Source organism: Thamnophis elegans, chromosome 1, assembly GCF_009769535.1.
Source record: "Thamnophis elegans isolate rThaEle1 chromosome 1, rThaEle1.pri, whole genome shotgun sequence".
NCBI lineage: Eukaryota > Metazoa > Chordata > Lepidosauria > Squamata > Colubridae > Thamnophis > Thamnophis elegans.
Window position 1 is genome coordinate 31,670,232 of NC_045541.1, and position 288,358 is coordinate 31,958,589.

Sequence of the window (288,358 nt, forward strand, 5' to 3'; positions counted from 1 at the left end):
CCCTTAAAATTTAACATGGTAAAAAGAGACAGTTTCTCCTTTAAAAAAAGACCAGCTCCAATACACAATATTTCCCCATTCCAAATCCAGACAAAATCATCATACCCAACCAATGCCATGTCCCATTCAAATAAATATTCCATATCTCAATTTGAAGCAAATCCACATTTCACAGCATGCTTAGGGTGGCCCTGTATCTAGGTCACTTCAGCTCTAGTCTTACTTCTTAAACATTGCAATATTTAGCCAAAGGACTAAAGGTCCAAATAAACTTGTCATTTTGAAGGTGTCTAACTTCTTTGAATCAATTAATAGGAAATATCCAAAAGCAGTTAGCAAGAGAAGTAGGCAAACATAGAGTCCTTCAAAAAGGCTCTGTTTGCCTCTGTAGAAATTATAATGAATTTCCTCATTTCCCAATTTTCCCAAACCAAGATACCATTGTCTTACAGTCTCTTCATAATGAGCAACTGTAAAGGGAAACACCCTGGGTGATCTTGCATCGTTTCCTAGTCCAGAGTGGGTCATTGGAGCTAAAGCCATGGTCACGTTACTGAGGGGAAACTATGTGGTTGCAAAACGTTCTAGTAAGAAGGTAAACTCGTTATAGGGAAGAGTTTATCAGAAGGATTTCGATACCAGAAATCCTTTAATACAACCTGACTGAAGGCTCTGCTCTCTTTCAGAGTTTTGACTACATAGGAAAGAGCTATTCATCTGACCAGGTTTGCTTGAAGTTGTTGGGTATACGGAGTAAATTTAATTGAAATCAACTTGCTTACAAGGCTGATAGGAATCTCTTGATCAACTGAGGAGATGAGTGGAGAAAGGGATGGGCTGCTTGTTTGACACAAGTTAATTTTATTAGACTTCATTTTCATTTTGTTTTTTTTGATGAGGTGTTTTAATTGGTTCATTAAGGATGGCTTTATTGTATTCTATTATAAACTGTCATACTGTTTACAAGTCTCCAAAATGGGTGGTGTATATGTGTATATATGTGTATGTATGCATACACACACACAAATGAATAAATGCTTGCAGGGAAAGCTCCAAGGAATTGTACGAAGGAGACAATATTCAGTACATGAAATGCAGAAGTCTTGTAATATAAAATGTAATAGATTAAGTGTCTGGCAAAAGCTGCTTTAGTTGCAAGATTGTAAACAAGGCCTGTGTAAGGCCGTAGACTTGCAAGAGGGATTCATAAGAATTGCCAGCTTCCAAATTCCTTTAAGCAACAGGAGTTGAGAGGTGATGGGTGGAGAATTCCAGTTCCTATCTATTCTGGCTACCATAGTTATTGATTGAGAATGATGAGAGCAAAGTTCATCAATAGCTGGATGCTTAGAAACCTTATTCTTGCTTTATGCCATATACCTGTGTCTCCTAGAATAAGAAGCATGGTGAACTGTTTAAGATGCTAGATTAGGAATGAGGTGTTCCAGATTCTAGCATTCCTTTAGGCACATAAACCAACTGGGCCAGGCTGGTGCTAGCCCAAACAGTGCTTTTGTATAAATTAGGAAAAAAGTACTTCTTTCCAGTGGTGGGATTCAAAAATTTTAACTACCGGTTCTGTGGGCATGGCTTGGTGGGCGTGGTGTGGCATGGCTTGGTGGGCATGGCAGGGGAATTATATTGTAAAATCTCCATTCCTTCATCACTCCAGGGGAAGGATACTGCAAAATCCACATTCTCTCCCAATCAGCTGGGACTTGGGAGGCAGAGAATAGATGAAGGCGGGGCCAGTCAGAGGTGGCATTTACCAGTTCTCCAAACTACTCAAAATTTCCACTACTGGTTCTCCAGAACTGGTCAGAACCTGCTGAATACCACCTTTGCTTCTTTCTCTTGTATTCTTTTAAGTTAGTTCACTATTTATTTCTCAGCAATAGCAATTATAATAAACCAGCACCAACAATTGAAACCCAAATGAGCATAGATTAACACCAAGATTAATATCAGACCAACAATCAAGAAGTAAACAACTTGCAATCAAGGGACTGTCAAACAAGCTAATAATAAATAGCCCAACCAAAGAACAACCAAAACCACTCCCAGCAGCGCTGGCAGGGCAAATCATTAAAATGTAAATTGAGAGCAAACCCCACTCCCTACTAGCACTGACGATGTCACCTAGTATGGTGATGAAATGTCTGCAACAAAGCAATCAAACTCTCAGATCGCCAAGGACCACTCAATTATAATAAAGTCATTCTGTTTGCATGATACAAATCAAATTATTGAGCATAAAATAGTAGAACATTTGCATTCCTGGATAATAATTACGGATACAAAGTCACTAGGATATAATATTTGACCTTGGGCCAGGCACTGCCTCTCAGTCCTAATCAGCATATGAGAAGCTGCCTGAGAAAGAAAAGCCACAGTTGTGTTATGAGCAATGTTGCTATGAGGAAAGCAGAGTGTAACATTAAGCAGACAACAAAGCAGGACAAGCCATATGAAGAACAAGGATTTCTATATGATCAACAAAGAAACCCTGGATTTCGTATACTGTAATATAATTGGGCATCTCTCTTTTGCAAACCAAAGGCAGCAGCGAGCAAAAAAAGCACCTCTTGCTCAAATTTCAGTGATTTTTTTTTAAAGGTAAAGTGGCATGCTTTCTGCATTTTGATGAGTAACTAAGGGTTTAATATCAGTGGGGGGTTCTGGATCCTGTTGCAACTGGTACGGTGCAACAGGTCTGGGTGCCCACTACAGCACACGCATACATGCATGCATACTTACTGCCTGTGACACTCCAGCTGCTCGGCGGAGCATTGAGCAGGCGCCATGCGCTCCGTGCACCTGCGTGGAAGCCCCAAAAGCTTCAAATACCAGTAAGGAGCGCAGGCGGGAGCACCGTACCAGAACGGGAGAACCGTACCAGAATGGTACCTGGTGCTCCTGGCAGGCACCGGTATGCCCATACCGGAGCGTAGCGGTCGTAACCCACCGCTGCTTAATATACAGTATATGCATTTTTCTGCAAACTTTCCTCCTCCTCCTAGGCACACAAGGGAAGATCACACTTCTAGCACAATTGTTTGCAATGGTTCCACATAGGTTGGAACCTCTCTAGCAGATGTGTAGCTCTTATGAAAGTGACTGATGGAGAACCAGGTTCCTTGTCCCAGGCAACTCTGTTGATGGTATAGATATTATTGCGTCCCATCACTCACTGGTGCCCTTCGCATTTTGAACTGAACATGTGAAAGTGGTGCCTGGAGCAAGCTATAGTACTCCTCTTCCCAGTGGAACCCAAGCCATAAAACCAACTTTGTAGCACCCCAACAGAACCATGAGATAAACGATTAAATGCCGAGGTTCACACGCAGACAACGACTGCAAAAACTCATCCTCAGCCAGACAAGTGGTGGCTGACTTCATAGATTTTCATCAACAGAAACACAAATTGTGTCTCTATTACAATTGTATCTCTGTTTTTCTTCCCCAGAACCAAACAAGTTGCAATTACAGGGTGCAGATGTTGAGTGTATTTTGCAGAATTGGTTTAATAACTTGTTAAGCTGAATGATGCCTATTGTGTTGTAATGGCATCATAAATTATGTTCAATGAGAAATGTCTCAGACTGCAGTTCAGTTCACTTCCAGCTTTTTAAAAAAAATCTTTTTTGCATGAACTGAAGGAGGATAAGCTCATTTCAGAACTGAATCTATATTCAGTAGTTTAAAAAAATGTGGAGGGCCTGTTTCGCAAGGGATGGGAACAAATGTTGTAGTAATGTATTAATCAATGTTCAACTACTGTGTTTCCCTGAAAATAAGACAGGGTCTTATTTTCTTTGGATCCCAGAAATAAGCACTTAGCCTTATTTTTGGGGAGGTCTTATTATTTTTGAAGTGCAGGAGGCAGCGAGCATGGTCACTTCATGGCTGCTGCTGTGTTGCAATATTTTCATGGAGGGCTTATTTTTGGGGGGAGGGTTTATTTTAGTGCATGCATGCAAAAGACTGATTGGGCTTATTATCCAGGGAGGTCTTATTTTCAGGGAAACAGGGTAGAGGGGATAATATGTGTGTGCGTGTTTTATGCACCTTTTTAATGCTTTGTGTTTTGTGGTTCTTTTACCTTTTGTCCCTTTGGAATTTTTTTTTGTGGGGTGGGGGGAGAGTTTTGTATTTTAATTTTGTTTTGAATAAAATACAAACAAGTCATGATAATAGAGAAGAACGGAATCTAAATAGGTCACGCTGTGCTGAGCAACTGGTGTTTATACAATATCTAAGTAAGCTTTTTACCTACACCTTTTTTTTTTCGTGGCTTGTACATGTGCCTGAGCTATAAACACAAATGATAAAGCACATTAGTACCTGGCTAATGTTGCCTATGCCTTTTATTATTGTAACTCTAGATTTTTTACCTTCTATACCATATTGTGTTGCACTTAGCAGGAATGGTGTGAGATATATTTGCACGTATGTTTCCAGAGCTGTGTCTCACCAATGAAAGGATACCCCCGCCCTCAATAGTACCTACCAGGTTCCCTGTTCATGGAAATGCTAAGTGATGGGTAAGATTGCATGCCATACGCCCTCTGCTGTCTAATGTCAGAGTCCTATCTTTGTGACAAATGCACAAAATGCTGCAAAGATGCTGAAAAAATACACTTGCTTCTAGTTTTAAAAGTTATCCAGTGAGGAAAGACTCTTGTGGCCTACCAGCAGATCTGGCAGTAGATTCAGACAGTGAGGAGGTTGGGGAGGAACATGGGCCAGTCCTGGAGTCTGGAGAAGGCTCTGATGAGTGCTCTGTGCCGGAGGCAGAGATGGGGCCAGGACTGTCTGACAGTTATCAGCTGTCTTCAGAACGGACATCAGTGGGGCAGAAGAACAGCTGGAGCCTGTTCCCAGTATGCGCGTGCGCAGAGCTGCCAGATGAAGGGAACAGCTAAGGAACAAGGGTCAACTCAGGAGTAAAGCCACAGGTGGACAGTGAATGGCTCATCTCATAGGGAATAAAGAGGAGCAAAAGGGGAGTGGAGTTTGTAGGAGACAAGTAGTTCAATTCATTAGGGTGCAGATCTGTTTCTGACTTCTTGCCAAGTATTGTCTGTTACAGAGTGGCATTTGGAAGATATTGACCTGGGAGCTCTCCAAGCCTGATAAAGTTCTGTAGTTGTGAAATCTCTTGAAAGACTGTTGGCCAGGTCTTTGCTGGAGAGGAATTCACTTTAAACTAAACAAAAGGGGTTTTATCTGGACGAGGAGTCGGCTTTGTGCTTTTGGGAAGCGTAGGTCAAAACAGACTCAGAATTTTATTTAATGGAAATGAACTTCTCTGTTCTATGGGATGATGCCTGCAGAATTTGAAGCTCCAGAAGAGTATGGTCACCTTATTAAGGTAGATTTGTTCCTCAAACAGTAGTTCATCTTTCCTCCCATTGTTCCCATGCCCCTCGATTGATGCTCTATGAAAATGCTTGTTTGTTCTTGAAGGCTGTCTTCCTTAATCACTTTCTCCCAACATTGGAACCGTGTAGCTGAAAGTATATGGATGATGGATATGGATTATGTTCATATGATAGGTATTGATATCATTGTGGCTGCAAATTAAACAAGCAGGTACAAGCTTGTTGCAGCTATTCATTTAGTGATCATTCAAAATAACAAGGGCACTGAAAAAAAGTGACATATGACCGTTTTTCACACTTACGACCATTGCAGCATCCCATGGGCAAAGGATCACCATTTGCATGCTTGACAACTGGCATGTATTTATGATGGATGCAGTGTACCGTGGTCATGTGATCACCTTTTCTGACCACCTGACAAGCCAAGACAGCGGGAAAGCCAGATTCACTTAATGATGGAGTTTAGTAACTTTACTTAACAACGGTGACAAAAAGGTCGTAACATGGGATATAACTCACTTAACAGCTGCCTTGCTCTCCAATGGGAATTTGGGGCTCATCTGTGCTTGTCAGTTGAGGAGTAGCTGTACCGAATGTCAACAGAATTGTACATGGCACACAATCTGCCTTGCAAATGTTCAATTAGCCTTCTTTCTTACAGCTCACTGCAAGGGGCCGTCCCCTTTTTATTGTTAAAATAAGATTTAATTGTTAGAAAGATAAATTTCATTGAGGTAAGTCCTCAACCTAGGACCACAATGAGTCGAGGGTTAGGGTTATGTTGCTAATGTTAAGTGAGTTTTGCTCCATTCTACAACTTGCCTTGCCATATTTTTTAAGTGTATCTCTGCAGTTGTGAAATTAACAACATGTTCATTAGGTGTCTCTGGCGTCCCCATTGACGTTGCTTGTCACAAAAGATGATCCGATGAGCCGTAGACATTGCAACCGTCATAAATATGAACCAGTCGGCAAGCACCCGGATGTAAATCACATGACCATGAGAATGCTGCAACGGTCATAAGTGTGAAAATGTGTCATTAAGTGACTTTTTCCAGTGTCTTTCTAACTTTGAGCAGCCACTAAATGAACTGTTGTGAGTCGAGGACTACCTGTAGTCTTATTGGTCACCTTTGAGCACCTGCTAAGCCAGGTCTGCTGCATTTGGGAAACTTTCTGCTGATTCTGCTACACAAAATCCTGAATTTATGCCCCCAAATCTTGTATGTTCCATTATAGCCTACTATTGCATGTGTGATGATTCTGATTCTGGGATATATGAACACAATTCATTATATGCCAAGGATACTGCCACTTGCTTCCTGGGTATGTTGCCAAATGAAGCTTCTAAGCCCAATTTAAAATGATGTCTTTAACTTGTGTGAGTATTTCCACAATCTGCAAAGTTTATTTTTAACAATTTCAATGAGCCAAGTTAAATGCGTGAAGAATTGCTGTCCATGTCATTCTTGTGACAGCCAGCTATTGTTTGGGTGACAGTTCAATCTTTCTGGACCCATATGAGAGGTCTAGAATCCTCAGATCATATTATCGCCAGTCTCACATAGGCATAGGCATACCCAATCCTCAAATCCTCATTTACTGGAATGCAAATGGATGAAGTTTCTTTTCTATGGATTTTCAAGGTGTCCTCTACCATTCCAACATATCCTCTTTTGATGGTTGGTGGAACCTCTGGTAGGAACACCTGCAAATAAAACACTGGATTACAACTATCTATCATGTTTATTTTCTGAAAAATAACCATGAAATATATGCAGAGATCAGAAATAGTATTTGAAATTTTTTTTAAAAAAAACTATGCTTGAAATTTGAATTTCTTTTTGCAGCATGCTTGCTTGCCATTTAATTTTGTTGCAATGTAAAATAAATAAAAAGAAAGTCAAATAAAATCACTGGGATATGGTACCTGGCTGTTTGCAGAGGAGATTTTTGAGAGTCCATATTGAGGATGCTGGGTTTGGATAGCGAAGTCAAAAAAAAAAAGAGGATTTTGCACAGCATTTTCAGCCCATAATTGTGGAAATTTCCCCAAAATAGGTACGGAAAAAAGAATATTTTTAAATGTGGGAAAGGTAAGCCAAAACATTTTGACAGATCATCTCTCTGGTGGCATACAGCCCATAAAATAGATCAAAGTTGCCATTTCATGGATCATTGATGTTCACATATTGAGACTTCAGGAGCAAATGTTGCTATACAGTTTTACAGAATGATTAAAAGAACTATTTTTGGAAAAAACATTGACACTACAGCCAGCTAATAGACTTAGTCACATTTCCAAAAGTTGTAAATTCACGAATCATATTTAATAGCTTCCTTTAGGCTGCTAAACTGCAATCACTGACTTCCTGTTCTCCGTGCTGATAATTGTCTTGTCCCTGGAATTACATAAGCAGCTTCCCAATATATTGCCTATCTGATAGCAACTAAAGAGGTGAACCTTGAAGATGGGTTATTGCAAAGAGGCCCAAAGAACAGGAAATATGAATGACCTGTTATGGGCTGTGTCTTCCCACTTCAACCTTAAGATTCAAATATGCTGCTGATTTTGCCTTTTGGACTTATGAGCCATTGGGTTTTGATGGTAACTGAAACACAGGTGTAAAAGAGAAGATAATGTGGAGATAGGCAAAAGAATTTTTCAATCTTTTATGTAAGCATTTACCATGTGCATGATGTAAAGCTGATACAAGATAGAGTAACTTCTGCTCTGGTGATTGCCAGATTCAGGGGAATACCCAGCTGTTACATGGTAAATACCTATGAATGTACCTGAAAGAGGAAGGAAGAGGAAGGTGACCAGATTATAACATTGGTAAAGCGGGACACCATTGACCGGGGAGGGGGGGTTCTTGATTAAAAAATTGGGATTTTTTTAAAATGCCGCGGGACGGGGGACAAATTGTTAAAAATTGGGAGTGTCCCGCCAAAAGCAGGATGTCTGGTCACCTTACGTTAAGGCCTCCAACGGTGCCAACTAGCATGGAGCCTTAAGATAGTACTTTTTCCTCACCTTTTCCCACACCCCCATCGAAATCTTCTGAATATAATGTCCCATGAAATACCTGTGGGTGGTATCTCTTTCTTGCCAGAGGGAGGCATGCCATCCCTGTGGGAGGTCATGTCCCTCTATAGCCAATAAGCACCTTCTACTCAACGTCGCCCAATCCTTCACCCAAGTCATAATTGCTGCACTATAATATGCTTCCCAGTTGGGTACTCCGAAGCCTCCCAGTTCTTTACATTTTTGCAACATTTGGGCTTTAATTCGTGCTTTCTTGCCTTGCCATATAAATCGAGCCACTATTATCTCCAAGGATTTAAAAATAAATTTGTCCAATTTAGTCGGTGCCATTTGAAACAAAAACAGAAATTGTGGTCACCTTTTGATCCTCAATGAAGAAGCCCAGATTCACTTAACAGCCATGTTCCTGACTTAACAACCACCATGATTGACTTAACGTGGCAATAAAAGGTCGCAAAATGCGGCATAATTCACTTAACAAATGTCTCCCTTAGCAACAGAAATTGGGGGATCAATCCTGGACGTAAGTCAAGGATTACCGGGAGCCAATAGCAAAAGGCAACTTTACTTGGAACAGGTGAGATTGTGCTTGGATCCCTTTCATGCCAACATCCCATCCTGTCCATGGGGAGAACTCCACAGGTGGACAAACGCTCCCAATCCCCTCTCAACCTCCAGCTGACTCTGCCATCCGTCATAACCACACATGACATTTAGATGCCCCTCAAAGGCAAAACTCAGGGGGCTGAATTCTACAGGGGGAGGAGTAAAGGGGAGGATTTGAGGGGCAGCCAAAGCACTGTCTGTCTAAATTTGGGGGTGGGGGCAGCAGAGACCAAATAATCGGAACTGGACTCCACCCCCGCAGATCCAGCCGGGACACAGGGGAATAACTTGGTAGACCATCTCTGGGTTGAGTTTCAGGATGTTGCCTCTGGGGATGTGGACAAGGCTATGCGAGCTGTGAGTTCCTCCACCTGCATACTGGACCCGTGTCCCTCTTGGCTGACTACCAACAGCAGAGAGGTGACACGAGGCTGGATCCAGGCGGTTGTTACCGCCTCTCTTCGGGAGGGACACCTCCCCACCGCGCTTAAGGCGGCGGTGGTGAGGCCCCTCCTGAAGAAACCGTCTTTGGATCCAGCAGTTCTTAACAACTATCGTCCAGTCTCCAACCTCCCCTTTCTGGGGAAGGTTGTTGAGAAGGTGGTGGCCTTACAGCTTCAGCGTACCTTGGAGGAAGCTAACTATCTTGACCCCTTCCAGTCTGGCTTCAGGCCCGGTTACAGCACTGAAACCGCTTTGGTCGCATTGACCGATGATCTCTGGAGAGCCAGAGATGGAGGCCACGCGTCCATCCTGGTTCTCCTCGACCTCTCAGCGGCTTTCGATACCATCGACCATGGTATCCTTCTGCGACGACTGCGGGAGGTGGGGGTGGGCGGCACTGTTCTACAGTGGTTCTCCTCCTACCTCTCGGACAGGTCGCAGTCGGTGTTGGTGGGGAGGGAGAGATCGTCCCCGAGGCCCCTAACCTATGGGGTGCCGCAGGGCTCGGTTCTGTCCCCCCTACTATTTAACATATACATGAAACCGCTGGGCGAGATTATTCGGAGGCACGGGATTAAGTACCATCAATATGCGGACGATACGCAGTTGTATCTGTCCGCCCCGTGCCAACTCAATGAAGCGGTGGACGTGATGAACCGGGGCCTTGAGGCTGTTAAAGACTGGATGAGAGCTAACAAACTGGTACTCAACCCGGAAAAGACCGAGTGGCTGTTGTGTTTTCCTCCCAAAAATTTGGCTAATGTTCCAACAATCAGGCTGGGGGGGCAAAATTTACACCCCTCAGACAGGGTCCGCAACTTGGGAGTCCTCCTGGATTCACAGCTGAGTTTTGAGCATCACTTGTCGGCTGTGACCAGGGGGGCATTTGCCCAGGTTCGCCTGGTACGCCAGTTGCGGCCCTACCTGAACCGGGAGGCTCTCACAACAGTCACTCGAGCCCTTGTGACCTCTAGGCTGGAATACTGCAATGTGCTCTACATGGGGCTGCCCTTGAAGAGCATCCGACGACTTCAGCTAGTTCAGAACGCGGCCGCGCGAGTGATTATGGGCGCACCACGGTTCGCCCATATAACACCAATCCTCCGTGAGCTGCGCTGGCTACCTGTTGATCGTCGGGTGCACTTCAAGGTCCTACTTACCACCTATAAAGCGCTCCATGGTAGTGGATCTGACTATTTGAGAGACCGCCTCCTGCCAATTAGCTCCCTGCGTCCCATCAGATCGCACAGAGTAGGCCTCCTCCGAATTCCATCCGCCAGTCAGTGCCGACTGGCGACTACGCCGAGGAGAGCCTTCTCAGTTGCAGCTCCGACATTATGGAACACCCTCCCCGTGGAGATCCGTACCCTCACCACAGTCCAGGCCTTCCGCACAGCCCTGAAGACCTGGCTATCCCGTCAGGCCTGGGGATAGGATTACTCTCACCCCGCCCGAATGTTGAATGAATGTTGTGTTTTTATGGATAATTTTCTTTTATTCACGATTTTTTTTTTTTTTCCTTTAAGTCTTGTCTTGCACCCCCTTCCCCTCATTATTGTAAGCCGCCCTGAGTCCCTCCAGGGAAAAGGGCGGCATATAAATTCTTAATAAAATCATAAAAAATCATAAATCATAAAAATAAAGTCAGAAGATCTTATTAAAACGTTCCTATTTGTTGGATCGCATTGCTGCGAACTTATAAACGAAATTAGGGGAATATTTTGCAACCGATGGTGCTGCAAGGAAAGGGGGGAGGGAGGCGGCTCTGCCGTTTCCCCAGTTTTGCAAGGAATGAGAAACGGTGCTTTAATCCAAAGCAAAGGATGACTGCAATCGGCACCGCAGACAGGGAAAGATCCTTGTAACACAAAACCCACTTTTGCATGGTTGTGAGAACACAGGTAAAACAAAAAAAGCACAGCACCCTCCTGAAACCACGTTAACATAAGGTCCCTCTGCCCTCTGAATGGGACTCGGTGTGACTCCGATTTGAATACGAGCACACATAGCCAGGTGGGGAGATAAGCACCTTCATTTGCATTCTATGCAACCGTGATGCTTTGCGAGGAACAATTCCCGGGGCTCCCCATGACTTTCTGCAGATTTTTCCTTTCGCACGAAAGAAAGGTGACCAGATTTTAACAATGGTAAAGTGGGACACCATTGACCGGAGGGGGGGGGGGGTGGTTCTTGATTAATTTTTTTTTAAAAAAATCGGGACTTTTTAAAAAACCCACCGGACGCGGGACAAATTGTTAAAAATTGGGACTGTCCCGCCAAAAGCGGGACGTCTGGTCACCTTAAGGAAGAGAGAATATGAAAGAGAGAAATTATCATAAATGGTGGAGAATTAAAAATATGATTGTGTTGGTTATTTTCACTTTCCTGAATCTATCTATCTATCTATCTATCTATCTATCTATCTATCTATCTATCTATCTATCTATCTATCTATCTATCTATCTGGCTGTGTTTGTGTGTGTCTGTGTGTATGTGTGTATGTGTGTATGTGTGTGTGTGTGTGTGTTCCAGCATAACTCTGGAATGATTCAAGCAATTTCAGCCAAACTTGGTACACAGATGACTTACTTTCTGGAAACAAACACTATGAGGGTAAGTCACCCCTAACACCCCTCAGTGTGTGTGTTCTGTTAAGATACAGCCTGTTGTGCCTTAAAATGGCTTCTACCATATTGCCATAAAATGGCTTCTATTGTACAACGCAATGGAGTTGCCATGGTAATGGCTTTTGCAGTACTCCACAAGGGGGCTCCCTCAGATAAGGGGGGAAATCCAACATTACAAATTATGTTTGGTCCAGACATTTTCAACAAGGCTTTGATTATTTTTGAGGACAAATGTATGGCTTCTGGGGGCACAGGAAAGCATTTGTAGCTAATTTAATTGTCGCTGAAATCAGGGCTTTTCCTGTCTAATGCAGGATTAGAATAAATAAATACCTGGGCAACGTCGGGTTATAAGCTAGTATTAAATACCGAAGAACTGTTTTAAAACAGGTATGAATAGATTTATTCTGTTAAGGGGCTACTTAATAGTCTTCTGACTTCAGATGTGAAGAAATTCACTCAGAATTTAGTTGAAAGTATATCCTTTGAAACCCAAGTAATATTTAATGCTAAAAATCAAATCCATGATGTAGCCTAGGTGGATGGAAAGGGACAATTGTCACTGAATGGCAGCTCCTGGGTCCTTAACTATTGGGCCTGCTTCCTGAAGCTGCCAGGACTGTCCTTAAATTTCCAGGACTGCTGTACCCCAATCTAGGCAAAGATCACTATCTCAAAATTTCACTAAGGGCATCATCAGCACTATCACGCCTCTTGTTAAAAGCTGAACAGGGACAGGATTGTACCTCTAGAATTAATATGGCAAAATATACTTAAATAGGTTTTATTTGGAAAGCCCTTGTAATACTTTGTTTCTTGGCTACTTGACTCCCACAATGGATCACTCCGGTATCACTAGGACAGATAATTTTTTTGACAGTGGCCTTTCCTCCAACAGTAGATCATATGTCAACACTGATGTCAAAGTTAAAAGAATAAACATGTGAAATCAGTTGTAAAAAATTGGCAAGCAACAGGATTTGTTCATTTGATTTTTTTTTTTTCAAATTGAGTAAACTGTCAGCAATGATGCAGCCTCATAAGTGCTTACTGGAGCCGAACACTATATATGAGGCTGTGTAAGAAGACTAGAAGGCAATTGTGTTAGGATTCTCCAGGGTTCCAGAAGTTGCCAAAGGAAGAGAAACCGTTCTGCTTTTCCTGCTTCTTCATAGCCTTTCCAAGCATCCAAAGGTAAGGGGTAGCTGGAGAGCCAGAAAGTATCAGTTTGGTGAACAAAGAGTCATTTTTAAGGACTTAGCAGGCATCAACAGGTTGCCTTTGAATATTGGCACATCTACATTTGTGTTTTCAGAGACAGAATCAGGCAGCTGTTTCTTGAGCATTAGCAATGATTGAGAAATGGGTTGCAAAATTGCTTAAAAATCCATTTTATTTGAAAAAAAATAGAAAAGGGTTCCGTTGGAGCGGTTATGGACAAATTGGGAAGTCTGGTGTATCAAACAGAATACAAAGGAAGATAAATTAACTATTACTGTGCTTTTTAAAAAGTCATTGTAAACCTAATGTTTTACTTGTCAAAATGTATTCATTTTCTTTGAAAATAATAAATGTGGGCTCTGCTATAAAACTCACCTATTTTTTAAAAAATTACTTCTTAAATACTGATTTTATAAGACAAAACGAAAAGCCTAGAGTATTTTGGCCAAAGTTAAGTATTGTTCAATGACATTAGCGTCCAGGAAAAGTTAGATATGCAAGGAGAGTCCAATTTTTTAAAATTTAATTTTGAAACTACAGGCCAATTTATGTAAAGCATGCACAGTGTCTAGAAATGAATAAGGATGCTTTCTGCCACCACCATTATTATTATTAGGGTTACAGAAGGAGATCCTGCCAAATACTGATCAATACCAGTGATGCTTAGGTTACATGGGTGTTGAAAAGTACTTTGCTACTTTTTATTTTTGCATTATTTGTTCTCCAGCTCCCAGCATTTTGCTTCAGTTTCACCCACAAAGTGCTTTGAATGAAGGTGATGTTGTGTATACGCTTCGTTAGCCTATGTTATCAGAAAGTACTCTCCCTAGAGAAAAAAGCATTTTTTTTTTGATTTGGCAAAGTTCTCTTTTCAGAATAACGATTTCTCCTGAAAATCATTTGACAAGAGTTTGTTTTCAGAAAAGAATTCATATAACTCTCGTACTTAAAAAATATTGGTAAGGGGTATAGCAACTCTCCTGGAAACCATAGTCTATTAATGGATATTAGATTGTATGAAACATCACTTTTACTATGCATTGGCTGTTTCAGTTTCAAATGCCAGTTTCAGCTGAATACATATGCATAAGGGTAGAGCCTGTCATCTGGGAAAAGATATTTAAATGTAAATTCTCTTGAAATCACTAGGAATGGCAAATAATGTATTTAAGTTAGAAGTGTTAATGTACTTAAAATCAAAGACTCTTGCTGAGATACTATAAGAGGCTTGGCTGATTTTGCTGTTGTAGACTAACACAGTCAACTTTCCATAAATTCTTGAAACACGATATACTTATATGTGACATATATGCGTGTATATAATAGATAGATAGATACTGTAGATAGATAGATAGATAGATAGATAGATAGATAGGTAGGTAGGTAGGTAGGTAGGTAGGTAGGTAGGTAGGTAGGCAGGCAGGCAGGCAGGCAGGCAGGCAGGCAGGCAGGCAGGCAGGCAGGCAGGCAGGCAGGCAGGCAGGCAGGCAGGCAGGCATATTATGTACAGGTAGTCCTCCACTTACAACAGTTTGTTTAGTGACCGTTCAAAGTTACAATAGCACTGAAAAATGTGACTTATGACTATTTTTCACAGTTACGACTTTTGCAACATCCCCATGAACATGTGATCATAATTCAGATGCTTGGCAAGTGGTTCATTGCAGTGATTCACTTAACAAGAAAGAAAGAAAGAAAGAAAGGCTGTAAAATGCTAAGTGATTTGCTAATTTGTTAAGTGAGGTTAGCCTCATTTTACAGCCTTAACAGCAGAAATGTTGGGCTCAATTGTGGTCGTAAGTCAAGAACTACCTGTCTATGCATACATGTATACACACATACATATATACACACGTACAAATACACATACCAAGGATAGGCAGATTGTTGCTGTCCAGATGCAACTACAACAGTCTTTTACGCTCAGCTTTAGCAGCTGCAACTGAGATGTCCAAATTTCTGGGTGACATTAGATTGTTTATAGCTGTGGCAGTATGAAATCTATATTTTCTAGACAAGTAAATCAATTTAGAGATCTTGGATCTTATTTGGAACAAACACATATCTTTCAGATCTGAGCTGTGAATCAGAATAAAAAGGAATCCAAATAAATAATTATTGCAACCCTGATTCCAAGCAAAACTAGCATGGACCCATTTCTTAAAAAATAAAAGGTCGAAAAGATTCTTCTAGTAATTTTAATTTGCAATTTACATATAATATAGAGATGTCCATCTTTTTAAAAATCAAACACATAGAACTATGTAACTCATTCCCTATTAAAAAATGGAATTTCTTTTTCTCTGTGAAGAATTAACCAAGATGGGCTCCCAATTAAAAAAAAAATCTGAAGGACATCGAATAGTAATTATGAATATAATTACATTATATTATGAATATAATTACAATCTGAAATTCCAAATGTTGATCTTACCAACAATAAGTACCCCCAAAAAAGGTAAATCAGATTTGAGGGGTAAGAGCTAAACCGGTTTGCTCACTACACAATGCCTTGAATAAAAACTGTTGGATATTCGTAAACTCTAACCACACAAGCTTTTTGAGGAACCAGAAAACATAAATGTGATCACTATAAATATCAGGTCAATTTTTGTTAATTGTCCAGCTATTCTAAATGTGTATAGAAGTGTAGGGACAGCTTTAGAGCCAATGTAACTTGGGATGGTTCATCTGAAATTTTCTATCTCTGTTGATGAGCAGCATTCTTTGGTGGCAGCCTTGTCTAACCCTGATGCCTGTGAACTTCAACTCCCAGAATCTCCCAACCAGGATAGTCATTGTGGTGAGAATTGCTGTAACTAAAGTCTACATCTGGAGAGCAACTGAGTTGAGGAAGGCAATTTTGAGATAGTCATAAAGTCAGTCAAGGCATTGTGATTTGACTCATTAGGCTATTCTTAGATTTAACATGATTTCTGAGACAGAGCAACAGAAACAGCTGTGGATAAGAGCAAAGTTCTTTTCTGAAAACCAGTGGAAGTTTTTTCTGGGAGAATCTCAGTAGGGGTGAATCTCAGTCGTAATCTCAGTAGGGGTTATGTTGAATCTTCAGTGTCCTGAACAAAATCCGTTCCTTTTTAAAAAATGGTTGTGTTTTGTAACATTTTGGAAACAATAGATTAACTCCCATTCTGGGGTCACCTTGTCTTTACCAGTACAATGAAAATATTTCAGGTAGCTGTTTACATCTGGTTTTTTTCCTCTTTATTTTTTAAACAAAGATTATATGATGATATTAGGAACACGGTGGCTCAATGGCTAAGATGCTGAGCTGGTCGATCAGAAAGGTCGGCAGTTTGGTGGTTCAAATCCCTAGTGCCGCATAATGGAGTGAGCTCCCATTTCTTGTCCCAGCTTCTGCCAACCTAGCAGTTCGAAAGCATGCAAAAATGCAAGTTGAAAAATAGGGACCACCTTTGGTGGGAAGATAACAACGTTCCATGCACCTTCGGCATTTGGTCATGCCAGCCACATGACCACGGAGACGTCTTTTGACAGTGCTGGCTCTTCGGCTTAAAAACGGAGATGAGCAGTGCCCCCTAGAGTTGGGAACAACTAGCACATATGTGCGAGTGGAACCTTTAGCTTTACCTATATGATGAAATTACTTATGCTAGTCAAGCCATTCCTGTTTTTACTATCTTGTCTGTGGATGATTGAAGTTGTGTTTTAAATGTAAGGAAACAATTTGGCATATTTTTATTTATTGTATTTAGAGACCACCCATCTTCCTCATTGAATGACTCTGAGTGGTATATATCTTTCCAGTTCCACTTATACCTTTTTTTTTCTGCCATAGGCTTCAAGACAAAAAAAAAACACATGATAATTGCATTCTATTTTAACCTTTCAAAAACCTAGAGATGTGATTACTTTAAAAGATACCGAATTTCATGATGGCAGGGATATTGCATGAGTCAGGGATAACTCTGTACTTCCAGCTATTAGCGGTCTCCAGAAAATTCCAAATTCCTGCATGAAATGTTGATAAAATCATGGAGTATGCATGTAGATCTTGAGAACTGAGTTTCAGTATATTTTCCTACATCACCTGTTCTGGATCAGTATCTCTGATTTCTGAATACAATTATTTAGATTATGTTCTGGGGAGCTGCTGTGATATATAGGAAGGGTTCTAGATATTTTGGGGAAGGGAGGGAGGGAGGAAGAGAGAGGGAGGGAAAGAAAGAAAGAAAGAAAGAGAAAGAAAGAAAGAGAAAGAAAGAAAGAAAGAAAGAAAGAAAGAAAGAAAGAAAGAAAGAAAGAAAGAAAGAAAGCCATTTTATACAAAAGCACTGGGAGGCAGCATTGCACCACTAAAAAACACCAGCAAATAAAACCAGAACAGCACTGAAGGTGAGAAAAGAATGCGAACATTGATAGTAGTATGTGCAATGCATAATTTAGAAGTTAGTATATAAAATAAACAAGCAAAAAGTCATAGATAAGGTGCACTGAAATTTTTAAAAAAACATAAATCAACCATGAGTGATATACTCCGGTGTTATTTCTTTTAATTTTATTTTGATGAAATCATTTCTTGTTACGTTCTGCTCCTTGTTGGCAGTGATCTGTAGAAAGCTAGATAAGGCGTTTGACTTTAAACAGGATATGAAAGATTTGCTTAGAATTTTACTGCTGGATGGCAGAAGAAATGGAAATCAACTAAATTCGTATTCTCTCTCTCTCTTTCTCCACAGTTTCCAAATAAGTAAGAAGTTTTATGTCACACCAAGGCAGACTAATGCTATATTCCTAAATGCAGGGAAATATGTCTAGTTGATTTTGGTGGTTTTGCAATGGTAATGCACCAGTGGTTGGTTGCCAATTTTTTTACTAGGGTGCGCTCCCCTGGGAACGCAATACTTCTGCACATGCTCAGAAGTGTCCGGGCGGGTGGGCGGAGCCTCCCACAGCCGCTACTACCTATTTGCCCAATCTGGACCGAACTGGGAGCAACCCATCTCTGTAATGCACTGCATCCATTGTGAGTGGGGTTTTTTCTTGATATTATAATATTTGAAATCCACTATCAAGTTAGTTATTTAATCTAGTTGGGTTTTCCCCCCACCCTCTCTTTTTTCTTAATTATTAGCTATGTTGGGTGAGAAAGAGTCCTTGGAAATTCAAAACAAACATGTTGCCTTAAGGTAATATTTTAAAAAGTTGGGTAGGAGCACTTTACCTTGGGTTATAACTGCCAAGACTGTAGAGCCTACCATGGAGATAACCTATGTGGTTATGATTGTTATCACTAAGGCTTAGCCAGTGGAAAGTACCAAGTCCCCAGCATCTTCAGTTAAAATGATTTGTACAAAGAGTAGGAAGGAAAGTTGTTGAGAGAGTTGGTTATCTGAGTATACAATATTGAACTAGAAGAGATCTACCACAAGATTGCTTCCTATTCAGTGTGATTGGCTTCACTGAACTAATATGTTACTTGAATCAACCTTAAATGGCTTGATGTCAGAGTGCCGTTAGATCATCTTTATATACAAAAATCTCCCTTTTCTTACCTTTTGATCCCTTAATTCAGGGTAGATCCAAGGCAACTGAATGGAGCTGAGCATTTACTGGCTGGATGCCCTTCCTGACACCACAGAGTTCACAGCAGATATTTTTTTCTTTGTGCCCTAGGAGAGAAATATCTGCCACTACTGGGAGGCAAGCATCTTCACCACTAGGCCACCATACCACTCTTACCTTTACATACAAATGGTGTTGAAATATGTTGGATTGACTATGTATCCTCCTTTCTTGACCACAGGTAGCAGAAATGAAACAACTTTGGTGCTTCGTTGCTGGATTGCTTTTAATGATTGCTCAGAGCAGCTGGCAAAGCCCCCTTCAAGAGACAGAAGAGAAAGCCAGGTAAATGTCTTTTTTTAAATTCAATAGAAACGTAAATGTGGATAATGGATTGTTCTTGTATTGGAGGGGAGACAGAAATGGAAATATTTTTAAAAGACTAATGCTTTTTCCCCCTATCTCTGAAATCTGGATAAGTCAACAACATGTCAAGTTATTAATGCTTTCCATAGTTCTTATTGTTGTCTAAACAGCATCTATTTTTCCTGTTACTCAGTAGTAATTAGGCGACTAATGACCCTTAGCAGTTATTTTTAGAATGCATCTATATCGTTGAAGGAGGTCGATACACCGTGCAGCACCTTTCAAATGTGCAATCTTCAGTGCAATTAATTTGTTACAAACCACACTTATAGATCATTCAAAGCTTCCCAGGCTGAACCATTAGATGACCCTAGACAACTGAATGAAGCAAAACGTCATTCACAAGGTACATTCACCAGCGATTACAGCAAGTACTTGGACACCAGAAGAGCTCAAGATTTTGTAGAGTGGCTAATGAACACTAAAAGAAGCGGGTAAGCAAAATGAATGCCCAACCTCAACCCCTTACAAACTACTTCACTGGGAATAAATTCACACAAAATATTTGATTACATATAAACTCAAAGAAAGGCATGATGAAATATATGGACAGATACTCTAGCTTATTAAGTTTATGCATAAGATTCACAGAACTTAAGCAAAACTTAAGAGCTTTGCTGTTCATCCATCCATCCATCTGTTCATCCAAAGTCTTCCATCAAGCCAGTTCATCCATCCATCCATCCATCCATCCATTCATCTATCCATTCATTCTAACTTCACAACCCTTTCTTCTGGGGTCAGGTTAAATAGAGACATTTTTCATATATTGGTGTCATCTCAGGAACTGTTTCTTCTTCCTTTCCACTTTCTCATTCTCTAGCCTACAACTTGAATATTGGGTACACTTTGAATGTCAAAAACAGATATTATTTAATGGAGGATTATGAGCATTCGCTAAAATGAATGGGGATTATGCAACAGTGACTACTGTCCATATGTGCAACTTCCATATAAAAGAAGAGGACATGAATAAGAAAATATCCTGATGGACATATCCTCTGTTCACTAGCCCTAGTAAAGGTATTCCCATTTTTGTAGGGCATAGTGTGTCTTCTTGATGACAGGAAATGAAATTTAGATAGACAAGGCCTCATACTGGCCATAAAATTTGAATAGATAGATGATAGATAGATAGATAGATAGATAGATAGATAGATAGATAGATAGATAGATAGACAGACAGACAGACAGACAGACAGACAGACAGACAGACAGACATGATAAGTCTTTTCAAATTTTACACACACACACGTTTATATATATTCGTAGATTTTCATGGGTACAGGTATGTAGGTCTTGGCGTATTCAGGTCTTGGCGTATTCAGGTCTTTTCCCATGTAAGATTGAGAGTATCTTGGTGACGTTTCGACGAGGTCCCACTCGCCATCTTCAGGCTGGTGCCTTCGGCTTCGTCCTTGTGCGAGCAAAGCGTGATCATCGAAACGTTGCCAAGATACTCTCAATCTTACACGGGAAAAGACCCAAATACGCTAAGACCTGCATACATACATAACAGACAGACAGACAGACAGACAGACAGACAGACAGACAGACAGACAGACAGACAGACATACATACATACATACATACATACATACATACATACATATATATATATATATATATATATATATATATATATATATCCCAAAATTTCTATTGATAAGCAAGACACTTGTTAAGTGAGTTTTTCCCCATTTTATGACCTTTCTTGCTATATTTGTTAAGTGAATCACTGCAGTTGTTGACTTAGTAACATGGCTGTTAGATGAATCTGGCTCCCCCATTGTCTTTGCTTGTCCAAAGGCCCCAAAACATGTCACACAACCCTGGGACACTACAATCATCATAAATAGATGGCAGTTGCCAAAATGTCCAGATTTTGATTATGTGACCCTGGGGATGCTGTAACGCTCATAAAGGTAAAAAAGGTCATCATTCAATTTTTAAGTGCCATTGTAACTTCAAACAGTCACTAAATGAATAGTTGTAAGTTGAAAACGATCTATGTAGGCTTCAAAAGACCCCATGTGATTCATGGGTGCAAATCATGTGATGTTAACACAACTTTCTCAATTTCGGTCTCCCGTCGGTGTTCAACTTCATCTCCCATAGACCTCTGTTAGCACTAGTCAGAGTGGAGTGTTACAGAATCTGAAGTCCAAATCTTGTAGAAGCTCAGTAAAGACTTTATCTGTTTGAAGGATGGCTATACTAGAGATTCTGACATAAGCATCACTGGCTCTTAATCCAAACCCTTTACTGTTGGCAATGTACCAGAAGAACTTACTCTTTAGCTTTACATACCTTAATGGAATGGAATGGAATAGAATGGAATGGAATAGAATATAATTTTTATTGGCCAAGTGTGATTGGACACACAAGGAATTTGTCTTTGGTGCATAAGACCAAGTACAGCAGCTCAAATTGTTCAGCATCTCTTTTAGATTTAGTGTCTATTGTTACATTAGGGTTAAAAGTTGATGTCAAGGCTTTCAAGTAATTTACAGATTTGCTTAAAGCCATGAACTCCTGCTCAGTTTAGTTTTGCTAGAGCCTGAAGCAAAATGTAATTGTAACCCCATAAAATATAATTTTGTAATCAGTACATCCAAAATTTTAACTGCAGATTTTTATAAAAAATCATACAGATTTATATATTCTACAGATTTTTATTTTCAAGTAACAATATTCTGTGCCAGAGGACATTGCATTCGGAGTTACATATACAAGCATACACCAATACTGCACATTCAACTGCAAATTAAAAGCATTAACAACCCTCCAGGTTCAAAGGCTTAGCTGTTCTGCTATGGTCTTCTCCCATAAACCAAGTAGATTTTAAGGGGATCCTTTAACTCAGTCACTTTGTACCAGACTCGATACTAAATTTTTCCAAGTCCTGAACTCTTATATTCAGGGGAGTTGGCTTCTTGGCAGAAATCTTATCTCTAGCAGCATGACTAGTTTAGTTTCTTTACTGTAGGCAAAAATGAAGCTATGGGTCCAGAGTGAGTGAGTGTACTTGCTTTGTGCATATACACGTATATGCTTCCGTATATGTAATTGCACTTATCTATAGGTCAGTCCTCCAGGGTTAAAATCCTAGACTTTTCCTCTCATTGTTCCAAGTGAGTGGATATTGTTCTCTTTACCGTTATCAGGAGATAATGGGCTATACTGATCTAACAATTCTTGTAAACCTGGGGACATCTAGTTCACCTTTCTACCTCAAGTTTAGAAACAGAATGTTTAGAAAATTAGAAGATACAGTATTGCCACTATGAATAGCATTCTTTGATACCATTAGCCAAGTCAGCTGTGATTTTAATCAATCTCTGCTAAAAGAAAAAATCCACAGAAGAATTTCTTTGATCTCTCCTAAGTTTTATAATATTACATTCCATCGGATGTTCTGCAGTTGAAACATTGAAGGTTGGTGGAGTCCATTTTGTTATATCACGTACCTAAGTTTAGTTGCCATGACTTAATAACAAACATTTTTTGCCATTTTTCTGTATTGTGGAATTGGGCATCATCTTCTTGATTATTTAATCAGTCTTTTCTCCAATTTCCTCGGTGCTACTGTGACATTTTGGAATTATAGCAACAAAAACTACTGCACAATAGATTTTTATGAAAGCAGTATATAACATTGGCAGTTTTATTTTTCAGCCCATTTCCTAATGATCTCTAACACAAAATTCACATTTTTCACAGCTTTTTCACAGCTTGCTAAGACATAATTTAGCCTGTACAGCCTCTTCTATAATGGCTTTTCTTAGAGCATGAAAATTCTCCAAGTGTGCTGCGTGGGTGTATTCTGTTTAGGGAAGAACTGGTGAGTGTGAAGATAAAATTAAAACACCTTTTCCCAGCTTTGCAATATCCCTTTTGAGGTGAAGTGGCTAGAACTGAACACAATATTGCATACAGTATGGCGGCGTCAATGTAAATGTATATCGGCACTTTGATACTCGAAGTTAAAATTTTGAGATGGCTCTTCACAGAGAATATATCATTTCATAATTTTCACGTGCTGGTTAATTTCAACATCCTTTTCCTCGTCGATATTATTCCCTAATGATAACGAAGATAGATTGAAGATTTTTACTTCATGTCACAATGGGCCTGTGTACTATAATCATATTTACTATTTTAATGCCGGTTGTTCCAATCTGATAGATTTTTTTTCAGAGTTCTGTTTATTGACTCTCTCTTATTTTACACATGTCCATATATGCACACAGATATACACTTCCCAATAGTTTAAAACCACGGTCCTAAAATGTGCTCTAAAATCTATCTGACAGATGTATAACAGAAAAAGAAGTCTTAATAAAACTATTTCTGAAAAAAATATATCATTTTAAACAGTTGATTGAAAAAGATTTCCAGATGTTCTAACTCAAATGTAGGCTTAATTTGGTAACCTGCTAGAGTTTAAATAAAAGACAAGGTATGTATAAAAGATATACTGAAATATAATGATATAGAACAGTGTTGTGAGACAATCAAGAAAAGCTTAATGTTGTCATATTGTAAGATTGATTTTCCAGTCTTTAAAATGGAGCCAGTTTATAAGTCTACCTCAAGATATGGTCTTTCTTTCTCCCAAAAGAAAGATCCAGAACCAGAACACTAAACTCATTCATTCATCCCAACAATATGCATTCAGACAAACAATGGCTGTTTAGTTTCTGTGGAGATTCCGAGTCATCTAGGTCATTCTTGTCTCAAAGGTAGTTTTTCACCTGGACTGTTTTTCCATGAGGAGGAGGAGGAGGAGGAGGAGGAGGAGGAGGAGGAAGAGGAGGAGGAGGAAGAAGAAGAAGAAGGAGAAGGAGAAGGAGAATGCTTCTCATCCACGAAGCTTCTTAGATGAAAAGCAAAATGTCTTCTTCCTCCTCCTCAAGGAAAAATCAATCCAGTTGCCTTTTTAAAAAGCACCTTTGAGACAATGGCTGCTTAGAATTTTGAGCAGGTCCATTTTTAATCACCTGCTAAATGACTCTTTTAACTGGAGATATCCTACACTGAATTAAGGACTGCATGTAAAGTATTTTATTCTACCACTGAACTCTGCTGAATCTTATTTCTGCTCTTATACATGCAGAAAGGCCTTGAAATCTAAAACTATGCACAACGATTTAGAATCAGCTAATTTTCCTTCTACAAAGTTCTTACCCAAGAGTATCCTAGTATTGTTTTGTTTAATCTGATCTGCTTGTAGACAGCATACAGTACAAGGTTCTTGTGCAGCTCAACTGCCCAACATAAACTACAATATGATGTACGGATCCGTGATGATTGATCTTATCTGAGTAGTTTAGAATCAAAGTTCCCTAACATACATTCCGATGAGCCCTTGTGGTGGAGTATATTATTAAAACCGAGAATAATGTGCAAGTCCCAAAATTAAATGTACAGTTTGTGGATTTTAATTTTATTTCTCATCTCTTCCAATGCTTGTTTCATTCACCATTTCTAATGCTGACAGTCAAAGTAATTTGACACTTTACTGTCTCACTCATCAGTATTTGGGTCAGTGTGACCAAATACTTCCTCCTCTATTGTTTTTCTGTTATTGTGTGTGTTGTTTTGCTTCTTTTATGTCTTCTCTCAGTTTCAATAATGTAATTGTTTCATCTCAATGCCTTAATTAGATGTTGGTTTAAAAATGTTCTTTGAGTTTCTCTAAGTCAAATTTCTTATAGTTATCTATTGACCACATGAACTTGTCTATGCAATTTTTAGTGGCAACAGGAAGAAAGTGATTGGGCATTATCAATTAATTAAATTAGACTGAATTATTAAAAGGTTGTCATTGTGGTTGAATTGATTATTGGGATCTCCTTGCCATCATCCTGTACTATGTCTCTGCAATCTAGTATCCTCCAGGCATGAGGGACCATGGTTTCTAGCCGCATGTCCAGAGCTAAATGTGGACAGATTCCCAGTAAATAGTTCTTAATCCCCAGCATGTGCTTGGTGAAAAATTGAAAGGATTCCTATTGAATAGATCATAGACCCAAGTACACAGACCACTTGCATCAAATCTATTGCCTTTCAGATGTTTTGGACTTCAATTCAATTCCTATTTGCTCCAGCCAGAACTGGAAATTGAAGTCTGAAACATCAAGAAGACAGTGAATTGCTTTCCCTTAATTTTGATTGCTGACTTGATCGCTGGATGCTTATTTCTTCTGCAAGTAAGTTTAAAAAAAAACACATGAAACTGAGGGTGCCAAATGCCCAAGAATGGAATTGTGATTTGATAGTAAGCATTTCCTAATCAAGTAAGAGAGATGAGATTATATTGTCCCTTTTGAGTAGATCATGAAATAGGCAGTTAATAGTCTTTTCCTCAGTATGTTTATTTGCAGAAATCCAGAAGATAAGTTATGTTTTAGGACAACTATTTGGTTTTAAAGATTAATTATAGAAGAAACTTGAACTATTGTAGGGGAGAAGCTCTGTTCAAACTGATTCACAGAACCAGCATTTCCTGTTTGGCTATTTATTTATTTTTTGTACTTTCCAGCACTCCATGTTCATTCAATATGATCATTCAATCATTGTTACTTCCTGCAAGAAATCTTTACAATATAGAGGAAATGGTTGCAAGCAAACCTTCAACCTATGACCAGGACAATCAGTTCACAAAAGGTCATTCAAGACTTGACCACCAGGCTGGAATAATGGTTTACTGTGAACTTGAGCAATTATATGACTTCATTCATAATAAATCATTTATTCACACTTATTGGAGGAGGAGCTTTTGACTGAATTGTGAAATAATAACTCAATAAGAAGTTACATATGAGCAACTGAACAGATCTGTAAATGGAAACAAGTGTTTCTTCAGACAGAAAGTGGTTTCATTCTATGATTCCAAATTTAAGTTATAAACTTTTGGTCAATTTTTGAATTTTTCTTGGATATTTTCAGTATTGCAGAAAGTAAACTCTAGAGAAATAATACTCTAGAGAAGGGGGAATTAAACTTATATTTTGTGGAGTTTTGTAGCTGTTCTAATCTAGGGGGGGAAAATTTATAAGACTGAATACCCTTAGCCACAGGATAGATTGATTGAGCAATTAAAGCATAAATATTGTAGCTAATAAAACACACAATATTTACAATCTGTCTGGAATTAAATACAGAAGTGAGAGGATTCATATATGGGGTTCTTGTCCAAAAATTATTCTTGTCATTTAAGTATCACAGAAATGTTTAATTAAGGATATTGTGTTGTTTTTTTCTTGTGTAAATGCCATTTTAATAACTGTGATGGGTCTCTGCCACAGACAACAAGGACTTGAAGACACAGAGAAAGAAAATTTCCTGGACCAGCTTGCAAGGTATTTTCGGCTAAGATAAATTGTGTAATACAGGGGATGCAACAAAAATAGATTATAAACTACTTGACTGGCTCATTTTTTTAAATAGCCTGCCTTAATTGCAAATACAGTGGCACATTCCTAAAAACATTGACCTTATTTCAGCTATGTTTGCAGCACACTGGTACACATACACATCTGCCTTTGCCAGTTCGGATGCTGGTTGTTGCATTATGTAGTGGGGGGAAAAGAGGGCATCTGGACAGAAATTATCTCAGTGGTTAATTGCACTGCCTAAGTTGGTGACACTGTAGATGAGCATGTATTTGTTTTATTCATTTATTATAAGCATTTGTATCCCTTTTCAAACATGTAAATCTAAAAAGCTTAAAGAATACACACACACACACACACACACACACAGCACTAGCACTTAGACTTATATACCGCTTCATCGTGCTTTTACAGCCCTCTCTAAGCGGTTTACAGAGTCAGCCTATTGCCCCCAACACTCTGGGTACTCATTTTACCACCTCGGAAGGATAGAAGGCTGAGTCAACCTTGAGCCTGGTAAACCTAATCTGATCAACAGTATTTCCTTGGGGCAGCATCCTTCAACAAGTTGCTCTCCAGTTGACTTGGATTAACTCCCAATTTTTAGCAAGTATTAGTAAGTAGATGTTAGGAATTGAATTCCATTAGCTCAGGAGTCCTAGGCAGTGGGAAACAGTTTTATGCTCTATGTTTTGTGCTTAGTTAGTTAGTAAGCTAGTAACTCAGTAAGTTAATAAGTTAGATAATAAAGGTAGCCCTCTCAATAGCCACTGCAAATTCTGTATGAGCTAAATAAGATTTTCTCCAGCCAAGTAATAGGAAAATGTGAAAACTGGCATCTAGACCAAGACTTTCTCCCTCCCCCAATTCTGCATTATTGTGGCTCAAGAAAATATAAAAAAGACATTAATTGGATGAAATTCCACCCAGTACTCTATTGAAATCCAATGCAACGACTTGATGGCATTAAGATTGTAGAGAAGGAAGAAAAATAAAAAGCAGAGAATGGTGGGGGGAGTTACTTCCAATGAGAGAATGGTTCCACAACCTCTAAGTTCTGCAGAACTTCAGTGTTGTAAATTGTAGAACAGAAGTTTTGCCATTGGTATTTGAGGCATATGACAACTGGATGTCAATCACTTCCAATGTCAAGGAGGTTGTACAATTATGGCTTTGACCTGAAAGGGATAGCTAAGCCCCATCTGGAAGTACTCTGCATCTGGAATCTCTTGCATTCAAGCATATACTCCACCCTTGAGGTAACTCTCTTCCTAGTCCATATTCCAAGTTACTGAATATTACACTATGGACACAGGCAAATTAAATTGGCTTCAACCACCATCTGCCCATTTGTTTTGCAAATACATTCTTTCAAATGATCACAGCATATGGGCTATATGGCACATGATGGGGAGGCAAATGCTGGAAGCTTGCAAAGCCTCTGCTTCTCATTCATGTTTGCATACTGCGGGGAATAATTGCTAGGTCCCCAAGTTATATTGGCATAAGCATTTCTTTACATTTCAAATGGTTGTATTTGGTGAACATGTAATGTGTGAAGGAATGCTTTGTCAACATTTCACAGAGCTTTATACAGGTTTATACATCAAAATATACATGAAAAAGAAAGTAATTATACCCTATATGAATTAAATGCATACATACTTATCTTCTCTGTCTCTCCCTTCCCTTCCCCGCTATCATTTACATAAAAATAATACTTGTATATATATATACACGTCACTGTCAGGTCAAAGGTCAAAGGAAAGGAGTCCTAATCAGAGGTGGTATTCAGCCGGTTCGTAGCAGTTTGGCCAAACTGGTCCGAACCAGCAGCAAAAATCAGGGTGGGATGGGCCCACCCGCCCACTTGCCCACTTGCCCACTTGCCCCAGCTCTATGCCATCATATTTAGGCATGTTTTTGAGGCTGGGTGCATGTGCGAAAGGCATGCGCATGAGCAAAGTGCATGCACAGAAGGCCGGGCGCATGTGCGGAAGAGTGGTAACAAAATGTGAAACCCACCGCTGGTCCTAATACACTGTTGGAATGAGACCTGACATAATAATCCACCTTTAAAAAAAACATACAGGTTAGGCAGGAATTATTTTATTAATCAGGTAAAATAAAGGTAAAGGAATCTCTGCGGATTTTACTCCGCTAATCGTTGCCAACTATATGGGGTGGAATTCATCTCCATTTCTAGTTGCTAAGCGAGATATTTGTTAGGTGAATTTTGCCCCATTTCTTGCCACAGTGGTTAAGCGAGTCACTGCCGTTGTTGAGTTAGTGACACGGTTGCAAAGTGAATCCGGCTTCCCCATTGATTTTGCTTGTCAGAAAGCCACAAAAGATACTGCAACCATCCTAAATATGAGTCAAGCTGCCAAGCATCTGGATTTTGATCATGTGACCAAGGGGATGCTGCTATGGTCATAAGTGTGCAAACCTGTCATAAGTCACTTTTTTCGGTGCTGTTGTACTGAAAACAATATGTTGTCAGTTGAGGACTACCTGTATACCTTTCTCATGTAAGTTGTTCTAGCCTAAAGCCTCATTAATCTTCATCAGGGGGGAAAAATCACAGTGGTCCAATTTGTCAATTGAAAAATATGTCTTATTCTGGACAACTGTATACCAAGGCCATAAATTAGCCTAAGTCAGGGCCTGCAAACAGATCTGGATGGATATATGTGTTTTAGTTATAAACAATATCTGGTGACACACGTGACTTCTTAACAAATTACTCAGTCATTGCTCCCATGATAAGTTTGCCAAGTTAGATATTAGAGAAATACTTATATGAAGTGAGCCCATTACGACTTATGAATAATGTGCTTGGGTTTCTTTATCAGAGACGTTGTTCTGTGGTGCATCTTCCTTCTACACACCTGGAGAAAATTTTGCCAGGCACCTCGGGATATTTTTGGGTAGCCAAACAAACTTAACAAAGCAAATGGAGTGTGATTTGAAGAGAGTCATGTATCATTTCACTGCGAAGCACACAACCCCTTGATTATGAGTCAGTTTGGAAAATTTTAAAAAAGAAGAATAAAATAAGCTAATAAAATGAGCTTTTGGAAGGAGCAAAACCCATTTCAGGAACCTTGTCAATGAAGGCATCTAAGAACATGTTGAGAGCTGCAGGGGGCAGAATTGCTGTCACTGCGGTAAATGGTACCCATCCTCTTTTCAATATAGAATAGCTTTTATGTGAGTTGCAAAGCAAGAGTACCCAGAAAGGTTGTTTGGGGGCAATGCATAAAAGATGAAAGGATGAAATATGATGCCATCCCTCATCTTCTCTGACAGATTTACAGTCCATTTTTTTTCCCTCCAGAAAGACATCCCTCTTAACATCTGATTTCTCTTTTTCTCTCATTTTTGGTCTTGCCCTTTGGTATGGTAAACCTAAACCTGTTCCTAGCCTTAATAATTGCTCAAAAACACCAGTATCTGTGTGGTCCAACTAAGTATCTTATTTCTTTCTCCTATTTCATCCTTCAAAGACATATTCAAACTAATCATATAGGGATCAATGGAGAAAAGATGTTTGGAAAGAAAAGTGGGAGTGAGGTCAGAGTCTAAACAAATAACTCTTCTTTTGTTTTAGTAATGGACTTGCCCGGCGTCACGCTGAGTACGAGAGACATGCTGATGGCACCTATACCAGTGACATCAGCTCTTACTTGGAAGGTCAAGCAGCTAAGGAGTTCATTGCTTGGCTAGTGAATGGGCGAGGAAGAAGAGAGTAAGAAACCATCTGTTGCTACTATTGGTTTTTTTAAAAAATGTCTTAGCTTTGGGGAGTTTTTGCCAATCAAAACTCACTGGAGCTGCAATGTATTTTCCTTCCTTTGCTTGCTGTATTTCATACTTCACTTTTGAAATTAAAGATGTTCTGCAGGCATGAAATGGTCTAAATGCCCATTAAAATGCAGGTCCTAGATTTACTGTGGGGTTACATATATGAATAGGTCAAAATTCTCCATGAGGCCAAGCCATATGGAAGACCAATGGTAATGATCAGATCTGTTAGCCCAAATCTCTCACAAGGTCTTTGATTACTTTCCAGTATCCTGCTTTCTTTTCCTAATGTGTTTGCTTGTTTCCCAAAGTTTGCGCATATGGCTCCTCCCTGAACTTCTTTCCCTCAAGTATCCTCAAGAAGTTGCTGTGAAGCTCATTATCACACTGTCAGTCTCTTTCCACTCCTTTTAATGTTTTCTTTTTACCTTCCCACTCTCATTCTGCAGTATATTGAATATTTACCCCTACCCAGCCTCAAAGCATCCCATAACTTTAGACTGCCAACACCTCTGTCAGTAACCTGTACTCCATCACTAACCACCTACATCGTGTTCTCACCATCTCCACGAAAACAACCTCCCCTTCTTTTTTTGCTCCTTGGATCATTATACCTACTGCTGACTCGAATCGATCTTTCTTGGCAACTGAACATTTGGAGCAACATTTTTTCTGGCTTCAGTCCCTCCACCCCACCAATCTCACTCACCACAGTACACCCCCCGCCCCACACACAGACAGATATCACCTTGCTTGAAGAGCCTGACCACCGAACATCAACTCATCTTTGTATTGCTTTACACCTTTAGACTGTGAGCTCTGTGGAGCAAGGTTTCCCATGCCTTCTCTCTTCACCTCACTTCTTCATGCCTGCAATTGTAAAAGCAACGTGCATATCCCTGGCATTATAAAATTTCATTATTATTGCCGTCATCAGCATAATAAAATAAGTTCTGAGAGTCAACCATGTCTCTTGAAATTAAGGAGCAAAGCTGCAAAAGATATTTCTTGAACACCTGGTTAGGATAACTCAGTGGGCATCCTTTGAGAACATTTCTTAGAATAAGATTGGAGGAGGAGGAGGAGGAGGAGGAGGAGGAGGAGGAGGAGGAGGAGGAGGAGGAGGAGGAGGAGGAGGAGAAAGAGGAGAAAGAGGAGGAGGAGGATAGAGGCTCCAAATGCATCTACTTATTTATTTTTTAATTAAAAGTGAAGAAGCAATTTTGTGAGCATCAGCAAAAGTTAGAGCTTTTGCTGTTTTATTTTGCTTGATATTGGAAATCAGTCCCCTTGATCTACTGTAATAAAGAACAGTCCAGAACTGACAGGCAATTACAGAACACTTAGATTTCACAGTGCTTTACAGCCCTATCTAAGTTTACAGAGTCAGCATATTGCCTCCAACCATCTGGGTCCTCATTTTATTAACCTCAAAGAATGGAAGGCTGTGTCAACCTTGAGCTGGTCAGGATCAAACTGCTGGCACCGAGCCTGCAATATTGTATTCTAAGCACTATACCACCATGTCAACAACATCCTTATTTATCTCTCATTGTTGTTTTTATTTTCGTTAGGGACACATCCCTGAGAAAATAACTAAATGTAGCACATAAAGGATTTATAATGGACCTATTTTTTTAATGAAAATAGTAAGATTTACCAGAGGAACTAAGAGAATGCTGGGAATACAAAGCTGTCTTCACTCTGAATCCTAGGGGCAAAGGATTAGATCACTGCCATGTATATTATTAGCATTACTACTCTTACTGGTATTGACTTTCACACTGTTTATATGTGTCCCATATTTTTAATTCACATCATTTTGAGATAGTGTGGCAAATCTTTGAATTTAATCTTGTTCCTTTGTGTTAATGAAATCCAAAATCCAAATCTGATAAGAACAATCTCATGTAGCTGTATATTCTTATAAAAAGGAAAATTGTCTATTAAAAGAAACATTCAGGTTCATAAGAGCAAATCGGGATTTTCTCCTTATATTTATCTCGCAGATCTCCAAAAGTATTTAGGAAACAATATAGCAGCATATTACAAATTCTCGGTAACATTACTAGCACTGTCTGATGTTTCTAATAGCCAGATGTATCTACGTATTTCCGCCTTCCCCAACTATTGTTTTTAATCTGAAATTGGAAAAGATGTTGATGAATGGCTCAAATAGAAAAACATTTAATTGGAGAATTATGGGGTCTGCATAATTACCATTTCCAAGACTAATGCTGAAACTGTCAGACTCATAAAGTATCTTTTCTGTTACTGAGTTATAAGTAAGAACTTTTGTCACAAAATATTAATTCTGGTGCAGTTCCTGGTATCGCATGGGACTTATGATCCTGAGAAATGTTATTGGCCAATAATAATTTTAAAATAATCAGGCTTTCTTGTATCACACAGAGGTTCCTTACCGATAAGATAAATAGCCTTGTCCTCTGAGAAGGCAGATTTCAGAGAATGAAGCAACATTTTTTAAAGTATTCTGCAGCAAAGCTCCCTGGTTGTTAATTGATCAGCACAGAATGTCCTCTCTCCATGATTATGCACTGAGTACAGATTACAATCTATAAAGTATTTATTACGAGTTTAAAAAAAGAGTTATGGGTTTAAATGTTCCCCAGGTCAGCCAACAAGAATTGACTGTTGGAAGAAGAACATGGGATTCATAGGAGTTAATAGTGTCACTGCTTTCTTTCTAGTTAAGAATGGAAATACTAATCTCCAGAGGAAAGTTGATGACTTTAGTAGTAGCCAAGTATATATAATATAAATAGACTTGATATAAATTCTGATCAATCTGGGTTAGTTACAGCATAAAAATGTTTTCATTTTGGATGAAATAACTGGACATGACCTGTAATTCATGCTGTAAAATCATCTGGTCTTTAGCAGTAGCGCTTAGACTTATGTACTGTTTAATAGTGCTTTACAGCCTTCTTTATGTTTTCAATGTCAGCATATTGCCCCCAACAATCTGGGTACTTATTTTAGTGATCACAGAAGGATAGAAGGGTGAGTCAATCTTGAGCCGGTGGGAATCGAACTGCTGGCAGTCAGCAGAATTAGCCTGCAATACTGCATTCTAACCACTGTGCCACTATAGGGTTAAAGTCCTAGAATTGCATACAACATTTCTCTTTATTAATTATATTTTTTAAAAGAAGCAGATTTTGATGCATGAAATAGTAGTTTAGGGATTATTTTACTGAAGGTTGGTTGTTAAGAAGTACAAAAGTCAGTCGTATATTGAGGGCCTTTGACATTTATTTTTTAATGAAGTGTAATGATATTATTTGTCCATTTTTCCCTTTTAAGTTTCTCAGAAGGAGCCCATACAGGTGAAGATCTTGGTCGAAGACATGCAGATGGCACTTTCACCAGTGATTATAATAAACTCCTGGATGACATAGCTACCCAGGAATTCTTGAAGTGGCTGATTAACCAAAAAGTTACTCAGAGGTGCCTGAATTTTGACTAATTTTGGTTACTACTGTTCCTATTTTGCCTCCTGGGGGAGAGAAAATGTTCATTTGTTACCACTTTGCTGCTAGCATTACAATACTTTCTTAGTATGGTTGATTAATATAATATACTTAGTAATTCCTTTACATTATCCAGACCAGTGGCGTGCAGTCGGGGGAGGCAGGGGAGGGAGTGGAGGCAGGGCCTCACCACTGTCATCATGAAAAGAAAAAAAAATGTAAAAGAAAAAAGGCTGAGGTAGTTGCTGCCAGAGTCACAGTGGATGACTCTGCTTAGTGCTTAACTGTTTAAAAAAGCCTCTAAAAAAGTGCCCTCTACAGGAGGAGGCGGGAGAATCACATGCCTCATTTAGTCTATCTTTATGATCACTTGAGCAGAGTTAAGCAAGGGTTAAAAGCCGAAAAATTCCTTATGCACTTGGTTCTCTTGCCTCCTCCTGTAGCGGGCGTTTTTTTAGAGGCTTTTTTAAACAGTTAAGCAGAGTCATCCATTGGGGACTCTGGCAGCAGCTAGCCCAGCCTGACCTCAGCAGCTCTTGCCTTTTTCCTTTTACATTTTTACATTTTCATCATGGCAGACAAGAGCAGAGTTGAAATCCTCTGTGAAACAGCTGGAAAAGGTATGTGGGTCAGAGGGAGGGGGAAGAATTCAAAATTAATGTAATTTGTAAGTAATTGTATTACTGTAAGTAATGTGTGTGTGTGTATGTGTGTGTCTGTGTGTGTGTGTGTGTTTTACTCGCCTCTGCGGGCTGGCACTTTTTTATGTTGGACATAGCGGCAGGGCTTTTGGACATAGGGGCAGGGCTTTTGGACGCCCCGGTGCTATGTTCGACATAGAGGCAGGATGCCTCTATGTTGGACATGGCACCCCACCTCTATGTCGGACATAGTGCTGGGGCGGCATGGCAGCTTTTGCCTGCTTTCAAGAAAGCTTTCTTGAAAGCGGGCAAAAGTCTCCCTGCCGCCCCAGCACTAGAGGCAAAAGCCACCCTGCCGGTATGCCTGACATAGAGGCATCCCGCCTCTATGTCGGACATAACGCCGGGGCAGCAGGGCGGCTTTTGCCCACTTTCAAGAAAGCTTTCTTGAAAGCAGCCAAAAGCCGCCCTGCCGCTACGACAGGGGTGGGTTTCAACCGGTTCGCGGCGGTCCCTGCGAACCGGTTGGTCGGGGAACCCGGAAGTAAGTAACTTCCGGGAATGGCGAAGGGCGCACCCACCCGCCCGCACTCCTTACCCGGTTTTGACGAGTTCTGCGCTCCACGCATGCGCAGGACGCATACAGCTCCTGCGCGATCCTCCAGGAGCAGCTGGAGCATCGCACAGATGCTAGTACGCATGCGTGCACCGTACGCGTGCACGAGGATGCCGCCGGCTCCGTTCCAACCGAACTGGTTGGAACGGGGCGAGAAACCCACCCCTGCGCTACGACATAGTGCTGGGGCGGCAGGGCAGCTTTTGCCCACTTGCCTCACCAGCCATAAATCTTACCGCATGTCACTAATCCAGACTCATGGTTATGAGATGGGTGGCAATATAAATCTTTTAAACAAATAAACTAAAGAGTAATCATTTCCATATACATTGCTTTAGAAGAGGCAGGGATGTCCATTGGGGAAGTAAAAAATAATAATCCTCAATTTAGTAGCCTCAACATCATAATTGAAGCTGCCATCTTGATATATATTTTTTAACTTGTTCCCACCCCTATAGTCCTGAACAAGGGTGGGTTCCAGCAGTTATTATTACTGGTTCGCTCATGGGTGCAGTGCACACACATGCACAGTACAATACAAATTGTTCTGAACATGCCCAGAACCAAAAAACAAGATGGTGCGCCTATGGCAGCGCTCATAGAACAAGCTCAGGGTTGTGGCAGACCTGGATCACTGTCAGTTCCAGTGACCCAGGCCACCAACCACTACCATTTGGCCAAACTGGTCCAAACCAGTAGGAACTCACCACTGGTCCTAAAATGATGGCTCTTATTCTTTAAAAATGCTACTTTAAGTAGAGCAAACTTCTCCAGAAGTTTGTCTGGGTTCCATGTGTTTTCTTCTATTGTTGCTTCAAGCTACTGCCTGGTTTTTGTAAACCACCCTTTTAAAAAATAAGTGTACAGTACATTAAAAAAAAATCCATGAAAAGCTGTGGCAGAAAAAAAATGAAGAAACCATTAAGAATGCTTCTTGATATTCTGTGCATATTTTCTTTATTGCCCCAGGTTCTTTTTTCTCTATTAAGTTCAGGATGACCTATATTTCCCACTCCCCATAATAATTTCACAATGGTCCTGAATATAGTTTAGGCTGAAAATTTATATGTGGTCCAAAGTCACAGCATTATCTTCTGATTAAATGGAAATTTGGCCTGAATGGCTATTTGATGTCAGATTTCTAAAAAAATGATAACACTATCTTATCATTAGGTAGAAAAAAAAGTACTCTCCTTTTTCAGCCAAGAAAAACATTTCCTTGTGATTCATCGTTCAGGAAAGATATATCACTAATACGGGACCAAGACCACAACCACCAATCTACAGCCTTACATGGTCGTAACATGCATCTCTAAGTCCCCTCACTTAGCCTCATATATAGACCAGGGGCTGGGCACTATACAAATGCATTTGGGAGTCCACAGCTAGGTTTTCAAACCACAGTTATGTTTTGTTATTGTTCTCTTGCAGAGCAGTGTCACACTACCAGAGGCTTACAGTACTGGTGTGCTATATATCAACACTAGTATGTTACCTGTTAGTAAACTTATTTTCTACAACTGTTCAAATTCTCATTTTAAAGGCATCAGCCTGTTAGCATACCATTCTTTAATTTTTCACTTGGTACTTCCAACTTGTGATAGACTATAGTGAAGTGGCAATTTCACAGAAAGGAAGGAGCATGTCCAAAGGGAGGGGGTGAAAGAGAGAGACAGAGAAAGAGAGTTAGAATGGCCACCCCCTAGAATCTCCTCGGGTATATCCATTAGAGTGAGAGTTGTAAATGTTTACGCTGGCAAGATTCTGTCTATTTGATGTGAGCAAATAAAGAAGTGACTTTTCGCTGGATCTATCTCATTCTTGTCTGACAAAGTGAATTTGCTCAATTATTATTATTTTCTATTATTCCAAGTAACATTGATTATTGATAAAATTAATACAAGGTTAAAACCAAATACTACAAATAGGACTTAACTTTGGCGACATTGTATGCATTATTTTTAGAATTCAATTTGGACAATTGTACGTATACAAAATTGAAGAAACCATTACAGTCTTATAAAAAGTGTTATCAGTTACTATATTTTAATTGAAAAACTGTATGCATCCCCTCGTGGGAATTGTATAAATATACTTAACACTGTGCTTGTCCTTAACTTTTCCTTTGTTCTGATTCTAGGGACCTTCAGGGAGAATACCAATAAGATGCAGTAAAAACACAGCATCAAGTTCTTCTCTAGATCCACTCTCAGCCACTGGATTTTATTTTTGAATTTTAATATTTTTCTCTGTATTCTGTATTCTAAAACCACAGATCTTGACCTGCAACGAAATGAATTTCATTATTTTATCTTACTACAGAGGGATTTTAAAATGAGTGTCTCCTTGTCAGCTGGAAATCACTAAATTTTCTAAATATTTGCAATATTCTGGTCAAAATGTTCAGTTTTCAGATCTTTCTGAAACATGTTTAAGGAAGTTCTCAAAAGGGACCCAAGCAAATGTGCTGAGAAGACCATTTTTTTCCTCTCTCTAAAAAGATAATATGTATATGAAAATGATCCATCCAATCCCAATATGAACCAATAACAATTGCAAGGCTGGCAGTTAGAATTGTGGGGAAATGTCCTTCTTGAAACCTTTGTTATAAAAAGGCTCCATTTTCCAGACCATTATTGAATAGCCTTGAGTAAATGAATGAATAAAAAAATTATACTGCTTTTTGGGCGTCCAACTTTTTTTTAGCTGAACTTTTGCTGTCTCTTTTTAAAGTCCTATAAGAACATTGCATGAATAATAAAAACCCTTATCAAAATCTATGCCGTTCACTATTCTTGTTTTCAAGAATGATGAATTGACCCTTCTTTTGAGAACAACTCATTATTGTTAGTACAGTCTCCCCCCCCCCCCCCCCCCCCCGACTACCCTATGGAAAAATCCCATAATTTTCCAACCACGTACAGACTGGGAATTGTAAGAGTTGAAAACCAACAACCTAAAAAAGAGAGAGAAATCTACTCTTGAATTTGGCTGACATTTTAGGAGACAGATATTTTCACACATGCATACACACACAAACACACATCTTATCAGATTGTGTTTACTTTACACTATAATGAACTTTAAAAGCCTTCCTTGTTGAAAAGCCACGTGTAGTTTTTCTTCTATTTTATAGCCACAGTGTTTCAGTTTCACGCATGTTACACTTAGTAAAAAGGGCCCCTTTTAATGATATGGTTTCAGACACTTAAGTGAGCAAGAATTTGTACCAATAATGGCTATATTATATTTCATGTCTTTATTTTTATGCCATAGAAAGTGTTTTTTTAAAAGCAAGTTAGATTTTTAAACAATGCACACAAACCTTGCAAAAGAAAGGTTTTTTTTAAATGAAAAGCTTTTATACTACAATGATATAGCAATCAGCCACTAAGACAGATATAAGCAGCAGGTTTTAGCTGAGAGGAAAGAAGAGGAGGAGGAAGAATTTTATTCCTGATGCTGGATAGAAACATTCTTTCTATTATATTTCATGAAATTAAACTTTTCGGGATGGTGGGTAATAAAGAAGCATTTTCACAGGCAAAACTAGGCAAAGTTAAGCATATCAGGAAACAGTCAGGCATATGTGGACATCTGCATTTAAAATCATGATGTTTTAAAAACATTAAACTTAGCCAAACTAGAGATCTCAATGTTTTTACAGCACTTCAGGACTTCCACAAAATGAATTTACTGAGAAGCCTTCTCTCTAACCCAAGCTGTTCTGGAAATGACAGTGCTACAATTATAGATCCCTGGTACAAACTCAACATTCTTAGCCTGACATCTGGAAAAATTTGTTAGGGGAAGTGGGGAAAAAATTGTCTAAATCATACTAGGCAAACTTTGCAAACTACTGTGTTTCCCCGAAAACAAGACAGGGTCTTATTTTCTTTTGATCCCCGAAATAAGCGCTTGGCCTTATTTTCAGGGAGGTCTTATTATTTTTGAGGTGCAGGAGGCGGTGAGGGTGGTCACCTCATGGCTGCTGCCATGTTGCAATATTTTCAGAGAGAGCTTATTTTTGGAGAAGGTCTTATTTTAGCGCATGCACACAAAATCCCGGTTGGGCTTATTATCCAGGGAGGTCTTATTTTCAGGGAAACAGGGTATGCAAAATTCAAAATTTAGAATTTGTGCCTGATAGAGTGATTGTCATCCTGAGTAGAAATAAAGCCACAAGAGAGGGGAAAACCAGAAGGTGAAGTATGTGATTCAATTTTCACCCAAACAATAAAAGGTCAGAAAACTGACACCAAAAACTAAGAATGAAAGAAAAGTTATGTTGCATTTGTTTAAGAGATTGTTTGGTTCAGAAAGGCGCCAACCCTCTTCTGCTGCCACTCCCCGGAGCTGGTATTTAAGATATGCCAACAGGAACACCACAAGACTGTTAATGAAACCAGAGTCCCAATGTGTAAAAAATGTTTAAGAATATCTACTGCCTGCTTTATTGCACAAAGCTATACACATCCTGCACAGGTTTCCCCCAGTGAGATGTAGCTACTGTCAACCCTGAAGCTGACCCGGCCGGAGCCATTTTGAGGCTTCAGTGCTGCCACATTGAAGTGAGGGATAGGGAGGGGGGATTAGAGATAGCTGGGGTTGTGTAGTCAAGATAAAATACTTTCTCTTGGGAACCAAGGTCGTTCTCACACCTGGTCGGAGGAAGGAGAAGTTATGTCACCAGACCAGTGGAAGCTGATTTGATTGGGCCATGTGGCTGATTGTTTGGGTTTGAGGAAAAAATGTTTACTTTTAATTAGGTGAAAACCAAGGAGCTCCTCAGAGTTGTGCCAATATGATATTTCCAATAAAGCTATTCTTTGAGGAATTCACCTGCCTCAGAGTTTTTGCTTGCAATGGATCTATTACTTGGAACCCTGACAGTTACTTCTGTAACTTGCTGGAAACGATATATGTTAGCAACTGATGTGAAGCTGTCTGGCCAGCAGGTAAACTTCAGGGATAACTTGCCACAGGGTATTTTTTTGTTGCTGTAATATGGAGGAACCTTCATGCATATCGACTGTTGGTTGCCATTCCTACAAAGCACCGTGTGCGGCAGTATTTATTGCATCCAAAACAGTAATCTCTCTGTTCTCAAATATAACAGCAACAAAATTGGAAGGGACTTTGGAGGTCATCTAGTCCAACCCAGCTATTGTTATTTTTCTATACAAGAGCTTCCCTTCCTCCCTCCCTTTCTTCGTCTTTTTCTCTTTTCCTGTCTCTGTGAATAGTTTTAATGGCACCAAACACACACACACACACACACACACACACACACACATATCCATCCATCCATCCATCCATCCATCCATCCATCCATCCATCCTGGGTGAAGTGAGTAAAGTTTCTTCACACTCAGCGGCAACCGTTAGGGTTAGAGTTGTCTAAGAACTTGGCTATGACATCCTGCTTGGGACACACAGAGGACCATGTAGTTGTGGGACTGATTATGCCCTGAAGTCCCTCCTACCACTTTTTAATTCTCAGTTTTAACTCTCTTCACCCCTATTATAATTTTATATGCAGTTTTGTTATGTTTTTTATATTTTACTTGTACATCAGCCAGAGAGACGGGTGTCTTCTAAATTTGATGAACAAACAAATAAAATCTGCATGTGCATCAAAAATAATAAAACAATACAACCCCCCCCCCCAATTATCATAAAAGTCCCAGCAGAGCCATTAGGCAAAAGCATTTCATAAACAATTAAATAAATAATACAACTCCAAACCCTTAAGAGTCAAATCAAAGAAGTATTCTGGAGAAAGCATATTGTACCCCTCTAACGCAAGGGAATCAAACCCACTGCCCACAGGCTAGATGAGTCACACATTGGCCATGCCTACCTTTGGTTTAGCGAATGCAGGAGGGGGGGAAGTCATGATACGTTATGTGACAACGACATGACAACATGGGTTTGACATCCTTGCTCTAATGCAAACCACCCTGTACTTAAATGCTAGCCACCAGCAAGGACTAAATAACTTGATGAGGAGATTTTTTTTAACTGAAAAAACAGTTAGGGAAAGAATTGTTATTGCCAGAGTTGATGATAATACATTTTATTACTTTTCAACATAATTTCAAAGCTGTTAAAACAGAACAGAAGAAACTATGGGGAAAAAAACCCTTGAAAAGGCAGCATCTCTGAAGAATAGTGGGCGGGGGGGGAAGCAAAGTGTAACAAAACCTTGAAGGAGGGAGAATTTTGCAGCTGGAGAGGGTTAGAAAATTCTTCTTGTCCGATTTTCAATCTCTCTGGCTGCCTTTTTGTTTATTTCAGCTTTTGCTGTTTTATTTTCTTTTTAAAGAACATAACACACTCTTTAGTCCCCAATGTTACCCACTGAGGCATTTATTTTGATAATAAGGGGTAGGAAGGAAAACTGAGGTTCTTGGAGTGTTCTAGTGCCAATGTCCTCTGCAAATGGAGAAAGCATTTAGAAGGAACAACCTTTTTTTATTAATGTTTTCCTTAAATCCACCTGTCAATCAGACCAGCAGCTTCTTGTTCTATGTGGGGTTCCTTTTATAAGATATCCTTTCCTTCGCATGGTCCACTTCTTTGACTAATTTATTTCCAAGGAGAAAAACTGCCAATTGCTAGAAAACCCTGGTTTAAAAATCTTTTTTCTGAAAGCATTGGAAACTTCAGCTTTCATGAAAAACCCTTCTACAGTAGTGGCCAAAATTGTGGAAACCTTCTGGGGAAAGTGTATAGTATTTTTGAGGTTTGATGGCTAATAACACCACTTTTTTTTTTTGGGAGTAGTACTAAAAAATTATATATAAATGGAAAGATAATTTAATCAAGCATGTAATGTAATAACCTTTATGAAGGAGTTGCTATTAGAATAGCAGTTATAAAGAAGACATGTGAAACATTTAGAAAAAATGATATACAAAAATTATCACTATGTTTATAACTTGGAAAAATTGGCCCCATATGAAGAAGAAAAGGGAATAATATTGCAAAGAATTATGCTAGAAATTCAAAAAGTCTTAATAATCACAGAGAGAATTGAAAAGAGACTTGAAATTATAGATCAAAATACAGAAAGTACGGAGGGAAGAGTTTAGAATAATTCTAAAACAACGATGAAATTTGAGGACAGAGTTAAAAAAACCACAGAGACATATGAAAGTGATAAGAAAATTGTTCACACTGACAGCAAATTGAGAGTGGAGGGAAATGATAAGTGTGAAATCAGAAAGGAGAGATCGATGAACTGGAACTCTATCTGTCGATATATAGATGAAGAAAGGGGAGAAAATTGGCAGAAACAATGAGAGTAATTTCGGAAAGAAGCACCAGCGCTAACAAAAGTCAAGCTGATGAAAGGAACAGATAGAGGATTTCGAATCTTTATAAGATATGCAATGAATAACAAGTTGTCAAGAGAAGTCCATGCTTAATGGATGTTTAACAATTATAACAATTTGTATACATGTATATTGAATTAATGATATTAATAATGGAAAAAACATGGAATTGAAAATTATTAGAGAATGTTATCAATGCTAAAATAATAGAATGATTTAGAATAGGATATAAAAAATTCTTTATTATTGGATATATTGAAGATGATATAATGAATCATTATAATATAAATGGATACATATTTAGAATACCTTGTTTAAAGTGGAGAAACAATAGTGATAAGCAAACAAATGAAGTATAATAATAATATATACAAAGATATTTGATTGACAATATGTGATTTTTGATAAAGCTCAAGTGATGACTATGGAAAGGACGCAGAAAGACCTTGTAACCAATCGACACACTGTATGCTGTAGAAGAGATTTTTATGTTATATGTCTTGTATGTTTGTGTTTGTTTGAAAATAAAAAAAAATTATTAAAAAAAATATTACTATGTCAATTAATACTTAATTGGGTAACCTTTAGCATGAATTATGGCCTTACAACGTCTTCCCATGGAGTGAGCCAAGTCTTCTGGTTCTGCAGCTGTTATAATGAGAAACCAAAATTGAATGATTGCTTCTATTAACTGGGTTTTATTGCTGGATATATTGGGCTATAACTTTTCATAGAATAAAGATAATTGAACAAACTTTGTTGCATTACATCCCTGATTAAATTATCTTTTCCATTGGCATATAATTTTATAGTACTACTGCAAAAAAAAAAAAAAGTGGTGTTATTAGCTATCAAACCTCAAAAATACCAAACCAAAAGGTTTCCACAATTTTGGCCACTACTGTACTTATGGTGCAGATGTCACCAACGGTCAGGACATTGATTGAAAGCAAAGAAAAGGTCCAAATCTAAGTAAAATTGTTTAAAGTAACAAGTCTGATTCAAGCCAGCAAAATTAAACAAGGGTTAATAAAATGTAGCTGGGATAATTTAATATTTACTGTTAACTAATTGAATTTATTATGTAACATTGTGTTTGATACAATAAATTATGGATACAATCTTTATTGTATCCATAATTTATTGTATCAAATACAATTTTCTAGGCAGCTTTCTAGCAAGAACCTAATTTCTCTTTATATTAGATTATCATTATCATCATCATTTTAGCCATTGTCTATCCACTGCAGGATGAAGGCGTCTTCCATATGATTCCAACGCATATGGCCCTGAGATTTTTTTATAGCTGCTAAAGAATGACATTTATGCATGTGGATTTTATATGTCAACAATTAAAAGAAATATATAACAAAAGTTTAACTTAAATGATAGAAAATAAAGATAATATACCTGTTGGTTAGTCATTTAAGACAAAGACAGTTAACTATTTTAACATTGGTGGATATTATTTTGACATATATATTTTTTGCCTTGAAAACAAATCGCTTGGAATGGAGGGAAGATACCACAACGTACCGTAGCTTTTACTACCTTTTAACAAACACCATTTGATTGATTGTATTAGTCAGTGTCCTATCAGATAGATAAGATTAAGAAATAGATATCACACAGGCCTAAAGTTACTATTGCAACACTGTCCTTCCCTTCCTCCTTATTTTATCTTTGCAGCTATCAGAAGTGTTTTCTGAAATCATTTTCTTGCCCTGGGCTCAGGGCAAACAATCTCATTTATTGGATTGTTGCTTTGATAAATGATCTCTCCTCTGTCCTTCAAAACCATCCTCTTTATTCATTACAATTAGCCAGTCTGTTTCACTAAAACATAAGGCTCTAATATAATTCAGTATGTAACAACTATCTGCATCAAATGTTATTTTCCAAAAGCATAAAATAGTAATTGATAAAAAGAGGAAGAAGGAGCTACAACATGCCCCCCCCAAAGTGGGGGGGAGACCCTTGTTCATGTATTCAAAAATGATAGATGGGGCATGAGGTGTGGGGAAACAAACCATCATCATCCGCAGAGAGAAAGGAAGTGACAAAACATGCAGAACTTTAGGTGTTTGCATGTGATGTCACAGGGCAACTACAAAAATGGTGGGGAAATCATGTTTTGTTTAATGTATTTACATACGGATGTGTCTTTCTTGGTGATCTACCAGAGAGAGGAATATTTCATGTCTTTAGCTTGACATCTGCATTCCATTCTGACTGAAAAAAGAGGCAATTAATAGTAAATATTTGTTGTCACCCGCCAGCGGCCAGTGGAGCTGGCAGCAGATATGAACAGTGAGGAGGTTGGAGAGGAACATGGGCCAGTCCTGAAGTCTGGGGAAGGCTCTGATGAAGGCTCTATGTCTGAGGCAGAGAAGGGGCCAGAGCCAGCTACCAACTGCCTTCAGAGGCAGACATCAGTGAGGCAGACAAACAGCTGGAGCCTGTTCCCAGTGTGTGCATATGCAGAGTTGCCAGATGAAGGGAACAACTAAAGAACAGGGGTGGACTTGGGAGTAAGGACACATGATGAATGGCCCCTCCCAGAGGAAATAAAAAAGAAATGAAAGGGAAGTGGAATTTGCAGGAGACAATTAGTTTGCTAATTAGTTTGGGACTCTCCGAGACTCCTTGCCAAGTTCTACAGATATTGGCCTGTCAGCTCTCCAAACCAGATAAGGAGGATCATAAATCCCCCTTTGAAAGACTTTGCCGGCTGTGAATGAGCAAAATTCACAGTAAATTAATAAAAGGGGGTTTTGCCGGGGCAAGGAGTTTGTTTCATGCTCTTGGGAAGCCTCGGTCAGAACAATAGTATGCTTCTTCAGCAACCTTTAAGATCTTTTTTGGCCATCTCCTTACTTCTACTAATATGTAAATGCAGGTCTTCTGATTGGACAGACTGCTCACAACAGCCTCTGATATTTCTCATAATCAGACTGGGAAATAAGGCATTCAGTAGTGTTAAGATACAAAAGCCAGATTAGTAGGGGAAATCCTTTGCCGGTAAGGGTGATGTGCCACTGTGAAGAGAAGGATCCAAGTTTCACCAAAATATTTCTGCAGACTGAATATACCTAATGCCATGGAATTTGTGTCTTAGATAGTAAAGTAATGCATATCTTGGAAAATTTGTAATCTGACCTAAAAAAAACCCCGTCTAATGAGAAATTGATTGACTGGTACAATCACACAAGAAAATAAAGGAACCCTAATAACACGACATTTGTTCCAGGAACAGGATAGTTCACTAGGTTGTTTGCCTTGGCAAATAATTGTTTTGATAACATGACTACTTCCAAGTTTTTGAATTATTTGTGCCAATTTACCAATGAGGAAGTTAACAAGAGATACTCCGTCAGTGAAATGTGGACTCCCTCCCCTTTTGTTTCCTTCCTACCAGCAATTAAATATATAACTCTTCTTTGCATATTTGTAAAATTAAACCTAACAGACTGCATTTTATGGGATAATCTTTGCTGTTGTTTTTTTTAAGAAAATGAATGAATGCATGCATGTGTGCGTGCGTGCGTGCGTGCGTGCGTGCGTGAGTGAGTGAGTGAGTGAGTGAGTGAATGCAGTCTCTTCTCCACCCCCACCTTAGAATCAATGCAATCAGAAATAAGCATAATTTGCTTCCTTCTCTGAGCACAGGATGTGTGCTTTTATTACAGGTGGTTTGTTTTGCATGTCTTGAGTTCGGTGATGCATTTCACCAGATTGTTTCAGTATAAATAATACGACATGGGATATAAATATATGTATTCAGGAGCGATAATTGTCTGTTCTCTCCAAGAGCTTGGCCATGAGAACTGTTATGATGAGCTGCAACTATTGACTGGAATAAAAGAAATGCCTAGAAAAATAAGGGACAGAGAAGTATATACAGTATGTGATCACATGCAAAATAGAAAAAGTACTAGGAAGGAAGGAAGAAGGGAGGGAGGAAGGAAGGAAATTTAGATAGACTTGTAATGAACAAAGTGTCAGGCCTGGAAGCCATCTTTTGCATTGGGCCTTCCGGCCTGCCACATTTACTGCTGTGGGAAAATGGGAGGGAGGATTATATGGAGTATGGGAGATATATAGTCATAATAACATTCCTTTCTCAGAGAGTCAAGGACATCTTGCTCTGCACCTGGAAGGGCATGGCTAGAAGGCATCTGCAGATGGGATGGTGACTGATTGGGCCGTGTGATGGACATGTGGGTGTTGGGCAGGGACTTGAACTTTCATTTGGGTGGGGAAAACCTGGAGCCTTTCAGATTCGGGTTTTTCCAGATGTGCCAATATGAGAGTTCTAACAAAATGGAACTTTGAGGAAACTCAAGCCATGGAGTCTTCTTTTGCTGAGGATGTTTTTTGGAATTCTGACACAAAGACTGATTCTGATGGTCTCAAAATATGAATCAGAATTGAATATAAAAACATAAGAAACAGTCATTGCTAAGCATTCATAATTATTCATCATTCATCATCACTTTTCACCCACTTTGTTTAATGTGAAGTCATTGGTTTATGGTCAGATATCATCAATTTTTCTCAGGCTGAACAGATGCAGTAAAACAGGGCTGTTAAACTCGCGACCCGCAGTCCAAATGTGTCATGTGCTGGCCACGCCCATGCTTGTGTTTAGCAAGGGGGGGGAGTCCTGATACATCATGTGATGCCGCCATGACGACGTGAGTTTGACATCCCTGCAGTGGAAGGATTGAGAAGGAGTTCATAGGTTGAAACAGACTTAGACTGATTCCTAGCAGGATGGAGTTGCTGTCCACACAGAAAATTTCTGGTTCCATGGATGCTCCATCTTGCTCTGGATGGGGTGGTACTTTCCAAAGGAGCTGGTATAGAGTCTTGGCCTTTTCATGGACCCACTTTTTCTGCTGAAGCAGCAGGTGAAGGCCACAGTTTTTGGCCAACTTTGCCAGTTGTGTCATTTCCAAGACTAAAAAGTGCTAAAAACAGTGATTCATGCCATCATCATCTTTTTGTTATATTACTGCAATTTGTTCTACTGGGGGCATGCTCTTGACTATTACAAAAAAAAATGCAGCTGCCCATCTTCTGACCTGGCCCAACTATTGCAGTGTAGTACACTAACACCTATCTTGAGAGAGTTCCTTTTTTTTTTGGTAGGGGATTTCCAGGTCTAATTCAAGAAGCTGGTGATTACCTAACAGGTATAGGCTCTTGTTACAGCCCTGACCAAAGAAAACATTTAATTATATTGGATGATTAGTTCGTTGCACTCTTAACATGTGATGCCAATTAGCTTTGATGGCAACATGGCTCTTTTTTGAAAAAAAAAATATTACAACATTACAAATGATAAATCCATCAAACTCTGGTTAAGTGGAAGCTGCATGTATGTTTGCTTCAGATCATAAGGCTACAATACACGAGAATTTGATTTGAAGGAAGTTGAATACAGTAATAGTGAAGCTGAGTTCCTATCTTACATAGCAAATACAAACTCTAAAATGTACTTAGTAGTCACTTTTCTGATGAGGTTTGCTGAAGAAAGGATCTAAAATATGACTCAATTCATCTGCAGCTTTGTGTTGACTCCTAGAATTCCAAATATTTTGATGAGTGGATACAAGTTTACTAATCTGAAACTGTATGATGTTTTTGCCTAATACTTGGAATATATCTCTAGGAACTACAGTTGATTTATGTATTGTTTATTTCAATAACAAATTGTAATCATATTAAGCATTCTGTACATTTCTAGGTGCTCTCTAAACTTGGTTTGCTTGCAAATGTTTCATTATCCAGCTAGGTAACATCATCAGTACAAGTTTCTGTGTTTTTCTAAAGTACCAAGGGAGAGAACAGCCTCACTTCATGGGGCAAAACAGCCAATGGGAGAGCGCTGATTGTCCAATGGGACAATCTCTGGGCCTCACCCACTCTGGTGCTCTATGGACAGGGACACCGTCAGCCTTGTTTCTCAGATAGATGAGTTAGTGCAGCAGGATGAAGTATGAATTAATACAAAATATTAATTTTGGAATATAAAAAATAAGCACTTCAATGGTTAACCAAATGCTTTTAGCAAGTCCAAAACTTATCCTTATGTTAGCAGGTTAGGATTATCCAATAGGCATGATACATTGCTCTAATTCTAATTCATTTACACACAGACACGCACGCTTACAACAGGGGTGGGTTTCTGCTGGCATTACTGCCAGTTTGGTGCATGTGCAAGTTGCGTAGTTGCCTGTAAATAGGTCTGCGCATGCGCAGAACAGTAAAAATATATTTTTTAAAAGATGTTGCGGTGACCGGGGAACCAGTTTGGGGATGTGGCGAGCATGATGTTCCTACCGGTTTGGCCACCCAGTCACCATTTCCACTACTGGTTCCATCGAACTGGTGTGAACCAGTAGGAACCCACCTTTGACTTACAGGTGCATCCTGAATGGGACATTCTGTCATCCATCAAAGATCTGAATAAAAGGAGAACTCCATCTGCAATTCCAGAACTAAACAGCCATTCCATTTCTATCTCTGAAGTTTTATCTCAATTTCATCCATAAACCTTCCCTACTTATCAAATTTAATAGGTGTCATTTGTCAACTCCTTTGCAATTCTAACATAATACCTAACTTGTAATTAGAGACTGTTTCCAAGCGTTTTGTCATTCATATTTGGAGATGCTTGTAAATCCGAAGGTCTTTGTGCAGCTTATCTAATGCTCAGTTGTTTGGGGAATTTTCTTTTTTCTATCTGCCAAATACTTTCCCCACAGAGACTTAACTGCCACTGATAATGTCGTGTCACCATTTATGTATTAAACTGATTAACCTTGACATGCTTGATGTCTGCGTTATGGATTATCTAAATTCTTATTGCAATTTAGACTGAATGTTACTCTTAGACTGAATAGGACCTCATTCCTAAAAGTGGATAAGGCAAGACAAAACTGGGCAAAAATAACATTTAATTCCCCTGAATCAAATTAAATTAGTTTTAGTAAAGTTATACTGAATTCAGTAAAATTATTTATCCCTCTCCATGGACTTAATAATTTTCATCTCTCTCATATGAAAAAATAAATAAATTGATGGAAACTTTTAGAAGAATTCTGAGAATTGTAAAAGATAAAGGTGTCCAACTCTAGGGGGCAGCGCTTAGCTCGGTTTCTTAGCCGAGGGAGCCAGCATTGTCTGAAGACATTTTCTGTGGTCATGTGGCCAGCATGACTATATGCCGAGGCACACAGAGTGCTGTTATCTTTCCACTGAAGTGGTACCTATTTATCTATTTTCATTTGCATGTTTCCAACTGCAGAAGCTGGGGCAAGTAACAGGAGCTCACCCATCATGTAGCACTCAGGTCTCAAACCTGGACTGTCAGCTTTCCAGCTGACAAGTTCAGCATCTTTAACCACTAGCCTTTGTGCCTCCCTGAGAATTATAGGCCCATGTAATTATTAGATATTAGCACTTGCTACTTAATTAGATTGGTTCCATCCTTTTTAATAGTTCTCTCAAGTTCTGGTTATGTTATCAAGTCTGGGGCTCCCATAGAACCAAAGACTTGCTTAGATGGCTCCATTGCTGAGGTAGCCATTTTTATCCCCTCTTTGCTTTTGTATATTCATTTTTAGGATGCTTATCTTTGAATATCGATTTTATATTTTTCTATCTGTTTTTTTCTATCTGTTGTTTGATTCAATCATTGTATGGTCTCAGAGTTCCTTTTTTGTGAGATGGACTACTATAAACATTTGATTACCATATTTTTCAGACTATAAGATGCACCGAGTATAAGACACACCTTAGTTTTTGGGGAGGAAAATAAGAAAAAAAATATTCTGCCTCTGCCTACCAGCATCCATGGTATTCATCTGGCTAGCATCCTGTCAGTGTGTGAGAGAGTTGAGGGCTTCTTTGGAAACAGTATTTACTGTGTGAGCAACAAGGAAGGAGACAGCAAGGAGACAGGGTGTGACTTGTTCTGTATTAAAGCTGCATCAGAGGTGGATTGCTGCTGGTTTGGCCCAGATCGGGCCAACTGGTAGTAGCGGCAGTGGGAGCCTCCGCGCACCCACCCAGATGCTTCTGCGTAGAAGCATTGCACATGAACGGGAGCACGCCTGAACCAATAGTAAAAAAAATTAGCAACTCACCTCTGAGCTGCATGCTGTGCTAATATCTGAAAGTAAAACTGAAAGTGAAACTTCTTTCCTCTGCTGAACTACCACATTGGAAAACCTGGTTTTGATATTGTAGATTTACTAAATGTGTTATATTATATATAAAGAGAAGTTATCCTGCTGAATCAATTATTTGCGTGTGCTTTCTGAATATGATTGCTGCTGCAAACTCTGACATGTCCTTGCAGCGAATAGCGAATAGCTAGGTCAGCTTCAGCATATTATTGCAACCTGATTCAGTGTGAGCAGCTGATTGGTGGGAGGATCAGCCTCCAGGAATACCCCCAATCAGCTGTTCGCATTTTAGACTACCTTTGGTATATAAGACACACCAAAAATTGTACCTTCTTTTAGGGGGGGGGGTGTTTCTTATACTCTGAAAAATATGTTAATTAATAAATAAATGTATCCCTGTTTGGTTGAAGCTCTATTGCCTTTTAGAGTATCACAGTTTTTAAAAACTATCATCTTTTCTCCACTGTGTTCTTCTTGTTAAATAAAGGATAGCACAGAAATGCCATTTTATTTTATTCATGTGTTGTTATTATTTGTAACTAGCCCAATCTCAGGACACTGGATGGTTTGTAAATACATTTTTAGCAAATACATAAATAAAGTATAAATATTTTGACATATCTATAGTGCATCATATTTTTTCATTTATGCCAAATTTTGCTACATTAATTTGTAAATGGCTTTTTATTTTAAAAAAAACTACAATTAAAAAAAAGTGGTGGGTTTTACAAAATACATTCCAGAGATCCACAGAGAAAAATGGAAGTCAGTGAAGGACTTAGGACTTGGAGCTTTGCTATCAGTAGCAGGATCAATGGAACATAATTTGTCCTTTCATACTTTGCATTTTGCAGTGGTTGTTAGTATCATGAAACAAAGGATTCTTTTTATATTGCTGTTCTATGACCTATTTGTTCAACTTCACTAAAATTAAGTTCAGTTGTGTATTTTAAATAAACACCTGCACAACAGTGGTTGTTTTTTAAAACACAACAACTGTGACAATTAAAAGCAAGTGAGTGAAAATAGTCTCACAAAGTATGTTATGCCCATTATGCAATTATGTCTGGAGCATTCCTACACTACTTCATATTTTTCATCCTAGATTATCTTCAGCAATCATATACATTTCAACGGAAACTTCCTTCCTTTTCTTTGGATAGCACTCTCTTTTGTATCCTTTTCATAGTTAATCACAGCAGATGTTTCTTAAGATACTCAATTTAACAGTTTTGCTATGGATTTACTGTATGCAGTTGATAAATAGATAAGGACCATTATAGAACCGGAAACAAGGGCATTATTTAATTTCTCCAGTCATAATAGATAGTCAAAAATGGGTAATTCAATCTGCAACTTAAGTTTGGTATTCATACAATGTATCTTTCTTTTTAAAAATGAATTTCATTATTTTTAAACCTAGGATTCAAATTTCTATTACTTTTAAATTACCTAAAGGTAAAGGTAAAGGTTCCCCTCGCAAATATGTGCTAGTTGTTCCTGACTCTAGGTAGGGGGAGGTGCTCATCTCCGTTTCAAAGCCAAAGAGCCAGTGCTGTCCGAAGACGTCTCCATTGTCATGTGGCTGGCATGACTAAACACTGAAGGCTCACGGAAGGCTGTTACCTTCCCACCAAGGTGGTTTTTATTTTTCTACTTGCATTTTTTACGTGCTTTCAAACTGCTAGGCTGGCAGTTTGTTATGTGGCACTAGGGATTCAAACCGCTGAACTGCTGACCTTTCTGATTGACAAGCTCAACGTCTTAGCCACTGAGCCACCGGGTCCCTTCAAATTACCTAGAAAATGATGATTTGATGTGGAGTTAATCTCATAGATAACTACAGGTAGAGCTAAGTGTTGAGCTGGGAGACTTTTATTGCTTAAATCAGAATACAATTTGAAGAATGGCAGAATTTCACTAGAGCAGTAATGCCAACTGCATTTACAGTAGGTAATATTTTTTGCTATACATCTAAATATAGCACAGTTAAAAACACAGAGGTTAAAAATAGAAGTTACTCCTAGCTCAAAAGTTCACAACCTCAAAGAGTGGGTTATGTGAGAAGAGGCATTGGGTGACTCTCTGAAGTTAGATGTTTGGAAGTGCGGTGAATGAAGAGGGCAAAGGAAAGTCCTTTCCACCACATCATGTCATCCAGTGCAAGTTATTTGCTTTTTTTACAATTTACGTTTTGGATGGTTGAAAGTATGCTATTCTCTTGATTGTATCCTACAATTCTGAAGTGCTATCTCTGTGATTCAGGGTGGATACAGATGATCAGAATAAATAGGAGCCAGTAGTTTAAGATCAAGCTGAATACTTCAATGAGCAGAACTGGAGTCTATCATTCCACGGAAGTGCAATAGATGAGAACTGAATTATCCCTTTCCTACAGAAGACTTTGCATACTACCTACAATTTTATATACAAAGATAACTGGAAAATAACTGCTATGTCTAAATAGATCACACAACAAATCATGCAAATTTAACTGTTCTTTGAACCAGTGGTGAAATTCAATTTTGTTTTACTATCAGTTCTGTGGGCATTGCTTGGTGGGCATGGCAGGGGAAGGATACTGCAAAATCTCCATTCCCACCACACTCCAGAGGAAGGATACTGCAAAATCTCCATTTGCTCCCCACTCCAGGGGAAGGATACTGCAAAATCCCCATTCAGCTGAGACTTGGGAGGCAGATAATAGATGGGGCGGGGCCAGACAGAATTGGTATTTGCTGGTTCTCCGAACTACTCAAAATTTCCGCTACCGGTTCTCCAGAACCTGTCTGAACCTGCTGAATTTCACCCCTGCTTTGAACAAACATTATGAAATGAACAGCTGTTTGAACATAAGAAAACACAACCTATGATAATGTTTAAAAATACATGTTGTTTTATCAGTAGATTGTGGAAAAACAACAATCATACAGAATGATCATTCCTATAGCACGGGAAGTTAGAGGAAGCCCATACATTTTTCTGACGTCATTAATTGGATGTTAGAAATTCAATAATGATGGCATGATTCTTTGATTTAGCTGTTCTGAATTTAGTTCATGAGGAAATATAATATGTCCTTCACCTATTCTATTGTATTTATTTTTGACATTCTCTCTCCCCCTCCTTCCCCTTCCCCCTAGTCTGTTTACAACCCAAGAAACTAGGGACGGTCTCTTCTGAGCTTCATCACCCACATTCTTTCTGTGAGCTCAGCTGACTTTTGTCTGCCCACTTCCTTGATTGCGCCTCTTTGCCATCTCCCAAGGTTATTCTCACATATCTTTACACTGCTTCAACTTTTGTTTGGTCTGAGAGAATAATTGGTTTTTGAGTACCCAGGTTATAAAAAAATGTTCATGCATAAGGTTGAACCCAAGTTTATTAGTACATTAGCAAACTGCTAGGTTGGCAGAAGCTGGGACAAGTAACATGAGCTCACTCCGTTACTCAGCCCTAGTGATTTGAACCGCTGAACTGCCAAACTTTTTGATCGACAAGCTGAGCATCTTAGCCACTGAGCATCCCTATTATAGAGAGTACCAGCTTTCTATACGAGTACATTATTAATACAGTTAGTCGCAGTCAGCCAGATGTTCAAAGTTGATTTGGCATTTTTGTTCACTTATCAAGTCCTTCACAAGGACTTGGGATAGGCAGATGTTGTTGTTTACAATATTAAATGTATCATTGCAGGATGTATTTGTGACAGATAAGCAACTTTTCTTCCAGTACTGTAGTCCTGCAGCTGCTGGCCCTGGTTGCTCAGTCCCCAGTCCTGAAACCTGTAGCCTACTTGTCACTGGACGTCCAGGAACTTCAACACCTAGTGCAATCCTTGTCAACATGGGCAACCACTGATCTGATATGGGTTTCAGTAAGTTACATCTCACCATATTGTTTAAGGAAGAAACATTCTTTGTTTGTCCTCTGTCCAGTATGGCTGAAACTGGCATAGTTCTCGTCTTTCTCATAGCACACAATCTCCACAATGAACTCAAGATAGTTCTTAATTGGAAGATTATTCTTATTAGTATGGTTCATCACAAAGTCAGACAGATCTTTAGACTGGATTTGGAATTTTTATCCACTTATTTTCTTCCCAAGACCTGAGATAGGTAGATGCTATTGTTTGATAGTATTAAAAGTGTCTTGGAAGGATGAAAGGTGTCCCCGAGTAAAGCTGCCTTTTGCAATTAACTGATGGTGATTATGTCAATGCCAATGGTATTTAGGTGATGGTGTGGATCATTTGGGATTGCACCAGAGACACCTATCATTATTGATACATTTTTAAATTTCTTTCGCCATAGTTGCTCTGTTTGCAGGGTTCATCAAACAGCCAGCTACATTATTTAGACTGGCTTGGCATTATTATTTCACTGTAATTATTATTAGTTATTATTCTTTTTATCCTGTTCATTATGGTAAATACTTTAACTTGAAAAAATGCCCAAATTCTACACCTTACATCTTAAAACAGATACTTCTAAACACAATTTCTTCTGAAAGAACACATATTCTGTGCTTTTTCTGAAGCAAAAAACTGCACCAAAACATTTGTAGTAGTAATAACTCAGGAAACAAGGTACATTTTGACTGACTACTCTGAACATGCTTTACAATGACATGGAACAAGATTCTCCAACAACCAGGTGAGTCTGGGAAGGTTCTCCAGGTGACACCTGACATGTTCCTGTTGGTTGTCCCTGTCCTCTGGCCTTTGGATCCAAGGAAGCTTGTCCAAATATATCAGACCACATTTCCCATCAACCCAGCCAACCTGTCATGTTGGCTATACATACAGTATGTGGTGGTGCTGGGTTGGGAAAACTGCCTCCAACCAGATCGTAGAGCAGATGTTCTGCATTAAACACAAACATTCTGTGTAAACACTTGGCCTGGGAACATAAAAAACAAGTCAGTAAGAAACCATCAACCACAACGATGGGTTTCGCTTCTGGGGGGAAAGTCTAATTTTATTTTAGCACACTTTAGCCACATTATCCCCAGAGACAGGAGCAAGGAGGCCGTTTTCCTGACCACAGGAAGACCCAAGGGGGAGAGTCACTCGGCCACACCTCCAAGCCCTGGTTCTCCCTTCCTTCAGAAGTTGCTTTGACTTGCCCTCCGTGTGCCCAACAGCCGGGTCTGTTCACTTCACACGCGCCAAAACCTCTGCCTCATCCCCACACCCAGTTCCACCGGTTGAGCGGCTCTCTCCAAACCGCGGGGAACTTTCTGCCTTTCTGGCAGAGGACGGGCGTTTTGCTTTCGCGCATTTTGGGTTGCCTTTCCCCACGCCTTGGCACCTCGCCCCCATATTGTCTTCCCCGCCTTCGGTTCCCCCCTCTACCTTTTCTTGACCCTCCAGCCCAACCTGACTCCTCCCTTCCCTCCATCCCTCCCTCTCTCTCTCTCTCTCTCTCTCTCTCTCTCTCCCCTCTCCCCCCCCCTCTCTCTTTCTCCCCAGTTGCTTTCCTGCGCCTGTGGTGAGCCACAGCGGGGCCCCATCCTGACAGGGAGTGACAAGCCAGGAGATTTTTGCCCTCCGTCTCCGAACTTCTCTAATGTTTAACTTGGCGCTGCTGACGACCTAGCGTATCCGGGCAGGGAGGGAAGGAGGGAGGGGGAGCCAGAGGAAAAAGCGCCCGCCGCTGCTGTTTCTTCCTCTTTTTACACACCGATTTCCCTGGAAGCCAAAGAACCGGCAGGAACTTTCCGCAATGAAGGTCAGTAAGTTGGTTTTGCCCCTCACGTCTAGCTCAGCAGCGGCTATTCACGCGCGGAAAACTGCGGCGAAAGTCTTAGGTGCTTCCTTGCGCGAAGGCAAAGGAAGGCGACTCGGTGGCGTTCGCCTCTCAGCTCGAGGTGTCCCGTGGCTTTTGGGGGAAAACTTCGCCGCTTTCTGGGTTGTTGCACGATTTAAGGCGCCCCCACGATTCAAACGTTTAGCCTGCTGCACACGTGGCGGTGTCGCTTCTGAAGAGGACGGTTTTGCTGTCAGCCCGTGGAACATTGCACTGCTGAACAACGGATAGCCTCTCTTCCCTTCAACAGAGCCTCCCAGCTGTATCTTTACAAAGGCAACCAAACGTCAATCAGTAGCAAAGTTCTTAACGGGGCGGGGTGTGTGTGTTAAATTCCCGTGGCCCAAATCGATTTTGACAAACAGATTAAAAAACGCTGGAGTGCTTTTCTCTTGCTTTGAGACTAAAAACAAGTTTGGAGTTCAATTTTGTGCCCAACTTTGAGTAGTTGCAAGCCACATACTCCAGTCACCTTTGGCAGGAGACAGTGGCCACATAAATACTCCTGCCCTGTGTTGTTTGTTCACAGCATTCAAAAGTATATTTCTTTTTTAAACAAGAGGCGTAGACCATAGTACAAAAAAAAGAGCGTTGATTGATTTGCATACCTCTGATGTGAAGATGAAACCTGCATGATTGCAGCATAGATGTTCTCATAGTAGAGAAATGGGCAGCTAAACCTTATGAAATCAACACACAGGTCCAGGCAAGGATCTGCACTATCAAATGGGAGTTACCAGGTTAAAAGGATTGTATGTAAAATCCAATGTAATACTTGTGGACGAGTTGCTTGAATAACTGTCTAACTCTTGAGATTCTACCACCCTTAGAAAAATAAACTTCATATTATAATCCCACTGTTTATATCTTGATAAGAGTGCTACATGGCAGTTTGTTTGTATTAAATGAGTAATCAAAGGAGAGGGAAAATCCAATCGCTAAAAAAGGTTGATAATAAATATAGTCAATTTGGGGCAGTAGTTAAGGAAAGAATTCTAAGGAACTAAAAGTTCTAAATCTGAAGCCAGCTGGATGACCATTGACCAGTGATTTATCTTAGTCCACTGAAGAAGGCAGTGATAAACTACTGTTTGAAAATCTTGCCCAAAAACAATAAGGACTTGTCCATATACACTGGACAAGAACCTGATTCAAAGGAAGTAATAAAAATAACAATAAATATAACAGGAGAACAATCCTGATGATTGGTGAGGGTGATTTTTTAAAACATGGCAAGGCCTGTTGATAGTCTAGCTGTGTTTATCTTTATTCTCCATGGAAAAACAAGCTCCCCCCCCCCCAATCTATTCTTTGAATATTCTGGCTTCAAGGCTAATTTTATCAAAAATGATTGGTAGGATGATTGAAGGCAATTTTTATTCACAGATGCTTTTCAAATGCATAAAACCTAATTAGTACTGTGAATTCAAATAATATTTTAACATAAAATTAAAATAAACCACTCAACTGAGAGACAAGAAACCTGTATCATGTGCAGATGAGGGTTACTACTTTGTAATGTCATGGTTGTGAATTAGATAAATGAAATTCCCAGAATTTTTGAAACTTATCAGGAAAAGTGTTGTTTTGTTTTCTGGGGGGGAGTGAAATTTTGGACGGAAAATTGAATTTAGTTTTAGTACCCTTTGTGAATATAGGGACGCAGTGGCTCAGTGGCTAAGATGCTGAACTTGTCAATCAGAAAGGTCAGCAGTTTGGCGGTTTGAATCCCTAGCGCCGCATAACAGAGTGAGCTCCCATTACTTGTCCCAGCTTCTGCCAACCCAGCAGTTCGAAAACACATAAAAATGCAAATAGAAAAATAGGGACCACTTTTGTGGGAAGTGTGCCTTCGGCATTTTATTATGCAAGCCACATAACCACGGAGACATCTACGGACAGCGCTGGCTCTTCATCTTTGAAACGGAGATGGGCACCGCCCCCTAGAGTCAGGAATGACTAGCACATATGTGTGAGGGGAACCTTTACCTTATAAATATACAGTCATTTGGTTACCTATGAAATGCATAACAGATGGTCTGGTTTGTTTATAAAAGTATGTTTGATGTACAGTATAAAATTGAAAAATATGGTTTAGTCACCCAATAAATGTAAATTTATTTTTTGAATATAGTTTAAAAAGTTTTTAATACCTGTTACAACTGGCATTACAAAGTGGTATATTGTAAGAAATCTAGTACTGCATATCTTTTATGCCTTTGTAGGAAAAGGAAGCAAGTTCAGAGTACTGAAAACACAGGAAACCACCAATGTTGCAGAAAAAGAGAATTGTGTATTCTGGACATATATCAAAAGTATTTTGATACAGACCAAAAAAAACCTCATTTTGCCACATGAAATATTTTCTAACCAGCTTTCTTTTTCTGAACATGAGGTGGTAGACCTTCCAACAGTTTCTCGTTTTTCTGATCCTTTATTTTTAATATTACAGTAGACTTCTTAGAACTGTCTTGTCTTGATGCAGGCTCTTCTACTCTTTCACATGTTAAGTTAGTTAAACCCAGAAATAGTTCATCTTCAAAAAGACCTCCACAGAATAAAATAAAGAAAAACATTTGAAAATGTTTCATAATTTATTTTCTTTTTTCATTTGTGATGAGGAAGGCCTTGGGAGAAAATATATACAATTTTTCCCTCAGGCCTCTCTATGTCTCGCACATTTACCTCATTTTAATAATATGGAAGATTTTGCTAACTTTCATAATGTTACAATCCTGGGTTTTCCAGTAAAAATAAATGGAGAGAGATTTGGGGTAGTTTAAAAGTAGGGGTCTGGCTGAGGAGCTTTGGGAGTTGAAGTCCACAAGTCTTAAAGTTGCCATGGTTGGAGACCCTTGGTTTAAAGGACAACATTCCTGCAAGCACACAATTAAATTACAGAATTTATGGTAAATGTGGATAGCTTTTGAAGGGAATTACTTAAACTCAAGGAAGATAAAAGTTATCAGTGGTTGCTATCCATGCTAACATAGTAGGTATGCTTTTCTAGATCACCACTATAGCAGCATTCCTCATATCAATATTTCTGCTAATCCAATTTTTTGAAGAATCATTGTTGGAAATAGGATGTTGTAGTAAATAAGCCCTTGGCTTCATCAAGAAGATATTTCCAAGTTTCTAACATACATTTACCTTGTTCAATTCTTTCTTTCCAGACAATAGTGAAGTGCTTATTAGGGCTTCTTGCACTTGGAGTTATCATTACAGCCATAGTTGTTCCAGTAGTTTTGCTGACAAGAGAAGGTAAGTTTAATCATTACTTCCTATTTTAGTATTGTAAGCAATTTTTGAAACTCATTTTCTAAAGCCTTCTGCCAGAGCCTCTTTACCTAAAACAGAACAAAAAATAATAATATATGACGTTATATAAAACAGGGTTGTACAAACTTTGAAAATAAAATATTTTTTCCTGAAATCATTCAAATAATTCAGCATTTCCCTGCTACTTATTTAAGCAGCCTACTTTTTTTAGTTTCTGTGTAAATCTGAAAAGGGACAGCTGTTTCAATAAATCATTGTATGTAATGCTACCCCTTTAAAATTATTTATATAATTTTTTGCGATATATTTTTAAATAATATAAGAAATAGGTTGTAGAAATAAGAAAATCAGGTATGAACAGAGAAATGCAGGTGGATGAGGAACAAATCTGACACATAAAATTAAGACATTCTGAACATAATAAGAAACGAACACTATTATGAGATATTTCATATCCATTTTCTGGTCAAAATTCATGTATACCTGCTAAACATTATAGTTGGATTAAATTGTTTTTATAACCATAAAGCCAGGTGCAAAGTTTAATCTAAAAATTCTTGGTTAACACTATATTAATCATTGAAAGAAAACAATAAATATTAGATAATTCATTTTACCAATACAGTATTATAAATTATGCATTAAAATATGAGCTGTAAACCTCAAATATCTCATCGTAAACTCGTTGAATAAGATTGCAGTCCAAGAATAGATTCCAATTAAAATTAAATTCTCATTGGATTTGCTTTTTCAATACAAAATTATTCTGGACATTGAAGGCATAGTACCACAATTTAATTAATCATTTTTATGAAAAGCTTTTTTCAATAAAAGGCATATAAAATCTAAGCAGCTGTGCTTATATTAATAGTTTAGATTTAAACAAACTCTTTGGGTCCATGAGTCAGTTTTTTCAAAAAAATTATTAAAGATTATACTTGCAATAGTAAAAATAATTTAAATTGAAAGACAGAAAGAGAAATAGAATAAAAATGCAAAGGAAAAAAGACACAGAAGAAGGTAGAAAGTAAAGAAAGTAAATATAAATTATAAATATAAAAATATAAATATAAATATATCATAAAGAATTTCAGTTGGAGAGATCCAGGAGAACAGCCTTTTCTGCTGTGGCCCCATCCTTTGGAACACCTTTATCAGAGGTGAGATATACTTCCACCCTTCTGGCCTTTCAGAAGGGCCTTAAAACTGCATTTAATTAAAATCTTTAGTCCCCTCTAGCATCCAATTTTTAAAATTGCTTATCTCCATTATATCTTAGAAAAAATTCATATCAAGTTCATTTATGATTATTTCCCAAAATTTATTCCAATTTAATCCATTTATAACTTTCTAAAATCCAAATTTTAATTTGCTTTTTGCTGCATTTTTTTTACAGAAAAATGATTTATGAAGCTTGCAGTTAATTTTTTTTTGTTAAGGATTGAAGGCAGACTCACTAGTGTTTTCAGATTTCTCTATTCAAAGATCTCTAATAGCTGAAAAATAGCTTATACAAAATTTCCAACAGTGATTAGAAAAATGAGTAGATTAGAAAAGAATTTAGCATGTTTTTAAAGGCACTGAACAAGATAGTTATTCCTTCAACTCCCAGAAATACTATGTCTGCTGGAGACCACTGTTTTACAGTCTCCTGGTGATGAACAACTGTCTGGAGCACTTGTGGGCAATCTCACATCCTCTCTTTGTCTAGAAAGATTCAAAAAATTGATCTATTCACTGGCTGTTTTTTCTTTGCCACATTTGTCACCTTCATTTCAGTCTTCCATTTCCTTCTCCAGGAGTCCCACATTGGCTCCTAGCAAACTACCTCAACTAGTCTCTGAAGTTTTTTTGGCAGGGTTTTTCGGTAGTGGTTTGTCATTGTCTGCTTCTTCCTAGGGCTGAGAGAAAGTGAATAGCCAAAGTCACCCAACTGTCTTTTGTGTCTGAGGCAGAACTATAACTCTCAATCTCTTGGGTTCTAGCCTTAACCACTACCCCAAGTTGACTTTTGGATAATTACATTACATTTAATATAGTTATACATTAAGATGCTCTATATCAGGGGTATCAAACTCCAGGTCCGGGGGCCTGATCTGGCCACAGGATGCTTAGATCTCGCCCGTGGGGCCACCTTGGAAACAATGAAGGACTGTCCCATGGTGCTTCTGCCAGCAAAAATGGAGTTTTTGGCCCTCCCAAGCTCTGTTTTTACTGGCAGAGAGTTGCAGGAGTCCGTCGCAGGTGAAAACAGAGCTCGGGAGCCCATTTTTGCTGGCAGAGCACTCGGGCCACCACAGGTGCTCCCAACACGAGTGACATTGAGCTGGCCATGCCCCAGCCCCCAAGGTTAAACACAACCCTGATGCGGCCCTCAATGAATTTGGTTTGACACCTCTGCTCAGTTGTTCAGAAATTTTGCTCTGAGCATATAGGATTTGGAAAGACAGATTGGTCTAATGGGTTAACTCACTTCAAGGTTTATTGTTGGGGAAAATAGGAGAAAGGTATTAAATATTTTTACTGACTTTAGTTATTTGTAAAAATAATAAAGGTGGGATTCAGTTGAATAAATTATGTTAAAAATGAATCCACTTGTAGCATAAATTTGGTCTCATTTTTGTTATATCACATGAAATTGGTTATTCATTACTGTATGCTTTAGCTTAAATCAGTTCAGTAGCTATTTAGTAGAATTTGTATAACATTACACCTATTAAACATGAAATCCTGAATGAATTTGGGGTCAATGAACACTGACAGTTCCTGTGTGTTTTAAAATTTATTATCTTTGTGAGTTTTAGAATTTATCCTTCATGAGAATGTGTGGATCTGCAAAGGAATCAGTGAAACAATTACAACTGTTGTCAGTGAAACAGCTTCTTCTTACAGAATGGAGCCTTCTTTTTTGTGTTTTATATATGAAACTGTAACAAAAACTTGCCCTATAGAAAAAAGAGGAAGTTTTCTCTATATAGAAAAATAACCTTTTCACCAGGAACAGTTACACTGCCTTATTTCAATGTTTGAACAATGACTTAATTCTTCTTATAGTGGATGAATATTTCTACATAAAGTGTAAAGTAAAATAACACTCAAAATTATGCTGTGGGCGTGATCTAAATATACAGTTTACTGATGCATGTCCAGTTAATGGTTTCAGAATTCTGTGATTTCAGGAATGTTGTCATTCTCTTACACTTCACACACTTCACACTTAGACTTATATACCATTCCACAGTGCTTTACAGCCCTCTTTAAGCTGTTTATAGAGTCAACACTCTAACCCTTAACAATCTGGGTCTTCATTTTACCAACCTTGGAAGGATGGAAGGCTGAGTTAACCTTGAGCCAGTGAGAATCGAATTGCCAAACTGCAGTCAGCTGGCAGTCAGTAGAAGTAGCCTACAGTACTGCATTCTAAACACTGTGCCACCATAGCTTTTAATGATAGTTTGTTCATGTGGGCATCAAGTTTAAATTACATTCTTTCTGGAAAATTCAGAGCGCCTTATTAAAAAGAAAGGAATCCAGTATACCACTAACTAAATTCCAGAAATCATTCTTTTAAAGACAAAGCAAATTGTGTTAATGAAAAGGTTATATTCAAAAATAGAAATATGTTAAATTGTAGTCTTTTAAAGAAAAATAGTAAATGCAGATATTTTTAGGAAATTGCAGGAAATTTAGTGAACTTATTTTTTTAATATAATTCTATAATCTTATATATTGGCTGCAACTTTAAGTATGCAGCAAACTGCATTTCTAAAAGATAAAATTTGTTATCAAGATTTTTAAGTCTGTCAAGTGTGCAACACAGCAAAGAGTTGCACACTTGAAGAGTTGGAAAGAAACTCCATTTCAAAGAGGATAATTTTATGTATCTGGAAGAAACTCAATATCCTAATTCAAGGAATAGAGCTACGGTACAAGTTTGTTATTTATCTTTGAAAAGTCTTTGTATTCTACAGATGAAAAAAATGTTGTGATATTTGATGTATTGTCTAGAATACTATACCACACTCTGTGAGTATTATATGGATTTTTTTTTGGTCACATTTAGAGAATGACCAAAGAACCACACTACATTTGGTATAGTGGTTAAGGTGCTGTCCTTGCAATCTGGAAAGTGTGAGTTGTAGTCCTGCATTAGCCATGAAAGCTATCTGAGTAACTTTGGATCAGTTGCTCTCTCAGCACAACCCACCTCACAAGGTGGTTGTGTAGAGAAAAATAAGAGGTGGGAATACTATAGGTATGTTCACCGCATTGAGTTGGCCAGAATATATTTTTAAAGGCAGGTTAAAATTCTAATACATTTATTTTAATCATTGTAATATATTTAGTGTTTGTTCTAGTGGTGGTTTTCCATTTTTTTTACTACCGGTTCAGTCGCGCGTGCACGCGACACTTCTGCACATGCACAGAAGTGTCCAGGTGGGTGGGTGGAGCCTCCCACCGCCACCACTACCAGTTTGCCCGATCTGGCCTGAACCAGCAGAAACCCACCTCTGGTTTGTTCCACTATGTAATTATTATTTATCTTTTTTTCCTCTATTGATAGAGTAAGCCTTTACTTATTTATTTAACTTTTGAAATTAATTTAAATATTAAGCAAATAAATAAGAAAACAAATTATTTTAATTAATTTTCAAAGCACTTTGGGACAAAATATGTAGAAAATAATTAATTTTAAGTCCAATCTGGAGAAAATTCTGTAAGATTGTTGTAAGAAGGGTTTTGTCTGTATTTTAAAATAAGTTTTAATATGTTTTTAATGTTTGTCTGTATGAATGCTGTATAACTACAGCATTCTGTGGTTGGTAATCAATGATCTGCCAGAAACAAAAGCTGCCTGGAACACTTAGCTCTGTTATCAGAAAGGACTTTAATATTTTAAGTTGGAGATTATAACTGCACCCTTTATCTCTATTAGATTGAATTAATGTTCACAGAATATAAATTTCTGGCTGTTGGTTACTCATACTATGTTCCTAAAATCAGGAGGAATCTGACAGCAATTTATTAAAAGGCATAAGCTTTTGTGGGAAACTGCATCTTTTTTTCTAGAATTTTTTAATCCCACGTTCATTATTTTTATAAGTAACTCAAGGGAGTGAACATACCTAACACTCTTTCCTCCTATTTCCCCCCACAACAACAAGGTTGTTGATGTGAGGTGAGTTAGGTTGAAGGAGTGGGACTGGCCTAAAACACTCAGCCAGCCTTCATGAATAAGAATGGACTGGAACTCCCAGTGTCCTGGTTTCTGGCCTTCTATTTATTTCTTAAATAGAAATTAAAATTTCTGTTCATTTTTTATCCTGCCTTTATAATTTTTATAAATAACTCAAGGCAACAAACCTAACTAATATTCCTTCCTCCTTAAGTGTGTTAGTCAGAAACCAGACTTCTTTTGATTTTTGGCTACTACAGAGTAATAACACCTTTTCTCCTTCCCTATTATTCCTAGTAAGCCTGTTTCTTCCTATAGTAAAATCTCTCCTTTTTTTGCACTTTAAATGGAGTTTTTTTTTTATTTAAAACTTTTATATGCTGCCCAATCCCAAAGGACTCCGGGCGGCTTACAAACAGAATATAAAAAACATAAAAACAATACAATTTAAAACAACAATCATCCATCATAACTTCATTCTAGTCGGGGCTGGACCTCAATAGTGAGGTCAACAGCCCCAGGCCTGCCAGAACAGACACGTTTTTACGGCTTTCCTGAAGGCCATCAGAGTGGGTATGGTCCGGATTTCCAAAGAGTCGGAGCAGCCACCAAGAAGGCTCTCCTCCGAGGGCCCACCAGCCGACATTGTATGGCCGACAGCACCCGAAGGAGGCCCAATGTATGGGATCTTAGTGGTCGCTGGGAGGTATGTATCAGCAGGCGGTCTCGAAGGTATCCTGGCCCTAAAGCCATGTAGGGCTTTAAAGATGATAACCAACACCTTGAATTGAGTCCGGAGACCAATAGGCAGCCAGTGCAGCTCATGGAGGATAGATGTAACATGGGTGTACCTCGGCACACCCACTATCACCCGCGCAGCCTCATTCTGAACTAACTGCAGTCTCCAAATGCTTTTCAAGGGTAGCCCCATGTAGAGCGCGTTACAATAATCCAGCCTCAAAGTGACAAGGACATGAGTGACTGTTAGAAGCGCATCCCTATCCAAATAGGGCCACAATTGGTGCACCAGGTGAACTTGGGCAAAAGCCCCCCTGGTCACAGCCAACAGATGATGTTCCAATTTCAGCTGCGAATCCAGGAGGACTCCCAAATTGTGAGCCCTCTCTGAGGGGTGTAAATTTTCTCCCCCCAGGATTAAGGATGGACTGTCCAAACAGTCCTTCGGAGGCAACATCCAAAGCCACTCAGTCTTATCGGGATTGAGCACAAGTTTGTTCGCCCCCATCCAGACCCTAACAGCCTCCAGACATCGGCACATCATGTCCACCGCTTCACTGAGCTGCCAAGGGGCAGAAAGATATAATTGAGTATCATCAGCATATTGATGATACTTTACCCAGTGCTGTTGCATGATCTCACCCAGCGGCTTCATGTAGATGTTAAATAGGAGGGGGGACAGGATCGAACCCTGTGGCACACCACACTCGAGGGGCCTAGGGGTCGACCTCTGCCCCCTGACCAACACTGACTGCGACCTGTCAGAGAGGTAAGAGGAGAACCACCGTAATACGGTGCCTCTCACTCCTACCTCCCCCAGGCATCGCAGAAGAATACCATGGTCGATGGTATCGAAAGCCGCTGAGAGGTCAAGAAGCACCAGGATAGAAGAATGTCCTCTATCCCTAGTCCGCCAGAGATCATCGGTCAGGGTGACCAAAGCAGTTTCCATGCTGTATCCGGGCCTGAAACCAGACTGACAGGAGTCTAGATAATCTGTTTTTTTCAAGGTCCATCGGAGTTGAAGTGCCACCACCTTCTCAATAACCTTCCCTAAAAAAGGAAGGTTGGAGACGGGATGATAGTTTTTCAAAACAGCTGGGTCCAGGGAAGGCTTCTTGAGGAGGGGTCTCACCACAGCTTCCTTTAATGGTTGCAGGAAAAACCCCTCCTGTAAAGATGCGTTGATAATTGTCTGGAGCCAGCCTCTGTCACCTCTCTGCTGGTCGAAACCAGCCAGGCGGGGCATGGGTCTAATAAACAGGTGGAGGCACTCATCGCTCCCATGGCCTTGTCCACTTCTTCTGGGGTGACAAATTCAAACTCATCCCAAAAAATCTGATTAGGACTAGCCCTCGGCATCTCGGCTGGCATTGCCCAAACGGAGTCCAGGTCTGTCCAAATCTGACTGATTTTATCCGACAGAAACTGAACAAACTCCTAAGTTCTTCCCTGAAAGTGTTTCCCCATCTCCTCACCTTTCAGAAGGGAGCAGGTCACCCTAAACAGGGCGGCTGGGCGAGATTCCGTGGACGCAATAAGAGCGGGAAAATGTGCACATTTTGCCGCCCGTATTGCCACTAGATAAGTCCTAATAAAGGCTCTTAGTAGTGATCGATCAGACTCAGAGTTACTAGCCCTCCAACGTCGCTCTAGGCATCTCTTTTGGCGCTTCATCTCCCGGAGTTCCTCAGTAAACCAAGGTGCCCTCCTGGAGCCGCTGCCGCGGAGAGGCCTCAAAGGCACAATCCGATCCAATGCTCCAGCTGCCGCACTATTCCAGGCAGCGACCAAAGACTCAGCCGGATTGTGGACAAGGGTGTTAGGTATCTCTCCAATCAGGCGCCTGTGGGGGAACCACTTAATCGGTTTCGCCTCCCTGCAGTGGGGGGGGGGGTAGTGTCCTGAAGTCAAGCCTCAGCAAGGAGTGATCTGACCATGACAAGGGCAAGGTCTCTATTCCCCTTAAATCAAGATCACGTCTCCATTGCCCCGAGAGAAATACAAGGTCAAGCGTGTGTCCCGCCCTATGAGTCAGACCCTGAACTACCTGGGTCAGGTCCATGGTTGTTATGGAAGCCATGAACTCCTGTGCCCCATCTGAGCGTTCACCAAGAAACGGCAGATTAAAGTCCCCCAATAACATAAATCTGGGGAACTCCACCGCCAACCCGGCTACTGCCTCTTGTAGCACAGGCAGGGCTGTCGTGATGCAGCTGGCAGACAGGTATGTCAACAGCAAACCCAATTGAACCCTTAGGTCCAACTTCAAGAGGAGAGACTCACACCCCACAATCTCTGGGGCAGGGATCCTGCGAGGACCTAACAACGTTCAACTAATAACTGCTACTCCCCCACCCCTTTCTGGTGTCGTGGTTGGTGGAGCACCTGAAACCCATCTGGGCACATTTCCTATATATTATCTCCCTATATATTGTAGATAGCCTCATTCAGTACAATAACATACCATTCAGTGTACCAGTGTTACAAACTAGCATAGCATATTACGCACCGTTACTTCTCTCTGACCATTTCATGAGAGAGATGTGATTCTGTTAGATATTCCTCCTCCCCGCCCCCCACTGACAAGAGTGCAAGAGGTTTCCATCAAGGTCCTCTGTTCGACGGGAACAGAGGATGAATCTCATTGGCTAAGAGGTCTGACAGATCCCTTTAAAAGGGGATGCTGCCCGACCATTCCCGAGCCGGATGTTTACTTGACTTGCAATAAAGAGCTGTTGTTTACTAAAGCCTATTATGCCTCCTTTACCCCATCTGTACATAGTGAATCTAGAGAATTCAGATAATTCCCCATAGTAGTTAAAATCAAAACTCCGAGTTTGTTTCCTTTTTTAAATTGGTCTGTTGCATATCCTTTTTGAAGTCATGCATAATTAAAACCAGAGCTACTCTTTTTATTTTCAGTTGGATAGTCCTTTTTAAAAAAAATTCTGTGAAAATGTGAAATTACTTTTTACAAATAATTGTTAATTATTTGTAATAATTGTACATTAGCTGGGGGTAGGGAGTGCAATTGCTCAGCAGTTAAAAAGCTGAGCTTGTCAGCTGGAAAACTGGCAGCCAGGGTTCAAGATCTGAGGGCCACATAATGGGAAAGGTTTTGACCCAGCTTCTGCCCACCTAGCAAGTTGAAAGCATGAAAATGCTACTAGATAAATAGGTACCACTTTGCTGGGAAGGTGTTCATGTTTCACCACAAGTTCTGCCCTGCGGCAGATTTCATGCTGGCCACAATGCCCACAGAAACTTCTTCAGACAACACCCTCAGCTAAGAAATTAAGATGAGTACCACTCCCTAGAGTCAGACTTGACTGGATAAGGGAAACGTTTACCTTCGCTGATATCATCTAGTAAGGCCTTTTGGAGAATATCGATCTTATCTTGTTTACTATATATCTAATGTCTCAATAAAAGTCTAATAAAATATCTTATCTGAAAAGCTAGAAACTTTGACAGCTGATAATATTTTATTAGACTTTTATTGAGATACTAAAGTTGAACTTTGGACTTTTATTATGCCTATTTTTCAATGACTGATGACTCCTGGGGTTTTCCAATGCATTTGTGATCAGAATGACTTCTGATTACAAGCAAAAAAAAAGTAAAGATTCGAATGATGGTACATGCTACTTACAGTCTGCTAGTGACAGAATCACCTGAGCTGGATGATAATTGATTGGAATATGTCAAGGACAGAGCACTGAGAGTTCAGTCTCATGCCTCTTCTGTTTCCTTCCACCTTTCCCAGCATTACAGGTAGCCCTTGACGTATGACTGTTTGTTTAATGACAGTTCAAAATTACAGTGATCTAAAAAAAGACTTATGACCCATCCTTGAAGTTATAACATATTGTATTACTTCTGCTGTTGTCTTATTGGTTTAGGTTTAGGTTTAGATTTATTGGATTTATATGCTGTCCTTCTCCCAAGGACTCAGGGCGGCGCACAACATAAAAGAAAACACATATTACAAAAATTAAAAGGGATATTAAATAAAGTATCCAAAAGAACCCCAATTGATATTTACAATAAAAATTTAAAAATTAAATTAAAATTACCAAATTAATCCTATATTTTATTCTATTCAGTTGGCTGGAAAAGCCAACTTTTTAGGGGGCATCGGAAGGACCAGAGGTCAGGGATTATGCGAAGCTCCGGGGGCAGCTCATTCCAGAGGGAAGGCGCTCCCACAGAGAAGGTCTCCCTCTGGGGGTCGTTAGCCACTGTCTAGCTGACAGCACCCTGAGGAGGCCAACTCTGTGGAATCGCACTGGACGGTGGGATGCTACTGGTGGCAGTATCCTCGCAGGTATCCTGGGCCTATTGCAATTTGGTTATTCCATTTACAATAGTTGCAACATTGTACAGTCATGTGATCATGATTTCTGACCTTTCATCTGGCTTCTGACAAGCAAAGCCAATTGGTGAAGCCAGATTCACTTAATGACCATGGTTAATCACTTATGGCCATGGTAAAAATAGTTATAAAATCAGGTTCAACTTGCTTAACAGCTTAGCATCACTTAGTGACTGAAATTCTAGCCCCAATTGTGGTCCTAAGCTAAGGACTACCTTTAGATCCTTTTTCATAGAAAATATAGGTAGGGTTACAATTAATTATGCCAATAAGCCATGGACTTTGTTATCTATACATAATGCTTTGAATTTATAGGCAACTTTATTTCTCAGAGCTCATGTCTACAGCTGGCTTCCTCACACTTTTTTCTGCAATACCTGTTTGTATATTCTTTCTTGTCCACTTAATAGAATTGGATTTTATTTTTTAAAAAAATTACTATAAGATGAGAATTAATAATATAAAAGAAAGTCAGAATGCAATACTGCAATTTTTATTTTATGCATGCATAAATAACATGGTACAACAAAAGCTATTATTAGATCCATGCAATCAATGAAGCTGCTAATTTTTAGCAAAGTCTCTCATGGGAAATTGAGTGAAAAGCCACCTTCAGATTGATAAAACAGCATAAAGAGATTCCTTAGCAAAAAGAAATTAAATGCCTTATTATTTCAGAAACATCAAATGGAAGAAAGATAATTCAGTATTCCTGCGGGACAAGAGTTACAATAGTGAACAAAGAATTTGTGACATAGAATCATTAAAGAAAGGATGCAAAAGGATGCACAGAATGAAATGTGAATGACAAAATTTAAAATAATTTTTAACTTATTTTAAATAATTGAATTGTTAAATTGTCACATGGTACGTTGTCCCATGGTGAATTAGCTGTGATGAGTTGTCTTGTGGCGAATTGGCCATGGTAAGTTGTCCATAGCAAGTTGGCTATGTTAAGTTGGCCGTGGTGAGTTGACTGCAGCAAGTTGGCTGGGCTCAGTTGTCCCATTCTGCTACAATAGAGTGATCGCATCCTTCAAGGTGAACCTTACTTTTTCTTTCTTTGTTTGTTAACAGATTCCGATATCCGCATAAAATTTTCTTTGGAGGATTATCTGAGTAATGAATTTCAGTATAAATCATTTAATGTACGGTGGATGTCAGGTAATGATTCTAAACTTTTGGAATGCCCTGGAGTGGTTTCATTTTTTTTATAAATGTATGTTGGACAAATCGTAAAAAATTGTACATTCTTTCTTAAAGCTTTCTGGCAGTGATCAGCTAACCAATCACTAATGTGACTAACTACATACAAAATTCATCTGAGAAATATTTGAGCCAATTGAACGCTGTTTTTACTTCTCATTGGCAGCCAACCTCCTTGGGCTGAGTTTTTATCCAAATTTGATTGTATCCATTTTTTCAGTGAGAACCCCTAGCAACAGTGATATATACTTTTATTATACACTGGACAGCATTTGAAGATTATCCCGAAATTGTAGTCATTTCTGGCATTTGAGACAATGGGACACCTATACTGTAGTCAGTACATTGCTTATGTTAGCGTTCCAAGTAATGCATCCATAGGAAACAGAATTCCAGGGCAGGCAAGTTCCTCAAAGAACAGTTTATTGGATACATCATATTGACACAACTGATGAAAGCCAACTCTGAAATTTCCCACAGCTTTCACCTAATTAAAAGTAAACGTTTCCCCTTTTCCCACAAGTCACTGGTCATGCTGTCCAATCCAGGTGCTGGCTGGTTGCTTGGTTACTTCCCTGCTCCTCTGGCGGGCCACCTGTGAGAACATCCTTGGTTCTGACAGGAAAACTTTCTTGTTTTGGCTACAAGACCCCCATCTAACTATTCCCCCCTCCCTCTGATGTGTGGCAACTCTGAAGCCTCCAAGATGGCATCAGCCAGGTTCACTTCAGGATTGACAGCTTACTAATATGTTCACAAGTAAATTCAGAGGACTATATTGGTCAGTGAAGCGTTGGATTGCTTGGATCCAGACTACCTATATATGATTCTGTCTTCTAAATAGAACTGTTTCAACTCCAGCACTATTTGATTAACTCTGGAAGGGATGTTATGGGTCTGTTCCCTCTGGGTGATTGGGAAAGCAGGAAGAACCCAGAGACAGTTCCCCCCCACCCCCCATGATTCTTTGAAGCACTCTCCCCCTTGAGATCTGTGGAGATCTGCTTAACATTCTGGAAAGCAATGAAAACCTGGCATTTCCACCAAGCTTTTGCAACTGGGGCTGGATGCAAGGCAGGGTGGCTTTTAACATTTTAGTTGTGATTATTATAAACTTAGTTCCCGGGGTTTAACTTATTGTTAAAATGTACTGTTTTAGATATTTAATTTTATGTGAGTTTCCTAAAACTTGTTGGTGGCAGGGTGTAAATGTGGTAAGTAAATCAGTCTACCATGGTTATAGCTAAGGCAGCATCTCTAAATACTTCCTTTACTGTAGATGGGAGGTGTCCTAGCCAACTAATTAAATCATTTTTGCCCCATCATTCCCACTTCATTTTTCATAAACTCTACTTCATAAACATGGAGTGCCAGAATTCATTTGTGTAGATTATTCTCCAACCACATAATAGTCCATTGAAAAATAAAGTGTTCTCTAGTTTGAATTCATACATGATAAACAGACTGTTATGACAATGAACTTAATAAATAATTCAGGATTTTTTTATTGACTTTGTGTGGTAGAAGATAAGGTTTTGTTTATTGGCACTGAAAGTTTTCCTCTTTTTCTTCCCTTTTTAGGTCATGAGTATGTCTACACAAACCAGAACAATGTTTTTCTGTACAACATTGATGATGGAAAAACGCCTATAATTTTATCAAATGACACATTAGTACGTTTTTTTAATGCTACTTCATCAATTCAAAAGTGTTCTGAACTGAATATTTCCTTCCTTACACACAATGTTTTATTACTAATTTATTATGTTTTATCTACAGGACAATTTCAATAGTTCTGAGGCAATATTGTCACCTGACAAAAAATTTGCTCTTCTGCGATACAATTATGAGAAGGTAGCAACAATATTATGCTTTTATACTCCACTTAGTATATTTGTATTGATAAAAGTGGTTTTAACCCTTTACAACAAAGGTCTCAAAACTTTGCAACTTTAAGACTTATGGACTTAACTCTCAGAATTTCTCAGCCAGAGTAGTGTAGAAATGACCTCAATGTGTTTGTGATAAGGGAAAAGATAACCCTTAATCTTGAAGGTTTTGTTTAAATGTCATAATAAATTACAGTTTAGCAGTATAACTAAATATTACATACTATATTGTAGCCATATACTAGGACTGATATTTATTATCTGAAGTCTTCATTTCTAGAAGGTATCAGGAGGTCTGAGTTAAAGTTGAATTTTGTTTATCATGATTTTATGACCACTAAAAAGTATATGGGTAAAATTCATGCAAACAGGACTTTTAAAATATATTTTGAACCACACATGTTTTTAAGTGTTTTTCTTTATATGCAAATATTATTTTTACAGGTGTGGAGGCACTCATACACGGCATCGTACCATATCTATGATCTAAACAACAAGTAAGTAACTGCATTGTCTTTTCATGATGTTTCAATGGCTTACATTATATTGATAATTTTATTTATGTTTCTTCATAGAACCATAATCGCTGAGAACCCACTTCCTACAACTATCCAGTATATATCATGGTCGCCAGTTGGACACAAGCTGGTTAGTAACTAAGTATTCCTTGTAACACCAATTCAGATATTCCTGTGCACCATTTCTATAATCCAAACTGCACCATACACGCAACAGAAATTTCTGGAAATGTAAGAGGGGACAGGGATGTTCCAGAATATTTACATAAGGACTTCAGTTCATTTTATCAGATTGAATGTTAAATATACAAAGAACTAGTGTCATATATATTAAACTTTATAGTAAATGTATATAGGCCCAGTTCAAAGTGAGGCCACTTTGGGGGGGGGGGTGTTAATTCACTCTTGGTTCCTTATTCTAAAAGTTGTCACATACAATTTTTTTAAAATCACAATTTGTGAAAGCTTAAACCTGATTTTCCAGCTTAATCAGAGTGAATTTGATCTGAATTGGACTTTAATTCACAAACTTTCTAGGTTTAAAAAAATGATAAGATAGTTGCATGCTAAATTGTTATCATGTGTTTAGCTCTCAATGGTATGACATATTGACAGAAAAAAATCTACTAGCTACTAGTTGAATGGGTAATAGAAGGAGAGGGGAGAAGAGACCTGATTTTGGAAATATGGAATCTTATATCTAAACATCATACTGTAAAGTTATTTTATAATACTTAAGGGGCAAGTGCAACAAATTAATGGAAAGAGAACCAATATTTTAATGTATAGGAAATTGGGTAAAGCAATATTAAGTTTTCTCAGGATTAATTAGACAAAATGTAACATTCTAGGTCTTTCTTGTAAACCATTCTGATTTTTTCTTTATTCTGAAAATAACAAGGGTAAAAGAAATTCAATTTCCTGTATTTAGATGGGTGAGAAGAATCTTACAGTTTCTAGATTTACGGTAAAGAAAGCTGTACAGCTTTCTAGCTTTACAGTGTAAAACAGAACCTCCACTTTAGAGTTGATGTTTGTAGAAATATAGGAAATGAAAGTACCATAAATATAATTGGTTGGATATAAAGTAAAGGTTATAAAATCATTTTCTGCTGGTAAATACTGTAATGTTTGTTTATGGCAGGCTTATGTTTACCAGAACAATCTTTATGTGAAGACAACACCAAATGCCAGCGCTGTTGAAATCACTGACAATGGAGCCGAAAACAAAATTTTAAATGGATTAGCAGACTGGGTGTATGAAGGTAATTGTCATTGAAAGGGGGGACTCCTTAAAAGCAACTTAACTGCTATCACATACATAAATAAAATATTTCTTTTGAATCCACTGCTTGGAACAAAGTGGGGAGGGGCAACTCCATCTTTGAGGCACATAACCCTTTCTAGCTTTCAAATCCCCCTTTAAATTCTTCTGAGGAGATACTTTGCTTCAGAAACAATCCCCGTGAAATTGTTATCTGGACAAGGATGAAGTGGCCTCAGAAGACCAAGAAAGAGCCTTAAAGTGTTGATACCTTTCAGAAATATGGCTGCCTCAGTGTTCAAAGCAGCAAATCCAGCATAGCGTATTCTTTATTTGGGAAAGTTCCCTTCCAAATGGCTTGTGAAATATGTCTTGGCTTGATAATAGCTGTATTTTGGTAATAACTGTGTATTGGCTTAGGTGGATATATTAAACAAGCCTTAGTCTCATATTTTACCTCCTCCTCTTTGCTCTTTCATTCACGTATGTTGATGGGTAGAGATTCAGAAGTACATATGCTTCCAGGCAGTAGAAAATCACTCTTCATCTTGGTTCCCCCACCCCACCCCCCGAGATAATAACAACAACACAATCCAGAATCAGGCAGAAGTATTGCAATCAAAGTAGGTGACCAAAAGAAATATATGTATGATAAACCACAGGTGAACTTTGAATACCATTTTTTATTAAAGAAATGTTTAATGAAGTATAATCCAAAAAGGAAATAAAGATAATAAAAATAGTAAATAATGGAAGAAGAAAAGGGAGATGATTAAAGAAGCAGCTTCCAATCTTATTGATAGTGGTTATAGATACATTTTTACTTTGCTGTCTTTCTCTAAGGTTACATCCTCACTACAGCTGAATGTTTCACAAGGAATATAGTGTTATTTTTATTATTACAATATTATTCATGGTTTGTGTCGCATATATGTAGTTCAACCTCCTGCCTAAGCAATATATATAACCAAGAGATCAAATTTAACATTGTTGACATTTTTTTGACTAAAGATTCTTCTTTCTATTTTTTATATAAAATAATCAACATAAATTGGCCAAAACCTTTCATAGAATGAGTATCATAGTATATGAGGATTGATTCTTCTTCTACTAATAGAAAAGAATATTTATAGCTCAAGGTTAAACTTTGGGGTCCTTGGTGCTCTCTGAGCTTGGTTGTTTTCTTGCAGACATTTCATTACCAAACTAGATTGCATCATCAGTGCACAGTTCCACTTCTAGCTTATGTGACCAAGCATATTGGTCAAATTTCATTTCATTTCCCTTTATTTGTATGCCGCCCTTTTCCCTGGGGGGACTCAGGGCGGCTCACAGTTCAGAAAGGGGGGGGGAGGACAAACAATTTCCCAACATGAAGACAATACAACATATTAAAAAAGAAAACACAACAGTCACACAATTCGGGTGGGGTTAGAATCTTAACCCCAGGCCAGCCGGGACAGCCAGATCTTTAAAGCGGCGCGGAAGGACTGGAGGGTGGTGAGGGTCCAAATCTCCACGGGGAGTTCGTTCCAGAGGGTCGGAGCAGCCACCGAGAAGGCTCTCCTCCGGGGAGTTGCCAGTCTGCACTGGCTGGATGATGGAATTCGGAGGAGGCCTAATCGATGCGATCGTATCGGTCTAGTGGAGGTAATTGGCAGTAGGCGGTCTCTCAAGTACCCAGGTCCACTACCATGAAGGGCTTTGTAGGTGATAAGTAGCACCTTGAAGCGCAAATAGGGATACGATCAAATATCCCCAACCACTAACACCAAGAAGGCCAGGTGCTCAGTATAGCGAGTGTGGGGAAGTCCCGATACATCACATGATGACGTGAGATTGACACCCCTGAAGTGTCAAAGTGTTGCATTCCATTAATTACCCATTCCCATTTATTCCTCATCTACATTTTTTTTTGATGATTTCCTGTTAGGTGTTCTACCTCACAGAAAGTGGCAGAAACTTGAATCTGACTTCTTAGGCCTACTGTATTTGTTGAGAGAATTGGCACATCACCCATATACTAGAGGAAGATTATTGCTGTACCCATTGTTGTTTTTTTTATAATTAGGTAGCTTTTTATAATATTGTTACAGAAGTTAAACAGAAGGAAAAGCAGTGCATATCTTTGCTTAATCCCCACTGAATTAAAATTTCACTAGATATCCTATCTAAACTGCATTAAAGTATTTTCGTGTTATATTTTAATAGCAACAGCTGTAGGTTAATGAAAGAGTTTTCCAAACTCTTCCACTGTCTGTCTCTAGGGAAAGAACCAAAAACTGATTTTTAAATCACAAAGATTACCCAAAGGATATTTGCAAAATAGTTGAATATTCCTTTGCTAAATTTTGACCCCTAAAGACCCCTAAAATACATAAAATGTATTTGTAATGTTCAAAAATTAATGGAGGAATTCTTAGTAGTCATTTTATATTTCTTATATACACGAAGACAAATTACTTGTGCGTCCAATCACATTTGGCCAATATAGAATTCTATTCTATTCTCTTATGTTAGAACTATGATAGTATTACAGTCAAGATGTGTAAATTAATAAACAAATAAATAAATATTCCAATTCTCGAATATATTAGATTAATTTATATACTAATATACTAATATATTAATCTAGTATAATCTTTACTAGATTATACTAAATTAATATATTAATATATTACTAATATATTAATATATTAAAATGACCAAAATAAAGTTTCTGTCTGACTGTTTGTCTGTCTGCAAATCTAGTGCATTGAAAATCCTCCAAGCTATTAGAAAGTGGATCCATATATTTTATTATGTTTCTGTATGAATTATCAACCATTCCTTTTGATTCATTAAACAAGCTTATTGCATACAGGTTTTGCTCAGTCTACTTCATATTAATATAATTTTTAGTAATGAATGATTGGAAAAAGAAGTTATATAAATGTACTTCTCTTCATAAAGAAATTAGGAAGTCTTCAACATTTATATTTTTATTATCGTCTCCAAGACAGCCCAAGTAATTGCACTTATTAAAGTGCCTTTTTAGACATAAAATATTCAGGGAATGTTTAATTTGTACTTGTATATTTTCTTCCAGAGGGATACTAAGTTTGGGTACATAATTAGAAACTTAAGTTTCTTTGCATTTAATTATTTTTCATTATAGATGATATATTTGAAAATGTTATAGTATAAACAAAAAACAATTATCCGTAATATTGAAAGCTGAGATAAATCAAAATACTAGAATTTGCATCATTATTAAAGCCAGATTTTTATAACAGAATATTCCCATAGCACCGTATTTCTAAAAAAAAAAAAAAAAAAGCATTTCTGAGAGTTGACTTACTGTTTTGGTTGCTAATCATTGCAAGTAATCTGAATTTTAGTAATTGAAGTTTCATCTGAAATTATACATGCAAGTTATTATGAACAATGTTTCAGAGGAAAAAGCCAACTTAGCAACTATTGCTTCAAAAGAACACATTTGCATCTTTTTCAGAGGAAATGTTTGGCACCCATTCTGCTCTGTGGTGGTCTCCAAATGGCAGGTTTTTGGCGTTTGCAGAGATTAATGACACAGAAGTTCCTGTTATTGAGTATTCGTTTTATTCAGAAGATACGCTGCAATATCCAAAGACCATTAAAATCCCATATCCTAAGGTCTGTGCTATTTATTAAACATAGTTGTTGAGTGGTTTGATTAAGAGAATAGTCACATTTAATCATTTGCTGCTAACAAAAATATTGTCTGTCTCCCCTCAACAGCTTGCTGTGATTACTGTGACTTAAGTCAATAGCATCTGGCAGCTCTGAAGTATTCTATTATCTCTAGGGAAACAGGAAATGAAAGCAATTGAAGGCTATGGAATATTTGAGTTTCTAAAATGTTTTGTTGAAGAGCACTTGGATGATCAATGGAAAAAGGAACACTTCAACTCAATGGGTTGCATAGCAAATAAGGGACTAAGGACCATTAGCTCTGTTATAAAAAGGGAGGAGCGGGCTAGGTTACAGCTATTACTCCTTTGGAAGACAGATTTCCAGGCTTTATTTTTTATTAAACTAGGCTGATATATTTTCCAGGGCAGATGTGAATTGTTTTTTTTTTTAATGTATGCAATGGAACTATACTTGGTTTCAGCTTTGTCAAACTTTAGAAACTGGTATGCTCTCAATAGTTCTAGGGCACCGGTGTCAAACTCGCTGCGTCACATTGCCGTCACATGATGCTTTGCTATGTTTTTCCCATTTGTGGAGCTGGGATGGGTGTGGCCTGTGCATGATGCCAATTTGATACCCATGTTCTAAGGTCTTTGCAGAGGCCATTTCCTCTGATGTTCCATAGACTGATCATGTGGCTGTAATATCCCATGGCCAGTCCAGGACATGATGGGCAAGAAGCTTCAATGTATTGTAGAGAATGTGGTATTGCTTTAAGTGTGCTAGCATTTTCAGTGGTTCAGCAAAGTGAGGAAAAATGTCCCAGCTTGTCATGCATTTTAAAAAGTAAAGGTAACTTCTTTTCTGGAGTAGAATGAGTATGAGTGGGACTTTATTCCTGCTGTCATTCATCTTGGCATGGAACGTCTGAAGTAGCTCACCCATATTCTGTTTCAGTAGAATCTTAAAATCCCTAATGGGACATGATCTGGACACATGTTGGTCTGTTTAGTTCTCAGAATCATGTAACTGAAAATATTTGACTTATCCTAAAGTTATTTCTGGAAGTCAGAAAGGCAGTACAGGGTAAAATTAAATTAGTTGTTATGCATATTTGCAATTGATACAATGATGTCCTGATGAGATTGCTTCTATCATCAAGATTAAAGCTATGGTTTATTTCAAGAGGAAGCAGTTGTTGATCAAAGATCAAGAGTAGTTCTAGGAGGAATTTTGATTGAATTGTAATGTAGGAGGAAGATGGTTAGCATTCCCTTGATCAGTACTTAAATTAGATTTGGTGACACAATGTGCTTTTCATTAGAAAGTACAAACAGAGCTGTTGGTGTCCCCCTTGTCATTTTCAAATCATGACCTAATTATTATGAGACTCTCTGGTGCCACTATCCACTGCAAGAAATCTGAACATTATATTGGTCCACCCCCAGCAACTGATGGAGCTAGAGAAATTTCAGAAAGAGCGTGGGATTGTTTCTCCTGGCCTGCTAGATCAGAGGTCTTCAAACTTGGCAACTTTAAGACTTGTGGACTTCAACTCCCAGAATTCTCCAGCCAGCTATGTTGTCAAGTTTGGGGCCACCTGTGCTAGATGATCCAGCTGAAGTCTTGGTTGCTGCTTGGAATAAGGGGGCGGCTGAGACTTTGGTTTAGATTGCATTCCCTGCGTTTTACAGAGACGTTGGGAGAGATGAAATGGGAGAAGAAACATCTAGAGTAGCAGGCCCCAACCTTTTGGGCACCAGGGATTGTTTCCGTGGAGAAAGGTTTTTCCTCAAACTGGAGGGGGCACAGTTTTGTGTGTTGCCTGCATCACACAGATGGGCGGGTTGTTGGAATGCCATGGACTGGGGGTTGTGTACCCATGATCTAGAGTGCCACTAAATTCAACAAAGAAGGAGCTTGATTGAATATGGGCTAGAATCACTTTTAAGGCCTTGTGGCACTACGATGGCAAAGCAGCAATATTTTCCCACTCTTATTGCAGCCGCAGATTGTCATATGCAGCCCTATTTCACCTCCTGTATAAGGGGGTGCTAGGAAACTTTGTCAGGGATGTGTGAAGGAAATGGCTCAGCATTTTAGATTCACTTGCAGTTTGACACTGGCCTTATTGAAGGACGAGAGGAGATGCCTAGAGTAAAATCTTGCCCAGTTATCTGGGAATGGTTTGAGCCTGTTGGAGCTGAGGAAGTAGACAGAGACGTGAGCTAAGCCACATTCTCTTTAGATCTAAGCCACCTCCTGGGGTATGGCATGTGAGTGAATGTTAGTGGTGGTGAATTCTTCTTTGAGTGAGGAGTTTTTTTCCTTTGCCTGTTAAGGAAGCTTTATCCACCACCTCTTCAAGACCCCATCATTGGACCTCTTAATACTGGACAATTTTTGCTCAGTGTATTCTTTTTGAGGAGGGTGATTAAGAAGGTGGTTGTGCAGCATCTTCAAAGGATCTTTAAAGGACCATGGGACACAGTGGCTCAGTGGTTAAGACGCTGGGCTTTTCGATCAGAAAGGTCAGCAGTTCAGCGGTTCAAATCCCTAGCGCCGTGTAACGGAGTGAGCTCCCGTTACTTGTCCCAGCTTCTGGCAACCTAGCAGTTCAAAAGCAGGTAAAAATGCAAGTAGAAAAATAGGGACCACCTTTGGTGGGAAGGCAACAGCGTTCTGTGCACCTTCGGCCATTAGTCATGACACATGACCACAGGGACATCTTCGGACAGCGCTGGCTCTTCGCCTTTGAAACGGACCCCCTAAAGTCGGGAATGACTAGCACATATGTGCGAGGGGAACCTTTACCTTTAAGGACCATGGATTAAGCAGATTATCTGGATCCTTTTCAGTCAGATTATGGACCTGGGTATGGAACAGATACATCAGTTGTTCTTTTGCATGTTCTCTGACATAGGAGGATGACGGTTCCTCCTTTGTGTGGTGCCTACATTGAGGATGTTCTCCCCACTGAAGCTCTTATGAGCTTCCAAAGTTCCCTCAAAGCCTTTTTATGCCAGCATGCCTGGGAATCCCTACAGGGACAGGTGAACCAGTGAGGTGGCTCCATTAACACCCGTTGTATATATTCTTTGTTTTAGCACTGTTCATGTAGCTTTTTAAAAATGCTTTTTAATAATTGTATATTAACAGTTTTAAATATCTGTGAGATGGGCAGCAATCTAAATTAGATTAAATATATTAATAGTTCAAAGCTAGGCTCATTTTCAGAGATTAAATTAATAATGGACTACGACTAATGTATGAAATTCTAATTTATTTTGAGGGGTATGTTTAGTGTTTTCAGTCTTAATCTGAAAATAGAAAATCATTTTCTATAATATAAATTTTCACTATGTCATGTGATTAGGAGTTAATGTTACATTGATCTCTAAAAGAATAATCATTCACAAAATATGGGTGGTCATAATGTATCCTGAATTGGCTGCTTTTACTAATGTAGAAAAATTACATTATGTTTAGTACTGGCCTTCAAATTTTTAGCTATGAACCTCTATAAAACACAAATTAATTTAAAAAATATATATAAACAAATTTTTCTTACATTTCATGTTGAGCTTTAAAAGCTAAGCCTTTGTAATTTTCTAATTAGCATTGCCATTTGGACAGAATCTGTTTTAATATGTTTTAATTTTATCCAGGCAGGTGCTATAAATCCAACAATAAAACTATTTGTTGTCAATATTGAAGCCCTTTCCACAAAAAATATCTCAGAAATTGTTGCACCATCTAGTATAACATCAGGGTAAGTCCAAGTAATATACTTTGTTCTGGTGAATGTTGTAGATTATTATTGTAATTATTTTATAATTATTGAGTAATAAGATTTTTAAAAACATTCATTTATTACATTAAAAATCCTGTGGAGACTTCATTTATAAATACTGGATTTTTTTTTTCAATGTGTACTCAGCTGGATCATTCATTTTTTTTTATCATATTTATTAAAACTGCCCAAGTCCAAGAAGATTCTGGAGGGCAAATAATAGGATATACACATAATTAATTGTCCAAACTAAAACACTGTAAAAGTTTTTTTTATATCCTAGTGACAAAACTTGAATATGTGAAGAGAAATATATAAGCTGAATTATTTGAGTAGTTTATTATATAAAATATAAAGGATATTATAAGCCAGGATGAGCCATATCAGCTTCTATATTTGAACATATTTTTCAAACATAAAAACAAATGTACAAATATTAATATAGTCTCTCTCTCTCTCTCTCTCTCTCTCTCTCTCTCTATCTCTATCTCTATCTCTATCTCTATCTCTTTATCTTTATCTTTATCTTTATCTTTATCTCTTTATCTCCAGGGATCACTACTTGAGTGTTGTAACATGGGTGACTGATGAAATACTTTGTCTGCAGTGGCTTAACAGGATTCAAAACTTTTCTATGCTCACCATCTGTGATTACTCTAGTGATAAATGGCAGTGCCCAAAGGTATGAGTGAAGTTGGATTGTAACAATAGCAATAGAACGTAGACTCATATAGCGCTTCATAGTGCTTTCCAGCCCTCTCTAAATGTTTTATAGAGTCAGCCTATTTCCCCCAACAATCTGGGTCCTCATTTTACCAACCTCAGAAGGATGGAAGGCTGAGTCAACCTTGAGCCGGATAAGACTCGAACTACCAAACTGCTGGCAGACAGCAGAAGTGGCCTGAAGTACTACATTCAAACCACTGTACCACTGCAGCTCTTAGAGGTTGTAGAGGTTGAAGGGTGAAGATTAGCTTGACAGTGCAAGCAAACAATTATATCCTTTTTTGTTAATAGGGAATGAATGGTAGGTGGGGTAAATAATGGAGTTGGTGGAGAGATGCTTGGGAAAACGTGACTTGGGAACGGGAGAGGCAGATTTGTGGAGTCCTCTCTGAGCTTCATTGTTTTCTTGCACATGTTTCATTACCCAACTAGTTAACATCACTGTTACTACCTGATGATGCTCCTTACTAATGAAATACCTGCAAGAAAACAATCAAGGTCAGAAATTATCAGGACCCCCATGGTTCAACCCGGCACTATAAATAAGACCTGGCAGCAAAGATGTTCACCCTCATCCCCTAGACTCTGTATCATGCCCTGCATGGGCCTTATTTTGAAAACTACTTGGAAACTGTGTTTGGTACAAAATGTAATGGCCAAGATATTAGCAGGTAAGCACCTGCTATAATCCTGATTCTCTGGTTGTTTCATTGGATATGAATAGGTTTCTGAGTTGAATTCAGAATGCTGGTTTCTGTATTCATGGTGGCACAGTGGTCAGAATGTGGTAGTGCAGGCAACTACTACTGACTGCTGGCTGACTGTAATTTGGCAGTTCAGTTCTCACTGGCTTAAGGTTGACTCAGCCTTCCATCCTTCCAAAGTAGGTAAAATGAGGACCGAGATTGTTGGGGGCATAATGCTGACTCTGTAAACCACTTAGGAGGACTGTAAAGCACTGTGAAGCAGTATATAAGTCTAAGTGCTATTGCTATTTAAAAAACATAGCTTGTTTCCTGTCTACTAAAAGGACTGCCTCTTTCATATACCTAATGGGTCATGCAAAACTAACGGGTATGTTTAAAATAGGCATTGCCTTTTATAATGTTGTTTTTAATAAATTTAAGATGATTGGGCTGCTGATATTTATTTGGATAGGTTTTACGTACTTATATGCATGTTTTTGTTTGGGTATTGTAATTCCCTAAGTCTTGGGAGTGGGGTAGTGAATCAATCAATCAATAAAAAAGCCATCTATTTGCAGAAAATTTTGTAAATATTGATATTAATCTTGAAAGAGAGAAGAGCTAGATTAACAGACAGAGATTACTAAAACAATGAAGATCTTTCTCTTTTTCCTCAGGAGCGTCGTGAAGAAAGTAAAACTGGCTGGGTTGGCAGAGTAAGTACAGTGATTTAAGGATCAACTTATATGTTGCATGGCAGCCAAGCATCCGTTCCTGCAGAGGGAGCATAGCTAAAGAGATACCTTACAGTGAGGAAATGAAGCATTTCATTGTACCCGGCAGCTGTTTTCTATCAGAAGCATCTATACTCTTTCCTTCCTTGCCAGATTCTAGCCCCATATTAGTAAGATAAAGACAAGCTTGGAACAGTGTTATAAATATTTGTTAGCATGTGTATATGTGGGTTTCAGGGCAGGAAAAACAATTGGTTGAATACAATTAGACCTTCTATTTCCATGTTGCTTCTTAAAAGCACTGGGCCAATAAACAATCTGAACAATACTGTATGTTATTATTTTGTAATGTATAGTTTACTATATAGACACAAAGTTAGCTCTTAATAACTTTTTTTCCCATGTGGAATGTTGAGGATTTTTTTTTCAAGGCCATTTGGAATTGCAATTATACTCCCACCCCCTGATGTGTGAAATACACTGACTTCTCAACTTTTTAATTAACCCTGTAACCAAGTCTTCGTTATAGTCTTTGTTATATTTTGCAGGTCATATGGAACCCACATCTCTCTCACATTTCTGTCTTGCAATCCCTAATTTTTAAAAAGGATGTGTGATATATAATGTCATTGCAGTCTTTTCTCATTCTCTTCAAACAGTAGTCAAAGAACCAAACATTGTGCAAGAAGTTGTCACATTATAAGTAGTTTTAATCAGTTATTACAAGAGGACTCAAAAAGATGAAACTTGATAGCAACTTTATTTTTTGTGGGATATCATCATATCCATTTATCTTTAGAAGAATGGAACTATTGCTAGGACTTCGTGTTAATGAAATTAATGTAAATTATTATTTGCTGATTTGGCTATTCATCCTGACATTGGCAATTTGTGTGGATTCAGCAAACATTGATATTTCTGATTTCATCTTTAAGATTATCTTTTTGTGGTTGGCATATTAAGTTAAAAAGTAGTGGCTAAGATGCTGAACTTGTAGATCAGAAAGGTCGGCAGTTCAGCGGTTCGAATATTTAGCACCGCGTAACAGAGTGAGCTCCCGTTACTTGTCCCAGCTTCTGCCAACCTTGCAGTTTGAAAGCATGTAAAAATGCAAGTAGAAAAATAGGGATCACCTTGGGGGGAAGGTAACAGCGTTCCATGCACCTTTGGCATTTAGTCATGCTGGCCACATGACCACGGAGATGTCTTTGGAAAGCGCTGGCTCTTTGGCTTTGAAATGGAGATGAGCAGCACCCCTAGAGTCGGGAAAGACTAGCACATATGTATGAAGGGAATCTTTACCTTTACTTATATTAAGTGGAACCTAGTGTTTTCATATCTAATGCCTACAACTAGCAGTTGTTCACATTTTGGGGACATAGAGGTATCCTCGGCTTACAAACATTTGTTTAGTGACCTAAAAAAGTGACTTTTGAAAATTTTCCATGCTGATAATCATTGCAACATCCCCATGGTCATGTGATCAAAATGTGGATGCTTAGCAACTGCCTTGTGATCACCTTTCTGACAAATGAAGTCAATGGGGAAGCCAGATTTACCCAACAGCCATATTACTAAGTTAACAATGCAGTGATTAACTTAACAACTGTGGCAAGAAAAGTTATAAAATGGGACAAAACTTACTTAACAACTGTCTTGCCTAGCAACAGAAACTTTGGGATCAATTATGGTTTCCCCCATTGACTTTGCTTGTCAGAAACCAGTTGGGAAAGTTACAGATGGTGATCCAATGTCATTGGGACAGTGCAAACGTCATAGATACATGCCAGTTGCCAAGTACCTGAATTTTGATATTGTTATCATGGGGATGCTGCAATGGTTATATGTCACTTATTTCAGTGCTGTTGTAAACAAATAGTTATAAATCAGGGCTGTAAAATGAATATTGTATGGTCAGTAGATTGCCAGATTCTGCCTCTAAAAGGAGAACAAGTTTATAGGAACAAGGAGCTGTACAATAAGATTACTAAATCTATATGTAGGAATAATGCTTCCCCCCCCCATTAACATTTGCTTAAAAGAGTCGTGTTTTTTTTAAAAGCATCAAATATAGACCCACCCTGCAAAATAATGGAAGTTAGTATCTTCTGCTGTCAAACCTGATCAGAAAAGAAAGACCTTAATATAACTAACACATTTTAGCTCTTCACGATAAAATCTCAGGAAGCAACGTGATAAGCAGATTGTGTATGGTGTGAACAGTGAAGCAAACGGAAAGGAAAGAAAAAAAAGGAGGAGTATAAATCTACTATAGAAATAGGAAAAAATAGGTTAACATTATTATTGTCATGCTTGTTCCACTATGATTTATATATGCTCAGATAAGTCAGTTACATCAAGAAAATACAAGGTATCTTATTACTGTATAAGACATATTACCTGAAACTTCCCTTGTTTTAAATGTCCCTGAAAATTTGATTGGGATAGAATAAAAAATGGGTACAGCCAGCGATAAAATAATTTGGATGGACATGGATCTCTTTGTGTTCTTGAGCTATATCTCCAACTCCCATCAATACTAGCCAACTGGTGGAAATGGTGCTAGAATGCTTATTCTTTACAAGTAAAAACTTCAAAAAAAATTTAGAAAAACAAAACAAAACATTTAAAAATGTGCATTAAAAAAGACAAAAACACAAATACATATTTTGTTTCCTCCTAGTTGATTATTGATAGATGTATTACAACAATAATAGCATGGCATTTTTGAAGAAAGACGTTTCAAAAGATTTTTTTATTCAGTTGTAATTCATCTCTTTACCAAGTTTTTTAAGATTAAGTGTATATGACACTCTAAATTGTTGTTGAATGCAATAAATAAGAACAAACTCAATTCCAAGAATGAACTATTGTTCCAACAGCTCTGATAAGATAACAGTGAGCAATTTGTTCACTGGTGATTTTATGAGGATGTTAATGGCTTTTTAAAGGTAATTGCTTGACATGTTTTGTGGAATTATTCAAATGGGGTATTAGAGTTCTACTGTACTGAAATAAATTTGTTGTCTGCAGTAAATTATGAAGTGTGAAAAAAGATGGTTTTTACTCAGTTGGAATATTTAATGAGATTAAATTCAAGTAATTTAAATTCAAGTAACTTCAAGTAAGATAGTGACACTGATTGCAAAAATGTTCTCTGCATTTATCAACAAAATAGCTTTCCTCAGGCAAAATATCTTCCAGAAAAAAAATCTGTCAATTCCTAAAAGTTTTCTCAAAGACAAACTTAAAACTGCTGACATAGATGCACTTGAAGGTTACTTACATGCTCTAAGACAGGGGTGTCAAACTCAATTTCATTAAGGCCACATCAAGTTGGTGTTGGACCTTGGGGGGCCGGGGTGGTGTGGCCAGGGTGGGTGTGGCCAGGGTGAGTGTGATGGACTGAGCACTCTGCCAGCAAAAATGGGCTCCCAAGCTCCATTTCGGCTGCGATGGCCTCCTGCAACCCTCTATCAGCAAAAACAGAGCTCAGGAAGGGCACATGCAACCCTCCCAAGCTCCATTATTGCTGGCAGAGGCATGGACTGGTCCTTCACCGTTTCCAGATCTAAGCATCTCATGGGCCGAATCCAGCCCTGGGCCTTGAGTTTGACACTCCTGCTCTAAGAATTGACACATTGATTCAAGTTGGTGTGCTAATCAATTTGAAGATTCCTTACGGATGATTAAGCCATTCAAGCTACAGGATATAGATGTGTCAAAAGGATGACAAATACAAAACCAGTTTCAACTGAGAAGTTTATTTACACCTCTGATAGAACAAGAAGATGGCAGTGATTGTGGTTAGCACTAATTTCCCCAATTCGTTTTTTTTTTAGACAGTTTAAGTGCAGTTCATAATCTTTTTTAAAAAGAAAGCAGAAAAAGGTCTTCATCTCAATGAAAAATAAGGGAGAAACTATTTTAATATTGTTTTGAACAGCTATCTAGCACACCACTCTGAATGCCAAAGAATGTGTGAGTTTGAATATTTTGATTAACAGTCAGAATTACCTTAAGAAGTGGGGGCTGTGTAAGGATAAGATAATAGGACTTCATTTCAGGATTCAAGTTATTTCTTCAAAATAGGGAACTGCCCTCAATAGATATTGCATTCGAATTTAATTTCTTTTGTCTTTCTGTATTAAAAGATGTATTCTCTTTTACTTCCATTTTTGTGGACATTTTGTACAATATCAGATTGAGTTGAAGATTTTTTTTCTTTGTTAATTTCTTAGGAGCTCATATGTAACTTGAAAATCTTCCTATTCCTGAGATAAAAAAATATTTTTGAGACATTTTTTAAAATTCAGTGTGATTTTGTTGTTCATATATTCATTTATTATTATTCAAATTTATATATTTGTAATTGGAACTGTCTTCTAAATTGGAGGGAAAAGACTAAACCCTAATCATGTCTTTATGCTACAAAGCATTTTATGTTGCATTATAGAATTTTTTTACTTTTTACTTATCAGAAGGCTGTAAGACAGTGGTGTCAAACTCAGGTCATCACATGATGTATCGCAAGTTTTTTCTCCTTCGCTAAACTGGGTGTGGGCGTGGCCAGCATGTGATGCATCTGGGCCATGGGCCGCGAGTTTGACAGCCCTGCTGTAAGACAATGGGAATCTAATCTTCAGAGATCATGGTTAGGGAGTAACAGGTGAAGGACCTTTTGGAAGATAGATGGTAATACTGGTAACTGAGGCAAAAGACTTCTGGCAGGATCTTTTTGACGTTTTCTAAGATTCCTGGGTGAGGAAGTTTGAAATCCTTTCATATAGGTTCATTTATGCCACTTCAAATATAATTTCTTTTTTCAAAAAAATAGGTTTCTATGAATAACAAATTCATTTCCTTGCGATTTGTTAATATGCTATTTAGAAAAGTTGACTTTAAAGCTAACATTAATAAATATAATTAGTGATTGACAGTACCAATAACAGCAACAATTTAAAAATTAGAAAAAGTGACTATTTCTTTGTGTAGTACAGATATAAAAATATTGAACAACTAGGTCTTCTGCCAAAAAGGGCTGAAGATCACTGATGCAACCCTCCAAGATTTCTGTTGAATGTACGGAATAGCATAATAGTATTAAATCAATGATATATTCAGTTTACAGAAGAGCTACTGGACAAGCCAGTGTTCTCAGCAGAGTAACATAAGTAAACGTACTCAATATAAAACAGTTGAACTGAATGTTTTGGTTAAATTTCAGTGGTTGTGAACTTTAAGGTATCAGAATTTGAGAACACAAAACTGGGCAGAGCTAGAGGGTTGGCCTCTCTTTGCTTCCTTCAAACTATTTATTGCTTTGTAAATATTCCAAAGTCTATATATGTCAACAAATCTTACATTATGATTTCCTTTTTAATTAATTACCTTCCATTTCTTATATTACAAAAACAACAAAAGAAAATAAACAGTACAGAAAAATGAATTGTCAAAGAGCCAAGTAATTGCAATTCGCTGATGTTCATGTTGAAGTAAAAACAGCCAATGCCACAGTAGAAACCTATGGCTTTTGTTTCATTCATTTTGAAAACATTAGGAATAACGTGACCTTTGGGAAATAAAATAATAATAATCCCTGAACAAAAATGCAATAGTCAATGTATTTCTATGAGTGGTTAAAATTAATAAACCTATGAAATAGAATACTTACTTACCATTACACCTATAACCATTTTATTGTTCTTTTTCACAGTTTCAGCCATCGGAACCTTACTTTGCTTCTGACAACATTAGCTACTACAAAATTATGAGTGATTCACAAGGATATAAACATATTCACTACATTGATAATGCAGGCGTAAGTAATGAGTATTTGTGCATGTTTCTTTATATTTGTGCAGGGTTGTTCATAAGGAAGGGCAAAGAGAGGCAAATATTGACACCTGTATGATGTCATTACTCAGTGCCATGGCTTATGTTCTTGCATAAGACATAATGAGAGCATTTTTTGTGATAATGTGTTTACTTACATATTATCATTTTTGAGTTATCAGAGTTTGCTGCAGACAAATTTTGAAATGACTCTGGCTGAAGCACTCTACAATGTGCTAGAGTCATAACACAGGCAGAGGCTGGTAGAGCCAAGGCCATCTCAACAAATACTGAGCAAGAAAGGAGGGGACTGTCTGAAGAATTTTCCATTTATCCAGTTGGGCAATGTGACCTGTGACACTTGGGGGGAGGGAATCATGTTCTCTTAATTATACTGAACCAGAGGTAGGTTTCTGCCGGTTCACCCTGGATCGGATGAACCAGTAGTGGCGGTGGCAGGAGGCTCCACCCTCCCACCTGGACACTTCTGCACAGAAGCGTCACATGAGCGCACACATGCACACGAGCGAACCGGTAGTAAAATAAATTGAAATACACCACTGTACTGAACCACAGGAAATATTTAGAATTGGCTTCACATTTTAATGTGCCAGTATGATGTACTCAATAAAGAGAATCTTCGAGAAGAGTTCCAGTCTCAGGGTTCTGACGTGGTTGGGATCATTAAAAAGAGCTGAGGTGGCACAGTGGTTAGAGTGCAGTACTACAAGCTACTTCAGCTGACTGCTAGCTGCAGTTCAGCAGTTCAAATCTCACCAGCGCAAGGTTGACTCAGCCTTCCAAAGTAAGTAAAATAAGGACCCAGATTGTTGGGGGCAATATGCTGACTCTTAAAACTGCTTAGAGAGGGCTGTAAAAGCACTGTAAAGCAGTATATAAGTCTAAGGGTTATTGCTATTGCTGTTATTTGGAACCATGACAATTGTTTTGTGTATGAATGTGTAACATATTTACGGAGATTCATATTTTAACTCATCTTTATACTTAGAACGTTAAACCTATTACAAGTGGAAAATGGGAAGTAATCGATATAGCTGCTCTAACAAATAAAACCCTGTGAGTATCCATTGATAACTTTTGAATATGTGTGTGGCAGATACCTAACTCATTCCTTTTTAGAGATAGCCTTTTCTGTTTGTCCTGCTTTTGTCTATTGTATTAGAATTGAGACTGAATGAAAGCTTAGCATAAGAAATTTTGCATGGCAATGTTATGCTCCCTTGCCTTTTATACTGAGTGTGCTGACTTTCCTTTTCTTTCATTTATGTCTTCTTGTTAAGCCAAAATCTCATGATTTTTGAGATATAAATCTTCTATTCCAATCTCATTAAGGCACGTTTTTATTTTTACATCCCACTGGATTCTATGTGACAAGTTAATCATTACTAATTTAAGCTTTTAAGATTTCAGTAAGACCCAAGTGCCACTAATTTTAGTTGAACTGGGAGCCTATCTGTCAAAATAATCCGTGCTCAATGAGTAATATTCTACAATAGAATAGCGCTGAGGTACATTGTCTTCTATCCTTGATTATGAAAATACCATTCTCTTTCCCCCAATGTCTGCTTTCTTTACATAGGACCCACTGTTAATACTTTATCTTTATTGAAATGCAATCAGAAAATGCAACACTGCATCATCAAATAAGAATAACAAATATACACAGAAGCACACACATATAAAATCTGTAGATGTAATACAAAGCAAGCATAAAGTGGAATAATGTAGTATAAACATGCTACCCCTCCCCATTGCATACAAATCTAAACAAAGTCAACAACAGATTGTAGTTACTTAAGAAATAAATCCTGGAATGTTTCACCAATTTGTTTCCTACAAGTCAGTCACCTATTATATTTTCTCATGATGAGATGTTCCACAGAAAGCATATTAGAATTGTTGAATACATTCCTATGATTTAATATTTATTTATTATAGCTTCTAAATACATAATATATTCTCTAAAAGTATTCTGCATATTCAGGGGGAAAATGGATATTCAGAAGTAGAGATCTATGCTGGCAGTTGTCTATTAAGTAATAATTGCACTTGTTTCTCCCTTATTTAACACATTTATATCGCTGCCCAACAACTTTGAGTAACTTATAAGATTAAAAATTCACATTACAATAAATGTTCTTCTTTATCTGTATAATGACATACTTTCCATTTTTTGTGGTAGCATAATGTCTTTCCCAGTTTAGAGACTCATGTAGAATTGAACTTATGTATTATTGTCCTAGGAAATTTTTGTTACAATAATCTAAATGATTATTAAGATGATGTATTAATCCATCTATAATCCATTTGCTTATTTCACAGATACTTTATTAGTAATGAATTTAATAATACTCCAGGAGGAAGACAACTTTATAAGTAAGATGCTTTTTTATTATGGTTCTGCTATACAGAGCCTACATAGCATATATCTTTATTATTTTTCACATTTTTTAATTGCCTACCTCCAGTTTGTTCTAGTGCTTAAAATGCTAGCTTGGGAACGAGGAGACTGTGAGTTTTAGACCCACCTTATGCATGAAAGCTGGCTGGGTGACTTTGGAACATAACCAATAACTTTGGTTATTATTGGGGGAAAATAGGAGGAAGAAGGAATATTAGTTTGTTTGCCGCCTTGAGTTACTGTAGTTGTAAACAGAAATAAATGTGGGATAAAAGTGAAATAAATAATACCCTAATGTAAGGGTGATAATAATGATATAACAATTTCTAAATTCAAAATTAAATTCTGGAAATACAAGTCATAAACTGATGGGCGAAGCAAGTATGCTGCTGGTAGGGTAAATTGGACACATTTGTAAATAAATTGAATTATTTAGATGAGAAAAACTGATGACAGTGCATTTATGGAATTCTGAATCCATGGAATGATATTGATTAACAATATTTAGCACTAAAACATTGAAGCCCTTGCTTTACTGCAGGTAAAGTAGACAATCGAAGAAAAAAGAAGAGAAATTTGAATTAAATAATTACTTGAAGGCAAGCATATAAGCAGCAAATGTCCATTGTAGTTTGCAAAGAAATACCCTTAGAGTAGCAGAGGAAAAAAATGTATATAAAGATGAATTGATCTTTGAGAGAAAGTCAGCACTTGTTTAGAAATTGAAGTTGTAAACCATGCTATTACCACAGTGGTGGGTTCCGGATCCTGTTCCAACCGGTACCGTTGGAACAGGCCCAGTGCCCATTGGAACGGGCAATGCGCGCATGCATCTTAGCACCTTCACGAGCCTCCACCATGCTCTAGCTGCTCAGTGGAGCATCGCGCAGGTGCTGTACGCACTGTGCACATGCACGGAAGCTCTGAAGACTTAAAAAACCAGTAAGGAACTCGGGCAAGCGGGCAGGCCCTCCAGAGCACAGTACCAGAATGGTATCTGGTGCTCCAAGCAGGCTCTGGTACGCCCGTACCAGTACGTACCGCCTGCAACCCACCACTGCATTACCAGCACATAAAAAAAGAACATGAAGCATTGGTGCACCCAAATATAAATTATTCTGGCCATCAAAGGGATGCAAAGGGGGGAAAAAACCCTGATGAATGTTCCTGTTGAAATCAAAAGTATTTGTAGTGGTGTGCCTTTATGACGTGCAATAGAATACAAATTTCTTCTACCTTTCTCTTTCCCTCATTTTTACAGAGTGGACTTAAAAAGTGGCCTGAAAACATGTATCACTTGTGATTCAAAGGTGGAAGCATGTCAGTATTTCTCTGTATCCTTCAGCACAGACGCAAAATACTATAAACTGAATTGTTATGGTAAGTATTACAGAACTCCCTATCCTTACAGAAATGCAACTCCATCTTTAAAAGTCCTAATAGTTAATAATTTCAGAGTATAAGACACACCTTTTCCCCTCAAAACAGAGGCTGAAAATCTGGGTGCGTCTTATACACTGAATACAGCATTTTTGCAAAATGGCTGTGCAGAGCCTGTAGGAAGCTTTTAGAGAGCTTCTGGGGGCTGGGGAGGGCAGAAATGAGCAAAACATGGGCCATTTCTTGCTCAATTTTACTCCCCCCCCAGCCCCCAGGAGCACTATATAAGCTACCTAAAGGCTATCCATGCCTTTTTTGACAAAAACATTTTTTGCTCATTTTTGGGCCCCCACCCCCCAGGAGCACTCTGCAAGCCCCCTAAAGGATATTCATGCCTTTGTGTGTGGGGGGGGGAACAGGCCCATTTTCACAAAAAATGGGCCAGTTTTGGGAGGTTTGCAGAGTGCAAAAACTTTTCTTTTAAATTTTCCTCTTTAAAATGTTGCTGCGTCTTATACTCTGAAAAATATGGTACATGTTGCGTCTTTAATCCATGATTCAAAGAACTACTGTTGTTTGGATGGTCATAAGCATAAACATTTTCAAGTGCTTCATGTACTTCACAGCCATCACCATTTGGCATTTTTTTAAAATTGCATTTTTTATTCCTGCCTTTCCTCTTAAGAAGTAAGGCAACAGATGCTGTTAAAAACACTCACCTCAGAGGAACAACTTTGTGATATAAATTGGGCTGAGAGAAAGGGATGAGTTTCAAGATCAAGGGAAGGTTTGAAGCTAGGTCTCCCTACTTCCAGTTATCATCGGAACCATCATCGGAACTAGAGGATGGGCTGCAATTATGCTCTTCTTATACATTGATGTCTCCACGGGTTTAAAAAATGAAGAGTATCACAGTGCATCATGAAATATAAAGTTTTTTTTTTAAAGACCTACTAGAAAACTTTTCTTCAGCTTGGTTGCTTATCAGGCAGCATTAACTAGAAGAGCAGTAATTGGTGTGATCATTTTCAATTTGGCCGAATTTATCCCCTTAAAAGAGGCCAGTGTGCTTGAATATTTACTGCTAAGATTTAAAACGATATTGACCATCCGCATATACTTTGTAGGACTATTGTTTGTGGAGAGAGGCAAGCAAGGACCAGCCCTTTGAGCTGCGTATTTGTGTGTGTGTGAGAGAGAGAGAGAGAGAAAGAGAGAGAGAGGGAGGGAGGGAGGGATGGAGAGAGAGAGAGAGAGGAAGGGAGGGAGATAATATTGGAATTGGTTAGGGCAATGCTAATCTAGCACCCCCATCCCCTATGTTCATTGTGGAAGATCCCTGAAGGGAAAGCTATACCGAGAATATGACAGCTTCTTTGCCTCAGCCAAAAGCAGCAGAAGTTGCATTAGGAGTACACTCCTGTTCCTGACGCTTTAGTGGAGATGACTTTCCACCCACCCACTATTGGGAGACATGTTCTTCTCCTGCCCACATTTCTTGAAATTTGCTTCCCCTGTTACTCCGCACATTTTCCAAAGCAGCCATTCTCTTCTCCCTGAACAGCTGTAGAGTCCAACTGCTGGCCTATCCTTTCTTCTCTTGGTGCTGAGAGGACCTTTAAAAGCAGCAGGGAGTCCCCATTTGCTTCATAATGTGATGTCAGGGAGGATCCATAAGCAGCCAATCAACATTGGCAAGTTGCTCAATCACTGGAGGCTTTTCAGAAATAATTGAAAAATCATTTGTCTGAAATGATATAGGCAGTGATGGCTAACCTTTTTGGCACAGAGTGCCCAAACCGGAATGCACGCACACACCAGGGCACCAGAAACCTGATGACCAGCTGGCTAATGTACATGCACACCTCGGAAAGCCGATAACCAGCTGGCCGGCGCACATGCGCGCATCAGGAACCCGACAACAGCTGGCTGAGCTGGAGTGACGGTGCGCATACCCACAGAGAAGGCTTTGCGTGCCACAGGTTCGCTATCACAGATATAGGGACTCCTACTTGAGTAGGAAGGTGGACTAGAAAACCTCTAAGGTCCTTTCCAATTCTGTTATTCTGATTGCAAGCGGTATATGAAGCGGTATATAAGTCTACTGCTATTGCTATATTGCAATATATGTCAGTAAGATAGAAGTGATAGAAAGTATGGGCCACATGTTGCCCATGGGTCAGGACTTTGAGGTCTTTGTTCTAAAAATGACGCTGTACTTTGGGCATCCAAATGTGAAGAACAAAACTGATTTTTGACTGGCAAGAGTAGAAAGACAAAAATAATAATAATCCCAGCCTTCAATTTCCAGCTTATTAGCTGATATTACAATTGGTATTAATTTGTTGAAGGAAAAGCATTTTGTTTACAGTGTTATTTGTTGTAGAATAGAAAAAAAGATATACTAAATTAGCTTATTTCAAAATCATAAAATTAGTATGACAGTTAGCATTAATTGGTTCAATTGAATGTAGTTTTTATTTACAGTATTTATTTATTTTAAATATATTTATGGATTACATGTTGTACCTGATTAAATAATCTTTCCACTAAATCATTGATTAAAGCTGCAAAGGAAGAAAATGCAGAATAAAATGCAAAACATAAGAACATCTCAGTCAGAACACATTGACAAAGAAACAATAGCAATAGCTGGAATAAAATTAACTTCAGTGAAAAGTTACCTTAATTAATTGGATTTTTTTAACACTCTGCAAATAACAGGTCCTGGCCTGCCCTACTTCACCTTGCAAAACAGCAGTACAGACAAAGGTATTTTATTTCATTTTTTTCCTCCTTTAGAACAACATGAATGCCTGTCTATTCTGGGATATTTATGATCTATTGTTTGTAATATTTTCTCTATACATATCTTACAGTAAGATCAATTATACATAATTAGCTTTATTTCTGGTATGAATACATGAGATTACACTTTGGGGATGTAATTCAGTGACCGCCCCCAGTCGGGTGCATGCATGTGATGGGGTTTAGTTCCCATCACACCTGAAAGCAATTCAAATTGCTGTTTGGCTGCCAACAATGGGGCTTCTAGCCTAACATGTCTGCAGGGCATCAATTTAAGAAAGCTTGATTTGATTTGTCTAATGCACACTATTTAGAAGTAAATCCCTGAGGTAGAATGAGATTCATTACTAAGAAGCTGTAACTGGTGTGTTAAAGGCATCAATGTAATATGTCACTATAATTTATATAACTTGATGAGAAAAAAATGATACCAACGCACACACATATTGCAAGGAGATCAAATTTCCAATAATAGCTGGCAAAAGAGTACAAACCTGGGACAAAATATCACAATCACAAGAGATTGTGATATGTTTTTTAAATGCATGTAGCAATTCTGACAAGCTGAGATTGTTGCCAGCTGAGCTCATATTTTTTTGAGCTGGTGCTACTTAGATCTTGAATGTTACCGCATTGTTGAGGAACACTCCAGTTGGTATGAAAAGAAATATATTTGTGGGAAAGAATTTGGATTGTTCTTTCTGTTGATTTAAGTGTGTGTTGTTTGCTCTTCCCTTTCCTCCCCTGCTTGTAATTAATATTTGAAATCAGAGGCATTTTTTTCCCATCAATCATCTCCTACACATGTTTGCTAGGAAGTAAGTCCCACTTCCAGATAGGAAGCACAATGGCTTAGCAGTTAAATATGCTGAGCTCATCAGCTGGAAAGTTGACAGCCTGTGTTCGAGTCCTGAGTACCACACAGCAGGGAGTAAGCTCCCGTTACTTGCCCCAACTCCTGAGCACCTAACAATTCGAAAGCCTGCAAAGCCTGCAAATGCAAGTAGGTAAGTAAGTACACTGCTTTGGTGGGAAGGTAATTGGCATATAGTCATGCTGACCACCTGACCATGGAACTGTCTTCAGGCAACCCTGATTCCCTCAGTTAAAGAAATGGAGATGAGCACACACACACACCCCCCTAGGTAATTTGATTTTTAAAACCAGCTCTCTGTGTTGTTTTGATTCTTTGTCTTATCAAATATATCTGTTTTAATCCTAGCTATTAAGACCCTAGAAAATAATGATCATTTGAGAAATGCATTGAGAGAAATTCAGATGCCCACCAAAATACTGAGAAATATTACTCTGCATGGACAAAGTAAGTTTGCAAACCAAATGTATTTTTGTAAAAAAAAAAAAAAAAGAAACAAATCATTTAAAAAAAACCTGAATAAAACAGTGTATTTACATAGCTTTTTGAAATCATAATTTTGAATGACATGGATGTTTTGCATCTCTTTATTATCAACTGTGCCTTAGATTTCTCCTATGATTCATAACAGGAAAGGAGCCATTAAGCTTTAAAATTTGTAATATGAGACTTTGTAGATAAAGTTCAAGCAGCTTGCTTAGATAGCATTGGTGAAACCAGGGTTATCTTTTTCTTGACACCTCCATGAATTCCTGCTTTCAGTTGAAGGCTGTAAGCTATTTCAGGTGTGCTGATTCAGGATATATGATGTCTGCAGCCTGAGTGCGATTCTGTTTATTGTCATGCTGATAGGTACCTGTTGGTTTCAGCTTGCACTTTGGACTGGGAAGGTCAGAACTGCAAGCAACACCCAAAAGTAATGATTACTCTGAAACATTTATCTTAATTCAGAAGGGCAGAAAGTGAGGCAGTTGAATGTTGTGCTTGTAAAGTTGCCCCATTCACCCATTTCCACACCTACCTTCCTTCCTAGTTTTTTTTATTTGTCAACATGTACAAGGTAACAGGTATTAGTATAGACATGGACATTATTGCATGAGATTGGCACAAATAGATGGATATAAATAAGTATAACATGGCCATGAACACATAAAATGAGTACACATCAATGGGGACAGTAGGACAGGGAGGGTAGGCACATTGGTGCACTTATGCACGCCCCCTTAGGGACCTCTTAGGAAACGTGTGAGGTCCACAGTGGACAGTTTAAAGTTAAATTCCTTCCTCCCTTTTATTTTATTTTTTTTACAAATAACTCAAGATGGTAAACATATCCAACACATTCTCCTGCTCCTATTTTCCCCACAATAACAAGAATCCTGTTATTGTGAGGTAAGTAAGACTGAGAGAGAATGACTGGCCCAGAGTCGCCCAGCTGGCTTTCATGGCTAAGGTGGGACATTCTAGCCTCGTGCCTTAACCACTAAACCAATCCTTCCTTCCTTCCTTCCTTCCTTCCTTCCTTCCTTCCTTCCTTCCTGAAATATTGTTATTCCCTCCTTTTTGCATCTGCTTCCTTATACATTCTCTTTTTGTATACCTACAACAGCTTGGCTTCCTCTCCCTCCACTCCTCACCCTATCTATCTCTTTCTACTGGAATTTGTCCTTGTCATCTCAAACACCTTCTTTTTCCAGTCCCACCTGATTCTTCCCAGTATATTCACTTTCTTAGAGTATCCATACTGCTTTCCCAAATCCATGCCTTCAACCATAGCATCTTGCCAGCCAGCCAGCCAGCCAGCCCTTCTATGGAAAGGTGCAACTTCTTTGCAGTGTTGTTGTTTTTTCCTTTAGTAAAGATAATTCTGTTCTTAATTAATAGATTCTGCTACTAATGAGGAAAAAAGGTTGCACTTTTCTCCCCACCACTCACTTTGGAATAATGAGAAAAACCGACTTCCTTTGTTCAAAAAAAAAAAAAAGGCAGCATTTTTTTCACCAGGAGAGGCTATGAACCAAAATAATAGTGTTGTAGCACCCTCTATTGATAAAGTATTTAAAAACCAGAAACACAAACATTCACTCCCCAAAATAAAATATAATTTAGTAATCATTCAAAATAGAAAATTAAAGAGAAAAATTAAAACATCAGTGAATAAAGTATGAAATAAACAGATTTGGTTCTGACCCTTTTCATGCTGTGTAAAGCACAGGGCAACTTCAAGCTGATGGAAGACCTCAATATTTCTTTCTTTCTTTCTTCTTCCTTCCTTTCTTTTTCTTCCTTCTTCTTTCCCTCCTTCCTTCTTTTCTTTCTTTCTTCCTCTTTCTTCATCCTTCCTTCCTTCCTCTTTCTTTCTTCTTTCTTTCTTCTTTCTTCTCCCTCCCTCCTTATTCCTTTCTTCCTCTTCCTTCTTTCTCTCTTTCTTTCTTTTTCTTTCTTTCTTCTTTTTTTTTCCTCCTCCTTCTTCTTCCTTCCTTCCTCTTCCTTCCTTCCTTATTTCTTTCTTTCCTTCCTTTTTTCTTTCCACCATGCCTTCCAGGTTATAATACAACACCAAACTGATTGTAAGAGAAATTGGCAATTGGAGAAAACCTACTTGAAATTTTTCTCACCTATTTTGGGCTAATTTTGCAATGTTTTATATGAATGGAAATACAGGTAGTATCAGCCATTCTTTTGAAGTTACAACAGCACTGAAAAAAGGGACATGACTGTTTTTCATGCTTACGACCATTGCAACATCCTCATAATCATATGATCAAAATTTGGACCCTTGGCAATCCAGCATGTATTTATGATGGTTGCCAGGTCCCAGGATCATGTGATGGCCTTTTGTGACTTTCTGACAAGCAAAGTCATTGGGGAAGCCAGATTCATTTAACAGCCATCTTATTAACTTAACAATTGCAGTCATTCATTTAACAACTGTGACAAGAGTGGTCATGATATGGAACAAAGCTAACTTAACAACTGTCTTGCTTAGCAGCAGAAATTTTGGGCTCAGTTCTGGTCATAAGTCAAGGACTCCCTGTATATAGTTCTCCACTTACCTGATAGATGTAAGTGAGTGGCACCTGGTATAATTTTGCATTCTAGTCCCCTTATTCAGCTGCCACAACTTCTATGCTATTTGCTAACCTTGATTAATATGGAATAACTCTACTTTTCTGCAGCCAATTCTTTCAGGTGATTTCTATGATAAATGAGTATAACACTGAAAGTTACGGAGATCAAAGCATTTCCTTGCATGGAAATGTGTACAGATTTCAACCTTCACATTCGTTGTCCAGAAAAAATAATTATTTAATGTGTTATCATAGAATCTGAGAGTTGGAAGAGTCCATGGATCCTTCTTGCATAATGTAGGATCCACTACAGTATCTCTGATAGATGATCATACAAGTCCATTACAAGACCCTCGAGCGAAGGAGAACTAACCATGTCTTGTGACACTCTGACCGCTCCTACTGTCAGGAAATCTTTCATGATGTCTAGTCTGATTCAGTTTTCTGACGTTCTGTAACTCTTTGTTCTGATCCTGTCCTCTGGGACAAAAGAGAATAAGTTCATTCCCACTTCATATATTTGAATGTCTAATTATATTTCTCCATTGTCATCTTTTCTGTAAACATACCCAGATCCTTTCATTGTTCCAATATAACCAGTGGTGGTATTCAGCCGGTTCGGACCGGTTCAGATGAACTGGTAGTGGTGACCTGTGGTTGGGCCAGCCCACCCACCCTGGCTTTATGCCATCCTATTTAGCCATGTTTTCTAAGCCACGTGTGTGAGCAAAGCACATGCGTGGAAGGCCGCCGCATGTACAGAAGGCATATGCAAGCTCACATTTTTGGTGCGCAGTGAACCGGTGGTAAAATTATGTGATACCCACCTCTGAATATAACTTAGTTTCCAGACGCTTTCCCAGTTTGATCACTCTTCACTAAACTTACTCTAATTTGTTACGATCCTTTTTGAAACTGTGGTTCTCTGAATTGGATACACTATCATAAATATTGACTAAGGCAGAGTGGACTAGAACAATTACTTTCTATGAACTTGACTCTATGCTCTTGTTAATGCACCCCAATAAAGCATTTACTTCTTCATATCTGCATCATACTGTTAGCTTAGGTCAACAAGGATACTCAGATCATTTTACAGTGTACCAAACCAGCTCCCACCTTATACTTACGGTTTACGGTTTTTTTATATCCAAATGAAGAACTTTACATTTCTTTACATTTTATTTCTTTTCCATTATATACATACATATCACTCTCCAATGTGGCTGGAATCTTTTGGACCTTCTTTTTTCTCCACTTAAATATTAAACTACTGTTCCCAGATTTTTACCATCTGCATATTATTTGAGTATCTTTAAGTATCTTCTTCTCAACTCACCAATTCATCCAAATGATAGATAAAAGTGTTGAATAACACAAAATCTAGTGGCACTCCATTTAGTACTTCCCCCTAAGCTGGAGCCATTAATGAGCACTTTGAGTGCAGTCACTCAGCCAATTGTGAATTCCTCTACAGTAGTAACATGTAGCCCAGGAGAATATTATGAGCCATTCTGTCAGAAGATTTGCTGAGATTCAAGTAAACCATTTTTATTCATAAGTTTTTCAAAGTGGGAAATAAGGTTACTGTGATACTGGTTTTTCAATAAGCTCATGCTGCCATTTGTTAATTGTTGCAGGGATCAGACCAGTGGTGAAATTCATTTTTTAAAATGACCGGGCATAGCTTGGTGAGCGTGGCAGGGGAAGGGTTCTGCAAAATCCCCATTCCCTCCCCACTTTTGGAGGAAAGATTCTGCAAAATCTCCATTTCCTTCCGATCAGCTGGGTCTCACGAGGCAGAGAATAGATGGGGGCAAGGGCAGCCAGAGGTGGTATTTGCTGGTTCACTGAACTACTCAAAATTTCTGCTACCGGTTCTCCAGAACCTGCTGAATTTCACCCCCGGATCACACACATGCTGCTTCATCATCTGTTCAAAGGGCTTGCCCAGTATAGGCATCAACAGCTCTGTAGTTTCTTGAGTCCTCCTTCTTTTCCTTTTTGAAGGTGGAGATTATATTTGCAATCTCCTGGGATTTTGCCAATCCTCCAGAGGTTGGAAGAAATTACCAAGAATAATTTTGCAATAATCTCAGTTAATGCTCCTTCGGTACCTTGGGGTATTATCTATCTGGCCCTGGAAATATGAAATCATTTAAATTAACTGAGTTATTAACTCTGCTATTCTGTCCTTGTCTATCCTAAGTCACAGTTCCCTCAGTGGTATAACAATGACCTACTAAGGTTCCTCTTCTTTTTTGATAAAAGAAAAATGCAACACAGGACTTTAAAAACTCGGCCTTCTCTACATTACCAATTCATTTTTTCATAACACTAGATCTACAATCTCTTTGGCCTTCCTTCGGTTTCTAATGTAGCTTTTTGTTGTTTTGGGATCTCTCCTTAGCCTCAGCACTTTCTAAATTCAGCCTTATTAAATTTGCTTCAACAACCTCTGGAAAATGAAGACGTAATGCCTCTTCCCTAATTCTTCCTGGTTCTGAAGTGCAAATGTGAGGCTTACTATGGAGTTAGCAACCTTATTCCACCATGAAGATGCGGCCACACTTGTTCACTGAGGGAGTTGAAATTAATGTTCACAGTTGCTGGTTCTGATGTAAGACTATACGAGAGGTTAATTTGACTATTAAATATGCTTTGGAATGGTTTTGTGGTCATGTTTTCTCTGGATTTTTAGTTGATGTGATGTTCAAACATTCAAGATTTCATAAAGCCTTTCCTTTTATAGTAATTAACACCATAACCAGTTATTGTAGCAATCAATTTTATATAGCAAAAGTCTGCAGGTGGAAGACTTTTCCTATTACTGTAGTGTAAGCTTTTGATCCTGTAGAACAGGGGTGTCAAACTCATGTCACTGTGGCATCACATGATGTATCGGGACTTTCCCTCCCTCCACTTCACTAAAATGGTGGGCATGGCCAGCTCATGATGCATCGAGCCCATGGGCAAGGAGTTTGACAGCCCTGCTGTAGAATTTTTCCAGTCCCTGTCCCTCACCCTGCCTTTCCTCGTTGAAGCTAACTGCACATGTTCTTTATAACTATTAACACATATTTTATGTTTTTGTTTGCTTTCCTATTTTTCTTCTCGTTTTCAGCATACTGGTATCAGATGATATTGCCTCCTAATTTTGATCAGTCAAAAAAGTATCCATTGCTCATTGATGTGTAAGTCAAACTGCCCTTTTACCTTTATTTATTTATGCTTAATTCATGTTGCCAGTGATGTTTATATTTAAGTATTGTCTGCCTGATGCTTCGTGGGTGCCGTGCAAAGATTTAAAAAGCAAGACAGGTTTAGCAAAACTGGTTTACTCAGGCCTCAGTTCTGAATGCTGCAGATTGTTCCCCTGGGAAGCAGCCTGGATGCAGACAGTTCAGGGAGATGCAAACCATCGTTCAGTAGGCTGATGGGCCATTTCTTCCACCCTGAAGGCAGGCCTGGGATTCAGCCGGGCGAACTGGTAGCTCCAAAGATCAGCTGGGGAGTGAACCAGTTCGCTCTGACGATCATGTGCACATGATCACAGTTGTTAAACCAGCAGGATCCCACCACTGCCAGAAGGCATTGTTGCTAATAAATTACTGTTAAAGAAGAGGAGGAACGTATTGTCATCTGGTTTCAAATTCTCTCAGGGGGCTGTGATGCAGTCATCAGATAAATGCAAGCAATATCTTTGCACTAGTAAGATTAGAAGAAAAAGAGCAGCCAAGATAACAACAAAAATATTTCTTAAGAAGTTTCATTGACAAACATTTAAGACTTTAACATGCTTCAAGACTTACTGCCTTTACTAAAAGAGTTTGATTTGGCTGTTGCTCTGCAAATTATCATAGTGGCAATTAATTTATGATATAGAAAAGCATAGTGGTTCTGAAATAGGGTTTTCAGATATAGCTGTGATGGCGAACCTATGGCACGCATGCCACAGGTGGCACACGTAGCCATTTCTGAGGGTACACAAGGCATTGCCCTGTTACCTCCAGTGCGCATGTGTGCATGCTGGCCAGCTGATTTTCAGCTGTTTTTTTCACCCTGAAGCCTCCGGAGGGCAAAAAATGGCCCAATGCGCAAACTGGAAGTTTGGGAACGGACTTCTGGTTTGCACATTGGACTGTTTTTCACCCTCCGGAGGCTTCAGGAGGCTTGCCTGAAGCCTCCGAAGGATGAAAAACAATCCAACACACAACCTGGAAGTCTGTTCCCGAACTTCCGGTTTGCACATTGGGCCGTTTTCGCCCTCCCCAGGCTCCTACAAAGCCTCTGAAGCCTGGAGAGAGTGAAAAATGGCTTACCGGTCCAACCGGAAGTCAGCAAATGGGCCATTTTCTGCTTCTGGAGGGCCTCAGGGTGGGGTGGGGAAGATGTTTTTCACCCTCCCCAGGCTCCTAGAAAGAGTCTGGAGCATGGGGAGGGTGAAAAACGGCTTCATCGTGCCATCACGTGCCAAAAGTGGGGGAAGCATGGGGGGTCGTGCAGAGAATTATGGGTGTGAGTATGCACACACATGACCCCCCTGCGTTCCCACCACTTTTTGCACACAATGGCAAAAAGGTTAGCCATTACAGAGATATAGGTTATAAAAAGCCAAACCATTGTTATAGGGCAGCAAAGAGTTTCTGAGTTTCACTGGTGCCATCTAGTGGTTGTTCAGAAACTGCAGTGATTATTAAGAGTGCCCTGTTCTGAACACACAGTGATGATGTTAAGAGCCAAACCTCACTCTTACACATATATGCTTCAGAAACAAATGCATAAACCTTAGTAATTGCATCATGCCACATATTTTGACAAGCCCTCAAAAGTCTTTTCTTCATTGCCTTCAAGTATCCCCAGCTGTTCCAGCCAATGAGATACAGACAGTCTCACTTAATGACCACAACCGAGTCTGGAATTTCCATCATCAGTTCCTGCAATCATTAAGCAGGACACCATGTGACCTGTCTTGATTTTGACTGTTTTCATGACAATCATAAAGTGAATCATCATTAAGCGAATCATGTGATCATTAAGCAAATTCAATCTCCCAAATGGGCTTAAATCTTGACATGTGTTGCTGAGCCTATTTAAATAAATTGGTATACTCTAGGTCAGGAATACTATACAGTTTGCAGTTAAATGAAAAACAATGGCCAAAGGATAGCTACCATTAGAAAAATGTGGATTAGACAATTGTACTGTACACATACATCTTTACTGAACCTGACCCTGAAAATATAATACAGAATTATAACAAAGAAGGCACATTTCCTGGATCCTGAACATATGCTGTTGATGCTATTCCTCCCTCACACTCCTCTGCACATATTAAAGGATTTGCATTAATTAGCTTCTTCCTGTAATCTGCAAATTACAGAAATTTGCTTTTTATAGTAAATAAAATGTAATTATTCTATATTTGGTGAAAATTGGTTGTGCAAGGAATGTAGCATACAGTAGTTACAACATTTAGTTTATCTTTGTCCTATTAATTCATATTTTAAACATAATATACAATAATCATTAGAATTAATCATTTCGCTAATTAAAATTTCAGTGATCCATGATCAAAGGCTTATTAAAATTCTGAACAGCAAAAGTAGATCTTGGTACACTGTTTAAATTTATTGAAGATTAGCATTTGGATTTTGGGGTAGTATGCAGGGGGATGTGAACATGACCGTGATTCGTAGATTATCTGTTTTCAATTATGTACATTCTTCAGATGATATATAATTAGCCTTCAGATCTATTGCGAGGGGAAAAAACAGACCTCTTCATTTTTGCACTTGATCACTTTATTAAAAAGTAGGGCAGTGAAAAACATTGAAAAAGGACTTTGTGGTTTTTGTTAACAATAGTAAAGTAGGCATCCTCAAAGCATTAAAGCAGCTGCATCTTTTCAGAAGTGCAGCCTCCTTGAAGGTTTACCACAGTGTTTGTGCATGAACTGTATATGCAGGTACAGATTCTTTGTCGCATTTGTCCCAGAATACACACAATATCAAGGACAGGCTTTGAAGCAATCATATAAGCCTCCTGCAGGATGCAGCTACTTTAATACTTCGAAAAAGATCTATGCCTCCCCATTCTGAACAAGCTTTTCAAATCTGAGCCACATAGCTGCCATCTTGCACCTGATCAACATTTATGGCATCAACATAGGGATTTCCATTTGGGGAGATATAATTGGGCAACTACTGGATGTGGTGTTTCAGGGGCTAAGATGCTGAGCTTGTCAATCAGAAAGGTCAGCAGTTCGAATCCCTAGCACTGTGTAATGGAGTGAGCTCCTGTTACTTGTCCCAGCTTCTGCCAACCTAGCAGTTCAAAAGCATGTAAAAATGCAAGTAGAAAAATAGGAACCACCTTTGGTGGGAAGGTAACAGCATTCCATGTGCCTTCTGCGTTTAGTCATGCCGGCCACATGACCACCACATCTTTGGACAGCGCTGGCTTTTCAGCTTTGAAACAGAGATGAGCACAGCCCCCTAGAATCAGGAATGACTAACACATATGTGCGAGGGGAACTTTTACCCTTTAATTGGGCAACTCATTAAGAGTGTTTGCTCTTCATATATTCCAGAAATGTTAATATCATCAGATAAGACTATTCAATGAGGAACTGAGCAAGCGACTGTGTGGCCCATGGCTGTAATTGCTGCAGGAGCCCCAGTAGCTATAGGCAAGAGCAATACTTTCATGCAGCAGCTCAACAGCCACTAATTATGTTTGCTGGGCTTTGATGCAAGACCTGATTTGAATGTTCTGGATAAGGCAGTAATCTGTTAGCAAATGTCACAATGTCAAACAATATTTGGGAAATGAATAATTGAGAATCCATAATGCCTTCCATTATGGAAAAAAGCAAAAAGGTGTGAGACATCAAGACATTCCTGCAATGAAGCAAGAACAAATGCTTACAGCTTAAACTCAGTTTTGCTATATTTGAATGAAGGCCTGCGGTGAGAGTCGGAATGTAGATAATATAGATTGAACCATCTCTATGGGCAGTCATTTCAATAGGACTTAGTCATGAGCATTTAATGTTATTTGAGATTTCTTCCAGGAGCTTCATGATTATCCTCAACTTCACAATAAATTACGGTAGATTAGGTTGGTCCAAAGTTACTCATTGTGTTTCATGAGAGAATGGGGATTTCTGACTTCTTGTTGGACATGCTCTAAGCGCTAAAGCAACCATAAAGGAATGGTTTTTTTTAAAAAAACCAGCTCATTATTTTACAAGATGAAGATGGAAACAATTCAATGGAGAGAGTTAAATGGAAGTTAAGATAAAATTCTACCATAGAATCCATATACTGATTATGCCAGAAAAAAGATCATATGATTCAGTCTCATTTCTTATCATTTTGTGCTTCAATTTTAAATTTTCTTTATTTAGAGTATTCTTTCTAAATACCATTCTGATTAGAATGCATTTTAACCTAAATTGCTGTCTATATTGCTTTTTTTGAATTTCCAGCCATATTTGTGTATAGCAAAATCAGCATTCAGTACAGCTAAAGCCAGACAAATAATAATAATAAAAAAATACAAAATCCAGCATACCATAAGGATACGTTTCATGTGCCTGAATCTCAGTTCTATTGTTACGTTGTTTGTGGCAAACTTAATTGAAGAATAGGCTGCTGGACATTTTCTGTTCTAACCAAAGTCCCTGCTTATATAAGAATTTGGAAAGGGCAGAACAAATAGAGCACAGCATGGATCAAGTCAACCAACTTTCTTTCCATAGATATGCAGGGCCTTGTAGTCAGAAAGCAGATTTTGCCTTCCGGATCAGCTGGTCTACGTATCTGGCAAGCTCCGAAGGGATTATTGTGGCCAGCTTCGATGGTAGAGGAAGCGGCTTTCAAGGAGATAAAATTCTGCATGCGATATACCGAAGACTGGGAACCTATGAAGTTGAAGATCAGATCTCAGCAGCCAAGTATGTTTCTGCCTTCATTGCCTTAGTTGGGATGGTTAACATCTTAACTGGATTTCTCTCAATGTTTGTCCTTGCAGAATTTTGTAGGCTTGGTTTTTCTTCATTTCTAGTTTTTTCTGTTTACTAAATTTTATCATGAGACGCAGTGGCTCAGTGGCTAAGACGCTGAGCTTGTCGATCATAAAGGTCAGCAGTTCCCTAGCACCCATTACTTGTCCCATCTTCTGCCAACCGAGCGGTTCAAAAGCAAGCAAAAATGCAAGTAAAAAAATAGAGAGCACCTTTGGTGGGAAGGTAACAGCCTTCTGTGTGCCTTCGGTGTTTAGCCATGCCAGCCACATGACCACAGAGACATCTTCGGACAGCGCTGGCTCTTCGGCTTTGAAACAGAGATGAGCACCGGCCCCTAGAGTCAGGAATGACTAGCACATATATGCTAGGGGAACCTTTACCTTATCATCCCCTTATATAAATACATCGGTGTCAAACTCATATCACGACAGTGTCACGTGATGCATTTTCCCCTTTGCTGAACTGGACACGGGCATGGCCAGCATGTGACGCATTCAGCCTGTGGCCAGGAGTTTGACAGACCTGTATTAATATAAAGCTTGGGTGTTTTTTTAAAACAAATTCCAAACTTAACACTACATTTTTTAACCTAATACACAGTTTTTGCAAACAGTTATCATATAACATAGTTAATTACTGTATTTGCATGAGGTAAACATGTTTGTGCGGGCCTTTCCTTAATGTTCCCTAATTCTTTGATCAATGAATTGGACGGTAGCATTCAGAGAAATTAATTTTGATGGGGAGTTTGAAAATGAAAATTTGATTGACACAAATACACCAATTTCTCTTCTATTTCTAACCCCAGTAGCCTTCTTTCTACTTCCTTTGTTCCTTATTGGTAATCCAATTATTATTATTATTTTAAAAAGTAGAATAGGAAAAAAACATATTTGGGAATAAGTATTGAATATTAATATTTATGTATTACATTTTAATATGCCTGTTCTCCAGGGAGCAAGGCTGGTGGGGGAAGTTGTTGCAAAGAAGAATAAGATTTTTCTGAATATGTGCACTTTTCTGTTATTAATTAGGGTGTTTTCTGAAATGAGCTTTGTTGATGAGACCAAAATGGCTATTTGGGGCTGGGTATGTATTAAAGTATTAATTGTTTTGCTCAGATTTTCTTGCTGCTAGTAAGAAAAGGTGTTTCACTTGAATACACATTGTGATAAATTGCTGTTTGTGGAGACACAGGAGATATTCTTTACTCCTCTATATTTTAGTTGACCCTTTTTCTAAGACAAGTAGAGAAATGTTTCCATTCAAAATCTGAATTATTGCTTCCATCTATCTCTCCCCACATCTTTATGCCATCTGATGGACTATTCAGACACATAGAAACTGGAACAGCTGGGTCATTGCCTTGATCCAGCAAGACTCTTTTTCTACATTCTCACATCTTCTAGTGGCCACAATAACTATGTGGCTGGGTTTGTACCTTGCATTAAGCCATGAGTTGCTTATTCAGAGTTTATTGAGTAAACCATAGTTAGATAGGTTCATACACTACATTAAGCCATAAAGCATAGTGTGCAAACTTTAATTGCTTGTTCACACAACATGATAAGCAAAAATCAAGCAAGCTGCATTGTGTTTTACACTGAATCTAGTCTGTCACACTGTCCTCTTCTGTGTTTCTAGTGTAGGTTGGCTTCTATATAAGGTTGCAGGGAATGTGATGCATTTTAAAACGATTGGGCCAACTTTCCACTTAAAAGTCTATTCTCATTATATTTTTGTGATATCAAGGGAATATTTTATGACACAAGGGGATGTCTCCTTGCACAAATACTCAGGCTCATCTGTGGAGTGGAAGAGCTATGTTAGTCTAGGCTAGCTTAAAAAGGAGTTGAAAGGACCTTTTCTAACTATAGTCTGGCTATAGATGATAGCTCTATTAGCCAATCTCAGTGCTGCAGCTATGCTTGACAGAGATATTCAACTGTTAGTTGAACATTGGTTGGGTATTGGTATTTATGATACTCAACCACCCATCCAATGAGATCAATAGACAAATCTATTAAGGCAGATCAGTTTCCAGGGAGGTCCACTTAAAAAACAGACCACAATGACAGCACAACCAAAGTTCACTGATTGCTTCCTCCAGGTCAGAGCTCAAACCACTCAAATGCATTATTAATATGCTGAAGCCCATAATAGACAATGATACTATGCGTTTTCAGAACCATGTTTGCGTACAAAAAACCATCTAACCATCTGAAGCATATTTTCACATGCAACAAAAAACAACAGGATAATGATGGGAACCAGGCCCTGGAACAAACCCAGATGTCTAGCTTATCCCCACATTTATACCAACAGCCCCATTGTGGGCCCCAAGAAGTACACATACACAATGCGAGATGCCTTCACATGCTGGACATGATGTGATATGCACCAGCATCTGCCCCTTTGGACTCTATCTACATAGCACAAAGTTTGCATGTATACTGAAGAATTTATAGACACAAGTCAAAACGAGGTCAAAACAATAGAGTACTTCAGTCTCCTAGTTAATTACAGACCTTAAAATGAAGTGAAAGATTGCTGAACTCACATCCATCAAATGGTTTTAGACTATCTCAGAAAATCTCAGCAGACACAATGTTTTGTATTAACACATTAAAATTGATAATCGATAGAATTATTACTTGTAATCTGTCATATGTAATCTGTATCTGCAATAACCAATCTAAATTCCCCTCTCCCAGCATCATCACAATTTAACTCGTACATCAGTTAGTTAGTTAAATAATTAATTAAAAACATTTATTCAGCCACCCCTCATATAAACAATTCTGGGCAGCTAACTAAATCGAAGTTTTAGTTACAAAGAAGTGAATTGTTGCTGACAAAATGTTTTCCTTCTAGTAAAAGTTGTTAATTACAAGAGAAATGACCAGACAGCTTCAGATTCAGGTTTCCCTGAGTCGCAAGTTGGCAGCTATATAAAATGAAGGAGAGCATGAGATTATGTTTCATTCTCCCTAGCCCAACCTAGAGATGTCTCTTTTTGAAACTAAGACTAAGATATTATACAGGTTTTACAAAGGATTTTATTCCCCCAAAAAGTGGTGTTAGAACAAGCCTTGCCTCATTACTCAGCAAACTGAGATATAAGCAAAGCTATTCTTTAACAATACACACATACACACACAAGCACACAGACACACACACACACACTTTGTGAGAAGAACATTGTATTCCTCTTGACCTGTTTGAAATAATAATGTTTCTTTTCTCTCAGTCTTATGGAGGTTATGTAACTTCCATGGTCCTAGGAGCCGGAAGTGATGTGTTCAAGTGCGGAATAGCTGTGGCACCTGTCTCACGCTGGCAATACTATGGTGTGTGTTTATTTATTCACAATAAAGTCGTAAGATCCTTTGTTAAGTACCACAGAAGTCATAGTGGGAAATGGTATCGAGTATGAATAGTTGGATACATAATTCTCCCACATGAAATTACCATTTGGTCTGCCTTCCTGAACTCATGTGAGGTATTATATTAATCTGTCCCTAGATTAATATATTTTCCCCCCTACTGGAAACTTGGATTTGAAAGGAAGATAATCTGCTTAACCTTTAAATGGCACAAAATTACTTAATATTTGAAATTTTACTATAATGCAAATGTCTGCATTTGCATTCCTCAAAAGTGCCATGTGTTCCAAACTCTGGAGGGATCATTTCTGAATGTCATAGAATTCGTTGGCACCGCTACCAAGTTCCTTTATTACAATGAGCTTTGGAAAGAAGGGTCACAATTTTAATCATTTATTAGAATATTTACTAATTGAATGATACTGCTGGTTGCCTCTTATGTATACTAAAGTATTATCAAACACTTATTATTAGTTTGCTCGATGTTCTAAAAACTCCCAAAAGGGGATTTGGAACATTAAAGCTGTATATTTCTGCCTCATATTTTAATTCTAATTATCAGTTGATTGGGTAAGCTTTGTGATGGCTTCTTGAGTTTCTGCTTTTTATTGGGGCTATGAGAAAACATGATTTGGTTGCTAGAAGTCAGAAAGGATGGCATTTGTGTAAATAAGCCCCTCTTTTCATATTTTCCTTATGAATATCAGTGCTAACATCTTCTGTCCTACCTTCAATGGTCAGTTTTTAAAAACTTCTAACTGTATTAGAATATGCATAATTATTCATAGATTGCTCTCATTGCAAATGAGTATGCTATCTGCAGAAAAATCATAGTTTTGTTCTATACTTTGAAATGTTATAGAAATCTGTTTATCAAGAGGCAATACTCTATGACATGCCTATATAGGCATGAAAATCTGCAGAAAAATCATAGTTTTGTTCTATATTTTGAAATGTTACAGAAATCTGTTTATCAAGAGGCAATACTCTATGACATGCCTATATAGGCAGCAATCTCTTTTAAATGATTTCCAGTATGCCAACTGCAGAGTATTGGGAGTGTTTATTTTTAAGTCATCTCTATCACTCCTTTCATCAAGAAGCTCAAGGCAGCAAATATGGTCCCTCTTCCACTTTTCCTTTTCTGGAAGCCTGCAAAGTGGCTAGATATTTGAAATACTGTCATGCTAATTTATCAGGACTTTATCCAACTCCTTTACTGGAGATGCATTTCTTGCTCTGGAGAAAGGGAAATCTCCTTCCTATTAGTTGGTGGACTTGCTTCTATTGATGGAAGCACAAACTTGGATCCCACCTAGTGAGTAGTACAGACTCTACCAATGTCCTATATGGCTGACTCAGAATTTTGGGTCTAGTCGCACACAAGTCTTACCTAAGGTTGCCCAAACTGTGAGGTATACATTCCTTGGGGAAGTGCATATAGAGTTCAGGAGAGGTGTGAAAAACCCTTTGGTTAATAAATCCACATTTCCCAAAATTTCATTGTATTGCTTTCAATTGTTTTCATTTTGGTGTTTGAATTTTTAGGGGGGATGTGTACATTAAGGTTACAGGAAAGGGAGGTATGACAAAAAGTTTGGGAATCCCTTGTCTAAGACCTTAACTACCACTTTAATCTAGAATTGGGTAAGGTACAGCTATTGTCAATTACATAGGGTCTGGCTAAGGTTTGGGGGAGATTGAGAAATTATCTAGTTTTTTATGGTTATGAGTGAGGTATTTGAGGGAACACCCAAAAATGTCATAGCACAACACACACACTGCCAGAATCTCTTTGTTTGGGATTTTTAAAAAACGCTTAAAATTAAATAAACAAACAATATGCCGAAGGGATGTGTGTGTGTCAAGAAATAGTCAATAGTTTATTTTGATGGTTTGATGACCCTAAAAGAAATAGCCCTTTTTTGATAGCATCCTTAGTTTATTGCAATTCAGCCAGAGAAAACAGACTTAGTAAAACTTCCATTTTCTTTCCAGTTGATGAGAGAATAATATTACTTTGGCATAAGGTTGCTGAGAATAATTAATAATGCTGTTGCTATGGACAACTGCATACTGAATATTTAAAAATGTGATTATCTCCAGTGTCTATTATTAAGGAAACAGTAAATTTTAGGGGAAACTTAGCACAATTAAACATTCACTATATTGGTAAATAGATGCCAATGAACACCAGAGTTAAATACGCAAGCATACAATTTAGATATTGTGTAATGCCACCTTTATGTGTTCCCTTCCATCCTAGATTCTATATATACTGAACGCTACATGGGTTTGCCTGAAAAAAATGATAACCTGGATTTCTATGAGGTAAGAAAATGTCTTTCACTTTTTACTGTACAAAAATAAAACAGTGCAAGATGAATCTCACTCAACGTGACTCACATACTCCTTTCTCCTCTGTACTTCTACCATAAACTTTGGATCACACTCACACATATCAAGTCCTACAGAACATGTGGGGAACATGAGAAGCAAGATGTGATAGCAGTCCTCCCCCACTTCCTATCCTTCTTATAGAGAAGTGGTTATATGGTAATTTATTTAGGACATCAGAAGCAATAGTTGTTCTAAGTGAAGAATATTCTAACAGTTTCTGTTGAGTGTTGCTAATATATTCCAGATGTTTCCTAAATTATTTACAGTGTTTTGCTATATTATAGAGGTTAGGTGACTGCATTTGTTTGGAGTATGGATTCCATCTGTTCTCTATTAGAATATAAATATTTATAAATAACTTTTGCAAAACTGATATTTTTTTATTAGGGAAATTAATTTGGTATGCTATTTGATATATCCTTGTGTAGAGATTTGGGTTTGGTAGACACTCTGTCTACCCTCTCTGGGTTGCAATAATCTAGGAAACCATTAGATGACAGCAAATAATACTTTGCGGCTTTTAGTGTAATCGGAATACTATTTGCAGCCCAGAGATTATAATCCTATTTACCATTGCATCACTTGGCACATTTATCAAAAAAATATGGTTGCATGGATCTGACCAGACACTTATAAAAGCATATTTTCTTTCTCGCTTTCTTAATCTGTGGCCTTTCTTCACTAAAACCGATTTAGGCATTTAATTTGTTCTTTGACTTTTGGAGTTTGCACTGCAATTGAAACTGTGGCATAGTCTCCAGGAACAGTGGGGAATTAGCCTGAGATATATCTCTGCTAACCTTGCTCTTAAACAAGCATATCTTCTATTATATCTGCTATTGCAGCATTTTTACATGCCAGTACATATCTGTAAATTTTGTGTTTGAGTAAGTTGTGTACATGTTTCTGTTTCTTCAATATTATGTTTATGATGCCTTTGCTCCAAAAAGAATTTTATAGTAAATTATGATTCGATCTAAGCATACTGTTTCTATTTTTCCATTACATCATAATAAAAATTCATGCATTCTGACACATCCACAGCTATTGAACACCTGCTGAAGTGTGCAGAAACTAAGCAGAAAGGAATGGAATGGACGTACATATTGAGGGTGTACATTTGATAAGGAGATCTAAAATGGGTGGAAGATATTTTGTTTTGAAATAGAAATAGATATGGAATTGAATTAACACACTGAGCTCATTCAGTCACAAAACCCACTGTGGGCAAAGGGAGGGGAAAAAATTCCTAAGTTATCCTACCTCTACTCCAGTTGCTACTTGAATAAGTAGCATCCATGTAACAAATGCTGCTACTGGGCATCTACTGTTCAGGTTTAATGAGGGAACAGGGAAGAGTGAATTATGGGGGGGGAAAAGCCCATGTTTCTAATAAATAAAAGCCAGAATCATAAAATGAGAGCTTGACAACCAGATAATTTGTTTTTGTACTTAAAAATCTAAGATGGGTAGCCATACAAATTTTTTAAATAAATAAATCTGGATTTCTGACATTTGAGAACCAGTTTGGTGTAGTGGTTAAGGCTCTCAACTAGAAACTGGTGAGTTCTGCTCCCGCCTTTAGCACAAAGCCAGCTGGAGACCTTGGGCTAGTGACTTTCTATTAGCCCTTGGACGGAGATCTTTAAACACAAAACTTTGCCAAAAAAAAAGTCCAGCGGCCTGGGGTCATCAGGAATTAAAAACTGACTCAAAGATACACCCTACAAACAAACACCAACCCTTAAAAACCCAAGTTGGGCAACTGTACAAATCTACTAAATAAATTAACCTGGAGTTTTGCAGATTCACCTATTCAGGTCCCAATTTTCAATACTGCTGAAATCTAGAAGAGGGCGGTCCCATTCACTCACTCCAGGTTACCTCACAAAATAGTTAGGACAGAATGAGAACATCTCAGGTGCCCTGGATCTTGTTTTTGGTAGGTCCAAATGAGTTAGGCGGTGTTGCCCTTCAGATCTATACATCCTACCTGGGAAATAAAACTGCCATTATAATGTCATTATGCAGGGAGCATGGTAGCCTAGCAGTTAAGATGCCGGACGTGTCAACTGAAAGGTTGGCCTTTTGAGACCCAAATATCGCATGACAGGGAGCTCCCATTCCTGCCCCAGCTCCTGCCCAACTAGCAGTTCAAAGTCCCAAAGGTGCTTTTTTCAAGAAGCAACTAGACTTTCTTGTTTCTTCTTTGAAGACGTTTCGCTTCTCATCCAAGAAGCTTCTTCAGCTCTAACAGAATGGTCGGGAATGGAAGGATTTATACTCCTTGCAGACAGTTGGTCATTTGCACTCTTTTAGAGAGTAGTTGAGGCCACTTGGAGGTTTATCTGTGTCCTCAGGGTCACCTGAGTAGTGCAAATGGGTGTCGAGCCTTCTTGACTGCATGATGTTTCTGCCCTGTGTCCCTTCACTGTTGAAGACAGGCGCAGGCTATTGGGGATGAGTCTGTGTTGTCTGCATCTCAAACTGAAGCGCAAGTTGTTCCTGTAGTTTGCAATTTTTCTGGAAATCCATTCATATTCCTACAAGATTTGAGGGTATTCACCCCAAAGTGCTCAGCTAAAAGTCTATGGAGAGTCTCAGTCATCCAGGTCATTGTTGTCTCAAAGGTAGCTTTTTCAGGAGACAACCGGACTTTCTTGTAAAACACAGAAACATACAACCCAAGAAAGTCCAGTTGCCTCCTGAAAGACTCTCCATGGACATGGAACTGGGAGTAGATAAATAGGTACATATGACCATGGAAATGTCTTCAGACAAGGCTGGCTCTCTCAGCTCCACCCGCTAGAGGCAGATCCCACTGGATAAGGGAAAGCTTTAAACTTTTTTAAAATGTCATTATAGAGTTCTACAGTCTGACTACTCTTGACTACACCTTTCTGGCTACCACCCCTCAGAAATAGTACTACAAGCTTAAAAAAAGGCAAAAAAAAGGACATTCAAAACAATTGATGGGGTGCAACTAGTGATGAAATGTATATCGTGGTGTAAAATGTGCAGCTTGTACTTGAAGGTCCTCATTTACTGTAGTCGCCTATGGCTGTCTCTAAAAAGCAAAACAAAAAGCTGGGTGTGAAGATGAGAAAGAACAAGATGTGATGGGTGAAGTGTTGAAAGTCATGCATAATGTAAAAAAAAATTGAACAGTCTTTCCCCCTCCCCTTAGCAGGAGGAGAATCATGGCATGAAAGAACATGTGGGAAAATTTGGGACTAGCAAAAGAAAGAACTTGTTTACACATTCATAATTAATTGTTGGAACTCCCTGCCCTCAGTGGTGCTGTTCCCTGTTATTTATTTATTTTTTGAAATGGCTTTCAAACTTGTGAGCACTACTTGTTTTAAAAGCTACCTCCTGAATTAAAGATAGGCTAATTTTAAATAGGGATCAGATGTAGGCAGCAGCTGTTAACTCCACGTCCTCTTTGTGACTTTCCTTCAAGCAGTTGAATCAAAGGTTTTTGTGAGGTAAATTTGGCCCGATCCTATCCAGGAGAGTTCTTTCATTGTTTTTATCAAGTTATGAAAGAAATTGTTATACTAATAAGAGGTTTTCAAACTTGGTAACTTTAAAACTTGGGGATTTCAACTCTAACTTCCAGAATTCTCCAGCCAGCTGGCTGGAGAATTCTGGGAGTTAGAATTGAAGTCCCCAAGTCTTAAAGTTGCCAAGTTTGGGTGCCCCTGTGTTACAATCTCCGGGGGGTGGGGGGAACCCTGGAGTCACAGTTTGGCCATTACTGCCCTTCTTTCAGCTCTATGAGAGATTTAAACTTAAAAAGTTGTCTAGGTTTTCAGTAAAACTTTCCAATTTAAATCCAACTAGTTATGGAATCTTTATTCTACCCTACCCCTCCGTGCTTGCTATATTTGGGGAAGAAGGTTGCTTGCCGAATAACTTTGGGTTCTAATAAGTCACTTGGTAGAGCTAAAGCCCTTATGGAATTGGAAGTCTCTTAACTTTCTACAGATTGAAATGTTAGTGCTCTGGGTGCACTATGTCACTCTGCAGCTTCACAGCACAGATGGCTCCAGAGGACTGTATAATCTTTCTTTTTGCCAGGAGTCGACTTCTCTTGGCACGGCATTCATTGCTGGCAGTGTCCACGTTGAAACTGCCAGTACCCAAAAGCTAAAGGTTTCCAGTGTGTTACTCAGAGGATTAAATTGGAGAATTTGAAAGTTATGGAGGGATGGAGATACGGAAGAGAATTATTGTGAATCCCCTAAGGGAAGAAATGTTTAATTCAGTTCACGTTATAAGTAGCAAGGAATGAAAATCGTCTTGGTTTAAGATATTATCTGGAGTAGATTTCTCCCCTTCAGTGGCCCAAGTTTTCTTCTTATCATGGAACAATGAATTGCCCTGTTTTCACCCCTTCCTGTCTACAAAAAACATAAAAATATCTCATCAGAATATCCTCACTTTCAGTGATCCTAATATTTCCTTTCCTCTCTCCCTCCCTCCTTCCTTCCTTCCACCAAAATTCCTCCTAAAGGCAATTAGCTCTGTATAGAATCTACAGAATCAACTGCAACAGTGCCAGAAGTTTATTATTTAATTCTTTTGGCGGAAAAACCTTTCTAGTATAGATAATTGTATAGGCAGAAGCTCCTTTACAGAATTCTGTCTTGTTTTCTCCAAGTTGAGGAGCACATTCCCTAATGTTGCTATTAAATGGATGGTCATGTATTTGATTGCCATTCCAAGAATTCCTATTTATTTTCTCAAGGAAATAAAACCATGCTGGCTGGAATTTACAGTCCAAATCTCTGTGATTATTAAGGCTGCAGGCAGGCTGTCCTGGAGCCTACGCATTTCATAGTGATATGTAGTACTGATCCACCATTTAAGAGTCCTGCTTTTGTGAAACCCAGTTTAATCAGAACTTACAGTGTCTGTTTTCACATGAGAAGTGATTTCTGTTCAAAGCTGATTGTACCAATTGGGGCACCAGCATCACACCAGCATCACACATCACCAGCAACTATTAATCTTTGGGGATGCAACACACTGATGTCTAATTTACTCAAGTACGTACTCCAGGGAGGTCCCCAGGAGCCGAACATGTGAACATTCAAAGGGATTCATTGTGACCAGAGATTGTGAGATGGCATTGGTGCTAAAATCAGGCTGCCTATTGCATTGGATTGAGGCCTCGCCTTTAAATATCCTCACTTGATATGGCCATCACCAGGTGATGAAGGTGTGTGAAGCAATCCCAGGTCAGGGGCTTTGGGCTGTTCAATTTTGCAGAATGCTTCCCAAGTTGTACTGTGGTGTTCAGCACTGGAACAAGTATTATAAAATAGAACAAGGTGGAGAGCCAGATGTAGTAAAGAATAATGCCACATGTGTTGAGGACAAATCACTCCACAAGTGTCTCAGGATTGCAAACTAGAAGAGATTTTAAGCCAGATAGATGAGCCCTAAAACTGAACGGTTCCCCAAAGGAGGATCAAGAGAAGGCCTGAAGGAAACCAGACTGACATGTGCAAAGGGAGGAGGGGAGGGGCTGAATTGATGACTTGGGGGTGGGTGGGAAGGAAGGGTGATGCAGATAGTAGCTGTCATGTGCTGCCAGAAGACCATGCACTAGAGGTGGGGGGAGACTGTTAAACTTGTGAAAGAGGTTGTTTTGCAGATCTCTCTGAATTTGATATGCTGTTGGCAAGTATTCGAAGCAGTCATAGATTTGGCAATCTTCTCCTAGCAGATTTGAAATGTTCATTCCTCAAGAACTGCTGCATCATTAGGTTATGCAAAACAGGGTACAATTTTGTAAATATGCCATCTTGTACTGGTATGACATTTATTCTATTATCCAAGAAATATGCCAAAGGGAAAGAGACCTTCAGATTCCAGCCAAATATTAACTTGTTTATTGAGTGCTGGTAAAATGTTGACTGCTGTTTGATCTTTTCACAAAGCGAGCACTCCTTGCTGTGGCCTTGGTCTTAAAAGGGAGCAGAGGGCATTTTTACCGCTGGATTGACATGAAAATGATGTTTTTCAGCCTTGGCTGAAAGAGCTCCCTGAAGGCTATTTCTTGGGCTTATGGTGAGAGCCCTGAGTCAGATTCTCCCTCGTAAAGATTCATTCGATAAGGCAAATGTGTTGAAGATGGTGAGTCCATTTTTGGTTGGTCTTAATTCTTGGCAATGTTATATTCAAAACGTATTTTCCTTCCTCCCGTTGTTCACAGTCAACAAATGGAACAACTGAAGGTTGGGGGGGAAAATGAGGTCAGTTTTCCAGGAGAACGAAGAGCTATCAAAATATAGCATAGATTGTCTCTTTCTTGATTGTCACTGGATTCCATAGAATGCTGAGCACTGCAAGTCCCAAAGAGGAGCACTGGAAAAGCACAGGAAAAGCACAGGAAAATGCAGTGTTCAACTTTCCACAGTGTCATACTTTAGTTTTACACATCTACTCGCTGCATGTGGGAAGCTGAGTTGTCTTCCTTCTGAAAAGTGGCAAGTTGTGTTTACCTTGATGGTACTAATCACGAAAGGGGAAAAACAGGCATGGAGTTATTTCTGTTTATTCCCCTAAACTAGAAGCCTGTGCTGTCAACACAAAGTTGGCAAGTGGGATGTGAGCTTTCACAAACACATGCATGCACACCTTTGCAGGGTTGAACGCAATGGCTGCCACCAATCCGTGGGCACGGTATAAATGTGTGAGATAAATTTTTAAATTTACAGAACATTTTATACAGATAGTTTGAACATGTATTAAGACCCTGGATGATTAGTAGCATACAGTGAGTTCTTTTTACCAATGAGTATCAGTGGGGAAGTAACTTATCTAAGTTATGTTTTGGTTCATACAGGAGCAGGAGTAACAACTCCTGCTTATTTAGATTTGTATTTCGCAATTATCTTTATCTTCAGAGCATAAACAGCAGTAGCTTTTATGCAACCCTTTAGTTATCCAAAAGTGTTCGATACTTGTCCAGCCATTTAGGTAAATGAAGAAGTTATATTTTTCTATTAAGACCCAGGTGCAATAATTAGAACATCAGCTTTGCAAGTTAAAAGGCTTATTTTTATAAACCTCTCTAAGTGGATCCACAACCATTCCATTTCTCTTCTCCAGAAGTGTCATTTTTCCATCAGGGTTCTGCCTTTGGGTATTGGTGATGATAGTTGAAGCTTTTGTTTTCATTGCTGGTGCAGAACTTTCAGTCTTGGTGAACGGTCTTCAGCAGCCCTTTAGAGGGAACATCTGCATCTGTTGCCTTCTGAAGTCAACATAAGGGCATCTTTATGACAGGTGCAGAGAGGTTTTCACATTTACGATTGCTGTATGAATACCATGGTCATACATATGCAGCCTTTATTTTCCTTTTTATTTAAAATAACAGTTTGTTGTATTAATATGTATTTGAATCACTCACTTAGAGGGTTATATCATTTATTTATGTTTACATTTTAGAACTCTACAGTTATGGCCAGAGCAGAAAACTTCAAAAGGGTTGACTATCTCCTGATCCATGGAACAGCAGATGGTAAGCAGAGTTAGACCTCATTGGTCATACGTCTACTAGTAACAAAACAAAGCCAAGGAAAGCAACGGCCTTGAGGACTTGCATGTCTCATAAATCTCTAGTAAAATGCTAGTATGATGAGTTCTCCGTTCTTTCTTTCCATCTAAGTCTGCTTTTATGAGCCTCGGTGGCTCAGTGGTTAGAGTGCAGTACTGTAGGCTACTTCTGCTGATTGCCGTCTGCCTGCAATTTAGCAGTTCAAATCTCGCCAGGCTCAAGGTTGACTCAGCCTTCCATCCTTCTGAGGTTGGTAAAATAAAGACCCAGATTGTTGGGGGGCAATATGCTGACTCTCTAAAACAGCTTGGAGAGGGATGTAAAGCATTCTGAAGTGGTATATATGTCTAAGTGCTATTGCTATTTATTGTGACAGTTTGTCTGTTCTTACTTCCTAGATAACGTTCATTTTCAGCAAGCAGCCCAGATTTCAAAAGCTCTGGTTGACGCAGGGGTGGATTTCCAAGCAATGGTATGTGAAGGGATTCATCAGAAGCTTAGCATACATGTTGGCTTACATTTTCAGTGAAGAAATGAATATAGATAGTCCTCAACTCATAGCTTTAATGGAGCCTGCTCATTATAAGTCAAAGAGTTGTAAAGCAAGTGATCCCATGACCACCCGATTTTCTTACCTTTTTTGCAGTGGTCATTAAGTAAATCACCATGATCATTAAGTCAACATTGCCGTCATTAAGTGAGACCACTTGATGTTATGGGGCCTTTTTTTTGCTGAAAAAAGACATCATAAATTGCAATCACATAATGGCAGGATGCTGCAAATGACCATAAATGTGGGCCGGTTTTCAAGCGCCCAAAATGCAGTCATGTGACCGCAGGTGACCATTGTAACTTTGGAACCAGGTCATAATTTCCTATGAGGTGTTGGGGGAGCATCTGTCTGACTTTGAATGGTCACTAAGCACTGGCCATAAGTCAAGGATTATCTGTATAAGAGAAGGAGGCTAGATTCATATTACTAAAATTAGTGTTGCAGATATGACAGGGTAAGAAATAGATGCATGTGCACTTCCTTTAAAGCGAAGAGTTGGTGTTTTGGCCCACCAGATTCTGACAGTGAGGAGGTTGGGGAGGAACATGGGCCAGTCCTGGAGTCTGGAGAAAGCTCTGATGAGGGCTCTGTGTCAGAGGCAGAGAAGGGACCATAGCCGTATGCCAGTTATCGGCTGCCTTCAGAGCCAGACATCAGTGAGGCAGATGAACAGCTGGAGCCTGTTCTCAGTGTGCACATGCGCAGAGTTGTCAGATGAAGGGAACAGCTAAAGAACAGGGGTCAACTTGGGAGTAAGGCCACAGATGGACAATGAATGGCCCCTCCCAGAGAAAATAAAAGAGGGGCGAAAGGAGAGTGGAGTTTGCAGGAGACAATTAGTTTGCTTAATTGGTTCGTGACTCTGAGACTCCTTGCCAAGTTTTGCAGATATCGGCCTCTCATCTATCCAAGCCAGATAAGGTCTGTGATTGTAAATCCTCCCTTGAAAGACTTTCTGGAAGTGAATGAGCAGAATTCACAGTAACTTAATAGAAGGGGTTTTGTTGGGACAAGGAGTTTGCTTCATGGTCTCAGGAAACCTTGGTCATTTGCTCCAGTTATGGGCAGCAGCACCAGCACCAATAATAGAAAGTATTTTTGAGCATTTGGGAAGGGAGAAGATACAAGGTAGATAGCAATGGGTTTTTCCACCCCTCTTTTTTAAAGCACCGATTTAGTTTTCCTGCTACTGAGAGGTACTAAGGGTAAGGATAAGGGTGGGGGACTTGAGAATATACAATGAGTATATTCACCAAATAGAAACTTGCCCGTTCTCAGAATGGGTTCAGTAATGAGCATGGCCAATGCATAGAATACTCATTTATCAGAAAGTAAGTTAGTCAGGATGTTTGTGACTATCCCAGTAGAATTTGGGGTGTAAGGGAGGAGATGTACTCTTCTAAATAACTATAGCCCTAGAAACTATAGCTTCTTCATTTATTTTTCTTTTAAAATGCTCTTTCAAGAGAAACCAGGCAGAGCAGAGACCTCGTGGAGCATTGTGGAATGAAGGGCATATTGGTGCTTGTGTGTGCCGCATGGTCTGCCACATACAAAGGGCTTGCTGATGAGAGCAACTAAACTGTTCCCATGGTTACGCAAACCCCATCTTCTCCCAAATGTTCTTACCTATCGTTGAAAGTTGCAGATGTCAGGCGTCAAAGGAGGATATGTAGTGATTCTTCTAAGAAGATTTCTTTATCGATCCATGCCTATAGGCAGAATCTTGCCAAACTAAAGCAGTCTGCTATCTATGCAAGCCCATGCTCAGAAAACTATTAGTCTTCATCTTCTTTCTCTCACCCAAACTATCCGAAATGATTTGCCTCTACTCCTCTGAAACGCACCCCTCCTTCCTTGGAATCTATCACACAAGAAGTGCATAGACCAGTGGTGGATTGCTAACCAGTTTACTACTGTTCCACTTGTGCTTGCGTGCACAACTCTTATGTGCATGCACAGAAGTACCCGGGTGGGTGGGCAGAGCCTCCTGCCACCACCACTACCGGTTCAGCCAAACCAGGTCAAACTGGGAGCAGCCCACCTCTGGCATAGACCCATAAAAATGGATGAGTGATATTTGGCCAGGCCTTCAATTATATTCTGGCATAGTTGTGCTAATACTATCTACAACATAGTAGTATTATCTATGTTATAATTGTAAGAGTGCTCTCAGATATTCTTCCAGTCCCAACTGGAGTTAAACACTAACCTGAAGTCCACAGCATGTGTGCAATACCAACACTCAACTTTTCTACAAATAATGTGTATAATCTCCCAAATTTCTTTCTGGCCTAATCTAGGGTGAGCAGATCTGGGCCACAAAAATCTGTAGCAAAGAAACACAGGGAATCTTTCCTAATTGGCTGCCATTTGGAGGTCTTCTTAGCTCAGATCTGCTTCTCACTATCCAGTGGTGAAATTCAATTTTTTTACTACCAGTTCTGTGGGCGTGGTTTGGTAGGTGTGGCAGGGGAAGGATACTGCAAAATCTCCATTCACACCTCAGTCAGAGGTGGCATTTGCCGGTTCTCCGAACTACTCAAAACCTCTGCTACTGGTTCTCCAGAACCTGCTGAATTTCACCCCTGCCCCTATCCCATCAGGAAATACAAATATGCTAGACCAGAGTATTTGGGGGTGAAATGTAGTGTAGCACATGCTTTTTTTTTTATGGGACGGAACCTATTCTTGCTTCAAGGAGTCTCTTTGTATAGCACTGCCTCTGGCATAAATAGTGCATGGACCTGTTGAAGAGAGCAGCAGCCTCACCCACTTCTAGTTTCCATCATCCTATTAGGACACTTCTAAAATTAGGCTCAGTTCCCCAGCTCAACATAGTGGTGATTCATTGTAGCTTCCTTTTGCTCTGGATGCTAAGCTTAAGGCAGGAATTACATCTTGTGGATTCATATGGCCATGGTAAAGAGAAACCAAAAGGATCTGTGTTTATAACTTCTATAAGGCAAGAATAGATTTCTAGCATGGAGAAGATTTTAATCAGTTCTCAAGCAGCAGTTTTATGATATGTTGTATCTGGAAGCAAAGCCCCTCTTCCCTTTCTAACACCCTTTTCCCTTTCAGAAGGAGACAGTCAGTACACAGTATTTCCCTTTCATCTTTTTCTACTCCACTCTCAAGTATTATCTTGTCTTCTGACCTTTTTAGTATGCATAAATATTAGATGTTGACCAAGTGTCACCATTATTATGATTATCATAGGATGACCACTTGACTTCCATGGAACTATTAATCTGTGAAATTTACAAAATGGGAAACAATCCATAGTTTACTGCAAATTAAAATTGGGATTTACCATTTTTAGCCCACAAACAAACAAAAGGAACTTTCTTCAAATGTTTTCACGATGTTCTGGTTTCAGCGGCATAAAAGTGCTGCTTTTCTTTATCTAGCATGCTGGATGTGTGTTTTATCATCTCAAGTAATAGATTGCGTTGTTTGCTCTGATACAAAGCAAAGGACGTTCTAAATTCTTGTAGCATTCCAGTTTTGTGACGGGGACCATTTATAATCGATATTTTTTGTTTTTCTTTTTTCAGTGGTATACAGATAAAGATCATGGAATTGGAGGACATGCCCACAGCCATATTTACCATCACATGAGTCATTTTATCAAACAGTGTTTTAAATTGCCATAACACTGGGAGTGCCTTATCTGTGCAAAGCTGGTTAACTTCTGAAGTTTTAAGACTTTTCTAGTAAATTGTCCCGTATTTCATTGGATGACGCAGTCAATTTAATTGGTGCTGACATTAAATGAAGAAACTGTGATTTTTTTTCTTTATTTCTGCAATTACCTGCAGGGATCCACTGAGCACAAACCAAAGAACTGCAAAGTTTCCTGTAGGAGCTACTCAATTCTTTGTTTTTCTCAAGGACTATTTTGCATAATAGTGTTTTTAAAATGCAAGTTTCCTTACAGTAAGCAATCATTGCCTTGGGGGCAGAAATACGCCTTAGTCTTTTCTATATGGAACTGCTGCTCTTTTGAAACAAGGCTTAATCCAAGTTCATCAACTGTTCATTCTAAGCCAGGAAAAAAAAATACTTGAATTCTCTGCTTGAGTTCGCTCTGTATTAATTTTAGGTGAAAATTTATCATTTCACTAAGTATCCATTTTTCTTTATCTAAAATCCTGTGGGTCAGCTTTCTATAAATATGTGGATTTCTACCAATTAAAAAGTAGCCAATACAGGGAAATCAACCTGTGATGGGAGAGCTTTGCAATCAAGCGTCTTGCTTAAGCAGAGAGGAAAGATCGCCCTGCTCTACAAGCTTCTAACTTCTTTAAAGTCAAGATGGCCATGTTATAAGAATATACTTCCAGATAGGAGGAAAGGAGAGACAGGAATATTAAAGTGTTTTTTTCTTTCTTGAACATTCGGGGGGGGGGGGGATTTCAGGAGACACTCTAGAACCAGCAAGTCAGGCTACTTCCAGAACTGCTTGCAATTGATAATAACCTAACAATGAAAAACCCAGCTACTTGAATTGTTCCCGTTGGGCTCACCAAGGGCTTCCATGAATCAGTTCCAGTGAAGGATGTCAGGCTTCTACCTTGAGAATGGCAGGACACTTGGGGGGGGGGGAGCAACAGGTGTTACCTCTGTGTAATAAAAGGAATTTTATGAAGGCTGTTGGAGCCAGCAAGCAGCCAGTTCTCTCCCTTCTGCTTTCTATATGCTTGCTATACCAGATGATCTCACGTTTCCCATCTCCAACGTGTGTGTGTATGCAGTACAGTGGAAATTGTTTTTCCTGTAGGATCGGCCCACACATAGGCAGCATTTCCAGTGATTCTGTTTGCAGTGGGTTCCAGAGTGGGTGAGAGTGATTGTGAATATCTAATCTGCCTGAAATGCATATTCATAAACAATTGCTAGAAGACACCCATGGTTTCCACAGAATGAGGAGTGAGATTAGATGCCACAGGGTGAGAATTAGCACAGGAATTGGAAGTAGATTGCCAATTGGAACCAGATTGCAGACATCTGAGCCATTAGATATTTAGTCTCTGTATTAATCATACCTCATTTGGATTAATATCATATTTAAGACCCGTGATACATGTTTGGTTCTCTATGTGATATAATTATATGTACCCATCATACATAGGAACCATGAAGACAGCAATAAAAGTCTAGTTCCTCTGTTATGGTGAGTAATATAATTTATGAGAATGAGAAGCAAAACATGGTTTGAGAACTTTTCTATGCATGAAATTCATGTTGGATGAATGTCACTATGGTTAAAAAGGAATCTGTGGAGATTGTTAAAATAGATTGCCTTGCAAATATTGGTATTTTATCTGTAATGCAATAAAATCATTTTCTACTACCAAAGACTAAAACGTGTGATTAGGCCCTTATTTGTTAGCCTCAGCCACAAATGTTGCAACAATTTTGAGTCCAATGTTGGTCCTAAACTTTGGGAAATTCTCTGGCCTGCATCTTTTACATTTTCATAAAAAACATCAAGTCGTAGTGTTTCAGTGTAATTGATCATGATTTTATGTTATTTTAATTTGCTTTTAATTATGCTTTTATTAATTGTGCTTCCCTCCCTTTCCGAGAGGTGAAGATCATTTGAAGGGCATCCAGGTTGGGAAAAGCGGAGTTAATAGGATTGTACTTCGAGTCTCTTTAATGAGTGGAAAAATTAATTTAGTGAATATTAGCAGCTTTTCATAATTGCGACAGTTCCTATTAGTATCATGTAACAAAGTTTGTTGAGTATTTTATATTCAGTAAGTCGGTGTCAAATCTTACTTTTTCTGGCATGGTGAGTTGTCAGTGACATTAGGTGTGAATTCAAAGTAGACAAGGGAAGGGAGAGCTATGTGGAGAACAAAAATCATTTTGAAATACATGTCATAAAGATTTTAAATTCAGCAAAGAAAGAAAATGTATTCTGATTTCTTTGAAGTGAAAGTTGTGCAGGAAGCTTGTTAAATAAAGCAGATATAAAGTGTCAAAATCCGTATGTTTCTGCACCAGGAAGCAGTCCTATATTGTTACTTCTCAAATGCCTCCTGCTAGCTCTGCTTAAAATCTACAGATGCCTGAATTTTAAAATAAAACAGGCAATCATTCATGAAGTCCATCAAATACATATGTAATTTGCTCTTACATAAATGGAATTGTAGACTTGCAAAAAAAAGACTGGATTTAGTTCTATCAAGAATAACACCAATACCTGTGTAAGGAATTAGTCCCAATGGGTTCACATTGGTTTTTCTCAAGTGTCTGCATATATGAATCTGCAGTTCTACATACTTGTAATTGTGTAGAACAGGAGGGACAATCTACATCCCAAGGGCCACATATGTCCCTTAAAGCCTGTTCTGATCATGATTGGTAAACCCTGGAAGCCTAGTTTCTTGTTTCCAATTTTGGGTGGGGAAGACATAGGAACTCAAAAGACATTTAACTCCCCCATTCCTCTTAATGCTTGATTTAGACTTGTCTGCAACTACATGGAGGCATCAACACATACCGATGCTGAGAAGGGGTTGATGGATAAGCATGCATTACAGATGATTGCAAACAGGATGATGTGTATACCTGTTGTGGCCTGCCAGCGGCCAGCGGGGTTGGCAGCAGATTCGGACAGTGAGGAGGTTGGGGAGGAACATGGCATGGGCCAGTCCTGGATTCTGGGGAAGGCTCTGATGAGGTTCTGTGTCGGAGGCAGAGAGGGGGCCAGAGCAGTATGCCAGTATATCAGCTGCCTTCAGAGTCAGACATCAGTGAGGCAGATGAATAGCTGGAGCATGTTCCCAGTGCGTGTATGCGCAGAGTTGCCAGACAAAGGGAACAGCTAAAGAACAGAGGGCGACTTGGGAGTAAGATGACAGGTGGATGATGAATGGCCCCTCCCAGAGGAAATAAAAGAGCAAAAGGGGAGTGGAGTTTGCAGGAGACAATTAGTTCGCTTAATTGGTTTCTGAGTTTCTGAGACTCCTTGCCAAGCTTTGCAGATGTCGGCGTCTCATCTGTCCAAGCCAGATAAGGTCTGTGACTGTAAATCCTCCCTTGAAAGACTTTCTGGATGTGAATGAGCAGAATTCACAGAAAATTAATTAAAGGGATTTTTGTCAGGACAAGGAGTTTGCTTCATGCTTTTGGGGAGCCTAAGTCAGAACAATACCTCCCAAATCTGAACTATGCTTTGTGTGGATATGCAAGTGCTGCATGCTGATTTAATTGATTCAACTTCCTCTTGGGTGGCAGGTGGAAGGCAAGGCACCTTCAAATGACATTAACATTTATAGAAGTGCTAATGCAACAGCCATGCAACCATCTCCGAATGATAAGTACATACATGAGGGGTAACGGAGACGTCTTAACCCGAACTTTACTCTGTCCGCACTCCTTCCTGTTAAGGATTACTCATCCCTAATTTAGGTGTAATATACATGGATCTTAACATTTTCTAAAAGGAATCCTAGAGTGGGTTGCAAACAGAATCAAAAATATGCTGTAATTCCTTATCGGTGCAAATGTGTAGAATTCATCAATCTATTGATGGTTAATGATACTCTTAGCAAATAAACTCTCCAACTTGAACTCAACTTCTGGTGGCTTCATAGATATATTAATGTAGCTTTCTTGGCAACAAGATGTAAGTGGGTTGCCATTGTCTCCTCAATTTTGTTTAAATTTCTTGGTAGCGTCCCATCCAATGACTCATCTAGTCTAACTTTGATTAGCTTTTTGGAGATTAGCTAAAGTCTGATAGATGCTGTTAAAAGCATTCATGTATTGATTTAGATATGAAATAGCACAATGTATCTCTTAGGATTGATTAAAATTCATTAGAATAATGAATTTTAATGTTTGGCTCTTGATGCAGAGAACTGCAGTATCTAAAGTTTGCATGTTTACTATGAGAAAGGCCTGAGAGCAGGACTAGCTAGCACCAATAGCAGTAGCAATAGCAGTAGACTTATATACCGCTTCATAGGCCTTTCAGGCCTCTCTAAGCGGTTTACAGAGTGTCAGCATATTGCCCCCAACAATCTGGGTCCTCATTTTACCCACCTCGGAAGGATGGAAGGCTGAGTCAACCCTGAGCCGGTGAGATTTGAACCGCTGAACTGCTGATCTAGCAGTAGCCTGCAGTGCTGCATTTAACCACTGCGCCACCTTGGCCACCAGCTCACTGCTGCAATGGTCAAAGGGGAGAGTGCTGATTAGCTATGAATGTTGGATAAATCCTTGTATAAGATCTTATTTGTGTTTGTGTAAAATATTAGGTTCCACCACAAAACCACGGTAGACTAAAGCGCGTGTGACTAAAGCGCGGTGACAAAACCGCACCGTCAAAACCGCGCGACAACAGCGCGCCGACAACAGCGCGCTAACAGAAGTGCGCTGTAACATAACCCTAAAAATAACCCTAAACCTAAACCTAAACCTAACGCTAAACCTACCCTAAACCTACCCTAAACCTAACCCTAAACCTAACCCAAAACCTAACCCTAAACCTTACCTTAAGTTAAATCGCGCTTCTGTTGGCGCGCTGTTGTGGGCGCGCTTTTGACATCGCGGTTTTAGCGCCGCGGTGTTGTCGGCGCGCTTTAGTCTACCGCGGTTATGTCGTGCCACAAAAGATTAATGACAATGTACTTTGTCTGCATCATAAGCAATAAACATAGGCATGTTAAAATATAAACAGGAAGAACAGTTAGGATAAATATTTATTTCTGGATAACATTTCTTGAATCATGAAAAAACAACACTCTATTCACATGTACACTTAAAACTTTTTAATAAATTACATCCAAGAAATTAAGCAATTTGACCTGGAAATGGGAAATCAAAAGTAAATATAGTATTGCCAGTTGCATTTTACTCTCTTATTGTGATTTGAAAATGTTGGGATTGATACTTACACAAAAACAGGATATCTATTTTAAAAAAGAGCCCTCCAAAATCCTGAATAGCAATACTGCAGAATAATTCAGTCCATGAATTTTTAGTGTCCAGAAAGCTGAGTAGATTGTTCTGCACATTAGCATAAAAAAATACCAGCAGTCTCTCTTCATGGACCACTCTACATTGCATGGCTATTAAGAGACTCATTTGGAATGTTACAAGGGATCATCCAGTACACAATGACAAAGCATTTTAATCTTATCAGAGTCATACTTTTATCTAGATGTATCCATACATTTTAGTCCATGTGTGTTTTTTTTCCTTTGAATCTATCATTTGCATAACATGAATTTGAGGTTATTTAGACAACACTGAGAGCCTGCTAATACTGGGCATCAAAAATAACTTCAGAAGCAATGCTTTTCATTATGTAAATCTAATTTTGCCTACTTTTGGCACAAAAGCAGCTGGTGTGATACTGTGTTCAAAGCACAAGGCATATGGAATTGGGTAGCCTAGACTCTTACCCCGCTATCACTGAAGAAAGAGTAGCCTGTGCAGATGGATGAGGCCCATTTCTCAAAGCAGCCATTCCCAAGCTCCTGCAATTGAGCGGATGCTGTCAATCACACACAGACACAGACACAGACACAGACACACACACACACACATGGCTCTTAAGGCTACAACTTTCTTGCAAAAGGCAAGAATACATTCTCTTTTAACTGATGATAGAAGAGAACGTGTCTATGGCAAGGCCTTGGCTCCTTAATCTTGGTTTTCCATATTTCCTACTTGAACAGGGTGAAAAAAATCTGAAGCTGGTGGATGCATTTGACTACAACCATAGCAGATGCTCCACACAAAGGTGGGGAATTATGGCCCCCTTATGACTTATGGGCAATTCCCAGAATTCCTGAACCAGCCATGCTCAGGAATTCTGGGAGTTGAAGTCCACAAGCCATAAAGGGGCCACAGTTCCCTACTCCTGTTCTACAGGAAAGACCAGAATCTAAATGGCTGCTGCTTGGACCCACTGGGTGGATCTAATGGAGTGGGGGAAAAGGAGGAAGCCTTCTATAAGCAAACTGTGTTTAAAAGATATGCTAAAAGGTTCCAAATTGTAAAAAGAACTATGCCTTTTTTCTGTTCTGGAAAATCCCTATTCTTTGGTCCTATGTTCCTGTCAACATGTACTGTATATGCTTTGAAGTTCATGATCCTTTGGAGAGAAACAGGCACAAATGCGTCATCTAAAGTTTTCCTAGTGTTTCTTATACACAGACCTAACTTCGTGTATGGCACCCACTCAAACACTTCAACGGAGAAGTCAGTTCAACAACTGCAACTTTTCCAGGTCCCTGACTAGCAAACAAGAATCAGGGCTGGTTCCTATCACTGATTCTGCCTCCTTATTCTCTTCTAGCTACCAAGTCCTACTGATCAGGCTGTTGCCATACCTGGCAGCAGATCTCAGCTGAGGATTCTTCCCATAGTAAGGGCAACTTGGAACTTGAAAAAGCCTGTATGTTGAAATCCCATAGGTATATTTTCCTGATTCTTGAAACCATTGGTGAGCTTGTAAGATCTGATTAATTGTTTATTAATGTCCTCCCCTCCCCCAAAGAAAGCAAAACCATTTTTAAAATTTAAAATGTTTTTTATATTGCCCTTTTATTTTACTCACAATGCATTCATTCTCACAGGTGCTTGGGACATTCCCCTTCTCCCATCTGCCTTCATACCTTGTGACCATTCTCTGCAGCAGATTGGCCAACCAGCTAGACCGAAGCATGCGCGCGCGCACACACACACACACACACACACACACACACACACACAGAGTCTTGTAGCTTCCTTCACGAATATGCAGCCATAGGTTTCTTATGCCCATTCCAAATGAGCAACCAATGGCTTTGGCCATGGGGATAATTATTATGGTGAGAGTGCCCTGAAAGAATTGTGGTCAGGCACCCTACTAAAACTATGAGTCTGTTACTTGGCATGGCTGTATTTGACCGCAGCCGAAAATGGCCAAGAATGGGGAGCTGTCCAGCACATGCAACCTGCTTGACAATGGACCCTCTTTGAAGTTGTTTTCTGGGGTGAAAAGATGTAGCTTGGCTATCATAAAATTCAAGACAGTAATAATATTATATGGCTTCTACAGAAAGAGTGTGGATTCCAAATACATGAAACTATTAAGAAAGACTGAACATACATTTGTGCAGAACGGAGACCTGATCAGTAACAGCCATGCCCATAAATGCCAACACTTTTATTTCAGATTGGGATCCTGACTTCAAACTTAATTAGCAAAGGGAAATAAATGAAATTACAATCAAATCACACCTTGGTCCCATTGGTATTTTTTTAAAAAGTGCATGCTTGAACAATTAGCCTGAAATCAATAGGTCTTAAAAATTTAACTATGGATGGATTGTGCCTGGAAGCATGCACTTGATGAGAAGCAATTGCCCTATTGATTACCCTGGATCATTTTTACTGATCATTTCCATCAAGGATTATAATCCAGAAAGTTAGGGAAAAAAATAAGAATTATTTATCTCCACAATGCAGCTGTTGGACTTACCACTGCAACATTTAGTACAGTACAGTATAAGATACAATAGTAACAGCTTGCATTCACAACAAATATTGTACGGATAGTGCACATCGATGGATGTGGCTTTTTTCCTCAAACAAGATGAGAGAATGTTAACTATATTCTATATATCTTTATATATTATATTGTTTTATTTTTCCAGTTATATATAAATTTAAATATTAAATATCCAGTATTAAATCAAGGAAATTGCACAAATATAGGTCTCATCCTTTAAATCACACACACATACATACAATCGTACACCCACACATACAAGCCATGATTTTAAACTTGGGGGGGGGGGGTTGTAACTTCCTTAAAATGTTATGAGTTTGGAGGATTAAAGCACTCATTATTGAAAAATAGCTCTAAAATGAATTTTCCTTTGTTACTTTTAGATTTCTGAAACAGTTGGCCCCAAACTATACAATTCTTCGATTGTAAGAATATGGATTCAATAATTGAATCCTTTATTCATCTGAATAAAGATTATTTCCAGTTGGTTTTTTGTTTGTTTGTTCTAGTATGGAAAAGCTATGAAAATAAGTCACATAGGCAAAGTAGGAAAATATGTCCACCTCTTCAGAGAGAGATTAGAATGGAAACACTGGTTCAAATATCCCAAGGGTTTCAACTGTGGAATCCCAACATGGTTTCATTGGCTAACCCCATTTTCTGCATTGCTTCGGCCGGAACCAAAGAGCAGACAGTGAACTGAAGCACATACTGCACCACTTACATTATACCAGTGCTACTGTGAGATGATGCACAAGATGTACAAGGGGGCAATCAAACCTGGAACATTAATGATTGCGGCACTCCTGCATTTCTCTTGTTTGTTTGTTTTTTTAAACAAACACACTGAAGAGCAAGTCACAGACAAGTCTCACGATCCACACCTTTCCCTGAGTCAGCTTTCTTCTCTCGGCGGCCTTCAGTGCTAGTTGGGGGAAGAAGAGAGAAAGAAAGAAGTTGCACAGTTGTATTCCCGCAACACATCATTTGGGGGACTGAGTAAATGAAGTGGCTCTCTTCCCTTCTCCCCCCTTCCCCCCCCCCCACCCAGCCCCCATGCTTTCAGCCTCTGCTCTCATGCTACACTGTTCAATCTGGGACACAAGAACAGAAATGGGACTGCTGTTTGTGGATTATGATTACAAAGAAAATTGTCAACATCACAGATAAATAAGGAGGAAGCAACAGAGATATTTTTTTAAAAACGGACATACAAATCTGCATGCACAAAGACAAAAAAAAGATACAGTACATTGCATGAGGATCAAACAGCAATGAAAATGTCTCTTGCGAAATAACAACTTTACAAGGTATTTTAATTGCAGAAACAAGAGAATATCATCCAATTTATTTGCCTTATTTTTATTATTATCGTTTATTGTCATGACCGTTGTTTGACAGAAAGATGGGATCAAAAGTTTCAATCAATCAATATGTACATGTGCAATCATGCTTTTTATCTGTTAGTAATGTTGTTTCGATGCAACATCAAGAAAAAAGTCATACTGTTGGGGGGGGGGATGAGAAAAAATAGGTGTGCAATATTTACAACACAATGTAATAGGAAGCTTTTACTTGAAAGCTTACTCAAACCTACAATGAGTATATTGAATTTAGTAGCTGGAACAGTAAAATATACAATAGGCCAGAACACACAGTTGTAGTTGATTAGTTAGAAAGTGCTGACTTATGCATGAGACAATCTGCACTATGATTGGTTGCTGTAAGTATAAGGGGGTATTTCCCTTTCCCCTGCCTTTTTTCTTCTGTGTGTTCTGTGTACTGTTTTAGATTTACCTCATGACACGCCCATTTCCTGACTATCTTGTGGTTTTTCTTCCTAAATGATGACTGCTATAAGGACTGCTATAAGTTTGAATATTATGTATGTATGTATGTATGTATGTATGTATGTATGTATGTATGTATGTAAGTAAGTAAGTAAAGGTAAAGGTTCCGCTCGGACATATATGCTAGTCGTTCCTGACTCTAGGGGGCAATGCTCAACTCTGTTTCAAAGCCGAAGAGCCAGCGCTGTCTGAAGACATCTCCGTGATCATGTGGCTGGCATGACTAAATGCCAAAAGCCCAAAGAAAGCTGTTACCGTCCCACCAAAGGTGGTCCCTATTTTTCTACTTGCATTTTTACATGCTTTCGAACTGCTAGGTTGGCAGAAGCTGGGTCAAGTAACGGGAGCTCACTCTGTTTCGCAGCGCTAGGGATTCGAACCGGCGAACTGCCGACCTTTCTGATCGACAAATTCTGTGTCTTAGCCACTAAGCCATCGCGGGCCTTTTATTTGTATGTGTGTGTGTGTGTGTGTGTGTGTGTGTGTGTATGACTACAAATTTGTATTAGACATCATCTGGACACCTAATCTATCATTTGCTTCTATAAATCAAAAAGTGTATAATATCATTTTCTCGTGGTCATGCATTTATTAATGTTCTGCTGAAAAGCAAACATTTACAGTATTCTGCACAGCTCTTCCAGTCAGGAAGATGAAAGTTTAGTTACCATCTCCTCTCATAGCTTCTCAAACAGATTTTTTCCAACAATTTCCCAGACACATTTATATGTTGTTTTGTCATGCCCTCTTACTAACTTTCCTTTTGTTTTGAGCAATGGTTACAGTATTTTTCCAATAATTAATCTGCAAAACCTTATCAACCATATCTTAACATTTTCTTCAGTTAGATCTTCCACTTCTGCAACTTTACCAGTTTTCAACATTCTCACCACCTATAAGGCTACCTTTTCCTTACTTTCTTCTTGGTATTTCTTCTTTCTTAGAATTTATTTCAATTGCACTCTTCAGCATATTGTTATCATTCACATACAAATCTCTAAAACACCCATTCCACTCATCTTGTGGAAACACACTTTTTTTTTACTTTTCACCATCACTTGCTTTCTTTCCTACTGTTTTTCTCCCAATAGACGTTGTCTAATATTTTTCACTCATCCTTAGTTTCAGCGGTAATCATTCTCTTATGTTCACTTTTTCTTATCCATGGCAACTTTTACTTCATTCCCCCTTCAATACTGTTTTTCATGCTACCCATTCCAGTTACTTCAATAACACTCAATAATTCCATTCACTTAGTTCCAAGTATCTTCCACAACTTTTTCCTTGCTTCCACATTCCATTCATTTTGTTGTGATATTGATCTATCTAACATGTTTTTCCACACAGGATTTGTACTTTCTTTTTCTAAAGTTATTCTACTTTCATTCATTCTTCTATGAATTTCTTTCATTTCTCCCTTTGTGTCTATGTCCAGTCTTGACATTATCAATCAATGGTCTGACCCATTTTTAAAATATTTGATCATCATTTTATTCTTCACAAATTATCTCAAAATTTCATCATGAACTAGCAAATAAATTAGCAGTTTATATCTACTTTCATCTCTTTGTTGCATGTATTCATGAATAGACTAAAACTTAAACCACATATTCAAAAACAAATCTTTTTCTACACAGATACTTGAAAAATACTCATCATTTTTATTCTATTTGTATTCAAATGGTGCATTTTTTTCTGCATTACCTTGCCTTGCCCGCAACTATCCATGTGGTTTCTGTCATTTAACAGAATAATTCTGCTCCCCTCCATCGCATCTGTTACATAATGTCCACCAAATCATAACTCAAGTCAGTCAATTACCACCATTCCCTGGCACAAGAATATGCACTTACACAACCCTAAACATTTATACAATTTCACAGCAACTAAATGACACTAATCCATATCTACTGATATAAAATTTACCCCTTTCATTCATAATTAGACTACAACTTCATTTTTGTGTCTGTATTCATCAACTCCATTCTCCTAGATCAGACCACCTTTATTCAATCTGTTCCACTTTATTCCTATTTTCCATTCTTTCTCTTCATATCTATTATTTTTATTTCATTACATTCATTCATGGGCTGTATCATTTGCTATTACATTGTACATAGCTGTTTTCCATTTGTTAGGCTTAGCATTACAAGGGCCGCTAAATATTGACTTCTACTGCCTATCATAGTTTTGATCATATAAAGTTTTCACATAATGCATTTTCATAAGATGAGACTGTATGGATTGTTACCAGTCTTAGCTGTACTTGTGCCACAAATATTGCCCCCTGCTAATAGTAAGGGCAGTAATGTAGAATTTTGGCACATTTTGGTTAGTATATTACTGGCACAACCAAGGCCCAGTTTTACATCTATGAACTAAATATTGTCTTGCAATCAAACATACTGGCCCCACATTCTAACAACCAGGTCTTTTCAGATCTAGAGCTCCTTTGAAAAGACTTGCTGTTCTGTTATACTTCTGTTATTATTGGTGTACAATCTAACTTCACAATTTCCTCTCAGCGCAGGCTCTTCTCTTGTTGCTGAAGCTTACAGAATAACAGAGGTCTCCTAGTCCAACCTCCTGCTCAAGCAGGAGACCCTATAACAGGGGTGTCAAACTCAAGGCCCATAGGCTGGATCCTGCCCGTGGGGTGCTAAAATCTGACCCGCTGGGCCGGCCTGGAAATAACACAGACTGCAGTGCCTCTGGTAGCCAAAACTGGACATGGGGTGGGGGAGGGGACTGCAGGAGGTGTCTGTCGGATCCCCCCCCCCAAGGCAGCCCATGGCGGAGAACTACAATGCTGATCTGGCCCTCGAACAAATCCAGTTTTACACCCCTGCCCTATGCCATTTCAAACAAATGGTTGCCCAATCTCTTCTTAAAAACTTCCAGTGTTGGCGCACTCACAACTTCTGGAAGCAAGTTGTTCCACTGATTAATTGTTCTAACTGTCCGGAAATTTCTCCTAAGCTATTAAAAAAACAGCTTGAAGGAAGGTATTCACCCAGAGTCAGGATGGGCATTGGAGACTGTTTTTCAGCCTATTTTCCAGAGAGTTGCAGTGGGCCATTGTTAGGAATATAATCTAATGGTTGGGTTGGCAATATATAAATCATGTAACAATGTTGTACCTGTTTCTTTAAAGCATACTGTAAAATGTGATTGGTTGCTGTTTTCCTCAATCAGCCATAAGAGGGAGCCAGAACGACTGTTAGCTCTCTGTTCGTTAGATGCTGGGCTGATCTGATCTGAGTGTTTTTGGAAGCTGGAAGTGCCGTGAGCTATTGTAAGTTTTGCAACTGTTAGCAAACTTTGAGTACCGAACTGATTATATGATACTGGACTATGTTATTTGGATTATCCCTTTACTGAAAGACATTGATGACTGACTGTCTTATCCGTGTATGACTTGGACTGTTTGATGGACTCTGATACTTCTATTTCCACGAAAGTAAAAGCCTATTTAAACTGCAGTGCCTCTGTATGCTGGTTTGTGTGTTCTCCAACACAACTCTAACAACACTTCTCTGAATGTACTCGCTCTCCCAAAGGGGAGCTTACCTAACAGCCATGTTGACATAAAAGCATTGGATGGGAAATGACTATTGTTTGGGGTTTATTTTATGTTTGTGAATGGTAATGGGGATGGTGAAGGGAGGGAATGAAAGCAGTACAGCTCCCAGAGCCACCTGCTTCTCTTCCCATCCTTAATTTTTTGGGGGAAAAGAAACATGACTTTCAAATACATTCTTCCCTTCATGAAAAAAAAGAACACCAGTGACCATGCTGACTGCAGGATGAAGCTGATCCCAGTCTGAAATAATGCTGTTGCAGCATCTTACCCAATGGAATGTATGAATTAATCTCAAAATCATCTTGTTTATGCTGCTGAGGGAGAGGAAGACCATGGCAAAAGCAGCATGCTATTTTGGGGTGACAAAATACCAAGACTCAAGTTGACATCTTTCCTTCCTGCTACTTTATTAAAGTGAAGGATTATGGCAGGGGTGAAATTCAGCAGATTCTGGAGAACCAGTAGCGGAAATTTTGAGTAGTTCAGAGACCTGGCAAATACCACCTCTGGCTGGCCCCGCCCCCATCTATTCTCTGCCTCCCGAGGAAATTAGGATTTTGCAGTATCCTTCCCCTGGAGTTGGGAGGGAATGGAGATTTTGCAGTATCCTTTCCCTGCCACACCCACCAAGCCACGCCCATAGAACCGGCAGTAAAAAAAATTGAACTTCACCACTGGATTGTGGCTAAAACAAGTATCTCTTCCAAGTTTCATGTGTCAGTGTTATTCATGATATTTGGTAAAATGAAGCTGAATGCATCCACACAATTTTCCAAATGTGCTTTTCGTATCCTTTTGAAATGCATTTTGTCTCCCCAAAATTTACATACTATACATTTGTGAACATTTCAAAAGATACCACACAGTAACAATCAAGACAAAGGTTTGGGGAAAGGATCTTACCTTTGGGAAATCAGCTTCTAGAGTTTAGGAAGGGGAGCTTATGGTAGGAATGTGATAATGGAACAATCAAGTAGAAAACCATGTTAATTCAGAATGAATAGTAACTGAGGGAACAGTAGTTAAACAAGACTGCACTTACCTCAACACCCTACACAGAGATTATCACACAAATAAACCTGCCTTTTACGCAGGGGCCTAGCAGCCTTGGAAGATGGAAAAAGTGAGAGAGGGCTCCTTATGCCCATATCCTCTATGCTCTGGCCATTCAGAAGTAACCTACTTCTAGTCATCTCCTTATGGGAAGGGCCCTTTCCAATTGTTACTTATATGCATGTTACATCTTCACTTATGATATTTTATTCAGGCAGGAAAGTCCACCTTTTTTAGCCCTTTTCTTCCTGTCATTTAGGAGTAGCAATTCTATTAGGTTCTCACTCTGGAGCACAGTGTCCTTTAAAGAAATAGTGTCTCCCTCCACTCCCTTCCCTCCTGCTTTTCTCTGTGTTGTATCTATTAGATTATAAACCTGAAGGCAGAAACTATTTAATTGGGTTTTTTTTTAAAAAAAAACACATCATCTGTAATACCCTTCCCAATAAGATCACACCAGAAAATAGATCAATTCTGGTTTATATGAGAATCAGCTTATATCCGCCAGAATCTCTGTAGCACCCAGTAATTCAGCTCAGTTTTAAAAGAGGTGATGACAGGAGGGACTGAGCAGGCCCTTCATAAGGAACCCTTTAGCATTATCAGCACATGTCTCTTGTGCTAGTTTTAAGAGTCTATAAACACTATACAATGTCTGCTGCTTTACTACAATTATATTGAGAGAAACAAGCTCTTTTTGTGAGACAAGAAGATCAGGAAAGAAGAAGGGACAGAATGGAGAATGTACCTGAGAAGTGTGCTAAGCCTTTTGTTGTGTAGTTTTACAAAGAAAGGAGGGTTCAGATGAGAGATTACTTATATCCCACCCCAGTACGATATAATTTCCCATATGGAGGACTCTGTATGTATGAGGCATGAAAATCTGTGTCTATATCAAGGGATTATATTGATTCCCAGAGTGATTCTAGCTATCCCAATTCCCTTGATGATATACACTAGTCCAAACAGACTAGCAGGGATCCATGTGGGTGGCACACAAGCTGTGCTGTCCAGAGACCTCTGTGCCAGGGATCCGACATGTGTGCTTCAATACGATTTCTTCAGAGAAGAGCCCTGTCTCAATCCAGTGAGCTCCAGTGCAAATAACCATTTGGATTGAAGAGAGAGGGGAAATGGGGTGGAAATATTTGCCTGAGCTGCTTCTAGCTTATGGTATTCTAGAGGTTAGCCAATATGATCCCTGAATAGAAGCACTTTTTCAAGGGGGCAAAGATGCATTGCAATATTTTGTTCTAGGCTCTATTTCTACATCCTATAGAAAATTCTCTTGGAGTTCTCATAGTTTTGGGGAAGGAAGGAAAAATTCCCAAGTTATACCCCCCAGGGTCTGTAAAATCTTTACTAAAACAACTGTGGGCAGTTATAAAGGTCAAGATGTTGCCAAATTAGAGTTTGCAGGATCCCTTGTCACTGGTCATCTTGACTAAGGTTGCTTAAAGGTTGCTAGTCTGAAAGGCCAGGCGGTTACTGCCGCTATTATAGAAGCTGCGTGTTGGTGCAATAGCTTAGTGTGTACATATTTAGGGTGCACTTTTATAGGCTCTTCCTTCAGATTGATGTTATATTATTCATACTTTGGGGATTCCCCCCAAAATCAATCGAATGCATCCATGATCACATTATGTAAATCTAAGTAATAAATGTATATGCTTTTACTTTGCTAAGCAAAGCAAATACTTGATCCTTGGCTACCATGAATTATGAAATAAAAGGTATCTAGAATGGAACCTGTTCAGCTCAATATACTGGATTCAGTCAACCTCACTTTAAAAATTGTATAAAATAAAAATATTTTAAAAACCTTTTAGCAGGAAAGCTGGACTCCTTGTCCTTGGCATTTTCTGATGTTATCAACATTGTCTTCCATACATCTGATTTTGCCATCTCATCAGAAATATTTATTACAGATGGGTCATCTCTAGAATAAAATCGGCGCATTCAGAGTCACAATCAAACAATGAATTTTACCATTTAATGCAGCCAAAGGAGAAGAAGTGTGTCCGTCTGTTTTAAGGTATTCATTCAAATGACCTGCTAGAACTGTGTGAAACTTTCACTGGGCAATTTATTTCAAAGGAGATTCAATCAAAGCATTCTTCAAGGGGAAACTTTCGATCAAATGAATTGAATTATTTGCCCTCCATTCAGTTTGGAGTGATTCAATTACAAACAGAAGATGTGATGGATTTCCTGGTTGAGTTAAGAAAGTGGCAACGGCATTCAAAGATTATTTCTCACCCTATTGGTGCCACCTTCATTGAAACATCTATTTTCCTGGAGGGTTCAGGAAAAGGTGGTTACTTTCAGGTTACTTCACATCACCAACAGTGATGTGTGCATACATCACCTCCGAACTTCCTTTCCCACTTCAGATTTGAGTGGCTGTGCACCATTACGAAGAGCTACCCCCCCTAGTGACAAATGATCTGCTTTTCACATGGCAAAAGCCTCCGCTTGCTCCCTGGGACCTCCAGGGGCTTCTGGCTGAGAGTCACCCAGAGCCACTAATGGGCAATTATGAAGTAGAAAGAGCCTAGCTCTGGAACTAAGGCAGCTTCTTTATTGGGCTAGACATGATCCAGCTTTACCATATATAGACCAATAGGCATTTTTAAAAGTTTAGCTCCAAATAAGAGCCAAACCAGAAATGAGCTGGGAGTTATATAATGAGATCCCCACTTTTTAAATTTTGCACCAGGGTTATCATCAGTGGTGGGTTTCAAATTTTTTTAGAACCTCTTTTGTAGGTGTGGCCTGCTTTGCGGGAGTGGCTTGTTGGCCATGTGACCGGGTAGGAGTGGCTTGCTGGCCATATGACTGGGTGGGAGTGGCTTGGCAGTCATATGACTGGGTGGGCGTGACCAACTTGTAAAATGTGGTGAAACTCACTTAACAACGCTCTTGCTTAGCAACCAAAATGTTGGCTCAAAAACTCTGGCATTTGAAGCACACAAGTCTTAAAGCTGTCAAGTTACAAGACCCTTGCACCCCTAACCCTTTAAAAGAAAACCCCCCTGGGGTGTTCAAACTTGACAGCTTTAAGACTTGTGGACTTCAACTCCCAGAATTCCTCCTCTCGCTCTTCATCTTGATGTGTGGATGGATGGGGGGGAGGACCTGGAACCGGTTCTAAACAGCACTGTAGATTTGTGGAACCTCTTCTATAGAAGAGGTTAGAACTGGCAGGAACCCACCCCTGGTTATCATCATCAAAATCAAAGGAGATGCAAAGGTTTTCTTCTAGCACAGAATGAAAGCAATGGGGCTTTTGTTTTTTTAAAAATAGAAATCACAGAATTTGGTTTGAATCTTGGGGTTAAAAAGGGGGAAATATTTTTATAGCTTTTATAGCTTTCCAGTTTAATTGGAAAAAGGGGATGGGGAAAATAGTTAAATTCACTCATCCTCAATCCAGTTATGAAACTACTGCATTGCATCGCTTTTGGTTCTAAAGCATCAAGAGAAGCCAAGATCCACTTCCCCACTGACAGGGAACACAATTAGTTCTGAGTAGTTTACCTGCAGTGTCCTTCAAGTGGCAACTGGACTGTTCCTTCCTCTTCCATTGCTAACATACTTTGTTCCTCCTAAGACCAAAGAAAACGGAGAGGTTGACCAACAAATTATTGCAGCAATATTGCAATTTTCAGATCCAATCCCTTCCCCTTAAAAAGAGCATAATTTCTTCACTTCTTTTCCATCCAAATATTTTTTTAATTGTTCTGAGAAAATCAAATGTCATTTCAGTGATTTTTCTCATTCATAAATCCTCTTAGAAATTGTAGGTGCCAAAAGTTAGGCATTTGCTCTCCCCTGCCAATTTTGCTGTACAAATCAAGATTAGAAAATGAGAAATGAAAATGAAAATTATGAAATTAGATAGAGATGATAGAGAGAGAGAGGGAGACAGACAGACAGACAGACAAACAGACAGACAGAGAGTGAAATATGATAGACAGACAGATGATATAGAGAGATGCAGAGATAGATATAGAATAGAAGATACTGTAGATAGTCCATTTGCAGTACTTCTCTTGTTTTGTGTGTAATTTCTATTTATTTCAATAGAAATAGCACAACTGCATTTTGGGAACATTCTATATCTTCTTTAATTTCATGATATTCTCCTCCTCCTTCAAGCAGTCCAGCTCAGCCAAACAATACTGATTCCCTTGCCTTGATTTTGCCCATTGGCAGGAAGCTTAAACCAATTATGGAATCCTTGGTGCTTGGTTACTTTCTTGCAGACATTTCATTATCAATTTAAGTAACACCATCAGTCTGTAAGCGAAAAAGCAACCAAGCTCAGAGAGCACCAAGGATTCTACAATTTAACCTTAAACTACAAATATTCTCTGAAACCCATGATGGCGAACTTATGGCATGTATGCCCGAAGTGGCACACAGAGCCATGCCACCTGGCACGGGTGGCGGTGCCCATTCCTTTTCTGGATTTCTGGTGTGCATCCGTGCGCGATGATCAGCTGACCTTCATGCGTGCAGAAGTGCCGGAAACCAGAAGAAGTGGGCTTCTGGTTTCTGGTGCGCACATGCATGCCAGCCAGCTGATCGTCGTGTGCGCATGCATGTCAGAAACCGGAAGACCAGCTGACTGGTGTGCATGCATGCCCCAGAAACTGGAATTTCATTTCCAGGCAACTCCTCTTCCGGGTTGTGGCCTTGAAGAGTGTGCATGCATGTGCGCTCCCTTTTTGTCACTCGATGCTGAAAAAGTTCGCCATCACTGTCTTAAACCAATTGCCTTATTGGAAACCTGGGGTTTGAAACTCAGTCATCTGGTATTAGTCTTATACTCTTAAGTGAAGAGAGAGCAACAGATAACCCTAATAGCAACTGCATTCAAATAAAATTTGGTACTTCTGCTAGATTCTTTCCATTCAAAAATCAGCTATTTTTGATGATTTTTTGGCTTTTTTTTACTCAATCTGCTGGACAAGTATCCACTAGAGGTATGATTAGCTCAAGCATTATACTTGATAAAAGAAATACTATAGTGAAACTCTTAGTTTGTCATCTATTATCCCCGATGGTTTGGAAATGTTACTTCTGTAAATGCAGCCTAAAACTGCATTTGCCTTTAAAAAAAAAAAAAAAAAAGCAAGTTTATTTATAAACATAGAACTGTGTGGAAAGGCAATACAAGAAAGCAGCATTCAAATGTGGTCAAGGTATAAAAATGGCCATACAGATTCGTAACAACAAATCTATTCTAAGCGCCCCTTTGTAAGTAAAGACATATGTATTGTGTGGGCAGAGGGAGAATTGAGGGGGGGGGGAATGGGACAAATGCATTTAAATGACTACGTCAACATCAGCAATACAAGTTAAGTTAGTTTCCCACTTACTTCAATGGGAATTAAATAAAACTACTGTATTTTTCGGAGTATAAGATGCACATTTTTCCCTCAAAAAAGAGGCTGAAAATCTGGGTGTGTCTTATACATCGAATACAGCATTTTTTGCCTCCCGAAGCCCCGCCCCTTCACAAAAATGGCCCTGCCTAGCCTTATGGAGGCTTTCAGAGAGCTCCTGGGGGCTGGGGAGGGCAGAAATGAGCAACAAATAGGTCATTTTTTGCCTCCCCTCCAGCCCCCAGCAGCACTCTATAACCTTCCATAAGACTATGCATGCAATTTTTTTTGACAAAAAATGGGCCCGTTTCCGTGAACAATTGGTCATTTTTTTCTCTTTTTTGGCCCCCCACCCCCCCAGGAGCACTCTGCAAGCCCCCCCCAGGCTATTCATGCCTATTATTGGGGGGAAATGGCCCGTTTTTCAGAGGTTTGCAGAATGAAAAAACTTTTTTTTTCCTTTTGGAAAGCTCTTTAACTAATGAGAATTACATTGATCAAGTCCTGTACCAGCAGAAACAAAGTCTTAAGGTTTGTCAGCGATTTCTTTCTCCAACACATGGATAAATATACCTGGAAACATCTACCTACCTACCTACTCTCTCTCTCTCTCCCTACCTACTGTATTTTTCTCTCTCTCTATTTCTCTCACTCTATCCCTCTATCTACCTACCTACTCTACCTACCTACCTACCTACCTACCTACTGTATTTCTCTTTCTTTCTCTCCCTCTCTATCCCTCTATCTACCTACCTACTTTTTTTAAAATTTGCCTCTTCAAAACCTTGGTGCATCTTATACTTCAGTGCGTCTTATACTCTGAAAAATACGGTAACCGCCCATTCATTATGATGAGGAGCTGTTGAGATAACAGGATTTCCTTTTTTGGATGTATGTCAGCATCAAATTTAATTTAAATCAGGAATATCACATTAATCCATGACATAATAAGTGGCTGAGAATAAATATTGTTTTCCATCTTGATGTTTAATGGTTACTATTGATGGAAATTTACTGTTATATTGAAGATCAAGCCACAAAATGAATATCTTGATCCAGTCAAATCAGACTTTTAAAAACATCTTGTCAACTTCATTTCTATCTGTAGGGGGAACAGACTTCTATTTTTAAAGCCAGCATAATGGTGTTTTTCCAATTAAATTCCAGAGGCTCCATGTCAAATTTTTTTACTTCTAGTTAATTTTGTCATTTCTAAGCTTCACAGCTTCCCAGGATTTTGACAGCTGAGCAGGTTTAATAATAGCCTCAAATATTTAGTAATACCATAACATATAAAAATAGGGGCTTGGAAAATATAGCAATTGAAAAGAAAAAAAATACTTATTTCTGTTTTCCTTTTTGCCACCATTCATATTTCTAAAAAGAAAAGTGCAACATACAAATCAGACCAAAACAAATGCATCCCTGGACAATCCAAAGAAAATATCTTGTCTACATTTGACACTTCCCATTGTAGGAGACAGAACATATCACTTCTGTCGGGCTTGGGTGCATGATTCAATTATTTCTCCACAGAAAAGTTGGGTAAAAGAAATCTGAAAGCAGGAAAATTGCTACCTATTGATACATGTTTATATTAGGTCTCCCTCTTCTGAGCTGTGGAAATCTGGATGAGCAGTAGATGGCAGCAAAGAGTTAGAATAAGCAAGAAATCATAGGGATTTTTGCAACCAACATCTGGTCATTCTAACTCATACTGACTTTTCTATTTCTTATTCCCAAACCTGTACTATTTCAGAGAAGCATAGACAAATCAGCGGTACCTTAACGATTCCTAGGAATAACTTAACTTTGGGTGAATTGTAATTATTTCATGTAGCACTTCATATTTAAAACAGAGCTTTGGCTACTCCATGTGGAAATACACTTCCTGTCTGCATGAAAAATGTACCAATGTAGGCCCTATCAACCAAGCCAAAAATCTTGGTTTATACTTATGTAAAAAAAAAAGAAAAGACATACAAATCCACTCTTGGTAAATTGGCCACCTTTATCTGCAGAGCCACCTGTTAGATTGCTGTTTTCAAAACAGAATTTTAATAAGCTTAATTAATAATATTGGAGAAGGAACAAAGAGAGAAAGTCAAAAGAAAGAGCCCGTAAGCATACCTCTTTTTCAGCATCTTCAAGTTTTTTTTTCTTGCTCTCTGGCATCAAATCATCCAGCCAGCTTAGCTCACGTTTGGTGAAAAAGAAGTCCATGAGTTTTCTGACGAACACCAATGCCAAGACCTAATCCAAATATTTATACTATGGTAAGATTATTGACAGGCACAGATGACATATTTATTCTTAGAAGGGAAAAAATCAAAGTCTACAGTTCTAAAATTATTTGCAAAATTCCCTCAAGCAACGCCAATAATTACTGCTACATGCATGTAAGTAATTTATCTGAATTATAGGATGAAGTGGGTGTGATCTGTAAGAGAAATGTTATCCTTTCATTATGAAAAAGAATTTAGTAATAATCACATCCATGCTCAACATAACTACTGTCCTTTAAAGACAACACTGACTTTTATACGAATTCAGAAATAATGGATCCATACCATCATCGGAAATACAATGGCAGCCCTTGAAACTTTAATAACCCATAGTAACACAAGACAGGTCAGCTGGATGACTGTGAAGAGATGGACTTTTCGAAGGGGAACATGCCTTAGGTAGATGAAATCTGGCTGGTGTTTGGCAGGCATCCAGAATAACTTGATTCTGTCAAAAAGCTAACAAAGAACAAACTAATTGTTTATATTTAGAAAAAGACATTATTTTAGAGAACTTCAAATGAAATGTTTAGGAGAATAAGGCAACCACTTTAACAAAGGCTTGTCCATTGTCTGCCTCTGCTTATGAATTTGCATGCTTATGATTCCCGATTTCTGAATTAATCTTCTGAATTAATCTAATTCAGAAAAGTGTTTAGAATTGCCAGTATATGTGAGAAGTTATTTAGCAGATCCAGAGTGAGGTTGAAATAATTCAGAAATAATCCACCTTGAGCCATGGTGGCACAATAGTTAGAATGCAGTATTGCAGGCTAATTCTGCCGACTGCCAGCAGTTCGATTCTCACTGGCTCAAGGTTGGATCAGCCTTCCATCTTTCCAAGGTGGGTAAAATGAGGATCCAGATTGGTGGGGCCAATATGCTGACTCTGTAAACGACTCAGAATGCTCTAAAGCATTATGAAGCAGTATATAAGTCTAAGTGCTATTGCTATTGCTTGTGATTTGCATCTAAATTCCATTCTTTCAATATGCACATGAAATTTTAAATAACAAATAAATATATAACACAACCGTCCTCCAACTCTTTCCTCCCAGAGGTGTTTAAATTAAACTACCATCATTCTCCAGCTAGCATCGTCTTTGACTCTTCACTGGGGATAATGGAAAGTTCAAATCTAACATATCCAAAGTCTTTAAGTTGGAGAAAACTGTTTGAAATCCATGAATGCAAACAAATGTAGCAAAATAATTTGGCAGCAGCCATTCTAGCCATTTCTGGAACTCAGGGATGGAGCAGAGAGAATTTTTTTTCGCCCACTATTGAAAATTGACTGATTCACCTGAAGGAGAGGAAGTAGCCAGTTTCAAACCTGTTTTCTCCTCATGTATACACATATACACAAACACACACACTTATAGTAAAAATATATCAGAACGATATATAATGGGATTTGTTGAAATCATACTGTAGTAAATCTATTTTTTACTGAAATTTCTTTTTATACATTTGGTGGTATTTTTTGTTGTCAATATATAGATCTTGTCTTTTCACTTACAAATAAATAGTCTCCATTTGAACTACCATATTTTTCGGAGTATAAAACGCACCTTCCCCCCCCTAAAACTAGATGAAAATTTAGGTGCCTCTTATACAAAAAATACAGGTGGTTTGGGGCTCCCAAGTCCTCCGTGCATTGCATTTTCACCCTCCCAGAAGTACTCTGCAGTGCTCAGCATGGCCCATTTTCACCAAAAACAGGCCCATTTTTCAAAAAAAAGGGGGGGCTCATTTTTGGTCTCCCAAGCCCTCCATACGTCAAGTTTTTTCCCCTCTCATGCCCCCAGGTGCACTCTGCAGGACACAAATTGTCTGTGTTTTTTTGGTGAAAACGGGCCCATTTTTGGTGAAAATGGGCCATGCAGAGCACAATGCTTCTGGGGGCCAGGGAGGGCAAAAATGCAATGCGTTGAGGCCAAAAACTATTTTTTCTTGTTTTCCTCCTCTAAATTTAGGTGCGTCTTATAGTCCAGTGCATCTTATAGTCCGAAAAATATGGTACCTAACAAGGATTTTCCATCATGTCTTTCCTTTGACCCCACTTACTATATTAGCATTAATAACAAGCAAAAGGACTCTTGGCCTCTCTGAAGGAATCCAATAAACAGGGAATTGTGCCAACCCAACATCTCATGTTGGATTAAAGGTACTATTTGTTAATACATCTGAAACAGTGGTGGGTTGCAGGCAGCACGCTCCGGTACGGGTGTATTGGAGCCTGCCCAGAGCACTGGGTACCGTTCCAGTACGGTGCTCCGGAGAGCCCACCCGCCCATCCGAGCTCCTTACCTGTCGTTTAAGCCTTTGGTGCTTCCGTGCACATGCATGGCACATACGGTTCTGCGCGATGCTCCGCTGAGCAGCTGGAGTGTCGCGGAGGTTTGCAGAAGCATCGCAGGCAAGTACGATCCATGCACACGCCGGGAGCATCCATGTGGGTGATGCCGGGCCCATTCCAACTGTACCGGTTAGAACGGGATCCGGAATCCACCACTGATCTGAAATGATCTTATATGTCTTTACTAGCTATTGTGTCTTTAAGTTTCCCAAGCAGGAAACTCATGGCAAGAAGTGGTGGGAAAGGAAACAGGATCATAGGCCCAGTAATATGTCAGATGCAAGCTACAATTCTGGCAGTCTAGAGATATGATTCAGAGTTTTGCTACCAATGCTGAAGTTTAGCCACCTCTTTTTATGTAGGTTGTACTTTTTCACATTTGTGTCCAATTTAATAATGCATAGCAAGCAATAATAACTTGGCTGTGTTGACCACGGCAACAAAAGAGACAGGAACATAAATATTTCACATCCTCCACTTACCTGAATTCCTTTGAGAGAAGAGGCACCCATGTAAAGAAATACACCATAAAGTACTGGCATGGGAATAAACTGCAAAGAGTAGAAGGAAAATGTATATCGTCTCAGTAAATTGGTAGTGACAGGCAGCATGAAAAAATGAAGAACCTAGCAATTTATTTATTCATACTGTATTTTTCCATCAACATCTCACATAAGAGCAGACTGAAGGTGACACTGTCCACCTCCATGGATGATGCTTCATTGCTGTAACATTGGCCTGCAGGGTTCACATGCAGAGCTATGCTGTATTGGTGTTTTTTTTTAAACTTAACTTAATGAGTGAACTCAGAAATTGTGGGTTACAATTTATGGCTTTAACGGGTCATCATAACTTGAATAGAATAAAATAGAATAGAATAGAATAGAATAGAATAGAATAGAATTCTTTATTGGCCAAGTGTGATTGGACACACAAGGAATTTGTCTTTGGTGCAAATGCTCTCAGTGTACATGAAGAAAAATAAAATAGAATACATCAAGAATCATAAGATACAACATACGTTACTAGAAGCAATCAAATCATATTAGGAAAGAAATAAAACAATATAAATTGTAAACATTCAACAGCAACATGGTTATATTCATAAGTGGGAAGAGATAGGTACTAGGAAGGATGAGGAGAAGACTAGTAATACAGTCTTAGTAAATCATTTGACAATGTTGTGGGAACATTGTTCCCATACTTGTTATCAAACTTTTGTTCCCAAACTTGTTCAATAAACCACAGTAAAAAGATTATGAGAGTCCAGCCATATACATAATACGTAAAATGTTTTTTTCAAAATCTTTGACTTTCACCCTGCTTCAAATTCAGCTTTCTTCACAGAAGGAAAAGTTTCTCTTGAAATTCTATCATGCCCAGCAAGGTCTCTTGACTCAAATAGAATAGATTTCTTAAAAATGAGCTGCTGGTCAGCTGTTAGAAGAGAAAAAAGACCTTATCTTAACAATCCTCTGAATTTGGCCATATCTTCTTTGTGAATTTATTAAATGAAATGCCAATTTATTACTTCATTATTGAAATGTCAAAGATTCTACATGGCACAGGGAGCTTGAGTTAACCATTACTAGAATTATTCAAATTATTACTGAATGAGTATTACTCATATTGAATTAGATTGTAAAGATATGATACCAGTATCATATCCAGTCTTTCCAGTCAAATATTTAGTCTATGAAGGTCAGGTCTATCTGGATGGACAATAATTCTCCAGGATCTCATCCACCTACCTTTCTAATATTTTGCAACCTAAAATCCTTTGTTTAAAATAGAGATACCCAACATTTGAACCCATGGACTTCCAAATCCAAAACATATGCTTTATTGTGAAATGGACAAAAAAGTGCATAGCGAAAGTATCATTTGTTTACAGGACCCATGTCTTCCAAATTGACATCAGATGTATGTAAAGTGCAATTCATTTTTAGTTTGGTTTTATGAAGTGTATACTTACTTTAAGCACTCTGGTTAAAAAAACCGAGCAGCCCATCAGGATAAATATCATGAGCCCAGTGACCCGTTGCTCGCGAATACCAAGAAATTTGGGCTGCTCTCCTGGAGCTGAACATTCGGATTCCAACTTTAAGCTGTTCACGTGAGAGATGGACAGAACAGTGGCAGCCACAAACCAAGGCAGGCCCATGATTGAACACACACCAAGCATGAGGGCCACCATCAGCAGGTCCAAGTGATAGCCACAGCCTTTCTGTTAAAATAGAGATGACAACAGACAAAGTTAGAAGGATAGGAGGCAACATCTACTTAGAATATGAATCAACTGTTGCACTTAATAAATGTTTATATGCCAATAAATGAAAAGTACGTGAAATTGTATTAAAGTTTCTCCTGTTTTTTCCCCCTCTTATAGTGTATCAACTTTTCTCAATCTAATACCTTCTGCCCTAGATAGGATTCCGAGAGCTGTAGTCCAATACATCTAGAAGGCATCGGATGGGAAATATTCACATTCATACACAAGATCAGATGTATCTTTAGTTCCTTCTATACATTCATTATCCAGGTGAGAAATCACAGCCCAATGCTTGATAGATTGTACTATTTCAAGGGTGTTATTTTATTCCCATATCTCCTAATCTAATAATCTTAGATTAAAACCTTCAATACTCTAGACATTAGCCAAATTAGGGTATGGACAACAGAAATTGTAACCCAAATGATCCAGGAAACAGTAACTTTGACGAGATTGTTTTACAGGATCACTGTTATTTATTTCTTCATATTCTGATCTATAACACAATTCAAAACGACATCAGAGTCCACTAATTGTGTTGGAATCAGTTTCAAATTACATCTTCATACCTGATGTATAGAACTGTTGTATAAATCTTCCACCAGACAATATTTATAGAACAGCATCTATGCTGGAGCAGGTTTGCCTATTCATGCTAACAAAAAAAAACCTCTCAGTTTGTGACATGCATTAACCCCCTGTTGCATCAAGAAATATATTCCCCTCTCTACTGACAATCTGTAGTGAAAGATACAAATACCCATTTTTAAATGCTGTCAAGAAGATAATTTGCATTAAAAAATATGCGGAGAGCCTGGAATCATAAAGTAAAAGGTTAAAATAACTTCGGTGGAGTTACTTTCTTACCTTTAGCTTATGTTCTTTCCTGTTTATAATAACAGCTGTAATTTGTTGGTCCATAAATATCAGAATGGTACAAAGAAGAGCCGGAATTAGAGCAGCTAGGACTGTCCACCAAGGATTCGGACCCAAAGGTGAGACAATCCAGCCACGATCATCCCTGGTAGGCTAAAAGAATTCAAGTACATTTCAGACGGTTGAAACTTATTAAATCAAAACATCATTTGCCCTTTAAAAAAGGGGGCAAAATATGCGACATGTTATAAATTCAAAATGTTTTACATTAGATTCAGACCATTATAATAGCTCTGGTGATAGTTTAGAACTAAAAAAAAATAATCCTTGCAAATTTCATTTGTCCATAGTGCTTGTTTTTAAAATACAAAAGAGTAAGTGATAAGGAACATATTAAAAAATCTACACAGGATTCCACTGTTAATATTGCAAGATCTTTAGGGATTTAACATAGATATTGGAGCAGGACAAGGAAGTCCTTATTGAGCTTAGTTAAGCAAAGCAATCTGTACTTCATTTACCCTTTGAATTTATTCTTAAATTCCTCCATTAAAAATGTGTTATACAAAATTCATATCCCTGATATTTCAATCAAGTTCAGCATGAAATAGCTATAAGATGCATTGGTCATAGCCAATGCCATGTTTTTGTGAGGTCTATCATAACTTGATGAGGAATTACCTTAAAAACATTTGGAACCTGAAGTTTTGGTGATGGGATCCCAAGGAAATAGTCAACTATCACCATAGATAGGATGGTGAGAAAGACGGCAAAGTCACTTATCACAGACCGTACCTGTAAATATTAAGCCAATCATCATTGAGAATGCAAAGAGTTTTCATAAATGAGCAGGAAGAAAAAGCAATTACCAGGTGGGTTGTTAATGATTTCAACAACCTTACAGAGTAAATGCTACCTGTCTGACCGAGGTTTCACAAAATCACAAAGCAGAGTCCTTGTCCCGACAAAACCCCTTTTTATTAAGCTAACAGTATTTCAAAGGTGAATTTACAACCACAGACCTTATCAGGCTTGGAGAGCTGCCAAACAATATCTTCCAAACGCAATGCAGTACAAGAAAATATTTGGCAAGGAGTCTCTGAGAGTCACGAACAAATCTTCACAATTCAGCAAACTAATTGTCTCCTGCAAACTCCACTCCCCTTTTGCTCCTCTTTATTCCCCATGGGAGGGGTCATTCACCATCAACCTGTGTCTTTGTTCCTTAACTGTTCCCTTCTCCTGGCAGTTCTGTGCATGCACACATCAGGAACAGGCTCCAGCTGTTCTTCTGCCCCACTGATCTCTGACTCCAAAGGCAGCTGATAACTGTCCGATGAACCCGCCCCATCTCTGCCTCCAATGCAGAGCACTCATCAGAGCCTTCTCCAGACTCCAGAACTGACTCATGTTCCTCCCCAACCTCCTCACTGTCTGAGTCTTCCACCAGCTTCGCTGGTGGGCCACAACACTACCTGTGAAGCAGTTTTGTTGTTTTTTAAAGTCTTCTTTGTGAACCTGAAAAATGTACAGCTGCTTTGACAATTATTCAACACAGACAAATGTCTCTCTCTCTCCCTCTCCCTCCCTCCCTCTTTCTCTCTCTCACACACACACAAAGGTAGCACTAGACCATAGGATGCAGAAGCATTTGAGTTTTGGCTTCAGGTGCAAATATGCCTAAAGCTGCCCTGTTGTATTAAAAGATGTTATCCCTAAGGAGGACCTGACACATAAGGCATACAGATAGCTCTTGACTTAGGATGGACTCTCCAGGCGTTCTTGCAACCAGTTTTGAAGTTCTCTACAGTTATGTAACTGCATTTTGGGTACTTAACAACTGACTTGTATTTCAAGCCATTTGCAACATGTCATGTTCACACAACCACGTTTTACATTTTCACTGAAAACTGACATTTACTTCTAGTTTTCAGCAAAACCTAGTCGTAGTGAATAACAGATTTGCTTAATGACCACAGCATTGGATCAACAATGGTAAAGCTGGGTTATTGCATGACGGTGGGACATTGCAAAGTCACAGACTATCTTTACATTTAAAATTTCTGATTTATTTATTTTGCTGAGAATTAATTCTTGCCCAGTTTGGAACAAGAAGAAAAGTTGAAACATACTTTCTCTCCTCTCCATTGCTATTCTTAGATATCAATGCCCCGAATATATTAAACTTCTTTAAAATGCTGTCCTGCATTGCAGAACCAAGATGATACAATTAAACAATTAAATTAGGGGTAACTGTGTCTTGCATCATGTGCTTGCAATATTTCTTTCATGATTTGATTTTTAAAAATTACCTTGGTTGGGAAGTATCGGCTAGTCTTGAACTGCTTCAGTGTGGACGACAGTATGACTGTAGAAAAGAATAAGATGACTGACCAGAAGAGGACATCTGGAACATAAGGCTCATGTTCGCCACAGGCTCGTCCAACAAATATCCCTTTCCAATTCTGGCATTCCTAGCAGAGAAAGTAAAGGCACTGTTTCTGTCTGCTAACTGATGGCATGCTATAAACCAGACGTGGGGAAATATGGCCCCTTTATAACTTGTGGACTTCAACTCCCAGAATTCCTGAGATCAGCATAGTTGGCTCAGGAATTCTGGGAGTTGGTCTGCAAGTCATAAAAGGGGCATAGTGTCAGAATATTCATGAACTGGAATAGAACATAGCAATAGATCAGCCATTGGGGACTGGCTGAAATAGAACATGGTAACAAGATCAGCCAATATATGGGCATTGCAACTGGTCAGCCAATGGGAATTATTTGATGACTGAGAGCCATGCCAGACAGCTCAGAGCCTGGGCATGGCTTACCTATGTAGCTCTCTTTGTGTAACAGAACTAATCTAGTCTGTTCTCTGAATTGAAACTGGAAACCAATCTCTCCTTTGCCTGTGTTTTGCCTGTAACTGCTACCACATTGGAGAATCCACTATTGGTATTGTAATAACACTCATGTGTTATTATGTATATAAAGACGTTAATGAATCCTGCTGAATCAGCTATCTGTGTGTGCTTTCTGGATCGATTTCTGCAACAAACTCTGACACATAATTCCCCACCCCTGTTATAAAGAAAGACAGGACTTTACATGATCAGTAATACTCTTTCTTACATTGAAGGCTATTGTAGACATTTTTTAAAACCCCATACATAATTTACATTGTATATTTCAATACCTTACACGTTTGAAAGAAATATGCATATTATGGACAGAAACTCTAGTCTGGAAGTCTAGAATTGGCTCTGGATTTGTACTGATAGTGCAATTGGCAGCATACAAAATTCGGCTGCTAAAGAAGTTAGAAAAAGTATTACGTCTTTTTATCCCTGCTGTCTGGAAACACCGGAGGAAAATTAAAATGTGCATAATCATCAGCGTACTGATGATGCTACCGAGTTTGGTAAAGAAATGTCTTCAAGAAAAACAGTAACCTCCGAGAGCGGCAAGGACCCCACAGATTAAATACCATCATTTCCCTTTGCTAATTCTGACTTGCAAGCACTGAAAGGGGTTGCTTTTCACCCTTCACAGTACTGAGCCCAGAATAAAAAGTGATTTTAATGGCAGCATGCTAGATGCTACATGAGGTCACATGTCCTTTTCAGATTTGCTGATGCTTTCTTAGTAATTCTTAACCAGCAGCTTGGACTAGCTTGGATGCTTGCTTCCTGGAATCCTAAAGCTGAGTTTAACAGCCAGAAATTAGAGGCATAATTATATCTTTCCTTATTAGCTTTCCCTTTGTTTCTCTCTTCTTTGGCCCTTATATCCTGGCTCCAATTAAAATACACACAAAACTAGTCAAAACATTAAATCAGCTTCGGACAGTAATTTCAGAACAACTAATTGACTCAAAACCATAATGGATTAACTGTGGTTTAATGTAACTGGGAGACAGTGAGGAACAAAGGGAGATCCAGAATTGGTTGATATCATGTTTCATACCAGCTAATGACTATAGTTACATGAGGGTTGTTACTAGGAGGTTCTGAGGTCTATTCTAACCTGGCACTTCATCTCAGTTTGTTAGCAATCACTATTTTACATTGTTGGTAGTAATGTTTTTTGTTCATTTTGTTTTGTTTTAATTTAGCATGTTGCTAATGCAGGTCTTAGAAGAAATTAACTAAATTTTAACAACCAATTTAAGGCAGGAAAAGCTGGATGAAGTACACAGTTAAAAAGCTCAAAACCATTCCCTCCAGATCAGTGTCAAGTAACTGGTTTGTAAAGCACCACTTCTTGGAAGTTGGTCTGATGGAAAACATCAGATTAACATAGAAATGTTTAAATGGTTTCTGCTAGTTTTACATTAGAGAGGACTTTCTTTTGCCACCAGGGGGAGATACACTCCACACAACCATATTATAATAAAACTTGACATAGTCCAGACAAATATTTGAATGCTCATTCCGAAAGGCACACATTCCACATGCTATTCCCAAGCTTTTCATGGTGCTTTTCTATGTGCAGAAACACTTTCGGCAAACATGTACAGAATCTTCCTTAAAATATATTTCCATATCAAACCCTTCAGCACATAATATGCTCATTTGTTCACTGCAAATGTTTAAAAGACCATTTAAATGAGATCTGTCAGCAATCTGCACTATACAGTAGTCTATATGGCTGAACTGACAGATTATTGGGAATTTGCCTAGACGATGTTTTCCCCTCTTTAAATGGGAAGGGAGTGGAGGAGAGAACATTTTGAAAGTGGATTGTTTTGCAAATGGAAAGTCTAGATTATTTGATAAGAATATCTGTATATAGTACCCAGGAAACAATTAAAATGATACCACTTCTGATTGTTTAAATATATTAAAAGAAAACAGAGAAGAAGGAAATATATAATTCAAAATTTTCCTTCAGGTTCACAGACACTAACAAATGTGATGCTGTAGTATTTGCATAACCCAGCTGCTTAAACCAGCCTGCAGTTTTAAAAACTATAGCACTGAGAACACCAGATTGGAATTTTATTTTATTTTTTAAAAAATGTCCCTTTGTTTCCATTTGTTTTAGCTTCTCCTGCAAGCCTGGCATTTTTCAACCACAAAAGAGGCTAAATAATTGTATTCATATAAAAATATGGTTTATATTTGAAATTAATAACCCCATGGCTGCATCTTCTTTAAATACTCTTTTGTGTCATCTAGGATGACTTAGTCCTTCCTAGCCCAAAAACTTCAGGGGTATGTGTGGAAAGCAACTCAGATCATCGATACAGGTTTAAGACAAGATCCTCCTATTGCTGCCCTTAACAATATCCTCATCCCACATATTCAGTGTGGCTCTTTGCAACCAAAAGGGTATCCAATAACCATATAATATGCCACACACTGTTTCCTAAAGTGCCCTAAAGCACAAATATTCCTGCTGCAACCATGCAGCCTTTGCAATATTCTTGTGATGTCTTGTGTAGGACTCACGCTATTCTTAGCTAAAGAAGAATATGATATTCTTCCCATATGATACACAAATCAGATTGTATCACAATTCTGCACTAGTGGAATCTGAACAGTTGAAATTTCTTGGAAATATTTTCCAATATTTGGAAGTTCTGCGCTGATGGATGATGATATAGATATAATAATAATAAATGAATAACAATAGCAGTACACATTTACATTAGGTTCATTATCAAGATTATTCTTCTTTAGCATGATCTGTACTCATATTATAGGCAGGTTTGTCACAAGACACATCATTTATTAACAACAAGCTTTGATTAAGTCAAGCTAGGATTAAATCAGAGAGTTATGCACATCGGAAGGCAATCAGACCAGTCTTGTCTTCCAAGACATGTATTTTTAGGAAGCCAAGTCATTCAGATGTTACAAAGATCCTTAACTCAATTTTAGTAGAAGCTAATGATGATCACAGTTCATCATCAGCGATGTATTGGAAAGAAAATTCTGTACATAGCCTGTTTTTGTCCCTCTGAAGTTATATCACTTATGCTGGGGCTCCTTTCTTTCTTTCTTTCTTTCTTTCTTTCTTTCCTTCTTTTCTTTTTTCTTTTTGCTTTTCTAAAGATAGTTGCATACATTTTACAACTCCACACTCTCAGGCCACTCAGATTAATGTTATCCTTACTATGTACTGTTTAGGCAGAATGACAAGCAGTGTTTTGTCTGACTTCTCTTTGTTTATTTATTTCAAAAATAAAACATAATAAGCATTTCAAAAGCTATATCCAAAAACAAAAATTAACCACAAATGAAAAGCCAAGATGAAACTCAGAATAAGTGCCCACGGTCAGTTACTTGGTACCAGAGGTGGTATTCAGAAGATTCTGACCAGTTCTGGAGAATTGGTAGTGGAAATTTTGAGTAGTTGGGAGAACTGGCAAATACCACCTTTGACTGGCCCCGCAGTAGCCTTCCCCTGGAGTGGGGAGGGAATGGAGATTTTACAGTATCCTTCCCCTGCCACACCCACCAAGCCACGCCTACCAAGCCATGCCTACAGAACCGGTAGTAAAAAAAAATTGAATCCCATCACCGCAGGTACCCAAAGTATGGTGGGATGGAAGAGCTTGAACTGTTTATAGAGAATTGCAATAAGGTGGTGCCTCCACAGCTGCCTTGGAGGAGATTAATCCAAAAGGTAGGGGCTACTATGCAGAAAGCAGGGTCAGTTTATCTCCTGCTTTCATCCCTTCCTGCTTGCTTTTGTTTTTATTCTTGTGCTATCAATCTTAGTAGGTTTCCTGGTTATCGACCATAATAAAAAACATCATATTGATTCACATTCAACATGCTGGTAAAAAAGAGTTTGTGTTTATGACTTTCCTGCTACCTTATGGCCTACTGAAAATGCTGTACGGATGGCAAGGGGTTTTTCTAAATGGAATGAAATGTGACCCCAAGGGCAGATATCAAAAGAACCTCCTTCCCCTCTAGCTCAAACATTTGATGCAAGTAAGTTCCCTTGTGAGATCAGAATCTGCTTTTTTTTTCCAGGGAATCCAATGAAATACACAAAGCCACATTTCTTAGAGTAGATCCCTAATTATCTTGCATATTTGGTGCAAAGTGGTGGGGGATTCCCCTTCTTCCCTTCATAGTGAACACTTTTAACAGAATAGTCAAGGCACATCTTATTTTCCAGGATTTAATTTGTTAACTAGTTTTAGCATGAATCGTAATTCCTGTTTTGAGAGTTTTTATGCCCTTTATGTTTTATTTTTTTGCTAATTTTGGACCATAAGGAAGGATGAGTGCCAAAGAATTGAGGCCTTTGAACTCTGGTGCTGGAGAAGAGTCCTGTGAGTCCCTTGGACTGCAAGGCGATCAAACTGGTCAGTCCTAGAGGAGATCAACCCTGACTGCTCTTTGGAAGGCCAGATCCTGAGGATGAAACTCAAGTACTTTGGCCACCTAATGAGAAGGAAGGACTCACTGGAGAAGAGCCTAATGCTGGGAAAGACTGAGGGCAAAAGAAGAAGGGGACGACAGAGAATGAGGTGGCTGGATGGATACACTGAAGCAGTCGGCGTGAGCTTAAATGGACTCTGGGGATGGTAGAGGATAGGAAGGCCTGGAGGAACATTGTCCATGGGGTCATGATGGGTCAGATATGCAACTAACAACTACAACAAATCATCTTGGATACTCATTTGAATAGCAAGGAGAGATCTATATTGAATGAATGAATGAAGTATCAATACTGAAAGTAGTTTGCAGACTGGGGAGAACAGCCTGCCATTAGCCTCCGTATACTACCCAGATATATCCCATAGGTACACCTTGATTGAATTTACAATATGATTTGGTGGCATACTTACAGTCACAGTAAGATTTGCCCAAGGTATCTCATATGAGGACATGTTCTTTGACTGCCAATATTGTAAGGTAGTATTGCTTGGGTCATCTGGTTCCACACAGCTGCATCTGAAAAACAAATCAATGGTTGATGTTCTCTCAATTAGAAATGAATAATTTAGTTCACCATCCTTTCCTCTTGGGCAATCACATATAAATTGAAGTGGGTTAAACAGCCCTGAATGATACCAGACATAATTTTCCAGTCCCAGCAATGCAGCAATGGAATTGAATTGCTCCTGTATGTCAATACATACAGTCGTGTCTCTCTCTTCTCTTAAATGTTACAGTATACAGGGTGCTTGTTTTCATAGTATATTCCAAAAGTGGCCTGGTGATTCATTTGTAAAAGCCCTTTATAAGATGCCTCAGTCCATTTGTTTTTATTACTTATCTTTTATTTATTCTTATTATTATCTTTCTTACTGACCCCCTCTTATAGGCATTATGATGAGGGTGATGATCATTATTCTGTTGCACTGCATATACACTGAGAGCTTCTGCATCGGAGACAGATTTCTTGTGTGGCCAAATAAAGTATTCAATTCACTTCAATTTTCAGTCATTGCTCCATTTTGAAAAAGATGATGACTCTTCAAAACTTCTGTTTCTACTAGGTTCTCAGAAGAACAAAATTTTTATTCTGTTCAGACATACACTTCACTACAATGTAAATTGAGGATGCCTGCAGCATTGAAAAAGTTCTCCGATAAGCAGGAGACAATATATAACTCTGTTGTGAATCATTTTTGTAATTCTATGGTCCACATTCGGACATTTTAAAAAGTGCACAAATACACAGCCTTTCTTCATTCTCAAACAGTTCTCTGCATTGCTATTATGTTGGAATTCCTAACTTCGTATCCCTTGAAATCCTTTATATCATTACAATAATTACATTACTATCATTCAGTTTGAATTATTCTCAAGAAAAGGGTGCAAACAAATAATAGCTGAAACACATTCTGTTCCAGGGGTGAAATCCAGCAGGTTCTGACAGGTTCTGGAGAACCGATAGTGGAAATTTTCAGTAGTTCGGAGAACCGGCAAATGCCACCTCTGGCTAGCCCCAGGAGTGGGGAGGGAATGGAGATTTTGCAGTATCCTTCCCCTGCCACACCCACCAAGCCATGCCCACAAAATCACACCCATCATATCATGCCACGCCCACCAAGCCACACCCACAGAACTGGTAGTAAAAAAAAATTGAATTTCATCACTGTTCTGTTCCTGTATCTTTTATCAATTTCCTACAATTGGGTGTTGGATTTGGTAATCATTTACTTTGCTGATCAGTACTGATGATGTTACCTAGTCTGGGCAATAAAACATCTTTAAGAAAACAAACCAAGCTCAGAGAACACCAAGGACCCCTCATTTCAACCCTGAGCTACAAATATTCTCCTTTTTGGGATCAGTAGATACAGGTAATCTTTATGGCTACAATTGAGCCTAAAATTTCATTGTTAAGCAGTATAGTTGCTAAGTAAGTTATGCTCCCTTTTGCAATCTCTCTTGTCACAGTTGTTAAATTAGTAACACATCAGCCAGTCATCTGGCTTCCCTATTGACTCTACTCGTCAAGATGATTGCAGAAGGTGATCACATGACCTTGGGACATTGCAACCATCATAGTACATATAAATATCTGAAATTTGATCACGGAACCACAGGAAGGCTGCCATGGTCATAAGTGCGAAAAATGGTCGTATATTACTTTTTCCAGTGCTGTTGTAACTTCGAATGATCACTAAATGAATGGTTTTTAAGTTGAGGACTACCTGTACTCTGCAGGAGTGCCACACATTCTCAACATTTCAAATTGCCCACCAGCCTCAGACCTTGGATCCTCCCCAGTTAAGCCACAATTCATTTTAGATAAAATGGAACATTAATCCCACCCACCCCCCCACCCCCCAGTCCTATGTTGTTCCTTCTGGCTTTCAGCAGATTATCTCAAGCAGAAAAACCTTTCTCTCAGAATATTAATCTTTAATTTATTTTTTAATACCAACCCGGGGATTGAACCTGGGCATAAAAAGCCTCCGTTCTGTTATTAAGCTTGATGGGGTTGCTAATATCAATCTCCATGATTGTCATCCGGGGATTTGTGGCAAAACTAATTGAAAAGGTTAGGTCTAAACAGGAAAAAGGGATTATAAAATAAGGGATTCGGCTGGAAAACAAAAAAAGATCATATAGTAGGGTAATTCTGTTTGCAACTTCAAGCCCCATCAGTTGTTGTTTTTTTTATCATGTTTCAGGAACAAAACAAGAGATTTTATTTTTGCCATTTAATTTGGAATGATATAACACTGTACTGTGTAAACAAAGTCCAGTTGCCTTTTGAAAAAGCACCTTTAGGACTGTGGAAAATTATTATTATTATTATACAATTGTATCACAGCGGCCAGTTGTTTTGCCGGATTTGGCATTGGTTACTAGTCGGGCCCCACCCAGGGGCCTAGGATGTTGTAACATATTTTCGTAATATGCATGCAGATCCAAGCAGTGCGGCTTTTTGCATTTGACTGATGGTGATTTTGTCAATTTTTAACTGTTTCAAATGTAATTCCAGTGCTTTTGGAATAGCACCCAGTGTGCCAATTACCACTGGAATTACCACTGCTGGTTTGTGCCATAGTCGTTGAATTTCGATTTTTAAGTCCTGGTATTTTGCGATTTTTTCATGTTCCTTCTCGGCGACCCTGCTATCACCTGGTATTGCGATGTCTATGATTGTGACCTTATTTTTCTCAACCAGTGTGATGTCTGGTGTATTATGCGCCAGTATTTTGTCCGTTTGTATACGGAAATCCCACAAGATCTTGACCATCTGATTTTCGGTGACTTTTTCAGGCTGATGTTCCCACCAGTTTGTTGCTGTTTTAATATTATAATTTTTGCACAAATTCCAATGGATCATTTGTGCTACTGAATTGTGCCGCAATTTATAATCAGTCTGAGTGATTTTTTTACAGCAGCTGAGTATTTGATCAACAGTTTCATCAGCTTCTTTGCAAAGTCTGCATTTGGCATCATCAGAGGATTTTTCGATTTTGGCCTTAATGGCATTTGTGCGGATAGCTTGTTCTTGCGCAGCCAGGATTAGTGACTCTGTTTCTTTCTTTAATGTACCTGTTGTTAACCATAACCAAGTTTGTTCACTGTCCACTTTATCTTTTATTTTTTCCAGAAATTGGCCATGCAGTGCTTTGTTCTGCCAACTCTCCATTCTTGATTTTATCACATCTTTTCTGTATTCTTGTTTCGTCTGTTGGGCCTTCAGTAGTTTTTTGTTCTTTACTTCAATTAATAGATGTTCTTGACTTTCTTTTAAATAATCAGCCAGTGCATGTTTTTCTTCTTCAACTGTTTGCTTCACTTGTAATAATCCTCTGCCACCTGATTTTCTGGGCAGGTATAGTCTATCAGTATCACCACATGGACGTAAACTGTAGTGCATTGTCATTAGTTTCCTGGTTTTTCGGTCCAAAATGTCCAAATCAGCTTGTGTCCAGTTAACTATACCAGCTGTGTATCTTATAACTGGTATTGCCCAGGTATTTATGGCCTTGATTGTATTTCCACCATTCAATTTAGATTTCAAAATTTTCCTAACTCTGTTGGTGTACTCTCGCCTGACAATAGTTTTTACTTCTCCATGCTTGATGTCATCCAACTGCAGAATGCCTAAGTATTTGTATGCTTCATTTTCTTTGCATTTAATTAGTTGGCCATTGGGCTTTTCAATTCCCTCACATGCAGTGATTTTGCCCCTTTTTATGGATACAGTGGCGCATTTTTCCATGCCAAACTGCATTGAAATATCGGTGCTGAATACTCGGACTGTGTTTGTCAATGATTGGATTTCTATTTCTGACTTTCCATAGAGTTTCAAATCATCCATATATAGTAAATGTGAAATTTTTTTCAGCTTCTTTGACTGTTTGGTAGCCTAATTTCATTTTTTTTAAGATTACTGATAGTGGGATCATTGCGATGATGAAGAGAAGAGCTGAAAGTGAATCACCCTGGAAAATTCCTCGCTTGATATTAACCATTCCGTAGATCTCATTCCCTACTGCCAACTCAGTTCTTTGCATTTTCCCACAATTCTTTCCAGAATTCAACTGTGGCCTGCTTTTCTGGTTTTTCACTTTTGGTGTCACCATTCACATTAAGACTTTGATAAAAACGCCGTTGGTTTGATCGAAATTGCTGATTTTGTTTATATTGGATGATTCGTGCCTCATATCTTTCAATTTTTCTAGCTGTTGCTGTTATCTGCTGTTTTACAATCTCTACAGCTTCATTGATGTTTCTTGTTATTATTATTATTATTATTATTATTATTATTATTATTATTATTATCATCATCAACAACAACAACAACAATTTGCCTCCTGTTGTGGGAAGCAAATAGTAGTGCAAAAGAGATTTGGACCAGTTTTATCAAAATGTCTGGACACGCAAGAATACTCCAACTTGTCATACAGCAATATACTTTTCCTGTTTCCCAGCTGCTGTTAAAGTTACATGTCAAAAATGAATTATGAAGCCAAATGAAAGAACTACAGAAGATGCCATGTAGGTATCCAAGCGTTAAAAAAGCAACGCCAAAGCAACTGTGGGTCCAAGGAGGAAGTTTGTTCTATATACTGTTTCAAAGAAAAAGAGAAGAGACAAATGCTTTTCATAAAGCAACCATCTAAAGCAGATAATGAGCTTTTCCATCCCAAACTTTGACACAGAATATAAATGGGTGGGTGGGTGGGTGGGTGGATGGGTGGGTGGGTGGGTGGAGGGAGGGAGGGAGGGAGGGAGAGAGAGAGAGTGGGGAGAGAGAGAGATACACATATACAAATGTTATCCTCAGATCTAGAAAGATTTTTTTGCCTTAGGCAGTTGAAACTAAAAATAGGGGCAGTTGATTAAGAGAGTTGTCCACCTGTACAAGTTTTCCAAATACTCTGCTCCAAACAGAAGAGTGCCTCTGTAGGTCAGGATGGAACTACGGAATCCTCGCTGCTCTTTAAGCTGTTTGCTTGCAGATGTTTCATTACCAGACTAGGTAACATCATCAGTCTTCAGAGTATCAGGGACTCCATTCTATCCCCTCCTCTGTCAATCACCAGCATTCCACAGCCACTGAGCAACTTTAGGAAGGCCTGTGTGGTTCTGAATCCCACCCCCCAGGAGTGTCTGTGTTGTTTCTTTGTTTCTTTGTTTGTTTTATTAGTTTTGTATGCCGCCCACTCCCGAAGGGCTCCGGGCGGCTCACAATAAAATAGGGAAAGGGGGATAAATAAGACGATACAAAAATTTAAAAATACACAACATTCAACAGCCCCCAGCCTGTCGGAACAGCCAGGACTTAGCAGCTTTACGGAAGGCCGGGAGGGTAGTAAGGATCCGGATCTCCACGGGGAGCTCGTTCCAGAGGGCCAGAGCAGCAACAGAGAAGGCTCTCCCCCGGGGGATCGCCAGCCGACATTGGCTGGCATATGGGACCCGGAGAAGGCCAAGCCTGTGCGATCGAATTGGTCTTTGGGAGGTAATTGGCAGGAGGCGGTCTCTCAGGTACCCAGGTCTGACGCCATGCAGGGCTTTATAAGTAACGACTAGCACCTTGAAGCGTGTCCGCAGACCAATGGGCAGCCAGTGCAGCTCGTGGAGGATAGGTGTAATGTGGGTGTACACACAATCGCTCGCGCGGCTCCATTCTGCACTAGCTGAAGTCTTCAAACACTTTTCAAGAGCAGCCCCATGTAGAACATATGTGTGAACATCCACATTGTCTGACAAAAGCACCACACTTGGAGACTGAATTCTCTACCAATGTACATGAGCGGGTATTTAACTATATGTGTACATATGTAATCATATGGGTGTGCATCTGTGTATATGTTTGTGTGTGTGAATGACATACGGTGTTCTTCTAAGACTGTTTTCTGTTGTTTTTCTATTGTTTTATTTGAGACAGAGTAAAAATTTGAAAATGAGCTTCTGTCCGTAAGATTTCAGTACCTCGTTGCTACTTTATATGGGAGATGCTCACTGTTGGGCTCTCTCTCCTTCTCTTAAAAAAATTAGCTTTAATCAGTTCTGCAACAGAAACTTCATGGAGACTTACTCTACATCAATGTTTACAGATATGCTTGAAAAGGAACTACTCTAGAAAGGAAGGAAGAAAGGATGGAAGGAAGGAAACATTCTCTCCATTGTTATTTGATACCAGCGAACATCCCATAGTAAGGGCACATAGTTGGTTAGATTGAGTGTAATTTATCTTAATTACAATCATTATGCAATGCTTCTTGTCCCTTGATGACTGCAAAGTATAAGGTTGCTCAATGAGTGTATGAAGAGTTAGCAGAAGCAGGATGGATGGAGTCCAGATCCCTCCCACATCAGTGTGCCTACGGATCATGTTTTGAGATTGTGCATTTGGCTTCATTAAGGAAGCAGCCATATACAGATACAGATTGTGCTTATTAGACTCCTCTGTCCAATCAGGCACCATTGACCCAAATTTCCCACCAAATAAAAGAACATGTTCATGTTCTCTTTTCACTAATGTTTCAAAGGTGCTAAGTCAAATGTGACCACGTACAAGTCTCCTGAAGGTACTCAGTCTCCAGTGCCCAAGAGGCTGAAGTCTCACAATGGATCAGATGTATATCAGGGGTGATATACACCTACCTTCCCTACAGGTTTGCAAATGTGAATGCATGCGCTCACAACCTCTGTGCTTGTGCAGATCCTTCCATGCATGCGCTTTTGGTGAAAAAAATGGCCTAAATGGAATGCTATAGAGCTGGGCGCAGGTGGGCGGCACCACCTCTGATTTCCTCTACCGGTTCAGGCAATCTGGTCTGAACCGGTAGAATACCACCTCTGGAGCCTACACCTAGAGAGCAGATGATTGTGAGGCCAACTCACCTTTGCTAAGTCCCCTCATTCATACTTAGGATTCAAAGATAGTTGGGGTTTACAGGTTTTAAATATAAGACCTAACCCCAAAATTAAAGCAAGCAAGCAAACAAACAAACAAGTAATAGCAGCATCCTTTAACTAAAAGAATCTAGGTCAGTTGTTCATCAGAATGACATGAACTTGGCACCTTAAAGAACTTTCACAGTGGGAAATTCTTAAATGTATGCCATGGACAGATTGTCATATGCATACCGCCAAGCCAAAGCTCTTTGAAATTATTCAATATAATCTGTTAATAATCAAGAGACGTCTGGTTAAAAAATTAGTTTTTCTTTTTTGTTAGAAAACATCAATTTATCCCTTTTGAAGTAGAGAATAGAACTGCCAAAGTAAAGATTAAAATTAATGAATCAATTTTTGAATATTATCTAGGGAAAATTGATTCTGATGAAGTAATGGCATGTGGAGGTGACCTTGGGAGACAGGAGGAAGAGCTGCAGACCGCACAACTGGCATGCAAAGATGTCTCGGCCTATAGAAGGGGGGAATGGCATGGGAAATATTTCAGAAGGGCCCCACCCTAGTGAAAGGAAAGAAAAGGAGAAATGCATTCAGTCTCGCAAGATTCTGTTAAAGTAACCTTACAATAAAAACTAGAGTTTGGTTGTGGTTGTTTTCTGGACTACCTCACAGGGGTAACACATGAAAGAGATAAACATTCACATTTTATTTGGAACACTTGTCTTCATTTTTTTCCACTTAGACCCTGTCAACACTTACAGGACACACAGCAAAAAAGGGATAGGGCTTCTCAGTGAAGGTGGATATTCAACACTTCAATGTTGGAGCATTGCTTGCTGAACAAGCAACCATTGCTGTTCTCAAGGATTCCATTCCGGTATAAAACTACGGATCATGAAACTGTGAATAACAAAACTTCAGTTGCCAAAAGGAAGCCCACAACCCTGACAACTTTATTCCTGTGGCCCTTAGACCCTAAAAAATGTGTGAATGATTATCAAAAAGACCATCTACCCTGTGGTAGACAGTTAAATAAATGTAAAAAAAACCTTAATAATAATAATAGGAAAATGTGGCATATAAATTCCACTTATAGATTCACTTGTAGATAAGGAAGTATCTACAGTGGAATCCATTATGAGGTACCGGTAAGTGTAAAGGTATCATTCAACATTCAAGGAAGGCCTATGTTTATACCCAGTAATAAAGTATTACACAGAGATACATACAGACAGATACACACACACACACACACACACACAAGGCATTCTTGTACTAAGGATATAAACTATTCATACAAGGCAAAGGACTATTACAAAGGGTTATAAACTCAGTATATACCCTTTACTCGATTTCCCCACAAGAATCTCTATATAAATATATCTATTTTCTATACATGTCCAATGAGAAATAAAATTTATTGACATTCATTGGGTTGACTTTTAGTAAGTACTCAGAGAATTGCAACCATATGGTTAGCTATTCAGCTATGGAAAAGATATGATGCCTTTATATTATCCATCAGCTATCCATCAGTAAAGTGATATGTTTGCCCAATGACAAATTTCATAGATAGTGGGGTTGGGTGGGGGGTGCAGAGGATTATCTGTAATGTGAAATTATGTATTGAGCTAAAGGAGTGGAAAAAGACAAAATGAGCAGGTGTGTATATTTATTTTATGAATAATAATGGCTAGCAATAAAAAAAATCACAGAGAATTTCATTTGCTATTTCTGACAAGTGAGAGATTGATATAGATTTAGAAATTGAAAAGGTCTTTCAGAATTTATTACTGTAACAACTCATGAGCAGACTCATACATCAGTTACAATTGCCGTGAAGATACCTATGTTGATTTCTTTAGAAATATTTGACCATATAATTAACAATTCCAGAAAGAATTTCAGTATACGTACCTCCATGAAAAACAAAGGATTTCACAGCTTTCAGAACACTGAGACAAACCTCACTACAAAATTATAGATAAGCATATTAGCAAACCAGTCACTGGATCCTGTCCATCATCTTGTTGCTTCCTCACTAATCCCATTGTCATCTGTTCATTTTTGCCTCTTCTCTTTCACCAAAGTGGAATCGGTAATCTAGCATCTAGTAGGTGCTTTGAGTTTCAACACCTATCAAGTTTATCTAGCATAGTCAATGTGAAGGAACTATGGGAGTTGCAGCTCAGTAACTTTCTACCTTTGCTATATTTTATGGCTCAGCTCCCTTCCGCCACTCATCCTACTTCAATGGGATTCTCACAGTATGAACATTTTCATTCTCTGCCAGTTGCATCTGAATGAAAGTTGTTTCAAATGGTAGCACCCTTGACTTTTTTCCTCACAGATAATTACAATTACACCTTGATATGTCACCCACATTTATAAGGTAAAATACAACATAGTGGGCTGCAGTTGTGAAATTTTAGTGTAAAAGTAAAAAGCCAGTCTTTCCTTGGCATCAAATCCCAAACAATGTTATAGTTATAGGGAAACAGTATTTCAAAGCTGTAGAGAGGAAGATAACCTTGATAGAAATAGATGAAGCTCGTTACCAAGATGACAAGGGAGAAACCATATATTAAGCCCACAAAATAGCTTTCTCAAATGGTTCAAAAGTCCCCTCATTAATTCACGAGAGTATAAGAAAGGGAAGGAGATACAGTCGTTCCCGATTCTAGGGGGCGGTGCTCATTTCCATTTCAAACCGAAGAGCCAGCACTGTCCGAAGACGTCTCCATCATGTGGCCGGCATGACTAAACGCCAAAGGCACTTAGTTACATTCCCACCAAAGTGGGCTGCGTAAACAAGTGGAGCTCCATCCATGGGATGCAGGCAGCACATCTCTGGTTCACAGAAAAACATCTTTCCATGGGGGCCACTGCTATATGGTATCTAAAAGTTATTCAGGCACACAACATTCACAGCATTTACACTGCAGTATCCAGGTTGTTTTCAGAGAGAAACCCATGCAACCACATAGTTTAACCACAAACTAGTCAGATTTTTAGCATTAGGACTAGACTAAGCTAGCATAAACTTAGTTCTACCAAATGAGTTGGTTATTTCATTTAATTCAAGTAGAACAAAGTATAATTAATTTTAGGGTTAGCTGAACGCTTTGTATGATTCAGAATGGTTTTGCTGAATTGTTTATGTTGCAGAATATCTCAATTGCTGAAATTTTGTGGCTTACACTACTCTTATCTGAAAAGGAGAACTACACAAAGACATTTCTCTAAAAAAATAAATAAAACCAGCCCCATCCTACCATATCTATTAATTACTGCTTTAAAGTTAACATTCATGAAATAAAATTTCATTTTGAAAAACACCAGGTTACCTTTCTTTAAATTTGTAACCATTTCCTTTATTATATGAACAGAAAAAACAGTATAGAAAGTATATAAACAATTATAGTCAAATGAAAATGGAGGTATGATGATGGTAACGTATAAATATCTGAGTTAAAATACTTGAGTTAATATGAATTATGTTTATTGACTGTGGAAGAGATGCATGAAAGTCTTTTTGTAACCAACTGATACACTTTCTACAGTATGTAAAGAAGGATGTGTTGTGTTTGTTTTGAAAATAAAAAATAAAAAAAATATTTTTTAAAAAAGAAAGTATATAATGCAACTTCAAAATTAATAATTATGGTAATAACAAAAGGGGAGATAATGAGTCCATATTCTTATATAACCCATTTATTTGAAAATCTAATTAAAATATTGACAAACAACAGATATCAATGTGATCATGATGATCTTGACAACTTCATCAACCTGACATTCATGAAGCGGGGGCCAAACCTTAGCAAGAAATAGCAAATTTCTCTTCCTACTGGGCATTTCCTCCCTAATTCTCATAGTAGAAACTCTCCCTTTGGCAAATAACATCAGTAACAATTAATGGAGACAATCTTACTTACGAGTATTGTGTTAGAAGTTCCAAGTTATTATGCATGTTGATTGGATATGTTTCTCTGAGATGATAGAGCTTTTCTAAGGCCTCATAAATGAAAATGATGCAGATAAGAGATGCAAAAGCTTCTTCCGTAAACCGAGTAATATAGCACACCAAAGAACTTGCATCAGTCGCAACGAGAATGATACACAGAATTGCAGTCCATAAACCAATGCTCGCTCTCAAAGAAAGGTAAGACAATCCGTATTCCCTATTAATAGATTTTTAAAAATATTACTGCAGTGGTCAAATAAGAAAATAGAGACTTGGGAATTCCATGTGGTCTCTTGACAATCAATTATTCTTCAAATTAGCTTTCTGGGAAAGCATAAGAAAGGCTATAACTACTTATTGTCATTTGCCAACGCTAAGCCATAAAACATATTTCAGTAATAAGGGTGATTTTTTTCTGGCTTATGGTTGTGGTATTGCCTTAAGGCAAATTCCTCAATTTGCTTGCAAATCTCAAAAAATAAAAAGGCTTCCATTCTGCTCTTGATTTTATTCTCTTGTTCCTATAGTTGGTTTTATCTTAAATTTTGATAGATGTTATACTGTTGACATATTCTGCAAATAGGAGGGGCACTATATATGTGAGTGAATAAATACATAAATACAATGCTATGTTATGTTGTGGTTCATAGGTTCACCTCACCCAGGAGAAACACCTGGAATCCAATTTAAAGAACAATGATATCCAAATATACAAAGTAAAACAAATATTTAATTAGACACAATCCCAAATATACAAGAATTTGGGCATAAAATATCAATGTAGACAAATACATCTACGGTCACTCTAAATTGGCCAGGGAATATAACATTTTAAGGATAGCCTTAGCAGTTAGACTTATATACCGGTTCATAGTGCTTTACAGCCTTCTCTAAGCGGTTTACAAAGTCAGCATAATGCCCCCAACAATCTGGGTCCTCATTTTACCAACCTCGGAAGGATGGAAGGCTGAGTCAACTTTGAGCCGGTCAGGATTGAAGGAATTGAACTTCTGTCAATCTGAGCAGAATTAGCCTGCAATCCTGCATTTTAAGTTAACCACTGCGCCACCATGGCTTAAGTATGCTGCTATCTTGTTTTTTCCCTTGTCTGTCTGATCTGCAATACTTTGGCCTGAAATTAACCACTCTTATTGCTATTTTGTAGATGGAAGCTCAAAGACACTCTGGAATTTTTAAGATGGTACTTAAAAATAGTTCCCACCATCCCTGATCGTTCAAGCTATGGGCAAGGCTCATGACTCTACTCCAGAGCTAACATCAATCAATAGTGGACTTTTAGAAATGAGATTAAACATATCAAAAACTTAGCGCAACTTTTTTGAGTCTTTCTAAGAGGCTCATTCAATTGAAGGCAGAAATGGTGAAACTCAAAAAGGAGGAACACAGAGCACTTACTTGCAAAATTTGAATAATATCTTTTCAAACACCAAAACTGGTCCTGTGCTACCCAATATGGTAAGAGGCTGCCCACCAAATAGTGAGTAAGCTATTCCGGTCATCGATGCACCAAACAGAGATTCTATTGCACTCTGTGTATTAAAAAAAAAAAAAGCAGAATTGAAAAGTTAGAGCTGTGACTTGGGAATCGATTCTTAGAAAATGCCACCCAGAACGTTTTATTTATTGGGATCGGGACAAATAGATACAGTAAGGCTGAAAATCCAATTGCAACACATACTATACGACCGTCTGTTGCTTCTCCCAGCAAACCGCCAAAGGTGATAACAGGAGACATACAAGCACAATAGAGAAATAGAAAAGATGCTAGACACTGCAAGCTGAATGCATCGGTGAAGTCACTCAACAAGAATGGCACTTTCCTCTTGATATCTAAAACCAAGCCCCCAAAGAGCCTAAAGAGAGTGAAAAAGAATGAATATTACTAAAATGTGATTATTTTTTTAAAGCAGAAACTGATAGTTACACTAACATTTAATGTGCTATTTGCATTCATTTTTAAAATGAGGTATGAAATAGTCAAGAAGTCTCCAGATCACCACCTTCCAGTTTCTAGCCTTATGCTTTGACCACTACATCAAACTGGTTCCTAACATCAGTATTAGGTGTTAGAGTATTAGTATTAGGTATTGAAATACCCTTGATAGCAACAGGTTACTGCCACTGAGATATGAGAGAAATCAGAACTGGAGCCACTTTATTTTGGCAGAAATCCTGACAAGAGAATTTCCTATTCGTATACAAACACAGCCAGATGGCATGAAGAGCTCTTCAAAGTTGCTGCTAGGCCAACAAGAGAATATAGTGCAATGATACTACAAGTAGGAAGCTCAGTGGCTTTGCTTGAGAGAAAGCCAAAATGATCCCCTAACCAGGTTTTCAGCATTAGCTGAGATGAACAATTTCCTATGAACTCCAAACCATTGGAATTACTATTATAACAATAGTATATGATGTCTCAACTATCCCTATTCCTGTGTATATTTCCTATCGGTAGTAAGCATCCACAGGATGACAGCTATGGTTTGAATTTTTCTTAACTCCTTAAAAAATGTATGCACATACTGAATTTCAGTATTTTAGCAATTGAACAATTATACCAACTTTCTAAAGTGAATAGGTCAGTATTTTTTAATTTTTTATACTGATTTTTTCCTTAACAATACAAGGCAGCTACAGTATAATCTACCTAACAATATTTGAAACCATGGAAGTAAAATTATACATTTAATACAGAAATGAACCTTCCTTCCTTCATTAAATGGAATGGGGCTCTCAACACAAAACAGCTGCATGTGCACTTTACAAAGAAATATGTAACTGGAATTTGCCACTTAAAGCATAGAGACTGTCATGACTCCATTTATTGCATGGCTATTTTTAATATGTTCAATGATATGCATAGCAATTTAGTAACTGTTTGCAAGACATAAATATATATGCAGGCTAACCCAACCCATTTTAATAGGGGAAGTATATTTACATAAGTATTGGTTTTAAATAAATGGGACAGCCTATTCATTTTAACCATCATTTATATGTGCCTATCATAGCACCTATTGACTTTCAGGTGAGTGCTAGATCATATTTTTTTTAAAAGAGCCTTACATGTCTTTGTATGTGTGTATATGGATGGATATTTACATATGTATGGAATCAAATGAAAATACTATCTTACTACTAACTTTCCAGTACGTTGTAATTCTGGCCCGGAATGTCCTCCAAGTGGCTCTGGGTCTCCATGAGCAGCAGTTCCATTTGGTACACCTGGAATTTTACGTTTCTCCTAAATGAAAAAATAATGGATGTGTCTGTTTTGAATCTGTTTTCCATTCCAAATTGTGGACTGAAAAGGTAAGTCAAGGTAAGTTAGAAATATCTAGCTTCCTTTGGTAGGCACCTTTCACAAATGAGAGTCACCAAAGTAGCTTATTTAACAGGACTTCTAGCATCTGGAGATGCCAAGCACAATCTGACTGGAAAAGTGCTAAATAAGAGCCTCCTTATCAGTTAATAACATCCTGTGAGGCTTCAGCACTAGAGAGTAAAAACTAAAAAAAGAAAAAAGGACTATATTCAGCCATCTTTCTCCTGTGGGTTTGTGGGATACCGTGTCCACCAAATCTTTTCCATTGCTGAGACTTTCAAGTACAGTGGAATATAAGTCAAGGCAGAGAAAGAGCATATTCCTGCTGATTTACTATTACAATACAAGAACATGTTACTGCCATATGTGAGCTACTGTTATACCTCTTTCTAAAATCTCTTTTATTCTATATCCACAATTTATTTATAATAGAAATAGAGTAGAGTAGAACAGAACAGAACAGAATCTTGATTGATTGATTGATTGATTGATTGATTGATTGATTGATTGATTGAAGCAGTGTTAATAGTAACATGTCTATGAAAAATCATGGGGGGAAACTCTTTGAGATGGCAATGAACTATAGGAGAGGTAAATATTGTAGAGCATTGATGATATCTTATGTAATTTTATCACAACTGGGGGAAATGGGGAATATAAATGTAAAAAATAAATAAATAAAAATAAATACCTGAGAAGGAACATTTTTGGGAGGTTCTATACGAATTGTTGGGTCCCATTCTCCTGGAGGGAGAACTGTCACTTGATCAAGAAACTCATCAATTCCAGCGACCAAGTCACTGCGATCCTTAGCTTTATATGCAACATCATGAAATACCTATGGAAGAAAGAAGGAATTCCATGAGATTTTATTTCTAAGGGGTGGGGGTGGGGAATCCAAACACTGTTGTTTCTCAACAAATCATAAAAAGTATTTTCCTGCTCATTTTCAGTATTATTCACTGTGATTCAAAATATTGATCTTTTAAATCTTTCTATTTAAATGGGTCTGAAGGTTGAACTAAGAAACTTCTAGTTATTAAACTAAAGCATTTTGGAAGGATATCATGAAACAATAAATCTTCACACAAAGCACTTTAAAATATGTAGGTAACTTGGCAATGGGTTTAATCAACACCTGTGACTGGATAAGTACCTCATCTGTCATTAATGTTCCAATTGACCTGCCAATCTCATGGTACTGTTGACCTTTTCCTAAGGGTCCCAGAAGAATAAACAAAAATCTATGAATAATAAAACACAAAAATTTCAGTTAATTTTACATAATTCTATTATATGAACAAATACAAGTTAGAAGAAACTTAGTCTCTGTTTTAACTGTGCTTGAATTTCTATTTTGCAACTTGGAAAAAATTCTTTTAAACATTGATATACCATTTTTTTTAAAAAAACAAGAATATGTTATTTTTAAGGAAAATTATAAACACTTTCCCTGGTGATGACATAATTGGAATTATTTCGTCCCCGCCTAGTTTGGGGCTCATGTATTTTTTAAAAATTAAACAGAAGTATACACATAAAAATGGCTTCCTAATGTATTATTAAGCTGTAAGTGTACATAAATATTACAAAACATAATATTACACAAAACAAAATGAGAATCATTTCTGTTTGGGCAGGTATCTTATCATTTTTTAGAACAGTTAATGCTTGTTATGTTCTGTTTAGACTCATGAACTTCCTCCCAGCTTTCTATAAGCAGATTTCCTATTTATCATGAATACAAAACCAATTTTTCTATCAAATTTAAATGGAAATTTTCATTCAAACTCTCATAGAATTTTCACATATGGATTTAAATTTTTAAAATTGTAAAAGGAAAAATAGAAAGAGGATAGCTTGTGAAATTTAGACCTTCTTCTGACTTTATTGCAGGGCATTAAAAAACTGCAATTTTATATAAAGTTTGAGATAGCTTAACTTTCAAAGTAAAATTGTGCACACATCATACAGTACTCGATGATGGTTGTCAATTCCTTCTTATCTCATGGATGGATGGAACACAAAAATCAAGATTTTTGTTAAACTAGTCATTGATGATATTGTCCAATTTGGGTAGTGAGGTGGTCTTCACAAATGCTGCTCTGTAGCAATATATAATCCTTAATATTATTTAGAGCATTCTTCCTTATTCCCTGGCTGGCCCTTATTCCTTTTATCTGTGAGCTGCAGGATTTAAACCAAGCTGGAATAATTAAATTTCTTTCTTAGCAATGGTTATAAATTACCTTGATGGGATTGGAACTTCTGTCAATCCTGAGAGCAACATAGCAGGAGACAATCTAACAAAAGCGACTACAGCACGGTCCAAGAATTCAAGCTCACCAACCAAAATGTTTGAGGCTTCAGCTCCAGGAGGGATTTTTTTCATGAAATGCATGTCAACCTGATCATTAAAAAAAGGTATACAAGAAAAAGAAGGATGGGAGGTAGACTGAGAGAACTGACAGATGTTAAGATTTCTAGCATTTCATTTCACTGACACATTGATACATCATGGATCATTAACCACAGGATAAGTTAGCTTAAATATGTATTAGTGCAGGTACAAACTGAAAAATTAATTGAAGTTATCAATCAATAAAAACTTTAACTGTGGGTTTATAAGACTTGGCAGCTAATTGAACAATTAATGCTCATATTTGTGTTCTAGATATAATCTACTAACTGCAAATGGTATCTTAGTCATATTGATACCTTATAAAAGGCTAATATTTCTGGTATTGTGCAAAGTCTGATTCTAGAACTCTTGAAAAGGCAGCTTAAGAATTTCGATCCAAATAATCTTCAATTAATGAGTTAATGGATTTGTTCAACATGATTCATTCCAATAGGGTCAAGAGCTGACCATTTTTTAAAAAAATTGGAATCATTCATGCTTACTGACAAAAGTAGTAGTCTTCTTTTACTTCCATTTAAAATTTTAAATAAATTTATGAATGAAAATGAGATTGTGGTTTTGCTTCAAAAATTGGCAATGGTTTTATTATTGCTAATGAAAAACAGCACATTTTATATGAAAGGTGTTTTAATGTGGCAGTTCTGCCATGACCCAGAATGAGCCAGGTGGCTCACACTGGAACCTCATGAGTCATTTCCATGGGAATCAAGAAAAATACACTCAGTGTCCCCATCTACTGCTCACACAACCACATTTATTGTTCCATAGACTGTGCCTATGCCTCAACAGCAATTCCTGCCCACTGTAAAATGCAACACAACTGGCAGCTGCTGCTATACATAAAGCATCCAATGAAGTTTTCCTTAAGGTATTAGAATAGTGTTTCCCAATCTAGACAACTTCCATGGATTTCCACTCTACAGAATTTTTAGCAATGACATGTGGCTGGGGAATTCTGGGAGTTCAAGTCCATACTTTAGGGAGTTGTCAAGGTTGGGAAACACTCCTGTTAGGAGCCAATGGCTCAACACAGTGTTTGCTCAGGTGCTCCATTGTCACAAAACCAACAATACTGTTAAAAGTTCAACACATCATACTTGCATTGTTAAACTTCACTACTTTAAATTGTGTACAGCTGTTACTGTAACAAAATGTTCTTCATTATGTTACCTACAAAGCCTCATTGTAAGGAAAAATCTTTCCTCAATAGGATGCAAAGATTCCACAGGAGGCCTCCACTGCTTTATTGAGACACAGTTACACTGTTAGTGTTAAGCATAATGGATCTCTCATTAGATTATATCGGCCAAGGTACTTGCAAAGATAGTAAGCAACCAGTTGAAAGACTTCTAATCTTTCTCTCTCCAGAAGCCATTATTTTTGGAATCAAGGTTGCATTAGCTTTCTGAGAAAACAAGGATTTGTAAACAAAAGGAAAGAAAGAGCAGCATTATAGTAGAACAGTTACCTACTAATTGCACTGAATTTCTTGTTGCCCCAAAATCCAGTGAGAGAAAGCATAGGAGCGTTATTTAACGAAAGAACAGCAACCAGAAAAGCGATTTCATAGCTATGTGGGCTGGAGTTGAAAAGGGTCGTGTTAGCTTTTTGAGAAAGTAAGGAGGAATGCTATACACGCAAAGAGAGTGCAGCCTTACAGTAAAGCAATTTGTGATTAACTGCATTCAAATTCCTGCTGTGCCAAAAATTCACTAAATAATACCACTGAGAAAAATAAAAAGAAAGGTGCAGCTAATGCTGGGAGTGTCAAATACATGTATTGTGCTTAGGCAAATACAAAAATAAGGAATCAACAGGATTATAGCAAAAGCTCTCCCTCTCTCTTCCCGGGCCTTCCTTTATGTGGGCATAGTTATGATACGGCCTGGATACTAACTTGATACAGTGGTTTTATTATAGCCCACAATCATGAAAATAACATTCTACAACCACAAGTTCTTTTTCTTTCCAATACTAATTTAATATGCTCAAACTAGAATTTCTCTCAAATTATTAGAAATTATTGTAACATATATGCAACTATACTATAATTATATAATTAATTATAATAACTATACTAGAACACAAGGCCCAAATGACTGAGGATATTGCAGGTAGCCTTGAGAAACCAAATAAAAACATTAAATGGGCTAAATCTCAGAAAATTTTCCAAATCTTACAAGATTTTACTATTCTTTTCCACAAATCACACACGATTTCAGGGTGAAACGCCATCTGTTATCACACACAATCTTTCCAACAAGCTTTTAGGGTGATCTTTGAAACTGACAATGCAAAGATCCACATGAAGAAATGGTTCTGAGTTGCTACTCTTATTCGTCAAATTATTGAAAAGCATTTTTCTCTCTCTTTGATTTGTGTCATTTACTTTATGTTAACAGTTAACTGTCTGATGTTCACAAACATATTTTATTTGTGTTCTCCCCATAATACCTTTCTAAATGTTATGAAGAGTAATTCACAAAACAACATGTTCAAATTGATATCACAGCTTCATATTCTGAGAATTTCAAATTACTGCGTTTCTCTCCCATTTGCTTTCCCATTACCAATCTAAACACAAAAACAGTGACCAAATCCAATATAAACTGTTAAAGTGACCATTTTAATGTCTATCTCGCAGCCATCTGTCAGTAGCAGTGTGCAGTGTGTCTTCAATAGTGTTTACAAAGTTGTTTTCTTGCAAATGGCTCTGGCACATGGACAGAATTTAAGCGCCATGGCGTTGTCTGTGTTATGAAATCATTTTCAAAACTTTTAACATCTCCAAAAATTAAGCCCAGAGTTCTTTTTTTTTGTTGCTTTGCCATCTTATTTACATATTTCTTGTGAAATAATAATTTAAATCTACATATTTATCTGGTACCGAGGAATTATCATTGATTGCTTGAAATGGAATAGTTCTTTTAAGGGAGCACTGCTTCACAGATGGGAGAAAGAATATGCACATGCTTGGAAGGATTTGAATTACTTTTGATGGCAGGATTGTAATTGAGCCCCCATACAAAGCAGCAAAGATGAAGCTAAACCAAGACCTATTAGTAGGTGGCTTTTGTGCACCGATAAACTGTCCTTCCTCTCATCTCCAATCTCATTTCCACTGATCATCAACATGGCTTACGACACCTGCTCAAGTCAAATAAACCCAAAGGGCTGGGAGTTTACAAAGCAAGTATTCTGCACAACTCCAACTCAGTTAATCAATTGTTGCCATCAAATAGATTGTCCAATAAAACAGTAGAGGTCATCTAATGCATTCTGTGATGCCTCCTGGCAGTTTTTGATATATATAAAAAAATCAATTAATTTATAACACGGTGTTCACCACATCTAGAAATAATTGGCCAGCAAAAGACATCAATCTTGACAACCCATGAATTGGAGTTATGATCATGTAGTCCTGCAGATCAGGCTAGAGCTTCATAATGACTTGAGAGAAACCTTGGGTCCATTAATTCTCAGGCTTAGGGTGGCTTTTCAAGCATGAAAAGGCACATAATGCAAATAATGCTTCTTATCTTCCATTAGTTCAGCTTTGGCTGCTGCGAAAATTTATCTGCCAATTGAAAAGGATAATGTGACGCAAGACACTGTTTTATAGAGATTTGCATTGGTTTTTTTTTCTGAATTCCAGAAGACTCTACTTGTGATTTATTCATTAGTATGTTTACTTGCTTGTTGTTGGCAGCAATCTGTTTGTCTTTGATTCCTTCCTGGCCTCCAAAGATGTTGAGGCAACTCTAAGTATTGCTTCTTCTCTCTCCTAATCTTTTCTTCATAAAAAGCAGATTAAGTCAATTAGATTGAGAAAAAGAAACACTGACCCTGGTCACTTATAGGTGGGATTAAGCCCAGCCGTTTCTCTCTGGTTCGAGTGAACCAGTAGCAGTTGCTGCAGGAGGCTCCACCCATCTGGTCCAGATGGGTGGAGCTAAGCAAGCAAGCTAAGCAAGCAAGCGCGCAATCGCGCTCACATTTGCAAACCAGTAGGAAAAGTTAATCCCACCTCTGGTTAAGTCCCAACAAGATATATTGTGTTTTATTTAGCACTCTATGTATATTAGGCCACTGTGGTTTTCCAACAAAATGCCATGTGGAGACCTTGGTGCTCTTTGAATTTAGTCTTCCCTGAACAACCAAACTTAGGGAGCACCAAGGATTCCATATTTTAACCCTGAACTATATATGTTCCCTTCTATTAAAAATACCATCTCTCAGCCAGGGTTTGACAAATTTTTGGGGTCTTGAGCACCACTGTATAACATTATACAAGGCTGTATGCACTTTTTTTTTAAAAAGTATCAAGCCAAACCTTATTATATCATTAAACCTTATAAGATGTACCAAATACTTTGACCTTCCCATGTAATATCACAGAAAATAATCACTGAAATTTCTGAAATCTCACACCCTTTGTATGGGAACTCGTTCTATGGCTAGCTCAAAAAAGCAGGATTTAGAAAACCTACAGGAGCATACCCACTAACAGGCTTGAGTAAGCTGCCATACTACAAACTGAGTGGAGATCTGAATGTAGATTTTCTTAATCTGATGCCCATATCTGATACATCACCAATCAACATAAGACAATTGTATCCAGAAAAGAAAAGAGCCATTACTGTTTCCTATTTTACAATATGAATCTATACAGTTTATGGTACATGTTTATGCTAAAAATGTTTACCTCAATTCCTGGTGATTTAATGGACACACACATGTAGTTTCCTTGACTACAATATGGAAGTTGTTCACCACCACATGTGGTATTTAGTTGGTTAGGACCGGTTCTAGCGAACCGGTAGTGGAAATTTTGAGATGTTCAGAGAACCAGCAAATACCACCTCTGGTTGGCCCCACCCTCCCACCCCCGCCATTTCCTGTCCTATATTCCCTTGTTTTTTAGCTCAGCTGATTTGCATGGCAGAGAGGATTGCCCCGTCTCAGTTGAGTTAAACAACAGTTCAGCTCACTAGCGTTGACACTGAGTGCTGTGTGTGTGTGTGTGCGTGAAGCACAATCTCATAGAACTGGTAGGAAAAGATTTGGAATCCCACCGCTCTTCACTGCCTCCTCCTTCTGGGATGCCCATCACCATAGAGTTTTCTGGTAGACTGTCATCCAAATATCACCCAGGTTTGAATCTGCTTAGCTTCCAGGACCAGGCAAGGTTGGGGGGTGGGAGCTATAGTTTTGGGTAATACTGTTATGCTGAAGTACAGATGAACACAATGCCTCTCAGGGCACTTCCTTTTTGGATCTGATTTTAGTGAGCTTATTCTAGGCTACAATCCTGTATCAACTTACCTGACAGTAACCTTCGCTGAATTCAATGGAAATTCCTATACAGAATTATACTACTTTGGTCATATTAAGGGTAGTTTTGCTGGGGAAATGATTCTGTTTTTCTGGATTTGCGTGTGTATGAAATAAATTTATACCTTCCATTTCTTTAAAAAATACTTTGTATATTTGAGGACAATCTTCAGATGAAATGAAGGATAGCAGGACTATTGATGTTTAAAATGTTCAATACATGCATCTAGAGTAGCTTTCCCCATCCTGGTACCCTCCATAAAGATTGGACTACATCCTATCTTCCTCAGGAAGAAGCCTGTTCACTGCTGGGAGGAAGATGCATGGTCCAGGGAGAGCCAGACCGAGGAAGGCTGATCTAGAACTTCCGGAATTTCTGTCAACTGCACTGACAAAACACAGCATTGAACTGGTACTAACATTTAGCAAGAGATGCTGCTTGCAATCACCATAGAAAGATAGCCAGAGTGGATCCTCACCTCTCTCTCTCTCTCTTCCTGATGAAGGTGTCCTTTTTCATTTCTCTGTTTCATCCCAAATAGACTAGTGTTATGCCCTTTTTGCTGGTCTCCTAGTCCCTGCACGCACAATTAACAGACTTCAGCTGGTTCAAAAGGCTGCTTCTCATATTCTGCCTGGCACCAGATGGAGCAAGCACATAACTAGAACTGGCTCAGCCACACTGACTGGATGTCACATTTAACAACAAGTCAAGGCACTGTTGGCATCAATTTCCTTAGAAGAGAAACTTAGTTAAAGATACCCACATTAATCCTCCCCTGCCCCACTTGGTTCAGCTGAGGCCAACTGCTGTGGCTAGAGATTTGTCGAACCAAAGCCTAATACAACCATGATTTGGTGACACAACATCCCTTTAGGCAATTTTTAACTACCGATTGGTTATATAATATTCCCAATAACTGCACATTTTGCCTTTCAGTTCTTTTGGACAGCCATGCTGCTTGTCACAATTTACAGTGAGCAATGAAGTATCACAACATAATCACAAAACCTGAGATTTTGTACATGATTAAAAATAGTTTTTATATTGCCAAAGGGTAAATGTCACAGAATATATTAGAACCAATATAAATCTGAACACTAAGTCAGCAGAAGATTCTTTCCCAATTTTCTAATTTAACAGGAAGCTATCTCCACAAATACTCTGAAAATGAAACACAGAAACGATGGTTTGGTGGCTAAATATTTGGGGTATATTTTACAGGTCTAACTATGTAAGTTATGGGATAAGAATAAGTTATAGGGAGGCATCTTAATGGCTGGTCTAATTGCTCCGTTAGAAAAGCTGACTTAAGGAGTAAAAACTTGGCAGAAGTCAGAAAGGAAAAAGCACACGGAGCTTATTGCCCTGTTGTTGCCTTGCATTTTTCAATTAACACCTGGAAGAGAGAGGCTGTTTAGACAAGTTAGTTCTTCCTATTTACTCTTGCAAATTGTGGCTTAAAAAAACTTTTTGCTCTAACCTCAATCAAATAATTATTTCTCTCTTTTGTCATAGCAGGGGTCCAGTACCTGCTGCATACTTAATCTTCATTAATATCTAACCTTCCTTTGCTGATGCCTAACCTAAGCAACTTTGGGATGAAAGGAGAAAGAAAGGTTTCAAGGCTTGGCCAATGAAAGCATCTCCTTTATGAGTCAAAATCCAGAGACCATCCTCACCATTTGGGCTCATCTGATTGGGGCAGATCCCCCTGTGCTGTGAGTATATTCAGGGACAATTTAATAAACTTTCTTCAAAGTTTGTCGTCATGCTGGCATCTCCCTTGATGTTATAGTTCTTTGGCTCTGTCCTGCAAATCCTAAATTAAACATTGACCCACAAATTAGTGGCAACATTTCTTTTCTAGCAATTTATGGTTCTCTTTCTTTAGCTTATAAATAAGCTTATAAATTGCTTATAAATACTGATAAATAACTCTTCTGCATTTGAAGCAGAATCTTTTCCAGCTTTCCTTAGAAATGGCTAAACTGAATCAAATCCTCATGTATGCAATGTAGGGGCTTTATATTCTGGATTGATAGTTTATTAATACCCATCAGCTGTCAATGAACAAAATATTCAGGAAGTTCAATGGATTAAGATTTACCGTAGAGAGGAGTGTCCAACCTTGGCAACTTTAAGGCTTGTGAACTTTAATTCCCCAGCCAGCATGGATGGCTAGGGAATTCTGGGAGTTGAAGTCCACAGGTCTTAAAGTTACCAAGGTTGGACACCTCCGCTGTAGAGCTTTTATCAAGGGACTTCCAGGATTTTGCTGCCAAACAGAAATTAACTGGCTCCTTCACACAGAAATCACACAGAGCAATTTTTATACCTTAATATTGTAGTGACAGTATGGAAAAGATGAGTGAGTCAATCAGAATTCCACTGCCTTAAGTCTTAAATATATTGTTCCCACGTTTCATTTTCAGAGATGGGAAATGCTTGAGAATGCTACCACATTATTTCAAAGACTTTTTGGTTCAGATACTGAAACATAGCTTTTCATCTCTTCTAAAGTTTAATGATGTCTTCACAGTGATATGGAATGAAATGAACCATTTTTTTTTAAAAAAAGGATCCTTTGTTTTAAATGGTTAAATGTATCCCACTCCATTTATTTACATAAAATGCATGTAGTATGAGACAACGGCCAGTTATAATTTATTACACTGAAATGAAACATGCTTTACTGCCAGAACTAAGCTGTACTCTTACCATTCCAAGATTCATGTTACAATCTTACCTTACTAAAGTCAACAGTGCTGTTTTCTCGGCTGACATCATTTTTGATTTCAATGGTTGGCGCAGACTGTGGGGAAACAATCTGACCTGCTGGAAAAAATTGTTATTACAGAATACTAACACTTTTCTGTATTGTTGTTATAAAACAGTCAATCGAGATAAAAAGTAAATTCTCCCTTGAGTTAGCTTGAGTCCAGTGAACCTCAGAGAAGGGTTGGTAACAATAGATAAATAATGATTTAAAAAATATCAGTCTATAGTGCTGGATTTCCCAATCTAGTCTCACATTCAAATAATAATCAGGGCAAATTCTACTTAGCCTTTTTCAAATTGGTTGAAGATTTGCTAGGTGCTACCACCTGAAAGGGCCTTCTGCTGAAGAGACATTTAAATAAAAGATTCATATACGTCGTATCTATATACAAAACATTTTATGTTGCAAAGTACAGGCTATTACTACATATATAAGTAATACATTTTATTGATCATAACTTAGTGAAAATAAATAGGGCCAACTGAGTAAAAAGTTTTAGTTTATTTGCGATACGCAGCACTTTATAAAAGTTTGCTAAACTTTTACTTTATTCATTTACTAAAGCTCACGACTCAACTTGTATTTAAATAGTGAATGTGAAATTGGTTGTTTAATGCCTCCTGGAAGAAAACAAGCAGAGGAAGGAGTATTAGATAGGCATTGCTGCCTTGAGTTCTTTATAAAAATAATAAAGGCGGGATTAAAATAATAATAAAAAAAAATAAAAAAAATAAAAAATAATAATTATTGAAATAGTCACCCCTCTTGGGTGATGATGTCATGGAACATTGAATATAAAAAGCATGACATAAGGCACAGGTCTTCAAACTTGGCAACTTTAAGACTTGTGGACTTCAACTCCCAGAATTCTCCAGCCAGCATAGCGACTGGAGAATTCTGGGAGTTGAAGTCCACAAGTCTTAAAGTTGCCAAGTTTGAAGACCTGTGACATAAGGTAATGACTTTATCTCTCTATTCTGAGAGTTCTAATAAGGAAAGCTATTCCTTCCAAGCTTATCCATATATCCCACTTCCTGCAAATCCTGAAAACAGATCCATTATATCTCATGAAGCTAAGTGCCCTATATAAAGCACAATAAATGCCTTATATAAAACTTAATAATTCAAATCCTGGCAAAGGGGAGGGGATGGACTGAATCACATACAATCTAATCCCAACTATATGACGTGTACCTGATCAAGTAATGTGTAAAATATGAATCAAATGAAAGCTGACTGTTACTAGTGCAATAAATACATTTTCCTAGAATCACTGTTAGAAGGCATCTCTATACTGCAATAAGATGCATATTTCCTTACAAAATTGCATAGAGCTTATTCATACCAGGAGTATTTAAGATTGAAGCACTGAACTCTTCAGGCATCATTCATTCTCCCAAGGAGTTTGTGGGAGCTGTAGTTTTAGTGGGGGGGGGGACATGTAGGAATTTTGAATGCAGTGAACTCATTCAACTATGATCCCAGAAATCATTATTTTTCTTTAAAAAATCTACACAGGTTTTAGTGCTAAAGTAGAGATATTCATTGTCCAAGTCCACTCTACATTTTCATTCAGACTTTTCCCCAATTTTATTTTATTGCGTGTATGTGTGTATAAATAAAATGACGGATAAAATATTTCTGACAGCACAATCCATTTCTAATCTATACTTTTCAGATTAGAAAAATATTAAGATCATTTACCAAAGAAAATTATCCTGCCTAGAGTGGAAAAGCCATTAAAAAAATCGGATACCTTTTTGCAAAAAAGCCATGAAGACCTTGAAAGTGATTGTCTACATTAATCATGAAGACACATTATGCTAAAAAAGGCTGATGTGAAGAGTGAATATCTGAATTGACCTAATGTTCATGCAAGATAGATTTATAGTACACTACCTCTGGACCTTCAAGGAGTTTACAGAACCCAAAGGTTAGAGATGAAGGAGGACAAAGATGGGATGAGCCTGTTAGAGACAGATACAATAAAGATATAGCAAAATAAAGAACATGGAGATGATCATGCACAACAGCAGAGTTTAGATCAGAGATTGTCAAACTTTCTCTGACTGCGAAATCTGTTAGTTAGAAAAAAACATATATTCAGGAAATCTTGATCAAGAGGCAAACCTCTAGTGCTGTGGTTCTCAACCTGTGGATTGGGACCCCTTTGGGGGTCGAACAACCCTTTCACAGGAGTCACCTAAGATGATTGGAAAACACATATTTTCAATGGTCTTAGAAACCGAGAGACCAATTTTATGGTTGGGGGTCACCACAACATGAGGAACTGTATTAAAGGGTCGCGGCATTGGGAAGGTTGAGAACCACTGCTCTAGTGATTAAAAAAAAAACCTGCCACATGCTAGTGAACTTTTTTTTTCTTGTCCTCAATCTCTCAAAGAACCCTCCTGCCAAGTTCACACAGAATAGTAGGGTTCCATGAAACACAGTTTGAAAAACTCTGGTTTAGATCGTGCACTATTATTCGTGAACAAGGAAATCTCTGGTGAAGGAAAGGTATGATATGAAGTGGGAATGGTTTAAGAATGATGGAATATTTATTTCAAAGTAGTAATACGAGAACATTTCTGTGAAAAGAAATAGTAAAACTGAAAAGGATGAACAGAGGGGAACGAGTGAGAAAACAAGAAAGAGTGACCAGGCTGTGGAAATTTTGAAGCCAGGAACACCTAAATTTTAAGGAATACAAACTAGAACTATTAAATAGCATAGAATTTTCCTCCAGCAGCATTCAAACAAGAACATTCCATGGATTGATTACACCTTTGGTGGAACTTGCAGCAGAAGACGTAAAAAATTCTGGTAGGGCAATCTAAATATGTCAGTGGCATATCGTAATCTCTTATACAGAGGTGGGCTTCACATAATTTAACAACCGATTCGCCTAGTGCAGAACTGAAAATGTGAGCTTGTGTGCAGCTTTAAACACACAGCGATTTCCTGTGTGCGGCTTCCAGCAGCTTCTTTGGCAGCCACAGTGAGTAGAATGGGTGAGGCACGGAAATAAATTGGGCTGCATGGGCGGGGCAAGTGAAAGCATCAGTGAGATGTACAGGACATGATAGCGCTGGGGAGAGTGAGTTGGCCCAGCTGGTGGTTGGAACTACCAGTTCACCCGAACTGGTCCGAACCGGCAGCAGCCACCTCTGCTGATATAGCTTCCCAGAACCATGGAAATTGAAGACAGGGCTGAGGATGACAATGTTACATTAAGACTGTCATCTTAATCAAAAATGTCATAGTTTTGATGGTCTGTTATTCTTGTTCAGTATTTTTTTATCCTCACTTCCATTATCAATAACAATAACCAATAACAAAGCCCGTAATGTGAAACCTACTCTATCCACAGGGGAGGACATTATTTATATGTAAATAAATAAATATGTAACTACAAAAGAAACTTTAAAGAAATACCTATTACTACTGAAGTTGCGGGAAACAAATGATCATACGATCTTTTACATATAATAAACAAATAGATATATTTTACTGATAAATTTGATATTACATTTAATATATTTGTTTATCTGATCAATAAATATGTAAATAAATAAAGTTTGGCTCCCTCAAGATACAGTCCATTCAGAAAAGAAAATCATCCATGTCCTTAGTAATTAGGATATCATGGAAAGGGTTGGATTAGGAACCTAGGGACTTGCTTTTATCAATGCAATTTTTTTCATCTGTAGTAGAAAAGATAGCATTGGTTAATGCAAGTTATCCATTCCCCAAGTTGGCTTTTCCAGAGAAAATATTGTCAGCTCAGCCATAAAATAATTGGAAGGCTATGGAATTTTGCTAAATATGGAATATATAATAGGCAACTATAGGTTACCCCATATAAATAACTCTTTAGAAAGAAAATATATTCATGAAATGCTGTTTGATTTTTTTTGGAGGGGGTTCTCTCAAATACAGCTTTATTTGTGTAGGCCTGCCTTGAGTTCGATCCTAGGTAGAGGCAGATGTAGGGTCTCCTGCTTGGGTAGGGGGTTTGACTAGATGACCTGCAAGGTACCTTCCAACTGTGTTAATCTGTTACTTCATTATCTCACATAATCCCCCTTCCCACAACTGATCTCACCAAATACAAAATGTGCTGCTATATCCATTCACACCAGTGGTGGGATACAACCGGTACACCCGGTATGGGCGTACCAGTGCCTGCTGGGAGCACCAGGTACCGTTCCGGTACAGTAGTGCTCTGGAGGGCCCACCTGCCCGCCCACTCTGCTTACCACTATTTGAGCCAATTGGGGCATTTGAACAAGCACATGGAGTGTACAGTGCCTGCGCAATACTCCACCAAGCAGCTGGAGCGTCGCAGGCAGTCCGTACGCATGCACGCACTGCGCATGTGCACATGGTGGGCGCCCGGCCCCGTTGCACCATACCAGTTGCACCGGGATCCAGAACCCACCACTGATTCACACATAGTTCTGTATAGGGGAATTGCATCTTTGTCCTTGTTAAGATGGCTTCTGCTACCTCTAGTTCCATTATAAACAATCTGGGCTTTGATGGTCCAATTTAAATGAATTCAAGAACATTTATGAGAGGTTTCTCCTTTACCTAGTATTGGGTCATAAAAAACTCCATCTACTGACTTCATTAATATAAGCCACACCCAGATGATGCACTGGTTCTAAACAATGCTCAAATTAAGCGGCTAAGTAATAATAATAAACAAGATGCAATGACAGAAATTTAATATCCCTAACTCTTTTTTACTTCAAAAAAGATTTATTGCATGTGATGCTGTTTGAAGGGTGAATGTATTGCTAAGTGTTCAAAGTCAGAATTGTTGAAAATATTCAAAGTGGAATATAAGGCATACTTCTCATTTACATTGCATAGACCATAACTCTAACTTAGCAAGATTGGGGTAATCTGTAATTTAATCAATTTAATCTGTAATCCATCAATGTGATTACCCAGGGAATTATCAACTTTCTTGTGACTGAATCAAAAGTATTGCTTATTTAATGGCCAATGTTATGAAATATTGATCACTAAAGTCATGACAATAATCTGTTGACCTCTCTTACAATTTGCACTCAAATATAACCAACTCAAATCCTTGTTGCTAACAGATTCTTAATAGAACTAATTCTGTTAACAGAATGTAATTGCATCAATGTTAGTTTACTAATACTCATCATTGTTACTGAAAAATGAGTCAAAATAGATTGGTACTGTTCAAATATATTGATCCAGAGTTTGTATCATTCCTAAGGAGCAGTCAATGAGCAAGTTAAATATGGAATTGTATTCTAGCACAGGTGCAAGGCATCTATTTAGGGGGGGAATGTTTAAGACATATATGGCACAGTTCCGAACCTCCTTACCTGAAATAGTCTCAAAGAAATCAGACTTGGTTAAAGGCTTTATTTCAAGACAAAAGATGACTAATTTGCAAAATCTTTTTCATAAGGGATTTTATAAAATGTATTGCTTATGTCTCCTGAAGTCAGGATAATTGGCTTGCTTTGTTCTGAAAATATCATTTTTCCCATCTTAATCTTAGCAACTCATAATTGTTTAGGAAATGGAGTGACAACAGACACACTTACATAACCCCACAAAAATGATTGCTTTTTTTTCTTTTATAACTCTCTTCTCACTTTATCTCAAACTCTGAATTGATGAAAGTAGCCTTAGGAATGTATAAATGTTATTTAAATCCATTCATTAAAATCAACGAGGTATACAGCAACTGCTGAATATATCTTTCTGTAAAAACAACTAGTTAAATAAAGAAGCCAGTTAAGCTCCTGCACATCAGTACGAAAAACTTACGCTTTCCCTTCCTGATTGCCTGTAAATTGTTTCCTTTTATGAGGTGTCCTACTCTATAATTTCAGAGCCACTGTCAAAGATTTGCTACCATCCCTTATAATTCCAATTCCCCACAGTTAGGGAAGGAAACCTGAGAAAATGCATGTGTTGGACAAGAAGACTGAAATGCCATTTAAAATCAAAATATGACATAAAGGTTCCCCTCACACATATGTGCTAGTCATTCCTGACTCTGGGAGGCAGTGTTCATCTTCGTTTCAAAGCTGAAGTGCCAGCGCTGTCCAAAGACGTCTCCATGGTCATGTGGCCAGCATGACTCAACGCCGAAGGCGCACAGAATGCTGTTATCATCTGACCAAAGGTGATCCCTATTTTTCTACTTGAATAGGTATAGGGACAGGTAATGGGAGAGGTAATGGGAGCTCACTCCGTTATGTGGCGCTAGGGATTCAAACCGCCAAACTGCCGACCTTTCTGATCGACAAGCTCAGCATCTTAGCCACTGAGCCACTGCGTTCCTAAAATGTGGCATAAATCACAGTTTTTGGTAAATCCATTGTATCAAAGCTACATTAACCATTACTTAATTAACATGACACTTTACCATTTTTGTCCATGGAATGGGGTTCAGACTGTTTCTTGCCAATGTCAGCAAAGGACCTGACTATTGGGATCCTATTGCTTAATTTCTTTTGGTTCTGATGGTGATGCTGTTTGAGTAGCGCCTCGTGGACTCTGTGGCGAACATCTTCACTGAGTTGTCCGGACCCTACTTGTTGATCAAGAATCATATCTGAAAAATAAAACAGCAATTGAAAGATCTTTTGGGTTTTGAGTCAATTATGCAATAAGTAACCACATTTCCAATGGATTCTCAATTGAAGCATTTGGTCAAATCTGTTACTTATATATGAGACTAGTTGGATACCTGTGCTTCACGACAAAACTATGTGATCGGGCTATGCAGGAGAAATTTGGTTCACAATCTGTTGGCTCAGTGGTGGTCAGTGATTGAAACACATAAGGAAATATCGCTCCCACCACCTTGAGTCCGGAAGTAATTCCATAGGTGGAAGTTGTAGACATTTTGGTGAGGGACCGACGTTTAGTACTGTAAGGAGCCCCAGACCGCTCCTGAGTGAAGGAGTAATACATCTGCCACTTTGAACTGAGGTAACGGAATGTGAGGCAATTGACAGTTGGAACAGAGTTCTTTTCAGGTGGGGGCAGGGAGTAGATCTCCTTAGCATCAGAGCATGTTAATTACGTGTATAAAAAATACTAATGATCTGATGGTCATTTTGAAAAATCCTTTCTTAGCGAGCACCTAGAAGCCAAGAGGAACATATGTGTCAAATTTCAAGTTTGTGGGCTTTACGGTTCTGGAGATTTCATGATGAGGGAGTGGTATTTGCCTTTTATACATAACAGATTTTATCACTGTGATGCAAATATCATTGCAAGTAATACCTAGTATTGATGGTTCAGATTTCCAGAGGGGAGCTAAAGGGATTTTTAAAAAGTGTGAAAGGTACCCTTTGAAATCACCACTCAGGCTTCCTTGGTCAATGACCTTCCAGGATTGAGCTGGGAAGCTTTAAAGAGGCCTCTACTTACATTTGTTTCTCAGTGAACCTGCAATAAGGTTTCCACAAGATGTCTTCCCAGACCTCTCTATCCTCATAATACCAGTTTTGGTACTGGTATTTGGTATTTTGATATTTTATAACCATGATTATGAACACAAAGGATAAGAAGAATTTGCAAACAGGCAGACCAAGTTTGCTATTCACTTCCACATTCAACTATTCAAATTTATGTAAGCATTTGAGTAATCAAGCTACCAGCCATAGAAAGTCAAGACATTGGGATTAAGGCCTAGAGAAAGCCATGAAGTAGGATTTCACCCTTTCCTCACACATCATTTTTATTCCACCTGCTGGCATTCCCACTGTGGGTTTTTTGCTGTACAAAAATTACAGGGAATGGGCTTTTTAAAGAAAACAAAATAAGCAAGCAGGGTAAGAATTAATCACTATTCCACCCTCACTTCAAACTGGATTTGCTTCTACTGCTTTGCAACTATTTATTGGAGATACTTTTTTCAAACTGTATGATGAGATAGCATCTTTTGGGGGAAGCAGTTTTTGAGAAGCAGTTGCTTCAAACTGCTTTCTTGGTTATGCAGATATAAAATTGCCCAAACTCTAGTCAGGGCAATAAAATGAATTTTGCTATGGAACCTCAATTCTGATTTAAACTTCACACATGAAAATGGATTTTGAAAGGAGGAATAGATATGAACATAAAGTCATCAACAGTGCAGCGTTTCTCAATCAGTTTTAAAATTATAACCAGGTATTCACGGGTGAATGGACAGTTAAAAATAAGAAATATAAATAAATATGTCCAGATCAGCTTCTGGTATCTACATTTCTCCCTGTCTTTCTAAGCATAAGCAAAATTCATTTCTATACAATAGACATTGGATAATTAGTAAGGTGACCAGACGTCCCGATTTCAGCGGGACAATCACGCTTTATAACAATTTGTCCCGTGTTCCGGGCTGTTTTAAAAAAGTCCCGATTTTCTGGCTTCATGTTGAAAGCCCAGTGGATTTGCTTAAGAAATCCTAACCGGGGCAAGACAAAAGACACCCTGTCTAACCTCTCTCTCTCTGTCTCAGTACTTTCATTGAAGATATTAAAACTTTAAAGCAACAAAACGGACCCCCCCACGCGCCCCTTTTACCTCATTTTATAAGAAAAAATGACCAAGTACCATAGAGCTGCAGGAAACACTTGGCTAGAGAGGTTGCAAATGTTACTTCCTGGATTTTCCAGAGGGGAGGGGCACGGAGGTTGGAGGTCTGCTCGTGTATTAAAAATGGTGGCAAAGTTTCTTTCAAAAATATTTCCCTGACTAATTTCACCATTTCAATTTGCTCAGTTCTTTGTATTAACATCTACATCATTCTGGGTACACTTGGAGTGCAAGCCTGCTGGTAAGTGAGCTGGGCTTTTTTTCTTTTTTTTTAATGTATTTTAAAATAATATTTTATTTATTGTGCATAGGATTTTTTAAAATTCTGTGTGGATTCTTTTTTTAAATTGTCTTAGACTATTTAAAAAAAGATTCTATCCAAAATAAATTGAAATGAAACCATGTTTAGAAATTCTATGCACAATACTTTGAAATATATTGTGCATAGAAAGAATAGTTTGAAATGTTTTACTTCAATTTATTCTGTGTGGATTCTTTTTTTAAATTGTCTTAGGCTATTTAAAAAAAGATTCTATCCAAAATACAAAATACCAGCTGCAGTTATTCACTTAAGAACTGTGGCAAGAAAGGTGGTATAATGGGCTTAGTGACCAAAGTTACAATGGCATTGAAAAAAATGACTGATGACCATTTTTCACACTTAGCGACCATTTTCTCACTTAGAAACAGTTGCAGCATCCTCATGGTCACGCGATCAAAATTTTGATGTTTGGCAACAGATTCGTATTTATGATGGTTTCAGTGTCCTGGGGTCATATAATCACCTTTTGACAAAGTCAAATGGGGAAACCAGATTCACTTATGCTACTAACTTATCAGCTGCAGTTATTCACTTAAGAACTGTGGCAAGAAAGGTGGTATAGTGACCAAAGTTACAATGGCATTGAAAAAAGTAACTGATTACCATTTTTCACACTTAGCAACCATTTTCACACTTAGCGACCGTTGCAGCATCCTCATGGTCACGTGATCAAAATTTTGATGTTTGGCAACAGTTACAATTTATATTTGTAAATTTTAGTTATGTTGAAATAAAAAAAATATTACAATACTATTTTTGCGTTGTATGAAAATTTTTGTTGCTCCGTAGATATATAATCTATATATTTGAGTACACTATTATTAACTATATAAAATTAATAGGCTGGATAGATACAGCAGTTTCTTCAGTAAGAAAGTTAAAGAGGGAAATAAACAAAGAAGGAAGATGGAGAGAGAAATTTTACACTGTTAAGTTTTAGATATTTTTAGAAAATGGTAACACTTAAAAAAGCAAGTTTCTTAGTACAACCAATGAATCAACATTAATTAAACCACAAGGAGTTTGCATATTCATTAGAAGACACAATGTCACACAGCCCCTCTGACATAGCCAGAGTGAGTCATCAACGGTTTTGTTGAAAATCCTTGGATGGCTCATGAGCCTTTTTCTGAGCCATTCCACTTTTCCAAGAAAACTCAGGCGTGAAACAAGAAGGGCACGCAGATGTCAAAAGCAGATGGGATTAGTCAAGTGTTTGATTATTTGAGAAAAAAAGGCACAGGTACTCAGAATAAAAGGCACAATTCTTAATTATGTATGTCTACAGAACAAACCAGCTTGCCATGTATTGATGTGACAGTCATCCTTTTATGTCTTGTTCAAATAAAAGAGGCCATGTGATTCGAAGAACACAAAGTTGTGCCATTGTCAAGGCCATGCATGGATGTCTACCAAGAGAAATCTTATTTGTATATTCATTAGCCAAAAAAAAATCCAATTGCATGACGTTTTGGCTCTCAGACAAGTACACATGTGCAGAATCTTTCAAATGTGCAGGTGTTGACACAGAGGGAAGAAGCTTGCTTTCTGTGTAAGCGCATTGACATCTTTCGTGGGATTAGCACATGGAGGGAGAATATATGTGCATTCTCCTTACATTCTTTGACCTGAGATGTCATGTAGCAACACTTTTATGAACAACTGTCATCTTCATGCCCAACTTAAGAGTTTCAAGAGCATATGTATATCATGACACTTCAGGAAAAAAGTCTAATCCAATACTATAGTTTGTGTCGCTTTAAGAAAGGCCTATGCAGAATGGCATCATATAGTCCTACTTTCTATTTCATCCATAGCCAGCCAGATAGCTCTCTGAAATGTATTAGCAAAGTAATATAAGTTTTTCCTAGCATTTAATGTCAAGTATGTATACAGTTTCTTAGTAAAAAAAAAAAAAGCTTCCAGAGTAGGTAGGTAGGTAGGTAGAATAATTCATTTTTAAAAAACAGCCAAAACAGCCACAATTTACATTAATACATTAATGACTAGGATTTATGTCTACCAAAATAATATGTATATCCTTTCAATGAAGGATTTGTGCCCATCCCCAAGTATCAGTAAGTCCATAGATGTGCAATAATGCTCATAGTTTCTTGAATATTAAATACTAAAATACTCATCTTTTATTCTTAAGAACAGCATTGGTATTCTTGCATTAAACACTTAAATCTCCAATAATGGAGAATATTTGTAACTCAGGGTAGAAATGAAGGGTTCTTGGTGCTCTCTGAGCGTGGTTGTTTTCTTGCAGACATTTCCTCATCATATCAGTGATGATGTTACCTGTTCTGTGTAATGAAATGTCTGCAAGAAAACAACCAAGTTCAGACAACACCTCATTTAAATCTCCTTCCAAGATTAGATTTTCCTATCTCAATTTCTCCAAACATTTTTATAAAACCCATTTGATTTTGATTTGGGATGTAAATGGAGGCTAATATTAAAGTTTCATTATCAAATTTTCCCCTGAGAATAAGATAAATCTCCATCATTACCTTTTTCAATTCTATATTGATTTCTAATTAAAATGGATTCATTATCACTTTCAGCTTTTCTAAATTGTTTTTCTTAAGCAATCCTAACTTGTATGTTTCCCACAACATCACTATTGATGCGTTAAAGTATATATTTAGAGACATTCTCTTATATTGGATCTTATACATTTGCTAATTCTAGTTCTTTTTAATCAAATTGCCCATTCCCCTAACATTTAAAGTTACTATTGTATTTTACATTCAGTCATTCCTGCTTTATATTTCTCCAGTGTACATTTTGCTTCCTTAAATAAGACATTGCAATAACAACTACAAAGACATTACAACAGCAAGCAGATAGTTTGATTAAGTTGGAGTAAATTTCAGAGAAGCCATTTAATTTAATTTAAGCGTCTCCTTTCACCTGAACCCCCCTTCTCTGTTCCATTGTCCTAATTCCCATCTAATCTCTCCCAGCAAATATTGCCCTCCCTGACCCTCTTGATTGGGTGTGAAAAGTCTCACAGAAAGTTGAAAAATCCTCTTTTCAGTTTAAAATGGAGCAGTGGCGGGGGGGGGGGGGGAACGTTATGCAGTACTTAATTCATATTGCTCCCATATTCCATTTAGGCTTGGGCCTTTTAAGTATGTACTGTATAAAATAGGTTGTTTTATTTCTATCCAATTATTTCTTAACTGCTTTCAGACACTTATTCTAACCTTTAACATGTTTTTCCTTCCTTTCCCTTCTTCTTTTTTAAATCATAAAGACTAATTCTTTACTATGTTCTTCCAGTCCATTAATCTTCTCAGGGAAAGTCAGCCATTCTCCAAGTATACAAATTCACCTTCTTATAATTATTCATTGGCTGTTAAAACTCTGTTCACTTTGGAAAGAGTAGAAGTAATCTCCTTTTCCTGAAGTTTAATTTATTCCTTATTATTACAAAACTCTTCAGTACGAAGTTTGAAATCTCCCTTTCCTTGTAAAGTAGCTGGATTTTCATCTGGGAAAAGATATGTAGTTTCTTCCCCTCTGTTTTATTTTTGCTAGCTAATGAGCTTTTTATAAATTTTATCTCTGACCCAAGATTAAGATATTTTATAATAACATCTTGTGGGTTTTGCATTCTCGTGAGCCTAGGTCTGTAAATTCCAGACCTTCCAAGGGCACACTTCACATCTTTCTCAGTAAGTTACATTTCTGGCACATTAATTTTTGGAATAAGGTATTCTAATAAGTCTTATCTGCATTCTCCCAAATCCCTCTAATCCTTAAACTGTTTCTTCTGTTTCTATGCTAAATATCAGCCAAGTCAAAGTTTCATGTTCATCAAAACTTTTTAAAATTATGCTAATATTCTAATTTTTATAGCGGTGTACTGAGCCTTGCTAGCTATCTGATCAGTCTCTGAAATCTGATTAGTCATATCTTTGAATTGCTTTTTATATGATTAGACATACTATTAAAGTCTTTACAAAGTGCAATTGTTCATTTATCCCATTCTAATTTCAACTGAATTGTTGGTTGGTTGGTTGGTTGGCTTGTTGGTTTGTTGGTTTATCCTATTTCTAAATTGCCCATCTCCCTCAAAGAGGGAGTCGGGGTGGTATATAATAAAACATCGAAATATAAAACAGCACATATAACATTAAAAGGGTAAAGTTAAAATGTTGGTTAAAAAAATCAACTCCTTCTGGAAAGTAAGGTGGGATATAAATGTATTAATATTAAATTGTTTGAACAGTCAAGGAAATTAAAGCAAAAAAAGATCAGTAACATTTTTCTTTTAAGAATTGAAGCCTGCATACATTTCAGCAGGGATTCCACTAAGAATATTTTGTGCAGTTAAAGGATATTCAGTGGGGATACTTGAGCAATATTAGGCAATAGCTACTTGGAAGTAATCTAGAGGGGCCAAGACCTTGATATAATCTGACTCAGTCCTGCTGGTGGAAGGTCTCTGAACTCAACAGTAGCAACTGTAGGTTTTAACAGCTGTAGATGAAGCTATAATTCAGATTTGCAGACAACAGCTTCTTTATGGCTATAAAAGCTAAGAGAGATGTCAAAACAGGCAAATTTTCAGACTTCATATGGCACCCAGCAATAAATGTTGATTCTCAAAAACTAAACTAGCTAAGAACAGCAGTTTTGTAAACTCGATATTGCTATCTAAGCTAAGGTTGCTAAATTGCAGATGTGAACAAAGTCACATACTGTATGCACAGAAGATCTGATTCCTGCAGAATCAAAATCAGAGGTGAGTTGCTCCCTGTTCAGCCCTGATCGGGCGAACCGATAGTGGCAGCAGCGGGAGCTCCACCCACCTGCCCGGACGGTTCTGTGCATGTGCAGAAGCATCACGGCGTGCAAGCAAACCAGTAGTAAAAATAATGGAAACCCACCACTGATGAAAATCATATACTTAAGGTTGCTTCAGGATGTAAATCCAAAGATGTATTTATTTGTTTGATCTATTTAGTTATAATTGCAGTCTTCCCCCATTCTGTTTGATTCTGGGTGGGGTATAAAAAAGTAAACAAGAAGACAACAAAACCCAGTACAAAAACTTAAAATCATTAAAAACAAAGTAAATATAAAAAGTCCAGGTGCCCAATAAATTAAAGCACAAAGTTGTTATTTATGAAAAACAAACAGGGTTGGGGCTATCAATATTCCAGGAAAAACTGTTCTTTAACATCAAGAACACTGCAGAGAAAGATTATTGCCTAATCTAGACTCGGTGTACTTTGTGAAGGGAAGGCACAGTTCCAAAACAAGCACTCCCTCAATGGCCAGACTGGATAAGCAGATTCAATTTTGGCAAATATTGAATCTGCTTATTTTATTCTGAAATATCCTGGTGGTACATCATAAAAGGCTTTAAAAATCATGGCCAGCATTAACATTGGGCTCTGAAGCCAAAATGGTAGACAATAAAATGGCTTCAGAATGGGTGTTACAGGAACTTATGTTATACAGAGTGTTATGGCTGTTCAGGAGTTTACATTGTAGAACCTGTAGCTTCCCAGTCACCTCCAAAGGCAACCCTTTGTAGAGCTCCTCATAGTAGTCTGAGTGAGTGGTAATCAGGGAGTTTTGTCCAGGTAGAGATGTAACTGGTACACCCACTAAAGCTGGATGAAGCCCTTCTTAGTCACTGTTAGATTAGCAATTTTATTTTTAGCAGGATTTCATTTGTGATTATTTTGCTCTTACTGTTGTGGTCCGCCGGCAGCTTGTGGAGCTGACAGCAGAGTCAGACAGCAAGGAGGTTGGGGAGGAACATCGGCCAGTCCTGAAGTCTGGGGAAAGCTCAGATGAGGGCTCTGCATCGGAGACAGAGAGGGGGCCAAGGCCATCTGGGAGTTATGTGCTGCTCCCAGAGCCTCCAGAGTCAGACAGCAATGAGGCAGAGGAATAGGCTCCCCCTGCTCCCAGTGTGCACATGACCAGAGCTGCCAGAAGGTAAGAACAGTTAAGACAGATGGCACAATTCGGGAAGCAACTTGGTTCATGCTGGTCAGTTTACCTTTTGAAGCTCCGTTCTGACTCTTTGTTCCGTTTGGCCTTGCCAAGCCAATTGCCAATTAAGACTTTGGCAGCATTTCCAGGAAGATAAAGGTGGGTGTTTATCAGCCTTATCCTGATTTTGGCAGTGTCCTGGAGGACTTGTTACAACTATTTGTGACTTATTATGGGCTGTGAATGAACTTAATTCACAGCCTTTAAAATAAAAAGAGGATTTTTGGGACTAAGCGTGTTCTTTTTATTGTATCAGCAAGCTTAGATCAGAACACTTACTTTGTCCTGTTCAGATCTTCATAGACTCCAGATAACTGTCTTTTCTTCCAGTCCTTTAGAATCAGTGAACTTTTGGGTAATTCTTTTAGCCAGATAGTCAAGATATAACTGTCTCTGTTTATATAATGGCTCAGCCTTGCATGATAATCATTGGTTCCCACGTTGCCTGCTTCAACCCTAACACATATCACTATCTCTTCTTTTCTTTATCCCCCCTTAAATAAAAATGAATGTTAATAAAAATGAAGGCTTAATTCCTTAACATTAAAATCAACATGATCTAATAATAGAATTATTCAAAACAGAAATTGGCCCTCATACAGAGATAAACTTATAACCAGCAATGGCTGAGTCTCACTTATCATAGTGTGAGAAATCTTTCCTAACAGCTTTGCAGATAAATTTTGTCAAGTAATATTTCATTTTATAACAAATGTATATTGATCAGAATGGAAGTTATATTCAATTGTTAATTTATTTTACCAGTTTACTGGTTGCATTCCTATATTCACATACCTAGCAGTTAAGTCCCATTGACCTCAATGAAACCCACTTCTCAGTTAGGATGTAAAAGGAATCTTTCACTAATTTATTTTCAAACAAAATGGTATCATCCAGAAAAACAAAATATGTTATGCTATGGTACAAAGTCCACCTAATGTACACCTTATATATTTCCTAACTTAAAAAAAAATCAAATAAAAATGAGCACAATTTGGAAAAATTGTATATAAATGTGAGAGAGTGAAAGAAACAAATCAACTGAGAAATTGTATACATACAAAAATCCTCCCAGGTATCAGAGATAGTCTGATAAAAATATTAGAGGGAAGATTACTTTACAGGAATATTTGGTGTTATAGAAATATTTGAAGATTTTTTTTTTTACTGTCGGAAAATAATAATTTCCAGAAAAACTGATAGAGCTAATAGTCTACTTAGAGTCATGGAATAGATTTGGCTGAGCTGTAAAATTCTTAGTTCTGAATGCACTATTTATTTATTGAGGCACTTTTTCCTATTAAATAATAAAAGCAACCTAGAAAACATAAACTTCATATTTCTTTCATTACACAATATAAAATTGAACAATTAACGATCATGTTAAAGTGCAAATTTCAGCTTTTCAAACCAGTTAAATACTACTTCAGCAATTTATGGAGTATACAGGGAATGCATTCACAGCACTGTTACTGTTACCTATAAAAACATTTCCTTTTGAACATTTCAATTGTCTTTCATTTTAAAATATCACCACCATGAATTTGGAAAGTTCTATTATTTTATTTCTTTACAACAGACAGATACTAACATGCAAACAAACAACATGGCAATTACTGTGGTTTCTTTTGGACCTTACTAACAAAGCTTTTGTAGCTGAATACAAAATTGGGTCATTCTGCAGCAGCCCATCTGATTCCCTTACTATTATTATTAATTACTTACTATTATTTATTATTATATTCCCTTATTACTCTGGTAAATGGTATATTTCCTTCAAGGACAACCTCATCCAAATCAAACTTACCTGTTCATTGTTATCACTCTAAATCTAAAACAAATCGCTCCCTGCCTTAGAGAAAATAATGTAAAGTGCAACATCAGTGCTATGTAATATATAAAACATGCTAAAAATGTTTGCAATAATGTTGGAACCTTTAATTTAAAGTTTTTCAAAAGTTTGCTTTTGCACCCTAACATGATGAGAGAGATTTCTGAGTGGGTAAGGTAAGATTAAAAGATTAAATAAATGAACAACTCACCTGCGATTTCTTCTAAAGAATTTGCTCTCATGTCTAGTAAGACTGTGCCGTTAAGGATACAACTTCTCAATTCAAACAAGCTATGAAGTGATAAAGTAGCAACATATGGTTTACTCCACCTCTCCCCGCCATCTTCAACATCTTCTTCAAACTTCAACCACCTAGGAAAACAAAACATTTTAGTCAGATCTCCTCAGCTGAAGAGTAAGCATGCAGTATGACAACCACACATAGAAAACAATCCACCAATAGTAGGTAGAATATACTATGGGAGGAGATATGAGAGAAAAAGGGAATTGCCAAAACCATCCTTCTAGGTTTCCAGTTTCTGGGATCAGATAGCCTACTATGAAGAGGAGATTATCACTAATCCATCTTTGTTTCTGAATTTTTGACACAGTTTATATTAGGAAAATTGTACTACTGCTATAATGTTATGAATTCTATATTACAAGGATTTCCAAGATTGTATATGTAGCAGTGACAGGAAAAAATGGTACATAATGGTCAGAAATCTTTATTTTACTTTAATAATACCATAAAGCCTATGACTTTATTTCAATTTCTATCTTCCGCTAACAATATATTAGAATTTTGAGAGCAGCTTTTAGCATTCTTGCTAAACAATTATTTTGCTGCATATCCTATGGAATTTTTCATTTAAAGGCATGGAAACCCGTGATTAAAAAAAATATTATTTTTAAGACCTTTTTTAAAAAAAATGGACTGATGAATTTTGATCCACATAGATAATTTGAGTGGTTTCTCCCCAACCTCAACTTCTCAATAATTGTATTCCAGACCATTTCCATACCATCTTTACCCAACTCAGAATCAAAGGATTATTTTAAAGGTATATTCCTCAACATACTTTTTAGCATCCGTAAGCTACTACAAAGTATACACCATCCATAAAATACTAAAAAGTATACACAGAAACTAACATACTTTCCTGGAACATTGCTGGATGGCATTCGAAGCGTAGGATAGCTCTTTCATGGATTATATCTCTGAATATTATATTATATGATATCACGGTAACACAGTGGTTAGAGTGCAGTACTGCAAGCGACTTCTGCTGAGTGCCGGCTGCCTGCAATTTGACAGTTCAAATCTCACCCAGCTCAAGGTTGACTCAGCCTTCCAGTCTCCCGAGGTGGGTAAAATGAGGACCCAAATAGTTGGGTGCAATAGGCTGACTCTGTAAACCGCTTAGGGAGGACTGTAAAGCACTGTAAAGCGGTATATAAGTCTAAGTGCTATTACTATTATGTTATGGAAGAGCTGCTCAACTGAAGACAGAATGCCTGATAATTACATTGTACAATCTCATAAAGCTACCAGAGGTAGGAAGTGGGGTTAGGCATTTGTGTTTCAAATAAGATACAACCAGTGATGGCCAAATTAGAATCCAGCAATCAGTTTGCTATGGTTATAAACCTCCAACTTAAGCTTTGTGACTTCATAATCATGAATACATTTCTTCTTCCTCAGCCACTACAAAAACATTTAATAGATGCCAAAAGTTATGATGACATTAGCTGGAGATTCCAAAAATAATGGAATTAACTTTTCTGGAACCCATTATATAAAAGTATACCTTGTTATTGATAAACCCATTCCAAAGGCTGTGTTGCTTCAGCAGAAGCCATGTTATAATAAAAACAAGAACCTATGCTCAAACTCTTTTGTTACAGCATAATGATTTGCTTAATACTGACTGAATTATTTTAGCTACATCTGTTGTGTTTTTAGAAGGAGTGTTCATATAATTAACCAACAGATACATGGTGAGACAAATTAGTTATGTTATGTATTTTATTTTACTGTCAAGAATGTTACTTGGATTTTTTTTGCCAATAACTTAGCTGAAGGAGAGGGCATTATCTGCAGCTTTGCCTCAGTCAGTAAAATGTCTTGGGACAGTTCCCTGCTTTCTTAAAAAAAAAATACAAAAATCTAACAATTTCCTCACTTAAATAATAAATCTGTTACTTTCTGAATAAGTGAATCACAAATATCCTGGTTAAACGTAAACATACCATTAAAGATTTCAGAAGCATTATCTTGATTAATACATTCTGTCGGATCAGTTAATTGCCAAGCAATGAAGTTGGTCAGTCTCCCACCTAGGCTGACTTATTTGACTGGTTTATCCATTATTGTTTAGCTTCTCTGTTTTCAGACAGAGCATGTAGAAAAAGACTTACCACCTTTTTCTCTGAGGAGAGCATTCCATAATGCATCCCCCCCCCTCCAGTCCAATTTAGGGCTTGATAGTTGTTCACAACTGAACCCAGCAAAAAGTTGTTATCAATAATATTCTGGTTTATATCCTGCTTCTATACCATGTCTGAGGTATCTGTTTCCCTTCCAAGCCCAGCCCCTCTGTTTCTGCACCTATTAAAATATAATTGTCAACTTTTAATTGAAAAACTCTAGAGAAGAATGAAATTAAAGTCAGGTATAGAAGTCCTACATTAGAAAAGTTTGAAGTTTGCTGCATTGGATTACATCAGATATACAGCTGGACACATACAGTATACACACAACTTCATATACCACCTTTTCTTCTTGAAAATTCTTTTTGAAGTTTGGAACCCTCATCAACTCCCTCCAACCACATTTTTTTCATTTTCTTTGGCACTTATCCCATTTCTTCCCCCTTTTTAATTGGTTTTGTAATTTGAAACTCGGTCAATTTGAAATTTTAATCCAATCAGAAACATTTCTATCAATCCATCAATAGAAAGACTGTAATAAACCAGCTGTCATCTCAAAAACAGTGCAATTCTGAGCACAGCTATGGGACAACCCAAAGAAATACACAAAGAATGCAACCTGGATAAATAAAGATAAATAAGAATAAAAAAGAAAATGAAAGAACTATTAATAAATAGCAGAAAACATGAAGGAAAGGGCAAGGAAGATCAAGAATTGGTCAGCACCAGCTGAAGATGAACTGCATGGTTTTTGCTTGAAGCAAGTCAAAGTCTAAATTCAGTGGAGGAAACATTTTCAAGTCAATTAACACCTGGGTAATTCATTAGATTCATTAGATTCACAGCTGGAATAGTAGATTGGACTCAAGTGGAACTAAAAACTCTGAATAAGAAGACTAGAAAAATAACGACAATAGATCATGCCCTTTATCCACACGGGAACATTGACAGACTCTAGTTACCAAAAAGCATAAATTGATATAGAATATTGCAAATATATCACACAGTTGAAGGAGGAAAAAAAGGGCATTGGAAGAATATTTGAAGAACAATTGCCCTTTGTGCTTCTTCAACTGTCTAGTATATTTACAATATTACACCACGCAGGTTTACTGAATACCAGAAATACCAAATGACCTACAAGGAAAACCAACTGAAGAACAGAAAAGAGAACATTACATGGCCAATACCTTAAAAAAATATCAGGCAAGTGCTATTGCTATTACTAAATCTAAATGGATATTTATTTTTTTACTGCTGATATTCACTGGATCTTAAGCAATGGGCTATGTGGAAGAAAAAACATCTCATTTACCTGGCAGTCTCCCTCCACTCGGCATCATCTCCTTCTCGCAAACAAAGTTCATCAAGCTCGGTGAATAAATCATGTGGGATGTGCTCCTCATCATCATCTTCTGTTCCAAGAATAAACTGCACCCTCTGTGAAGGAGTATCTAGGGAGGAAAAAGAGCAGCACTAAGAAAGTTAATCAGAAGACATGAGCTCACCAAAGGAGCTGAATAGCCAGCATTATGATTTGGTAGAAACATTATATGCATCATAGAAGCCAAACATTATATGATAGAGGACCAATGTAAAATTTGAAGTATATTCATTCATTTATTCACGAAATGATTGCCATTTGTCAGAGATTTTTCAGTTGATAAGTTAGTAACATAAATGAAAAATATCCCTTTACTAAAAGACAAGGATATGCTTCCTTGTACCATCCCATCCAACATCCCAGCTCACCTCTTTTCTTTTCAGAGTAGGTATTTCCAAACAGAGCACTAGACCAACCCCTACACCCACACCATTTTATTAATCTTCTTCTTCTTCTTTTGACGACCCCCATAATCCCTTATGGGGTGGAGTCTGGGCATCTGAATGGAACTAGCAGAGTGTTTTAATGGCTGGATGCCTTTTCTGTCACCAATGAGGAGTTTTGTTCAGCAGACATATTCTCATGATGCCCAGAGAAATATCTGCCTCTACAGGAATCTATCGAATTCACAACCTCCTTATTGTGAGGCGAGACCTCCACCTCTAGGCCACTGCACCACTCTACACCATTTTATTAATGATTTCTATAAAATACCTCAAGCACTTAATAGAATGGACAGAGCCTGGCTAGTGCAGAAGAAATGTCAGTGGTCATATTAGTGCTTATCCCTGATGTAGATAGAAATTGTTAAAGTAGATGTGGCCCAGGGGTGGGTTTCTACCAGTTCTAACCTCTTCTGTAGAAGAGGTTCCACAAATCTACAGTGCCGTTTAGAACCGGTTCCAGCTCCCTCCCCCCGCCCGCTCGCACATCATCAAGATGAAGTGTGAGAGGAGGAATTCTGGGAATTGAAGTCCACAAGTCTTAAAGCTGTCAAGTTTGAACACCCCAGGGGGGTTTTCTTTTAAAGGGTTAGGAGTGCAAGGGTCTTGTAACTTGACAGCTTTAAGACTTGTGTGCTTCAAATGCCAGAGTTTCTGAGCCAACATTTTGGTTGCTAAGCAAGAGTGTTGTTAAGTGAGTTTCACCACATTTTACAAGTTGGCCACACCCACCCAGTCACAGTCACATGGCTGGCAAGCCACTCCCACAAAGCAGGCCACACCTACAGAACAGGTTCTAAAAAAATTTGAAACCCACTACTGATGTGGCCCCTATTAAGAGTTCTTTTAGTTCCTGAATTATTTTTATCTTTCCACTGGGGAGGGGAAATGTTCACTATAAATGTAAGATGAATTTAAACATGACAATGAATAATTGCAATCACATTTGCTTTAAAAATGAATTGAATGTGTGGATGTCCAACAAGAATAAACTAAGGATAAGCAAAATTCATTGACTAGGAAAAAAAATATTGTGTGGAATATTCCCTTCTCTCTGGATTATTTTAAAATTCATCTTTATTTTATTCTGGGGACTATTTGGTGATTTGATGAACTGGAGGCAGTCTGAAGGGGTCCGTTGTGATTCAGCCCCCCAAAATCTGTTCCCTCTGCAACGCCATGTCCAGAATACTTTGATCTACTTCTGATTTAAAGGATTTACTTTCCAGAGGATTAATTTCCAGAGGAAATTCGGCATGGTCCTGAGGCAAGTTTTATACATCCCTACAAGAAAGGAAGAGGAATGTAAATGTTCATTTTTTTAGGGGGAGACACGACACTACATGGACATCTGGTTTGAAAATACATGCTGGCTTCTGGTGGTTATTCTCTACTTCCCACTGTTTCTTTTAGATCCCAGTTCTTTTCTTCAAGTTCTTTAGTTTGGTTTTAAAATTGATAGGTTTCATGTTTTGAGAAGCAGTGAGCATCACAAAAAATATAATGCCAATAGGAATTAAATGCAGGAATTAAATCAGTAGACAAGTACGTAACTGAGTTTTCTATTAAAGCAGTCGTTTTTGTTTTGGAGAAAGTCATGAACTGAAGGACTTCTACACAAGAAATAGAAAGAACTGTCTGAACAATGTTGGCATATCACCACGTTCTATGGCAGAGAAAGACTCTTCACAAAAGAGCAATGCCTCACTGCCTTGTGCTCATAGGGGCGGTCTGGGCCGTCATTATAGGGGAGTTTTGACTCACCCTACCTCCTACTTCCTGGGATCCTGCTGTAGCTCCATGCTGATCTGATTAAGTCAAGGAGTCGAATGGAGAACATGCAAGCATGCCAGGCATTTGAAAGGTAGCAGAGCACAGCAAGCACAAAAACAGGGGGAAAGGCTCTCAATGTATTCTCTTTTATATTTGTGCAAAGGGTAAATGTGTTTTAGGGATGGATCTTGGTTACGAGCTGGTAACTGAGCTTATATTATTATTATTTGTACCCACAAGTCAGTTTTTAACTCCTGGATATTGCCTGGACACATCTTTGCAGTTTTCTTGGCAAGGTTTGTCCTCGACTCCTTCCTAGGAATGAGAGAGAGTGACTAGTACAAAATCACTCCATTGGCTTCATGCCTAAAGTAAGACTGCTGTAGAACACACAATCTCCTGGTTTCTAGGCCAGAGGCCTTCAACCTTTTTGGCACCAGGGACTGGTTCCATAGAGAGAGATTTATCCACAGACTGGATAGGGTGTGGTTTCGTGTGCTGCCTGCATCCCCCAGATGGGGCTTTGTTTGTTTGCACAGCCCAGTTACCGGCATGCCATGGACCAGTGCCAGTCCATGAGGAGTTGAGGATCCCTGTTCTAGACTGATGCCTTAACCATTACACCAAACTAGCTGTCAGTTGAGTTTTAAGTGAGCACTTACTGACTAACAGTTCTCTGATCTCAGCTCTTAGCCAGAACAGCAAACACAAACTGTCTAATGGTTTACTGCAAACTCTATGAACTCACAAACCTGTCAAATGGGCTCTATAGACCAACAGACATAAAAACAGCCCTGGAGTGGAAGTAAAAGACGACAGCAAAATTCTGTGCACAACTGGATGCCTACTCAAATAATAATGCTTTCTGCTGACATACTTTGTTGTTAAGAGATGTTTATGCAAATGTAGCATAGTTCCCTATAATTGTTGCTGGAATAATTATAAAATTTTAGATAACACAAAGCAAGTAAACATAATCCGATTCTCCCGCCTCCATAACAAACCTGTGAGGAGAGTTGGGCTGAGAGAGAGAGAGAGCAATTGGCCCAAAGTTGGTCAGCTGATTTTGCTGCCTGGAACTCACTCTCCTGTTTTCTAGGCCTGCCTTTTAATCAGTATGTCAAAGTGGCTCAAATGAATTCTCTGAGTGAATAAGAGAGTACGTAAATGTCCCTTGAAGCTTGTTCCAGATTTTAACAGATGACTGCACCAAAGCTTGTGTTAACGCAAGATAGACAGGATGTCAGTGTGTTACAGAGGGAAAGCTCCTTCTTGTGTTGCCTCTGAGGTATTAAATAACAAATTATGTCCAGGTAATATTCACAGCGTTCTTTGTTATCTCAACACCCAAAGGGTTGTTGCTTCCTCTCAGCAGTCTCAAAAAAGAAACATCTCTTCGATCATTATACTCTGAATAGGATCTGCATTTCTGGAAAACACAAAACGATGGCTGCGGTTTCTGCCACTCTGCTTCGCCATGGACAAGATTGTCCTAATTGCACAAGAGCCATTCTTTATTCAAGGCAAAGCAGCAACCAAGGGTCTTCAGCTACAGTGATGGTGCACTCTTAAAGCATGGCTTTACTGCATGGCGATGAGAAACCTAATTTCCCAGCTGCCAAAGAGTAAGAAGCCTCCATCAGTTTCTGTAGTGTGGTACACTTGTAACACAGCTATGCTAAGCTATTCACATAGAATGGGACAGAATCAGAGGTGACATTCTACCGGTTAGGACTGGTTCACTCAAAATGGTAGCGGAAATCGTGGGTGGCCCCACCCACCCACCCCGGCTCTATGGCATCCCATTTAGGCGTGGAAGGCTGAGCGCATGCACAGAGGTGGCACGTGTGAGTGAAGCCAACTTGAGCGCACACACGGTCACATTTGCGAACCCGGGAGGGAAAGTAAGTGAATACCACCCCTGGACAGAATGAGGAGGAAAGAGCTAATTTGAGAGATGGCAAAAATAAAGATGGATACATTTTTTCAATTGCAACAACAATTACAAATGGATAACCATGGTGTATTACAGGTAGTCCTCAGGTTATGATGGCAGATGGGCAGGCTTCATGTAACCACATCATTTGCTGACAGCTTTTCCATCAATACCTGCTGCCATTGTTAAGTGAAAATCATATGAGTCATTAAGTAAGGACCTCACGTAAGTGTGACTTTTGACTTCTTGCTGGCTTTCCCACTGAATTTGCTTTTGGGGAACTGGCAGGGAACATTGGAACTTAGCATTACATGATTCCAGGGATGTTGCAATGGCTGGAACTTCAAGAATCAGTCATTGCCCCCTTTGTTCAGTGATCATAAGATTAAATAGTGGTTGAACAAATGGTTGTAACTGGAGGACCACCTGGTTTGCAAATCCATGCCGAAGTCCATCATAAAACTGATCCATTCAAAGGCTAAACCTAGCATGGGCATGAACTTGATTGAGGACAGATGCTGACCTTGCACCTCTTGGAGGAATCTTCAAGGGAAAGGACTAGGAGATATGAGGACAGAAGGAATGGCCTTGAAGGACAGGAAGAAGAGCATCTACTGTGATGGTAAAAGGTACTCCCATAGGCATGTGAGCCACAACACTACCAAGGCAAGAGTCAGAAAAAAGTGGCCAAGAAAATATCATAAGTAAACTTCTCAGGTTACCCTCTCCCAGGTTCACATGAAGATAAAAAGGAGTGCATCTAGACATGCTAGATTCTGTTACTATAGCATTACAATAAAAGTAATTCTGAACTACATGCTAGTAGTTTTCTAATTTGGTCTACCCTGAAGAGCTGACAATGGGAGGGGGACCACATCTCTTTTTCATTTTCTGATGATGCTACCAAACCACTACTACTACCATTTTGTCTCAGTTTTAGTTAGTTCCTAAAACAATAGCTATTTTAGTGTACAACTAGTATGAATGCCTCTCGCCTCTGTTCTATGGTACCTGGAGCATCCATAAGTGCTCTGTAGGTATTTAGTATTTTTTTTTCTTCCAAGAGGTGCAGAATAGGTGTTTTAAGCTTTCATGAATCTCTGTTTTATTTTGAATTAATTCCCACAAATTCTCCCAAAACAAAAAGCTAGCAAAAGATGCTGTGTCTCCTAGTAACTTTGTAGTCCCAAATATATCTTTGCAGTTCCCTACCACTCTCTTTGATAAAGATAAAATGTTGTCCTTGACCAGAAAAAAAATCCTTTCCTGAGTCAATAACAACAACAACAAAATCATCCTTAAGAGCTTAAAAAGAAGTAGAATACTTATAATAGCACAAGCTTTCATAACTTAGTATACATTGTCATCTGCATGAAATTGTGATTTTTTTTTCAGTTAGCAAGGCAGAGAAAGAAAATAAATGTAAATAATACTCTGTGACAATAAAGTAAAAATAACAGTAAAAAAGAATATATAAAATAAGCATGATGACAGTTCATTAAACAATACTGCTTAAAACACTAATATTCCAGCATACTGGTTACATTTTATTGTAGGAATGAAAACTGATCATGACACAGATTTAAATCAATAAAATAAAATAACTTACTTACTTACAAATGAATGTGCACAGAGGATTCCGAAGAATGAATAGGGGAAGTTCCAAACAAGGACCCAATTTATTATGAGTTTAAAGTAGGTTACTCTGAATTTTTAATCATACAAAAATAGCTCTTCTTCTATGGACTCCCTACAGCCATATGTTAAATAAGCCTGAGGAATAAAGTTTAGCCTGCTATAAAATCCAGCCAAATGGATGTCTATGTTGTTAAGCTCTTTAAGTTGTTCAAGCCAAAATTATCACAAAGGATAAAATGTGAATACGGAGTACTATTTTCAGGAAGCATCTTAAAAAGACAGAAAACCTTAAGAAAGGTATGAGAAAAACCTCAGATAAAATATTTTACCCTCAAATCTATGTGTAGTACAAAAAATATTACTGATATATTCCATGATCTTTTGGGGAGTCTATCAAGAAAAGGCACGTTAAATGCTACATAATCAGAATCAGAAAATCAAAACAATGTGTAGACTGCTTTCTTTTCTCCATCTCTTTTTCAAGAACAGTTCCTTAAGAAGCAGATAGCACAGGGCTGTCTTAACATGTGGACACTTGCCCTTGGGCCCCATGAGCATAGGGGCCCCATACTAATCTTTTTTTAAGTAAAATTTTTATTTTTAAACAAACGCAAACACACAAAACATATAACATAAAAACCTCTTCAACTGCATACAGTGTGTTGATTGGTTACAAGGTTTTTCTGCATCCTTTCCATAGTCATCACTTGAGCTTTATCAAAATTCACATATAGTCAATCAAATAGCTTTGTATATATTATTATTATACTTCATTTGTTTGCTTATCACTATTGTTTCTCCATTTTAAATAAGATATTCTAAATATGTATCCATTTATATTATGATTCATTATATCATCTTCAATATATCCAATAATAAAGATTTTTTATATCCTATTCTAAATCATTCTATTATTTTAGCATTGATATCATTCTCTAATTTTCAATTCCATGTTTTTTCCATTAGTATCATCAATCTAATATACATGTATACAAATTGTTATAATTGTTAAACATCCATTAAGCATAGCTATTATTACATCCTTTTTATATGAAATATTAAATTTGAAGTAAATTTATATTATGGCATTTCATTACATCAACCTGAAATCATCCAATGATATTACATCTTTATATTCTATTTTATATAGAATTATTTATCTTTTATAAAAAGGTTTTTCAACATCATCTCCATCATCCTCACAGTTTGTATAAAATTTCATATTATAAATCTAGTATATGTAAATGATTTATTATCATTATTAATCATTTATTTGGCTATAGCTATTATTACCTTGTCTTATACATAGTATTCAAAATTTAAATACATTTAACTAAATTTCATTGTGACATTTCATTTCATCATCCTGTATCCTTCCAGAAATAGTGTAGTCCAATATCTCTTGCCATTTGTAAAATCTGCATTCTAAGTGTTTTCTTGATAAGTCTTATGTGGACTTCTCTTGACAATTTGTTATTCATTGCATATCTTATAAAGATTCGAAATCTGTTCCTTTCATCAGCTTGATTTTTGTTATCGCTGGTGCTTCTGCCGAAATTACTCTCATTATTTGCCAAATTTTTCCCCTTTCTTCATCTATATTTTGACATCTGAAATAAAGGTCCAGTTCATCGATCTCTCCTTTCCATATTTCGCACTTATCATTTCCCTCCACTCTCGATTTGCTGTCAGTGTCAACAATTTTCTTATCACTTTCATATGTCTCTGTGGTTTTTTGAACTCTGTCCTCAAATTTCATCGTTGTTTTATAAATATTCTCAACTTTTCCCTCCGTACTTTCTGTATTTTGATCTATAATTTCAATTCTCTTTTAATTCGCTCTGTGATTATTAAGACTTTTTGAATTTCTAGCATAATTCTTTGCAATGTTAATCCCTTTTGTTCTTCATATTGGGCATATTTCCAGGTTATAGACACCACAACTAAAACATCCAAGGCTTTTGCTAGGTTTCAAACAAATTCAGTAAAGTTTTTCAGGTCAAAGCTTTCTCTTTCCTTCAAAGAAACACCTGTATAACTACTGACCCTTTCAGTAAACAAAGCCAATATCTTTGCATTATCAGATGTTGCCAAGCTTCTAGCCTCTAGATGGCAGTGTTACATTCTTTTCCTCTGTTTTTGCCTCTCTTTCTAAGCTCCGAACTCCGCAACAGAAGAAAAGAATGTTTAAAGATTACGATCCAGCTGAGCCTTGCAAGTCTTGCGAGGAAAGAAACTTTTAATTCACAAATACAAAAAACAGAAGAAGTATAGAGGAAGAAGGAAAAAAAGACCAGTCCAGTTTAAAAGTAAGAGGCATTTGTAAAAAGGCCATCTATACAAAACAAACAAAATTAAAGTGAAAAAGATAACACGATAGTTTTAAACCAGGGTTAATTCGCTGCTTACTTCCTTCTGTCTTCAATTTTATTTTAACTAAGTCTTTTGGGTTTTCTCTTCTCTAATAATAAGGATTTTTCTCACCATTCCGACACACTGTCTCTCCTGTTTTGCTTCCATTTAGGGGACTGTCCCAATTTTCTGCAGCCATTTTGACTACTTCTCTTGTAGCCAGCAAAAAGAGCTTTCTCCTGGATCAATCAGGGACTTTGTGATGTCCCTGAGATCAGCAGGACATGCTCTTCTCTATCACTGTTCCTTCAGAACGATTTAAATCCAAAAAGGACTGTCCAGCAACAGAGATATCGACAGCAATCCTGGAGCTCCAAGATTGCATGTTGTGTCATCGCAACGTCAAGATCCGCTGTGTATGTTGACCCTTCAATGCACCTTGTATCATATAAATACAGCAACTGTATGGCTTACTGAATATTATTGTATTTTTCAAGCTTCGTGTATTGTTTAAATGTTTATCATGTTGATTAGTTGTTGTTGCAGAGCATGTTTTTAATGTTTCAACACCGATTTTGTTGTCAGTGCTAATAAAATAAATATATGTTTAATTTTATCGACCATTTTAATTTTTATTCCTGTGAGTAGTTGTTGTAGGAGCCCTAGCATACTGCTTTGCCTGGGGCCCATAATGCTGTTAAGCCAGCCCTGATATACCATGCTAGAAAAGTCTGTGAAATCTATTATTGCTCTGTTAAATTTATACTCTTTTTCATTACATACCATGTTTCCCCCAAAATAAGACAGGGTCTTATTTTCTTTTGACACCAAAATAAGCACTTGGCCTTATTTTCGGGGAGGTCTTAGTATTTTTGAAATGCAAGAGGTGGCAAGTGTGGTCACCTCATGGCTGCTGATGTGTTATAACATTTTTGGAGAGGACTTATTTTGGGGGGAGGGTTTATTTTAGCACATTGACTCATTGGGCTTATTATCCAGGCAAGTCTTATTTTCAGGGAAACATAGTATATATATATATATATATTACACAAGCTTATTTCCTGTTTACACACAGCATATATTGTTTTGCTTTGGAGCAGCACTATGATCTTTCTAAGCAAGCATCTCTGAATGAAATAAAGAATGGAACAAAATCAAATGGAAAAACTCCTTAAATTCTACTGTACCTTAACAGGTAGTTTACTTAACATATCAGAAGGTTTTGAGCATAGGAATTGTTCTACCTAAAATTTATATGTACACCTAATCTGTTTGCTCAATCTCCACCCCAACCACGTTGGGCAGCAAAGCTTAAATTATGACTCTAGTCACATTTACTTGAATAGTACTTTTTTTTCACCATTGGTGGAAAACCTGCATAACACAAAATCCATGATTGAACAGAGAATTTATGCAAGTCAAAACTTGCTTTAGAGACTGCCCTCTTCCAAAGCATGAAGGAATATTGGGATGAGGGTGGCATCCTTCACTTCTGGTCTGAACAAGTATATGCCTATAAATTTAGCTTCATGAAGAATGTGATGGGAGTATGAATTAATTAAAAAATCTTCCAAGCTGGCAAGATCCAGGGCTTTAAAAATGACATTTTAACAACTGAACAATGCTTTAATAGCTATATGCCCAACTCCTTATATGCTGGGAATTTTAACATCTTCAGCTGAAAATTTCATAATATTTTTTTCAATTGTTGTTACCAAGGTGATAGTTATGAAATAGGTATTTAAAACACATATAACTTCCTCTCTAACTTTTGAAAATGTAACCTAGATCTTTCCAAAACAAACACCTAGCCATGTCAAGTTGACCCTTATATTATCAAATTCATCACACATTTATCCTACTCCTTTTAGATAGACTTTCAAAGAGATCCAGAAGCTTGTTTTACATAGGGAAGAGGTTCATACTTGCTTAACACTGTCAGACCCTTGAGTATTTCCAGGTCATTTGGAAAGAAGATGCTGTTTTTCCCTTTTGCATTAGGTTATTTCCCCCAAACCCTAAATTTATACATGGATACTAATATGTACTGACAGTATGGGGACTTTTTTTTTAATGGAAATATATAATTGAAGGCCAAGAGAAAAAGACATTTGTGTCACTAACGGTGTTCTTAAAAGGCACAATCTGAGTCAGGATTTTCTTGTTATGGATAAGGGGAGCTTAACATTATTATTTCCAAACAGCTGTAGGAGAGGACCAGGCTAAGCCAAGAGCGGAATCAAATGCATTATCAGTTTGGAGGCGGGAAGTTTGTCCTTTCAGACTTGCAAGATTCTATTAATGTTAAGAGTCGTGGTGGTGCAGTAGTTAGAATACAGTTTTGCATGCCCACAGCCAGCAGTTCAATTCTCACTGGCTCAAGGTTGACTAAGCCTTCCATCCTTCCAAGGTGGATAAAACGAGGAGCCAGATTATTGTGGGCAATATGTGACTCTCATAGGGATGCGGTGGCTCAGTGGCTAAGATTCTGAGCTTCTCGATTGAAAGGCTGGCAGTTTGGCGGTTCAAATCCCTAGTGCTGCGTAACAGGGTGAGTTCCTGTTACTTGCCTCAGCTTTTGCCAACCTAGCAGTTTGAAAGCATGTAAAAATGCAAGTAGAAAAATAGGGACCACCTGTGAGCCTTTGGCATTTGGTCATGCCGGCCACATGACCACGGTGACATCTTCTGACAGCGTTGGCTCTTCGGCTTTGAAATGGAGATGAGCACCACCCCCTAGAGTCGGGAATGACTAGCACATATGTGTGAACCTTTACCTTTACCTTTATGCTGTAAACCATTTGGAGAGGGATGTAAAGCACTGTGAAGAGGTATATTAGTCTAAATGCTATTGCTAATGTAGCCTTTCAATAAAGTACTATTAATTCATCTAGTCTAGTTTCTTGTCTAGTTTACCTGAGACGGCTAACAATAGAGGGCATTCTACATACTTTTTCTTGCCTTAGTTAATTTGATATAATGAGATGAGGCATGAAAATAAAAAAAATGAACTACATGTCTCTATAAATAGACTTGTCTTTCAACAATTGATAAGAAAGGATTGTAACCACATTGTCAGCTTTCTCTAAGTGCAACGGTTTCTACAGTACATAAAACACTACAATGCCTGACATCAGTTATTTATCTCTACAACTGATCCTGATGAGTAATCCTGCTGTCAAAATTGATGCAGAGATCTTTATGTCCTTTCTCAGTATGACATTTCATCTGTAAAAGCTGTGCACATGCACACATTACTCTGTATTTAAAAAAAAAACCTCCATATATAAGTACATCTGAGAATTTTGGAATCCTATTTTTCAGGTCAACATTCTTCAAGGAAAAATTTGTTTTCATGTAGTAGCCAATAGCAATTAAATATTAAAAAGAGAATACTCTATAGCCTGGCTCCCAAATGACGTAGATTTGATTATGAAAGAGAGCTTAACATTAAATGCATGAAAGAGGATTAAGTAAAAAGCAGAGTGTGTTTGAGTGTGCCAAAATACCCACATCTCTGAAGAGTTTTGCTAGCATCAACAAGTATACCAAAAATTCCAGTGATATAAACAGGAAACGGGATAACTCAGCCTGCAGCACCAAGTGAAATTTCTATAAATCAGGATGTATTCATATATTTCATATTTTGACAAATCAAAATGCTATTGATACATTGAGATCTTGAGAAGCAGTGATTTGATCAACTGTTCATAAAACTGACCCAGTAAATAAAGAGGGCAAACCAGTGGTATACAGATCCTCTCCTACTCCTTTCACCAAGCAAAGTGAGTAAGTTCCAGTGAACTCACTATGGCTCAGACATGGACAAAAACGTCCTGCAAATCTCTGATTAATTCCAACAATAAAAATCCCATTTTTTTTTCTTTTTAATATCTGGATTAATATTTGAATAAATCATCTGTGGACATCTGCAAGACTTCCCTATTTATTTTATCAATAATTCTGATACTTTATATGTACTTTATTTTCAGTTCACATTGATACCAATGACAATGGATGACTTTTCCACTTTCATTTCTGTAACATTCTCATATTTTCAAGTACAAGGCCATTCCATGCCTTTTCTGCCTCATTTTTTTTCTCATGAAAAATCTGTGTATCATTTCTAAGCAATTTCCGTTAATATTTTCTGGGAGGGTGGGGGTGAAAATGAGAAAACCAAAAAATAACTTGCTTCTTCTATCAGTTAGCAAGTGAGCTTTTGGTAACTCATATTAAAAAGCCAATCAACCCAACATTAGCCAAACCTATTCAGGCATTATTCACGGAACATGATAACACAGAATTCTAAACTGTACAGGTAGCCTGAGAAACATATTCTTGTTTAGCCTTTTTTAATTTGTTTTTAAGCTACCTGCTAATCACTTAAATGCCCCAAAGAAAGTTTCCAATGTCAGTGGCAAAATAATTGTGTGCCACTCAATAGCTCTGCTGTACACAAATAGCTTGGTGGGATGAATAATGTTTCATCTGGGCTATCATGTAAACAATACTGATATAACTTTCTAGAAGATGCAGAGTATCTTCTTACCTTACTGTCATCCTTATGACAGAAGCCAGAAATCATTGTGGGCAGTTAACAATAGCCTGTGATTCAGTGCTCATGTAAACAGATTCAGAAACAGATTCCAAAGAAAGGCAATGACTCAGAAGGCCAACCACAAATTAACAGCCTGGTTAATGAGCCCATTATGAACAAACCATGGATCAATGGGGGGAAAAAAACTGTTATATGTAAAGTTCACACTGGGTTTTTCTCTGCAGGGAGAGGTCTGTCCCTCTTATGTAAGTGCTTTTATGCTTATCAATAAAAGATTGATTATAAAACATGGCAAATTTCCAAATTTTCCAGTTGTCAAGAGGAAAACCTTTGTATGGGACTTTGTATGATTTTTTTAAGTGCAATAAACTAAAATATGACAGAGGAAATATCATGTCTATTAAGATGATAATAAATGTTACTCAGGAAGAGGGAATGGAAATTTAAAACGCAGAACACTTGAATTCAATTTCTCTGTATGGCCTGTACTATATGAAGATATCTCAGCAGCTAGCAGCACTGGATTGATCTCTGTTATGTTGGATCAGGCTAATCAAATATTGGGATGCTGGGTTAGATGGGAAAAAAAACCATCCCAGAAGCATTTGATGACAAAGCCCTTTCTGCAAAGAAAACTATATGGGAATGAAAGGAGTCAAGTTTGAAGGAGTCTTTACTTGGTGTCAAGACACAACACCATGGTAAACAGTCAAACTGAAATTTTTGTTTCCCCTTATTTAATATTTCCTATTATTAAATCTCAATTGCATCGCATCTTATTTATTGCTCTATGTTTTACCCCATGGTTTAAAGAATACTAAAAGATCATTCTCAGGAACTCATCACCATCCTCAGCAAAATTGCATTGGATACTTTCAACCAACTATTTGAGAACAAGAAATGCATGTTTTGGCTTTATAGGTAAAGGTTCCCCTCACACAGATGTGCTGGTCATTCATGACTCTAGGGGGCGGTGCTCATCTCCGTTTCAAAGCCAAAGAGCCAGCGCTGTTCAAAGACGTCTCTGTGGTCATGTGGCCGGCATGACTAAATGCCAAAAGCGCACGGAACGCTGTTACCTTCCCACCAGAGGTGGTTCCTATTTTTTCTACTTGCATTTTTTACATGCTTTCAAACTGCTAGGTTGGCAGAAGCTAGGAACTCACTCACTGCGCTAGGGATTCAAACCGTTGAACTGCCAACCTTTCTGATTGACAAGATCAGCATCTTAGCCATTGAGCCATCGTGTCCCTTTGGCTTTATACCTTCATCTAAAAGACAATATGAGCTCCTGTGGCAACAATAAAACATTTATGAAAGACTTGCCGGGAAGCAAACAATCAGGGCTCACTGCATTATTCTAATGTCACTCCCATCTCACTCTGCCCTCTTGATTTTTAGTCTCTATTTAAGTTTACATAATTTTAACCATTTTGTATTATCTTTTTTATCATTTTGCAATGAGAATCACTGGAGTAATGAGATAGGCAGCATGTAAATTTAATAAATAAAAAATAAATATGGGATAGCCAATCAGTATAATCTAAGGCCACGTAAATAGGTTATACTAGATTCAGTTTTATAAGAAAACTGTAATCATTTCTGATTTGATTTTTACAGCAAAATCCTAGGCATGTCTACATGAATGTTTCTAATGGTTTGATCAAAACTAACCAGGGATCCAAATAGAAAATATTTTCCTATCTTCTATATGATTAAAGGCTGTCATATCAGGCCACATCAGGGGTGGATTCCTGCCGGTTCTAACCTCTTCTATAGAAGAGGTTCCACAAATCTACAGTGCCGTTTAGAACCGGTTCCAGCTCTCTCCCCCCGCCTGTCCACACATCATCAAGATGAAGAGCGAGAGGAGGAATTCTGGAAGTTGAAGTCCACAAGTCTTAAAGCTGTCAAGTTTGAACACCTGTGGGGTTTTTTTCTAAAGGGTTAGGGGTGCAAGGGTCTTGTAACTTGACAGCTTTAAGACTTGCATGCTTCAAATGCCAGAGTTTCTGAGCCAACATTTTGGTTGCTAAGCAAGAATGTTGTTAAGTGAGTTTCACCACATTTTACAAGTTGTCCACGCCCATCCAGTCACATAGCTGGCAAGCCACTCCCACCCAGTCACATGGCCGGCAAGCCACTCCCATAAAGCAGGCCACACCTACAGAAGAGGTTCTAAAAAATTTTGAAAGCCACCATTGGGCCCATTCACTTTGCTGAAGACTTAGTTATGAAACAGGCTTTCCATATATGTACAGGTAGTCCTTGGCTTACAATAGTTCGCTAAGTGACCATTCGAAGTCACAACGCCACTGAAAAAAGTGACATGACCATTTTTTGCACTTATGGCGGTTGTTGCATCCCCATGGATACATGATTCATATGCTTGACAACTGACTCACATTTATGACAGCTGGAGTGTGCCAGAGTCAAGTGATCCCCTTTTGCGAACTTCTGACAAGCAAAGTCAATGGGGAAGCCAGATTCACTTAACAACCAGGTTACTAATTTCACAACTGCAGCGATTCACTTAAAAACTATGGGAGGAATAGTTGTAAAATGGGGCAAAACTCACTTAACAAATTTTTCACTTAACAACATAAATGTTGGGCTCCATTGTGGTCATAAATTGAGGACTACCTGCATTGTAGATTTCCTTTCAAGAGAGATTTGTAAATTTCTTCATTTAAAAAATCTGAACAATACTCATAATGACTCAACACAAACATCTGTTTTAAAGTGATGAGTGACATACAGGAAAGAGGGGAGGGAAATTTCCAGATTAGGATTCCCCAGCATTGCCAATTTGTATAAAACAAACTCACATGCATCTTTTTTTTTTAAATTAACCCCCTGTTGGTTTTTGTGACCCTTTTTATTCTCTTAATTCTTATTAATAACAGATTGCGAAAGATACCTTTTCTGCCTTCATATTCGTCCGCAAGGGATGTTAACAGTTTCAAGTCCTACTCTAATAGCTCATGTCACTTTGCTTTTGTACTTCTAATGCTTATCATTTTAAATACATTTTAAAATAAAAGATTTGTTAAGTTTATTCCAGAAATTACACTGGCACTTCTAAGAAACTAAAATATTTTTTGACATTGCAATACTGTTATTCACAGTATGTTTCACAGTACTGTTATTCACTCATGTTTTTGCAAGATCTGTCACAAGTGAAGGCGAATATACGTGTCCCAGGATAATTTTGCAGGATCCAACCTGGGTTGGTCACCGGGACCAGATGTTTTGTCTTCTGAGCTTTTGGACTCTTGCTGGAGTCCATCCTCAGGGAACTTCTCTGTGTGCTTCCTCTGTGAAAGCATACAGAGAAGCTCTCCGAAAATGGCCTCCAGCACGAGTCCAAAAACTCAGAAGACAAAACCTCTGGACCCGGTGCCCAATCTAGATTGGGTCTTGTAAGATCTGTCTTTTTAATATAATACTAAAAATGTTCACATCCTTTATATACTTTTAGTGGCTATATTCTTATTCAGGCAGAAAAGTACTTTCCATCATTATTAAGTCCATTAGAAATTTCTCCCAGGGAACAATGCCATTATAGCAGCATGGGACAACTCTGGAATCGTTAAAGCTGAACTCATTGTTAAAACTGAGCCATTGGGAGAAGCGAATGGGGCTCATGCTTGGGTGAATATGATATGCAAGGCAGAGGAAGACAGAAGGAACTCTCTCCCTGCATATATATGTAAAATATATCAGACTTAAATGACACTTCTTAAATTTGTAAATGTCTAGTGGTTTTGTGGTTTTAATATTCTGAGGTTCAGTCTTCTGAGCTTTCGGACTTGTGCTGGAACCCATCCTCAGGGAATGCCTCTCTTCACCAGAATGTGGAGGAAGAGGTTCCCCGAGGATCGGGCTCCAATACAAGTCTGAAAGCTCAGAAGACAAAACCTCTGGTTCAGGGGTGGGTTCCGGCTGCCTTTACTACCGGTTCAGTAGTAAACAATTCTGCACTCCATACACACGTGCATTCTACTTTAAAATGATCTGCGCATGTGAACAACATTAAAAAATGAATAAAAATTACATTTTAATGAAGATTGTTCTGCGCATGTGCAGAACAGAAAATCAAGATGGCACCGCCGATCATAGAACCAGTATGGTTACATGTCTGCTGGAGTTACTACCTATTTGGCCAAACTCAGTGGTGGGTTTAAATTTTTTTAGAACCTCTTCTTGCCGACCATGTGACTGGGTGGGAGTGGCTTGCCAGCCATGTGACCGGGTGGGAGTGGCTTGCCGGCCATGTGACTGGGTGGGTGTGGCCAACTTGTGAAATATGATGAAACTCACTTAACAACACTCTTGCTTAGCAACCAAAATGTTGGCTCAGAAACTCTGGCATTTGAAGCACTCAAGCACTTAAAGCTGTCAAGTTACAAGACCCTTGCACCCCTAACCCTTTAGAAAAAAAACCCCAGGAGTGTTCAAACTTGACAGCTCTAAGACTTTAAGGCTTAGATAGGACTCTTAGAGGTGAGTGGGGCGTTTGGTGAGCCAGCCAATCAGTGAGTGGTGGGCAGGGCAAGCATGGTGCGGACGGCTGGGGGGAGGAAGTTGGAACCAATTCTAAATGCCACGGTAGATTTGTGGAACCTCTTCTATAGAAGAGGTTAGAACTGGCAGGAATCCACCCCTGGCCGAACTGAACCGAATAGGAAAGAACCCACCTCTGCTCTGGTCCCAGTGTCCAACCCAGATTGGATCCAGCAACATTATCTTGGGACATGTTTATTCGCCTTCATTCGTGTTAATATGTTGAGATGTTTTTTTTAAATTCCTGGATGGCTTCCAGCAAAAGTTAGTACAGTACAGACTAATCAGCAAATAAAAATGGTGATGGTTTATTTAATGCTTTCAAACTTACTGTACCTCCCAGTGAGGAGGAACAAACTCATTGTACCTTCTAGTGAGAAGGAACAAAAGAAGCAGGAATTCAAGAAGAAGGGGGAGAGGCAGTTTATTACCTGAGGTAGCTGGCAGTAAGAGAAGACAGAGTGACAAATTGTTCTGTTGTTCAAATGGAATAAAGAAGAGAAATGAAACAGAAATAAGGAAGCGGGGGAAGAGGAGCTCAGAAGAGAAATAAGAATTAAAGATGGCTGGGTCATTAACCTGGTAAGTTAATAAATCAATGTCTTATAAATTTTCCACGTACAGCTATAATTCTAAAGCATTATAATGTATTGGGGGGTTTAATATACATCTAAAGAAGAAAATATATGGCAAAAAGACCACCCTGCAAATTAGAAACACAATTTCAATAAATGTTCCTGCATGAAGAGATAAAATATCCAAAGGCTAATAAGTGAATGCCTCTTTTGAAGAATGAGACATGAGAATCAGGGCAGATTCTGAGATTAAGGGTCCACTGGAATTTCAAATTACAGTAGGGAGTGATCAGAAGGAACTTGGAGATGTGGTGTAGGGTTTTCTGCATAGGCAGGACTAGAGGACCTCCAAGATCCCTTCCAACTCTGTTATTCTGTTATTATTCTGTTAGACAAAGAAATCCTCATGTGATACTATTCTACCTGCTTCCAAACCACCATTTTCATATAAATAATAGCAACAATTAGCACCAGTAAATAGGTCCCTTCATAGATCTAGTAAGATGGTATTCCGCAGGGGTGGGCTGCTGCCAGCGTTACTGCTGGTTCGCAACCCACATGTGCTGTGTGCATGCTGTGCATGCATGTGCAGAACAATGTACAGTAAACTGCGCATGTGCAGTCACTAAAATCCAAAATGGCGGAGGCCAAGCGGCAGCGAGGGAACCAGTTTGTGGGTGTGGCAGGCCTGGGCCGCTGCCAGTTCTGCAACCCAGGCCTGAATTCCACTACCGGTTGGGCTTGGTTTGGCAGCAACCCACCTCTCGTACTCCGTCCATAAGCCATTATAACAATATCCTCTGCTGTTCCCACTGAAGGAATTTGATGCTTTCTGTAGGGTTTATAAGTTTTTGGGAGTTAGTGTAGTCTGAAGACCAAGTCCAGGTGAGATATAAAAGATTGGTTGTGCTTTGTTTTCTTTTTGAATAATGTTGTTAATTATATTAAACAGATAAAACAGATACCAAAATACATTAAAAATGTAGAAGCTGCAGAAACCCACCCAATTCCCACCCAAAAGAGGGGAAATAAGAAAAAGAAACTTCCCTTTCATCCCCAACAAGTACATTCGGCTTTAAAAATTTATCTCTGCCTTTTAAAACCAAGGAAAGATTCAATCAGGAAATAAGGAGACATGTTCTGGCAGTGAGAACAACCAACCAATGGAAAAGCTTGCCTTCGGAAGTTGTGGGAGCTACATCACTGGAGGCTTTCAAAAAAAGACTGGACTGCCATCTGTCAGAAATGGTGTAGGGTTTCCTGCATGGGCAAGGGGTTGGACTAGAAGACCTATAAGGTCGCTTCCAACTCTGTTAATCTGTTACACCAAATATTTGTTTATTCCATACCTCACCCCATTTTCTATAAAATCATCTCTAGATCCTCAGCTCACCATATTAAACAGCAAAATCCAATAAAAGTTAACACAAGTTAACAAAAAAAAATATTCCCATTTCTATTTAAAGCCTAATCCCTCTAATTTGCCTCATAATAATAAACAAAACATGGCTGTACTTTTGGGTGCCTTTTTAGAAGGTACTTGTTATAGGGTAGGCTCATTTCTGAGTAAGGAAATGGCCCTTCACTCACACTGATGTATCGCCTTCATTTTACCATTTTTCAGGTTTTTACAGAGTATTCAACCAAGGATAGACAAAAGCAACAATTCCTAGGAAGAAAGAGATGCCGATGGTTGGAGGATTTCTGTAATCAGTTTTGAGGAATATACTACTGTACTCTGATTACTCTTTTATGAATTAAGATAGCAGACAAATATTCTTTGGTCTGCCATAATTTCTTAGCTGTTTAGGTATGCAGCAATATTTACAAGCTTTACCTGCTATACCAGCCCTGCTTTGTTCTGGGACAGAGATCGGCAACCTTAAACGCTCAAAGAGCCACAAAGGTCCTAACTGGAATCCCCCCATTCATAGAGTCTCCTCCTAGTATGGCGTCCTTTTTCCTCTGCTGACCGGAAGTCTGGTTCCCCCACCACAGAGTCTCCTCCTAGCATCGCATCCATTTTCCTCTACCTGTCTTAACCAAAAGCCCTATTAATTCTGGAGCTGACCGGCAACAGGTAGCCACAGCAGAGGGATGAAAGAGTCACATATGGCTCCACAGTCATGGGTTGCCAACTCCTGTTCTAGGAAAAAAGAACTTGATACTATCATATATTCTCTGGTGTCACCTTGACATGTCTGCTCTAATGTGTTCCTCTTCTGACTATTACCCTATTGTCCAAAATTTCAAAAGGACTAGAATGTTTCGACTCTTGTTTACTGTGGTTCACATTTCACTGAGCTGTTTTTTTTTTTCAAAAATACAAAAATAAAGCAAGACTTACCAAATGAAGGAGACTCTCGACCATCCTCTAATCCCGAATCTCTTTCTCTGTCTCTCTTTCTATGTTTGTGTCCACGGTGCCTATGGCGGCGATGGCTTTTCCTTCCACCCAATGGCACATGAACCCCGATAAACAAAGTCCTGTGACCTACAAAACAGCATACAGTCCAAGTAAGTATATTTATGCATTATATAGGGGTGAATGGAAGTCCTAACAACATGTGTTAAAATGGGGGGAAAGGGAAAAAAAGCTGAACAGATTTAAATGCATAACACACAAACTTCTGTGCATGCATGTGTGTGTGTGTGCGCACACACACACACATGCACACACACACACACATGAACGCATGCACATATGGAGAGGTATATAGTACCCAGTCTTTCCAATGCTGACTAGGAATTCTGGAATATTTAATTCTAACACATTAAACAGTAATAATCTTAGTAATGGTGCTACAGCATAAAAGTGCAGTTTTAGAAGCTCTGGAAACCATCTTGAGATTATAATTATAATAAATTAAATAACATTGAATGATAAAACAGCTGAAGTAAAATTTAGAAAGTACGTAACTCATGTAAATCAGTAAGAAAGAACAAAGTTAGTAAGTTCAACGCTAGTTCCAATTTGGACACTTTCGCCACTTAATCATTGATTTGTATCATAAGATTTTAAACACTATGATAAAATGGGTAACAGCATATTTAGACAATCAAAATACAATACGAATAGAAATACAGAGTTGAGATATAAAGTTTACATTAGTATTTTTATACTGCTGTGCAAAATTGGATCTTAGAGTATTATTCCTGTTACAATAATTGGCAATGAAAATTCCTATTATTTTTATATATTTGAAAATTTCATTTAATTTGGCATATTATAGCTATCATCTGTGTGTTTTGTTCAGAAAGAGAGAGGGGTGGAGGGAGGGAGGGGAGAGAGAGAGAGAGAAAAAAAGAAAGAAAGAAAGAAAGAAAGAAAGAAAGAAAGAAAGAAAGAAAGAAAGAAAGAAAGAAAACCACTCTGTTAGACAGGGATGGGTTGCTACCAGCATTACTGTCGGTTCAGCATGCAAACAAATTTGCCCATGCACACTCACTTTGCTCGTGCGCATACCAATAGGTGCTCATTTGTACCTAAAAAGGTCTGTGCATGCGCAAAATGTTTAAAAGGTTCTAGCGACCCAGGCCACCAAATTACTACCAGTTCAGCCGAACCGGTCCGAACCAGTAGGAACCCACCTCTACTATTAGAGTGATTTAAAGTATTGGATTAAGAATATGGAGACCCAGATTCTGCTCCAACTTCAACCATAAAAGCTCACTAGTGACTTTGGGACATTCATTCTCTTCAAGCTAGCCTACCATGCAAGATTGTTATACAGAAAATATGAGAAGGAACACAGTGTATGTTACCTTCATCGGAAGTGAGGAAAGAAACATGAAAGAGAACTGATGATGTTGCCTAGTTTGGGTAATGAAACATCTGCAGGAAATCAACCAGGCTCAGAGAGCACCAAGGATCTCTCATTTCAACCCTGAGCTACAAATATTCTCTTTTATTAGTAACATGAAAGAGTTAAACCCATGCAGAGTCCAGGGGGACAGAAAATACATCTAACTATCATTATCATACTACCTGAAAAAATATAGAAATCTCTTCAGTTGGGGCTTTCATCTGCATTTACATGAACATACTCTCCAGGCACACGAGAATATCACTTCTTTTAACTGTAAGAGCTTATAGTGACCACTAGGAGGCACCACATGAACAATTTAATCAATATGGGGTCTCTTCAGGTGCAATTAATCAGAGGTTATTTTATGGGGTTCAAATTCTCTGCCAGAACTCATACACTTTCTCACTTTAAATAACTATGAAGTGGGCATTAGCATTAGCTTTTAACCTGATGGTCACTGCAATCTATTTTATCTGAACTTTGAATCATTAAAAGAAAGGATAGAAATATCACCCCTAAAAAGGTGTTTGTCTGATGTTGGGAATGGTTAGGTTCAATTAAGGCCAGGTACTGAAATAGGAACATTGAAGGAAGGCCTGTACAAATGAGCATGTTCCCCCCAGAATGTACTGGTACTTACTGTCAGCATAGGGACTAAGCAACATTTGAACATCATTGAGATATAGATTACTTTTTAAAAGATCATTTAAAAGTTGCTTAATATGGATAGGGACCCATTGCTTGCTTCCAGTTGCACTGCAAATGGGTTTCCCCTCAGAGTTTTCTTAATCCCTTGCATTACGGGCAAAACAAAATAAAAAATTGTGCCATTTAAACACTGTAGGCATGCCATGCACAATTTGCTGACAAAACATCCAAAGGGCATTTTTAAAACGAGGACTTAACATTCCCATTTAAAATCTGTTGGAAAATAGCTCTTTTCCAATAACACCTGTCCAACTACTTGGAGAAGCAGAAAAACCACTTTTATGCAATATTTTAAGGGATCCTACTTAATGAAAAATAATCTCATTTTACAACTGTCTCACCATTATGACACAAAGTGTCCTAGAATTCTTAATTGTAAATTGTGCATTTATCATATTCATGGTGTTGTTGATAATTGCCTTGCTATATATTTAGTATATAGATTGTTATTATGTGACAGGGAGTGTAAGTCGGTGCTGCCATGCAGAACAAGCACAGTAACATGCCTAGGTAGGTGGGTGCGATATGTGCAGGGGTGGGTTCCTGCCAGTTCTAACCTTTTCTATAGAAGAGGTTCCATAAATCTACAGTGCCGTTTAGAACCGGTTCCAGCTCCCTCCCCCCGCCTGTCCCAACATCATCAAGATGAAGAGCGAGAGGAGGAATTCTGGGAGTTGAAGTCTACAAGCCTTAAAGCTGTCAGGTTTGAACACTCCTGGGGAGGGTTCCTAAAGGGTTAGGGGTGCAAGGGTCTTGTAACTTGACAGCTTTAAGACTTGCGTGCTTCAAATGCCAGAGTTTCTGAGCCAATATTTTGGCTGCTAAGCAAGAGCGTTGTTAAGTGAGTTTCAACACATTTTACAAGTTGGCCATGCTCACCCAGTCACATGGCCAGCAAGCCACTCCCACAAAGCAGGCCACACCTACAGAAGAGGTTCTAAAAAATTTGAAACCCACCACTGGATATGTGACACAAGTGCCAGCAGGAGGGGGGCTGAACTCTGGATACAAATAATCTGGCATTCATGTGGATGCTGCTGCATGGCATGAGCACAACAAAGCACTCGGATGTGTGCTGCTGCTGCAGGGCACAAGTGTGACAGGGCATGCGGGTGAACACGGCGATGGGGCATATAAGCAGGGCCCACGCTCACCCTCTCACCCAGAGGCTCCTCAGGCAAAAAAAAAAGTAATAGAAGCGAGGGCCACTTAGGGGAGCAACTTGCAAACTTCCCCGCCTGTTTCTCCATTGGGTTCATTTGTTGGAAACTGGCAAAGAAGATGATCGCATGACCGTGGGGCACTGCTACCATTTTAAGTACAAGCCATGACTGCGTAGATACTCGGATGGCTGCAACTTTGAAGACTGGTTGTAATTTGCCCTCAGGCAATGCCTCCATTTGCTGAACATTTGTCATCACTAAGCAAGGACTATCTGTATTTGTATTTATTAATAATATTTACTTAAACTGTCCTTTCATATGGAGTTGCGAGCAAGGATATGTATTTCTAAGATTGGGAGAAACTCATACTAAAAGCTGCATGACAGTTAAGATGCTGGGGACGTTTGTCTTGTAATAGATGCAATAGGTGGTCCTCTATCAGAATTATTATGGTTGCAGATTTTTGCATTGAATAGAGACTCAGTTTACATGGCCACCAAGATCTCTTTAGAACACTCTTCTACTACCATTGCCGTGCTCATATAAAGGACCAATTTGCCTGATCTCATCCACCCACTAAGATTATTCAGCCTGTTGTGGACATGTTTATTTATTCTGTTTTAGAAGCGGGGTCAATGCAAAACCATCCAATGCCTATGCAGAAAGGATCCAGCTGTTGCTAATCCCCCCAAGCTGATGTTTGAGTTGCAACAACACTACTGAATCTGCTCATCAATAGCTGATTCTGAGAACAAGAGAGAGTATCATACAGCATTCAACATTGCTTAGCTACAGCTCCCTCCATATCTAGCCACTGATATAACCAATGGGGTGTGGTGCTCAAAATTATAACTCCTCAACATCTGGAGGACACTACAATAGTCCATTCCTCTTCTGAGAGGGAGAGTAAAGTAAAATACTTTCACCCCGGGATCTATAAATTCTCCACAGAAACCTTGACCTTGAATAAATCCTTCCTTGGAAGAAGGTATTAGAGTCGGCAGGTCTTCCAGAAAGCCATTTAGAGATGCTCTTTGGGCCTGGCAAATATTCCAGAGAGTGACTCGTAAGCCATCCAGAGTCATTGATTGAGACTGGCAGCTATAGAAAATAAATAAAATAACAAATAAACTGCTTTCCTGCAAATACAATAGGAACAGAGAGCTGCAGGATCTGATGTGGGTCAGTCATCAGGACCATGCTGGAGCTCATCCTCAGGGAACTTCCTGAGGATGGTCTCCAGCATGACTCCGAAAGCTCGGAAGACTAAACCTCTGATTCTGATGACCAACCCAGATTGGATCCTGCAACATTATCCTAGGACATGTATATATTTGCCTTCCTTCAGAACAGAGAGTTTCCATAGTAAACAAAGGAAGGTGCATAGTTAATTTGAAGGGGAGGAGGAAGGAGACAAACCGAGCATATTTTTTTTATTATTTTTACATTTAAAACAATGCAGTCGAAGTGACCATACATTCACATTATATACAGCTAGTCTCAACCATTAACAATTAGCCTACTTAATACATTGTCTATCCTTCTGTCCAGTCACAATATATACAGTTTGTTCCAGTCTTGTCATCTTGTCTTATACCAGTCATAAAATCTGTTCCAGACTTCAAAATATTCTGATTCCCCTTTATTTTTAAATTCAAGAGTGAGCTTATCTGCTGCCGCACAGGCCAACACTTTTGTGATTATATCTAGCTCTGATTGTGTATTTTCTTTTTTCCAATATTGTGCATAAGGTATGCGCGCCGCAGTTAGTACATGTATAATTAAGAACCAAGCATATTTTTATCTCAAATGATCTTTGCCTAAACCAAAATAAAATGTATTATTTAATTTTATTTCTTGCAAGGGAGTAGTCCTGCAAGAATCCTATAAGACTCAAACTCATGTTAGACTTCAGTGGATAATGAGGAGATCTAGAGCACTAGGGTAATGGTGAACAGATGAGATGGAGAAAGCTTGCTTTATGAGGAGAACCTAGAGGCATCTTTCTCTAATTCCCTGTCTTTTTCTGAACAGTAATTCATCCATAATCACTCTAGAGCAGTGTTTCTCAACCTTGGCAACTTGAAGATGTCCGGACTTCAACTTCCAGAATTCCCCAGCCAGCATTTGCTGGCTGGGGAATTCTGGGAGTTGAAGTCCAGACATCTTCAAGTTGCTAAGGTTGAGAAACACTGCTCTAGAGGCTGACATAGACAAACATCTTTTACCAGCTACTTGGCATGAGAAGGAGCTGAAGCTAGATTTCTAGCCTAACATGTTAACCCTACACCAGGGGTGACAAACCCATGGCCCGCAGGCCAGATGTATCACACACTGGCCACATCCACCCCTGGTTTAGCAAAGGGGGGGGAGTCATGATACATCACATGACGACGTGACGCCACGAGTTTGACACCCCTGCCCTACATCATATTGGGTCTTACCAAACCTTACAGCATGTATCACCCTCTCCATTAACACAGTTTCTCTGGAAACAAGACAAAAGGAATTCCCTGGAAACAATCTTCATTAAAACTCATAATGTATGATGTAACATGGCTTTATCAAAGTGGCGTTGTATCCTAGACAGGATTCTAAATAAAAATAGATTAAGGGATAGAAAACTCGGTAAGAAAGAATGGTTGATACAAGACAATGCAAACATTCACTGAAGTATGAAGAAAGGAGCAAGGAAGGAAAAGAGGACATCTGCAAACCACTATTCAAGCTCTGTGTTCCTAAAGTTAATTGTAGCCCAGAAACCAATAATTTGGGATTCAAAAAAAGGGGGAAATTAGAGGATTGTAACAGATGATAACTACTGAAGAGAAGACAGAATGGGAGCTAAGGAATAAACAGGAAACATGAGGCCTAATGCACACTGAAGTGATAAATCTTGTTTGGAGCATTTCAAATTGCGGGCAGGGTCTTCCCATGATTTTGTGTTCTTCCAGATAAAAAATTTCCCACAGCATAGAAACAAAAGGCAAAAACAAATGCACATTGTATATAGGAGCTGTGACATCATGTGAGTTTTCCCTGCCTTTTCATTATTGCACTCCCAGCCACAGGTTTCCCATACTATTGTGAAATGTTCTTAAAATAATGGTTACTAAACATAATGGCTCCACCCTGGCACATTTTCTACGCTGTTTCCTGCACTGCTCAATCGGAGGCCAACTGCCATCCAAAAGGCTATACAACTAAGCACCCATTAAATCTACGTTAAATCAAATCTCTTTACAAAGAAGAAGAAAAGAGATCCCATCTATCTGAAAGCTCATTTACATCAGACAGGATTGTTTTATTTATATTTATTTATACTTCACATTTCTTATCCACCCATCTCCCACAGAGAGGGGCTGTCTGCATTATAACTTAGTGCAGCAGCTGATAATCAAAGATCAATCCACAACTATTTTAACTCAGTCTATTCAAAACTTAAGAGTTTTACAATTCGCCTTCTGCTTTATTGCAATAGAATTGTGATTACTTATTTTTCCCCATCAAGCAAGAATTTTAAAGACTGATCATTAACATAATCTGTTGTGCAGAAAAACAGCAACTTTTTAATAATGATTGTGAAGCTGAAAGATGAGTCTCCCTAAAGAGGTGTTTGTCTCTTTTAACATTTAGGAGAATTTTTTTTAAAGCAAGTTTTCAAACTAGGGAGAACAGAATTACCATTTTTTCGGAGTATAAGACGCACCTTTTTCCCTCAAAAAAGAGGCTGAAAATCTGGGTGCGTCTTATACACTGAATACAGCATTTTTTTGCCTCCTGAAACCCCATCCCTTCACCAAAATGGCTGTGCATAGCCTCTAAGAAGCTTTTAGAGAGCTCCTGGGCACTGGGGAGGGCAGAAATGAGAAAAATACAGCCCATTTTTTGCTCAGTTATACCACCCCCCAGCCCTCAGGAGCATTCTATAAGCTTCCTAAAGGCTATCCATGCCCTTTTTTTTACGAAAAATGGGCCATTTTTTGCTCGTTTTTGGCTCCACCCCACCCCTCCAGGAGCACTCTGCAAGCCCCTTAAAGGCTATTCATGCTTTTGGGGGGGGAAATGTGCCCATTTTTGTAAAAATGGGCCATTTTTGGGAGGTTCGCAAAATGCAAAAACTATTTTTTTTTTGCCTCTTCAAAATCTTGGTGCGTCTTGTACTCCGGTGCATTTTATGCTCTGAAAAATACAGTAAGCGAATAAAGCACTATTCAGGATAATGACATTAGACTTCCTCAAATACTGGGATTGACTAGCTCAGTATAAATAATAATTATCCTGTTCTAAGTGTTTATTTATGCAACTGGTTTTTCTATGCCTGTTCCTTATCAGTGAGGGCTAGTCACGATGAGCAATTCCCATTTTGCTGATTGGATCTTGCAGGCATTTGATCATGTATAGTGCAACTTCTTTCGCTATCTTTTGGGGTTTGGGGGGAATATAGGTAGTCCTCACTTATGACCACAATTGAGCCCCAAAGTGAGACATTTATTAAGTACATTTTGCTCCATTTTACTGCCTTTTTTGCTACAGTTGTTAAGTGAATCACTGCAGTTGTTACATTAGTAACATAGTTATTAAGTGAATATGGCTTTCCATTGCCTTTGTTTGTCACATGGTCACAAAAGGTCATCACCTGACCCAGGGACACTGCAACCCTAATAAATGTGAGTTAGCTGCTAAGCATCTGAATTTTGAGTATATAACCATGCTGCAATGGTCGTAAATGTGAAAAAAATCATCAGCCAGTACTTTTTCAGTACTGTTGTAACTCTGAATGGTCACTAAATGAACTGTTGTAAGTAGAGAACTAACTGTATTCCTTGTCTTATAGACCTGTGAATGAACTAAACTAAACTCTTCAGAGAGATTCAAAAAATAAAATTATGAAGAGCTTTAGGAGGATATTTTGAAATTGTGTGAAGGATCAACCAAATAGCAAATACAACGGTGGTGGGTTTCAAAATTTTTTAGAACCTCTTCTGTAGGTATGGCCTGCTTTGTGGGAGTGGCTTGCCAGCCATGTGACTGGGTGGGAGTGGCTTGGCAGTCATGTGACTGGGTGGGCATGGCCAACTTATAAAATGTGGTGAAACTTGTTTAACAACGCTTTTGCTTAGCAACAAAAATATTGGCTCAGAAACTCTGGCATTTGAAGCACGCAAATCTTAAAGCTGTCAAGTTATAAGACCCTTGCACCCCTAACCCTTTAGAAAAAAAACCCAGGGGTGTTCAAACTTGACAGCTTTAAGAATTGTGAACTTTAACTCCCAGAAGTCCTCCTCACGCTCTTCATCTTGATGATATGCGGACGGGCAAGAGGAGGGAGCTGAACCGGTTCTAAACGGCACTGTGGATTTGTGGAACCTTCTTCTATAGAAGAGGTTAGAACTGGCAGGAACCCACCCCTAAAATACACCCATATACTTTATGTAGACATGCTACACACTGGTGTAATAAGAGTAACACATCAACTTTGCATCAACACTGATGAGGTCTAACTTATCCTTTATCTGATGTTTTTTAATGAGATAGGACAGATCTGGAAAATGTGTAAAAGAGGGCAACTGGAATAATTTGACCATATGCATTTAAACACCTTTCTTAAGAAACATGGTTAGAATGCTTGAGACTCTTTACCTTGGATGGGAGGGAGGGATTGAAGACTCTTAGGATAAGAAGCACATGGTCTGAGGTTTGGTTGGCATGGTGATTTATAGCAGAGGTGGTATTCAGTAGGTTCTGACCATTTCTGGAGAACCGATAGTGGAAATTTTGAGCAGTTTAGAGAACTGGTAAATACTACCTGTGACTGGCCCCACCCGCACCTATTCTCTGCCTACCGAGTCCAAGCTGATATGGAGGAAGTATCCTTCCCCTGGAGTGGGGTGGGAATGGAGATTTTACAGTATCCTTTCCCTGCCAGGCCCACCAAGCCATGCCCACCCAGCCATGCCCACAGAAGTGTTGGTAAAAAGTTTTGAATCCCACCACTGATTTATGGTATGATAAAGTTAAAGTAAATGTAGATTTTAAAAATCGTTATTATCAGGAATGCTATATTCCAAATATGGAATAGATACAAACCCAGGCTATGCCCAAAAATACTCTTGCATATTTCAGCCAAAGAAATGTTTCACAGAAAAGAAACAGTGTCAAAGATAAACGGTTACATATAAAGGCTTGATTATACAGGAAAATAGAGAGCTTAAGATGAAATCAAGAGAACAATTGACTGCTGAGGGCCTTAGTTTTCAATGGTTTTCACACACACAATTAAGAGAAAGATTTAATATAGATAAGATAACAGGAATAGAAAATGATAAAATGAAATGAAAATGAATTATGTATAAATGATGAATATGTGACTGCTAGAATGTACTGTATGAAATTTGAAATAGAAGAAGTTACAAAATGCATGATACACGTGCCAAGAACATTTTTTGTTGTTTGATTTTTATATTTGTTTGGAAGGGATCATGATCACCTAGTACAACCCCTCCCCAAGGCAAGAGATCATTATTTAAACGGATTAAAGAAGAAAATGTGGTTAAAAGGTTTGAAATTTACTTTCTCTTACAATTTAAAGGAGTAGCTTTATAAAATGATGCACCATTGGTATATGATTCCAGAAAAGTTGTCTAAAATGTATAGTGGTACCTTAATATCAGTGGTGCATTAACCATTAAGCAGACTAAACATGTGCTTAGGGCACCAGGCCCAAAGGGGGCATCACAAAGTTGAGAAAAACAAATGAAGATTTGTACAGTATGTACAAAGGAGAGGGATACCAAGATTTGTCAGTGCTCAGGGCACTCGTGAGCCTTAATCTGCCACTGCTTAGTACTCAACTTTAATTGGTTCCGGTAGGCCCAATGAGTACCAAAAACGATGAGTACCAAACAAAATTTTTCCACAAGGTAGGAAGTGAGTCACAAGGCAGCCAAAACTGACAAGTTTCTAGCTTGTGCGTTGAGTACCACACAAACAATAAGTACCAGGACAAATTTTTTGCATAAAAAATGCACTGAGTACCAAATTTAATGAGTACCAAATTTAATTTCAAAAGAGTCAAGTACCAAGGTATTTTTGGAAATGTGAAAATATGAAGAGATGTTTTATCATGTATTTTTCTTTTAGTCTTTTGTATTTCTTTTTTTCTTTTTCCTTAACCAAATTCAGTGCCCTTCCAACAGTTCTTACTGAATAAGTCCCTTTCAAAGTGAGACTTTGTTCAGGAGGAGGAGGAAAAATTGAATCAATGGAATATGTTATTCTGTATTGCCCTATCTATGTAGGTGCTCACCAGGAATTAATACTTCCACTCTCTACAAAATATCCTGATTATTCCAACTTGTTTTATCTAAAGATGTTATTATCAAATTAATCTGACTTTATTTCCTTGCCCACAGCCAAGTTCTGTTCCATTCTCTGCACAGAATGCCACAGTATTAACTCTAAACCTTTTTAGAAATTTTAGAATAACTATATTTTTCTTTTATCTTAATTAATTGTGAGTTATGTGTTTTATTTACTGGTCTATGACTGAGTAAATATGTTATTGATTGATCATTTATGTTTCTGTAGTTTTTTTAAGCCTATATAAAATATTTTTTCATTAAAAATATTTAAAAGGGAGATTAAAAGTAGACATAAATCATGAGATAGGCAAATTCATAAAATATATACATTCAGATAACCTGGAGAAAATAGATAGCAATAAACTTTTTTTCACTAAAATAGGGGATCATCCCAATAAATCTAATTAGAAAGTGCTTTTGAAAATGAAGCCAAGAATACATAATTCAGCTCTGGAATCCATGAAAGCAAAATGTAATAATTGGCCACTAATTTGAATGGTATAGAAGATAATTGAATAAATTCATGAAGGGCAGGTCAGTCAATGGTTACTATTTTTTTTAAAAAATGTTGATTCTTTTGATAGTATATGAGGGTAGATGAATAGTTTAAAACAAAAATAATCAAAAGATAACATAAGAGCTATCAAACTTGCAACTCAACCTCACCTCCAGATGCGAGCAGCATGCTTTCAAACTACAGCTGCAGGGGAAACAACATTGGGTAAAGAATAGATCCTCATCTCACCTTGAAGACCGAATCTCTGGCTGGCCATTGTGAGAAAGAAAACAGCTACCTGTACTCATCTAGGAGCAGTGGTGGGATTCAAATTTTTTTACTACCGGTTCTGTGGGTATGGCGTGGTGGGAGTGACATGACTTGGTGGGCATAGCAGGGGAAGGATACTGCAAAATCCCCATTCCCTCCCCACCCCACTAACCTGCTTTCCAGCTCTGTTCTCCTGTGCAGGGCAACAAAAGAAAACCCAGCCAATCAGCTGGGATTCGAGAAGCACCGAATAGATGGGGGTGAAGCCAGTCAGAGGTGGTATTTGCCGGTTCTCCAAGCTATCAAAATTTCCATGGTTTCGCTAGAAGCGGCCAGAAATGGCTGAACACCATCTCTGTCTAGGAGGACTATTCTGCTACACCAACTCATGTACTTAACCACTTCATGCATCTGATGTGTTGATTCCTGATCAACCCCAGTATAGTAAAGAAGGTGATATTCATTAAGAGAGGTGCGGAAATTTAAAGGTAATTATCTGCACATTTTTTGTTACAAATAGTGGAAGCTAGCGAGGTCCTTCTACTACAGAATAGCCTAAAACATATAACTCAGTTCCCTCCTGTAGGCTATAGGTGCTTTCAAAAAGTAATTTCCCAAACCGGGAAACAGTTCACACCTAGTTTTAAAAGGCTGAAGCAGAAAGGGGAGATGTCCCGTGATGCAAACAAACTTCAGTAAAATCAGGAAGGGTTTCCTATTAGAATGTAATACATACAAAGTTTTCACAAACACCTCTGAAGAAATAAACAGCTTGATCATAATATATCCCTAACCCATGATAAATTTAGGATTCTACATTTAGGATAAAGACAAAGTGTATCTTTATCCTAAATGTATAATGAGTATGCATTTAACAGTATACTATTATAAAGCAAACATTTATTTTTATTTTCTTTCCAGGCAGGGATTGCTTCACTTATACACACACACACACACACACACACACAAAGAGAGAGAGAGAGAGAGAGAGAGAGAGAGAGAACATTCTGAGGTTGCGACATACTCTCTGACTTGATCTGAACAAGTCATCTGAGACAATGATGCTGCATTTTGTGTCTCAGTGAATAAGGTCACAGCAAAAGATATGATATAAAAATAACCCATAAGGATGTTCTATACAAAAGACAGAAATGGCCAAGAGATTTTTTAGCACATCAAATCAATCAATTCAACCTAGAGATCTAGAAGGAAACTGAAGGAAATCTACCTTTCTATGTAATTCTTAAATGAGCAGACTGGAGCTTTGCTTTCTGGGTCAACTAACTTCCCACATGTGAAATAAAGTGTAAATGAAAGCTCCATGTCAAAAAGGGCATAATCTCACCCACATTGATGAGATTAGTAATGAATGGTAATAAATATATAGGTAAGTCTGCCCTTAACATGAATTTCCTTTTAATGCTTGGTATTCAATATTACTGTGTTTTTTTAGCAAATCTGACAGCAAAATATAGGTAGTCCTCATTTAACGAACAGTCACCCAACAGCTGTTCAAAGTTATGATGGATTCCCCCAAAAGCTAATTATAGGAGTCCTCAACTTATAATAGTTTAGTGACCATTCAAAGTTACAACGGCACTGACAAAAGTGACGTATGACCATTTTTCACAGCTACGACCTTTGCAGCATCCCCATCATCATGTGATAAAATTCCGATGCTTGGCAACTGGTTCATACTTATGACCATTGCTGTGCCCCAAAGTCATGGTATCCCCTTTTGCGACCTTCTGGCAAGCAGAGTCAATAGGGAAGCCAGATTCACTTAACAACCGGGTTACTCATTTCACAACTGCAATGATTCGCTTAACAACTGAGGCAAGAAAACTCGCAAAATGGGGCAAAATTCACTTAACAAATATCTCATTTAACAATTGTGGGCTCCATTGTGGCCATAAGTCGAGGATTACCTGTGCAAGCTAATTCCGGAGTTCTGACGGCTGCACACACTCGCATAGTTACATAATTACATTTCAGGCATTTGGCAACTGACTCATCTTCATGGCTGATTGCAGCGTTCAGTGCTCTGGGGGTCATGATTGATGGTTCCCATGCAAAAAACACCATAGGAATATATTGATTCATTTAACGACAGTGGCATTCACTTAACAACTGCTGGGTAAATCTCATAAAACCAGGTCTGGTCACATGAGTGCCTCGGCTTATGGCTGTCATGACTTATAGCAGGTAAGTAGCTGCTGCTGCCAAGGCAGGGAAGCATGCATGGGTGGCCAGAAGGCATGGTAGGATTGCAGGCAAGTCAGGGAAGCTGAGATGGTTAAAATGTTTCTTTTATCCAAATTATATTTAATTTTGTCCCTAGTTCGAAATTGCTTCTGGATTTTGTGTTTGCAATGAGAAAAATAAATGAAACTTTGATTCTGTTTTCATAAATTAGAAAGGTTTATTGTTATAGAAATGGCTTCTACATATTGCTAGGTAAAAGCAAAAAGTTGTGGTTGTAATGTTGTTACCTTTGACTGTGCCAAAGAGAGTCGGAAGTAGGTGCCTTTTTTCTTTTTTTCTCCCTCTACACTATACCCCCCCTTTTTCCCTTCCTCTCTTCTTACTTTTCCAGGTTTTTTTTTCTGTGCATTTTATACTTTGATAAACTAATAAAAAGTTTTAATTGGAAAAAGACAGGGGTTGTTGCTGCTGAGTGGGGTGCAATGCAAGCAGCTTACCAGAACAAGTTGCGACCTTCCTTGCTGGCTCCCTCATCAACTTTGCTTGTGGGAAGCCAGCCAAAGAATAGTGATCACGTGACTAGAGGATGCTGTAACCATAGTAAGTGTGAGCCAGTTGCCAAGCACCCAGATCACAACCACGTGAGCCTGTGAATTCTGGGACAGCCAGAATTCAAGGACCATAAGTACCCCTTGTCCAATACCATTGTAACTTCAAACAGTTGCTGAACAAATGGTCCTTTTTTGAGAACTATGTATGTCCTTCTCCTTAAACCGTCAGTGAATTAAGGAGGAATCTGCCTGAGGCACTTCCACACTTTCCACCTCATTGCTTTAAAAAAAATTCGATCCCAAATTGTCATCAGGAATTGCGGGGGAAGGGGGGAGGATTCCAAAACTTAGATTACTTCCAAACTTTTGAGTTGGTTGAAGGTTAACAATATCATACCTTCTTTGCATGTGTTTCAAAGAAATAAAAGCTTGAATCAGAAATAAGCAGCTCTCACCTTCCAAGTCCTCCTTTTCAAAATGGGTATTGAGGATGGAGCGTGTTCCTCCCTGGTCCACCACCGCCTCTTCATCATTCCTCTGTAATATAAAAATGGTGCTAGATATCATTCTCCACCAGGGTGAAATTCTGCATGATTTACAATTTAAAACACTCATTAGAATAAACATTGCTGGCTCTAATTAAAAGATAATGTGGTATCTTCTTCCCATCAGCACCAAAAAATGCCTCTAAGACAGGGGTCTCCAACCTTGGTAACTTTAAGCTGCCAGACTTCAACTCCCAGAATTCCCCAGCCAGCAAAGAATTCTGAGAGTTGAAGTCCTCCAGGCTTAAAGTTGCCAAGGTTGGAGACCTCTGCTCTAAGAAGCAGATCTCAATGTTCCCTGATGCTGTTTAAAGACTGGCTCTACTCAGAGGTGGTATTCAGCAGGTTCTGACCAGTTTTGGAGAACCGATAGCAGAAAATTTGACTAGTATGGAGAACCAGTAAATACTACCTCTTTCTGGCCCCACCCCCATCTATTCTTTGCCTCCCGAGTCCCAGCTGATCGGGAGAGAATGGAGATTTTACAGTATCCTTCCCCTGCCACACCCACCAAGCCACACCGTGCCCACCAAGCCATACCCACAGAACCGGTAGTAAAAAAAATTGAATCCCACCACTGGTTCCACTCTAGGGAACTGAACATGGTCATCCTAAATAGCATCTATGGGTAACCTTAACATTTCCATATAACTTCACAAAAGCTGATGCTGATAAAATGCTTTCCCTGCTCATGCTAATGAAGATCTGACTGCCTAGCATAAGGTTAATCAGAATGTAAAAATAACAAAATAAGATGAGTTAGGCCACTAAGCAATACTGACAAGTTGCCTGAGAGCCAAATGGAACAAAAGGGGATAGGCTACTTCCTTTATATAGAAGAGCACATCTCACCAAGGAAACCACAATATGCATCTTAATTGCTTGGAATTAATTGCTTAAGTTCTAAAATGGCATGCTGCTATTTTATTTATTCAATTTCTGTAGCCGCCCATCTCAGTCAATGACTCTGTCACTGTGCAAACTACTGCAGACTTTTTTAATGAATTATCATGGCCAGTGCCTGGGTTAGAATCAGGCTTAGAGATCCATTAGTAGTACATCCTATTCATGTATACATGTAAACATTACATTCCTAATACATGAATAGCATGTATACATCATTTATCAGGAATATCATATATAAATGATATTCATGTATCAGGAATATCATGTATACGGTTTACCCTTATTACATTGTAACAGCTAAGGTGAAGCGCCCGTCAACATGAGTGATGTTGAGTTGGCCACGCCATGTATTCGCCATGTATCATGAATACCATGATACATGATACAGGAATACATGATATAGTCAGAGCAACCAACAGAGAGATGCTGAGTCATATAAAACCAGAAACATAATTAGAAGCCAAACTCACAAGACTGTCTGATTTACTTTGACCACGTCATGCATGCAAATTCATTGGAGAAGTCAGTGATGCTAGCAGTGGTGGGATTCAAATAATTTAACAACCGGTTCTCGGCCCTAATGACCAGCTAGGTAGGTGGGGCTCGGTGTTCATGTGACTGGGTGGGCGTGGCCAACTCAACATCATTCACGTTGATGGGCGCTTCGCCTTAGCTGTTACAATATAATAAGGGTTAACCGGAGAGGTAGTTTCTGTAAGCAGGGCAATAAAGATTAGGCTAGAAACAACACTATAATGTTTCCTTCCTGCCTTCCTTACAGGATTAGCCCTGTAAAGTAGAAAAAACCAAAAGGAGATTTCTTCTAACAACTGGTTCTCCGAACTGCCTAGAAAGTTAACAACCGGTTCTCCGGGATAGGTGCGAACTGGCTGAATCCCACCACTGGATCTAGGAATGGTGGTTGGCAGAACAAGAGGAAGGGGCAAGCAAAGAAGACAGCGGCTTGATAACATCAACACTGATACAAAGATGAACATCCAACAACTGTAAGAAGCTATGCTTGGAGAATAACATGGACAGCAGCACTTGCCTATAAAGTCACACACAAATGAATGATTAAACAACATTCATGGTACCAGAAGTAACTGAGTTCAACAGAAAGGTATTAGTTAAGATTTCTATTCATGCACTGTCACTTTATTACTATCACACTGTTTATAATTACTAATCATCCTGTTTTAGTTCATAGGAACAACATCATGATTTCATCTTCAATCATTCTTGTATGTTATTGCCAGATCTTCTCGTCACAAGTAAGTCTGAAAAATCTCTCTGATCCTGTATTGTCACATGAAGCGGATTGCCACTGACTCGTGTTTTCAAATTTTCATTTAGTTAAAAAAAATGTTGGACGCAGTGTTGTGAGGTTTGATATTTCTTATGCTCTGCAAGAAGGCTGGGGAAGTGCCAAATACAAGGATGACACACAACTTGCTATTCTTACTAGGCATTCCAACAAGGGGACTCAGGAAAAAATGTAGGTCAGCAATAGTCATACATCTCCTTGGAACCGCTAATCAAGTGTTCAGTAACTGATAATGCAAAAGTTGCATGTTCAATTGATGTACAAATTTCCCTTGTTCTCCTCCAACATACCTCTACTAGAGCTGCGGGGCTCAGTGGTTAGAGTGCAGCACTGCAGGCTACTTCTGCTGATCACTGGCTGACAGCAGTTTGGCAGATCGAATCTCACCAAGTTGACTCAGCTTTCCATCCTTCTGAGGTGGATAAAATGAGGATCCAGATTGTTGGGGAAAATATGCTAACTCTGTAAACTGCTTACAGAGGGCTATAAAACCATTATGGAATGGTATATAAGTCTACTTTTAATCACAGTTAATGTTTGCCGTGACCCGTCAAAACCGCGGTCCACTAAAGCGCGCCTGATTAAAGCCCGTACCTGACGTCATCAGCAGCGCGACAAATACGACCGCGGGGAAAAAAGGGCACTTTAAAAAGCGCTTTTACAGCAAGCCGATTCACATAAAGGTAAGGGTTAGGGTTAGGGTTAGGGTTAGGGTTAGGGTTAGGGTTAGGGTAAGGGTTAGGTTAAGGGTTAGGGTTAGGTTTAGGGTTACGTTAAGCGTTAGGGTTAGGTTTAGGGTTGGGTTAAGGGTTAGGGTTAGGTTTAGCGTTAGGTTAAGGGTTAGGTATAGGGTTAGGTTTAGGGTTAGGTTAAGGGTTAGGCTTAGGGTTAGGTTTAGGGTTAGGTTTGGGGGGGTTAGGGTAAGGTTTTGATGACGTCACGTACACGCTTTCGTCGAGCGCGCTTTAGTCTACCGCAGTTTTGTGGTGGAACCAATGTTTGCAACTACAGGAGCTTTTGTTACTATGTACAAGCTGCCATTATAGGCGCTAGGTGGTTGGCGTGAGCCACTGTTAGTCCTATCAGTAGTATCAGAAGAAGAAGAGATAAACCCCCAAGTGGTCTCAAATACTTTCAGGGAGCCAATGATCGATCAATGATCAGAGTGCTAAAGATGACTGCAAGGAATACAAATCCATCCGCTCCCACCAGACATAAAAAGAAACTAGTATAAACTGAATCCTTCCCTTTTAGGAAGCCATAATGCTAAGCTGTAAGTTTTTTATTATTATTTTTGGAGAGATATTTAATGTATATAGCTAATAGAGGTATATTTTATTGATTGGTTGATCAAATTTCAAATCACCCATCACACCTGGGCCTCATGTATATTATAATTATATATTATATATATTTTTCTATCGTTTTAATTTTACTCTGTTGAAATCAGCCCAGACGTTTGTGACTGGGGAGAGCTATAAAAAAACTGCAAATAAATAAATAATTCAGTATGATGCACTGACTATGTCTCTGGGGCTTATTCTACATTCCATTGTTTAAAATTCTCGCTAGAATAATGTGAAAACCAGGCCAGTATCTCGTTAAAAAAAAAACTGTGGGCATGCATGTGTCAACCAGCCACTCCTTCTTTAGAAATGTAGGTCTATAATACAATTGCTGATTTAAATATCACCACAGAAATAGTTCATGCCATTATGACCAGCACAGTATTTCATACAAAACATATATTGTAAGATAGTTCTGATTATAAGAAAACCTGAACAGATACTCACTACTAGGATATGTTTTCTGTAATGAAACCCCTTATTTTCTGTTTCATTTCTTTTTAGGCATTTAGACAAATCCAGAGAAAACAGCTCTTTCACTGCATTATTAATCTGTATACATATCTAATTTTAAGACATTAATTATGTGCAGCACTTTTTCTTAATATTCATGTTGATCAGTGCAACAATTAGCTTCTTTAAAGCCAAAGAGGAGCATGCTAATAGAACATATGGGTAGCTCAGGGCACAGAAGAAGACATCTTTTCAAAGGTTATCAAGTTCTTGTCTTGGTTGTAGAAACTAACAAACCCCTGCAAGCTGTCCATGAGATGAAAGCCATTATGCCCAACTGATTTATTAGACTAACATTTATTCACCCATCTGATGCCGCAGCTCCCCTCCCTTTTTACAAACCTAATGATATTATCCCTCTGAATGTGATAAATGCAGTCCTTGGTTAATGATGGTAATTGGAACCAGAAACTCCTGTCAGTGAGTGACATGGTTCTAAAGCACAATGTCACATGGCCGCTCTGGCTTACAATGGCAGTTCTGGCGGTTCCAGTTGCCCCTGTTAAGCAGATCCCATGGGGTTCATTAGGTGCAACACCATCTGATCACCATTTGCAACCTGCTGCCGGCAATCCCATTCACTCTGCTTGTCAGACAGTGGCAGTGAAGGTCACAAATGGCAACCATGGGATGCTGCCACTGATACAATTGTGAGCTGGTTGCCAAATGCTCGAATCACTATTCCATGACCGAGGCGGGATTCACATTTTTTTACTACCGGTTCTGCGGGCGTGGCTTGTGGGTCTGGTGTGACCTTTTTGGGTGTGGCTTTGTGGGCATGGCAGGGGAAGGATACTGCAAAATCCCCATTCCCTCCCCACCCCACTAATCTGCTTCCCAGCTCCGTTCTCCTGTTCAGGGCAACAAAAGAAGATCAGTTGGGAGGCAGCTGGGGCGGGGCCAGCCTATTTGACGGTTCTCTGAACTATTCAAAATTTCCACTACCGGTTCTCCAGAACCTGTCAGAACTGGCTGAATAACACCTCTGCTATAACATCCGGGATAGCCGCAAGCTTTGAAGACCGGGCACAAGTCTTCTTCTTCAATGCCATCGTAACTTTAAACAGTTACTAAAGGAGTGGTCATTAAACTGAGGATCACCTGTATTATATTCCACATTTTTTTTAAAAAGGTAAAGGAGTCCCTGCAGATTTTACTCCACTAGTCATTTGCAGACTATAGAGGGGCGGTACTAATCCCTGTTTCAAGGCCGCTGAGTCAGCGCTGCCCGAAAATATTTCCCTAGTCGTGGTCAGCATGACGTCCTGGAACACCGTTATCTTCCCACCAAAATGGTACCTATTTATCTGTTGGCATTTGCATGCTTTGGAACTGCTAAGTTGGCAGGAGCTAGGGCAAAGACAGAAGTTAACCCGATTGCATGACATTTGGGTCACGAACCTGGGCTGCCAGCTTTCTAGCTGACAAGCCCAATGTATTAGCCATTGAGTTCGAGGTTCGAGGTTCATTTTATTTATATGCCACCCTATTCCCAGCGGGACTCAGGGCGGCGCACAAACCCAAGGAGGGGGTTGGGAAAAACACAAAAACTACAAAAAGTACAAGGCATTTAAAACAACCAACAGCCACACGATTCGAGAGGGGAAGGGAACTCATCGACCCCACCACTCATTTCAAATAAAGTGGAGTTACCGCACCACTCATTCCAAATAAAGCACTGAGGAAAATATTTTGATATTTATTTCTGAAAAATAAATCTCCCTCAAAAATACCTGTTAGTTTTGTTGTTTTTTTCTAAAATACAGTTAAAACTAGGTTCTCCAAAGTTTTATATTAAAACAACATTTTTTAAAAATAGCTTGACCTCAACAATTTACTGTATTAAGGATATTATACTTTTTACATTTGTTTTTATTTATATTTTATTTATATTTTCACACACCTCTATGCCACAAATTATTGGATGTACATTGTAATACCCGTTGCAAATCAATTGAGCCAATGTTTTTAATCAGACTTCCAATAAAATATTTTCTTACAATGCCCATTAGATTGTTGTATGGCTTTGTAACACCAAAGGTGTTGGAAATACATGAAATTGATGGGGGTTTCCTCACACTTTGAAAGCAGAAGAGGCTGCCATTTTGCATGCAGAAATCTGCATGGGACCTGCACAGGAAAAGCTGCATATAAGATTTCTGCTCATTGTTAACCTCCCTGAAAGTTCATGACACTTTTGAGGATGAAATAAATTATCTACTGATAAAAATAGCACACTCAGAAAATCCTAGGTTTCTAATTCTTCCACCAAGAACCCATGATCGTCCAAAACACCCCACTGGCTGCACTGAACAAAAACAACATAAAAGGGTTTTAGATTAAATTAATGAGGTTTCTTTACTGACAATGTTTTTTAACCTTCAATAATATGTACTACCACATTCTGAATTTAAATTCCTTTTAAGCTATAAAACTGCAAATGCCTCCAATTACTGTCTCATCACAATTATATCTATCTGCTAATTACCATTTCCCCAAGATTTATTCAATTACTTCATGATGCCATAAATCCATATCCATAACTACCTTAAAGTCTATACAATCAGCATGCATAGGACTAAGGTTCCCTTATCCTAACCAAGATTTGCCTTGCTTAATCATTTAACTTCATTTAAAGATCACATTTATAGGTACCACAATTACTACAACAGCAACAGGCCAAAGACCTTGGAGTGATTCTATTGGTAGAATGCCATGATATTCAACTAAAACTTTAAAAATGTCAAATGTTCAACACTCAAAATGCCAGACCCAGTGGGAATTACCATTTCCCTTTGTGACACAGATACAAAAAAGGTATTGTGGGACATTTATGTTAACAGCCTGTTGATCGATCACATCAGGGACCAATTCCCCTCTAGCACTGGGAATTACTTAGCTGGGCCATTTTTTTTAATGACAGCACATCCCATACAGATTTTCACAAATATAAATCACCTACATATATTCATTTCCTGTCTGTTATGATACAACTCTCCCACACATTATAAGTCTCCCCCTACCCAGATTTTCATTTACTGCTTTCCACAAACTTGATAATCAGCTTCTAAGTACCTCTTTTTCACTTAAGACCCTACTTCTAAACAACTGTTGTTGTTTCCCTGTAAATGACAAGCTTTGTTTGTTTTGGGGCCCTAATCAATGATGGCAATTTTCTACCGGCCATTCTCCCATGGCTGTATCATTAGCTTAAAATAATGATATAGTAACATCTTCCACTGCCTGAAATAAGCAGCTGGAGAAAAAAACAGGTGCTAAGGATAACAGGCCTCTCAATATTTTCCAGCCTTTTCTTTCAGCAGCTGACTAGGAGCTGAGGGGGAGGATTTGCACCTTTTCCAAAGAGTTTTATTACAGACAAACTAATTTGCAGTTTGCCACTGCAAATAAATAAATAAATAAATAAATAAATGTGTGTGTGTGTGTGTGTGTGTGTGTGTGTTTAATTTGTGCTGATAAATAAATAAAGGGAGACTAGTATAGATCTATTTCAAGCTATTTAGCTCTCATCAACTAGCCATACCCTTACTGGGATTTGAACCTGGGCTATATTACATACTAGGCAGACATCTTAGCCATTGGCTAGCTGATGAGAGCTAAATATCTTGAAATAGATCTATACTAGTCTCCCTTTATTTATTTATCAGCACAAATAAAAAAAAAACAAATATAACAAAGGCAACAGTAAAAATATTGGGTTTCTGTCGTGATGGACTCTTGTGACGAGCCGATTGACAGTTGATGGAAGCAGTTAGCTTCCTCCCATAATTGGGGCTTACCAGGGGTTCTAATTAAATAAATAAATAAATAAATAAAAAATCTTATATATATATATATATATATATATATATATATATATATATATATATATCATATCATATCATATCATATCATATCATATCATATCATATCATATCATATCATGAATTTCAATAGAGTTGTAAGATTCAGAATATGAACTCAAACTCAATATAGTAGAATTGACAGACAAACTTTTTTTTGGAGAAAAGTAAGTGACTTGATTCAGAATCCTGTGTTCACACAGCTGTATACAAGGGCTCTCATGCGTGTATTACTCAAAACTACCAGAATGGCGAACTCTTGAAGAAAATGAGACTGTGCTGAAAGAGAAACTGGAAGAAGATGCGATGACCTACTTATTCCTTCTGAAAACCTTTCATTTCGGGTTATATTGTAGGAATATTGGGTTGATAATAGTGATGAAAGAAATGTCCTTCTGGGTTCAGCTCCAAGCGGGGAAAAAGACACTGGAGACATGGAGGCTGCTTAGAAAGATGGTTTATTGTTGGACAGGGCCACATGGCTTGAGCCCTGAACAGAAAAGGTGATCACATGCTTCAATGTTGGTGGAGAAGAAGAGAAGGGCTGAGGGAGGGGCTTGCTAGGCTTTTTCTAACCTGTTCAGTCCCACCTCTCTGTTTCCTGTTCCTGTATAAGAAATGTATTCTGATTGGTTGTCAGACTCCCATGGGGCCATGCAGGGGCAACTCTCTAGGCTGTGTTTTGAATCCAGGTATGGATGAGTCTCAGATGCCATGTGGTCAGTTGAGTAAAGGGCCAATATTATCATGCTTTCCTGTAGCTGGTGGAGAAGTCTTTATTATGTAAAGTGGACTAGCTTGGCCGTCTGATGGCCCATTAACAGTGGGGATGGGCAGGAAGCTACAGGCAACTATTCTGTCTTTTAAAACATGTTTCTTTCTTTTCATATCCAGAGAAATATTCTGCCTTTTCAATATTTCCTAGGATATTTCATTTTTCTGGGAGAGGGCTGGATGATAACTTCTCCCAATAGCTACCTCATTTTGCAATTTGTACATTAAAGTGATTAAAGAAAGAGACGTGAAATTCCTTCCCTGATTACTCGGAATAAGGCCCGCTGAGATTTCTTCGGATTCTTCCATATGCTGAAAGAAAATAATGCACTGTCTGTAAAACAAGCTAAGGTTTAAAAATAATCTGGTATGAGTCATACACTCTAGGCTATCTTGGTTTCAAATTCAAATGTTCTGACTACTTGGTCAGAGTGCAGCTTATGCTTGTTCAGAAATAGTACGTCCTTTCTGCATTCTACACCAGAACTGAAGACCTGTTCCAACAGTTCTTTTTTGGGAGCTACTTATCTATCCTCTTCTCCTTATGTCCCTGCTATGAGTTCAAAGTTATGTGCAATTATAGTAAAACTAGGGTTACTTGCACAAAACATCATTCTCTTAGGATGTGAAAGAAAGTTGCTTTGGTGCAAAGTAGCTTTCCGAAAGAAAAGTCATTTCCATATAGAAATATGCATAAGTCCTACATGTACAAAATTTTTGCTGCACATAAATACATTTGAGGATGCTGTCCCAATTGCATTGCTAACACAGTGTTACATAACTACACATTAAGGATACTTGGAATCTATACATCTCTCTCTCTCTCTCTCTCTCTCTCTCTCTCTCTCTCTCTCTCTCTCTCTCATTCTCTCTCTCTCGCTCGCTCACACGCACACACACACACACATCATGTACTCCAAATCCTTTGGAGGAAGAATGAACATAAATAAATGTAAAGGGTCTGAAAATCTCATGAAATCTTGCTGTTCTATCATTAGATTTTACACAAGAACCATAAAAAGATGGCAAGATCTGAGAAGTTCAGCATTTTTCTCACAAGACCTTAGAGGTAAGATTAGCACATTTTCACAAAGAAATTATTATTTTTTTGTTTAAGTGGAAGCTCTCATCAACCTATGAGATCACAAAAAGGCAAATAGTGTCTTTAACGAAGCCAAGTCACAAAGCAAATGGCATTTTTCATCTTCAATATGCAGTCGATAAGAAATAAGTTAACAGTGCAAACATGCCTATTAAAAAGTTGGTTAGAAATGTATTCCCTATATTTTAATGACAAGAAAGGGCATCAAAGTCAAACTTCATAAATAAGATGATCCTGAATCTAATGTTTCTTTATTGAACCATCTCTATTTTTAATTTTGTTTAAATAGTCTGCTGATATGAATGAGTACACTTTTTATATATATAACTGTATCCAGGATGGGGAAGTGGAGCCAACCCGGAGAAACCTCAGAGGGTAACGATTCTGTTTTGCCAAGCATATAGACGCACAGAGATTATTGATTGAAAATCTTCAGTGAAAAAGTGGTTCTCAAATGGGAATATGAGGAAAAATTCTGTTCAAGGATACAAAGCTGACTCTGCCACCAAAGGAGAAAAATAACCACAAATTTAGACGGAAGCAGCTTCATAAAACAGCAACAGGACAGTGGTGACTGTGCCGAAGAGGATCAAAGCAAGAATAGATCTGGCAATAGCCAGAAACAGAACTATAGGTAGTCCTTGACATACAACTGTAATTGAGCCCAGAATTAGAGTTCTTAGTTGCACTGATTGTTAAACAAGTTACTCAATGTCCATGCTCAATTTTATGAATTTTTTCCCAGTGGTCATTAAGTGAACACCAAGGTAATTAAGCGAACCCATTTTAGCCAGTGTGTATATTTTGCCAAAAACTGGAAATAAATGCTGTTTTCTGACAACAACAAAAAGTATTCAGAAATTGTGGTCATGTGAATAGCCACAAATGCAGACCAGTTGTCCAAATGGCAATCACGTAACTGCAAGGCGGGGTGTGACCATCAGAACTTCAAACCCAGTCAGAAATTGCTCTGAGGAGCTCCATCATAACTCTGAACGGTCACTAAGCAACCTGTCGGGGACAGCCTGTAATGAAACTGAATTCATGAAAGGAGAAGACCCATTTCTTTCTACAACCCTACTCTGGAAGCAAATTCCAATGAACTCAAGAGAACAGATTGGTGATAACAGCAGCAGTCTTGGAATTTCATGTATTTATATTAATCCAATTCGTGGCACGACAAAACCGCGCTCGACTAAAGCGCGCCCGATTAAACCGCGTCGCTGACATCATCAGCAGGGCGACAACAGCAAGCGCGGAGAAAGAAGGGCGCTTTAAATAGCGCTTTGAAAGCAAGCCGATTCAAGTTAAGGTAAGGGTTAGGTTTAGGGTTAGGTTAAGGGTTAGGATTAGGTTTAGCGTTAGGTTAAGGGTTAGGTTTAGGGTTAGGTTTAGGGTTAGGTTAAGGGTTAGGTTTAGGGTTAGGTTTAGGATTAGGTTTAGGGGGGTTAGGTTTAGGGGTTAATTTTAGGTTTAGCGTTTACAGTGTGCTTTTTTCTCCGCGCTGTTGTCGCGCTGTGATGACTTCAGCTACGCGGTTCCGTCGAGCGCCCTTTAGTCGAACGCGGTTTTGTGGTGGAACCAATCCAATTAACGGTCAACAGTCTTGCTTTTATGATGACTCTGTTCACAAAGGAATAATCTCACTGACCTACCTCTACCACTATTGACAGCATCTACTAAGAACGGAAAAAACTAGGTGTTCTGGCAATTCATCATGCTTTTTGATGCAGGATTCACCATGCCTTGAGTACCACTGTCACTAATATCCCGCTCACGATGATAACTACTGAGCGTATGCATAAAAACATTTTTAAAACTGACCCAATGCATATTTTCTTCATGCTATTAGTTCAGGTCATCACACACAAACTTACGTATATATGTATATTCCACCCAAGGAAAATTGTATTCATATAGAAAGAAAAATAGTTTATTTTGGTCCAAGACCAGAGAAGACCAAGAAAACATAACAAGCATGACTTCAAACAGAAATTGCATGAAATAAATTTTGAAACGCAGAAAGCTGAACTGGACTTGAATCTATGTACCAACCTTATTCCACCTGAGATGTCTTTTGTTTCATATAGTAAGATGGTTCCAGAAGCAAACTTTACCAAGCTTATAACATCTGTATTTGAATGAAATAAAAGGGAATGGCATAAAATATGTCTGATCTACCCACAAGTGTAATTTGTAGATGAAAGAAATCCTTTTAAAAGGAGCATAATAAAATCCATGCTACGAACACAACAGACCCCAAAAATCAGGAGTTTAGACATTCTGAATATCTTTCTTGCATGAAGATATGAGCCAGCACTGTGGAGCAGCTGGGAAAAAAGCCAACACAGTTCTAGGCTGCATAAACAGAGAGTTAGAATCAAGATCATGTGAAGTGTTAATACCACTTTATAATGCCTTGGTAAGGCTACACTTGGAATACTGCATCCAGTTTTGGTCGCCACGATGTAAAAAAGATGTGGAGACTCTAGAAAGAGCGCAGAGAAGAGCAACAAAGATGATTAGGGGACTGGAGGTTAAAACATATGAAGAACAGTGCAGGAATTGGGTATGTCTAGTTTAATGAGAAGAAGGACTAGGGGAGACATGATAGCAGTGTTCCAATATCTCAGGGGTTGCCACAGAGAAGAGGGAGTCAAACTATTCCCCAAAGCACCTCAGGGTAGAACAAGAAGCAATGGGTGGAAACTAATCAAGGAGAGAAGCAACCTAGAACGGAGAAGAAATGTCCTAACAGTTAGAACAATTAATCAGTGGAACAACTTGCCTCCAGAAGTTGTGAATGCTCCAACACTGGATGTTTTTAAGATGATGTTGGATAACCATTTGTCTGAAACAGTATAAGGTTTCCTGCCTAGGCAGGGGGTTTGACTAGAAGACCTCCAAGGTCCCTTCCAACTCTGTTATTCTATTCTAAAATAGAACATTTAATTGGAACAATAAAAATCTACTGTGGTGACCTTAAAGGAAGTTATTGCAAAGGTAAGAAGCCAGAGCACAGATTTCAGTGAAGTACCCTAAGGTTCTGCATTGAATCATTCAATTGAAATTCTTTGGTTTAAAGGCATTTCAAATAAACTGCTTTATAGCTTCTTTGGCCTTTAGATCAGGGGTCTCCAACCTTGGCAACTTTAAGACTTGTGGACTTCAATTCCCAGAGTTCCTCAGGCAGCGAAGAATTCTGGGAGTTGAAGTCTACAAGTCTTAAAGTTGCCAAGGTTGAAGGCCCCTGCTTTAGATACTTCTATGGACACGAGAATGGTGGCAAGCCATGTCCTCTTAGTTTCTTTTCCAGTTAGCTTATCTACCTGGAATAGTGCTGATCATATAAGTCAAGGGAGCTATGTCTTTTGGACAAAATAACAGTTGTAGTCAACGAAAGCTCCTAGATTCTCAAAATAGACTTCAAAGGGGGGGAACTGGTTTCAAAGGGCAGAACAGCATTTGGGAACACAACAAAGTGCGGTGTCCTTGTTGCTCTCTGAGCTTTCATTACCCATTACTAGTGGTGGGTTGCAGGCTGTACGCCCTGGTATGGGCGTACCTGAGCCTGCCCATAGCACCGGATACCATTCCGGTACGGTGCTCCGGAGGGCCCACCCGTCCGCCTGAGCTCCTTACCGGTCTTTTAGGCCTTCGGTGCTTCCATGCACGGCCTGTACAGCGCCTGCGCGATGCTCCACTGAACAGCTGGAGCGTCGCAGAGGGTCACGGAGGAGCTAAGATGCATGTGCACACTATGCACATGTGTGCGCGCACTCTGCGCGTCCATGTGGACGCTGACGGGCCCATTCCAACCGTACCAGTTGGAACGGGATCCGGAACCCACCACTGCCCATTACCCATCATTACCTAATGAAACTTTGACAAGAAAACATCCAAGCTCAGAGATCACCGATCAGGATGCCGCATTTCAACCCTGAAGTACAAATATTCTCCCTTACTGGTACCCAACAAAGTGTTCCCAAACTCACTCTCAGAAATGTAGGCTGCATTTTTTTTTAGCCTTCGTAAGCCTAGGCTCAGCTTTCGCAAAGGATTGTGGAAATATATTTGAAAAATAAGACATTGAAGCTGTGTTTTGATGAAATATATTTTTCAAAGTTATGACCTTTGCAGATCAAAATTCGGAAGCTTGGCAACTGGTTGACATTTATGACCGTTGCTGTGTCCCAAGGTCACGTGATCACCTTTTGTGACCTCCCAACAAGCAAAGTCCATGGGGGGGAGGGAAACCAGATTCACATAACAACTGGGTTACTAACTTATCAAACTGCAGTGATTCACTTAACAAATGTGGCAAGAAAGGTCGTAGAATGGGGCAAAATTTATTTAACAACCACCTCACTTAACAACAGAAATACTGGGCTCTATTGTGGTCGTAAATCGAGGACCACCTGTACATTTCTTCAAAATTTCCTGTTACCTACTTCAGTTCTTCCCTTATCAGTATCAGCAAACTGTAGTTTGCTATTGTAATTGTGCAGCATGTCCTCGGCTTACACTGTGCAATGTAAAATTCTGCTTTCTCACCCCAGATGCAAGGTCCTGTATGTGGAAGCCAGCAAGCCAAAGTTCACAAACACATAATGGGACTCTTGATTTTTCCAATCTATTCATCCCTGAACGTTTCCCTATGTACGTTTTTTAGGAAGCAAAGGAAATGAGAACTGATGTAGTTGTCACGAACTGAAGTCTGGTTCCTCCTGTCTGCTGCTGTCTCCATGATAATTTCTGCTTTCCTCTCTCACTGGCTTAGACGTGTGTACGGCCAGCCAATCTGATTGCGACTGAGAAAGCATCCTAATGCCATACAACCAATGAGGGACAGCTTCACGTGGCCACCACTTTCACTTTCCTAAACCTTGGATTCATTTTGAAGGTGACCCCCTCAGCTTCTCCTTCTCTGAGAAGCTGAGAACAAAGAGTAAACAAATCACTACCTTGGCAGAAGCTGCTACAGATCCGGCAACAGTAAAAAATAAAAAAAAAATCATGCCATAGTGAAAAAGCAGTACTGTCGTCTGGCACTTTGGAGAAAAACCTGTAAATGTCACTCCTACTCATTTTCTGGGCTACTGAGGGCTGATATAAGAATTCCTGTTATTGGGGAAATGGAGCCAAAGATCCGAAGCAAACTAGCAGAAGCAACCTCCCTGTAGTTCCATCTATACAGTAGCTCAGCTGAAAATAAACTGGCCAAATCTCCCAGAAGGGAAATATTTTTACTTGGTTTTACTTGGTAAGTCAGGACATTGTTATAGACAAATAATTGAGAAGGACAACAATGTTTTTGAGATTAATTATCTAGATATCTTCAGCCAGTGCAACAAATGGAGCAAAGCCACTGTATCCCATAACTAATCAAATTACGTTTAGTGATATCATAAAGGCCAAATGATCTATCCCAAAATGACAGACAGACAGTATTACCAAAAATTGCATAGGTAGGTAGGTAGGTAGGTAGGTGGGTGGGTGGGTGGGTGGGTGGGTTGGGTAGATGATAGGTAGGTAGGTAGGTAAGTAAGTAGGTAGGTAGGTAGATGAGAGAGAGAGACAGATAGATGGATGGATGGATGGATGGATGGATGGTAGGTGGGTGGGTGGGTAGCCAGGTAGGTAGGTAGGTAGATAGATCCCTGAAATTATTCACTGAACTCTGAGTCAGCTCTATACAAGACTTTATAACAAATAAGAATGATTATGATTGCTAAATAAATAAAATAAACTTAGCCAGAGAAATCATTAGAATATCTGAACTCTCAGGAATTTCCGTAGGCTGCCAAGAAACAGAATGTACTCCTTGCATTAAAATTCTCCAAAATTCAATTCTGAAAGATTAAATATGGTTTGTTGCAATGTTGAAAAAGTAACATTAAAACCATTCTAAAACTAATCAAGATTAAGAATGTGTCCTTTCCCTTGCTGTTAATCAAAATATAAGCTGGATAAGAACTCTACAAAACATATAAATTACACTTATAAGCAACAAGCTAAATATTTTTTTAATATATGTTTTTAATTAAAAAATTGTGGCCTTGACTGAACCCTTATTCTTCAGTGAACCTTAGCTTTAGACTTCTTCCCACATGTATTTTGGAAAATAAATTGAGAGGGGAACGATATAGATGCAAGTTTAAATTTCGTTTTCGGAAACTGCATTTCCAAAACTATCCTCCCTTTAAACATACACATTTGTTAAAAAGAGAAAAGAAAATTTGAAATCCAATTCTTAGGATTCAAGAATTAGAAAGGATCCAGCTCCTGGGACAATCTGCACAAACTATACATCAACAACACATGAGGTGTAACATGATTGCATATAAGCAACATCAGCCTGAACATTTTTCTTAGCTTTAAAATATACCCCAATTGGTTACCATGGAAATACCCAGAAAACAGTCAAAGCAGAGCAATTAGTGCATTAACAAGTCCCCCCTCCCCCTATAGTCACATTTGTGTTTACTTTTAGATATAATCTCTTTCAATGCTCTGGGAGATGCACGGATAAGAGCGTTTTTCCTTGGGTGATTCAGCATGAACATGGTTAAATTGATTGCTTTCCATTTCTTTTCCCCTGCATAAAAATAGGCTGCCACTGATTTATATAAAATACAGATCAAGCTGCCTCCTTTTTCTAAAACTTTCTTTCAGAAACCTAACCTCTGTTAATATAATGGAGCTGATGGGAGTCAAGCCTTAAAAAGTGGAAAAATATTACATCCATTAAAATCACATCAGCTTGTTTTATACGTATGTTTGTCACCAGTTAAAAGAAACAGAGAAATCTGGGGAAAAGGCTTTTCATTTTTGAAAGCCTTCAAAAAGCCTTCCCACTTTTGAGTGAAGTTAGGCAGATCTCTTAAAAATGCTAACATCAACTCTATACCTCTATACTACTTTCTGGAATAATCGAACCCTATTCCTGATTATATTGCCTATTTTCAGACTGTTCTCATAACTGCATTAAAATGTATCTTCAGGGAAGATATGCATAATTCTACCCAACCTGCTATTACGTGTACGAACTTTAAACACAAGATATAAATGAAAAACCTTCACGGTTTTTTGCATCATGTACAGATGCTTTAGCAGAATCAGCTTTAACACCATTTGCTCGCTTTTAAAATTCCATTTGACAGCGAGCGATTGTACGTTTTGATTTCTCACATGCACACACTTCCCCCCCCTCTTATTTCCTACCATTTGAATGAGCGTGTGGATTTCTAAAACCGGCAAGGACACCCTCCCATTTCTCCCCCCCCCCCATTTTAAAATGAACCCCTGCATCTATTGCCACTAGATAGCATTATTCATCTAAGCTGCAATAGGAAATAGGAATATAAAAAGCAGAGAGCCATACCTGGTGACTTAGAGACTGGAATGGCTCACCGATTCCAAGATGCATGGCCCTTTTATTCCCAGAGAGCATCGTCTGCCTTATGAGAACGAATCACTCAGCTATCTAGCTCCCAGGCATCCTTTGGCTAGCAAAGAAAATGCCAGTCCTCTCCATTCTGAGGCAAGGAGCAGCTTTCTCTAGTTTTCGAAATGCCAGATCTCCAATGTATTACTCCCACCCAGCCCCCATCAGTCACCCTCATCTAGAAGCAGCAGAGGCATCCACAAAGCTACATCACTGATGCCGGTAATGGTATCTGAAAGCACTAAGCTTAGCGCTTAAAGCAATCCTGCAGCATCCAAGCAGAGCAAGCTGCATTCTCCAGCCCCTCACGGGTGTTACGATTTCAGAGGAAGATGGCAGTGGCGTTTAATCTGTGGACAATTAAAGGTGAACACAGCCATTACGAAGGAAGGAAGGAAGGAAGGAAGGAAGGAAGGAAGGAAGGAAGGAAGGAAGGAAGGAAATTTTTGCTTAGCCACTTGATAATAAACTATACTCTTTTTTCAATAGAAGTCAGCATTATACAGTGCAGAAAAAAAATCAGGTTTAAAATCAGGCACTTATTTCAGATCTTTAGAACCACAATCATTAATGCATCAAATTCTATTACACTCAAAACACTTTATGTATCTGATGCCTGTGTTTGTGTACATATATCAGTTTGATTCTGTTTCCATCATCCTTGTTACATTTTTTTTCACATTGTTTCTCCAATAGCAATCCAGAAATCAACTTGGCTTAAAATCATGCCAGTGTTATGACAAGACAAATGTATTTCAGGACCAAACAGTACAATCAAATGTCTTTATTTGTATTCCAGTAGCCATCTTATTCATTACAATTTTTATTGCTCCCTCACGAAAAACTGAATAATTTATTAATAGAATACAAGTATCTGATTATATCTCACAATATTTTAGCATAAATCATCCTGTATGTTTTAAATTGTGATTACACAAATGAAGTTGCTCTTAAATGAAATACAAAAACAAAAAGCAAAAACCAGCATGTCCTCTAGAGAGATGCTGATCCTGAAACCAGAAATACCACAGAATTTTCCAAGGGATTAATTCTGAGTCAGGGGCATAAAGATGGCCACACAAGTACCATAATATTCTCTCAGAACTGGGGAAAAGAAGATTGAACAGATTGAAAAACTATCAAATTTATTTTCAGCACTTGCTTGAAAATAACATTTCACTGCAGGGACATCCGTATGGAATTGTCAGAAGTGCCATATGAGGACAAGATTCTTAGCCTAAGGATTAAGGAGAGCCAGTTTGGCCTAGTGGTTAAGGTACCAGGCTCCAAACCAGGAGACTGTGAGTTCTAGCCCAACCATAGGCATGAAAGCCGGCTGGATGACTTGGGGCCAATAATTCCCTCTCAGCCCAACCCACTTCAAAGGGTTACTGTTGCAGGCGGGGGGGATGGGAAGAAGTAGTTCACTTCCTTGATTACTTGTAAAATAATAAAGGCAGGCTAAAAATCTAATAAATAAATAAAATACTGAAACCCTGTTTTGTCAAGACTACTAGGGAGAAGCAATGGCAGAGGAAGAGGAGTGTCTCTGGCTGTGATGACACCTCAGCATGTGGAGAGGGCAGGTTCCCTCTGATCTTCTCCATTAGGGAATGGAATCATACATATCAAGGAGGAGTGACCGTTAAACAAAACAGATCAGTTATGGGTCCAGAAGAAAAGAGTCAATCTTTTCTTGTTTTAATTCAGCCATGTCCAACTAGCTCTTATGGTTGGGACAACTATCTCTTATGGTTGGGACAACTGTATTTTTAACCTTTCCTTTTCAGAAAAACATTGTGGTTTCTTAGTGGTATCTTAAAACAAACAAATAATTAAATCTCACCTTCAGAGGATTATAGAACTGGATTGTCTGGATTATTCTCAGTATGTTTTCAAACTTGATTAGGAGGTAAAAATTGCACTGGGAGTTCCATCTTGGTTCTTTCACTCAACAGCCTCAGCAGCCATGTTATCTTACTGAAGAAGCACCTTTAGAGTTGAAGCTACTATTTGCAGTGGTTCAGTTGATACCTTAAAAGATTAATTATTTCTATGCATTTGGGGCAAAGGCAGCCCACCAGGTGTTTAGGGTCTTGTAAAAGGCCAACAAACTCAGGGCCATCTTGATCTCCAGAGCAGACTGTTCTATAAAGTGGTGGTCTATCAAAAAAAAGGCACACCTACTAGGCCCTTCCAATTGGCATTCTTTGGCCAGTGGGTCCTGAAGCATGCCCAATATTGCCCTCCCTACCTGACTGGATCAAATGGGTACAAACAGTTCATATAACCCATCCTTATGAGAATTCAGAGGGTTCAAAGACAGCCTTCTCGGTCATACAACAGAGCCGAGGTGGTGCAGTGGTTAAATGCAGCACTGCAGGCCACTTCAGCTGACTGCAGTTCTGCAGTTCGGCTGTTCAAATCTCACCGGCTCAAGGTTGACTCAGCCTTACATCCTTCCAAGGTGGGTAAAATGAGGACCCAGATTGTTAGGGGCAATATGCTGACTCTGTAAACCACTTAGAGAGGGCTGAAAGCCCTATGAAGCGGTATATAAGTCTAACTGCTATTGCTATTGCTATACACCTGACACCGTCTCTATTAGCTTTCCATGCTGCTTTGAATGGACACTTCAAAGATATATGGTGGGGTTTGTTGATGATTGAGCAGCCATGTATATTTCACACATTGGATTAAACAAATAAACATTATTTGTCAAAATTTTATTTTAATTCTATTTTGGCAAAGAAGCACGTTGTTCTATTTATAAGTTGATGTTCCAAATCATTTTGTTCTATGCTTTACTATAATTCTTACTTTTGAAGTTCCATTATATTGAAAACCCAATAAAATGAAGTTTACCAAGATGGAACTTGGTAAACTGACAGCTTTACTGTTACTGACAGCATGCTGCTAATTCACACAACCGTAATGTTTTCATGTTTTGCTTGTGATCAACTGGGAAATGGGAACATTGTGGGAAAGGAAATCTTTCTTGGATCTTTCCTTCACCAAGTGTAGCTTTTTCTCTCTTTTTTGCAGCATTGCATTCATTGTTCTACAATCATTTTATGGTGGGGAAAGTAAACCTTAGTGTTTATACTATCTGCATTCCCACATCTTCCTTCAGAGGGCTTGGTATACATCAGATGATGATAATCTTGTCAATGCACCACCCTTACCCTGTCTAATAAAAAAAAATGATCTTACTAAATTCAAGAGAATTTTCTCCTAGTATACAGCATATATTTATGGTGTGTGCATGTGTGTGTGAGAGAGAGAGAGGGAGGGAGGGAGAGGGAGAGGGGGAGAGAGAGAGAGAGGGAGAGAGAGAGAGAGACTCACATTCAAACCCAATACTCCTGTTGTCCTACTCATTCTTATCCTATCCTAACCAACAAATGCATGCCTGCATTTAAACCAGAGGCATGAGATACTGTATGGCAATTTGTTAAAATACTGAAAATCCAGTACTCAGAAAATAAATATCTGTATTTCCAAATTGTGATGGGGTGGATAAGCTAAACTTCTGCTCCTGAGAAGGCTGACATAATATCACAAGTTTAGCTTTCTGATTCTTGCTATATCCAGAAGCCATGAGAATAAAATTCCTCTTCGATTTGCCATTAGAAATTTACTAAGAGTCAGCATTTTATGGGCAGATATTAGAGATTCATTGGTCAAATGAATCCAGTATGAATGCCTTACTTGGAGAAAACAGGAGAAGTATTAGAAGAAGTCAGCATCTAAAAGAGCTATATAGTATATTTATCCTGCTCAAGGGGGCATTTGCTTTTTCAAACCGTAAAGGATTTGTGTTGGTATTGTAAGAAATGCTGAAACTACTGCTCCATTAACTGGTTGCTGACAGGTATGGGAAAAAATATGGGAAATGTAAGGAAATAACCCTTCCTTCCTGTCCCGCAAAATTCACAGGATTGTTAGTCATTTACAAAATATGGAAAAACAGAACCAAAACAACCATGACATGCCTAATTAAAAAATCTAAAATCAACATTATAAAAACTTGAATCGATGGCTAATTTTACATTAATAATGCACTAACTATGTGGTTGAACCTCAGTTGTTAGCACTTTTTATTTATAAATGCAATCACAGGGCCCAGTCCAATTTCAACAGCAGGCTACACTAAAGAGTTGGCATTGCTACTGAAAAGTACTGCCTTCTGACTACGTATCCTTCACTTCCCAGATGTGGGAAACTCGCAGAGGTTTCTCCCAACACAATTGTACAAATCAGATCGATTCCGTTTGAAGTAAGCGGTCTTAGAAACTGAACGCTCGGACACAGAGGCTGCTCTTTTGAATAGCTCATTTCAAAGTAAAGTTGAAAGTAGAATAGAATCTCCGGAGAAAACCAATATTTAAGAAGGGTGGGAGCCCTCCAGATAATTTGTTTATATATTTCCTAGTTTAGGATTTCATGCAACTCTAATCTCAGTATTGTAAACAGCTAAGATACTGAAATAGGCCTACAAACACACTATGTTTTTATGATAAAATAATAATTTAACAATATTCCATCAAGAAGGTTGGGGTTCCAGAAAACGCCCCCAACAAAAGAAAACTCCGAGGCTAACAATTCCCCAAAGTTCCACTTTATTAGAGATGTCTGAGAAAACCCGAATCTGAGAGTTCCAGCTTTTCCCCACCCAAAGGAAAATCAAAGATCCCTCCCCTGAACCCACAAGTCCACCACATGGTCCAATCATTTTTTCAATACATCTGGAGACAATCCCCAGTCACTCCCATCCAGGTGCAAGGCCGGTTGTCCTTGACTCTCAGAGAAGGAATGTTGTTATGGCTAATCTTCCACCACTCCTTACAAGTCCCCCTCCCAATTTCCCAGGCTCTAAATTTTGCACACTAGAAGCTCCAAAGTAAAAGATGGCTTCCACATCTGACAGTGTCATTCATGCACTCATTTCACTCTCCAGGGCCCTATGGAATAGGTCCTGAGTACCCTCCATAATACCAACAAGACAGGGTCAGCTTTGTCTCCAAGGCTAGGCTGTTTCAGAAGAGGGGGGGTCATAACAGAGGGGGGCCCTAACAGAGCACAAACTCATCCCCGTGTCTCCTTTTTATTACCCTGGAGTCAAGAGAGCTTCTGAATCAACCATCATTAAACCTCATCCTTTTTCCCATATCCAGACTTTAACCATCTTTGGATACTGGGAATGAGTTCAATGCCTCTCCTAATTGGCTCAGCATACGGATGATACCTCAACCTGTATTAACAAATGATCTCTCCTAGTGACTTCACATAGATATAAAACAGTAATGGAGAGACGGCAGAGCCTCGTGTCAACCCACATCGGAATTCCAAAGGCTCAAACTCCCTTGCCAACATCACTTACTGATATCGCTCACGGCCCGTTCAGGAGAAAATGAACCCCTGGAATACACTGCAAAAGTTTATCAACTTCAAAATAATCAGACATATCAGATTCACAATACAAATTGGAAGGGATGGCTAAGAGGACAGAATCAAGAGTCAAAGAGTTTTATAGGCTGAAAATCTATCAGGATGCAAAACAGCCACATAAACCAGGGGTGTCAAACTGGCAACCCGTGGGCTGGATGCGTCACGCGCAGGCCACATCCACCCCAGCTCCGCGAATGGGGAAAAGTCACAAAACGTTACATGACAGCAACGTGAAACAGCAAGTTTGATACCTGTGACATAAACAATGACATTCAACAGAAGTAAAAGTGCAATAGACCTCACACACTACGCTAATCTAAAAGTACTATTGCAGAAAGTATTAATATGGATGACTGAAGTTTGTCACGATCTTACTTCCCAAGATCAATCAATCTATTCATACATCCTACTTACATAATTGAAAATAAGTTACATCATCATGTTATATTGTGACTCAAAAGAGAATACGGATATAACCCTGTTCAGAATTAACAGTCTTTTGAAGTTGGCCTTAACATGATTTGCCATCACTTCACTTTAGAATGTATTTACATTATTCTTCTTTATTTACATTCCACCATTGTGTTCAGTGCATAAAAGGCAGCCAGCCATAAAGCTTTTGAAGATCCGAGCCAGTTTTAATGAAACCAGCATCCAAAATGTGCATTTTGTGGTGCCAATTCTCTGTTGTTCGTGATGTCAGTGTTTGCAAGGGGGTTCTTTAATGTTTTCGGATTACATGATGGCACAACATAGTATCCATTGATATCAGTCTGAAATCCATAAATGAAAACTATGCTAATTTGTTTTGCTCAACAAAAGGAAATTTCTCCATTTAAATTGAACACACAATAAACCCAAGCAAACACAAGTAGACAATAATAATGGAAACAGTATTTCAGAAAAGCATTCATTTTTTGCTCTTTGGGTCTTGGATATGAAAAATGTTTCGAATGTATTATTCTGTTTATCTGAATGTATCTTGGTTAATTTCTGGTTTGTTCCAAAAGTGCTTTTTATCAAAAGACAACTGGAATTTTTTGGGGTTTTTTTCTTTGAAAATGTTTCGTTTCTCACCCATGAAGCGTTCTGGAAAAATGCACCTTTGGGACAACCATGGTTGTCCATGGATGATTGAGAATCTCCATAATATACTGTTTTTTTTTCATTAAACCATGATAATAAGATCACAGTTTAATATGGAGAATGTATTTTCCATATTAAAAAGAGTTTTGGAGGCTCATCTCACTCATTCTTAGTTGGCTCTGTAACATCTAGTATCTTTCTGACTGTAACCATCTCCTTGTAACTTTTAGCTTGCTTACACCCTTCTGGTGTCATGTGTGTGCACATGTATAGTACACACAGTTTTTTCTTCTTCCATAATGCAACATATCCAATTCTCTCTAACGTGCCTTGGAAGATTCATTACTGGCAAAGTGAACAGAATTCAAAGCAGCAAATCATTATAATACTTGACCCAATACAAATGAGTGCATGGCAAGTTTAAAATGTTTTTGCAAAGAAATATAAACTTAACATGTTGCGAAGAATATACTGAACATGCATTGAAATGCTGTTAGGTTCACCAGTCAAGTGATATAGGTAAATATTATTGTTGTGAATTAATTATTTGGGAGCCACAGGAAGGGATTGCCTCCATATGAGCCACGGTGGTGCAGTGGTTTGAATGTAGTACTGCAAGCTACTTCTGCTGCCTGCCAGCTGCCTGCATTTTGGCAATTCAAATCTCACTAGGCTCAAGGTTGACTCAGCCTTCCATCCTTCCAGGGTGGGTTAAATGAGGACCCAGATTGTTGGGGGCAGTAGGCTGACTCTGTAAACCGCTTAGAGAGGACTGTAAAAGCACTGTAAGTCTAAGTGCTATTGCAGCTAATGGGAGGAAAATAACTATGCCTGTTAAAATATGGCATTATTGAAGGGTTTCTGAGAAAAACATGTCAGAGAAATAAGGGATGTAAGATCTATAGTCGCACTCAAATACTACCATCCCTGAACTTTCCACTATTAACACTACCAAGACCTCAACCTATCAAGAATGATAGCAAAAAAAAAAAAAAAAAAAAGGATAAGTGGAATCAGGATTCTGGTGATTGGATATGATTGGAAGTGAATTGTGGCCTCTTAAAGATGCCAGACACAATAACTGATTCATATATCACCATAAATCATGGTTTGTTTTAACTGTGGATAAATCAGAGGTTTGGCAAAAGAGCAGATGACACATCAAAGCTGGGATCACACATCAGATTAAAGCACAAACTAGCAAATCTCATTATAAATCAGCATGACACCGAATAGAGCTAATGTGTGTCCCATCATTCTGAGATTCTTAATCTCTGCCATATTCTTAATCCCTACCATGTAACCATTATTAAAAACAGGCATTGCTTCACTGAAGCAGAAACCACTGGCACACAGGCTGGAAGCAACATTTTAGAACAGTGTTTCTCAACCTTGGCGACTTTAAGTCCTGTGGACTTCAACTCCCAGATTCTGGGAGTTGAAGTCCACGGGACTTAAAGTCGCCAAGGTTGAGAAACACTGTTTTAGAATCTACAGTAACATCCTGCCTGGGCTAACGATGATACCTTTTGGGGACCTAAAATAATACCTTTTGGGGACAAGAAATGCTAGGTTAGTACAGTACACTCTTATAAAAGTTCATGTCAAATAATGTTGCTTCAAGTATAAAGAAAGGTGAAAATACAATGAAGCTGACATTGAAACGGTTGCTAGTGCATTGTCCATGAATTACATCCCTTTAGCTGTATAAGAAGTTCTTGTAATGGGCTTCCAAGAAGTTATATAGGTAGACCTTGTCTACTTGGTAGCAGGAAGGCAAATTTAATCATTCAAGTTATGATACAGATAAGAAAACGTTTTATCATTATCAATGAGGATGATTGGGGGGAGGGTGAAATATAATTCTGAAGAATCAAACATAAAAGGGGATCAAATTTTGTTTGCTGACACCATCATGATCCAATGAAGATACAAGTGGGAGATCTCTATGCAAGGATTTTCATCAGAAGCAATATCAGTAGGGAAGGGTAGACAAGAGGTTCACTCCATAAATACTGGAAGATATCACCTACAACCAGGAGATTTATTCTGTCCTGCCTGGAAAAACATAAGCATTGATTGTTTCCTGAGATGGAGGCAGTTCAATCTTGGGGTTGCCTCAGTAGGATTTGATAAGAGCTATAACTTTGCAAAGCAAACCTCTATTTGTGAGTGGCTGACTGCTATCCCTGATTTATTTCCCCTCAATATATGAATTTATGCATAAAGATTGGATGTAGGAAGCACCAATTTCATACCTGTAATGTAAGATGTTGACGATATGAAAATGGAATGGACTTCTTGTTTGTTTGTTATATATAACAACATATTCATAATATATTACCTCTCTATATATAAAAACAGCTGTGTGTCTGTATGTTCCAGCATAACTCTGGAACGCCTTGAGCAATTTCAACCAAATTTGGTACACAGATGACTTACGCTCTGGAGACAAATACTGTGGTGGTAAGACCCCACCACAACCCCCTCGTTGTGTGTGTTCTGTTAAGATACAGCCTGTTGTATTGTATTGACATACTGGCTTCTACTGTACAGTGCAGTGGAGTTGCCATGGTAACAGCTTCACAAAAGGGGGCTCCCTCTGGTAAGGGTAAGGGGGAAAATACAACATTAGAAATTAAGTTTGGTCCAGACATTTTCCCCCTATAAATAATTATCTGCTCAACGCCGGGTTATCGACTAGTACATACATAGAATATACATACATACACATACACATACATACCCAAAACACATATATACATAACCATACAGACCCAACTTAGCTGATTCCTGGCAGCTTATAATAGCCCTATTATAGAAGATTGATTTGGGATGTGGCAAGAGTCCTAGACCACATGAATGCCAATAGAAGCATGTAGAAACCAAGGAAACACCAATGTGAAAAATTGGTCACTTGCAGGGGATGGGACTAGAAGCTTTGCACCATTTAACCCAATAAATCAAAGGTGTTCCGTTTCAGCTATGTTTGGTGAGGAGTAAAGGAACCTAGGATGTTTAAGACTCTCCAGAGGAGAGATTTTTTCTGAAAAAACACTGGCAATAGTATGCCTTGAATCTGTGTGTCATTAAGGCTATGTTGACGCCTAACTCCCCTTTGGAATACAATCATTGTATTCATATGTATAGTTGGAATTTTAATCCCCAAACTGACACTACTGCTGCTGATTCTTTGTAACCCACATAAAAGATGAAAGCTGGATTCGTGACCTTACAAGCAAGTAAATCTATGGAGCTGCACGGAAAGCAATTCTGTTTTAGTATAGAATTGAATGCCAATATTAACAATTGAGGACCAGGTGGTACTTTGGAATGAAGCATGACATCATTTTATAGTTTTTCATCAAATAAAATTTCCAAACTAACAAAAGAATTTCCAAACTAACAAAAGGATCTCTCTCTCTCTCTCTCTCTCTCTCTCTCTCTCTCTCTCTCTCTCTCTCTCTCTCCCTCCCACCCTCCCTCTCTCTCTCTCTCTCTCTCTCTCTCTCTCTCTCTCTCTCTGACTCTTCTTTTTTTTCAAAAAGGCAAAGTTGTCCTTTCAGCTATGGTTCTAATTATTTCTGCACAGAGAGGAAGGCATAATGCCAAGACATGTTAATAATACACATCATCATCTGTTCCAGGAAGTCCATTGACTCACCTGGCAGCTTGCTGTGAAACCCTCACCACAGCTGGTAGCTTACCAGAAGCAGAATTTCCTTCTTTTAGTCCTCAATAAAACTGAATGTTCTGATAACTTCTCATGTCAGCCACAAGCTGGCATAATGGTTAACTAGAACACAGTCAGCAAATGGTGGACAAGTGAGTCACACACACACAAAAGTCCCCCAAAGATAATAGTAATTGCAGTTGCTTTCAAACACCACCCAGAATGATCAGAACCAAACATCTGGGAAGACAAGGCCTCTGTACTGTAACACAGTGCAATGAAGAAACATGCAAAGACTTATCAACACTATTTGATCTTTCAATATAGTTGTGGTACTTATATATAAAGGTGTGCCTATAGTAGTGTTCTGAACCCAACAAACATTGGCCCAAGCCAGGAGAGGATTGACAAGAAGCTGAACTATAACTCCTCCATCGAGTCTTGAAAACCACCAGTGTCTGTGGATGAACAATCGGGAATATGAGAAGTATCAGAGTGCTTGGCTATGCTGAGAAACTGCTTAATTCAAAAGTTCAGGAATACAGATAGTCCATTTACAACCATTGATTTAATGACTGTTCAAGGTTCCAAAGCACTGGAAAAAAGCAACTTATAACCATTCTTCCCACTTGGCAGTGTCCTCGTGATCGCATGATCAAAAAATCGGATGCTTGGCAACTGGCATGTATGTATGAATGTTGCAGTATCCCAGAACCACATGATCACCATTTGAGATCTTCTGACAAGCAAAGTCAATCAGGAAGCCAGATTCACTTCACAATTGTGTTTCTAACTTAACTGCAATAATTCAGACAATAGAGTAGAGTAGAGTAGAGTAGAGTAGAGTAGAGTAGAATAGAATAGAATAGAATAGAATAGAATAGAATAGAATAGAATAGTTGGAAGAGGCCTTGAAGACCTTCTAGTCCAACCCCCTGCTCAGGCATGAAACCCTATACCATTTCAGACAAATGGTTGTCCAATCTCTTTTTAAAAACTTCCAGTGTTGGAGCATTCACAACTTCTGGAGGCAAATTCTTCCACTGATTAATTGTTCTCCTCAGAATAAATTTCTCCTCAGTTCTAAATTGCTCTAAATTGATCACTTTCCACCCATTGCTTCTTCTCCTGCCCTCAGGTGCTTTGGAGAATGGCTTGACTCCCTCTTCTTTGTGGCAACCCCTGAGATATTGGAACACTGCTCTCATGTCTCCCCTAGTCCTTCTTTTCATAAGACTAGACGTACCCAGTTCCTGCAACTGTTCTTTATATGTTTTAGCCTCCAGTACCCTAATCGTCTTTGTTGCCAGATTCACTTAACAACTGTGGCAAAAGGGGTTGTAAAATGGGGCAAAACTCACTTAACAACTGTCTCACTTAGCAATGGAAATGTTGAGCTCATCTGTGGTCATAAGTCAAGGGCTACCTGTAACCCGCTATGCTCTGACAGGGCCTGAAATCTTTGGCGTTTAGGGAGCAATCTGAGAAGGGCAAAGGATATTGACTTTCTACTTTGCTGCTGCAGCCCTGGAAGCCAGTCTTGAGTTTTACTGGGTCCTCTCTAAAAAACAAACACCCTTTTGCATCTGATTGCAGCTTGTCTCTTGGCCTCTATTTATTTATTCTTTCCAATGCTGTTCTTTTGAGAAGTTCATTTCGCATTCTGAACCTGGACTGGATTTATGTCCCAGAGGTTAAACCAATAAATTTATTGTAGATAACACACTGCCATATGGGGCCACTTCTCTCCCAGTTTGACTTCACAGCCAAAGGATCAGCGAAGTAAGCCCCTTGCTCACCAGGAAGGGTAGAAGCAAGATAACCAGCAGTTTGACCAATTGAAGGACAGAAACAACGTATGACCAGCTGTGTTGCATTTAGCTGTGAAGTGGACAGACCAAAAATAAGATGATGTTCTCAGAGTTTTCTACAATCTGCAATGCTCTACTGCTGCTTGTTGTATTGTGTGAACAGCAGGTATTCACAATGTGGTAGGTTGCAATGTTGCATCCTTGTCTGGGACTATTTCTCAGCTAGCATAGCAAAGGTTTACACACTTATGAGATGGGATGAAAAATAGATCAGTATCAACTATTGGTTCTATATCCAACTATGGGTAACTGGTTCTATAAATCTAAAAGCAAAGCAAAACCAATGCTAGAAACATAAGGCAAATTCACTAATTCTAGAAGGATATATGTGTTAGGCAGCTGCAATAAAAAAACCCATGTCTTATGATACCTTAAAAACTGACACTTTTTCACAGATTATGTTAAAAAATCTCCTACTAGACAGCTTAGATCTGGCTTCCCAGGCGTCCCATTGAATTAAAATCAAACAACAAGTAAATGTTCTTACAAAAAGGTCATATGGAAAGCAATGTCAAAGGGAAGTGTTCATGTAACCATTTTACTTTTACAGAAGCATAAAAGCCCATAATAATTTCGTTCTAATCCACATCCAAATAATACATCCTATAAAATAGAATGCCAAGGACATGCTTTTATCAGAAAAGTGTTTTAAAAATATGATTGGAATTTGAGTTTTTTTTTAACTTTCAGTCTGCAAGCTGGGCAGTGTATTTATTGCTCTTTCCAGAGAATTACTGTAGACATCTGAATATATTCTGTCCAGGAACAGGTCTTTACTTAACATATTTCAGGGAGATATGGATGGATGGATGGATGGATGGATGGATGGATGGATGGATGGATGGACGGACAGTCAGATGTATAGATATAGGTAGAGGGGGAGAGAGAGAGGGAGAGAGGGAGAGAGGGAGGGAGGGAGAGAGAGATTTCTATAAATAAATCCGTATTAAATAAATCCGAACAGCTTATTCTCTACTGCTAATAATTCTTGGATTTCTCATACATTTGCATGAGCAAAAATACTATCTGCACTGATGTGATTGCCTAGTCTGGTAATGAAATATCTATTACAAGAAAAACAAGCTCAGACGATATCAACAAGTCTATCCTGAGCTACTGATATTCTCCACTATTGCAACCAGAAACAATTCAGACATCAAATAAGCTTATTCCCAGGGTGATCCTTACCATGAAGTGATAAGCTGTTGAGTTTGGACAGCAGATTCCAGAGGGGGGACCATTCTCCTGCCTCCGGTCTTCATCTCTGTGCTCCTCTAATAACTGTATGGAAGAAGGGCTGATTGTAGCATGTTGCTTCGGGAACAAACATAGCAAAGACAAACATTACTGACTCCACAGGAAAAAGTATTGCCTGTCTTCAAAAAATCAAGACAAGACAAAGGGTCAGGTGGGAATGAGTAGTTATTTTAGTGTTTATGAAACAACACTCAAAACTCTCATAGTTCTTATTTTCCTGAAGGTTATTGTATAGTTGGATACACACATTGTGCTAAATCATAATTTAATTACAATTTCTGGAACAAGACACTTTTTTTTTTAGGGTCTTTACATCACCGATCATGGTTTGCAAAGCATTATGGCTCAGCATGGTATTTTAACTCATCCATGGATATGTCCTGTCTACTGAAGCACAGAAAAATACACAAAGGTCTCAGACACACATTATCCTTTAGTACATAACAATAATAATAATAATAATGAATAATTATTTAGTACAGGAATAGCCAACTTGTCTTTGGCCAAGGCCACTCTAACAATGATTGAAAACCAAATTATAAAGACATAATCAGAATACAACGGTATTTGCAATCCCTGAAAATCTGTCAGCATTAAATGAGTTATTCGAAGCTACATCCATTGACCTCTGAGATACAGTTACTGGTTCCTAGCCAGGAACCTTAAATGTTTTCAGTGTCACTGAGAAATGTTTTAGAGGAGTAACACATAGAAGAAGCCTGACAAAGAAATTCTAAGCACAATGCCACATCATACAAATTCTCAAAATTCATTTCAGTTCTCAAAAGGAAGTTGATGCTGTATTAGTGTAAAAGCCTATTCAGATTACTGTATTGTTACAATAAATGTGTAAGCACTGAAAATACGTTGTTCTAAAATTTATTTATACATCTAATTGCATGCCACCTATTCAAAGGGAGCCTATTCACTGTGAATCTTAAGATGCATTTTGTAGCATCTACAATGATCTTTTGCAAACCTGTTGCTAGTAAACTGAAATTATTTTCACGATAAGATTCAAACTCATGTTTATCCATGAATAAAATTTATTGTATCCCCTGCATTTTAAAAAGTGACTCTACAAAGTGCTTTTAAAAAAAAAAACACTCTATTTTCTATTATTATTTATTTTTGTTTGGAACGGATAGATAAGAGTTTGCTGCTTAGCAACATGCTAAATCATTTCAAATTGCCAACATCTTGTTTTCCTTCTGATTTAATTAAAGGAATCCTACCTTGTAGGGAGCAGGCTTTTCACACAACCCGGGGAGAATTGGTTAACGCTTTGAAAGATAGACTCATGATTCAGATGGATCTTGACAGAGCTGAGCACTGGACCCTCTCCAACAAGATGTAGTTCAGTGGAGAAAAATAAGGCCCTTCACTTAGACAGAAACAACCAAATGCATAGGTACAAAATACATGGTACCTGGTTTAAGTAACTGTGAGAGAGATCTAGGTCTCCTAGTGAACCACTGTTGCGTCCTCCCGACGCGGCCGGCAGCCGTGGCCAGAACCAGCAGAAAAGCTGACTGGCTCTGGCGCGACTGCCGGCCAGTGGGAGAATTGCGCCTCGCTTATTGGTTCCCCGCCTGACAGCTGTCAAGTATAAATAGCTGTCAGGCGGGCATCGTTCTTTGTTCTTCTTCTTGTCCTGTCTAGTGTTGAGTTAATAAAAGCTGTTGAATGAACCCTTTCCTCAGTGGCTGAGTATTTTAAAACCACCATTTAAGTAGGAGCCAGCAATATGCTGCAGCTGCCAAAAAAAGCCAATACAGTCCTGGGCTGGGGGGTGTTTCTCTATTTTGATAGCTTCCATAATTATTCTCTTGTTGAGATGTTCAGTTTTGGATATTAATTTGGTTCCTTCAAAATTAATTTCATGTCCTGTAGCTTTAAGGTGCTGGAAGTTTTTTCTTTTTTTCTTTAAAATCAGCAAAATTCTCCACAAACACAATATCAAGACAGCCTTCAACACTGACCAAAAAATAGCCAACATCTTAAGAAAACCCAAAGACAAAATCCAGCTAGAAAACCAAGAAGTCTACGAAATACCATGCAAAATCTGCCCTGCAACATACATAGGACAAACGAACAGGAGAATAAATGCACGCATAGCAGAACACAAGAATGCAGTAATAAAAAAAGAAAAATCTTCCTCCCTTTTCCAGCACCTTAAAGCTACAGGACATGAAATTAATTTTGAAGGAACCAGGTTAATCTCCAAAACTGAACACTTCAATAAGAGAATAATTATGGAAGTTATTGAAATAGAGAAACACCCCTACAACATGAATAAATGTGATGATACCTCCCGCTTACCAGACATCTGGAAACCAGCCCTAGTCAACAAATGAGCCCCACCCACCAGGCCGTTACAACACGAAACAACAACGGACACACAGCCAGCCTCAATCAGCACCAATCTACCAATCATGATACAACCACATACCAATCATTCCACTTACTGAAACAACGCCAGCACTCCACACACCCCCACCAAGATTTATAGAAAGATGGCAGCTCCGACCAGGTTTTAAGCCCAAAACCCAGCCTGAAGATGGCGAGTGAGAACTCGCCGAAATGTTGCCAAGACAATCTCAATCTTACATAGGAAAAGTATGTATACAACAAATACAACAAGACCAGCACACACACACACACACACACAAGAAATAGTGGATGGAAGCTTGTTAAAGAGAGAGCCATCCTAGAAGTAAGAAGAAATTTTCTCAGTATGAAAAATAAATCCATGGAATAGCTTGTCTCCTAGAATTGTGACTTCTCCATCCCTGGAGGTTGCAGAAATTGACTGGATAACCATTTGACTGAGATGGTATAAGGTCTCCTGTCTTGAGCAGGATCTCCAAAGTCCCTTCCAGCCCTATGATTCTATGTTTCTTGTTACATGTTGTAAGACTTTTCATACATAACTGGGGCAGAGGCTCAGGTCTGGCTATTTGGTCAGCCTCTCTGTTTTTCTGTAGATGTACCAGGTTATAACCTTGAACCTATCAGCAGGTGCCAACTTACAGATTCCTTTCTCCATCACTCTTTTTTTTCCAATCAGTCACACTACATAAGATGTTATTTTGTACCAGATCCAGGCAGAGGCAAAAATGGCTTTGACGCTGTTAGACTGCAGTCTGTCTATCTGCTCACTGTTGGTTCTCTTTCTCTTCAGCTAATTCACAGTATGTTATTTATTTTTTTTGCTTTCTCTGCCTGGAGCTTCTGTAAGAATTTAAGCTACTCTTGCCTTCACGATGGAGGAAGAGGGAACTTGCATTTCGGGGGGGAAACTCAATTTCAGCAAAGCTTGTTCATACAGCTTTCAGAAATATCCACAGGAAATGGTACAGAAGACAGCTGCAGTTTGAGAAGGCAAAGTGCTTTGCTTCTAAAGAACCATTTATGTCCTGTTTTTCACACACACACACACACACACACACACACACACACAAACACTCCATTGACATTAGAAAGATGTCAGAATTTTTGGGTACAGTTTTCATAACAATGCAGCAAACTGCCAGGCAAATTATTTTAAAAACTCCAAGGGGACCATTGTTATTTTTAAAATGGCAACTTGCCAGGCATTAGCATTATTTTTAAAAATGACAGGAGATCTGCTTAGAGTTCCAGAAAGTTCAGGCAGATTGTACTTCCCCCTAATCCCTTCCTCCATTCTGTTATATGCAGACAAAGATTCTCTGGCTTAGAAGCAATTTTCCAAGTAGTTTTTAGGGTAAGCTCTATTTTATAACGGGAGCAATTTCTTACTGCAGCCATTTTATAAACAGAACAGTTCTTCCCCATTTTGTGAGATTGCCTGCAATGTTTCTTCAAAATTCTAGATGTCTCTAGTTCTAAAATACTGCCTAATGGTCAACTGGTGTGGTAGAAAGATCTTGTATCTACTGAATCAATACTTTCAACCACAACTTTATCTCTGTTGCTCCAAAGAGAAGTTGAACTAAAGATCAGAGTGTTCTCAAAAGAGATTTTGGATAAACATTAGGATAAATCTCCTAACTTAGCACTAAAACACGTGCAGCTGTGGAGTAGACTGACCTATGACAGAATTCATAATATTTAAAATTGAAATCCAATCCATTTATTTAAATCCAAATTTGAAAGAGATATTTCATAAAAATGAACCTAACTTTTAAAAGTACAGATGTGAACAAGACTTCTAACTGTACTCTGTCCTACTCGCTACTGGTAATATGGATGTGAAATGTGATAGAAGTGAACAAACTGTAGCAGGTTTCTCTCTAAAAAAAGAAGATAAATGAACTGAGAATTTTAGAACCGGACAAGACTGCAAAGTCTGGGTATGAATTAAAAGTTTTTTAAAGAAATGTAAATAAAATTCACATCAGTGAGCTGGTAGAAATCAAATAGGTAAACCTCCAAGTGGCCTCAATGACTCTCTAAAACAATGGTTCTCAACCTTCCCAATGCCGCGATCCTTTAATATAGTTCTTCATGTTGTGGTGACCCCCAACCATAAAATTATTTTTGTTGCTAATTCATAACTGTAATTTTGCTACTGTTACAAATTGTTAAGCCTGATTCACTTAACAACAGTCTTACTAACTTAACTTGCAGTGATTCACTTGACAGATGTGATAAGAAAAATGGTAAAATGGGGCAAAACCCACAACAAACTTCTCACTTAGCAACATAAATGTTGGGCTCAAGTGTGGGCTGGTAAGTCGAGGACTACCTGTATTTTAGGCTTGAACAAAAACTGGTCAAGAGGTCAAAGGAGCTTCCGGGGGAGGGGCTTGCCGCCGTCGGCAGCTTAACGAAGCTGCCCTCAGAGTTCTGGTTCGTATATCTATTTAAGATCTTAGATATCTCTTTTTTCGGGCAAGAAAAAAGTAGGGAGGGACCCAGCCAGTTAGAATCCTCTTTGTAGTTCGCAGCCCTTTTTTGGGGGGGGGCTGCGAACGAAAGAGAAGGCTCAACGAAAGCTGAGTCACTTACTCCGGCCAGTTCTTCTCAGCTGTTTTTTTTCAGCTCAAGGCGAGTTACCCCCCCCCTCAGGACAAGCCTTTGTAATTAACTCATTTAAGATCAATCCGAGCAGCGACCATACCCGTGAACCCTTTTTTCTCTCTATTTAAAATACCAGCTTCAATTTTATAAAAGACTCCTTTGTTTAATTTTTTTTAAAAAATGGCGATTTTACAGCTTCCGCATTTGCTATAACGATATATCCTCAACTTCCTGGCACAGAATTAAGGAAATAACTTTTTACAAACCAATTAGTCCCGTTCCCTCGAAGATTTCTTTTTATCAATTGCCAAAAGTTTACTGAAACTACCTTATCTCAAATCAACGTGAGCAGAGACTCTGTTTGCTTTCTTTTTATAATGGCACCCAAATCGAAGCAGCCCAGACGTTCTCTTACATCTCAGGCATTTGTTACAAAGCCGCAGCTCTTACCTTCCACGCCCCCTACTGGAGATTTGTTAACGAAAGAATTTCTTTTTGAGACTCTCAAAGAATTTAGAGAGGAGATGAAGCATCTTGTTACAGAGTTATGTGACAAGCTTGATACCAAGATTGCTCAAACAAGGGAGGATATGACAAGAGTCATAACTGTATTGACAGATTATGTTGCTGGAATGGAAGATAAGCTGGAGCTCCTGGAGGAAGCCAACTCCAACCTGACATCTAAAATTGAAGTGCTACAACAGGAAGTTGAAAACGCAGAAAAACAACTCGTTATGACAAATTATAAAAAGATGGAGCTTGCTTTAAGAGTTAGGGGATTACGTGAAAATGAACAGGAGAACTTGAAACAGACTTTTTCAGAGGCTTTCAGTCGCTTGGTGGGAAGCCCGGGACTCAACTTTGATTGGCAGATCCAAAAAATTTATTGCCAGAATTCGTGGGCAGCAAAACAGAGACAGCTTCCGAGAGACATAATTATATATTTCGCTACAAGAGAATCCAGAAATGCGATACTACAAGAGTTTTATAATACCAGGCTGCGAATTGATGGACAGGACTTGATTGTTTTCAAAGTAATACCACCCCAAATGTTAAGAGCTAGGAGAGACTATGCTTTTCTAACTAAAGAACTCAGAAACCATCAGGTACAGTATAGATGGGATGTGCCATTTGGTATTATAGTTACATTCGATGACCAAAAATATCATCTTAACTCTGTTTGGGAAGCCCGAGACTTTTATTATGAGATCCTAAAGGCGGGACACCTTGAATCACCTGGGCTTGGAGAAAGACAAAGAGAAGGAGAAGAGAAACAACAAAGTACACAAGTACAAGACAGGAAGTATCGCTTTCCCCTTCCGGAAAAGCAGAAGACCAGAGAACAAGGATCTAGCCGTGCTCCCAGACGAATCGAAAATAAAGTGGATCGTAGCAACATCTATGAACATCAGCCATTGATTAAGGAGATATTCGTGAAACCTTTATAAACATCTTGCTATATTAAATAGCCTTAAAATGACATAACTTCTTTGCAAGGAAATTATATTAAATTAACTGACTTAAAATATTGGCTTAATTCTCAACTTGAACAATACTCTGTGACTTTTGTTTTGCATAAAATGGTATAGTTGTATACAGATGAAGAGACATTAATGCTGAAAGAACTGATGCTGATCTCCTTGGAAAATATATTGTATGGGACTTAAAAAAAAAGACTTGATGGATAATTCTGAACTTTTATATAAATTACTAATGAATTATTTTCCAGGGTGAGGAGGGCGGAGTTTGGTGTTTTTGGATCGTGGTTCAGGTCGGAGGGAGTTGGGAGGTGTGGTGTAGACGGGAGGATAGTGGAGGTTGAACTAGAGCTTATTTTGAGATAGAAAGTAAATTGATTTTTGTATAAACTGTTATTTGATTATAATGCCTGGAAGGATACACCCAGGGAGTCTGTAGGAAGGCGGAGCATATATGAGAGGAGTAGGGATGAAAATAAAATATATGTATGTGTATGTATATGTGTGTGTATATACATATATATGTGTATATGTATGTATATGGACACAGATAGACGCAGGACGAGAAGAGTTGGATAAGGAAACCGAGAGAAGAATTTGAGATGTGTTTATAAAAGGGACAAATTAAAGGTTTGGAACCAGACAGATATTTAGATAAAGAAATAAGGTCCCTAGCTAGAGAAGAATTCTATCTGGTTAACTTATTTGGTTTCAATACAGTTTGAAATCCTGCAAGCAATTAATTAACTGAGATTAGGAATGATGCACATTGTTCAAGTCTTAATAATGATGGGAAGCTGAGCTCAAAGTAAAGAGTTTATTGATTTTTCCTTTTTTTCTTTTTTTTTATTATTTCTTTCTTTTTTCCTTTTTTTTTATCTCTTAACCTTCAATGTACTTGGTTTTAATATACTCTAGACTGTGTTTGATAAAAAGCTAAGCCGGGTATGGGATCTGGGAAGTCTGAAGGGGGGTAGGGAGGGGGGATCATAGGGGGGAGGGGGGGAGGAGGGAGGGGGGAAACATAGTTTCAATTTTCAAAACAACAAGAATGCACTTGTATACTGTTGCTTCTTTTCTTTCTTTTATTTTCCTTTTTTTTTCTTTCAATTTTAGTATAAAATACAAATCGAATATACTAATGAATAGCAGAAATACACCGAAGTGAGGAGTAGAGGGAAAGAAGAGGGAGGAGTAGAGAGGGAGTGAGAGGGGAATGGAAGGAGGGTGAGATGGAGGGAGAGGGAGAAAGGAACGTTAGAGGGGGAGGGGAAGTAGAGGAGGGGAATGCTGAAGGGGAGAAATGAAAGTTGGAGGGGGAGAAAGAAAGGGTGTATGGAGGGTTGAAGTGTTATGTTGGTTTTGTATTTTGGAAGAGTTGTGTTTATTGTTTCTTTAACATTGGCTTCTTAAGGATGTCAGAGAGATACCCGCCAGATCTCTCACCAATGGGGCAGCTCAATCGGGTCTGCCGACTGTCGCACTTTCAAGGGCGCCAGAGGGCAGCGCCCAACCCCGAACTTCCTTGGCTGCTTCCAGGAATCTGTGGGCTGGGCCATAAGGGAAAGACACCTGCGGGGTCATAGAAGAACAAAGCTGGCTGTCACTCGACGTGCTGCCCAGCTCGTTCGTCCACGTGGCTTTCCCGCCTCGCCAAGCCCAGGAAAGTGGCATAAAGAGGACCAAATGTACCACTTCAATGCCTGCCAGGAAGCCACCACTGCTGCTGCCAGCTTTCCCGTGCCAAGGCTGCCACCTGCCCAGCTTCTTCGCCAGCTGCCATCGCCCACTTTTATGACCGTCTGAATGGCAAGCGGCACCGAGCTTCAAGGCGACGACTCTCCGGTGGCCGCATCCCCCCCAGCGGCATCCCCGAGGGCTCCCACTTCTTCTCGCACTCCCTCCTCTTCTTCCAACCGGGCCTGCTTCTTTGCGCCACCCGCTGACATATGTCTACTACACCCAAGGGCCGCCACTGCAGAGCTGGGCAGGCAACATGTGACTGACTAATCCCATCTTGGCAGGTGAAAAGAGTGCCTTAAGACACACTTCCCAGAAAGTACTGGAAACCAACTGTTTACGGCGCAGAGGCTGTCGCTGCAAAGCGCCTCCCTTTCCACAACGAGGTTGGAGAATGCTCCTATTGGCTAACATCAGGTGAATTAATTCCACTCTCCAGTTATTGAGTCTAGGCCCTAGAGGTTTTAGGCAACCCCTGTGAAAGGGTTGTTCGACCCTCAAAGGGGTCATGACCCACAGGTTGAGAACCACTGCTCTAAAAGAATGCAAATGACCAGCTGGCTGCAAGGTATATAAATCCTTCCATTCCCCACCATCCAGTCAGGGCTGAAGAAGCTTCTTGGATGAGAAGTGAATGTCTTCAAACAAAAAACACAAAAGTCCAGTTGCCTTCTGAAAAAGCACCTTTGGGGAAATCTTCCAACTTTTAATTTAAATTAAATCTGTCCTGCACCTTTGGAAGAAAGGTTTTTTCATAGCAAATTTTAGAAAGACTATTAGAGATGCTTAATTCAAATATTTCTGAATTGAGTGGTGTTGGATTTGATGATCTATACCCGTGTTGGTGAACCTATGGCACACATGCCACAGGTGGCACATGGAGTCCTCTCTGTGGGCATGCGAGCCGTTGCCCAGCATGAGCGCCTCCCGCCGGCCAGCTGATTTTTGGGTTTACTCTGCAGGTGGGAGACACATGTGCATACCTTTCTCCTCACTTTCTGCAGCCTGTGCCTACCCAGATTTCCGGAGAGTCCCCCCCCCACAGCACTGTTTTGAGTTGTGAGGCTTTCTTCCCCTCTCAGCACTGTTTTGAGACGCCTCCCATCGCAAAACAGCACTGAGAGGAGGAAAAGGGAGGAGTTTCCCCCTCTCAGCGCTGTTTTGGGATGGGAGGCTTTTTTCCCCTCAGCGCTGTCTTGAAAAGGGAGGCTTTTTTCCCCTCAGCGCTGTTTTGAGAAGGGAGGCTTTTTTCTCCTCAGCACTGTTCTGGGATGGGAGGCTTTTTTCCCCTCTTTGAGAAGGGAGGTTTTTTTCCCCTCAGCGCTGTTTTGGGATGGGAGGTTTTTCCCCCCTCAGCACTGTTTTTGGATGGGAGGCTTTTTCCCCTCAGCGCTGTTTAGGGATGGGAGGCTTTTTTCCCCTCCCCAGCTTTGTTTTGGGATGGGAGGCTTTTCCTCCCCCAGCGCTGTTTTGGGATGAGAGGCCAAAAGGGGGGGATGTTTTGCACGCATCCGCAGGGCAAGCATGGGGGGTTGAATGCGCATGCGCGGGGGTGAGGAGCGCACGGGAGGTGTCACACATGGATGTACAGGGGGTGGGACGCGTGGGAGGAGCATTGCATTATGAGTGTGGGCACACAAGTTCATGCGAAAATGCACACGCAAGTGCTTTCGGCACCCAAGGAAAAAAAGGTTAGCCATCATTGATCTATACGTTCCCTTCCAATTTCCAAACCTATAACTTTATAACAAATAGTTTCTCTATAACACAGTATTTGAACAAACATGGGTAGAACAATTCAGAAATGCCTACTTTTCAGTTTTAAAACTGCAATTTGAAAAAAAAAAGTAGTATTATAATTCAATGCCAGGAAAATGGGTACCGATGGGGAGACCGGGGGCTGTGTGTGTAGCAAATGACAATACATCCATCAAGATATCATCATGCAAATGATATAATTTGGATAGTTACATCAAACACTGTAATGTAATCACATGATTTTATCATTTGCATGATTACGTGTTGTCTTCTTGATGTTATCATGGCTTGCTATGGACATTTCAGAGCTTTTGAATAGAGTGGTAATTATGATTATATCACAAACCAGAAGCCTGGTCACAGTAATATTTTCAAAATGGCAGATTAAGGATTGTATACAGGAACATCATATTTCATTAAAGAGTACGGGGAGGAAGAAATGCTAGGTATCCTCAACAACAAACTCAAAGACATGTCTGAGATAGAGCACTAACCATAAAATCAGCATTGTTCTATACAACATTCATCCATTAACATTTTCTTATTATACTATGTACCAAAGGTTTCCATAGCAATAAAAAGTCACTCTATTTCAGTTTTCAAGGGTGAAATACATATTTATGGGTGAAAGTGTATCTACCAACATTTCAGAATCTGTACGAGCAAAATTATTTTGCTTTTTCTTCTCAGCATATACAATATTCTGTTTTTAAAACTATGATGGGGCAGTCCTCAATCAAACTAGATCTCCGGTTAATTCATTAAATATGTTTATTTCATTATGTTTACAGAGATCCTTGGAAAGTTCTATTCTGGTAACTGTGGAAAATATGGTATTGCCTTTATGATGGCACCAAATTCATTACAGATAGAGTAAAATTGCCGTCCCCATCCAAAATTAGCATGGGCAGCAACTCATACAAGCTGCTACACATCAGTTTCATAAATGAGTGGCTCTCAAATCTTTATATGAGCCGTGGTGGCGCAGTGGTTAGAGTGCAGTACTGCAGGCTGACTCTGCCCACTGCCAGCAGTTTGATCCTGATAGGGCTCAAGGTTGACTCAGCCTTTCATCCTTCTGAGGTCGGTAAAATGAGGGCCCAGCTTGTTGGGGGCAATAGGCTGATTCTGTAAACCACTTAGAGAGGGCTGTAAAAACCAGTATATGTCTAAATTATATTGCTATTGCTATATATTTCAAGTCCCACCAATTTCAACTGGAAATATATTTGTAATTTGTGCTTCATGTTGAATGCTTCAAAACTATAGCAGTACGCACACACGCACACACACAAACCCAGTCATTGTTCAAGGAAATAACTAATTTCTGAAAGTCAGAAAGCAAAGAGAGTCGCCAGCTCTAAACTGCAGATGAGGAACAATTGACTTAATACTCTCACATTGCTCCAGTTCAGTCACCATTGGTGACAGGAAGAAGATAAATCATCCACAGATAAAATGGCATGAAATGTGCTTGCCTAGAAGGAGCCTTGAATGGAGAAGGAAAGAAAGAAAGAAAAATAGTCTCTGGGCTCATCCACACTTTATTTTTGCTCCAGCATAGCAATGGATAATTTACCAAATACCATGGAAAGGAAGAAAACAATACTGTCTGTTTCTCTGTTTTTAGGCTGCTAGGAATTTTATTGCTCACATAAGATGTAGCGTTTTCTCTCCTCCGTTGTTGCAAAATAGGGCACTGGTTCACCTCCTGTACTTCATTCCATCTTAGACAAATGTCTCCATTCCAATTGGCTCTGGTGGGCAGGCCTCCCAACTCTTTGCCTTCAATGACCATTTTGCACTAGGAGCAGAGGTGGTATTCAGCAGGTTCTGACCAGTTCTGGGGAACCAGTAGCGGAAATTTTGAGTAGTTTGGAGAAATGGTAAATACCACCTCTGATTGGCCCCGCCCCCATCTATTCTCTGCCTCCAGAGTCCCGGCTGATCAGGAGGAAATGGGAATTTTGCAGTAACCTTCCCCTGGAGTGGAGAGGCAATGGGGATTTTACAGTATCCTTCCCCTGCCACACCAACCAGGCCATGCCCACAGAACCGGTAGTAAAAAAATGAGAGGCCTGTCTGCCTACCATAACCTTTCAGTCTTTTTTCCCTAAGCCCAGTAGCTTAACAATAAAAGATAGACCTTTTCTTTTTATATTTTTAACAAGTTGAAATAAAGGGCCATTTTCTTGTTTTAAAAATTGGGTGAAATTAACAAATGTGTTCCCAAGTTTTATCTTCTGGCCCAAATGATAGAAAGAGCTGTAATCCCCCCCCCTCCCAGTTCTCAAAATACTTGTCCAGAGAAGGGAAAGCAGATGGTGCTTCTTCTCCGGGATGAATGGCAGGAGAAGAGAAGCAGGAACTGCCCAGGTAGTCTGGACATAATACCTTACCCTCCCAGTGGCCAAATGGGAGAAATGGAACTGAAATCCAGGGGCAGAAAATCTTAACCCAACTTCATTTTCCAGCTAATTTGCACATGGGAGACAAGGAGTTCAAGGCTGTAGGACAAAAATCTCCATCAGAGACAGCATGAAATTGATCAGAGCAACTTAACTTAACAACTTAACTTTGTCTGTTTTGAATCTAGGAGTTTTCTGAGACCAGAAAAAGGCTGCAGCATCACTTTTTAAAAATATAATAGGAAATTTATCAGCATTACAAAAATATACCCGAATTACCTCTCTTAGGGCAACTGATGTATATTAATGTACAAAACCATTCATTAATTAAGCAACTGCCTTTTTATTGTTTCATCAATTACATTTAAATGCTTTTTCAGCTTAGAAGGGAAAAAAACCCAAACATCAAAACTGCTTCTGTGAGGTTTTAAAAGAATTGTGTGATGACACAACAAAGAGCAAACTGGCAAAATTCATCTTCCTCTCCCATGTCAGCATTTCATGATTGAATACTATTCCTGAATTTCAAGAATGAGTTCAGAAAAATTTCCAGGTTACATACTATTTTATCTATGTGTTTCTGAAAAGAAAGGTGACACCAAAGAGAACAGAGGACAAAAAATATTTCCATTCTTCATTTCCCAGACGAGATAATTTCCTTCACAAACTTTTTTTCATGAAGTTAAAAAATTTCTTCACAAATTAAAAAAATGGGGAAAGGAAGTATTCCACTCTGCAGAACAACATACACTTCAAAAGCCTTTCCAATATCTAGTTAGTCGAGTGCTACCATATGGTACTTTTGTTCACGTTGAAATGTACTGGATGCAGAATTAATGTATTCTTCGTCTGATTGGTGCAGACATAAAGCCTATTAATAAAGGCCTATATTAGAATTGGTTTGAAGAACAATTCCCAAACGATGGCTGAGAACTGACAGACGGCTGTGGGAGGTTTGTCAGAGAGTTGTTAGAATGCCAGCAGTGCGTCTGGGAAATAGTACTGAAAAAAGAAACTCAGGAACAGAATCTTCCAGGTCATCATTAATAACTGATAATTCCTAAACAAAGATAATTATTTCATTTGTGCTGTGCTTGCCATGGGCATCTGACGGAGAAGTCTATCAAGAAGGCTGAACAAAGGTATTGCTTCCAGGGCATCAGGGGGGGTCAGCTAAAATGACTACATCTAAAGATGTCCTCATTACAGTGCAAAGAACACAAATTGCAGTTCCAGGAATAAAATGGTGTTAAGATATTTTGATCTTCAGAAAAAGTCTTCTCCTTTTCCTTTAAGTACCCACATTCTAAGAAACTCCTGGTAAACAAATTCACATGAACTAAAAAGAACACTGTAGGTGTGTTTTCAAAGTAATACACAGGAATTCTATTTTTTGGAAGTCAATTTAATTTTAAGGATGTGGGTTATTTCAGCATAATTATATTATCAGAAGATTATTACAGTACAATACTTGGAATTTTACTTGACTCGTTTTTCTGCCTTTGAGAAAAGTCTATTGATTCTTTGGAACATTGGGTTATGCTATCAATGGGCCCTGAATATGTCCACAGCCGAGAACAATTGCTTCTGTTTCCACCCACAAAAGAGGTGCTATGTAGGACTGCTATGTTCATCCATTCTTTGATCTTACTTAAAAAGAAGAGGAAAGTGAAAGGGAGTTGCCAAATCTATAAAAAGAATTCTATCGTGGAATCCTACAAACTAGAAACAGACCTTTCCAAATGTTCTAGAAGTGGCCCAGCCACAATGTGACCCTTTTACGTGGTTGTAACATGTTCTTGAGGGAATGTTCTGCATACTCCTAAGGATTTTGGTTCTGACCCAGCCTTAGCAGAAACAAGAAACAGACTCCTTGTCACAAAAATACCCTCTTTATTTATCTCCTGTGAATTAATGGCATTATATATAAAATGTCCAGACAATAGTCCTGCCAAGAGTTAACTGCACTAGCAGACCTTATCAGTTTCTTGCAAAAATTGCCAGAGCAGCTGAAAGGCTGCAAATTAAGTTCTGACAAGCAGCCTGTATAGCACGAAACACGATGAGCAAAATCTTATGAAATCTGAACTGTTGTCTCCCACGACAACCACTCCCCTTTCCTTCTATTTATTCCCCAGCCGAGGAGGGACCATTCAGTGTCCATGTGTGCCTTGCTTCCCAAGTCGACTCCTTGTCCTAAGTTGCTCTCCTCTCCTAACAGCTCTGCATATACGTGCATCTGGAACAGGCTCCAGCTGTTCTTCCTCCTCACTCTTAGCAGCCTCCAAAGCCAGCTGCCTGTCTGGTGGCTGGGAAACGTTGGATGACCCTGGCTCTATCCCAGTGTCTGACACTGAGCATCCATCAGAGTCTTCCCCAGGCCCCAGAACTGGCCCAAGTTCTTCCCCAACCTCCTCATCATCCGAGTCTGCCACCAGCTCTGCTGGCAGCTGGCAAGCCACAACGATTTCTTACAGAAAATATTCAATACTCCTATCAAAATGGGGAACCTAAAAGGCAGTTGTTGTAGAAAACAAGACAAAGCTGGAAGATGAGGTAAAATGTGTCATCATCTTGGTGTTCCTACAAGAGACCTAAGTCCATCCCTCCATGAATTCCGCTGAGCCATATCTAGCACTCAGTTTTGACCATTAGTTGGCCAGATTCTTGTGTATAGGTAGCAATAATAAATTCTTCTGTGCTTTGAAGTTAATGAATGGTTATTTGTACCTGACAGTTGTATGGGTTGGGTGATGGTTGATCGCCCACAATTTTTGGGATTTATGTTTTTTATTTCATTCATATTTGTTAAATTATATATTGTTATAGTTTTTAATGGTCATCATGCTCAGAGTAGATTTTTGTGAGGAGGGCGGTAATATAACCATACTGAATAATAAATTGAAATATAATTCCCAGAATCCTTTGAGAAAAGTCATCATGGGTGAAGTGGTATAAAACAACCATAGATT

At 38.7% G+C, this 288,358-nt stretch overlaps 3 protein-coding genes across 6 annotated transcripts; 2 read left to right on the plus strand and 1 right to left on the minus strand.

Annotated features, from left to right (window-relative positions):
- The first annotated feature begins 13,174 nt into the window (after positions 1–13,174).
- On the plus strand, positions 13,175–37,427 carry GCG (glucagon). Its single transcript, XM_032210823.1, has 7 exons — positions 13,175–13,304; positions 19,120–19,223; positions 19,577–19,738; positions 26,618–26,671; positions 30,318–30,455; positions 33,839–33,982; positions 37,403–37,427. The coding sequence occupies exons 2-7, from the start codon at positions 19,129–19,131 to the stop codon at positions 37,425–37,427; spliced, it is 618 nt and encodes a 205-aa protein (XP_032066714.1). The 5' UTR covers positions 13,175–13,304; positions 19,120–19,128.
- Positions 37,428–56,427: 19,000 nt separating this feature from the next.
- On the plus strand, positions 56,428–127,877 carry DPP4 (dipeptidyl peptidase 4). Its single transcript, XM_032210812.1, has 26 exons — positions 56,428–56,531; positions 59,786–59,873; positions 71,261–71,347; positions 72,971–73,062; positions 73,169–73,243; positions 73,723–73,775; positions 73,854–73,926; positions 74,941–75,061; positions 78,554–78,714; positions 82,383–82,486; positions 83,060–83,189; positions 84,597–84,635; positions 90,370–90,474; positions 91,498–91,565; positions 92,832–92,885; positions 94,172–94,290; positions 97,015–97,062; positions 98,321–98,419; positions 104,168–104,237; positions 108,809–109,003; positions 110,110–110,164; positions 112,326–112,425; positions 114,728–114,792; positions 122,326–122,398; positions 122,833–122,906; positions 126,548–127,877. Exons 1-26 carry the CDS (start codon positions 56,526–56,528, stop codon positions 126,644–126,646), a joined length of 2,253 nt encoding a protein of 750 aa, XP_032066703.1. The 5' UTR covers positions 56,428–56,525; the 3' UTR covers positions 126,647–127,877.
- Positions 127,878–131,603: 3,726 nt separating this feature from the next.
- On the minus strand, positions 131,604–193,460 carry SLC4A10 (solute carrier family 4 member 10). 4 transcript variants are annotated; one of them, XM_032231381.1, is made up of 21 exons: positions 193,272–193,460; positions 186,812–186,897; positions 184,541–184,639; positions 178,555–178,712; positions 177,462–177,549; positions 176,997–177,143; positions 176,124–176,224; positions 174,659–174,833; positions 174,376–174,509; positions 172,931–173,176; positions 161,996–162,101; positions 156,495–156,656; positions 154,864–154,977; positions 154,174–154,335; positions 153,010–153,261; positions 151,517–151,585; positions 148,961–149,134; positions 148,521–148,643; positions 144,538–144,605; positions 142,820–142,936; positions 131,604–135,436 (listed from the first exon to the last, which is right to left on the minus strand). In XM_032231381.1, the coding sequence occupies exons 1-21, from the start codon at positions 193,456–193,458 to the stop codon at positions 135,370–135,372; spliced, it is 2,835 nt and encodes a 944-aa protein (XP_032087272.1). In that variant the 5' UTR covers positions 193,459–193,460; the 3' UTR covers positions 131,604–135,369. The 4 variants fall into 4 exon arrangements, with proteins under 4 accessions (XP_032087272.1, XP_032087263.1, XP_032087289.1 ...); XM_032231372.1 differs by having other exon boundaries at positions 186,812–186,900; XM_032231398.1 differs by lacking the exon at positions 184,541–184,639.
- Between the last annotated feature and the right edge of the window lie 94,898 nt (positions 193,461–288,358).

What these genes read in the sequence shown, in the direction of transcription:
- GCG (XM_032210823.1), top strand. Translation starts at nt 19,129, where the DNA reads ATGAAACAACTTTGGTGCTTCGTTGCTGGATTGCTTTTAATGATTGCT. An exon ending in ATGAACACTAAAAGAAGCGG is followed by an intron (nt 19,739 to 26,617) that starts GTAAGCAAAATG and finishes TCTCTGCCACAG; the next exon opens with ACAACAAGGACTTGAAGACA. An exon ending in TTCCTGGACCAGCTTGCAAG is followed by an intron (nt 26,672 to 30,317) that starts GTATTTTCGGCT and finishes CTTTTGTTTTAG; the next exon opens with TAATGGACTTGCCCGGCGTC.
- DPP4 (XM_032210812.1), top strand. An exon ending in AAACTGGCTGGGTTGGCAGA is followed by an intron (nt 84,636 to 90,369) that starts GTAAGTACAGTG and finishes TCTTTTTCACAG; the next exon opens with TTTCAGCCATCGGAACCTTA. An exon ending in ACTACATTGATAATGCAGGC is followed by an intron (nt 90,475 to 91,497) that starts GTAAGTAATGAG and finishes CTTTATACTTAG; the next exon opens with AACGTTAAACCTATTACAAG.
- SLC4A10 (XM_032231372.1), bottom strand. Translation starts at nt 193,458, where the DNA reads ATGATTCTTGATCAACAAGTAGGGTCCGGACAACTCAGTGAAGATGTT. An exon ending in CCATTCCATGGACAAAAATG is followed by an intron (nt 186,901 to 193,271) that starts GTAAAGTGTCAT and finishes AATTTTTTCCAG; the next exon opens with CAGGTCAGATTGTTTCCCCA. An exon ending in AGGTTCCAAATGTTTTTAAG is followed by an intron (nt 154,336 to 154,863) that starts GTAATTCCTCAT and finishes GAATTCTTTTAG; the next exon opens with CCTACCAGGGATGATCGTGG.